Consider the following 220492-nt stretch of genomic DNA (forward strand, 5'->3'; position numbering starts at 1 on the left):
TTGCTTCATTAGAAATAAATCTATTGTGAAGTTGCATATGCAATGCGTTTATTTTTCATTTAATGTATTTATAATCGTCATTTGAATTCCTTTTACCTGTCTCGTCTGCTACAGTATGCCAATAGAATCGTGTATTACTTACCAGACGTTTCTTTGATTCACGTCTTTGATAGGCGATCGAGAAGAAACACTTTTAAAAGTGGTAGGATAAATTTAATACATATGATAAAACAAAACAAAACAAAAGTATTTTAGTCTGGTGTAACAAGAAAGTGTATACCAATTGTTCTAACCTCAAAGAAAAGCTGGTATTTTTAAAGGTATTGACATTCAACAGCAGCAAACCCATATGCTTAGTCATGATTGTTTACCTTTTCACATTGCATTACAACATTTTGGTTGTCTTATCCCCTTATATGATACATGACAGTCCATGTCTACATGTTGACAATGACCTAGAAATTATTTCTTTTGATAAATCATAGATAAACCGTGTTATGTAACACGTACATGTATGGCGATTGTTCACGGGGGTCTTTTTCTTTTAGCTTTATATCGATCTATACAATAGTATAATACCTTTTAATGATAAATTGTAGGGATATTATGAAAGGGGATTTTGGTGTAAAGTGTGTTACAGTATGTGTCGGTGTACGTAAATACGATAATTTCTTTCTGTAAAGGGGCATTAGCTGTCAAATTCATGAACACCGACTTGACTCAAATTCTCATATTTGATTTAAAACATAAAAAAAACGTATATCCAAATTACTAAAGGTCTAAAATAAACAATTAAAAATGCATGAACTCGATAATATATATATGTATCAACATTTCGTGTGTATTTTTGTCTAGACGTCATCTATTTAACCATCGAGATGACCTCCGAATATTGTCGACGGTCATATAACCAGATATAAACATAAATATAAATATAAATAGATAGCGAACACGTGTAATTGGATTTTTCTAGGTCTATTTGATTCATATTGTAGGTTAATAAGTATGTCTATCATCGTTTTTACCTGTATAAGAATGATTGGTTGCATACCTACACCTCCATTTATTATTGTTGTATCTCTTCAGCTTCTTGATATAGCCTTTGTATGCCGAAACTTTATTTCTAAGATTGTCTAATGTTTAGTTAACCATGGTATTTTTTTGCATCATTTGTTTTCCATCTGGGATGATTCTCTCAAAACGGGTAGTCTGTAAAGTTCTACAATAGTTGTAGCATTATATTTTTTATCAGTTTCACTAAATATCTTCTGTAATGTTTTTATATGCAGGATTATTAAGTAGATGGATTGCTGGCTCTTTGACGAATACCCACACCTCCTTTTATTATTGTTGTATCTTCTGCTTCTTGGTATAGCTTTTGTATATGCCGAAACTTTATTTTTAAGTTTGCCTTCTGTTTTCCATCTCGGATGCTTCTCTCAAAACAGATAGTCTCTAAAGTTCTACATTAGTGGTAGCATATATATCAGTTTATCAGTTTCATTAAAACTAATGTTTTATATACAGTTTTATTGTCAGTTATTAACACACTTTTAAACAAAACTTACATACAGTATTTTTTTCTCTTTGACTGCAGAACATACCATGTGTTCTTGTGGTATTAGATTGATTAATTAATAATATGGATGTTTGTTGAATGTCCATTGACAGGAATTCAGGAATCAGGATAAAAACAAATCGATCAAAAAATCGATTTCAAAAGTTCTGATAAGTGTGCTAAACCGGACGATGAGTGGGAAATTTGGACTGCTGGTGAAACAAAAATGTTTTGGCAGATTTTTTTCTTTGAAACAGGTCACCATCTGACACCATAATGTCATTGCGAGGGTACTTTCACGTGCAGAGAGCCTGGCATTCACCCAATATGGACCATCAGATTTAATTCACATTTTGACAGGTTCATTTGAGGATGCCCGATCAATACGGGCCATATACAAGAGAAGTTCATTTGACCATATTTGCAACATGTGGAGCAGTATCTGCTTACTCCTCCGGCACCTCCCTTGAATTACCCCCGCCTTTTTGTAAGGTTCGTGTTGCTCAGTCTTTGGTTTTCTATGTTGTGTTTTGTATACTGTTGTTTGTCTTTTGATCTTTTTTAGTCTTTTACCATGGCATTGTCAGTTTGTTTTCGACTAATCAGTTTGTATGTCCCATTGGTATTTTTCGCCTCTCTTCTATATCCCAGCCAACACTTTGAGCTTGTTATCAAGTTTAAAGTCAACTCAACATACCTTGATATAAATCGGTTAAGGTCACGATGATAAATCTGTAAGGTAAAAATCATGAGTGAAGTTTCCAATAAACATACTTATTGATTTCGTAAGTATTCGACCAAATATTACCTTTTGTATCCTTTCACGTATATTTGTGTGAGAGGTCATATATGTTCTGTTCCTTTGTACAATTCTAAGGACATTGTATGAACAACTAACTAATCTAGTTTGATCTATGAGTACTTCAACAATCTCTCAACAATAAATACTGTTTTCTAGAATATCACTTTTATGCGAAATGCGTATGCGAAGGAAACATACAACCGGTAGATATTGATAGCATCATGTTTTGATAAGAATCATTTGCTTATAAAATGATCATTGTATGTAAACATCGTTTCGATATATAACGTCTATTGACCTTTTGATGATTTTTTGTTGTTTTGGTTTTTTAAGCCTTTTTGGGAGCGGAAGTGTGGTTGCTATTTCATCAAAATAAATACAACATCCCATTTAATGTTACATCAGTATATCAATCAAAGTTTAACATATTCGAATTGTAAGTTTTTGTCATCATGAATATTTGTAACATAAGATTGATATATCATCAAAAGTAGTCTAGTCAAAATCGTATAAGGTCAAGCTTGTCTGATAAAGTATTATGATAATTACGTAGGACGAACATTGTTTCCGCTAACTGTTTTCATATATAAAACATGGTTTCGGTATGTACACATTGTTTTGTTATAGAATCATTTTGTATATACATTTATATTTCAAATGATTCAATCATCGTGCTCTAAAATTGAATATTTAATACAGATGGATGATAACAATTACATTATCAACAAATATTGCATCAATATACTGTTACAAGGACGTTTAGACATTATCTAGTCAAGGTGAAATTAAATTTCAGAATGTAATAGTTCAATACAATGAGAGATTAGGGAATTTGGATAAACAAAAACCCTTGAAATAAGGCATGTTCTTTTTGTTTTTTGATTGTCATCTTTCTTAATTGTTGCCAAATAAACAATATCATGCATAAAAAGGTGCACCCGTTTACAAAACAATTTAACATCACGTGGCTGCATGTTAAATACTTCATACAATGCCAGGTCTTGCGGTAATTAAAATTTCGAGAACGATTATCGTACTCAGACTAAAAATTCTCTGATTAAAATACTGGATTTCGGTGTTCCGAGAACATTTTTTTTAACTCCTAGTACTAAGTTTGATAACCGAGAGCTCGGGTCGCTTGCATCGAAAGTATTGTTTATTTATTGCCTTTTTGTCATGGGTCTTATGGTAACAAAAGAAACAAGTTTTTACGCCATGTTCTTTAATAAGTTATACTAGAGTAAGTGATTACAAGTGTAGAGTGGGGAGAAGATACCAAGGGGTGGGGGTAGAGGGGAGTCAATCAAAAACTAAAAGTCGAAAAAAAACAAACAGTACTATAGTCAACAGAAAAATTACAAACAAAAAAAACAGTCCAATAAACAGACAAAACTATAGACAGTGCACCATAACCCCCTGCCCTACGAATAAGGGGTTGAACTCTGGTTATCCGAAACGGTAAGTAGTTCCTGTTCCACTAATCAAACCCCTCATGCTGCATACAGTTTAATTTTTTTTTTCAAGTTGGTGTGTTTTGATATACATCGAGCAATATGATTGTGACGCTCGTGCATAAAAGTTTAGAATACTTATTTGTAAGTTAAACCGTTGATTCTTTGTTATTATGTATTACCCTTTTGTTATTCGTTCCATGATTTGATAAGCTAGTAATACCTATGTCTAATGATTTGATTGGCCATTGAAACGCATTGTTTAATTTTATGGTTCATCCGACAAACATGAAAGCAGCAAATAAATATGCTGTAAATTTTTAATCCCGTGATTTTAATTCAATTTTACGTTTGTCTAGAACTAGCTTACTTTAATATATAGGGTTTACTCATATCAATATAATCGGTAAAACAAATGAGATATACAAGCAGTCAAACTGAGATTTGTCTCGGTATTTTGTTGATAACTTTGTATATCGTGATACTATTCACACAAATCTTGTCAAGGTATCAGTTAAACTGTTTGTATACTCGAATATATGATTAAAATTTTCTGAATTCCGATTTTTTTATCAGTATAAGTCTTCTGTAATCAAGTTTGAAATTTTCAAACGAGAAGAGGTAATCCGGCCTTAAAAATGTCTTCAATGAATATAAGTATAGTCACTTCCTGAACATTATTTAAGTTTCCGACCGTTCAAGACCCTCATGGGTAGTCAATGTCGTTAAAAAAAACCTCGTCATTTAAGTTGATTATAACCCAATTAATCCAGTCGTTATATTCCTACTCACTATCGATCGCTTCTCCAGAGGACACTGAGACACATAGAGGGCGCTGAATCATTCGCGTTAACTTGATCACCGATTATTGTAAAAAAAAAATCGCTCGCCCGAAATCAGAAGAACAACTTTGCCATATATTCTACCCAAGGACCACTTCCAAATACACAATAAAGAACAATCCATTTGCCTGACTAAGTTTATTTTTTCATTGTTAATATGACAACAATGAGGGAGTCAAATATTGTAGCATTCAAATTATATGATAAAAATACGGAAGACGTTTCGATCACTGCCGTGTTATTTTTTATTTATTTGTCATAATTTGTCTATTTAAACCGTCATTGTTCAGAGATAGATGTATTTTGTTACCAATCTACTAGACATAATAACTAATTGTTTTGTACTATTAAAAAAGTCCACTATCAATACACTTTTTTTTATAAATACCCCTATCATTTGTTATCGGGTGTATTGCCTTGCCAATCAGGAATGTGGAAGATAACGGTATAAAAGACACAAAATTTACGATAGTTTACTTTAAATGTATACGGATACGGTCACATTCAGATATTAAAAGCATCTCGGTGAAAAATCGTGTTTCCCGATTTTTTTAATATCACATATGTTATTTAAGAAAACGGAGACATATTCGGACAACAGTGTAATTAGCAACTTTAAATCTGCATTAAATTACCTAAAATTATCTGGAAACCGATACTACTTGTTGCGCAAGGTGAGTAGATGCTGCTAATTGCTTTACCTGGATGCATGTAGGTTTTACTTACGTTTCATGTTTGAAGCGTGGAACGTTTGCTTTATACTAATTGCTTCATCACAATTGATTTCTATTCATAGTTATCTGCAATTGAAATAAATAAATTGTCCCGAAAATACAGTTATTTCGTAGTGCATTTCTTTTAGACAATAAATGCAAATTAAAAAAATCGCACCTGCGCTTTCTCAATAATATTTTTACAGTGTGGTGTACTAAACTACTTTTGGGGAAAAATTATATCGAAATTACAGAAACTTCATCAGCTCCAACTCAAAATATGGACAATTTTGTGTTAAGGGGGTCTTAAATTATGTTTGACAGCTTCAGACATACTAATTTTTAATCTTTTCTTTTCAACTGGCCAAATCACTACTCTACTTTAAAATTCATGACCTATTTTTCATCCCCTACTTGATATTTGAGGCATAAAAAATGAAGAAATGAATTAGGAAGGGTTGTGAACAAAATTTGCGAGTAATACACAGTCCACATTAGGAACTATATTTAATCAAAGTACGATAACTGTGTTCCCGGGCCAAATTGATTGATTGGTGTTTGCTTTACGCTACATCAGCGCAAAAAGACTATATCGCGGCGAGGAAATAAATAAATACTTGTGCTCTGTTAAGTATTTTAAACGATTTTACAGTTATACTGCATTGTCCTTCTGCAGTTGGTATTTTTTTCGAATCTTTTCCTGAAAGCAGGAACTACTTAATCTACATTTGCCTTACATGAGGCGGAACCATCTACTGTACCAAAATTGCGTACAGTTTTTATTGTTCAATCATTTATTTTATTCCAGCTCTGCATCCTTTTGTGCAAAAACAATTGTTTCTTACTAGTATTTAAAGTAATACTGATATAAGTAAAGTGTTACATAAACGTGAATCAATATAAGTGTATGCATGTTATTTGCATAATATAATCTTTATTGGCAGTGAATCAGAACATTATGACATATTATTGAATCATTCACCATTACGGGTGAATGATGAACCTCAAATGTCTATTGATTCGAGCATAGTTGCGTCAAAAGTTTTACTTAATAAACGTAAATATATTGAGGTAATAGTTTTGATATAAAAACAAAATATATGTTACAATCATATCTAACCAGTATATACAGTAATCTAATCAGGATCTCCAAATCAGACAGTCAGCTAAACTTAATGTATTGATGTTCTTTGTTGTCTGTATCCCGACAAGCCTAAGCATTTAACATGGTAAGCTCGGCTTCGTGGAAATAAAACTACCTTTTTTGACAGCCTTAGTATTTAACATGTTGGTTACCTGGACTTTTTTCCTTAATAAGACAAGCCTTAGAAGTTATTGTGTTGGTTTCTTAAACTTTCGGTCTCCAAGACAAGCTTATAGCATTAAAATAATTTGTTAAGCTGGGCTTCGTGTGGAGTCGCATGGCGGGTGATGCAAACATAGCAGAATAAGCTTTCTCTGTCAACGCACCCGGTATTGCTCCTTTTAAAGTTCTTGTGATTCCCTAAGTTATTGTTTGTTACCTTGATTTGTCTTCTTAGTCGATTTATGAGATTTGAACATCGGTAACTTCTGTTGCTTTAATTTAGTGCTTACAACAAAATCAATAGATATAAGAAGATGTGGTATGAGTGCCAATGAGACAACTCTCCATCCAAGTCACAATTTGTAAAAGTAAACCATTATATGTCAAAGTACGGTCTTCAACACGGAGCCTTGGCTCACTCCGAACAGCAAGCTATAATGGGCCCAAAAATGACTAGTGTAAAACCATTCAAACAGGAAAACCAACGGTCTAATCTATATAAAAAACGCTACTTACCTTTGGTGTCTCTGCAGTGTTTGGTTTTTTTCTTCTTCCTTATTGTCGTTGTACATTAGATTGTGTCCCCGTTGACCTATTTGCATTTGTTCATCTATTATTAGCCTTTAAACCTTAATATACATGCAACATTACAAGATAAAATGTGAAGTTGAAGTTCATCGTTAGAATTTTTCAATTTTATACCCAGGTATAAAAATAGTAAAGGAACGTTTCATAAGAAATGAATTCGTTTTCTTGTTATAATCATGAGTGTACGGAATTGTACAGTGCATTTTTAACACCGGTGTAAACTTCCAAGCACCCCTGATTACACCAAGATAACTAATAATATCATCTACTAGCATATATTTATACGTTATGTTTCAAGAAAAAAATGCTTTACACGTTCTGTTTCTAATTAAAGTTTTATTATTTTACACAAAGCCCCCCCCCCTTTTTTTTTACATATTACAATATTAAGATCGATCAATTCTCAGCTACTCAATATACATGTTAAATGTTTTCTACAGTATTTGAAATAAAATTAGAAAAAAATATAATATAAATGCCTGTGGTCGTTGTACACATTGAGATGATGGCCCTTCTCAAAAAGGATACCTGTAGGCGTCGGTATCGAATAGTTTTCGAAAATGTCTACTTAAATATGCAATGTTTTTCTGGGTAGCATTTTATATTTCATTTTTCAATGTATGTGCAATTATCTTATCTATTATTTGTTCAGCAAAGGTTGCTTCTATTTTAAAAGTTCTCATTCAGTAATATTTGAGGATTAGTGAGTTTACATGTACCGATGTTTTATAAATTTGGCAGTGCATTTGGGGTTATCCAGAAAACATGTATCAATCCGTTACGTGTATGCCTTGTCACTAGTAATGACTTTATCAACGAATTTTAAATAGATGTACTGAGTTCACCCCGGCTTTCAGTATGATTTAAGTTGATAAATCTTTAGCTTTCTACGTTGCTTTTTTTTAACTGTTTGTTGTTCGTCTTTTAAGGTGTTCATAATGTTATAATGTCTTTCTTCGACTTCTCCTTTTTTTTAAAAAAGCGATACGGTATTCTTCTACAAAAAGTCTTGATAAGTCTAACTTTACATATTCGACTCAGCCTGACCTTATTTTAAGAAGCCACATTATGTGGATAGGTATATGAAATAGTGGTTTATCTACATTATAATTGTTCAAAACAAAGAAATAGAAGTCTGCGTAAAAAAAGTTTACTGAGACACTGCACTGGTCGGTACCAGTTAGTATGTACCAACAGTTACAAGTTATATCGTCAACTGGTATTTTATGCAATAATGAATGTTGCGTAATACGGCATACTGCTTTTATCTTAAGACAGAAACTGTTATTAATTTTTTTTTTTTTAAACTTTGAATTGTTTGAATCGATTCAGACAAAAATGTTGAGTTTTTGTATAACTCTCTTGCTGCCGCTAACATTGCGTTTGCCAGGAAAAACGGCAGCTTCACGTCTGTGACTTCACGATACCCGACTATGACTTCATTCGATTAATTTGAAGCAAAGCTCTGATGACGTTACATTGGAGGCCCATTGAAGAAAAATTTTACACTATAGATAATCTTCTATGTTTTTGGCACCGTCGGTGCGGATACATGTGTCCTTCCGGCAGCAAGAAGGTTAACGCGTCGTGGGAAGATACGCGTGCGGGGACACGACGTCATCTGGATTCACTTTGTGACGTTTTCGATTTTTGTAAACTTACCGTTTCCGTGCTCAGACAATATAATATCAAAGCTACCTTATAAGAACACATTTTATACGACATACTCTTATCTTTATATTGCAATTAAATTAAATTCAAATTTCTATTTTGTAATAGAGATGAATCAAACTTATTACATTCTTTTTGGGTTCAGAAAGAAGACTGCACAACCTAAACAAGCATCAAAATGAATGGCATGAATGGGTCATACGAAGTGAAAAATGGAGAGCATTTAAGTCACAGAAAACGTAAGTACATTGTTTTAATCATTCAAAATAAATTCTTCTTAAAGTAAAGATTAAACAAAAGAAAATAATATATATCCATCCGTTTCCATAAATCGGGTCGCATATGGCATTGTCCTAATTATCTTCCATATATGAAGAGAATTCGAAAAGATTTTTCAGATTATTTGTTTAAAGCACCAAAGACGAATATACTGCAGAAACTAAATTAAGTTACCAGTGAAGTATTGAAATTACCCGTTTTCTTTCATTTGTATTTTTCAAAGGTGTCAGATCCGATTAACCTAAAATGGTCAAATGTAAAATGACCACTGTTGTGACAAACTGGCAGGTCAAGAGAAATTCAATGATGTTCTCTGTCATGTTTCCATTAGTTAAGGTGTCTATGCTATTGCTATGAAAAATATTTAGCACATAAACATTTCTTACAAGACATCTACGATGCAAAAACAGAGTATGAGGTTGACAATGTCATCATCGCTTAAATAGTTTTTTTCAAATTCATATTACTCAATATTTGAAAATACTATTCAGTAGATATTTGTAAACTGAGTTAGTCTAAATAGCCATAATAGCCAATTGCACGGAATGTGATAGTCAGCATAAGCTTAAGACACTGTTTTACATTTATTAGTTGCCGGTTTCCGAGAGGAGGGGGGGGGGGGTGCTTCAGATATATATATATTTCACTTTGTCTTTCCACTTGTGACCTCGAGTATATGATATGTCGAATGTTTCAAAGTTGGTATATGCCCTAAAACAAGTGTTTGTACTATGTGTATTGGTTGTTGTTTCTCAGAGAAAGAAATTCCCATTAAGTTCATTATTGGACAATCGATTAATAAAACAACAGTTGTTTTTACATCTGTGTAACTAATCGACTCAATCAACTCAATGACAATTGCAGAGCATCGAACGTAACGATAGATTCGATTGTCGAATACCTTTGTCAAAAATTACTGATCAGAAGGAAGAAAGGAACAGTGCCATATTTATTGGTACATTCGTACTCAAGTCCTGTACAAGTGGATAATGAAATGTGCTAGTATGTCTGTCCCAAGTCAGGAACCTGTATTATCGTTAGTTGCTGTCTGTCATATTTGTGTTTCGTTTATTGTTTCAAGAATGGATCAGGAAAATTACCAGAAGGCATTCTATTCCAGTTCATTTGATTTAAAATGTACTACATTCGATCAGACTCTGGCCTACAAAATTGTGTTCCCTTCTTTGGTTGAAGTCGACCTTTGTGTTTTGATATGTGATATATTATTACGCGTATGATTGTTCTTTACAAAACATTCTTTTGTGTTTCCTACTAAAGAGTACCTTCCAAAAAGATATCATCATTGATAAACATATAAGATACATTTTTAAGTGTTTCAGTTCAGTATTTTTCTTTTCCTCTTCATAATTCATTTTTCACAATATTAGACTACGACCAAAAAGTCTTGAACGCACTTTTTAGTGCAATTCAAAACTATGAATTGACTTTCAATGGCTTGTTGAACATGTATTTAAATGTTAGTAAAATAAGTAATATCTAAAGTCTCTACACCTGCGGTTTACTGTGATAGCAAATGACAATGACATTTGCCAGCGAATACAATTGTAACTTCAACCCACTCATTGTATCTATTTTATATTAAGTATGATCGAGTGACGTATTTCGAAAGAACTATATAAAAGTTAATGACTTTCTGTTTAACACACGGCTATATTATATACCATTCGAAAGCATATTATCTGTGTTTTCTATCTTGTCCGTTCATCAAAAAACCGTGCGTTGGAAATTCTGTGAAATCAAGATCAAAGGTTGATACACATTTATAATTTATGCAAGGGTTAGAAAAAATACTGGTTGTCTCTTGAATGTGATAAAAGGATTCAAAAACGTACGAATCTTATAGAATAGAATACAATAATTTCCATTCAGACGTACAACTAGCGATCAATTAAGTATTTTTTTCACAATTTCCAAATATATCAGATCTTTGGATTTGCAGTTTTTAAGAATTCTTTTCCACGAAAATGACAATGTTCAAGCAAGATATATTCCTTTGTGGATCTGAGGAAATTTGTGTCATCATTCTAAACTGGTTTCCATATACATTGTCATGGAAACAGCCATCTATGGAAGCTTTTACCGTTGCCCTATATACCGCCATTTGCAAAATAGAGAACTTTCGCTTTTCTATGATTACATTACATAATAAATTGATTGTCAATAATTTCTGATAATTTTCTAAGTAGTAGTATACTAGTAGTAATAAAAATGCTACAAAGAAATAAGCGGGCTGCATGTACAGCGAATTTAGTTTTTGAACGTATTTTCATTTGTAGTCATATTTGAAGTGCCAAATGACTTTGCTCCCAAAGCAGCACCAACGGCAACATTGCCAAACCAATTACTTGTGTTTACAATGACATAATCGATTGTATTATATCTACAAACCAAATTCATTACTACTTCCTTTCTTGATAGCTATTGTATTTGTATAAGCTGCAATGGTTTGTTCTTTTCATATCAATTGAGGTTGATAAATGATGTCAAAAATTTCCTTAGCATTTAACAATGGTTCGTGGTAATAAATAAATGATTCACTAAGAAATCGCTTGGCTTTCTGTCAATTTTACTATTTTTATTTGGATTGTCTGAAAAGGGCAATTTTTATTCAAAATTACGTAATTTATACTTTAAGTACGATTGATTATGGAACTTAGGTTTGTTCTTTAAGTTTTTAATGTGTTCATAAACTATTTTAATATTCAGCAGACAGAATATGTAATTGATGCTGACATTTTGAAAAATAAGACATCGTTCGTCCTTGAACTTTGACTTTGATTTGACGGACATTGTACCGTACGACAGGGTAAAAAATGGTGCAGATGAAATGAGTTCGAATGGTACATAACATAGCATTTTTAATATCGATGCGTTCAAAAAGAAATCACAAGCCTAATATCACCCCACTCAAGTTATAAACAATGAGCTGAAAATCTTACGTTTGATAAAAAATTGAATTGACCGACATTGGTCTTAATCTTACATCATTATCAACAATGGTTAGTGAGTAAACTAAAGTTGTTTGATAAAAGAACTTCGTGTTATACATACATATACAAGGCCGTTTTCAATATCTGTACAGTTGTTATGTAATTATGATAAGGTTGTTCTATTTTAAGATTGGCAAACAGGTGATAAAGGTCACATAATCACGAGACAAACTTTAAATGATAACATGTACGTCAGTTTTTTATTGCTGTGCCTTTAACTAGTTTTCATACCAAGATTTCTGTCATACATTTTTAGAAGACTGACATAATATTTTGATGAATTGGCATAAATAAAAATAGGTCGAATTGAGGTTATATCTTCGAAGCATTAAGGCGGATTTAATTGAACAATTTTAAAATAAAGCGAACTTTCACTCCTAACTACATAAAAATCTTTCTCAAGATATAGATCTTTAAATTGTTGTGTATTGGATAAAGTGACCTGAGAGTAATTTAAATGTCTCCAGTCTTGATTGATTGCTGTCTTATCAATTTTAAAAGCTCCAAGTTCAAGGTTACTATCGGACTCTCTGACATTTACTTGACCTGTACTCGTATGATTAACGGAAAGTCAATATTGCTGTTACTTATAATTCTGCAAGGGTCTTTTATTATAACCCCTTCCTCTTGATTAAAAAACTGATCCTGTGTCCAAGCTTTGTTAGGATCTAAAAACGTTCTACTTTCTGGTTTAAAGACATTTCGGGACCCTACTTGTTTTGGCGGATTAATTCACAGCCTCACAAATTTGAAGGCTGAAATTTGTTTGCCTGATGTAATAATTACCAGAACAGAGAGTACAACGGAGTGTTTTCAGATCCTTGTAAGCAAAGCCTGGACACAAGATCTCTATTTTATTCAGATTGGTACTACATGTATTTATTTTGGCAGATTTTAATTATGTCATACCATCAGTTTGTTTTGTTATAAGACGACAATGGTTTCATACCAATATCCTTAACTTGTGTATGTAGTTTATTGTTATTTATCTTACTACACGCGTGTGTGAAGTTATATGTTTCCAACAGATTATGCCGAATTTTTCATGAATTATCATTGAAAAGTTATTGTACATTGTTTAATCAAAAACTCGTATGGAAAGCGGTATATATTGATCATTACAAGTTGATTTGGAAAGGGTTTATCTTCATAAGAAGTTTTTATAAAGGAAGATATATATTAATATGACTAAAATAAACTTTATTTGATTTTGTTTGTGAACAAGACAAAACAATACATGAATTAAAAAGGGATATGGTACACGTCGATGTAGCATCCTATTCAAAAAGTCACACGACTTCAACAATTGACCAGCATTTTTCTTCAAAATATTAACGCGAAATGGCGACAATAATTATAGATGAAAATATTGATTATAGATGGAAATATTCCAACTTGTTCTGACTTTTAGAGTTCTATGGTTAACATTTTTATAATTTGTTCATTATGATATGTTATTAAATAAAACGAGATGTGGGGTATACGTATGAGACAGCGACGTAGGAGTCTACATATCAACAATCTTCGACAGCAGAAAGAATGTCTATACTAGATAGATTTGGGTTTGAATTTCTGTTTGTTTATCATTTGACTACTTGTCCTACATTTTAATTTATCTTGTATGTTCAACGTTTTATGGATCAAGTTCAGCGACTCTTTTCACAAAAAATCTTACGATTAAAATTGATCGTAAGTTATACTGAAATGTGTATGACTTACGAGTATTTTTACTCTTACGATTTTTTGTGAAAAGAGCCGCTGATTGTTAGGAAAACAAATGATAATTACTTGTATAGATGTGAAACCGAGATTTAATGCACTTTTACATCATAGCAAGATGTTAACTAGTAACTGTTGTCAAACAAACGACTAGATCTAGGGTACACTGACATGGGTTGTGTATATTTGATTAATTCTAAGCTTATAATTCTTATTTTCAGTAACATTAGGCTACATATCCCTAAGTTGACCGTACAAGTGTTTGCAAGTGTTCCCATGTATTTTAAAGTCCTTGAATTTACAAACTGTTAATTTTGACAGGAAATTACATAGAATGAACCTTGCATATTCATTATGTTTGGTTTTGTTTTACCACAACTTGACCGATATCGTTAAACAATCATTCTCGATGGTATCAACAGCTTGACAGTCTGTACCTCGGTATGGTATTTTACACGACAAATGACCTATTTGTGTAGAGTCAAACAAACAAAGCACTTCAGTTCTTTATAAAATCTTCAACGATAAAGCAAACATCACACTGTACAGATGTTTAGAAGAATCTTTATGTTAGCTCACACCAACCGTGTTTAAAAGAACCTTTTTGTTACCTCACATCATACAAATGTTAAGTAGAACCTTTGTATCAACTCACACCATTCATAGGTTCAGAAGAACTGTTTTGTTAGCTCATACCATACAGAGGTTCAGAACAACCTTTTTGTTAGGTCACACCATGAAGAGGTTCAGGAAGACCTTTTGTTAGCTCACATCATAGAGAGGTTCAGTAGAAACTTTTTGTTAGATCACACCATAGAGAAGATCGAAAGAAACTTTTTGTTAGCTCACACCGTACAGAGGTTCAGAAGAACTTGTTTGTTATATCATACCATACAGAGGTTCAGAGGAACCTTTTTGTTAGCTCACACCGTACACAGGTTCAGAAGAAACTTTTTGTAAGATCACACCATGTAGAGTTTCAGAAGAACTTAATTTGTTAGCTCACACCATGCAGAGGTTCAGGAGAACTTTTTGTTAGCTCACACCATGCAGAGGTTCAGGAGAAACTTTTTGTTAGCTCACACCATTCAGAGGTTCAGAAGAACTTGTTTGTTAGCTCATACCATACAGAGGTTCAGAAGAACCTTTTTGTTAGCTCACACCATATAGAGGTTCAGAAGAACCTTTCTGTTAGCTCATACCATACAGAGGTTTAAAAGAACCTTTTTGTTAGCTCACACCATACAGGTGTTAAGTAGAACATATGTGTTATATCAAGCCATACAAAGGTTTTGAAGGATCTAAGACAATTGAGAGCTAAAGACCACATAAACAAGTGCAAAAACTTCGAATTGCAACGGACAAAAAGAATAACACTCCAGCGTTATTGAACGGTTTCTTAGAGTTATGGTTAATACAAAAGAGTACACGATGATCAAACAGTTAAAATCCAATAATTGTTTGCTATTTTTTTTTTTTGAAAAAATCCACTTTTTATAACAGACAGAATTACCTTGATGTCTTAGTTTTTCTGAATATTTGGCCTTTAGATTCAAACGTGCCTGAACAAACCATCACAACAATGACCTCAAACAGGAGTGCTTGTTAATTAGATATCGCTTCGATAAAAAAAAACTGAAAAGAGATGTATCAAAACAACCGTGGGCAGAATCTTTAAAAAAATATATAAATAGTTCATGAGAATAAAATCCTTAAAAACCATAAATATGGGTGAAATTGTGAAGGTTTAATGCATGATATTGCAATATTCATGGTATTCAAATATTGTCCGTAAGAATGCGAGTTTTGGTTGTTACGAAAAATTTCAATGACCTCCTTCTATATATACAATTCAGGTCATAGATTCTTTTTTTATCATTTTAAATAAATCCATAATCAATGCACGGTAACTCTTATGTAAGAGTTTTCAAGATAAACATATGACGTGATAAATATTAACCTTGAAACTTATGTTGTCAGTAGGTGATCTAACTGCCTATGTTCCAGCATTAAATAAATCTATGAAGATCAATGTTTATCTAGCAACCTAAAAAGGCATTTTTAAGATTGTCTCTGGTTTTATAGTCTCTTCATTTACCTGTGTATAATATGACGCAGGTTTCTTCAAAAGTGATGATTTTCTATAAATTGTTTGAAATTTCACAGTGATATCATACTTTAACTTTGTTTAAACCTGTCTATTTACTTTTGACTTTAATTATTTATCCCTTTTAATTTTTTATTAACTGTGTATTTGCATTCAGGTGTCACAGGTCAAATTTATTCGTTCATTGTGTGTTAATTTACGTTTTTTGATTGAGTTAAGCCTTCCAATTAATATTTTATAGTGTGTTTTTCTATGTTGTAATGTTATACTATTGTTTCAGAAAAGGGAGAAGGTTTGGTACCATTAAAACGTTTAATCCCGCTGCAAATGTTTGCACCTGTCCTAAGTTAGGAATCTAATTACAGTAGTTGTCGTCTGTTTATGTAGTTCATACGTGTTTCTCGTTTCTCGTTTTTATATAGATTAGACCGTTGGTTTTTCCGTTTGAATGGTTTTACACTAGTAATTTTTTGGGGCCCTTTATAGCTTGCTGTTCGGTGTGAGCCAATGCTCCGTGTTGAAGGCCGTACCTTGACCTATAATGGTTTACTTTTATAAATTGTAACTTGGATGGAGAGTTGTCTCATTGGCACTCATACCACATCTTCCTATATCTATCTATCACTGCACGAGTTCACCCCTGACTTTATTTTAAAGAGTGTTGTTCTTGCTTTATTTTTCAGTAGTGTATTATGTGTTATTTTATTTGCTGATGTTTGTTTCTATCGATAACAGTCTTGGCAATGGTATTGTCTGTTTTTCTTCGACTAGTTTTTTATTGTTCCCATTCTATCCTCTCTACTTGTTTGCTAAAAAATGAGATGTTACTTTAAGTCGGAATTGCTTCAAAAATATGTCAATTATAGAAAGTTAAGGCAATTTAAATATTTTCTTTATTTTCAGGCAGTCTAGCAGTTACTGAGTTTATCCAGGGTCTACTCACAAAAAACGATGACGAAACACACGTTGTTTTCTGTCAGTTAGACACTTTAACGAAAAAAGACGAAGAAGTCATTTGGCGAGAGTCTGCTAGGTAATTTACAATAAATTTACAGGTAGTATACCGATTTCAATTATAATATTGTAACTCTGGGTAAAAATAAACGTTGGCATGGAAGCAATCGAAATTTCATTTATGAACTCCAACTTGAATAAGTTTTGCGCTATTTCACAAAAACTCTTACGAGAAAAAATACTTGTAAGTCATTATCTTTTCAGTATTACTTTCGATCATTTTTTATTGTGAAAAAGGTCCCATGTGCGTAGACACGGTACGCGTCGCTGACAGTGCATGTGATTTCCAAAAATAAAAATATAAATTGGGTTACACCTGAATGTCAAAGTTAATAAAATAACGAAAAACTTTTTAAACAATTTTAACTAACTAGAACTGAAATGTATATATGTATGTATACGCTATTCCAGATGGGTAAAATACGAAGAGGATGTCGAGGAGAATGGCAAACGTTGGTCGAAACCTCATGTGGCTTCTGTTACATTGCATAATGTATTGGAGCTAAGGACACAGATGTTCGTAGGAGCCTTGGTACTAGATGCAGATGTCACAAACATTCCTCAGTTAGCTGGTAAGATGTTATATTAATGTATATAATGATATGTGGTTCTGAAAAAATCGCGCATGCTGTGGTAGCATTTGAGGTGAGCTGTTTTAGTCTACTTGTTTTAATTACAGTGTATGCTTTTGGTTAAACTTATGGGTTGAGAAATAATGTGAATATAAAAATTATGGTGGTCATATTGGACCAAGATATAGTCGAGCATATTGTACCAAGATATAGTCGAGCGTTTTGTTTTGTCAGGTTTTATGAACTGCTCCCTTTTTGGAATTTACTAAAATTCGGTATTTTTGTCAATGCATTTCAATTTGTTAGCTTATCTATAAATCATGGAAATAAAATTCCCCTTTAAGAACGGGAGTGATTGCTTATTGATACATTCAACACAAGCAAACGGACACCAAGAGATTTTTTTGTGATGTACGTACAGATTATGGATACTCGCACATATGACATGTATTTTATTTTAGTTCTCAAATCAGCCCGGACGACTTCGTAGTATACAAATAGGATATATAAACAAAAGGACATCTCTCAGCAAAAGTTGTGTTAAGGATTCTTTAAGTGCACGAGGGTGGCATATTTTCACATTTGTATTGAATAAAATGTTCTTCCAGAAAATACCGTTTTTCATTGATGATCGGTAAATGTTTTACTCGTTTATAAATTTAGAAATTATTAAGAAACAAAGGTTTCAATTCCCTCAGGCAAAGTTGACCTTTGATGGTATTGGTAGACCCTTTTATTTTGTCTATATAGCACTTCAACTGTTTCGGTTCTAATACATCCTTGGCTTTCAAATGTCAGGCTTTTAGCGTTCCTGGTGAAGGTAAATCCAGAAAAGTGCTTTGAACGCATGAAAAAGTGTTGTTTTTTATTTTTTTACCTCAACATAGCAAGACATATTTTAACTGACATTTTCTTTTTATTTTCAGATCTTATCATCGAAGAACTATCAAAAAACAAAACCTTAACAGAAAATACTAAATCTACAATAAGATCATCGTTGTTAGCGCGTCATGTACATCCTCATTTGAAACGGAGACGTATCTCAGCAGATGATTCTGGAGGCAATATAATCACACAATGCAGGATGCCAAAAAGTAAGACATTACATCGTTTGATCTTTTGAAATCCTTACCATTATCGTCTGAATGCTTAAACGACCCAGTCGAAAGGATATAATTTACAGCACGACTTCAATTAATTGGCTTTCCTTATAGTTGATAGAACACATTGTTTTATGAATGAATGGAGATGTAGGATAAACGTCAATGAGACAGCAACTCAACGATAAAATACCCATAAGACATTTAAACAATAGACGAGTGTCTATGCAATATGTCAGACTCTAAATCGACTTGAGTTTATGAAAGTGAATAAATAAAACAAATCTGCCAACAACAAAAGATTTTCCAAAATAACAAAAAGATTACTATATGACATAAGTCAACCACTTAAGTATACTTCGGAAGAACATGAATATATTGTTCTGGCTCTATCTATTATACGTTTAATACTACTGACACTTGATTGATTTCCTTCTGCTGGTGGAGTCCTAGAGGCACCATCTACCAAGAAGTCAGTGTTTTTGAATATCTCATTTTCAGGGGATAAATGATATACTTGCATTGGAGTCGGTGTCGTAATTTGAATATGCACCAACACAATTTAAGATATACTACTGGTACATCAAAACAGGTTCAATTATAAATGATTTGATTAATAAACAACCAGCAAAAAAATTGATTAAATAACTTGATTCTGGAAAAAGTATATATTAAGTAAATCAGGGATAAGGAAAAAAACTTAAATTTTAAACCTAAATAAATTGTTGTTTATACTAGTTGACCCATCTTTGCATTTATTTTTAGCCAGCAGTGCTGCAGATTTTGCTAAAATGAAAGCGCGACAACACGCAGAAGGAAGAGGTGAAACAAACGGCCAACTTCCTGAAACATCGCCTCTAGTCAAGGCAAGTATTTTCATTTATTCTGATGAAATAAGTAGTAACCTTATTTCTTTCTTATACGAATGCCTTTTTAACTTTTTTATTCGAGCGTCACTGATGAATCTTTTGTAGACCTTTCAATCCTGATATCTTGGATGAGTTTATAAGTTGAAACAAAAATGTGACAAATGAAATATTTCGCAAATGTTTTTTTTTCCTTTCTAACAATTAGATACATGTATATCGTCATTATATAAGAGCTTGTATAATGATTTCAATAGATATATGAATAACAAATGATGAAGATATGAAACTTTTTAAACATTCAGATCTGTACAGCAAATGGGAAATATTAGATATTAAGGATGTACTTAGTTGATCTAAGGTAAAATTAAATAAATCAAGAATTCAAAATTGATACTTTAAGCTGGAAGAGCAATAGTTAAGGTTCAAAATAAGCTAAAAATATTGATATGTCATGGAGCTCCTTTTCGAGATATTTGATTTATAAAATATGGCGGGAAAAGGCTGACTCTGACTTTTACCTTATATTTGCATTGGTATTATTTGGGTCTCAAATCAAAAGAAAGAAAATCAAGAATCTGCTTAAATTTTGTCAAATGACCTTTTATAAGCTTTTAAGTCTTATGTTAAAAGATAAATAGGTGTTATGGGGCAAAATATTTTACTTTGTATCGTATAGAAAAACACCAAGGAGTCCGAGCATTTGACACTTATTCCAAAACCTCACCTAAGTACATCCTTAATACTTAACTTTAAGGTATATATATTAGAAAAATAAATGCTCAAAAGAAACTGGCCGATTTTGCATTGAAAAAAATAACGAAGAAAACCCAGCCAATTTTTGTCAAACGATTAACGATCATCTTAAGAACAATTTGTAATTGACTGTCATGACGTTTTTCTAATGGTGTCAGAAATTATGATAAAAGAATTTATTCTCTCTTCAGCTTAATAAGCCTTTTATGAAAAAGATTCCCGAAGGTGCACAAGTCGCCAATGTATGGGTTGGGGAAATAGATGATTTGAAGGAACCAATCACAGCTTTCATTCGACTAGATAAACCCAGAGTTATTGGTGATTTGACAGAAGTACCATTACCAACGCGATTCATTTTCCTTCATCTTAGTCCAGTTGGGGAACCAGGCCACATTTTTGCAATTGGAAGAGCAATGTCCAATATGATGGTTGATGTGGTAAGAACACGAAACATTTTGATTGTTATTGCGTTCATATTACCTAATATTTATAAAAGTTGTATGCAGAACACTTTGTCATCTTCAAACATTCCTGCAACTAATCATCCTGAACCAAAAAGTGAAATAAGTAAATGAAAATGTAATAAAAAAAAGAAGAGACGAAAAATATCAAAGGAACAATCAGGAATCGCAAGTCAGAAGAAATAAATGTTTAGGATCTCTCATATCCAAACGTAAACATGTTCATCCCATTCAGGTTGAAATAAACAGCAATAAAAAAAAATAAACCACTTAGAGGCAATCACTTCGAAAACAAGAGGGAAATAACACGGTTTTGGGATGTGGAATATAGGGGGTAAAACAAGTGGGGCTGTGCGATATAGGGGATGAAAAAGTATAATCTGAGAAAAAGAAGGATAAAAGTTGAAAGTGGGAAAAAATTACCCAAAAAAAACGGAATTTAGAAAATAAGTTCCTCCATGTCACCCCTCAAACAACACCAACTAAAAATTGAATGGTAGGATAACTCGATGTCAGAATTATTATCTTTTCTATTGGTAAGAGAGATAAATGCCATTGGAAAGTTTGACTTATGCACTTATGTATATTCAAGTTATTTTCCTCCGTTGCAAAATGGAGCGGGCAAAATGGAAATGCTGGAAAAAGCAAATTTGGGCATCTTTATGTCACCAGTACGGCCTTCCACAATGACCTAAACACATACCATTATAGTCGGCTATAAAAAGCCCCGTCATAACAAAATATGAACCAATTCAAACGAAAAAAAAAGTCTGTTTTATGATAAAACAATAAATGAAAACAAGTATGCAGCAAACAACGACAACGACAACGACTCCTGACTAAGGACAGACACAGATAGAATGTACCGGGATTAAACATGTTTGTGAGTGTTCAACCCTCCTCAACCTGGAACAGTGGTATAACAGCACGACATAAGAAGAAACTGTTAAAATCAGTTGGAAATGACTTGACTCATCAGATCGACACAAAGAAAAAAAACTAACAAAAACTAGATACAAACTGCCAAGTAAGAGTACTCGCAGTTACTGAAACTTATTTCGAACGGAGGCCAACATCAGCTAATAAATAAATCATGTTTAGCGTCAAAGGATACTATGAGCAAAATATCAAAAGCATTTGAAAATTAGTGCAAATCAATTATTTTCATGTGAGTTATGTCCTTGGAAATATATAAGTGATTTGGAAAAATTCCAGTACCTCGGCGGTGGACATTGACTACTCTGTAGCAATCTTATTGGAATTATTTCGCAATAAAAATTAAAAGATCTCTTTTAAGCTAGAAATTGAAGTTTTAAATCAATTTTCAGATTTTCAGTGAGGTTGCATACAAAGCAAAATCACGAGAAGATATAATGCATGGATTTGACGAATTTCTTGATCAAACAACAGTTCTTCCTCCTGGCCAGTGGGATCCAGAAATACGTTTAGAACCACCGACTAAAGTACCTTCTCAGGTCTGTTCTTTTTCGTGATTATAGGGTTGACACTGAAAGTAATGCTATTTGTTTTTAATAATTGCTTTCTTCAGTTTATACAAGTGTAAAAAGTTCTTTCTTCTCCTATGCTGCCAATTTTTTTGTGATAATTTAAGATTATCAGAAACAACAGACAGACAAGGTTTTTTTTTACTCAGAAATGCAGAAATGATATTCACTAAGATATAAAAGATGTTATAATTTTGCCACATATAAGAATATAAAACAAAACAATATTATCGATCTAACAAGTTCGTGAACAATTGATTGCAGTGAAGCAACTGTTGAACTACTTATGCATATACGAGCGTTATATGTTTTGATAGTTATAAAAATAAGAAGATGTGGTAAGGTTGACAATGAGACATCTATTCACCAGAGACCAAATGACGTAGATTAAAGCAACTACAGGTCATCCATCGTAAGGCCTTCAACAATGAGCAAAACCTATACCGTATAGTTAAATAAAAAGACCCCGACATGACAAAATGTTAAACAATTTATACGAGAAAACCAACGGCCTTATTTGTGTACAAAACACTATAAACTAAAATCAAATATGAAAGACAGCAACCAATGACATCCACTGAATTGAGAAATGTTTTATGTTGAAATGAATGAGTGTATTCCTGCGTCTTATACAAAGTGAAAAGGTCTAAAAGAATGCAACATATCCTGACCGATTTACAATTTTTTTAAGTAATTTCCAAGCTTTTTGATGTTATGGTAAAACAAGAGATAAAGCTTGTCAAATTAATTTCATGGATGTTTTGTTAATAATGTTACTGCTCTTATCTTGTTAATTTCCCCCTTTTAATATACAGGAGGGACGAAGGAGGTTTGAATCAATCGCCGAAGAGGAGCACAGTGATCCTACACTAGTACGCACTGGAAGGTAGAAAAGATTTTGAAGTTGTCTTATTTACAATTTGTTGGGACACTTTTAAGATATTGTATTTTCAGTGTGTCTCTTTGTTTTCTTTTTTGTGACAACTTTATTTCCCTGAAAGTTATTTGCAGGACAATTCTTAATTGCAATTAGTGCAAATAGACAGAGGTAAGTTGACCAAATTCCTACCGATGTCTTGTTTTCTCGAAGAATAAATCATTTAAGTTGCCTAACGACATATATGTTATTGCTTTATGGTTTTTAATTAAAAAAACAGTAATGTTTCAAAGGTTAATTAAATCGCTAAATTATATACCTACTCATATGTTACATTTGTATAGATTATTTGGTGGTCTTATTGAAGACGTAAAGCGAAAGATTCCATTCTATATCAGTGACTTCAAAGATGGTTTCCACATACAGTGTCTCGGTGCTGTTCTCTTTATGTATCTAGCTACACTAACACCCAACATAACATTCGGAGCTTTACTAGGACAGTCAACACATCACTACATGGTACGTGACGCATATTAAGCAATCTACTGCATACATAGAAAATAAAATGAATGAAGCAAAATAAAACTTTTTTAAAAAATATTTTACAAAATTGAAAAGTAAGAGTAAAGAAATAACCCCCTTTTCGGCGATAAATTCAGCAGAAATTATGTTCTTTCACTTTTTTTTTCGATTTTTCGAATACTTACGAAGGCTCTGATTGTAAACTCCTTATTGTATTCAAAGTATTTTGAACAGTGTTTGTTAATCGGCATACTAATCTATTTCAATAGACAAATAAGAAAATTCTTATAATGTTATGATAGATCGTGCATTCACAGATTTTGTAGTATTTCTTTCGTTTACAGGGAACAATGGAATGTATTGTAGCTGTTGCCTTTGTAAACCTGATTTTTGCATTATTTGGTGGACAGCCATTGATTATAATGGGTAGTACCGGACCTGTACTTGTGTTGGAAATTATAATCTACACAATGTGTCGGTATGCAGATTTTTAGTTCTGAAATCTTTTGTCATTTGATTTTACGTTTTTAAAATGTTACTTCAAGACTTACAAACATGGCGTGTTAGACACGCATTGCTATGGATATAAATTTGTTTAAAAATACATATGATGTAGCTTTTTATGTAACATTGGTCGACCTGGCTCGTCCATTTTGTATTGTTATCAGAATAGTTATTCTATTTTGTGATGAAATTTGTCTCGATTAAAAACTTTTAAAAAGTTAGAAGCCTATAACTGCCAATACAAAACATCATTATCTTGACGTACACTTTTCTCTTTCAGTTTATGGCTAATACAATTCCAAATGTTACCATATTTATCAACTCAGATCTGGGATATGAAATTTATGATAGATAAGGTGTGCTACTTCCTTATTCAACTATCTCGAATTAGAATGTAAAAATAAAATGTTGAAAAAGTAATGACTAAGGCCAGGGAAGCTTCTTTCGTATACAATTAACTATAAGTGTTTTTCTTTCACATTGTCTTTTCCTTTTAGAGACAATGACTGGGACTTTCTACCATTTCGATGCCTGGTAGGTCTGTGGTCAGCTCTGTTTTTACTGATCATTGTTGCATTTGACTTGAGTGCATTAGTCCGTTATATAACAAGATTTACAGAGGAAAGTTTTGCTTGCTTAATTGCCATTATTTTCATAGTAGAAGCATTCAAGAAAATATTCTCAATAGCAGAGACACATCCGTTTAATATCCATCCAGAAATTCCATTGGATTATACATGTTTCTGTGTCACAAATAATCAATCAAGCGTCTATAATATGACAACAATGCCATTGACTACTAATGCTTTCAATTCAACCACGGATGCAATTACAAACTGGACCAGCGTACAAAGAGAAGACTGTGTCAATCTAGGAGGTGTCCTGGAAGGTTCTGGTTGTGGTACTACAGTCTATCATGACAACGTGTTTTTCCTATCCTTTATAATTGGCGTTGGAACATTCGGCGTTGCATGGGCATTAGTGAACATGAAGAAAAGTACATTCTTCCCAACAGTAGTGAGTTGTTTATATGTAATTTATATTAAACAAATGATAGTATTGTACTTAAATCATATAAAGAGCCGGATTCTTTCTTTAATCGGTCGATCAATCAAATGGTAGAAACGGTTTTGGTTATGTCTTTGACTCTTAGCTGTATACATAAAAACTAGGAAATCAAGTACCAACACAAATCGATCAGTTTTAATATATAAAAATGCAACTTTATATTTAAAACATGTAAGATAAAATGTTAATATTAGAAGGACTAAATGTTTGATACGTTTGAATATCCAATATTTTATTTCTAATACACACTGATTAGCAATAAAAAAAAAAAAATAAATGAGCACATGGTGCATGAAATCAATTTCAGTAGCTTGCAATTCTGTACGACTTAGAATTTCTGCTGTTAGATGCAACACCAAAGGCATTTTCTGCTGTTAGATGTAACACCAAAGACGCTTGTTCGTCTTATAGATTATTCCTTAAAACGCCATCCATTAAATATAATTTGACAATTATAAATTGAAAATTGATCAATGTCACAAACGTTACTGATTCTAATTCTGAATCTCTTCCCGCCATTAATTAGGGGATAGAAAATTTAGTTAGGAAAGCCTGCAAATAAACATTTTTTCTAATTTGTATAAGACATGAAATATATAATCTTGACTGTAGTCCTGCTAAATTTACAGTGAACATTGATTATAAATCATTCAAAGAGAGATAACTGTTCTTGAATATCACGTTTTTCTATGTTCCATTAATATGACATTATTTTTCAGTAAATATTACTTTATCGGTTGCTTTTATTACCAAACAAATCTATTACTAATCTATATCCATTCAGAAATATTTCACTCACTGTATTATTTATTTTCGGTAACGAATACGGGATACAGATTTAAGTAGTTTTTTTCTGAAATTGGCCAATACTGGCATTTTTATGTAAGTGTATATTTTATTGTTCTTATCAAATTCTTTTATTTTTACATGTTATTTTATTAGACTTTCTGACCTTGGTATTTTTGAAACATGATTAAGTAAGAGGCAACACTAGTTTACCAATTTTCCAAAGTCTAAAATCTGTTCGGAATATACAAACCAATAGAAACAAAATCTAGGCAGCGCTTTAAAAATGTTCATGCAAAAATAGATATAATTGAAATTTATTTAGATTATTATCAATAACTATCAATATAGATTTTAAGCTGATTCCATTTCAGGTACGTCAAACAATTGGAGATTTTGCAGTGTTTATATCTATTTGTACAATGGTTTTACTTGATGTACTTCTTGGTGTTCCAACTCCAAAGCTAATGGTACCAAATACAATTCAGGTTTGTTTAAACTTGTTTAAACGCATCAGATCTTTTGTGTTAATGCCAATATCATAATGTATGGGTCATTTATTAATTTCTTCCTCCAGAAATTTTGATTTATCGATATCGATATCGACTTTTTTATTGACATATGTTTACAATTTTAAGGTAGATTTTCCTTAATCTTTGATTGTAAAATAGAAAAAAACAATCTGTCTAGATTTTTTATTTTCCATAAGCTTGGATTGCGAAACAGCAGAAAACATTGGTGTAGATCTTTAATGAAGAATGCATATTTTGAGATTTTTTTTCAGAATTTTCATCTAAATGGGAAAAAAATGTTTTATTTCATTATTACATTATATTTTTTATTGATTTGTTTTCTTTTCAAGTCAGCCATATAAGGGGAGATACCTAAGATATACGAATTTTTATATAGGAATTTACAGTAGTATCTTTTTTGAATTGTTGCAGGAAATTAGTCTCGTGACCCCAATTTTATTTTCTGAAAGCACATTCTAAGAGATATCTTGTCATTTGTTATCGTTTAATTTCTTTCAAAATTGGATTTTCCATGTATTATTTTTACAAAATCTGACAATTGCGAACAGCCTGGCGCTTAAAAAATTTTCCATGAACAATACTTTATTTAATTCTAAGAGAAGGCTTGATATAAACTACATTTTTGCAAAGTAAAAAGATCCATCGTTTTTATTAGAACCTCTCTTTTTTAATAACAATGATTTAAATTTTCCACAGCCTTCCAGACCAGATAGGGGGTGGTTCACAAGTCCATACAGCCCACACAATCCGTGGTGGGTGTGGATAGCTACAGCTTTGCCAGCGTTAGTGGCTGTGATTCTGATCTTTATGGACCAACAAATTACAGCTGTCATCATTAACAGAAAAGAAAACAAACTGAAGGTATGATCCAATGCTAGCTTAGATAATTTTCTTTATTGTTTAAACTTCAGTTGTATTATTTTGTTCAACCATCGTCTTTTCATTCATTACATTTGTACATTTTGACTTCTGGAGCAATTCATCAACTATGGTTAATTTCATTCCTTGTACCCCCAAAAAAAACATTACGTCATTGGGTGAACTTCCATTTTTTTTTTGGCGTTTTGAACCAATCACAACGTTTGGGGTCTGCTTTAAACATTATTACATATTCTGTAGATATAAAAAATAAGAATTTGATGAGGCAATAATTTTTAATTAATAAAAGGAATTTTATTATACCGCTTTGATTTTTTTAATTTTCTAATTAAAAGCTATTTAAGAAATTGTGCAATTTTTCATATCTTAAATGCAAAATTTAATTACTCTATTTCTCTATTTCTTGCAACATTAAAATTTTCCTCCTCTTCGGCTGTTTTTTTTTTATGTACTTATACATGTAGACACTTCTCATCGCATGGTTTTTTTCAATTTGGGGAAAAATGTATTGATGGTACAAATACTTTTATCATATTTCACTGATTTCATAGTGCCTTCTGTAGTTCTTTTGCAAAGCCAGATGTTGATTTACCAATTAATGGCATGCAATATGCAAAATAAAATCAATACAGCATAAAAAAAAGTAATATGTACTAAATGATTAGGTTACTTTTTATACATTATAGGTCCATTATTTCATATTCCAGCTGAAATAATTGTAAGTAAAAGTGTGACATATTAGAACGTATGTTATAATTATGTTTCATAGTGTCATCGAATTAATTGCATAGAGTATTGCTGCATATATTTAATATGTTTAATATTATGTATACATATATTTACTAATCTGTCTACTAATATGCTTATCTTTACTATATACATAATATATATTTTTCTCAAAACATTGACTTAAACGTGTGCTCCTGTTTGTACATTTTCGTACATATTATTGAAATTTTCATTTAAAGAAATCTGTTTTTTTTTATCAGATTTATAACAATATTATTCAAAACAATTTAAAATCAATGCAACAAATTTCCAATGCTTGATCAATAAGTGTTGTTCCTTGCCTGAACTAGATGCGGATTCGGAGCTATAGTTGTCCTTGTGATATTTTTTTATAGTTTACGGACTTTAGATGCAAAGATGTCCGCAAATTATCGACGAAATAACACAAAGACAATAAGAGATACGTTTCCGCAGCTAGCTGGTCCGCAAAATCTAAAATTTTACAATGGTCATAAGAGCTACGATTCTACAGCTATCCCTGGACCGACTTATAAACAAATGACTGTGTGAATACATTCAATGGTATCATTTTAACTGCACCAGATTCGCATTTCGACAATTAATGTGTCTTTATGATGATTGGGATCTAAATGTAAATCCGAAACCTAAAACACAAGTTTAAGATCGGTTAAACCAAGAAGGACCAAACTATAGCCAAACTCAAAAAAGGAATTAGATCTTTGCATGAAACTGTTATTTGTTGTTTCTTTTACTTTTGTTGTCTTTTTCCGAGTTTCTGTTTTGAAGTTAACATAAGGCATACGTCTGGTGTAAATCCTTGAAATGAAGAATGATTTCAAAAAATTCAAGAACTTATGTTTTCAAAATTGAAAAACCCACATAAACTGAATTTAATCATCGATTATTTCCTAAAGGTTCAGCAAAAACTTATAAAACGTAAAAAGAAAGACATGATTTAAACAAATATTATGGAGTCGTTGTAATATTCAGTTCTAATAAAGATAGAACTAAACGATGAGAAAAGGAGTTAATGTTGTAAAAAAAGTATATAATTGTATGAAGAATATACTTAGCTCTTTCTAAACATCGAATTTCAAAGTATTTCAGATAGTCCTAAGCATTACTCATTTCCCGAATTTTATCAGTTTTCAACAAATAAATGTTGGAGCACACTGATCAACTCGTTATTATAAAAACTCTAAATAAAAAAAAACAGTGTTTCTTTGTGAATAACAATTCATTGTTATGTGTCTTCAATAAAAAAAGATATAGGAAATGTATTAACAAATATGATAATCTTAAAAAAAAGTATATGACAATTTAATTTAGAAGGATAAATAGCTGGTCTTCTCGATTATTGCACATAAATCTGAGGAATTCTCGATTTATTCGTGTTAATTTTGAATATCAATATAAACCCTTTAAACATACCTTGAGGAGTGAACATGGATTAATCTTTGCTGCATTACATTCGACTTTTTGTGACATTTTTCCTGAACTTCTCCGGTCTTGTCGGCTTTGTTCATATACGGTGTATTGTGTGATTATGTGACATATACGGTCAGAACAACATTAATTGAGTTTGATACGTAAGGAATGTGTTCCAATAGCAACATTATGAACTAATTTAGCACTAGACTATAAACTTGTGTTTTCTTCGTTCATTATATCTAGAAGAAAAATTATAAATTGATGTGATAACCCTGTTTTTATTGTTGTTTGTTTGAAATACTATTTACGAGAACTTGTTCTTGGTAAATGTTAATCAACAGTGTCTTTGCATAGAACCTTTCAAATATCGAAGGGTTCTATGTGGAAGGGGTTATTTTTCATTAGTGTTTCACTGTATACACGTGAAATTAACTGATACGAATATATAGGCAGAATTTGCAAGGTTTTCATTTCTTTTATAGAAAGGTTGTGGTTACCATTTAGATTTGACAGTAACAACGTTCTGTCTTGTGGTGTGTTCGTTTTTCGGTCTTCCTTGGTATGTTGCTGCTACAGTCCGATCAATGGCACATGTTAACAGTCTTAAAATGGAATCTGAATGTACTGCACCCGGTGAAAAACCAGTCTTTCTTGGTTGTAGGTACGTTAATCACTTATATACCGGCATAAGGTACTAACCAGTTGAAACAAATAACTATTGTTTATACTAAATATTTTAAGAGCTTCTTACACGAAAACGGTCCAACAGAATTATGAGGGAAACCACTAAAATCGACACTGCAAAGGTTTAACTGTCACCAACACGAATAGGTTGACCAATACGATGTGTCTGTGTCTAAACTCACTTGCGACACGTTTGTGTTGTCTTCGTTAGAACTTAAGATACCAAAATAGTATTACGATCTGTAAATTAATTGATAATATTCTATTCCTGATTGGGACTATTTGACTGAGTGTGTATTCCCATGACTCCCATAGCAGATGATGCATGCATTTACTCTAGTCGACACTCACAGTTTCGCTTCTTTGGAGTTCATGCAATTCCCTCAGTTATGGTCTTTACCTTGATTTGTATCATCTTAATGGGTTTATGAGATCAGAACATTGGTTAACTAAAATTGCCTGTGATTAATTATGTGAGTTATGTGAAATTAACCGAGCAGTTTAGTTTTTGCAATGGTTTTACTCTTATGAAAATAATTAGATGTTTGGCAGAAACATCTGAAGCATTTAGGAAATGTAATTTTTGTTTCATTTGTTTCCTTTTAAACACAAGGTTTTCTTTTTCAAGTCATGCATAAGGATGGGAGAATTTAATTACCATTTGTTTAGTAATTTTGTGATGTCGTAAGGTAAGACCAGAGAGATGTTTACCATTCCGTTACTATGTAATACGTTATCATCGGTAAGGACCCATTAATGAATATTAATTAGAGTAACGAGACGGGTGTTACAACTAGAACACAGCCTGTTGGCCCTTCTGGTGCACCTGAGTAGACCCCATGTTTTTGTAGGGTTCGTATTACTCAAATTTTATTTTTTGTGTAGTGTATAGTGGTTTGTATGGTTTGTTTTTCTATTAGTCGTGATGTTTAACGTCTTTCTTATTGATTTTGATTGCCTCCATTGGTTTCCTCTTCCAAATATTTTCTATATGTATCAATTGAAATATTTGATAAAAATAGTAAATTGTTAGACCATTAACTTAATATATATCTACATTTAATTATGTAAATATGTGAAGATAACTTTATTTTTCTTTCAGAGAACAGCGCCTTACACCTTTAATAATTGCAATACTAAATGGATGTTCTGTTTTTATGACAAGTATATTACAAGTAGGTTCAAATTTGTGCTTTCACTATTTGTTTATTTGTTTCCTTGTCCTTTGTATTGTTCATTATTATAAATTGGAAATTAGTATAAAAAAAGATTTGACGTTCTAGTGACATGTTTATAGAAAATTATTACCACACAATAGTTTTGAGGCCTATTCGGCTCTGTAAATTCTTGACAAATAAAAACTTGTATGTCATGAATATTGATTTAAAGTTTTTGAATATCTTATAATAGTCTCTACGAAACTGTATACTATTCCTTGTGGCTAACTGCTGACGCAATATCGAAGTAGTTTCATACCAGTATAAAAGCACTTACCACCAGCAGCGTTTTTAAATAAAATGGTAGTAAAACAAAATTTTGAGATACCGAAATCAATTCAATGCAAGAGCTGCGCATTTCTAAAAAATTTTCTCGTCGGCTGTACTAGATAGTTAATTTTGGAAATCCGCCAAAAGTTAAACAGTTGAGGAACACCTCTGCATCGTCGTGAAACCTAAACATAAACCAATGTATTCTCATTGAGGCAGCCGCTTAGGTAAAATCATGCAAACAAACGTGATAATCAATCAAAGAACCTCCAACAGATGGATTCGCATAAGCCACTGTTTAGGACGCTGTAACATTCATACACATTGAAGAAGTGAGAATTGTCGGCTGCAAGACAACTATTTAACCTTTTGATAGATCTGAATTATAGATAGTTTTAATCACTTATTATTGCTTTATTTTAGCTTGTACCAATGCCTGTTTTATATGGTGTATTTTTGTATATGGGAGTATCAGCACTCAGGGGAATGCAGGTATGTTCCAAAATTTAAAAAGTAATCAATTATATCCCCTTTTCATTATTACAAAATTATATATAGAGCAGGCAATGAATCTATCAATGCCAAGTAAACGATATAATGCAACGTCGGATGTATTTGATTGGTCGAAAATTTTCTTGTATCTATTGATAACCAGTGGTAAAATGTGTGCAGCGACTTTCTAGTTACTCAAATTTTAATCAAAAAACTAAAAAATGTTACACTTGAAAAGAAAATATAATATTAAATAGAAAATGAATTTCTGTGTGAAGATATTTGTTATCATTCTCAGACGAAATCGCAAAAATCTTTTTTGACATAGAACGCTTATCAAATATAGAAATTATTTCCTTGGCAATACTTTAACCTGTGTTCATTTCATGTATTGGAAAAAAAATATTCCTAATGAGTATATTAAGAGTACATGGACTTTGAATTTTAATTACGCATTTTCATCAATTTATGTGTTTGTGGAGTCTTATATTTTATACACATTTCATTGTAATTCAAAGTGTCTTTTGCGTCGTTCAAAACACGAATTTGATTTAACTGGTAAAGTATGTTTATCTAAATCCAAAGTCTTTTATTTTACAGTTCATGGACCGTATGATGATAATGCTCATGCCTGCTAAGTATCAACCAGATCACATGTACCTTCGCCACGTCAGGATAAAACGCGTTCACCTGTTTACTTTTTTCCAAATTTTATGTTTGGGAATACTATGGGCTATTAAAGCTATAAAAACAATATCTATTGTTTTTCCTGTTATGGTTCTCGGTACATGTTTTGTAAGAAAGGGAATGGAACGAATTTTTTCAAAGAATGAATTAAAATGGCTTGACGAACTCATGCCGGAAGACAAAATGATGAAACAGGAAGATGAAGGGGAATTGATCGTTGACGACGATGATATGGACGATGTAAGTCTTTATATCTTCCATTTTTAAAATTTGTGTATTTTTATAATCGTGTACATTCTAGTTATCTTTTGTCTGACCGAACAAAAATAAATTTTCAGATAAGTTATTCTTGTTTTAAAATGTATTGTTTTATTATTTATATGTACGAAATTTTCTATGTCAGTATTCTACTTCCTTCCTCTTTGTCCATCCTTAAAATTTTAGAATCAGATTTAACATCTATAATTGTTTGGATTTTTTTTTCAGATTTGTGTCATTCTGTTTATATAAAAATGACATATTTTCGGCAGTTTTCATCGTTAACCGATAGACTAATATTTCAATATCAGACAAAATTTCACAGCCTACTTTTTCCTAAATGTAAGCAATAATTAGAAAATGAAATGTTTTGCTATAAATATAAAAATAAAAAGCATTGTTTACAATAATTAAATTGTGTAATAATGTATTTATTCTATCCATGTAGGATGTAGATAATGTAAGCATCAAATAAAAATAAAAAACCATTCATCGCACATCACGCTAATCTCTTTCCTAACCAGAGATTGATTTTATATGCATGTATAACAATGCTTCAATGATTGCTTAATTTTGCACTCGGCTTTTTACATATATTCAAACGGTTTGTTTTTGCATATAATTCATTTTCACAACATTGATGGCATTTGATATATAGTTCCTCGTTGTTTAAGAATTATATTAGGTTAACTCTGGTTTATCTTTTGCAAAATTTTAGGAATAAAGTTTTTATTTAAAAAAATAGTACAAGTTAAGTTTGCAATGAACGGGAATTTATCGTATTTATTTTATATATTTTTAGACAAGGAATAAAATTTTCAGCATTTTACTTTAGCTATATATTTTTCTGAACACTTTGGAACTAGCAATTATTTTTATTTCTTTTATCATATATGAATTAGTTTGATAAACGGTTGATACAAATGTTGCAGTCAGAATTTCATTATAAAAGTAATCCGAATGATATATTATTACATCGTTATATTAATGTTAAATCGGACATCTTTGATACGTCGATATTCACGCCATCATGAAATTATAACTTAACAAATATCGGTCTGATGTGGCTAAGATTATATTGTCTAGTATGAAATATAGAATCGGCAGAAGAAGATATTATACTTGAAAGATAATAACTTATATTACAGTATGGCTATTCGAGACCCGATTAGCAATAATTGTTTCATGTTGATGTAATTTATGATACTGCTAAGCACTTCCTACCTTTTTGAAAATGTTAAACTAGTTGTTCTTATGTTTCTGGTATTTAATATACCGGCTTTAAGAAGTGTTTTTACTCTACCGGATTTTAAATATACGTTCTTTTTGTACTTTTGGTTACTCAACTGATCGAGATGAAAAGGGTTTGTGATATAAAAAAAGACTTGTTCAACACCGCTATATGTCCATTTGCCTGTTCGAGGTCAAGGTCAAGAACTTCGTCAATGGTAATCTTGTTAGTTGTTAGTGTTTTGTCTTTTTTGGAATTTGAAATTGATCCCAGATCATCGACGATTTCTGTCTTATTTTTTAGAAGTATTCTAGATATTTACATATTGTTGAAATCATTGTTTTGGATCTTGCCACCAAACATGTAGTTCCTCTTCAGTTAATCAAGTAAACGTAGAAAATAATATCAAAATTCAAATTACGAATACAATGTTTCACTGAATTCTTACATAACCCTGCAGTAAGAAAGTATAGATTAAGATGTTACTTTAAAAGCCTAAAGCAAGAAATAAAATGCAGACATATGAGAGAAAACACAGAAAACGTGGAATATGCTAAGGAATAAACAGAATTAAATTACCTTGTATATATTTATATCCACAAAAGGTTAGTATTTCAGCGAAAAATACCATGTTACCACTCGTTAAGATGTTCCTCAAGGTAAAGTATTTTTTCCATACCGAAATATAGAAATTGGAAGATTTCTAAACTATATTAGTTTGATTACCAGAAATTAGCATGTTGATACTAACTTCGTTACCATTGACTTGTAGATAATATAATTTGCTTGTGGGTATTTTATAATCAGTGTTTATGCTCATATGAACTGTTTTCATAAAAAACAAGAATTAGCAGTTCTTTCAAAATTTTTAATCGAATTATGATTATACATTATGTGAACTATGTACAATATGCTATGATTATTTTGGAACTAAAGAAATATATTAATAACCAGTCCCTTTACTGTTCTCTTTTCCCACTTCAATGAAAAACGTCAATCTCTGTTCCCTAATGAGTATGTTGTAGATGAAACAAGTATCTTTGGTACAAACTTTTAAGCCTGGTATTTATGATGAATTTATTTACTTGTGTGTGTTTTTTTATTTGAGTTCATCAGTTTTTTTAACAAAATTGCTCTTTCGTATGGTTATTCTATGTACATTTCTGTCACTAGAGCAGTTAAGTGCCTAAATGGTACATACCCACAGTCGCAAGTGCTTCGTGATATAGATGAAGCATTTAATAATCTTATTGTAAATATTTTACTTAAATTATGTTTTTAAATTATGTTTTTTTTTTTTCATTAAAAGTAACGTTGCAACTCGGGTAAAATAGATCTTAGACGATTTTGTTTGTGAACTTGTTGTTCATATTCTGTTTTCAATATATTTTGTATTCTATGCAAAACACATAATTTATTTTCATTATGTAACGTATGTGTTCGCTGCTGAACAGCATTTTCTTCATTAAAACAGTTTTTAATTGAATTACTCTAAAATTATAGAAACAACGATAGAATCTTTGAACTTTTTTTTTCATTACGGGTTATAAAAATCAAATTTCTTTCTGGAGGGGTCTTCATTTTTTTTATACACATTGCATTTTAAATAACAATGCATATTGCTACAATCCATTCTGAGGACTTCTCACGGTGGACTTTCATTGGGAATGTTCGATGACAATAGTTAGAAGATGATAATTTGTAAACATATTGTTATACTGTAACTGAGGTAGAAACGAATGAATCTATAAAGAAAAGGTTAGAGATTTTTAGGATAATCAGAATATGTTTTAACGAAAACACTTGGACAGTTTTTTACATTATGTCAAAATTATGTATGAATGGACTTAATCCAATGTTTTAGCAATCTATGTATAAAATCAATATTTTCTGAAAGATGACCATTAATATTTTTATTGGAAGAAGAAAAATTATGAAATACATGTTATTTTATTATTTTTCCAATGCCAGGATGAAGATGATGGTGGTCCAATAGAATTCTTACAGCTAAAGAAATACCGGAAAATTGGTTCAGTGGTAAGTTCAAATTTTTAACTTCGAATAAAGAATCATGATTTGTACTCATTTAGTTCTTTTATCAACCATCTATATTAACATTTCAGATACTGTATTGTTTGCAGCTTTGTTCGTATAGCTTTGTTCATATGGATAACACTGTACTAGTATTTGTCGGGAAGTTTAGACAGTTGTCCAGAAACATGTTTGGTCTTCGAAGACATAGATGTTGTATCCGTGTTGCTTTGACCTGCTTAGTGTTTGATTGTTATTATATTAATGACCTCGCAGATTTTCCCCCTTTGCGAAAGGGTATTTTTGTCTTTTTTATCCATTTGCTGATGGTCTGACATAATTGCGATGGTCTACACTCAATCAGCGGTGTCAATCCAATTTGGCTTCTTTAAAGTCTAAAGATCTACTCTAAAGTCTTCAACAACAATCATTTCAACTTTGCAATAATATCAAAACTTTTATTTTTCTACGCTCTACATTTGCTACTATTCATTATGCTCAACTGAAAGATCGACTCATCTTCTTTTTTTACAACACAAATTTAAAGGGAATCGTAGATACAAATTTCTTGTTTCAGGTCATGAAATTCCTTTTTTGTGAAGAATCACGCTGATTTCAACATCAAATACAGAAAAGACAATAATCACAATGCTGATGTTTCGAGTTTTGATCGATCGATATTTTAACAACAATTGGTTAGCAATTGAGTACTAATTGTGCCTCTTACTGGTCGACTTGTTTTATTATTTATATGAAGCATAATTCTTACAAATCCTTTTCAAAGGAAGAAGAAAAAATGTCTTGCAAAGCTCTTTAATTTTATGTTCATGTATATTGATGATGCCTCCGTCATTAAGCAGCAGAAATTTATGCATCTCATTAGGTTGGTAACGTTTGATTTTGTCAGTTTTTATGGACTACCCCCTTTTTGAATTTACATTGGAGTTCGGTATTTTTGTTATACTTTTTTCCCAATGCACATAACATGAAGAATAATACCGAAACTGGAAGGTCTGTTTCATAAAGATATTTTTCTTGAAAATGACACAAATGGGCAACATAAAACTAGGATCTAAGTCAAAAAGAACCAAAAATAATGCCAAGCCCGACAAGGAATAAGAGCTATGTATGAGTGAAATAATCCCTTGATTTAAAATTTTATTACAAAAACTTTAAATAAAAACAATATCCGTATGTTCATGCCAGTAAGGAAGAACAGGCATCTCGGCTGTAACATACCCTCTGTCCATCGCAATTGATACGTTACCCACGGGCATGTTCACTTAAACGGACTTCATTTGCAGTGGTGTTTTAATACAAACGTTTTTGGTGGGGTTCGTGTCGCTCAGTCTTTAGTTTTCTATGTTTGTGTTTTGTGTACTATTGTTTGTCTGTTGGTCTTTTTCTTTTTTAGCTATGGCGTTGTCAGTTTATTTTCGACTTATGAGTTTGAATGTCCCTCTGGTATATTTCGCCTCTCTTATAAATATTCTGCATTTAAAGTACGTTTCAAGACAGCGTCTATTATGATACCATATGAATTCCTAAAAACTCCTTAAGATATTAGACTTATTATTTGGTACGCCATACGCGCGTTTTGTCTACATAAGACTCATCAATGACGCTCGAAAAAAAAACGTTTGGAAGGCCACATCAAATACGACATTTAAGGGCATTAAATATCGAAAACCCATAAAAGGCTAAGACAATATATGCCAGTGGTAGATTAATCTTAGTGTTTCGAATAATTCCACTTTTTTAAACAATACATTTAAAGAAAACAGAAAGGCTTATAAATACCGGGGCTTGATAGAATGAATGTTTGCACGGTAATACCGATTTTATATATAATTTTCACTATGATTGTATGCTAAGTACCAAGTTGTCTTTTTGAAATAGAATTAAACGTATGCGACTCAGTTACCTATCTCACGAAACTAGCCGACTTTTCAGATTGATTCTTTCGTTCTGAGATACTATTATTGCCAATTATTACTGGTCACGTGATATATCTATTTTCTATTTCAGGATAATATGCCTTGGAATCTCAAACAGGACAGTAAAACAAAATACCGAAAAGGTCCAGATGACGAAAGCATTGTATGAAATTACGGAAATTTTGTTTTTCTCTCATAAATGTTGAACATTTACAAAAGTGCTAATTTCCATGATAGTGCTATTACTGACTTGTTTTTGGTTGATGTGTTTCTGACAGAGATGTTGTCATGATTGACCAGAGTTATTTGTTGGTTAATTGTGAGGTTTTTTTTCTTTTCTTATCTTTATTCAATAAGAATTTACTTTTGACTGTTTTGTTTGAGAATATTCTGTGTTGATTATCGATAGAAGACTTGTTATTATAAAACGTTTTATTACTTATGTATAAGCGGAAATGTATTTTTGAATGATACAGTAGTTTTTAATAAATAATATTTATATAAACTCCTTGTTTTAATGAACTGTTATGGTGTTACGTTTCCCTAGTGAGAAAATAGAAATAAACAAATGCTATGTATAATTTTTTTGTGGCATAGTTCAATGCGGAGAAGTAAGGAGATACCAATGCTTTCAAAAGTTTTATCCTTTTGGCTCGAGTGTGCCTGGTGAAGATTATTTCAGAAACACACATCGTATGCAATGAATTCAATATTATATGTTTATATTCAGTTCAGGTTCTATGAGACATAAGACTAGCTTGATTTATTTTGAGCCATAAGACTACTGTAATTTCTCTTTAATGAATTTTCCTGGTTTTTTTGTCAGGAGCCTCATTGGCCAAGTGGTCTAAGTAGTCGAACTACTATATTATTAGCCTGACTGAGGTTGTAAATTTGAATTCCACACATGACAGGTGCGCTCGAATCCAATCTTAATTGACTAGGACTGTCAGTTTTCGCCACGAAATAACACAATGCGTTGAAAGTAGCGTTAAACACCAATCAATCAATCAATTTGGTTTTTTTTTATCAACGACGCATTATCTGTAACTTATTTTTAAATTGAAACGATACCCTTTTGTAGTGCATGTCAGTTTTGTTAAAGGAATTCACGCTAATGACAAAAGGAAAATTACATGAGTAAGAATTTAAGATATGCAAATTTAGATTGCTTCATTCGTGCGTTCATAGAACTTGTTTTATCTGTTCTTTGGCTTTATTCATATTGGACGTGCATCGTTTTGACTGATTGTCGAAGCTTGCAAAAATGAATAACATGGGTGATTGACTACTCACAAAATTACTGTAATGCTGCTAAATGTAAATACGTCAGCCTATTTTAACGAAACTCGTTATTTGTTTTGTTTTGGTTTTTTTTTAGGTTTGTTTGGGTGTTCTTTTGTGGGAGGCTGTTATTCTTATTTTGGGAATTTGATTTTGATGTCAGCTCTTCGGTAATCTCTTTTTAGCTCACCGTGCCCGAAGGGCCCCATGTGAGCTTATGCCATCACTTTGCGTCCGTCGTCGTCCGTCGTCTGTCGTCGTAAACTATTTCAAAAATCTTCTCCTCTGAAACTACTGGGCCAAATACCTTCAAACTTTAAATGATGTTCCTTATGGTATCTAGTTTATAAATTGTATCCGAAATTTTGATCCATCAACAAACATGGCCGCCATGACTAAAAATAGAACGTAGGGGTCAAATGCAGTTTTTGGCTTATATCTCAAAAAGTAAAGCATTTAGAGCAAATCTGACATAGGGTAAAAATGTTAAACAGGTCAAGATCTACCAGCCCTGAAATTTTCAAACAAATCAAACAAACCATTGTTGGGTTGCTGCCACTAAATTGGTAATTTTCTGTCTTACTATTTCAAAAATCGTCTCTTCTGAAACTACTGGGCCAAATACCTTCAAACTTTAAATGAATGTTCCTTTGGGCATCTAGTTTATAAATTGTATCCGAAATTTTGATCCATCAACAAACATGGCCGCCATGACTAAAAAAAGAACATAGGGGTCAAATGCAGTTTTTTGCTTATATATCAAAAAGTAAAGCATTTAGAGCAAATCTGACAGGCGGTAAAAATGTTAAACAGGTCAGGATCTACCAGCCCTGATATTTTCAAACAAATCAAACAAACCATTGTTGGGTTGCTGCCACTAATTTGGTAATTTTCGTCGTCTCTCGTCGTAAACTATTTCAAAAATCTTCTTCTCTGAAACTACTGGGCCAAATACATTCAAACTTTAAATAAATGTTCCTTAGGGTATCTAGGTTAAAATTGTATCCGAAGTTTTGATCCATCAACAAACATGGCCGCCATGGCTATAAATAACCCCCCCCCCCCCCCCCCCCCTTATCTTGGGTTGTCAGTAACGATTGATGGAATGGTAGACAATAAATAAATAGTCTCAGTTGACAATGTTTTCTCGGGGTAACAATCTGCTCTATCACCCTCTCAGCTATGTGATATTTATATAATGATGCATGTCCTCATTGAACAATATATGTTGAACTCTTGATGTCTTCTTTCGATGTGTTTGTTTTATTACATTGCTGTCATATTTGCGCTTTTCCTACGTATTTTATTCATACAGAGATTACCATAACAATACAAAACGAATTTTCCTACGTCTTACTTGGAAAAGAGGCGTTTACCTGGAATTTGGTGTTGAACATGTATTACGGTACAAACCTTCATGTGAAAGTCGATTATTAGGTCTTTCCACTTTTCCGCGGAAAGACCTATTGATTTTGTTCTGATTATTATTAGGTCTTTCCACTTCTCCGTGGAATGACCTTCTACTTTTATTCTGATTATTAGGTCTTTCGATTTTTTGTGGAAAGATCTTTTAATGTTGTTCTGATTATATATATTTTATCTTCTTCTTCCGCCAAGCCCTTTTCTTGCGGTAAGAAGTGGTTTCGCAAGATGTCGCTTAGATTTTTTGGATATTATAACGAACAGTTAGTGTGCTTTTGAAACTCATCCTGTTGAGTCGTTTTATTGTCTTTCTAAACACTGTTTTTCTTGTTATTGAATTTCATCCGTAACCAACAAAGGATAATAACAAAATTCTTTTTCTTATTTGTATGTTGTCAATATAATGGAATTCTATGCGACTGTCATACAAGTGAGAGGTTTAGCTAGCTATAAAACCAGGTTTAATCCACCATTTTCTACATTGGGAAATGTCTGTACCAAGTCAGGAATATGACAGTTGTTTTCCATTCGTTTGATGTGCTTGGGCTTTTGATTTTGCCATTTGATAAAGGAATTTCCGTTTTGAATTTTCCTTGGAGTTCGGTATTTTTGTTATTTTACTTTTTGTTACATCCTCAGGAACTTTTGCCTGATTTGGACCGAAGCAATTCAATGACATCTTATAGGAGTTATTTACCCTTAACAATTGAATTTGTCGGTATGTTTTTGTAATTCATAAAATGTAAGCCATATATATACCTAGGTTGTATTTTTTTTTTTGGTCGTTCAGTCTTAACTTACAAAATGATGTCAAGGTCATGTTCTTAATTTCAACTTTTGCTTGCTGTATGATCTCCACTGACACTTCTAAAGATATATATAAAAGAACTAGTGCAAAATGTTTGCTTTATTGTGATGAAGATAATGATACATTTGGTCTGAAACAATCCAATGACATCTTATCGGAGTTATTGCCCTTGGAATGTTTTAATTTAAGGTTAATTGATTATTACTTCAACTTGGTACATGATAAAGCGATAGGGTCTTTTGCAAAATGTTGAGTGACATAAGACATTAGAGAATGGCAACTGGAAGTGACCTTGAGTAAACTGGAAGTAGCCGTTTTGCACTTTTTTCATGGAAAAGTACCCAGAAACCGTTTATTTTTTTTTATCGGCATACATGTACCTATCATTAGAGACCGGAAGTGACAATTTGTAAACTGGAAGTTGCAAAATATCTCCCTTATTTCAGGTGAAAGTATATAAATCCATATATATTTGCTAGTTATTATCCAAAGTATTGGTCAGAAAGTTTTATTTTTCCTATGTATAAATCTGATGACCCTGAAAAACCAGAGAACTACAGGGGCATTGCTATAACGATAGTACTGGTAAGATTTTTAATACCAACAAATTTCTGTTTGAAAATAAATTAATTCAAGAGACCCAAATTGGATTCTGTAAACATCAAGAATATCAGATCATGTATTTGTGCTAAAATTTATAATAGATGAATATTTTAATTGTGGCCACAAAAAAACTATACTTATGTTTTGTTGAATTTCTTAAAGTCTCCAGTTGAGTTGTTCATGTTGGTGTCATGTTAAAATTGTTACATAATAATATAGATGGTCATTTTTATAGAATGTTGAACAGTTTGTACAAAAATTGTAACTTATGATTTGATCAGAAGATGACTAACTGTTTTCAATTCAAAGGTTGGTGTGAGCTAAGGCGATGTTTAAAGTCCACATTTGATTAAATTATTCATTAATGAACTGTGAGTGTTACTCTAGATAATAAAAAAGGTCCCATGCCTACTTTATGCGGACGATTTAGTTTTAATTTTAAACTCTAAACAAGGATTACAAGACCAACAAACTATTTCATGGAAATACTGTAAAGAATGGTGTCTAGAACTTAATATCAATAAGACATAGTCGATTGCTTACAGAAGATTTTTGTATAGGACAGAATAATATAGAATGTGTTAAATCTTATAAATATATTGGGCTGGTCATGTGTAACAATGGCAAGTTAAATGAAACATAAAAAAGCTGTATGAAAAGGGACTCAAAGCTAGATCTGCTTACCCTTCCGGAGCACCTGAGATCACCCCCAGTTTTTGGTGTGGTTCGTATTGCTCAGTCATTATTTTCCTATGTTGTGTTTTGTGTACTGTTGTTTCTCTGTTTGTCTTTTTCTATTTTAGCCATGGCGTTGTCAGTTTATTTTCGACTTATGACTTTGAATGCCCTTTTGGTATCTCCCGCCTCACTTTTATAAGAGTATAAAATCAGTAGTACCATTGGTCCCAACCAATTTACATATTGTCTATCATACTATAAAGCCACTTTTACTTTAAGGCTGTAAAACTTTCGGAATGATAAATCTGGCCCAAAAAGAGAAAAAATATGTCCTTATACAATGTATACAAAGATTGGGAGCAAGAAAAGCTAAATATTAAATTTTGTAAATACATTCTTGGTGTTTCAAAACAATGTACAAATATTGGTGTTTTATCAAAACTGGGAAGATTCCCACTTTATATTGATATTGTTACCCACATGTATATGTATTGGCACCGCTTTGTAAACTGACCAACAAAGCTATTGACATCAGCTTTTAATTAATATCAAACAGGAGAGGTAGTTACAACCAATTCCTGGTATAATACAATTACATACTTTAGCGAGAAATTAAATTTTGATTTCTCTATTTGCCAAAAATATAGTGAAAACAAATGTAAGAGGTTGATAAATAAAATGCCTCAAATTAAATTGTATTTAAGCATTGGAAAAGCATTAGAGATTCTATGTTTCATGGTGAGCACAACAAATTTAAAACCTATTTTAATTTCAAACTCATCTTTGAATTTTGAAAATTTTATTAATAATATTGAAAACCAACAATAAGATCCTCATTGTGTATATTTAGATTAAGTAACCATAGTCTCAGAATTGAGAGAGGTCGTTATGAAAGATTTATTGATAGTCGAGGAAAATTGGTTGTATTACCTTGTCACGATAGAATATGCAAGTTTCGCTCACTCAACACAGTTGAAGATGAAGCTCATTTTTTATTTACATATCCTCTATATAATAATATTAGAGAACTATTATATCTTAATAACATTTTTCATTAGTTTCATAACCTAGAAAAATTGAATAAAAATGATGTTTTAATATGGATAATGTCAAATGATGACATGCAATTTATATCTGAATTCAGTGATTATCTTAATTCTTTATTTGAAACAAGAAGGACAAAAGATCGGAGAACAAACATTCCATCTTGACAAAAAAATGTATATTATTAACAATAGTTTATGAATATTTGATGTGGACCAGGACTTATCCTCCTTTGTATACTGTATGAACTTACCCCCCCCCCCCCCTTTTCTTTTTATTATTGGACAATTATTGCTTGTTACATTTATTAATAATCATAATTATATTGTAATGTCTACATCTGTTACTTGATTGGTATGCTTGTAATGAGCCCTATGATTAGGAAAATAAAAATATTAGAAGTAGTATATTAATGAAATTATAAAAATAAGAAGATGTGCTATGATTGTCAATGAGACAACTCTCCACCAGAGACCAAATGACACAGAAGTTAACAACAATATGTCACCGCCTTCAACAATGAGCAAAACCCATACCGCATAGTCAGCTGTAAAAGGCCCCAAAAGGGCAAATGTAAAACGATTCAAACGAGAAAACTAACGGCCTGATTTGTGTACAAAAAAATGAACGAAAAAAAAAATATGAGATACAACAGGCAAATACAGAATGTGGCGGGGTTAAACATTTTTGCGGGCGCCCAATCCTTTCCTTAACCTGGGACAGAGTAACAAACTATAATCATCAGTTGAAAAGGGCTTAGCTCATCAGATCGATACAAAGCAGAAAAAAACAAGTAACACAAACACAGACTGGACGTGGCAGGGTATTTATAAATCCCGACATAAAAAAAACACTAAGTGCAGATCTGAGAAAACTAGCAGATACTGACAGCTAGTTCATGGTCAATAACAACTAATAATAAAAAATCATGTAGCTTAGACTAAAATATCAATCAGTACATATCAAACATCCAATGAATTTAGTGTAAAGACGTCATAAACTGTCAGAGAAAAACATGACCTTGTGCAATGCCAAAATGCAGGTATCGACAGATTGTAGAACCGTGACTATATATGTACATAACAATACTATCAGTTTGGTTTTAATTTAGTGATAACAAAATCAATATTTATACCAATAAAAACAATATTTAAGGATCTAATTACAGTGTTTAATTGGTAACCTTTTAAGAAGGTTTATTTAAATGATCGATAAGTTTACCCGGATCGTAAATTTGCACGGTAAACAACATCTCCGTAGAAATTAAGATGTGCTATCCCGTTTGAAATAAGTTTTCTACAGGTATAGCCAAACTTCCAAACCAAATGTTTGTATCTATGGAAGAATTTAGTAAAGGGTTTAAGTAATTTGTGGTAACGAAAACCCTGACTAAATAATTTACCAGTAATTATACGTTGATTGCGTTCATTGAAATCCAAGACGTCACTACAGACACGGACATAGCGAACGATTTGTGATATATAAACACCATAAGATGGTGCCAAAGGAACATCACCATCCATAAAAAGGAAAATTAACAATTGGGAAAGAAAAATCATTCCTTTTTGTGGAAATTTTTTTTGTACAATTTCCCGTGTAAAACTGAAATAACTTAATGTAGGAGAGGACAGTTATTGGCGTTTATATTCGATATATTTAAAGTAAGTTCCTTTGGGTAAATATCGGCAGTATATTTAGAAAATTCTTGATTATCTAACGGAAAATATCATCAAGATAACGATAAGTGCTGTTGAATTTATCAATAAAATGCAATTTAGACGGGTCTTTACTGAGTTTGGCCATAAACTGTGATTCATAACAGTACAAGAACAAGTCTGCTAGTAAAAGGCGAAATTGGTGCCCACAGAAATACCTAGAGTGGGTGGCGCATATTCGCCTTGGACACATTTTCGCCGTTTTGCTATTTTTTCTGTTAAAATTGTGTGTCTTTACACAATATTTGCCTAAATAGATGGTAAAGGCTGTTTGTAATGTTACAACTGTCGATATTCCTCTTTACCCCATTTCCAAGGTTATTCGCACAGATTGAGAAATACGCAGGTGTTTTTAAATTATTTTGGCAATTATGTAAGATTTATTTGGCAATCATGCGCAGTCTTAAAGTAAATATTTGTGAGAAAAATCGTATAGGAATGATCTCTCAAGCTAATTCATGTAATTGCAAACATTCGTTTTTATAATATACCAGGATAATGAGGATGGTCATATCATACATTGCGACGAAAATGTGTCCCCCATGGTACACGAACAACTTGATTTCCTCTTGAGTTTGCGTTCGTTTTTAGAACAATTAACCAATGTTTTGAAGATAATTTCTTTGTCAAACATTTTTTTCATATAGTTAAATTTCTGAAACCTTCATAAAAAGTTCCAAATATTCGAATGTAGGTCGGATGTAAGTGGAAATGAACGAATTATGCGGCGAATATGGGTCTCTCACTCTACAACCTGTTGATACGCTTTTTTGCCGAAACGTACGTAAATGTCGTCAAGGAGAAAATGTGTTATAAAGTTAATGATAAATTATTTGATAGTAGTTAAGGAACTAGTTAAAGGCACTGAAAGACTAGTTGTAGAACACTTACTAGAGGCCGAGACTAGTTAAAGGCACTGAAAGATTAGTTGTAGAACACTTACTAGAGGCCGAGATACGAAACGAATTTAACGGTTTTGTTTTGTAGTTTATGTAACCAATACATAAAAGGGACCTTCAAATGTTCATAAGATGCTTTAAAAGCTGTGATGTGGTTATGATATGACTGTTTACCATATGACTCTGTAGAGCTCACTAACTGAATTTAGAGGAATTTATAATTTCATTCTTAAGAACGTCCGTGTAGTATTTACGTCATACCACCACCACATTGTTGGCTGCTTTGTCGACCGGTACAAACACAAACAGCTTTGCCATTACTTGAATACTAGTATACATAAAGGAAGTACAAACAGTAAACAATCGACTGCAAGCCTGATATGATGTAAAAAGTTTCGTAGCTCTTTACGTTTTGATAATATTTTTCTATTTATATATAATGGATTAATTTTAATGTGATGAAGGCTTTAATTTAATGTATCATTGCATGCAGTGCTTATTACAAATTAATTTTGACACGAAATCCTTTTTTCTATTCTTTATATTTCAGCACCCCATTATTCTCTGTTCTTTATTTGTTGTCCATTTTTCTGTGATTTGGCCTGGGAATATTATACAAACAACACATTATGTTCCAAGATTAGGTCCATTATTCTCTATTCGGTAAACTCCATCCAGACCCTCTCTCATGTTCTTTAGAATATTTTTGGCAATTTGCATGTGGCCACGGTAAATTTACCCTACTTTCATATATTCTTTAAACACAAAGAGGAAAGGGTCACCTTCCAGTACATCTTTTTTAAAACATTGGGTTAATTGTTTATGAAAATGTACAAAAACAAATATTCAAAAGAAAACATGTTATCCCTGATTTAAGTCTGTCTGACAGCATTGGGAATGTAGTCTTTCAAATCACTCAATCTCAATCATCTTACATAATATCTTGAAATACTAATTGCTTCACATAAACCATCAGCAATGTCATTATGAAATATGAAGATTTGAAATGATTGCCAATGAGAAAACTAATAAAACACCCCTAGCAATATACAATCTTCATTGTTTAAAATGCACATTTGGAACAGAAGTTTTCGAGTCTTTACTGTTTGTTGTTATTTGATGACCTGCTTGTTACATTATGTATCTTCGAATATTGCAATGCCGTATGAATTCAGCCCATCATAAGATATTGTTAAAAATTAAAAAAAAAAAATATTATTTCTCTAATTTGTTGTTTGTAAGTTTTCTGTTACGGTTATTTTAGTCGTCTTAATGAAGAAATAGCACAGAGATTAACAGATGTGACGAATGTACTCCACAAAAAACATTGTGAACACTGGGTGTTGGCAGAAAATAATTAATTATTCCAGTTGCTTACATGTACATTGTAGTTGGTTCCACATTTTGCAATATAAATCATTTGATATACATGAGTGGTGACAGATTTCAAGTAATGATATTATCTCGTACCTGTTACACCCAGAACGTGACACCCTGATACTGTTGGCACGGAAAAAAACATTAACTGCAGTTATGTCACGGCATCAAATTGTAATCCAATTCTATCAGAACTATTTAGGAATACAATCTACTACCCCTTTATATATACGTCCGTCTTTAATGATGGGACGTATATTGGTATACCGTTGTCCACCCGTCCGTCGTCAACACTTCGAACAATAACTCAAAAACATTTTGATCAGTTTTCATGAAACTTTGGTGACTTGTTCATATGAGGGTGTGTGATTTTCATGAGAATTTTAGAGAACAGGCGTTATTTTAAAAGATAAAGAAAAATGCCCCCGAAAATTAAAGAATACAGAAATAAAGGACCCTCCATTCAGACCCTCTTATATCTATTGAAATAAGCTCCTTGTATTTTTGGTTTTTTTTTATAAATTTCTGATATGATATTGCGGAGTTATGGAACTTAGTTAATTGAAAAATCGTCGAAAATGTTGGACGGTTATAGAATTGTATTCTTTAAAAAAAAAAAAAAAAAAAAAATCTGTGTGCATGTCTTTTGTTTTGTTTTGTTTTGTTTTTTTTTGGTGGTGGTGGTGGTGGTGTCTATTTGAGCAGTGCTAACAGTTTTTCTAGTTGATGGGGTCGTTGATCATATAAATTTATCTAATTATAAAGTCGAGTTAAAAGGGCGAAGGGCGTACCATGTGTACTTGTAATGCAGTTGAAAATTGTAAGCTTCCTTTCACACTGAATTTACTACAGTAACTGACAATTAATCCGTATGCTTGTCAACAGCTTTCGCACATGGAAATGCAATAGCTTGTGATTTTATCTATTTAAATAAGAAGATGTGGTATGAGTGCCAATGAGACCACTCTCCATCCAAGTCACAATGTATAAAAAGTTAACAATTACAGGTCAAAGTACGGCCTTCAACACGGAGCCTTGGCTAGTTTGTATACTTTTTTTTATTCATAGTACTTGTTATCAATATGGCAAGCCGTTGTGGAATTTATTCCCTATTTTTTTAATATTAAAAAATCATTAATTGATATTAAAAAATATTATTGATATTAAATAAATCGAATTTTTGATAAAAACGATTTTTTAACATTAAAAATTAGCCATTTTTTAATATCAATAAATAGGTTTTATTTTTTATTAATGTATATTTGAATAAAAGTATAGGGTTGGCTTTTTAATAATTGTTTGTAATCAATGATTAGCATTGTGTACTATTATATCTTAATTTATTGACGGACGGATTATAGTCTTTTGTTTTGGTTAAATTTGGTTTCACTGTAGTTAGTAATTTTTATTTTCACGGTTGATATGAGCGCAACCTCAAAGTTCTACTATTGGTTAGTACATTTTGGCGGTTTAATTCCTTTGTTCATTATCATATCATGGGAAGACATCTTGTGGTCAACATACATATATTTACCTATCTGCAATTTAACTAGTGGTGAAAGTAATATCTTGAATAACACATTCTTTGATTGGAAATTTTCTTATATGGTATGTCTTATTCTTTCTTTATGAATTTTACAATAACGGTCCAAAAGTTCATATTTTACACCGTATGTATGTTTAGCTTGAATGCTGAGAGCGAGTGTTGAATTTTATATCAATAGAAATCTTAAATGTTTATAAACATAAGAAGAGTACGTTTTACGACCATATTTGATAATAATTCAATAACCTATTTAAGTATAATAATTTGAAGATAAACTTTACATATAAAAAATTAATGAATAATCGGATCGAGTGGACCGCTCAGAATGTTATAATATTAAAAGTTAGTCGAATTTAAAATCAAATATCTTGGAGCTAAAAATAGATATTTAGGTTAACTATAGCAGAGACATATATATACACATGTGTATATATGTCTCTGACTATAGCTTTTTGCCGTAAACAAGATTTTGAAGAATAAACAATAAACAATGCAAAGATTTACAAAAATCGTTTTTGTTGTACAGGTATATCTGAATTTACCAGAGATGAAGCGTAAGATGTTACAACTATGCAGTCCTATGTATTTTTGGTTATCTATGGAAATGTGCCACTTGCAACGATATGTAAGGTAAGCTAAGAGTATTTGTAAAAAACACTAACACCAATTTGCAAGAAACTTTGGTGAATTGTTCATATCTATTGATGTATAAGCATAAATAAAGCATAAAAGATTTATTTAAAGTCTGTTTTACATATAACAATACAACATCAGGTTCATCTATACACTTCCACAAAAATGGCTGTATTTACACCATGAAATTTTCTCTGAATGCAGACAAAACTGTGTAATTCTAATAGTTTTAAATCCTGGCAGCACCTAGATATATACAAGTTGTATTCATTTTGTGTTTTAAAAAGAAAAAAAGTTTTGTGGAGTTTGCTAAACATTTTCTTCCTTGCCATAGGTGGTGTAAAAATAAACAAAGTCATGTGAAATCTTTGAGATGGTCCCCTCAGGTAATGATTGTATTGTATCATATTGAATGATATGTACAATAGAGGAACAATAGAAATCTACTCACAACAAAGGTGATTTAAATAGTTTAAATGAGTGGACTGTATCAAAGAAACCTCAGGTGTTTGTTTATTTCACCATCTTCTGTGGCAAGGAAAGAAAATGTTCATCAAAATCCGTAAAGTGTTTTAACTTTTTAGAACATAATTTGGATGTAACATTAAATTATCTAGGTGCTGTCAGGCATTAAAACTTTTAAAATTACACAGTTTTGTCTGTACTCAGTCTCAGAGAAAATTTCATGGTGTAAACACAGCCATTTTTGTTAGTGGATAGATGAACCATAAGCTCTGTAGAGCTTTTATCCGACATACATATATGACAAGCACAATACATAAAACACATAAACGTAAGCACATCATGCAAAGAATAAATAATGTTTTCAAGCACAGCAATTTGTAAGCAAAATTAAAGCATATAAAGCAAACATAAAATGCAGATAAACTAACATTCATGCAATAGCTATTATATAAAGCACTAAAAGTAATTCAAGCATTTAAAACACAAATAAAAGTTATGTATCAAAATATAAAAGCCAGAGTATACAAGATAAATAAATAAATGATCTACAACTCACTGAGATCTGCAGGAGGAACACTGACACGAACTGCCCTCCCAATTACCAACCAAACTTTTAAACTGACCCAAAGGCATTTCTTCCCTCATCTTATTCGGCAGTTCGTTCCAGAGTTTGGCTCCTGCATATCTGAATGAGTGTAGCCCATGGGTAGTTGTCCTTACCCTGGGAACATCTTCTATGTTGTTATTTCTCTTTCGATTTTTAAGAATTTTAGATTTTACATTTCCGAGTTGTGGGGTTTTATTCATCGATTTTGCACAATTATTGTCCATAATATGTAGATGTTCATATTATTTTTTATCATGAAATTTGGCAAATTCATTTGAGAAAAAGCTAAGTTTTTGTTGAAGATTAACAAAGGAGAATGGTCATTTAGGCTCAGATTTGGCCCAAGAAAATAAAGTTATTAAGAACTATTTAAAAAAAAAACAAGGACAGTCACTCCAAATTGTTACTAGAATTGTTGAAAGGAGAACACTTGGACCTATACATGGACTCTGGTCTTTTCAGGCTAGCTTGTGAAAATGAGTGATCTGCAAACGAGACATAGCTTAAGAAATTTGGTTTTTATAACCTGGAAAATGTGTTGCACTAAAATAGTTGACAGATAAGAAACAAAAGACCCTCCAGGTAAAATAACTCTGGAAGCAAAATTTAAATGTCCCAATAACTGTAAAAGTTTTCTATGCAAGAAATGAGATTGAGTTTCAGGATAGAGCACTGTAAATGTTAGGCAATTTACAGTTATGTTTAAAATGATTACAGCTACCAAAAGTCTTCTTAATTAATTTGCATGAAATGTATGTGTTCCAATAACACTCTTAGAATATGTCTTGGTGACATAATTATCACAAAACAAAGTGTTAATTGTCAGGTTGCATATCATTCTATTTTGTTTGTATTTTTATGCCCCACCTAGGGGCATTATGTTTTTCAGTCTGTGCGTCTGTTCTTTCGTTCGTCCGTTCGTCCCGCTTCAGGTAAAAGTTTTTGGTCGCTTCAGGTTAAAGATTTTGGTCAAGGTAGTTTTTGATGAAGTTGAAGTCCAATCAACTTGAAACTTGGTGCACATGTTCCCTATGATAGGATCTTCCTAATTTTAATGCCAAATTAGAGTTTTGACCCCAATTTCACGGTCCACTGAACATGGAAAATGATAGTGCGAGTGGGGCATCCATGTACTTATGAACACATTCTTGTTTAAACTTTTTTGATTTATCTATGTAAATGAAATATTGGTATGTAACTGTGACATTTGTGTAGTGGCGGATCCAGAAATTTTCATAAGTGGGGGCCCACTGACTGCTTGAGAGGGGCCCCGCTCCAGTCATGCTTCAGTGATTCTCTATAATCAACCAAATTTTTCCCAGAAAAGGGGGGGCCTGGGCTGGGATGTGTTTTAAATCTCCCTGGACCCAATATCATTGAGACTTTGCCCTTTAGGGCTATTCTTTATTATCTGAACACAATTCTGTTACATAATTTGATTTTTCTACACAGCCAGCTACTCAAGTGTGAAGTGAGTAGATGTGAGTGAAAAGATTTTATTACCTGTATGATCATGTAATTTACAGGTTAGAATTTGGCTTCAAATTAGTTTGATTTTTCCTTGGATAAAGAGTGCATTTTTTCCTTGGAAATTTTTTGGTACATGAAATACTTTTAAAGCTTATGAGGAGTTAGAAAGGTATTATTTAGTATAGATATTGGCTTCGATCTCTTTTGGATTTTAAACTTTTAGTTCCAGAAATTACTTTTGGAGAATTGAATGATTTCCCATTTTTTTTCAAACAGAATTAAGTTGGATGTGTAACAAAATGGAAAAGAGTTTTGTATGGCATCCCCACGGAATAAACTGTGTTATTTGTTCATATAGGATGAAGCAGGTGTCATATGGAAATCTTTCCACAAAATGATGACTTTTTACAGTTTTTTCCAAGTCTATTTATTTATTGACGTTGTACAACACATGTCTGTGTGTATGTCTAGAAGTTTTACAAAGGTAGCAGCAATTAACTAGTAACCAATGAACTTGATATAGAATTGCATCCAAATAATATCTAGATATAAGAAGATGTGGTATGAGTGCCAATGAGACAACTCTCCATCCAAGTCACAATTTGTAAATGTAAACCATTATAGGTCAAAGTACGGCCTTCAACACGGAGCCTTAGCTCACACCGAACAGCAAGCTATAAAGGGCCCCAAAATGACTAGTGTAAAACCATTCAAACAGGAAAATCATCGGTCTAATCTATATAAAAAACGAGAAACTTTTCATGTACCAACATATTGAGGAAAGAAGGTCACGTTAGGACCATAACAGTTTTACCAATTTAGTTTGGTTTTTGTACTGGTTGGGTTCAACCTACTGAAAGGGTTAATGTCGAAAACCTTGTATTCTATGTTATTTGACTAAATGAATATTGAAATGTGTCCAGGTGAGTTTGCATCTTTCATCAGCAAGTAGATTATTCTTACCTATGTTGCATTTACTAGTTTAAATATCAACTTTCATTTCAGATATAGGGTACTATGAACTTACAGTCATCTAAAATCTAAATTGGTATTCAGATCCACTTAGTATACAGTATATCAACTCCAACATACAAATGTGTTGATTTTCACCAGCTGTATCCAGGTATAGTCAAGATATAATTTAAAAAACTTATTCAAACCTATTTTTTTAAATTTTGGATAGCAATCAGGTTAATCAGATTATAATAAAACTGTATTCCAAGAGTAAATACAGCTTATAGTATACATAAATATAATGATAAGAATATTATATCCACCAATAGTATTATTTTTTACAAAATATTCTTTAATATATAAACTAAAATACAATTCAATTTAATATATATTATTAGTAGAGAATGATTTACTGTAAGAACACAATTTCTGAAATCATACAGTTATATACATGCACTTAGATTATGAGCATTCTTGCAGAATTAAAAAAGGATATACCGAAATTATTTAATTCTTTAATATTTGAGTAGCAACTAGGTTTGTATAGCAATAAATTCTCCAATAATACTTGATCTTCTTAGATATTTTTCTCAGATTTTACTGCAATTATATTTTGGACAGAGTTACAGTTTGTTCATAATTTATTTTTTATGCCCCTGCCACGGCGAAGGGGGCATTAAGTGTTACCCTTGTCCATCTCTACTTCCATACTTTCGTCCCAAAATTAGTTTCCATTCCTTTACTGAAGTTTGCCTCAAACAAATGTTATGAAACTTTTACACAATTCTAATTACCACAGATTAAGTTTGAATTTGGATGGTGTCACTTTTACCCTTCTAAGAGTTATGCCCCTTTATATATGGAAAAATTGCTGAATTTTGTGTTTCCGTTCTTAAACTAGTTTGCCTCCATCAAATGTTATGAAACATATACACAATACTAATTACCATAAAACACAGATCAAGTTCAAATTTGGATGGCATCACTCCTTCAGTTCTCTATGTCCCTTTATAACGTTATATGCAAGCGGAGACAGGATCTAGATATATAAAATTAAATTGCATTTTGTTTTTCAGAGAATTTACAAGACTATCCACAACATACTCCATTTGATGAATTGTTAAACCTTAGAAAAACCTAGTCTATAACTAATATTAAAGAACCAGCCAGTTTCATTCATCAATCAATTAGTTTTTAAGCTTTACAACATTAGAAATGAGTTATAAGGTATGTATGGGTTGAAATGTTTACATTTGGCCTAATTATCTTTTTCCCATAGGAAAAGGAAATTTTCAGTACTTTTAGTTGCTCAGTTTTATGCATTTTACACACACATTTTTGGTGCAACTTTAAAAGGGATGTCCTTTTCAAAGTATAAAATATATTACTAGTTCATAATTAAATGGCTTTGTCCTTCCACAAAATCAATTGCAGATTGAACTGATCACCTGGTAAAGCTTTTTAGCTCAGCGCTTCAGTTAAATGCTGTTAGTGTGAAGAATGGGCAGTGTAATAAAACATATTCTTACTATCCAATACCAGTGATTGACTGCTTGTGTCATGGAATTGGAAAAATGTAACCACCAACTTTAAAATAAGGAACATTGGTTTAAAAAAAGTTTGACTTGGATATGAAAACTTTTTATCATGACATTTTGTAGTAATTAGGTCAAAACGTTGTCTTCTTGGCATATAAATTATGGATTTGTTTTCTAACTGGAAGTTATTTTGTAATTGTAATTTGGATAGTTTTTGGGTAAAGATTGCATGAAATGCAATTAAAACCCTATGGTACTGACTTGATATCTAAATCTTCCAAAGTTTGTCACTACTCTTGAGATACACAAAATATAGTGCATTGATCATAACATTCTAAACATCCTATCCATGAACGTTTCCAGAAAATTTATCAATGAAATATATGCTCAGATATTCAAGTTATAAAATGATGTTATACTTGTCAAGAAAATTGCATAACTTGTGCAAGGTGCAGGAATCTCATATTTTTTCTAAAAATATAAATGAAGTAATCTTTTTAATTGGAGTTATCTTCCTTTTACCATAATTGAGATGTGGTATGATTGCTAATGAGACAACAATCCATCATAAGATCAAAACAAGGTTATAAACAGCCATAGGTCACAGAACAATAATTTAATGATATTTACATGCAAAGAAATGTTTGATAGGTTAGTTTTACAGGATATTAATATTTGGTTGGACATTTGTATTCTTGTTGAGATAAATATATTAGAAATTAGGTAAAATATGACATCGATGAAAGGAGATTTACCAAAGAAAACATATGACTGTCTAAGATTGAATAAACATTTTATAAAGATCTATTCAAATATTTTTTACCAAACTGATATTTTAGAGAAATCCAAAAAATGAGCAGAGAGCAGATCAGTGAAGAGTAAGCAATGTGTACAGTAAGAAAGATAGAAACAGAGTATGGTAAGAACTTCATCTATAATTACACTTGGTGGGTATTTTTTTGTTGGTTAAAATTTTTTTTTTTTTTGTCCTAGATCTTCATTATGAAAAAATGGATGCAGGGTTTACATCAATAAGGCAGCAACCCAATGAAAATAACCAGACACCTAGAGGTCTTCAGCTGTAGACAGATGTTTATACAATTATTGGAGTTATAAATTGCCCAAAGTCTAAAAGAGTTGTGAATAAAATATACAGAGACTTTCAAACAACTATATGACCACCAAATTCTGACAGGCACATGAGCATGTGGCAGGGTTGAATAACTTTTTTTATATCTCAAAGCTCACCCTTAGTAAAGAATTCTTGCATTTACTGAAAGCAAGCCAAAAGTTTTTGACCTGTTGATATGAAATTTTGTGCAATGCCTAAACCAAACTATTTAAAGTTTTCATGCAAAAATTTTTTTATGGAATGGCTTCGAATTTTAATTTGGCAAATTTATGTTCATTCCAAAAAATACCGGATGCAACTATTGAACAACAAAAATGTTTGAAAATCCATGAGTTGACACCAAGAGAAAAATGTCATTCTTCTTATTGATTAAGATTATTTCTTTTTCAATTGCTCTGGTACTTTTTTCAAATTTTTACAAGTGAATGGAAGTTGTTTTGATGAAGTTTACCTTTAATCAATGGGAGATAAATTTGACCACATGTATTGAAATTTTGAAAACTCAGTGGTTACTTATATATTTGATTAACATTAAGATTATCATTTCATTCTGACTAGTAAACTTTAATGTCCATTTGTTTTTGGCATAGAAAATAATACTTTTCTTTCAGTAAGCAATTCTTATTTTTTACAAAGTTGTGTCAAATATGTCAGTTCTAGAATATTCTTAACCATTTTAATGTTTATCAGCAATGTGGATTTCTTTTATTATTTTTAATGTTTTTATCAATTGTATTTCAATATTTGATAAATTTATTCAAGTGAGTTATTTCTCATATATGCTTTTTCTAATTTACAGTTTTTGTTTGAAAATTTCATTTAATTTAACAATATATTATATTTCTTTTCTCAAATGTTCTTTTTGTTAGTGTCCATGGTATTCATAATTGATAACTAAGATAAAGAAATACAAAAATTGATTATATAGCATTACCCTTTGCCATGCTTACATAAAAGTTTTTTTTTTCATTTTCACAAAAATACGGCTATGATGTAGGATGTCATTATTCTAACAAAATATCACAGCATGGAGACCCTCATCAGCACACTTAACATGTCAAATGTGAATCCTGCATCATAAAATGAATATGATTTTATAAATGTTTAAATACAAGAAGAACTTTCATTAGAATATTTTTACTCATTTCTTCTCTGTAGAAACAATTTACTAACGCTGCACTTTGACTGATACACAAAGACTTCCGACAAGCAAAATATTTATTGAAATTTAATGACACTAGTTGGTTGAGGAACTGGAAAGCTCTTTGTCATTGTTGGTAGTTTTATAGGCTTTGACCTCGTGAGTGCGGTCTCACAAAAAAAAAACATATGTTCGTTAGTTGCATTGAAATGTTCAGTGCATTATAACTGCTAAACATCTGATTGACTTTGACTGTAGACTTATTTTTAGTTTCTGCAGAGTATAAATGAGTTTGATCAAAACACATCTAAACCTATTTTAAGTGTAAAGAAGAATTGATTTCAATAATTGATAAAGTTTTCACCATTTTTACTATTGATAGCAAGGCTTAGGGTTATGCACTAAAATACACTTTTTTCATAAGAAGATTGTCACCGTTACTCAATAAACATTAAAGAATCCAACAAATTTGACATATTAGACACACTTAGGAGCAATACCTTTTTTCTTTGAGGATGAAAGTGTTACAAAAATTACTGAATTATATTCTGTATTTAACCAGCTTCCACTTGCTTTTTGAAAGTTTGAAAAAATACATTTAGAATATTGATCACTTAAAAGGGCATACGCTATGATTTAGACGAAAAATAACAGCAGTTTTTATTTCCAAAATTAATTAAAGTGGAATAATGAAGTTATAATTTGATTGATTGATTGGTGATTGCTTTACACCGCATCAGCCAAAAAAGGCTATATTTGGGCGAGAGCTATTTCAGATAACTTGCACTTAGCAGACAGTTTGGTCAATTTTGTTTTTTTAAAACATTGCTGACATATTAATGTTTTCCAAGACAATAATTCAACCTCATTTTGGTCTGTATACATGCAACATTTAATTTGACCCATAGTAGTAGATAGTTGCACATATGCTCAGCATGGTCAGATATGAAAAAGGAAGGTCAAAATTAAAAAAAGGGAGCCACCCATTGAACGATTTCGCTGACTGATTTGGCCAGCAAAAACTATTCTCTCACAGGTAAAACTAAAATTTTCATGCTTCCACTTTTGATTAGCTTGAGAGAAATTTTCTTTTAAAGTATAAATCTTTTATTGTATTTTGACAGCAGTCATATTGCCTGAAATATTTATGGAGAAGTGAATTAAAAACTTATCCTTTTTTTTTTTAAATATATTTAGTTTTTATAAAGGTTCAAAAGTTACTTCAAAGAATTGAAAATAAGGTTGGTTGATCCATTTTATGTTATTTATTTTTATGTGTAATGTTGTATATATATTTATATTTCATTTCAGAGTTCACTCACAGATGTTTAATTTATAATTTTGATTTTTGCAGATGCGGCCATGAGGATGTTTCAGTCATAGACCTTGAATGTGGCTCCGTTGTAGCAGATTAGGGAGAGTGGCATATAGATTTCCGTAGCTCTATACGATAGTAACAAGATCAATCTACTCTGAGCTTGTTAAAGGGCCTGTTTGATGAAAGTGACACCAACGTTCTCCAACATACTACCAATTTATAAATTTTATTTTTGTTACAGATTCCGGCCAGAGGATGTTTCAGTCATAGACCTAGAATGTGGCTCCGTTGTAGCAGATTAGGGAGAGTGGCATATAGATTTCCGTAGCTCTATACGATAGTAACAAGATCAATCTACTCTGAGCTTGTTAAAGGGCCTGTTTGATGAAAGTGACACCAACGTTCTCCGAAACACTACTAACTTATAAATTTTATTTTTGTTACAGATGCCGGACAGAGGATTTTTCAGTCCTAGACCTTGAAAATAGCTCTGTTGTAGCAGACCAGGAAGAATGGCATATCGGCTAGTCCATACATTCAAAACAAGCTTAATCTACTCAAAGCTTGTTAAAGAGCAGTGACAACAACTTTCTCCAACAAATCACTAATGTTTATTATGTTTCCATTTCAGAGTTCTTACAGAGATGTATAAGTATACTGTAATTATTATTATTTCTGACTGTCTTTAATGTTGTATGTGTGTTATTGTTTGTCTTGAAGAAATAAAATGTGGTATTCATGTCAATGGGATAAAACACACAGAAGAAATCAACTTGAATACTGTTATAATTCTTATCTGGATAATTAAAAAATAACCACATTGGACAGTATAAATGTTCATGTTCAGTAGCCATATGCAGGGTTAGAACAGATATGTTCTTAGTGAGAAATGTTTGATTCTGAAGTAAATGATGTAATTTGAGACTTTTACCTCCCTGGAACACAAAAATATATCCCGCCTCACAAATTTAGCTCGTGAAAAATCTCAATTTTCCCCCTTCTTTCATGAAGCACCACACAAAATTTTAAGTAGAAAGTATCAATGACCGAGAAAAGCTGAAATTGACTCTTTCATCATCAATCTGGAATTGGCTTATTTATACACGTACTAGAATTGCCACAATTATCCTCAAGTTTAAAACAGTCGACAGCATAATGATCATCGGTGATAAAACAGAAAGGAAGATACCAAAGGGGGACAATCTAAAGCCATGGGTTGAAGAAAGACGGACAATACATAACCAAAAGAAATGACAGACAAAAGTCAACAAAACTGTACACTGAAAACTAAGAATTGTAAAACACCAACCAAACCAAAGACCAGGGATGAATTCAGGTGCTGGATAGGGAAAGTATTTGATATGTTTAACAAATTTACAAAATTGATGAGGTTAAATTTTTTTTTCTTTCATTTGCACTTTCTTTAATTTTAAATTATAAATACCTTTGTGTCAAGTTAACAATGTCACAAAATATGCAAATACATGCATCAACTTTTAGTGTTTTTTCATCTTAATTTGTAATATCATGATGTTTAAAAATTTTTTACCTTCCATTGAACTATGAAAAAAAAATCAGTAATTACTTTCTTGAATAAAACCAAAATTTGGAATGTTATTTCACTCGAATTTACCCTAATTCATTTATATATAAATGATAAAATCCAAAAGATGAGTTTTTTACATTTATACAGCTCTTTACAAACTTAATTTCTACACTTTTTCACTAAAATGGTTATTTATTTTAACAGTCATGTGAGTCAAGTTAAGTAATGACAAATGTTGACTCATACTTACTGCATGAAAACACTGATATCTTGCATTACGGTAGGGAGAGAGAAAAAAAATCACACAATGAGAAGGGGAGGTAACTCTGATGAAATAGTGATACCAATCTGAAGTGGTATTTCAGCTAATTGATCCATTGGTGCTTTAAATTTGTGAAGTAAGATTCAGGGACAATATGCCAAGATAAAAGTCATGTATATTTTAGCCTCGGGGAAAGTTGAGGGGGATACAATGTGCTACCAAGGGTAATTTAGCATCATGGTAATGTGATGCTATATTGCTTGAACTTGATGCTATTTGAAATGAAATCAGTTTGCCTAGTTGAAAAAGCTTAATCCTATGAAACTCGGGTAAATACTTCATTTTCAAATTTACACTTGATGAAACCCTAATACAATAATGTATGCATGTGCAAAAAAAATATATGATTTGATTTTAAACATGCACACATTAATTTCTGAATTAATTACAGCATTGCTGATAAGAATTGAAAGATTTAAATTGAATCAATGGAAAATATTTTGACAATATTTTAATGTAAATTTAGATCTATATGTGAAATGTTTAGTAATTGGAAAAATATGTCTCGGTTCAGATTATTTGAATTTCATATTTTATTCTAAATATATATTTAAATCAAAATTTTAATCCAGTAATTTTTAAATGGGTATCAACTTTTGATGATTCAGAAATGCACACACTAATTTCTGAATTAGTTATAATATATGAAAAAGTTCATTTTGGATAATAATAAATATTTACCATCAAAACTTTTAACGATTTTTCCGAAAGATTATGATGAGCAATTTTTGATTGTAATAATTTTCGTCTTATTAACAATAACAGTAGCGAAATGATTATTTGATCCATGACAGCCAAGGACACAACACCTACTTAAAAGAGTTCTTTTTCATATACTCTAAACATGATAAAAATATTTATTTACAAAATTCTTCTAAAATATTATATGTTTAATTTAAAAAAAATTATTTTAATGAATTAAAAATCAGGAAGAAGATTGATTTAATTTGATTACAACATACAAAGAGTATTCCCCATTAATTTACAATAGGACTTAAATTTTCTTCTGGAATGCAGTAAAAAGATTTGTACATAATTTTCAATAGTTAAATTATGCATGTATTAATGTGCAACAACATGTCAAACATTAAAAATGGTGGTTGAAGATTAACCTCGGGGTAAAACTCCTTATTTAACGTGTTAATTTATTATCAAAAGAGATCAATGCAGAGATGATGATAGTTGCAATGACTTTGGAAGAGGTTTATTAGGTTGTACAATGTAAAACATTTCTCTGAATTTACTCAACAACTGTCATTTGATCCAATTTTTTTAAAACATTTTGAACATTGTCTTGTTAGCTCGATCAGTGCTTTTTTTTTAGGTGAAAATGGGTTTTGCAAAAAAGTACATGCAGTTTTGTTTGTAAAAAAAAAGATTATCTTTAAAATTAGCATTTCAGATTTATTTTTTTTGTAAAAATTTTCTTTTTTCACTACATTGTGATTGTCAGATTGTAGAATAACATAGTACTTGAAATTCATTTAAACTTTTGGTCAAGTGCATTCAAAGTTTCATAGCAGAACATTAGTCTTTTCAGTGATTTGGCGTAGACAAAGCAAATATCAAATTATCATTTCAGAAATACATTGTGCTTTGAGCGCTGCGTCTTAACTAACACATAACATAGTTACTTATTGGTGTATAAGCTTGCAGTAGGGTTGGTTATATCTTCTGTTTGGTTCAATTGTTCTTTGGATGGTTCTTTGGTTTTGTTATTCAGGGTATGGTGGTTATCATTCAAAGGAATCTATTTATGTAATTCTGAAATGAAAAATATTTGATATTTTTACAGTCATTTAGATAAAAAAAAAATCCAATGTTAGAGCATAAAACTGCTTTGAAATTTGAATCTGTACAATAGTCATACTTTTTTCAATTTCTTATTTTCAAATTTTTAAAACAAAATATCTTAATCAAAATCTAAATTATATGTGACATATTATGATGCATTGGAAATGGAAAAATTCCAAAACATGTTTTTGTATATTAAGTTGAATTCAGGTGTAGTGAAAAATGATCCAAAATGATAAATTTTCTTCAGCTTCTTCAAAATTGTTTCTGGGTATCTACTTTTTCAAAGCACTGATTGATATCAAGGTAATCATGAGGTAAAATACATTTTTAGTACAGTCAAGCCATGACAAAACTTCTGTCATACAAAAAATATTTTGACGTTTAATCAACTTTTTTTTTTTTTAGAGGAATCATCATACTGAGCACAACGGTTGTTAATTCTTAAATAACTGAAAGCTTGGAAAAGCATTTAATTTTTGGTGAACAATTCTTAATTTTTATAATATAAATTTTATAATCACTTTGTTTTGACTAGAAACAAAGAAAATAAGTGAAAATAATATTAATAATTTCCAATAACAAAACAAACTTCATTCTGAGTTATCTGAAACTAGCATCATCTCCAAGAGTTATTTCAAGTTATCGTACAGTAGTTATCTCTCTTTGTTTCAAACATCTGAACCTTGGGTTAATTTTCAACTATGGTTTTGACAAATTCTCCATACAAGCCTAAAGAATTTTTTTTGTCAAATACTAAATTTATGGTTCAACTGAATCCACAAAAAATTAGTAACACATGAATAATAATGAATCCACAGTATTCTATTTTTTCTTGCTATTTCTTTATACTGCCATAAACCAGTACTTTGTAGTAAGGGAGATAACTTGCTTCAAATTTTGATTTTATTAATTTCAAGATTGTAAAAAAAAACTTTGGAAACAGGCTATTTTCTATGTCTGCAATGTCCGTTTGGCCTATGACTTCCCTTTAATATATATATTATATTTCTATTCTATTTAAAAATATAAAGTAACTATTTTGTTAATTATTATTGCATGATTAACAACTGGTATTAATTTTTTTATTTTTTTTTTTTTTATCCCATTTAACAATTACTCATCATGATTTGTAGAAAAGGTTTGTAAAGTTTGAGCTTTTTTATTTCAAATTTTACTGTTTAATAGAATATTTCTCTTTTTAACTCCCCGAACCATTCTGTGATCAATGAATTAAATTATATAAAACCTTATATATTGGCTATCTTACAGAATTCTTGAAATAATTATACTTTTTGTATTCAAAAGTAGATAGTGAGCAGGATTATTTCAAGATCACAAAAAAGAAAAATGCTGGTCCATTTATTTATTTTCATCCTGTGGACATCAAAAGATTATGCCACGCAAAAATGTTCAAATGAATGTGCATTAACTATTTGAATTGTCATAAGTTAGTTGAAATGTGAAGTTCATTTTATACAATTCGGATCTTTTATTGAAATAGGTGTTAAATTGATCTTAACGGTATCATATTTTATGAATTACAACAAATTAATTTGCCCTTTGGAATCAAAGCATTGTATCTTTTTCTAATAACATTACAAAATATTTTGTAATGATGTGTATTTGGTAGTTATATATAAATAAAGGACTTGCCATTATAAAATAATTTAAAAAAAATTAGTAAAACCTGAAACTTCGGCTATTTTTAGTTTAATCCTTTTTGAAACTCGCCAGTCTAAGAGGAATCTGAGGAGCTTGACTCCTTTTAACAGGGATCCCACATTAGCCTCAGTATACATTAGTCCATATTAATCAGACTGCTTCCATTATGACAAAGATCCTTTTCCAGACTCCCAACAATTTTCAAGAATTGTATACAATCATCTTCTATTAACTGTTAACCAAACAGTTAAAGATTTATATTAGATCCTGTTCCAGACGGGTTTTTTTTTAAAATCACTTAATGAAGGAAGCCAGACTATGTTAGGTTTAACCGGGAATCTCTTTTCTTTTCCCAAAAGCAAAAAAGAACGGTTTCCTGTAATTATTTATTGACTGCAGCTGGTTCTGTATATTTGTTATCTATGTTTAAGGAACCAGTGGTTCCCAAGAGTTACCTTGTGTCAGTCCATCTCTATTAACGACAAGATATCAGTGTTTTTCCTTCCTGTCCAACAAGTGTCATTGGAACGAGTCTTATGAAAAACAAATTTTGATATGCATGACCAATCAATATGCCATTAATCATAATTTTGGAACAAAAACATAACTTTTTAAATTGTAAATTTTGAAACTAAACTGTTCTTCTTCAAGTATTATAGTTTAAAAAAACAAATTTATTGAAGTATAACATGCAATTTGAAAAAACAAATTTATTGAAGTATAACATGCAATTTGAATTTTGAAAATTAATTTTTATTATAAAGAATCAGTATTTTTATGCCCCACCTACGATAGTAGAGGGGCATAATGTTTTTCGGTCTGTTCGTCCGTCCATTCGTCTGTCTGTCCCGCTTCAGGTTAAAGTTTTTGGTCAAGGTAGTTTTTGATGAAGTTGAAGTCCAAACAACTTGAAACTTGGTACACATATTCCCCATGATATGATCTTTCTAATTTTAATGCCAAGTTCGAGTTTTGACCCCAATTTCACGGTCCACTGAACATAGAAAATGATAGTGAGAGTGGGCATCCTTATACTATGGACACATTCTTGTTCTTTCTAAATTTTTTCCTAAATTAGCCTTTCATACTACATAGTACCATTTTGCATCATATTTGTATTTTTTATTTCAGTGTTTCTTAACTGTACCACCGCAACTTCACACAAAGATGACACACATGTTGAAGTTGTGTACCTGCTATTATGGAATTGCTTGAGGCATTTTTCCCCATTTGTCCAAAATTTACAAAGATGGTACCATTTTGTATAATCAACTCCTGCCGTTTTCAATCTAGATCTGTGAAACTTTACACAATGATTGCACAAATATTTAACTTGTTCACTTAATTGGTACTATGGAATTGTTCAGTAATTTTTTCCCTATTTTTTCCAACTTGGGAACTTAGTCATTTTTCATTTAAAAATTTCAACAGATGGTAAAAATTTTTGTTTTTAACCCATATTTTTGGAACTTCACAGATAGTTTGCAAATCTATTGAGGTTGAGCATCATCTCCCATTTTACATCTTATATTTCCATATATATAAATTTCAGTATAGACCATTCTCCATTGTTTTAAGAACAATCTGCACAAATCAGCTATTTGAGGCTTTGATCAATTTTTGGAATACATGTATATGCATTACCACTATACCATGAGAATTGAGCATGCATTCACACCTATGTGCATGAGTAGTAAACCTTAAAAGGAGAGGTATTCTATTAAACTATGCTTCAAAATATTAAAAAAATGTTGATGATTGATAGATGTTGTTTAGGCAATTACTGTACTGTCTTTTTTTTATTACATTTGTATAAGTATTTACATATCAGATGTCTGCTAACTGATATATAAGCTATTATTTAGAGCTCTGTAAATAAAAAAAAAATGTAAACATAGTTCTAAATAATACTTGTAATGGGTGGAAGAAATAGTGGGGTACTGAACACATTTGGTGAATTTTCAAAATACAAGTTACTTATTTTAAGGCACATCTGGTATTTTTACAGTATTTTATTAATGAATATAAAAATTATTTGTATTTTACATTGAGAATTTCTCCAATTGAAATGATTGGAAAAGAAAATATTGTGAGATGCTTTGGAACATGCTGGTGACTATTGAATATCTTATTAAATACAATGGATTCAAAGACATTTCATTAATTGGATAACATGGATTCAGTGAACTGATAATAACCTATGCTGAAAAGCATAAAAAAAGCAGCCAGGATAACAGCTCTAAGGAAGATGGTCAATTAAATCTTCAACCAAATCTGAGGCTTTACCAAGAAAATAAAAAGGCAAGTTTATTCCAGCCAAACAATTGCTATGCATTCTCTAGAAAAAATTGATAAAAAGTGCATGTTAACACAACAAACAGCATCCTTATCATCTACATGCAAAACACCATTGACTAATTAACTTGACCAGTTTAATATTTTAAGATACCAGCTACATGAACAAAATTTTCTATCAAAATAGCAAAAGTAAATTAAACCAAGGGGAGTCTAGTACAATTAACAGCAAGATTTATTTATTCAATGGGAGATAACTACTTGTTAAATATGTAGATGATTTTTTGTGCAGTTGAAATTCAAATCATATAATTATGTTTTTCCCTCTTTAATATTAATTTTACAGACTGGTGTTGATGCTATACTATTTGTGTACATAAAGTAAGAAATCAGAACAATGTTTAGTAAGTTTTAGGTTGACACAGAAATGGATTTGTAAAATATATAATGTCAATTTTAATTCCATTTTAGGATGTTTCTGTGACACAATTTTCATGGTGTGGGAATAAGACTTGGTGGTCGTATACAGCTAATATGTAGGTAGGTACCAGTGTGTTATTCCTGTTTTGAAAAAAATAAATATATTTTAAAAAGTATTTAGAAATATAATGTGCTCTAGGCTTGAAAGTTTATAAGAGTTTGGTCAGAATTCTCTTTCTTTAAAAGTACCATTATATGAGTGAATTAAAGGATTGGAATTGATTATGTAATATTTTGTTGGGTTGTCTGATAGCTGTCTAATCGAAATGTTCTCATCTATTTTACATATACATAACCCATTTCTATATAATATACATACAGTAAACCATTAGTGATCCTATTAAACAATTTTGAATAACTAAGCATTTTATATTTCAGGTTGGCATCACAGCTTGTCTGTAAGGATTGAGGCTGGGAAGGGCCATTGGAGCTGACTTTTTTGGTAAGAACCAAAGGCTTAGATTTATGAACTATTCATCCAAGAGCATGTCAATGTCCAAGATTGGATATAATTGAATATATAATCTCGAAGGAGGTATCAAGATAAATAAGGAACATGGAAAATTGTAATTTAGGAAATTTTCTTTATTTTGTTATCAAATGTTGTCTCCATATATAGAGATAAAAAGATGTAATATGATTGCCAAGGAGACATTTATCAACCAGAGAACAAATGACATGGATGTAAGCAACTAAAGGTCAGTATATGGCCTTCAACAATAAGTAAAACCTATACTGTACAGTTGGCTATAAAAGTCCCCATCATGACAAAATGTGAAACAATTCAAATGAGAAAACCAACAGCCTGATTTATGATAATCAAGAAATATATATGTCAGACATCAACCAACTCTTGCTTATCCATTTTGCTATAAAGACTGGTAGTTTAAAATTGATTTCAACAAATCACTTTAAAGCAAAGTAAAAGAAATGTTATCAGGGGTGTGGAAATATTTGTTGTGACCACTTGCCCCTGAAATTGTAAATTTTACTTGTCCGGAAGAAAAGTTAGTTGCCCTGATTTCTTAATGAATTTTGGAATGAAGATGTATTTAAATGTAATCGTGTATGTTTCTAAAACACAATGAAAATGCTATTCATGGTTGTTGTATGTTAGGAGAGTAAAAATATAAGTAGAGTATACACCAATGAGATAGAAACCAACCAAAAAATTAACTTTAAACTAAAGAATCTAGAGGCCAATTATGCAAATTATTTTCGATGCTAGCTTAAGAGGAACCTGGGAGATTATATAATAAATTATATTTTATCATTCTGAGCCTGTGGGAAGTTTTAAAGTTAAAGAAGAGATGAAAACCAAATAATGGATAATTCACTTTTGGTAGGCCAATTGTAAATTTGAGATTATTTTAGATAAGTAAGCAAAATCAAAACATTATAGAACTTTAAAATCCTCTATTCTGTTTATTTTCATGCTATTTGTCCTTTGCTGCTGGAACTGATTCTGTTTCTTGTCAAAACCAAACAGTTTCATTTTTGTCTCGCCTTGACAGAGTCAAAAAGCGAGACATAGTTATGCTGTTTCCGGCGTCGGCGGCAGAGTCAACAATGTATTAGTTTGTGATTAGGTCTAGTTCATGGTGAACCACTAGTGGTAGGTCAATGATATTTGGTATGCAGTTGTATTAGCATTAGCACATCTCATTACCATTAAGATTATTTGGCCCCGCCCCCTCAGTCAAGGTCTATTGACTTTGAAACTTTTCATAGTTTACATGTATTAGTTTGTGATTAGGTCAATTTATGGGGAACCACTAGTGGTAGGTCAATGATATTTGGTATGCAGTTGTATAAGCATTGGCATATCTCATTTCCATGGAGATTATTTGGCTCCGCCCCCTTAGTCGTGGTCTATAGACTGAAAATTTTGTTAAGTTAACATGTATTAGTTTGTGATTAGGTCAGTTCAAGGGGAACCATTAGTGGTAGGCCAATTTTAATTGGTGTTCAGTTGTATAAGCATTAGCACATCTCATTTCCATGGAGAATATTTGGCCCTGCCCCCTCAGTCATGGTCTATTTACTTTGAAACTTTTGCTTAGTTTACATGTATTAGTTTGTGATTAGATCAGTTTCAGATGAACTGCTAATGTTAAGTCAATGATATTTGGTATGCAAATTTATTGGCATTTGCAAGTATCGTTTCCATGGAGATTATATAGCCCAACCCCTGATCATGGTTCATTGACTTTGAAACTTTTACATAGTTTACAAGTTAATGTTTGTGTTTAGGTTTGTTTAAAGGGAACGACTTATAATAAGTCAATGGTATTTGGTATGCAGTTATATTAGCATTGGCACATCTCATTCCATGGAGATAGTTTAGCCATGGACTTTGAATATTTGCATAACTTACATGTTAAAGTATTGCTATTTTAATTTCAACATTTGCATTATCAAAATTACAAAAAGGGGAGACATATCTCTGTGATAACAGTTTATTTATGAAACGCCTCCTTCCCGTTGGTCAACATTTGAGTGATGACCTATCTAAATATGTTCATCCAACTCAAACGATCATTTAGTTTTCATTCTTCAGAAATCAGAGCTCGAAATTAATAATGACCATTTTCAGTGTATTGTTGCTATAACCTGATCGACGATCCCGGATCAATGGGAAAAAAATTGCAGAATATTAATGAAAACCGTGTCCGCATACTTATTTTTTGTTGTTTGACAATCGATCTATTTCTTGATCATTGATGTTGTTTTACTTAAACATGTTGCCTTCGTCTTATTATTTGACATTTTTCTACTTTGATGAATAAATTTTGAGGACTTTTCTATATGATTATGAAAATTAACATTGTCAAGCAACATTTTTTTATGTGTCCACAGGCAACAAAGAAACAAAAAATCGGTCAAATGTACGAGTCGGCATAGCATTTCCACACCCCTGGTTATATGCATCATAATTGTAATGCCCGTTTTATTATTCTTATGCCTTGAATATTGTTTTAATTTTCAAATAGTTTTGACAGATATAAATAAGAATGTATATTTCTTTTTCAGGTACCTTTTAATGTTGGCTGCATGATATGGTTGTGTGATATAACAGTAAATAATGTAATTCAGACAATTTTTGTGTATGTTTGAGAAAATGTAATTTTTTACAATAAAAAAAAAAAAAATGTGTAAAGATTCTCCATTTTCAACAAGATTGGAAGTTGAAGGTTAACTTGGTATTTGAAATTTCAAAAGTTCTCTTTCTTATGTCCATTAAAACCTGTGGCTATATTCTGGTATCTCTACTCGTGTCCATTATTATCTTGACATTTTTTTTGTCATGCTTATGGATACTGAACTGATTTTGGTCTGTAGCTTTGTAATGATGAGATCATAGTTCAGATCATATTCATTATTTTTTTCCCATGTGATTAGATTTAATTTGAAAATGAAGTGAAACGGACCAATTTTAAATGGACCCATTTTAGATATATTGATAATGGTCAGTGTTTAGTCATAACACTTCCAGTAGGTTAAGAATGGAGAATCTAAAAAAAAAAAAAAAAAAAAAAAAACGAAAAAAATTAATGTATTTTTTGGGTTTCCTGAATTGTTAAATATATATTTTTTCCAACCTTTTTGTTATTTTAAGCTGAGTTTTTAGCTCAAAACAATTATTTCACTAGAAGCATAGTAAAGGAATATCTTGGTAAAAAAAAAAGATTGATTGGTCGATTTTTGTTGTGAAATACCATTCAGCATGATTTGTTATTATTATGATGACCATTTTTTTTATTGGTTGGTCGAGTAACAGGAGAGAACCACTAAATTTAGGCAGGAAAACTGGCAATCCTAGTCAATTAAGATTTGAGTAGACTCGGGTACTGAAGGCATCTACCCCATACTGGGTTTGAACTCTCAACCTCAGTATTAACAGGCTGCTGATAAAGTACCGGTAGTTGAACTACTTAGACCACTCTGCCACTAAGACCACCTAGGTGAAAATTGATGTAATATGTTATTAAAATGTGATTTTTTTTTTTTAATTATTTTTTTAATTTTAATTTTACTAATTTTTGTAAAATATAGCAATGAAGTGGAGTCCTAACAGGGTGAAATTTAGGTCAAAGGGAGGTAATTTATTAAACCCCTGTTTAACTCCTTATTCTTGAAACTCCCTCAGTGTTAGCTTTTATTTTACTTAGATATTTATGTTTGTATAATTTATTTTTTCATATCGGATGTAAACTAGCTAATACAGACTATTATTTGGAGCTCTGTAATTAAAAAAAATATAAACAGAGCTCTAGATAATAGATATGCGGGGTGGGAGAAATCATGGGTCCCTAGAAATGATTAGGGAAACTTTTTTTTCAAAAAGGTTATTCGTTGAAAGTGCATCTGATATTTTTTATACATAGAACTTTATTTTTAAAAACTAATTGACAAAAAATAGTTCAACAATAAGATGAGGACATCAACCTTGGCAGCCAGGAGAGCAGCTCCTTGGAAGATGGTTAACTAAATCTCAACCAAGTCTGAGGCTTTACCAAGAAAATAATAAGGCAAGTTTATTTCATCCAAACAATAACTATACATTCTCTAGAAATGTTGGATAACGTTGCATTCTATCGTTAGCATGCAAATCACCATTGAATTAATTTACCAGTTTTTAATTTTAAGTTACCAGGTACATGAACAAGATTTTCTAATTAGCAATAGTAAATACAGAGAGAGGAATACAACTTCAAGGGGAGACCAGTACAAATAACAGCAAGATTTGTTTATTCAATGGGAGAAAACTCTATTATAAAATGTGCAGATGATTTTTGTCCAGTTGAAAGTCAAATCACAAACCTTTTGTTGACTTTTTTTCTGTTTTTCCATTTTTGTCTCACCTGCGATGAAAGTCACGGAAAACGAGACATAGGGATTGCTTTTCCGGCAAAGACAACGGCTGCAGTGACGGTGTTAACAATTAAGTTTTCTGCTCAAGTTAGTTTGATAGGAACTACTTGTGATAGTAATGAATCTTCATACAAAATATCAATGATCTATCAGTACATATCAGTTTAACGACAATTTTCAGGCCCTGCCCACTAGGCCATGGTCCAGTGACTTTGAATAAATTAGCCATTTTAAATGTTAAGTTGTCTACTTTGTTAGATTGATCTGAACTACTGGAGATAGATCGATGATGTTTTGTTTGAAGTTGCATTGCTATCAGTGCATATCAGTTTGATGACTATTTTCAGGCCCTGGCCCCTAGGCTATGGTTCAGTGACTTCCAATTAATTAGCAATTTTCAATCAGTTTTCTGCTAAATTAGTTTGATATGAACTACTTCCTATAGATCAATGATATTTTCTATAAAGTTGCATTACTATCAGAACATATCAGTTTGACGACTGTTTCAAGGACCTGCCCCCTAGGTTATGGTCCAGTGACTTTCAATCAATTAACAATTTTCAAAGTTTTCTGATTTAGTTAGTTTGATAGGAACTACTTACAATATACAATATTTTCTATAAAGTTACATTGATGTCTGTACATCTCAGTTTGTCAACCATTTCGAGGCTCTACCTACTAGTTAGTCCAGCTACTTTGAGTTAATTAGCAATGTTGATGTCCATTAGATTGACTTTTTCTGAATTTTATGCCGACAGGCGAAACATATTTCTGTGTCAACAGTTTTAGATTATTTTTCTAACTGGTGTTGATGTTATGCTATTATGCCAATGTAGTAAGAAATCAGAACAATGTTTAGTAAATTTTAGGTTGACAGAGAAATGGATTTGTAAAATATATAATGTGTCAATTTTTAATTTCATTTTAGGTTATTTCTGTGACATGTTTTCATGGTGTGGCAATAAGACTTGGTGGTCTTATACAGCTAATACGTAGGTAGGTACCAGCATGTTATTCCTGTTATGAAAAAAAAAGTATTATAAAAATTATTTGGAAATATGTGATCTAGGCTTAAAGGTTTATATAAGAGTTTGGTCAGAATTCTCTTTTTATTTTATCAGTACCATTATGTGAGTAAAAGGATCTGAATTAATTATGTAAAATTTTGTTGGGTTGATTGATTGCTGTCTTATTGATATATTCTCAACATCTATTACATTTATATATAACCCATATCTATTTAATATACATACAGTATACCAACACTGATCTTTTTAAACAATTTTGAATGACTAAGCATTTTGTATTTCAGGTTGGCTTCGCAGCTTGTCCGTAAGGATTGAGGCTGGGAAGGGCCATTGGAGCTGACATTTTTGGTAAGAACCAATGCTTAAGATTTATGAACTACAATGTCTTCATTTAGACCATGTAAATGCCCTAAATTTTTAATTATGCACAGATGTAGATCTTACATTTTAAAGTTTTCTTAAGTTTATGATATATATATTACATGTATATATATATCTAAAAATAAAGAGATGGTGTATGATTGCCCATGAGACGACTATCAACCAGAGACCAAATGACATGGATGTAAGCAACTAAAGGTCACCTTGTGGCCTTCAACAATGAACACAACTTATACTGTACAGTTAACTATAAAAGTTTCCAACGTGACAAAACATGAAATAATTCACACAAGAAAACAAACAGCCTTATGTTTTTTCATCTTTTTTTGCTAATAAAGACTGGTAGTTTAAAATTTATGCCAACAAATCACTTTAAACAAAGCAAAAGAAATGCTATATGTATCATAATTGTAATGCCTGTTTAATTATTCTCATACCTGCCAACCTCTGAAACTGTCAAAGAAGGAGATCTCCCCCTCAGCTATGACAGCTGAGAGGGAAATTTTGCGCGAACGACATTTTCAAGTTAAATATATGACGTGTTTACCTATTCATCTACAAAACACCAATAAGAGTTAATAAATATACTTTATTTCTTCAATTCATGGTTATAATCTATACAAGGTGTTATTTTTTAGCCTTTTTCAATTCCTCTGAGTTTCATAACTCATAACATTCCATATTTTGATTTTGTTGTGAGTCTCACACAAAGCATGCTTTCAAACATCGTAGAGACCACCAGAAGAAATCAAAAAGTTGATTGCACATGATATGCAGAAAGATTCATTGCCAAGTGAACTTGGCAGTAAAAATTGAAAATCTTTCATTCAAATCTGCTTGACATTTAGATTTGCAGTTATCTATTTCTTCTTTTTTAAACTGCCGCTTGGTCCAGACAAAGACCTCAAATGATCGCCGATTGTTTATTTATTTCTATTGAAAGTGATGAAAAATCCAGAGAATTACGAATGCGGGTTATTCCAGGTCAAAATATCCGAAAGCGGGAGATTTCCGGAATTTCGTCGTTTGCACGGAAGACTCCCGCTCAAAACGGGAGGGTTGGCAGGTATGTATTCTTATGCCTTGAATATCGTTTCAATTTTCAAATAGTATTGACAGATATGTTTAAGAATGTATATTTCTATTTCAGGTAACTTTTACTGCGGCTGCATGATATGGTTGTGTGATATAACAGTGATTAATGTAATTCAGACAATTTTTGTGTATGTTTGAGAAAACGTTTGTAATTTTTTACAATAAAAGAAAAAGAAAATGTGTAAAGATTCTCCATTTTCAACAAGAACAATTGGAAGTTGAAGGTTATAACTTGTATTTGAAATTTCAAAAGTTCTCTTTCTTTTGACCATTAAAACCCATGGCTATATTCTTGTATCTCTACTCGTGTCCATTATTGTCTTGACATTTATTTTGTCATGCTTATGGATACTGAATTGGTTTTTGGCATGTAGTTTTGTAATAATGAGTTCATAGTTCAGATCGAATTCATTATTTTTTTCCCCTGTGACTAGATTTAATTCAAACTTTGACAATGAAGTTAAAAAGACCAATTTTAAATAAAGACCTACTTTAGATATATTGATAATGGTCAGTGTTTAGTCATAACACTTCCAGTAGGTTAAGAATGGAGAATCTAAAAAAAAAAAAAAAAAAAATACGAAAAAAAACTAATGTTATTTTATTGAAATGTATTTTTTGGGTTTCCCAATTGTTAGACTGATATATATCTTTTCCAACTTTTTGGGTTTTTCTTAGCTGAGTTTGAAACTATAAGCATAAAAACTTAAGAATATTTTGCCGAGTTGACGAGCATCTTGGTAAAAATAGATTGATTGGTTGATTTTTGGTTTTTAACACCACATTTAGCACAATGGGCTATATCTTGGCTGCAAAATTTTATTGGTTGAGGAGTCCAGAGTGTCTGGAGAAAAACTGACCTGCAGAAAAAATACCATTCCTAGTCAATTAAGATTGGAGTAAAACTCCCCTACCACATGCATTGTTCTAACTCACAGCCTCAGTGTTGACAGGCTTAAGTGATACAGTAGTTAAACTACTTAGACCACTTTGCCACCAAGGCCCTAGTTGAAAATAAAAGTACTAAATATGTTATTGGAATGTGTTGGATTTTTGTTATCAAATGATTTTTTTTTAATTATATTTTATTTTGTATATGTGTATATATAGCAAGGATGTGGAGTCCTAGCAGTGTGAAATTTATGTCAAAGGGAGGTAATTTATTATACCCCTGTTTAACTCCTCATTCTTGAAATTTTCTCAATGATAAGGAATATAGAATTTTATTTGTATGATTATTCACATTTGTTTAAATATCAGATGTATAGCAGCTAATATGGACCATTATTTAGAGCTCTGTAAATAAAAAATAATGTAAGCAGAGCTCTAGATAATATATATGTAGGGTGGGAGAAATTATGGGTCACTTCAAATTATTTGGTGAAATTTTCAAAAAAGGTGATTAATTGAAAGTGCATCTGATATTTTGTATATATATAACTTTACTTCTAAAACAATAGGACAAAAAAAATTGACATTAGGACAATGAGGAAAGCCACCTTGGCAGCCGGGAAAGCAGCTTTAAGGAAGATGGTCAAATAAATCTTCAACCATGTCTGAGGCTTTATCAAGTAAAATATGTTGTAAGTTATTGTAATAATAATATTATAGGCATTTAAAATTGTTTTTTTTTCTTACTGGGTCTTTTCTGTCAAAGTTTGATTTTGTGGTATCTACATCACAACATATTTTTGTCGAGCCTTCGACTTTTGTCGAAAAAGCGAGACATAGCGATCCTACACTCCGGCGGCGGCGGCGTCCACAAATATTCACTCTGTGGTTAAAGTTTTTGAAATTTTAATAACTTTCTCAAACTATCCTGAATTTCTACCAAACTTGGACAGAAGCTTTTTTATGATCATAAGATAGTATCCAGAAGTAAATTTTGTAAAAAAAAAATTCCTGTTTTTCCGTATTTTACTTATAAATGGACTTCGTTTTTCTGCCAGGAAACATTACATTCACTCTGTGGTTAAAGTTTTTAAAATTTTAATAACTTTCTCACTATCCTGGATTTCTACCAAACTTGGACAGAAGCTTGTTTATGATCATAAGATAGTATCCAGAAGTAAATTTAAAAAAAAAAAAAAAAAAACGTTTTTATGTTTTTTACTTATAAATGGACTTAGTTTTTCTGCCAGGAAACATTACATACAGCCTGCAGTTAAATTTTTTAAAACATTTATTAGATTCATAAACTATCCTGGATTTTTACCAAACTTGGACAGAAGCTTCTTATAATAAAAAAATTGTATCGAGAGGAATATTTTTATTAAATTTTCCTCATCTCATTTTTGTTGAGCCTGCAATTAACAGCAAAAGTAGGCGAGACACTGGGTTCTGCGGAACCCTCAAGAATTTTTGTTATTAGCATAATAAAAGAACAGCGTTCCATTGTCCTCTGTGTTGTACATACGGGTATTAGATCGATCCAAGGGCAATGATTGAAAAAAAAAATTTTTGTTCTTTAAAACTTTTTACAAATATCTTGGAGAAATGAAGGATTTAGAGCAAATACATTGCAATTTCCAATATAATTAATATTTCCTAAGGGTATAACACTTAAAAAAATTTGGTTGGCACTGATTTTCAAATTTGAGACATTGCTGATATAAAGTTTTGATATAGATTTGATAAAAATCTGGCAAGGATTGTACACATGAGAGTGCTAACAGTACAATTTTTCATATAATTAATATTTCCAAAGATGCACAGACGGACGGATGGATGCCCGGTATTTCTATTGTCCCCTGCAATGCTTTGTGTGGGGGAGAATAACCACACTCATTTGTTTTAGATGTATATATTTGTTTTCTTCCTTTGATATCAAGTTTATGTATTGGAGATGATAATAAACAACAATATTATATGAAATAAAACACAGCATGATTATGTTAAAGTGTCTTTGAACATACATATTTACTCTTTTTTTTCAGGTTGTAATAACAATGTGTTCATGGTGTTGGGAGTAAGACTTGGATATCTCATACTGTTAACATGTTGGTAGGTATTGAAGGTTTTTGGAATGATTTAAAAAGTCTGTGACATCAATTATGATCAATTACATTAAGTACAAAAACATTAATTATAATGAATAATGAGTATACTTTGTTTAGGGACTAATCATTTTTTACCTAGGAGGGGGGCTGGTCATTTTGAAATCACACACATAAATTTTCCTGACCCCCCCCCCCCCCATAATATTTCACTATTTTTATTTTACCCCCCCCCCCCCCCCCCCCTAAAAACATTTTAAAAGAATGTGATCCAACCTCTATTAAACATGCCAAAATTTTAACATGCAAAACACTTACCTTTGACACACATGATATGTATGATATAGTTGAAGATTCAAAAGTTCACAAATGTTTCATTTGAGATAAAATTGATCCCCCACTTTGAATTTATAAAAAAAATTGAACCCCCCTTTTCCACTTACAGAAAAAAACTTGATCCCCCCTACATTTTGACAAGCCCCCACTCCCAGGTAAAAAATGAATTCCAATTGCTCTGCATATATGAAGTGGTCCAATATAATGGAATATATCTTGATTTTTTTTTAATTTTCAAAATTTAAGCTATGAATTTGTTGAATACCAAATATTTTTTCCCATGAATATTTGTTGTTACCCAAGTACTATTTTAAATATTTAAGATGTAAAGATTTTTTTTGAAAGATTTTAGAATAACTAACCAACTTTTTATTCCAGGTTAGCATCATGTTTCCATAGGGTTACTTGATGGGTAGTAATTAGAGCTGTTTTAAGGTGAGAATTTATTCATCTGCATACAACTTAATTTTATTAATGTTATGTTATGGTGTATGACTCTAAATATTTTTATTGCACCTAAGGTAAATTAGTGACGTTATGATTGGTTTAACACCATCACATGGTGATCCCTATGGATCCCTATGGGGTCAGTAGATTTCATATGGAGTTCATGATGTCACATCTACTATAAATGGTGACATCTATTTAAATCTTAATGTTTATTCTTAGTACAAAACTTGGCAAGAAAAGTCCTGTGTGTGATATATTTGTTATATGGTTAGTAAAATCCGTAGCGGATTTGGCCTTCAGCCTCACCCCCTATGGATTTTACTAACCCTCTATGGATCCGTAGAGGGTCAGGAGCAAACCATATCAATTATAATAGATAAATCATAGATTTCAATACAGTCTACTTTTTCTTTTACTTTCAGAGTAGATCAGATACATTTATATTACAGCAGGTTTATATGTCCCTTCTCAGTCAGTTTCTTATATTCAATCTTTGCCTCATTTCTCATTGATAAATGTTTTACCCTATTAGCAGGTAAGGGAGATAACCCCTTTGATTGCCAAAAAAATTAATTAAAATCTGTTTCTCACGAATTATATGATTTTGTAGGATAAAATTGTCCAAAAGAATTTTCACCTCGCTATGCCTGACAGTTTATGTACTGTTTTAGAAAATTATGCCACCCTTTTCGAAAATCCAGGATCCACCGCTGTGTTAATTTTATTGGAAAAATCTCTCAAATTTTATTATACCCCTTAAGATTATTTTGATATTAAGAAGTGACAATTGAAATTTATCTTCATTTCTTTTTCAGTTGAAAGTGTTTCTGTTGCTGCCCTTGTATGGTAGAATCCTCAGACAATAATCCTGCAAACCATCTATGAACTAGTGCTATCTATTTTAGTAGAATCTGTAGACAGTGGTCTTGTAAGCTGAAGAATGAATTGTTTACATTTTTTTTTTATGCTGTATTGAGTTATCCAAATTTTTCAGTATTTTTTACTTGCATTTAATTATAGTATTGTGATTGTTGAAAAATAAAACTGTGAAATTATTGTTATTTGAGGGGTCCCGAAGGTATGCCATATGGTTTCACAAATTACCCATAAGACATACATCAGTTTACATATATTTTTTCAAGTTATGTACAGGTAAGTCTTACAAGTGCTTTGTGAAATTGATTTTGCCTGTTAGAAACCAATAAAGTAGGACTTTGATGGCCAAATTCTAAAGGGACTATAAAAAATTCCCTGTTACACAAAAAGTACAGAATTTTTGATGCAATATAAACTTGGTGACTGAAAGTAAAAATATTTGGTTAGTTGGTTGTGTTTGATTCCACTTTCTGTACATTTATACAAATTAATGGCTGTCAGTTTTATTTATTGGCTTTTTTTATATATTTTAAACTTATTATTCAACATCTGAGGCCACTCAAGGGAAAATAATTAAGTTTTTGCAGTTTGTTTTATTTTTTCATTTTTATGTGATTATTTTCATGTTTTTTTTTTCATTAATTATTATTCATATTTTAAGGTTTGTTTTTGAGGATTGTACTCAACTTCTTAAAAAGTAAGATTAATCAGGAACCTGTTAAAAAAGTTTTCCAGGATGAAAACATGATAATGTGATATGAATATAGATTATAGACCCTGCTTTGTACTAGACCAGCACGCTGAGCTGGATTTTTAAATGTAATAGTCCACAGGAAGACATGTCACCATACCGGGACACATTATTCTGACTTCCAGCCGACCAGTCTTTGCTGTTACTCCTAAATGCTGCATGCTTTGCAGGGGAGCATCAAATACCAATTATCAATTCTTCTGTTTGACCCAGCTTGGGATCAAATCCCATGACCTTCTGCACTCGAGGCGAGCATGTAATGGGCTGTTAAAGAAGATTTGTCGGTCTGTTTGTCCATCATCATCATCTCTCATCCACATCTAATATACTATTGAAAGATTTTCATTGAAATTTTCAGATTATCTTCTGTAACTAATGGCATTGTGTATTTCATTTCATTATAATGAAATTTTGGGGTTCCTAATTGAATTGAATGGACCCTTTAAATATTTTGATTAACTTGGGAAGCAACAATTTCATCTTTTGAATGATAGGTTGGTTGTAATATTTTTTTATTGTTTTTAATCTTGTTTTTATTAGTTGGATCTCATTATGACAAAATTTTCATAACATTAACAAAAATTCAGAATAAATTCTACTTTGACTATTATATCACCACTGTTATTTTCAAGTAAATTTTATCAGGCTTTGCTATAGCAAGATTTGTATTTTATCTGCTTTTATATTATTTTAGTGGTTTTTATGTGATTTTATTTGTTTTTATTGTCAAATCTTGTTATACCAAACCGTAAACAAAGTTTGGGTGGAAAATTTTGGTTATAATACAAAATATTTATTTACATCATGAGATCTGACAATTTTATTCTTTAAAAAAGAAAATGAATACATTTTACTGATGCTGAGACCATGAAGATTTACCAAATTGCAAGATTCATGGATGCCATTTCAGCTACAAAAATCTATGTTCATGTCAGCTGAACCATCCTATCCTTCAATACCAGTAATAAAATGTAAGAAATCAAATGTTAAAATCCATTCTTCAATTGGAGAACCTTAAGAAATTAAAAAAATCGTACACAATGTCAACAGATACTTGAGATTATTTGAAAGTTTAGGAAAAGTCGATTTTATCCTTTAGATGTGGGTTAGAGTTGTAGATGGATGAGCAAACAGATAAAACACTGGCTCACTATTGCACTTTTCTTGTGGATAAATCAGACTATGAAGTGATAACTTGGTACTTGTTATCTCCCCTTCCTGGGAAAAAGTACTGGTTCCCTAAACTGAATAAAAATATATATACCACTTTGATATAAAAAATTAGATTTGCTTAGAAATTGGGTTGAAGTAAAGAAACTATATAATATAACAGCTTAGGGTTAAAAATGAGGAATTAAATTCAGTAAACTATTTCCTTGGTGATTTAATAATTTTTGCACAGATCAAGATATTTAGTTTATTTTAATTACCCAGAAAATAAGTTGAGTACACCTCAAAAAATAAATTTGATTCATGTACTTTTAAATCTTTTTTTATTGTAGTTTTTACCAGTTTTCTTCTGTATAAGAATTTTTTTGAAATGCCTTTTTTAAAAGTATGAGACAAATTGAGGATTCATTTATTTTATGGAATTCTATATTTTTTTTTGTAAAAGTTTGGTTTTAAGTAATGGAAGCCTTACATATATGCATTGAGCAAGAAAAATAGTCACTTTAATAGAAACTATAATAACAAAATTTAATACATGTATTTTAAAACAGAAATGATTTTCTATTTAAGAAAAAAAGTCTGAGAACTGGTATCCAGGAAATTATAAAGAATCCACAGTACTGTCAATTATTTTGAATAATTTTGATATTTCCTTACTGATACCTAACAAATGATCCAGATCCTTTTCCTCCTTTTAAATGTAAAGATAATGTACAACAGTGGCAAAAAGCTAATTACTAGTTGTGATTTCTTTGATATTTATACACACCTGATGAAGCAGATTGTGTCTTGTTTTTTTTTGGTATTTTGTATCATGATCCATGATAATAATATAATTTATTGGTAAATAAAATTTATTTGAGAAAACCTATCTTATATTTTATTTGAGTCTAGTTGAAAACTGAAGGGGGAAGAGGTTTCTGTGGTTGATGGTACGACACAGATGATTATATTACCAGCACATGGTGTCTATCCTATCATTCTTTTCAGAATTTTCAGAAATTTTCATGAATCTTTTTGGCTAGTTTGAACAAGACTTGGGACACATGATTTTTTATAGGCGTTATCTTACAGAATTGTTTTTTGGACTTGCGGATTACCTGCCTAGCTGCATATGCTTTGAATAGATCAAGAATGCTAAAATTATCTAATTTCTTGTTCTGCCTGTCACATGCAAATACAGAGATACTCATCTGGCAGCAAGGGCGTCTTTGTATAAAACTTCATTATACAGATGGAGAAAGAGCCAGATAATCCAAATCTGGTACAGATGCCTTGGCTTATGGTCTTATGGTTTTTATTTGGCATGTGACCATTGTCTTGAACCCATTTTTGTCGAGCCTGCAAAATTTATTTCACGAAAGCGAGACATAGCGTTTCTAGATTCTGCCGCAGTGTCAACATTTAGGTTCAGTTTGTGGTTAGAGTTTTTTTGGACATCAATAACTTTGTCAAACCTACAAGGAATTAGATGAAATTCAGACAGAATTTTGTTTATGACCAAATACAGTATCGAGAGCAAAATTTTGAAAATATTTATTTTCATTTTTGTCTCGCCTTGATGGAGTCAAAAAGCGAGACATAGGTATGCTGTTTCTGGCGGCGGCGGCGTCAACAATGTATTAGTTTGTGATTAGGTCTAGTTCATGGTGAACCACTAGTGGTAGGTCAATGATATTTGGTATGCAGTTGTATTAGCATTGGCACATCCCATTACCATGGAGATTATTTGGCCCCACTCCCTCAGTCAAGGTCTATTGACTTTGAAACTTTTCATAGTTTACATGTATTAGTTTGTGATAAGGTCAATGTATGGGGAACCACTAGTGGTAGGTCAATGATATTTGGTATGCAGTTGTATAAGCATTGGCATATCTCATTTCCATGGAGATTATTTGGCTCTGCCCCCTTAGTCATGATCTATAGACTTTGAAAATTTTGCTAAGTTAACATGTATTATTTTGTGATTAGGTCAGTTCAAGGGGAACCATTAGTGGTAGGCCAATGTTAATTGGTATTCAGCTGTATAAAGCATTAGCACATCTCATTTCCATGGAGAATATTTGGCCCCACCCCCTCAGTCATGGTCCATTTACTTTGAAACTTTTGCTTAGTATACATGTATTAGTTTGTGATTAGATCAGTTTAAGATGAACTGCTAATGTTAAGTCAATGATATTTGATATGCAAATTTATTGGCATTTGCAAGTATCGTTTCCATGGAAATTATGTAGCCCCACCCCTGATCATGGTTCATTGACTTTGAAACTTTTACAGTTTACAAGTTAATGTTTGTGTTTAGGTTTGTTTAAAGGGAACGACTTATGATAAGTCAATGGTATTTGGTATGCAGTTGTATTAGCATTGGCACATCTCATTCCATGGAGATTGTTTAGCCATGTACCTTCAGTCATGGTTCATCGACTTTGAATATTTGCATAACTTACATGTTAAAGTATTGCTATTTTAATTTCAACATTTGCATTATCAAAATTACAAAAAGGTGAGACATATCTCTGTGATAACAGTTTTATTCTGTATTTTACTGATAAATGGACTTGGGTTACTTTTTTTTACATGAATTACTTTGTCAAACCTACATGGAGTTAGATGAAATTTGGACAGAAGCTGGTTTATGACCATAATACAGTATCCAGAGCAAAATTTTGAAAATATTTATTTTCATTTTCCCTATTTTACTAATGAATGGACTTAGTTTTTTTTTTTTTTTACATTTAACAAATAGATACAGTCTGGGGTTAAAGTTTGTTACACATCAAATACTTTGTCAAACCTTCATAGAATTTTTTAAACTTTTTTATGATTAAGAGATAATATCCGAAGCACACTTTTGAAAATATATTTTCATTTTCAGTATTTTTCTGATGGATGGACTTTTTTTACATTTAACATTTACTGACAGCCTGGGATTAAATTTTTTTGACATGATAAGTTTGTTACCTTCATGGATTGTTATGAAACTTGAACAGAAGCTAATCTTCAAGACCAAGAAATAGCATCTAAAGAGAAAGTTTGAATCTTTTGAACATTCTGTATTTTACTGATAAGTGGACTCACTTTTTAAGTCAACATTATACTTTTACACTGACAGCAGCAATAGTAGGTGAGACACCGGAACCCCTTACAAATTTTTAAGATTCAATAACCACTTAAAAAAGTTTTTTTACATGAATTTGAGTTTATAATGTAATAAGGACAACTGCATATTGTATATATATTCATTGTAAGGTATATGACTGTGTCCTTCAGACAGGGATCACCTGATAGTGGCATCATGTCATGTTCAGTTTTGGGATTGGGTATAAGTTTCTCCCAACTTTTAAGTAATTTATCAACTATATTCAATGGATAGAATGATTGTTTGGTGTACATATCTAACAGGGTTCATCTGACCTTGACCTAATTCATGGTTTTTTGGTCAACATTAAGTTTTTGAGATTAGGTCTGTTTCTTCTGTTCTTTAAGTCATAGACTACTATCTTTGATGTACAGTATGATTGTAAGGTGAATATATAAAAATAAGAAGATGTGGTATGATTGCCAATGAGACAACTCTCCACCAGAGACCAAATGACATATAAGTATGATTATAGCAATAGGTCAATTATAATTGGAATGATTGTATGGTGTACATATCTGTCTAGCCAGCATCATCTGACCTTGACCTCATTTTCATGGTTCATTAGTTAACATTATGTTTTTGTGTTTTTGTCTGATTTTCAATTACCTTTAACAATGGGTCAACTATATTTGGTGTATGGAATAATTGTAAGGTGTACATGTCTGTGTGACAGTTTTTATCTGACTTTGACCTCATTGTCATGGATCCTTAAAAATGTTAAGTTTATGTGATACTTTTAGTAAAACTTTTTATCTTTAAGACTTTCAATACAAGATCAATAGTCAGTAAAACAGATGAAACATTTCAAAGTGTGCACTCTTGTTGTGTTTTGGTCTGTTTTTCTAATACTATATGCAATAGGTCAACTATATTTGGTGTATGGAAAGATTTTACAGTGTACATGTCAGTCTTGCAGGTTTCATTTAACCTTGACCTCATTTTCATGGTTCATTGCTCAATGTTAAGTTTTTGTGTTTTGGTCTGTTTTTCTTATAAGCAATAGTTCAACTATATTTGGTGTATGGAATGATTGTAAGGTGTATATGTCTGTCTGACAGGTATCATCTGTCCTTGACCTAATTTTCATGGTTCATTGGTTAATTTTAAGTTTAGTAGTTAGGTCCTCTTCTAAGATTTTATAAGCAATAGGTCAACTATATTTGATGACTGGAAAGATTGTAAGGTGTACATGTCTGTCTGGCGGGGTTCATTTGACATTGACCCCATAATCAATGTTCATTGGTCAATGTTAAGTTTTCATGGTTATATTTGTTTCCAAGATACTATAAGCAAAATGTCAACTATATTTGCAGCATGGAATGTAAGTCGTACATGTTTGTCTGGCAGGGTTCATCTGACCTTGACCTCATTTTCATGGTTTATTGGTCAATATATAAACTATTCATGGTTTGATCTGTTTCTTGTATACAACAAGCAATAGGTCAACATTATTTGGTGTACGAATGATTGTAAGATGAACATGTATTTCTGGTTTGGTTTATCTGACCTTGACCTCATTTTCTTGGATTGTGTTAATTTTTGTGATACTTCTTGTTAAACTTTATATTAGGACTATAGGGGTCTAAATGTATTCTGATTACATGAAATTGCAAATGTCTTGGAACTTCTTTGCATATTTATTTAAAATATTGTAAAAATTATCTATAAATAGCCTTTAACCAATTTTGAGATCAAAATTCAAGGTGGCCACCACCACTGAACACAATTCAATTTATGAGCTTTCTCAAAGTTCAGCTCTACTTTCTCATCACTTGGCATCCTTCGTCCGTCGTCGTCTTCGTCTTTAACTTTTTACATTTTGAACTTCTTCTAGAGAACCACTGTATGGAATGAAACCAAACATGGCATGAATGTTCCTTACGAGGTGCTGACCAAGTGTTGTTACTTTGTAGGTGATCCATCATCCAAGATGGCCGCCAGCGGGGGACTTCGTTTAACATAGGACCCTAAGGACAATACATACAAATGTCTTCTTTTAGAGAACCACTGAATGGAATGAAACCAAACATGGCATGAATGTTCCTTATGAAGTGCTGACCAAGTGTTGTTACTTTGTAGGCGATCAATCATCCAAGATGGCCGCCAGCGGGGGACTACGTTTAACATCGGACCCTATGGACAATACATACAAATGTCTTCTTTTAGAGAACCACTGAATGGAATGAAACCAAACATGGCAAGAATGTTCATTATGAAGTGCTGACCAAGTGTTGTAACTTTGTAATCAATCAATCATCCAAGATGGCCGCCAGCGGGGGACTACGTTTAACATTGGACCCTATGGACAATACATTCAAATGTTTTCTTTTAGAGAACCACTGAATGGAATGAAACCAAACATGGCAAGAATGTTCATTATGGGGTGCTGACCAAGTGTTGTTACTTTGAAGCCGATCTATCATCCAAGATGGCCGCCAGAGAGGGACTTAGTTTAACATAGGAACCTATGGACAATACATACAAATGTCTTCTTTTAGAGAACCACTGAATGGAATGAAACCAAACATGGCATGAATGTTCCTTATGAGGTGTTGACCAAGTGTTGTTACTTTGAAGGCGATCCATCATCCAAGATGGCCCCCAGAGAGGGACTTAGTTTAACATAGGACCCTATGTGAAATACATACAAATGTTTTCTTTTAGAGAACCACTGAATGGAATAAAACCAAAAATGGCATGAATGTTCCTAATGAGGTGCTGGCCATGTGTTGTTACTTTGTAGCCAATCAATCATCCAAGATGGCTGCCAGCGGGGGACTTAGTTTAACAAAGGTTCCTATGGGAAATAAATACAAAATCTTTTAATCTATTTTTACATGATTTCCGAAACCAAATTAGAATCAGGTGAGCGACACAGGCTCTTGGGAGCCTCTAGTTTTTAATGAAAGGGTTTCCGTGGGTGAAAATATACAAGAGACGCATTAGTATACATTGTACATCCCAAGTAAAGCACATTGGCCTTGGAAAATAGTTTTATTTCCAGCATTTTCTTGGGATAGAGAGCATTTAATGTTCCGAAATAACAATCCTTAGCTGATCTGTTATAAGATGACACGGCAGCTTACCTTAGAGGAGTTTTTCGGGAGAAAAACAAAAGTCTAATTTAACATCATTTTACATCTGTAAATGGCATTTTAGAAATTCCAAAATCAAGTACAAAATTTCAGAAAGTTGTCTTTATCAGACAAGTACTATAGGATGGTAACTTTCAAAATTGCAAAAAGGGCAAGTTTTAAGCTTTTGCTTATCTAAAACGGCAAGATGACTGTTTCAGTTGAACACAGTTTAACATAGAACCCTATGTGAAAGACAAAGAAATGGCTCAAACAACATCTGGAGGACACAACCAATACATAAACTCGGTGATGATAACACTGACGAATATACTAACACAAATTCAATAATTACTATCCACACTGATCTGTGTCCACACTTGTTTTGGACTATCAACATAAAATCAGTGGTCAGTAAAGCAGGTGAGACATTTTAGCGTGTGCACTCTTGTTTAGAATTAGGAGATAATGTCTGAAGCAAATTTGTCTTCTTCATTTTACAGTATTTTACTGATAGATGGACTTTGCAATTAACATTTACATAGTCTGGGATTATTTTTATAGAAATCAATTACTTTGTTAAACCCTCATGGAATGTTTTGAAACTTGAACAGAAGCTTCCTCAAAATTAACAAATAGCATTGGAAGAAAACATTAAATTTTCTGTATTTTACTGATACATGGACTAAGTATTTGGCAGTCAACTTTACACTTTAACACTGACAGGAGCAATTGCTGGAGAGACACAAGGCTCTGCAGAACCCTACGAATTGTGTATACCCTCTGTGACATATATCGGAATCTGTTTGTGCAAGTAGTGTCTCAAGCGTGGATCCAGCAGCCATTTTGAAAAGGGGCATTCAAACACACAGAACACCATGAAACGTTCACTTTGGAGGAATATTCTTAAGGTTAGAAAGTTCGTCTGTAAATTCAAGTCAATACTTTGTATGTTAAGTTGAATACCATTGACTTTGGTATCTGTGTATTTCTACATCTATATGTGTAATTTTCAAATCTAGATTTGTGATTTTATAAATCAAGCTTTCAATTTTTCATTTTTTATTTTAAACTCTATTTTTGCGATGCATTTGAATATATTTTGTTCAGTGTTTGATACTTACTTTTGACGAGAACGGAGTGTCATATTTACGCTTAATATTCTGTTGTACCCGACACTATATTTGGGTTGGTTTTTTTTTTTTTTTTTTTTTTTTAATAATGAGTTGTTCCAGTAAAAGCTCTCATTTTCACTATCCTTTTCAGATTCTGTTGCCAGTCGGCAATGAGGAAAATCAATTTTAAAAGACTGCATTTTTGTCGAGCCTGCGACATTTATGTCGCGAAAACAAAACAGCGATCCTAGATTCTGTCGGCGGCGTCAACATTTAGGTCCAGTCTGTGGTTAAAGTTTTTTAAGCATCAATAACTTTGTCAAACCTTCATGGAATTTATGCAGAAGATTGTTTATGACCAAAAATACAGTATCCAAAGCAAAATTTTGAAAATATTTATTTTCATTGTCCGTATTTTACTGATAAATGGACTTAGTTTTTTTCACAGTTAACATTCAGGTTTAGTCTGAGGTTAAAGTTTTTCAGTTATCAATAACTTGATCAAACCTTCGTGGAATTTTATGAAATTTGGACAGAAGCTTGTTTATGACTAAAAGACCGTATCTAGAGCAAAATTTTGAAAATATTTATTTTCATTTTACCGCCTTTTACTGATAAATGGACTTATATAAAGCTTATGAAAATAATGGTATTAATTATTTTTGGGGTGTTAAAAATTCTTTAGAGGTTTTAGATAAAATACATGCTTTTGATGGTCCTTTTGGTTCTGTTGACAGTTATGATTTTTCTACTCTCTACACTACACTTCCACACAATCTAATAAAGAAAAAATTTTCATATTTAATAAAATGGTCTTTCGAAAAATCTCATTGTAAATTTATTTGCTGTAACTCGTTTAAAGCCTTTTTCTGTGACGAAAAAGGAAAGTATGCTAGATACACTTACTGGAAATGTGAGGATATGATTGAAGCTTTAAATTTTCTCCTAGATAACATATATGTAAGTTTCGGCGATAAAGTGTATCGTCAGGTAGTAGGTATTCCTATGGGCACTAACTGCGCCCCTTTAATAGCAGATTTATTACTGTATTGCTATGAATCTCAGTTTATGACCAAACTCAGTAGAGACACATCATTGCTACATTTGGTTGATACATTCAACAATACCTACCGTTATCTGGATGATATTTTTTCGTTAAATAATCCAGAGTTCTCTAAATATACTACCGAAATTTACCCAGAAGAACTTACTTTAACTAAATCTAACATAAACAGCAGCAGTTGTCCTTTTCTAGATTTAGACATTTCAATTTCTAAAGGGAAACTCCATACTAAAATTTACGACAAAAGAGACGATTTTTCATTCCCTATTGTTAATTTTCCTTTTTTAGACGGCGATGTGCCTTTGGCTCCATCATACGGTGTTTATATATCCCAACTCGTTCGGTATGCCCGTGTGTGTAGTGATGTCATAGATTTTAACGAACGTAATCAATGCATCACTGGTAAATTATTAAGTCAGGGATTTCGTAACCATAAATTACTTAAAACTTTTACTAAATTCTTTCATAGATACAAAGATTTGATTAGTAAATTTGGCTGTACCATCCTAAATTTTATGATAATATTGTACTTAAAGCGCGGAAATCATTATGTGATCCGTGTAAACTCATCGAACCTTTAAGCAAACTTATTAGTAAGGGTTATCGTACCAATGTTGTAATTAGATCTCTGAATATAGTTTACATTGGCACTAATATCGATTTTGTCATTAGCAAATTAAAACATAACTAAATTGTATTTTCTTTTCAAACGGGATGTAAAGAGACACACATACGTTCATTTTTATCTATAAAGAAGTCACTCCTATCGATTTTGTCATTAGCAAATTAAAACATAACTAAATTTGTATTTTCTTTTCAAACGGGATGTATAGACACACACACACGTTCATTTTTATCTATAAAGAAGTCACTCCTAACTATCCTACTACCTGTCGATACATTTATTTTTGGCATTGCACAAGTCATGTCTTCTTTGACTGTTCATGACGTTAAAATACTAAATCCCTGGGATGTATTTTAGTTGATTTTAGTCTCTGATGCATGATTTTTTATTATTAATTGTTTTGGCTTTTAACTAGCTGTCAGTAACTGCGAGTACTGTCAAATCGTACTTTCTTTTAATTTGACTTGTTGGTACTATTTGTAATGCTTTTTTTTTGTTATTTAATGTTAACATGGATCTTGTCTATATACCAGCTTTGATTATTTGGTATTCAATTACTACAAATTTTCACTTCTTCGTACTATGAACATCAAAATTATTTCATTTTTCCTTAGATGCTGTTCTTGGACCTGTACAGAAAGTTTTATCTAGCACTAATTGTATATTTTTATTGTTGATATTCACCCCATATGTACCAAGTGTTAGATTAGTTTTATTAATATTAAAGAAATTTCTTGGTATTCCTAAACGGAAGATTTTATACACACAGAAGAAGAAGTATACTTAACAACAAAATTATTTTCATTTACCTGTGTATAATATGACGCAGGTTTCTTCAAAAGTGATGATTTTCTATAAATTGTTTGAAATTTCACAGTGATATCATACTTTTAACTTTGTTTAAACCTGTTTATTTACTTTTGACTTTAATTATTTATCCCTTGTAATTTTTCATTAACTGTGTATTTGCATTCAGGTGTCACAGGTCAAATTTATTCGTTCATTGTGTGTTAATTTACGTTTTTTGATTGAGTTAAGCCTTCCAATTGATATTTTATAGTGTGTTTTTCTATGGTGTGATGTTATACTATTGTTTCAGAAAAGGGAGAAGGTTTGGTACCATTTAAACGTTTAATCCCGCTGCAAATGTTTGCACCTGTCCTAAGTCAGGAATCTGATTACAGTAGTTGTCGTCTGTTTATGTAGTTCATACGTGTTTCTCGTTTCTCGTTTTTATATAGATTAGACCGTTGGTTCTTCCGTTTGAATGGTTTTACACTAGTAATTTTTTGGGGCCCTTTATAGCTTGCTGTTCGGTGTGAGCCAATGCTCCGTGTTGAAGGCCGTACCTTGACCTATAATGGTTTACTTTTATAAATTGTAACTTGGATGGAGAGTTGTCTCATTGGCACTCATACCACATCTTCCTATATCTATTAGTTTTTTTTTACAGTTAACAAGTAGATACAGTTTGTGGTCAAAGTTTGTCACACATCAATTACTTTGTCAAACCTTCATAGAATTTTATGGAACTTTGGCAGAAGCTTTTTATGATTAAGAGTTAATGTCTGAAGCAAACTTTAAAAATATATTTTTTTCTTTTTACGTTTTTTTTCTGATAGATGGACTTACATTTTTACAGTTAACATTTACAGACAGTCTGGGATTAAGTAAAAAATTTTGACTTGATAAATAAAGAAAAGTTTTTATTTCTGTATTTTGTTGATAAATGGACTCACATTTTAAGTCAGCATTACACTTTTACACTGACAGCAGCAATCGCAGGCGAGACACACGGTTCCGCGGAACCCTTATACATTTTTTTTGTCTCAAAGCAAAGCGGTAATTAGTATAGGACCCCTCTCATATAAAATATATGTTATGATGGTTCAATCTTGTTTTTGTTTTGAGTGATATGTTAAGTTCAGACCTAAGGTCCTCTGCCAGGCATCCTTAGTAATGTATCCTCGGCCAGTCATCCTTAGTAATATGTCCTCGGCCAGGCATCCTTAGTAATGACAATGATATTGTTTATCACTATTTCCACCAACCTTTTATTCATATAAAAATGAGAAGATGTGGTATGATTGCCAATGGGACAACTATCCACTAGAGTTCAAATGAAGTGGATATAAGCAACTATATGTCACCATACGGCCTTCAACAATGAGAAAAACCCGTACCGCATAGTCGGCTATAGAAGGCATAATGCAGTTTGGAATAGCAAATGTCTTTTTAACCCAAGTAGCTGAGAACAGCTAGAATATTCTAAATTTAGATAATCATTGTAATTATTATAACAATTAATACTAATATTCGTGCAGTTCTCTTACAATATATTCTGAATTTTAATGACTGAACAACCTCGTATTCGTTCTAAATGAGAAAAAAAAATTCTGAATTTTAAAGACTGAATATTTATTAATCAAATTACTGTTCATTTTACTTTTTACAATATTTATCGTTTTTGTCTCCCAAATTATATAATTACCATACGGTAATAATAAATTATTAAAATGTCCAAAAAGGCGTAAGACATGGCCGACCGTTCGAGACCCTCATGGGTAGTAAAGGTCGTTAAACACCCCCTAGTAGTACTGAATAGCATCGTAGTATTTCTAAATAACAAAAATTGTGGAAAAACCGGTAAAACCTGTAAATTTTGGAAATAGTAGCTATTTTCAGAAAAAAAATCTATGGGCATGAACATTTTAATCGTAATTTTGTGTGTGAAAAGAGACATGCACTGATGCTCAAGTAAATACTGTAAATTCAGAAATTATTGAAAAATGCGAGATTAATTATTGGAACTTGCGATTTCAGGAAAAATTCTTCAACCCCCATTTCTTCTTAATTCCCGACGAATTAAATACCCACAATATACCGGCAGTATAAAGTATTGTGTTATACTAATAATATATTATGTCCCATGTTATTATACTCTGGACCGTCTCCCGATGATGTCAACTCATTCTTTTGAATGAAACAAAATGACATTCAAACTTGCTATGAAGATTTATGAACATAAAACTCAGATCAACATAAAAGAATTTCATCAAACTTAGAGATTCCTACAGGTAAGAAAGTGCAGCAAAAGGGGATATAATTTCCTGAACAAAACAATGTCCACAACCCATGACAAAAAATATATGTCCTTTTGCTATAAGGTATTAAAATAAAACTAAGGTAGGATTGCAAATGAGAGAACTATCCACCAGAGTCCAATTGACGTGGATGTAAGAAACTATAGGTCACCGTACGACCTTCAGCAATGAGTAAAACCCATACCGGACATTACTAAATGTGAAACGATTCTAAAGAGAAAACCAACGGTCTGGTGTATGACAAAACGAACAAACGAAAACAAATATGACGGACAACAATCAACGACAAACACTGAATAACAGGCTCCTGATTTAGAGCAGGCACATAAACAATGGGGCGGGGCAAAGATTTATATGAGCTCTCGAGCCAATCCTAATTTGGGACAGAGGTGTTACAGCATAATATAAGAACAAAATGTAAAAATCCGTTGGAAGTGGCTTGACTCATCTAATCAGATTGGCACGAAGGACTAAAACAACTAAAATAAAGACAAAGACACAAAGTACCGATTAAATGTGCAAACCGTTAAAAAAGGGCCAAAGTAAAATCGCCGTCCAATTAAGGAAAATTTGCATAAGGAACAAACATTTTTGCAATAGCGTTAATTTCCAGTATGAAACTGATACCTAAAACTAGAAAAGGATTGGTTGATTGTTGTTTGCTTTACGTCCAGTGGCAAGTATTGCATGCGTGTTCAGGACGAGATCAAATTAACAATGATACAATAGGTAGGTTACGCAAGGTAGGGGTCAACTTAGAGGAATTAACGGACGGGGAATTCAGAATGCCATTGGAAAATAAGGGTGTGTTGGATAGGGACAGAAATTTTGCCTTGCAACAAGCCACTTACGGTTACTGATCATTCTGGTGACGGTAAGACTTATAAAATTTATCAATTTGATGGAATTTAGACGGGTCTTTACTCTTGAGTTTAGATATAAACTGTGATTCATAACAATATAGGAACAATAAAAATGAGAATGGAAACGATGAATGTGTCAAAGAGACAACAACCCGACCAAAGAACAGAAAACAGCCCAAGGCCGGCCACCAATGGGTCTTCAACAATCCCAGGAGGCGGGCTTCAGCTGGTCCCTAAACGCAAAAATGGACGTCACACTTAACTCCGAAACATAAATGAACTAAAATTTAAAAAAACACGACTAACAAAGGCTAGATGTTCCTGACTTGGGACAGGCGCATAAATGAGGCGGGGTTAGACATGGTTTGTGAGATATAAACCCTCCCCCTATACATATAGTCGATGTGGAATAAACAAACACACAGCAATACGCACAGTAAAACTCAGTTTAAAAGAAGTCCGAGTCAGATGTTAGAATAGGTAACAGAAGAAACTTAGCAAAATGACAATGATCAACATAAATTAACAAAGGACTACCGACTACTAGCAGTTACTGACATGCCAGCTCCAGACCTCAATTAAACTGATCGAAAGATTGTGTCTATCAAATGTAAATCAAGCACAATCCCTCCCGTTAGGTGTTTAGTAATGTGCCATCATAAATTATACGAGAAGAACATAACTCGTATCATGCCAACAACTGGTTTTAGAATAAATGTGTTTATTTCCGATTCAAATGTATTAATATTAATTCCCAAACATGCCATCTTTAATAACTTGACAACAGTATCGTAACTTTATCCATTCTGAATAAGTCTGTTTAAAGGTTTGGTTAGCTTTTGAGATGAAAGACGATATTTTTGTTCTTTGTATAGAATATTACCATAAATGGGATGTGAAATACCTGAACGTATAAGATGTCTGCACGTTGATTTATATTTACGAATGATGTCCTTGTACCGATGATAAAATTTAGTAAAAGTTTTGAAAGTCTGCTACTAAAGGAGTGCAGAAATACCTACTACCTGTCTTAGTCCTATAATATAAGACTTCGGAGTTTCATATCATTTACATTCAACGTTTTTTATCGGATATTTTTTTTTTACTATCAATGTTGCGGGTTTCAACATTGATAGTTAAAAAAAAATATCCGATAAAAAACGTTGAATGTAAATGATATGAAACTCCAAAGTCTTATATTATAGGACTACTACCTGTCTATAAACTTTTTTTATCTGAAACGTACATAGATGTTGTCAAGGAGAGAATTTATAGCTTTAACCATCTCATCACAGTTCCTGTAAGGATATCTAGCACATTTACTTTTTTCGGTACATGGAGAAGATTCCTTTATATGAGTTGCAGCAAATAAATTTGCAGTCACGTTTTTCAAAGTAAGTTTTAATTAAATTCGAAAACTTCTGTTTGACAAGATTGTGTGGAAGTGTAGTGTATATAATCATGGTCATAACTGTCAACCTAATTGAAAGGACCCTAAAAAACACGTAATAGATCTAAAACGTCCAATGAGTTTTTACACTCTAAAAATTATTAATTGGTTTATTTTCATTTCAAAAGCTATGCAAAAAGCTCCTTTTCTGTCAAACTGGTGAAAGTTGCAAAGTCACATTTTGACTGAGAAGAACGTGTTCACCATAAGTCTTAGATTTGTTTTAAATTTTGTTTTCCAGGCTATTTTGGTTCCAATAGTATTGCCCTTCACAGTTCAAAACTCTGCCAAGACTTTTCTTGTCCCGAAAAGAACATAAATGAATTTCTTCAATTTAAAATAGAAGTTATGTTAACCATAACCATCAGATTGTAGCAAACACTTAGACTTCTAAACCATTTTTTTTTTATACTTATGGCCCTTGGAATTTTGAAAATTTGCAGTTTTTGTTCGTTTGTTCCTATGTAGCTATTATCATTTATTGTCCCATTGATGCATCACTACTTGCAATCGATCTCATTCACGAAATAAGCCACCGTGATGATGTTAAGTGTTGTTATATTTCCTTCATGCAAAGTCGGCAAAGTAATTAATCAACTGAGGTTAGCGCTCCATACTCTAATATTAGAGCCTTTAGAAATTTTGTTCCATTTGTTTAAATCTAAAAATTGAAAATAAAAAAAGTATCCCTTCTCCCTGACGTAAAAAAAAGTCCTCATAGAAATGAACCTTAAAATTGTTTCTTCGGTTGAGCCTATCTTTAAGGCCAAAACGTATAGAACTATAGGTTAAACTGTTGTTGTCACATAGATAGAATATAAGATTCGAAAATCATAGATAATTTACTTATCTTTTTTTAAAAAGATGATATCAGACTTAGAGTCAACTGAAAAACTAGACCGAAAGTCGGGTAGTTGGCAAATTTATTCCGGATAAAGTTTTCGTAACCAATTCGGTTTTTGCTCGAGTTTTATAAATTTGTTTACCTGATTACCCATAATTCAGCAGGTAAAAAAGAATGTACTGTCGTTGGAAAGGTAAACATATTTCCAAACTTTTTCAAACACTACACATGTAAAGTCCTAATGCAAGAAGCAAGTAATAATGTACCTGAACCTGAATATATTCATCGACTTGCTATCTGGAAAAAGATTAGGAAAAGCCCAGTTTTTTACATATTTGAAACTATCAAAACATGTCTGAACAAAGCAAACTGTCAAACTCAACCCCTTTAAATGTCAAATGATACATATTTTCATTCAAAACAAGTGTTATTTTAGAACAGCACTTTACGAAAATGGTTACAATGTCATACTTGTGTTTAACACATTATATGAACATGTAATTCGGCCCAAATAAATCGCAAGGGTAGAGCCAAAGTCGGCTCAGAGGGATTGATTTTTTAATATTTCTGAACTTCAGAAATTTAAAAATCATCCTATTAGTATATTTATTGCAATGACCATGTTTGTGCTTACCTGGCTGACCTTAATATATGATGTCTACCATTCTGTTGTCCTGTATTTTCTTTGAGGGACTCTGTAACTTACAAGTAGAGTTCAGTTCATGGTTATATTACTATTAGTGTAAAGGGTGATTTAGAATGTTTAGTATAGACCTATATGGGTCAGGTCCCATAAAGAAAATGAAGGCTATTGAGTCTTTACATATCATCCCATCCTTTGTATGTCTATCATTAGACCACATGTACATGTACATTGTAGCTTGATTAATACACAAAATACAAATCAAATCACCAGATCAAGGATAAAGGATGCTGCTGATTGCATTAAAGTGATAAAATTAGATTGCTTAGCCTTATAGATAAAGTTTAAGTGTCTTAGATACATTTTATATGAGTATGATGTGTCTTGGTTAAATTACATGTGTTTGAAAAATTATGAATTTGATTACTGTAAGTACTGATACATGTAATTACAAGAATTAAAAAGGAAATAAACTTAAATAACTATAATATGTATTCACTAGTTGAACATATTATAGTTAAATATTAATTATGAAAGTTTATAGAAGTAGAGATTCCTGCAGGTAAGAAAAAGCAGCAAAAGAGGAGATAATTTCCAAACCATAACAAATGTCCACAACCCATGAGAAAAATATCCTTTTCCTATACAATATACATGTACATGTATGATATTTAAATAAAACGTAGGTATAGTGTTTCCTGCAGCTTTTGAAAAGGGCAAGGTAATTTTTTTCTCAGAGGGCAATCTTAGCGCGATTGGCTACACTTTAAGGGCACCCTTTGTGCGGAGGACTACACTTTTAGGGCACTCTTTACATATTAGATATAAAGGCACTGTAATGGATAGGGATTTAATGGAATATACCATGGTTTCATATTTATTGGCAAGAATTAAAGAGATGTATACTATTAGGTTGTTAATTTAATTCCTTTTTGTAATAAAATTATCACTTCTATACTCAGCTAATAGAATCTTGATCATGTTCATTGAGCAACTGTCTCATTTCAATCAATGACTCCAGTTATAAACTTTAATACTGGATCACTGATACTGATCGTCTAAGGATTTGCATGACATAGAGCATATGTAATGCATTGCTTTTTAGAAGTGCTAAATACCTTATGGATCTCGCATGTCTATACAAATCAAAGCTACCTTGGCTCATAACTGTACAAATAGTTTAAGAATATTCAAAGATTTGTATAGCAAGACTTACTATACAAATTCTTCTGCTTTTGTAATCTTTTTTCCATCTGTGTTTTTTTTTATTGAAACATTGTTGATTTTTCTTACTATTCAAACCATATCGGCTATATTTTTAACTTTAATTTTATTAAGATAACAACAGTATGAAAGCCGTCATAAATTCATATCCAATCCGACGTCTCGACCGACTGAATAGTATAAATAGAAAATATAAACAAACATCGGATTGTTTACGTAATCAGTGGTAATTTTCATCCCATGCATCGTAAAATTGTAACTCAAACGATCGCCTTGTTCCATTTTAAATTGTCTACATTTGAATTCGTAGAGGTACAAATGGATGTTGTCCATATTAGATTCAATCATGAATCGAATTTATACACTCTAGCTTCAAAACTGTTCAAACATAATCAGATAATTACTAAATTCAATAAAATGTCGGCCATTAAAATTTTGATTTCGTTCCAAGGGAAATAACTTGAAATGGTCTCGCTAAAAGATGAATTTTAGAACCGATATTAAATTATGGCAGGGCGTTCTAAAATACGACGGAAAACGGGCATGGCACCAAATTTTTTTCCTAAAAAGGGCATGGCGCCATACCACGCCAAAACCTCCTGCAGGAAACACTAAGGTAATGTGGTACGATTGCCAATGAGACAAATATCCAACAGAATCCAATTGATGTGGATGTTGGCAACTAGATGTCACCCTCAGCCTTTAACAATGAGCAAAACCCTTACTGCATAACAAGCTACAAAAGGTCCTGAAATGACAAACGTAAAACAATTCAAATGATAAAACTAACAACCTGTACAAAACTACAAACGTATAAACGAAAAGAAAATATGATATACAGCAGCGAACGACAACCACTGAATTACAGGCACATACAGAATGTTGTGGGGATAAATATGTTTCCAGGTGCCCAATCATCCTCTAACCTGAGACTGGTCTAACAACACGAAATATAACATTCTTAACAGTCTGAGAAAAAAACATGATATTATGCTGTTCTTTTGGTTCAACTGCAACATGTGGCTTAATGTAGAAAACTGTTGCATTTAAAAAAATTATGCTCATCTTCAAATGTACATGTATTGTAAAACATGCATAGTCTCTGATTTTTACAGATCTTATGATATCCGTAGCGGAGGGGGCATTAAGTTTTACCCTTGTCCGTACGTACGTATGTCCCAAAGTTGGTTTACGTTCTCTAACTTTAGTTTGCCTCAACCAAATGTTATGAAACTTATACAAAATGCTTATTACCAAAAAAACAGATCAAGTGTGGATTTTGGTGGCGTCACTTTAACCATTCTAGAGTTATGCCCCTTTACAAAGGGAAAATTGCTGAATTTTTCGTTTTTGTTCTCTAAATTTAGTTTGCCTCAACCAAATGTTATGAAACTTATACACAATGCTTATTACCACAAAACACAGATCAAGTTTGAATTTTGGTGGCGTCACTTTACCGTTCTAGAGTTATGCCCCTTTACAAATGGAAAAATTGCTCAAAAAATTCAAAAATATTCATACCAGCAAAATTTAAAAAAACACTTTTTTGTTATATAACTTGCACATGTATATATATCCAAATTTGTAATATGGTTCTTGAATTTTATTTATTAAAATCAGATAAAATTTCAGAAAGGCATGTTTGTTTAAAAGGTGTATATTCCATCTGAATGAAACATGTAATATATAGAGAAATATGTATTAAATTGTTAAAATTAAAACTGGTTCTTTCATAATTAAGGATTATTAGATAATTTATATTGTAAATAAAAGGATAAAGAAATTTTACAGGAAATTATTGGATAATGGGGAGAAAAGCTGATAAATAGATTAAGAGTCAAGCTGTTGAATAACAATTTAAGACTCTTTTCTAATAATTTTGGTAGCCTTTAAAAAGTATGATTTGTACTGCAAACATCTTGTTGTCTGACTATTGTCTTATCTGGGTTGGACAGATGATTCCTTCAGCTTGAATGGACTTTCATTAACTGGGTTTATTAAAACACAAAATCCATGATTTCTTTTAATAAATGACAACAGTCCATAAAAATGTCACAATTAAGTTGTTTTATTTATTATTCCTGGAGAAAATTTGTAACTGTGAACAGCCAGAAAAATAACATGTAGGTCAAAAATGCATGTAGAATTACTCCCCTTGAATAGCTTCCTCCACCTATAAAAACTGACTGCCACAAAATAGCACAAAGTGGCATTAAACACCAATCAATCCATTAATTGAATGGGTATATTTTTATTTTATCATAGTCCTGATAATGTAAAGTGTTGAAATGTTCATTAGTAGCAAATTTAATGCAGAGAAATTTAGAAACGCTCCTCCCATGATTAAATTTTCTTGTAAAAAAATAGATATATTGAAAATTATGTTAAAGTTTAATTTTAAAGTACATTTACTCCCTAAAGCTAAAGAAACTGGAAGTTAGTGAGACCTTAAACATGTTCGTTTAGGCTAAATATAAACAATAAAAAATTGGATCAAAGAATGATTGCCATAATTGATAGCAAGATTAAAACACTTTACCTATATGCCTTCTTATACTCTAATATAGGTCACTAGATTGAAATAAATGCATGTATCATATTATTACAGCAGTGTGATGATAATTCAATAAAAACTCAATGATGTAAAATGCCCATAAAATTTTGAAAAGAATCAGTCAACAATAGAAAGAAAAAAGTAACAATTTGGTGTAGCTGCTCACACTACTTCAGAGTTAACTGCTAGGATCTCTCATCTATGCCAATGCCTTATAGTGCTAGGATCTACAAATGTACTAATGCCTTGTAGTGCTAGGATCAGCCAATGCCTTATAGTACTAGGATCTGCCAATGCCTTATAGTGCTATTATCTGCCATCTATGCCTGTGCCTTACATGTATAGTGCTAGGATCTGCCATCTATGCCTGTGCCTTATAGTGCTAGGATCTGCCATCTATGCCTGTGCCTTATAGTGCTAGGATCTGCCATCTATGCCAATGCCTTATAATGCTAGGATCTGCCATCTATGCCAATGCCTTATAGTGCTAGGATCTGCCATCTATGCCTTTGCCTTATAGTGCTAGGATCTGCCATCTATGCCGATGCCTTATAGTGACAAGTATGTCCATGTGTATGACAATATTTATTTCGTGTTCATCACTGTTGTGAATATATGCTGCTTTAAGCTGCCTTCTTAACAATAACTTACACTTTATAAACGTAAGGTTTACTTTGTAGGTCATACAGAGATTCCTTCTTCTTTCATTTAGAGGCTGGCCACACTAAAATCTGCCAAGATGATGATGGGAGAGCAGCTTGTCCTGGAAGAGGACTATGATGAGAATTACAAGCCAACAGATGAAGGTCTGTAATTTTTTTACAAATTTGTACAAATTAGCATACATTTTTCAATCATTGACTACCAATTTCAGGAAAATCCAAAATTAAGAATCTAACACTGGAATGTGTGCAGGCTGGGAAAATCTCCTATCTGAAGAGGTTTTCATTGCATGCATTTTTGTGAGAGTTTGATTCTTTTCTCACAGGTTCAAATGGATGAAAAATATCCAGGTTTCATGAGAAATGCTGTGTAGAGGCCATCTAACACAAGAAGTATGGTGAGACAAGAATCCCTCAGTTCAAAGCAACCATGGGATAGTTTAATAACAGAGTGAAACAATAAAATTATTCTGAATTGAATAATAACCAATAAAAAAATAAGTGGAATTACCCCCCAAAAAAAACAGACAGCACAACAAACTGAACAAACACCAATTCATTCAAGAATTAAATCACTTGAACAAAGACAAACAATGAAGACCTATAAAAACTGTATGTAATACCTATCTGTTACTGTTGAGAGAGAAGACATCATTAAATACATTACCGGGTAAATACATTTTTAGTATGGAATTTAATCCTGTATTCAAATTATGGGCCTCAGATATAAAAGTTTAAAGGGCTTTCAGTTCAGAAGCCCATAAGATAGCTAGTGCTTTGGACCCTTACCCTGCAAGTGAATTTTTATATAATTGAGTTCTCACTATGGACTGTAGAATACTACTGTACTTATGTTATAAAAAAGTCATTATGATTTGAAGTTCATTTTCTTGTGTTTTACAGAGATATTTGAGTATGCTCAGATCATTGGCATAGATCCTTACAAGGAAGGTCACCTGATGTGGATAGCTAAAGAAGGAATTATTGCACCATTACCTGAACACTGGAGACCATGGTTAGTGGCATCATCTATGTTAATGAAAAGTTGAAATTGAAGAAAGATAAGATGTAAATCTTGAGAAAAAAGCAAATATTTGCATTTACAAATGTTTATGAAACAATTGGGTATCCATGTATAATTCAATGAGATTTATTTTACAAAAATGCATAAAACCGGGTTCTCACTAAGTCAAGTCCATAAGTCCTGGGCTCATGAAAATCTGTTTGGACTCATAATTTTCAAAACCAGTGAGTCCAAAGCAGCAGTACAAGATTATAATTTGTTGTATCAACTAAGCACATTTATCATTATTTTATATCAAAAGTTTAAAAATTATCTAAATTTGATGACGTTTTTTTGCTCTTTTTATACGACCACAAAAATTAAAAATATTTTGGTCGTATATTGGTATGACGTTGGCGTCGTCGTCGTCTGGCGTCGTCAGAAGACACATTGGTTTTCGCACTCTAACTTTAGTTTAAGTGAATGGATCTCCATGAAATTTTACCATAAGGTTCAATACCACGAAAGGAAGGTTGGGATTGATTTTGGGGGTTATGGTACCAACAGTTAAGGAATTAGGGGCCAAAAATAAGCATTTTGTAACTTTCAGACAATAACTTGTGTGTAAGTGTATGGATCTCTCTGACATTGTACCACAAGGTTCCATATCACAAAGGGAAGGCTGGAATTGAGTTCGGGGGTAATTGCCTGAAACGTTTAGGAATTGGGGGCCAAAAAGGGGCAAAAAACAAGCATTTTTCTAGTTTCAAGACAATAACTTGTGTTCAAGTGTATGGATCTCTCTGAAATTGTACTGCTAGGTACCATACCACAAAGGGAAAGCTGGAATTGAGTTTGGGGGTAATTACCTGAAACGTTTAGGAATTGGGGGCCAAAAAGGGGCCAAAAATAAGCATTTTTCTAGTTTCAAGACAATAACTTGTGTTCAAGTGTATGGATCTCTCTGAAATTGTACTGCAAGGTACCATACCACAAAGGGAAGGCTGGGATTGAGTTTGGGGGTGATGAATCATAAGGGGGTTCAAAAAATTTGGGGGGGATTTTTTTTTTTTTTTTTTTTTTTTTTTTTTCCTTTTTTTTTTTTCTTTTAAAATTTTCCATTTTAAGTTGGTTATTTCTGATTTATATTTAAAAGCAAATAATAATGATATTATAGGAGATACACACCAAACAGGATGTGTAAATTTTTATATAATAAGTATTGCACAATAGCAAGAAATCTTCAATTGCACAGTATTGCGCAATAGCAAGAAATCTTCAATTGCACAGTATTGCGCAATAGCAAGAAATATCCAATAGCACAATATTGCACAATAGCAAGAAAAATTCAATTGCACAGTATTGTGCAAAAGAAGATACTTCTTATAAATTGCTTATTTTTTGATCAATTTCAATGGGGTTTTATTCTTGAATTCTTGGGGTTCTTTAATATGCTGAATATAACCGTGTATTAAGTTTTTGGATTTTGGGCCCCGTTTTTAAATTGGTCCACATTGAGGTCCAAAGGGTCCAAAATTTAACTTTGTTTGATTTCATCAAAAATTGAATTATTGGGGTTCTTTGATATGCCGAATCTAACCGTGTATTTAGATTCTTAATTTTTGGTTCCGTTTTCAAATTGGTCTACACAAAGGGTCCAAAATTAAACTTAGTTTGATTTTAACAAAAATTGAATTTTTAGTGTTCTTTGATATGCTGAATCTAAACATGTATTTAGATTTTTGATTATGGGCCCAGTTTTCAAGTTGGTCCAAATCGGGGTCCAAAATTAAACTTTGTTTGATTTCAACAAAAATTGAATATATGGGGTTCTTTGATATGCTGAATCTAACCATGTATTTAGATTTTTGGGCCCCGTTATCAACTTTGTCCACATTGAGGTCAAAAGGGTCCAAATTGATTTCATCAAAAATTGAATTCTTGGGGTTCTTTGATATGCTGAATCTAACAATGTATTTAGATTTTGGATATTGGATCATAATAGCTGAATGTCCAATTTAAAATTTTTAAGTTCTTAGACCACATTCATTCTGTGTCAGAAACCTATGCTGTGTCAAATATTTAATCACAATCCAAATTCAGAGCTGTATCAAGCTTGAATGTTGTGTCCATACTTGCCCCAACTGTTCAGGGTTCGACCTCTGCGGTCGTATCAAGCTGCGCCCTGCGGAGCATTTTATTTGTCACTAAAATGATAAATTATAGTGCAACAAAATTCATCTTTTGACTGTTGGACTCCCTATGTCAAAGAACAACAAGTCCCTAGACGCATCCTGAAAATCATTAGTGAGAACCCTGATAAAAGATGTATTCTTGTAGTTATATTAGTTGTGATGAAATTGTATCGATTTCTGTGATTTTCAATATATATTTTTTTGTAAACATGTCAATATAAAAACCATTCTAATTTGAACATTTTTCTTATATTATATATATTATTGTATAAGACCCAACTTTTATAAGTTTTTCAATAGTATAGATGTAGATGTAGAACTTTGCACTGCAAAACATTGTCCAACATGAAGCATTCATGCATAAACATCATCTCTTTACAGCCAAGACACTAATGGAGATCTGTATTACTTTAACTTTGCCTTGGGTACCAGTATATGGGATCACCCTTGTGATGAATTCTACAGACAGATGGTGATTGAGGAAAGAATGAAGTTTAATATGAATAAAGGATCAGGTAACACAACAGATAATTTTGTATAATTACATAACATGTACATTTCATAAGAATCTGTACTTTTGATTGGATGAAAACAATCACAAGGCATTCCAAAATAATAGTTTATTTCTCAATAAAATGCAACATTCATGACAGCAAATGATTCCCATGACAATGTCACAAAAATGCATAGGAAAACAGCTTGATATAACTTGTAATTTTATGGTTGTAGAATATAAATATAATTGAATGCTTCTATCTGTGATTTAATTGGATTGTGAAAGCCATGATCATGCACACATTTTGAGTATGAAGTGCTTCGCTCAACTCTTTTACATCGCAATAGAATTTAAAATTCTTCAGTATAGTAAAAGATAGAATATGAAGAGAATTTTCATGTGGCTACAGTCCCATTGGAGGAAATAAACCATCAAAAGGAACATGTTGTATGTTATATCTCTATAAACACATACATTTACACACACACAGATAAAAATAAGATTGCTAAATTGCTTTGAAGCCTTTTTTCGTTTGATTATAAATAAAAGAAAAGAAACATTGTCAAGTTTAATGTAAAAATAAGGAGATGTGGTATGATTGCCGAAGAGGCAACTATCCACCAAAGTTCAAATGAAGTGGATGTAAGCAATTATAGGCAACTATACCGCCTTCAACAATGAGAAAAACCCATACTGTGTAAGGCTATAAAAGGCCCCGACATGAAAAATATGAAACAATTCAATTGATAAAACTAACGGCCTAATGTATAACAAAACAGTTAACGAAAAACAAATATGACAGACATGAACTAACGACAACCACTGAACTACAGGCTCCTGACTTGGGACAGGCACATAAAGAATATGGCGGGTTAAACATGTTTGTGAAACCAATTTTAATTTATCATTTTTATAAGACTGCAAAAAAAATTTGTGGTCTTATATTGGTATGACGTTGGCGTCGTCGTCCGTTACTTTATCATTTTTATACGACTGCAAAAAAATTTTGTGGTCGTATATTGGTATGACGTTGGCGTCGTCGTCGTCGTCGTCGTCCGAAGACACATTGGTTTTCGCACTCTAACTTTAGTTTAAGTGAATGGATCTTTTTGAAATTTGACCATAAGGTTAAATACCACAAAAGGAAGGTTGGGATTGATTTTGGGGGTTACGGTACCAACAGTTAAGGAATTAGGGGCCAAAAATAAGCATTTTCTAGTTTCCAGACAATAACTGTGGAACGGTGTATGGATCTCTCTGAAATTATACTACAAGTTTCCATACCACAAAGGGATGGTTAGGATTTGCTTTGGGAGGTTATGGCTCAAACCGTTTAGGAATAAGGGGCAAAAAAGGGGGAAAACAGGGTTGTCCTGGTTAATGGACAAATACTTTAGTACAAAACATAATTTAAAGCAGTGTAAGGGAGATAAATCAAATACATCATTGAAATTATCTCCCTTACACTGCTTTTAAATTATGTATAAAGTAATGGTTAATGAACAATAAAGATAATTTAAAACAGTGTAAGGGAGGTAATCCAAATACAACGTTTTGGTTACTTCCCTTACACTGCTTTTAAATTATGTTTAAAGAAATGCATAATTATAAAGGAAGACCAGTAAAAATATCTGCAAATGTTGCATCTTTTTTTTTTACAAAAAAATCCATGGGTAATTATGGTTGCCAACTCCATTGGAAATTTGAATTGAGATTATGACCATATCTTGAGGGAAAGAATTTTTTAGGGGGAAAAAAGGGGGGGGGGGATAAAAAGAAATTGTGGGGGTCAATTTTTTCTCATTTCAGATTTCAGAAATTAAAAAGAATTATTCTTCAAAAAATTTTTTTTTTTCAAATTTCAAATATTGAAAAATTTCAAGAAGTCTTTAATTGCACAGTATGGCGCATTAGATTTGTAAAATCTTTGATCACATTTATTTATTTGTTATGCCGAATCTAACAGTGTATTTAGATCTTTAATTTTGGGTCCAGTTTTCAAATTGGTCAACATTAAGGTCCAAAGGGTCCAAAATTAAACTTTGTTTGATTTTAGCAAAAATTGAATATATGAGGTTCTTTGATATGCTGAATCTAAACATGTATTTAGATTTTTGATTTTTGGCCCAGTTTTCAAGTTGGTCCAAATTGGGGTCCAAAATTAAACTTTGTTTGATTTTGACAAAAATTGAATATATGGGGTTCTTTGATATGCTGAATCTAACCATGTATTGAGATTTTTTATTTGTGGACCCCGTTATCAAATTGGTTCATATTGAGGTCAAAAGGGTCCAAAATTAAACTTTGTTTGATTTCATCAAAAATTGAATTATTGGGGTTCTTTGATATTCCAAATCTAACCGTGTATTTAGATTTTTAATTTTGGGTCCTGTTTTTTAAATTGGTCTACATTAAGGTCCAAAGGGTCCAAAATGAAACTTAGTTTGATTTTAACAAAAATTGAATTCTTGGGGTTCTTTGATATGCTGAATCTAAACATGTGTTTAGATTTTTGATTATGGGCCCAATTTTCAAGTTGGTCCAAGATAGGGTCCAGTATTTAAACTTTGTTTGATTTCAACAAAAATTGAATATATGGGGTTCTTTGATATGCTGAATCTAAACATGTATTTAGATTTTTGATTATGGGCCCAGTTTTCAAGTTGGTCCAAATTGGGGTCCAAAATTAAACTTTGTTTGATTTCAACAAAAATTGAATATATGAGGTTCTTTGATATGCTGAATCTAACCATGTATTTAGATTTTCTATTTGTAGGCCCCGCTTTCAAATTGGTTCATATTGAGGTCAAAAGGGTCCAAAATTAAACTTTGTTTGATTTCATCAAAAATTGAATTATTGGGGTTCTTTGATATGCCAAATCTAACCGTGTTTTTAGATTTTTAATTTGGGTCCTGTTTTTATACGACCGCAAAAAAATTTTTGTGGTCGTATATTGGTATGACGTTGGCGTCGTCGTCGTCGTCGTCGTCCGGCGTCGTCGTCCGAATACACATTAGTTTTCGCACTCTAACTTTAGTTTAAGTGAATGGATCTCATTGAAATTTTACCATAAGGTTCAATACCACAAAAGGAAGGTGGGGATTGATTTTGGGGGTTATGGTACTAACAGTTAAGGAATTAGGGGCCAAAAGGGGCCAAAAATAAGCATTTTTGTAACTTCCAGACATAACTTGTGTGTAAGTGTATGGATCTCTCTGACATTGTACCACAAGGTTCCATATCACAAAGGGAATGCTGGGATTGATTTTGGGGGTAATTGTCTCCAAATTTTAGGAATTAGGGGCCAAAAAGGGGCAAAAAACAAGCATTTTTCTAGTTTCATGACAATAACTTGTTTGTAAGTGTATGGATCTTTATGAAATTGTACTACAAGGTTCCATATCACAAAGGGAATACTGGGATTGATTTTTGGGGTAATTTCCTCCAAATATTAGGAATTAGGGGCCAAAAAGGGGCAAAAAACAAGCATTTTTCTAGTTTCATGACAATAACTTGTTTGTAAGTGTATGGATCTTTATGAAATTGTACTACAAGGTTCCATATCACAAAGGGAAGGCTGGGATTGATTTTGGGGGTTTTCCCTCAAAATTTTAGTAATTAGGGGCCATAAAAGGGCAAAAAAAACATGCATTTTTCTAGTTTCAGGACAATAACTTGTGTGTAAGTGTATGGATCTTTATGAAATTGTACTGCAAGGTTCCATATCACAAAGGGAAAGCTGGAATTGAGTTTGGGGGTAATTGCCCTAAACGTTTAGGTATTTGGGGCCAAAAAGGGGCCAAAAAACAAGCATTTTTCTAGTTTCCAGACAATAACTTGTGTTCAAGTGTATGAATCTCTCTGAAATTGTACTGCAAGGTACCATACCACAAAGGGAAAGCTGGGATTGAGTTTGGGGGCGATGAATCATAAGGGGGTTCAAAAAATTGGGGGGGGGGGGATTTTTTTTTTCCTTTTTTTTCTTTAACATTTTCCATTTTAAATTGGTTATTTCTGATTTATATATAAAAGCAAATAATAATGATATGGTTTGAATAGGCATACATGTGAACCTCCCGACGGGAGTACGATAATCCCGTTTTCAGGGGTCTCCTCCCGACCTCCTGTTGAAAAAATCCTGTGTATGAAATTTTTCATGAATGAAAAATTTCTGCCCAACATAACATCTCAGGCATCTGGTGTAACTGACATTACCTGAAGTTATATTTTACCTGTAAATCAATTAACATGCATAATTATATGGCTTCACTTGTCAGCTTGGGTGTCAAACATACTGGTAAGCAACGATTTTTACCTCAGGCTAACTGCCGTTGTGTAACAAAAACTGTGTATTTATTGGGTTACTTCCCTTGATTTATCCTGTTTTAAGTTACTTTCCTTTTAATAATGAAAATTTTTAAAAGAATATAAATAAAATATAAATTGAACAAATAATCATAAAAGGATGGTTATTAAATTATTTTAAATGTCTTAGGACAAATAAAAAAATAATAATTTGAAAATTATTTGAGGATTCTATACTTCCTTTTAAGGCTTAAATTGAAATTTATATAATAACTATGACCCTAACTTTACAGGTAGAATGAATTTCTGAGTTTGCAAATAAAAACTATTTGCAAGAGAAAAAAAAAAAAATAAAAGCTATTTGCAGACAGCTAAACAAATGTTCTGGTTGCAATGATTGTTTTATAGAATATGAAGTAAAAAATTTAAAGAACATACTGGAAAAAAACAATGTTAGATTGAACATGTAGAATATAAAGATGGAGAAACTTTATAAGTACAAGGGTACTATAAACATAATAAATTGGTTCTTTGATATGCTGAATCTAAACATGTGTTTAGATTTTTGATTATGGGCCCAGTTTTCAAGTTGGTCCAAGATAGGGTCCAGTATTGAAACTTTGTTTAATTTCAACAAAAATTGAATATATGAGGTTCTTTGATATGCTGAATCTAACCATATATTTAGATTTTCTATTTGTAGGCCCCGCTTTCAAATTGGTTCATATTGAGGTCAAAAGGGTCCAAAATTAAACTTTGTTTGATTTCATCAAAAATTGAATTATTGGGGTTCTTTGATATGTCAAATCTAACAGTGTTTTTAGATTTTTAATTCGGGTCCCGTTTTTTAAATTGGTCTTCATTGAGGTTCAAAGGGTCCAAAATTAAACTTAGTTTGATTTTAACAAAAATTGAATTCTTGTGGTTCTTTGATATGCTGAATCTAAACATGTGTTTAGATTTTGTGTTTAGATTTTTGATTATGGGCCCAGTTTTCAAGTTGGTCCAAGTTGGGGTCCAAAATTAAACTTTTTTTGATTTCAACAAAAATTGAATATATGCATGGGGTTCTTTGATATGCTGAATCTAACCATGAATTTAGATTTTTTATTTGTGGGCCCTGCTATCAAATTGGTTCATATTGAGGTCAAAAGGGTCCAAAATTAAACTTTGTTTGATTTCATCAAAAATTGAATTATTGGGGTTCTTTGATATTCCAAATCTAACCGTGTATTTAGATTTTTAATTTTAAGTCCCGTTTTTTAAATTGGTCTACATTAAGGTCCAAAGGGTCCAAAATTAAACTTAGTTTGATTTTAGCAAAAATTGAATTCTTGGGGTTCTTTGATATGCTGAATCTAAACATGTGTTTAGATTTTTGATTATGGGCCCAGTTTTCAAGTTTGTCCAAGTTGGGGTCCAAAATTAAACTTTTTTGTTTGATTTTAACAAAAATTGAATATATGGGGTTCTTTGATATGCTGAATCTAACCTTGTATTTTGATTTTGGACATTGGACCATAATAGGTAAATTAAAAAAATTCAAGTTCTTAGACCACATTCTTTCTGTGTCAGAAACCTATGCTATGTCAAATATTTAATAACAATCCAAATTCAGAGCTGTATCAAGCTTGAATGTTGTGTCCATATTTGCCCCAACTGTTCAGGATTCGACCTCTGCGGTCGTATCAAGCTGCGCCCCAGCGAAGCATTTTATTTGCAAAATAATGCACTGCATGTTATAGTTATCGTAAGTAATTATATAATATTTGTTTATTTGTTCAGGTCCACCTAGAAGTGGAGGACCAAGTGGAGGCCCCCCAGCTACTCCTGGTAAGTTGGAGCCCTTCTACAATAGACCTTTCAATATATCATGCAAGCATGCCCATTTTTTGTCTACATAATATTTTGTCAATGTCTCCTGTTGAATATTTGTATAGGGTCTTCACCTTGTGAAATATTGTAATAGGCATGATGTAAAATGTAACTCTGTAATGTGAGTGATATCTAAAGAAAAAATCTTTAAGTCTAGTAAAGGAATTATTTAATTTAATAACAAATGCTGATAAAGCTTTCTCAATTACTACTTACTGTTTCCACAATGAGCTTAAACTTTTTCTTGATATATTCACAGTTGAAAAGAGTAATAAAAATTTAGTGACTACTATAAAGTAGACCTTGTTTAAAATGTTGGTAAAGTGGTTTAAGAACTAGGGCAACATGTATAGAATGAGTTTTAAGGTTTATATATTTGATGCGGTTTTAATGTTGATAAAAGTAATATTTCAATGATACTCACAGGAAAAAAAGTTAAAAACAATCATTTATTGAGTTTTTTTTATCTGTCTCATTTTAATTAGATTATATTTTTTTTAAAAGGAAAGAAAGGAAAAGCTGGAAAGGATGATGGAAAGAAAAAGAAAGAGAAACCAGGAAAACCTAAGGTAGGTCATTTACTTTATCTTTTAATTCCTGTCTCTTAAGGTATGTGTGAAAAATGTTTATTTGCATTCATACATTTTCCTGTTCAGAGACATCAAAAATTATGTCTAGCTTATCATTCTGTTGAATAAAGTACAAATCTAGGGACAGAAATTTCTCATGAAAAAACAAAAAGAAAGAAAGAAATTCATAGACACATTGATGGGCAAATGGGCAAATGAATAGAGTAAAACCCAAAATGAAATGCTAGATTTTGAAAAATTACTTGATCTACAAGTGGCCGTCAATAGCTTGATGTCTGCTGTTTGTTTTCTGAGTGTTTTGAGGGCACAAAGATTTATCTTAAGTCATGCTATCAATCCCTCATTCTAAAAAATAATTGTTGTTCTTACTCCTTTTATTGCACTGAATTTGGGTATGTAGATGGAACGTAATGAAATGCAGATTGAGTTTTAGTTTCATTACAGTTGACATATTTTTATGCAGTTAAGCTGCATTATGCGAGCACCCTAGATTTGTGTCCTACCCAATAAATGCTGAAATACTTGCCATTGTTATTATCTAGCTGGCTACTATGTTATATATAACTAATTGAACACTTTTTTAATACTTTTAATTCTGGATTACAAAAAATATGACCAGAAAAACCTTTAATGATCGTCGAATCACCCAAAAGTTTTGAAGTTGCACATAGGAAGTAGTGCTCCTTAGGAATCCTTATGTAGTTTATTATCGCCTGTGCTTTTGGCTGAGATGTCAAAGAACAATTGTATGAAATATTTAATCGCCGAAAATCTCTAAAGACAAGTAGTTTAGATTTCCCAAATGGCAAAAGTCGTAGGAATATTGTTTGTCGTCAATACGTAGTACAACTACGTCAGAAGTCTATTATATAATAAGTTTAACTGTTCATGCTGTTGGCGGCAATTTCAAATTAGTAGACGAAATTTTCGTATCTTTTTAATTTGGAGGCAGGGGTTTAAACTAGAGGTGGTCCGAGGTCCGCGACCTTCCACTTTTGTAATAGGACTTTCGACTTGGTTACTAGCTACGCCCGACAGACCTTCCACTTGAAAGAAAATAAAAAATAACTTTGCAAACCTTTTCACCAAAGTCTCCAAATAAACGATCTCAAAACTTATTTTCATCATTATTATTTATGACATCAATGTTCATTTTGTTCAACCGCTAGCTTTATACAGAAAATCGCCGACAAATAATGTGTAAATTCGAGTAAAATCGTATCTGACTGACAAAACAAACATTGTAAACACAATGACAATGGATGCCGTGAAGACAATTATAATATCGGATCCACTCCGGAAGCGGATAAGGGTAATTCAGGGTTTTGGCGATCAACTAAAAAAAAAATCCAGGCAGGTGACAAAATACATCTATGCATGGTAAATGAATATAAACACTAGAATTGAAAACCAAAAGATATATGTAAAAGAAAGAAAAAGCAGAAAATATTTTATACAGAAACTCAAAATTACCTTTTGACAAATTTTAATGCCAAAATCCAATACAATGTGACAGCTGGTCACAGTATATCTAACAATATATATGATCCTGGTCACAGTATAAATTTTCTTTATCAGTGATAAATGTTGATAATGCATGTAAGATGCTTTTAAAGTGTAAACATATTACTGCAATTTTGAAGGGGTATAGTTTTCTAAATTTGGATGGTTATATGTCTCTGGTTAAAGTAGCTGGAAGTTTCTTACTTTATTTTCACAAATAATGCAACTATATTATATAATACCTGAATGTAAGCAAATCATATGATATATAGGTGGCGTCCTTTGGGCCACTCTACCCCTCCTGTTTGATAACTTTGAAACAGATGAGATCCCCACCTCTCAACCATATACATTCATGTATGGGACTATATAACTAAAATGAAATTAAATATAGGGGAGTTCCGGGGGTCACCCACCCCCTCCTGTTTGGGAACTTTTGAAACGGTTGGGATCCCCACCTCTAAACCATATATATTCAAGTATGGGACAATATAACTTATCAAATGAAATATAGGGGGAGTCCATGGGGTCACCCACCCCTCCTGTTTGATAACATATAAATTATTTGCCTTAATAATTAATTCATTAGATAAACATAAATGTACAATATATGAATGTTTAATGTTGAAGCAACATTGCCACAGTTTTCATAATTACGTTTGCCTTGGCTTTTGGTTAACTGCCTTCAGTGCTTACAGCGCTTTGATTAGATATAATGCTTTGACATGGAAAATTTGATTTAAAATTTTACTTTTTTTTTTTGTCCATGTCTATTTTTGTTATATAGTTAATATGATATGTTACAAATCAGGTCCATGTTTTCATCTATTTGACCTACTATTGACAGAATTTAGACTTTGTTCTTTAAACAATTCATTACAAATTACCTTTTTCAATACTTTTTTTGTCTGCAGGGGGTGTTTATTTTTTATTTATGTATATTTGATGATATTCAAGTTGAGTTAAAGTCTTTTTCCAGTTAATCTACTATTACTATCTAAATGTTTTTCCCCATTCTCATTGTTGAAAATGGGGCGTTTATGTTGAACTGACACATCTAGTTATTTTCTATTCACTATTTCAGTTACAACTTGGCCCATTAAAGGCAGAACAGAGTATGGGTACACCATCAATGCATGGTGGACTAGAACCGATGAGATCATTGGGTGGACAATTAGCACCTCTAAGAGGATCAACAGGAACTAGTCAGCCGGTACGTATCCACAGAATACAAAAACAGCAATGCCAATACTTTTTTTCTTAATATACATGCACAGTTTAAAAATGCTATGTTCCATCTGAAATAATATTTTAACATTTGAATTTAAATAATTGATATTAAAGACAACAACACTTGTACGAGTGTTTGTCTTTAATATTGATTATTTCTCACTTTTTCAAAGACAAACTGTGAATACCTATTCACTCATTTATTACCCTACCGCAAAATCACTACCTAAGGTGTTGGTTCACCATTTACAATTTGAATTTAAAGAAACAAAAGGTCTAGAAATGTTGTTTGATGATTCACTTTGTGTATAAAGTAGTTTGCAATAAGTTGTACTAAGGGCCTTATTTGGTAAAAAAAAATAAAGTATTATAAAATTAAGTTGTGATTTTTGTCAAAGAAGATTGATAGGTATGAGCAGAGTAAATATCGTAAAGTTTTTCATATATAGTTAATCTAAGAGATTTGAAGGATATAAGATTGCATGAATTAAATTTTTCTTCGAAAATAGACATAAATACATGGTTTTGACACATATTTGTGTGTAGGAAATGTCGTGTGCATGAAAGAACCAAATGAATTTATAAACTAGAGGTGTTGGCCTGATATAGACAAATGTTATTGTAAATTAATAAGTTGATTCTCGATGCAGACTATATTTTTATCATGTCCCAAACAATATGAAAATCAACAAAAATCTATGTGTTTTTACAAATAACACATAGAGGTGGCTTTCCTGTATTGTTACTACTAATTTTATTGTGACATCATGGATCCTTAACTTCATGTTTTTACTTTTTTATTATCTCAACTTTAAATAAACATAAACATAATAAATAGAAATCTTTTAAAAATTGGAAGTTCAATTATCTGTGAAAACAAAGGCCCTTATCACACATTGTGTTTTATATAAAATTAAAACATTTTATTCCTATCTTACAATCTTGTCCTGTAATAGTGCTTTAAAAAGATATATGAAAGGTCCTGGGATACAAGATGTAAAACAGTTTTTCTCCTCTTCAGATAATTAACTTTTAGACTTTAAAATGCTCACTAATTCTTGCACGCTAAAAATCTAAAATTTAACTATCTTTGGAGGAGAATTATTATAACTCACCCACAACAGCAGGAGAATCTAGGTAAAAAGGTCTAATATTAAATGAAAATTCAATTGCAACAGACATTTGCTTATTTCAGTAAATATCTATGATGATAATTTGTGATCCAAGATAGTGGCAACAGATTTTATACTCCCATAATTCTTTAATGGAGTTGTCTAATATTTTGAAATAATTTGAAATGAAATTTTTCTTGGATCCATATTTCTGTAGATTTCACCAACAGTAAGTTTTTTTGCATGCTAGAAGGATTACAGAAAGTAGAAAAGTCATCAACATCTTCATTTAATAAGATAACACTACATTTAATAAGATAACACTACATTTAATAAGATAACACTACATTTTCATGTTTCCTGTATCATAGTGTGACTGCATGAAAATGTCACAGGAAGAATTGTGTTGGTAGCATGAAATCTGATGTAGAAACTGATTGGTTTTGTGTTTTACTCATGCTAGTTAGGGTCTCTTTTTAGAGTACCTAGATATTCCTTAGTTGTGATGCAGCCATCCTCAGAATAGTGCTTTGCTGAGGGAAAAAAGCTTGAAAATAGTTCATACATTTTGAATATTTACAAACTTCTTCCAATATAGAACTACTGGAAAAGTTGTGTGAAACATTAAATATACATGTGAAAACTTTGTACAGCCAAATATATCATTGTGTCTATTGAAATTCAAATTAGGAAGAAAATGATTGTTCCTCTTCCAATTTTTTGTCAATTGGTCAGTGTTATTTAATTTTATCAATATAACTTTATATAGGTTACTTTATCTGAGGTTTTGTCTAATTTTCACCTGGTAGTTCTATTCAACATCAACCAATTTTTGAAATAACTTATGATGGAGTTTAAATTTAACTGACCTGATGAATGACAATATTGAAAAGGTTAAAGTATCATGGGGTTTAAGATGAGAGGTAGCTGTTCATAAGACAACATGTACACATTAAAAGAGACAAACAAATACAAGACATCTTGAAGTACCTGCATGGTTTTCAGTCATAACAACATTTTCACTTCATACCTCAAAGCTTACGTTGGCCACAATAATGAAGGATTCAATGTTTTACATGAATTAAATAAATTTGCTACAAAAAAGATGATACAGGCACTGAACATCTACATCCTGGCTAGAAAGAAAAAAATCAAATGCATTAATTCTTTGTCATAGTATGAACTTTTAGTAAATTTTTGTCAACAATAAATTTTAAGATAACATAATTGTTTTAGGTGAAGTCAAGTTTCAACACAACAACAGGTTCCCTAAAGCTGAGTAAAAGTGGCAACCTCACAAGCAGCATGTCAATTCCTTTTTACTCAAATGAGTTTGAAGACGATGTGAGTATAATTTGATAAGGATAAAATTGATTTTACAAATTATAGCTTTCTACTTGTAAATTCAAGTTTGATACTTAATACCTGAAAATAAAATGATACTTGAGTGCAGTTTCACCAGAATAGATCAGGATACTTGAGTGCAGTGTCACCAGAATAGATCAGACATCATGACACCTGTGGATATTATATAATTCGTGGGATACCAATTTTTGTCGAGTCTGCGACTTTTGTCGCAGAAAGCTCGACATAGGGATAGTGATCCGGCGGCGGCGGCATTAGCTAACTTCTTAAAAGCTTTATATTTTAGAAGATGGAAGACCTGGATGCTTCATACTTTGTATATAGATGCCTCATGTTACGAAGTTTCCGTCAGTCACATGTCCAATGTCCTTGACCTCATTTTCATGGTTCAGCGACTACTTGAAAAAAAAGTTCAGATTTTTTGGAATGTTAAATTCTCTCTTATTATAATTAATAGGATAACTATATTTGGTATGTGCGTACCTTGCAAGGTCCTCATGCCCGTCAGATAGTTTTCACTTGACCTCGACCTCATTTCATGGATCAGTGAACAAGGTTAAGTTTTCGTGGTCAAGTCCATATCTGAGATACTATAAGCAATAGGTCTACTATGTTTGGTGTATGTAATGATAGTAAGGGGTACATGTCTAACTGGCAGGTGTCATCTTACCTTGACCTCATTTTCATGGTTCAGTGGTCATAGTTTAGTTTTTGTGTTTTGGTCTGTTTTTCTAATACTGTATGCAATAGATCAACTGTATTTGGTGTATGGAAATATTGTACGATGTTCATGTCAGTCTGGCAAGTTTTATTTGACCTTGACCTCATTTTCACGGTTCATTGCTCAATGTTAAGTTTTTGTGTTTTGGTTTGTTTTTCTAATACTGTATGCAGTAGGTCAACTATATTTAGTGTATGGAAATATTTTACGATGTACATGTCAGTCTGGCATGTTGTATTTGACCTTGACCTCATTTTCAAGGTTCATTGTTAAATGTTAAGTTTTTGTGTTTTGGTCTGTTTTCCTAATACTGTATGCAGTAGGTCAACTATATTTGGTGTATGGAAATATTTAATGATGTACATGTCAGTCTGGCAGATTTTATTTGACCTTGACCTCATTTTCATGGTTCATTGCTTATGTTACGTTTTTGTGTTTTGGTCTGTTTTTCTTACACTTTAAGCAATAGGTCAACTAAATTTGGTGTATGGAATGATTGTAAGGTGTACATGTCTAGCTGGCAGGTGTCATTTGACCTTGACCTCATTTTCATGGTTCAGTGGTCAAAGTTAAGATTTTGAGTTTTGGTCTTTTTTTCTAATACTATATGCAATAGGTCAACTATATTTGGTGTATGGAAATATTTTATGGTCTTTATATCAGTCGCGCAGTTTTTATTTGACCTTGACCTCATTTTCACAGTTCATTGCTCAGTGTTAAGTTTTTGTGTTTTGGTTTGTTTTTCTTAAACTATAAGCAATAGGTCAACTATATTTGTTGTATGGAAAAATTGTTAGCTGTACATGCCTGCCTGGCATGGTTCATCTGACCTTGACCTCATTTCCATGGTTCATTGGTCAATGTTTAGTTTTCTTGGTTAATGTTAAGTTTATGTGACAGTTGTAAGAAAGCTTTATATTTAGGACTATCAACATAATATCAATGATTAGTAAAGAAGGCGAGACATTTCAGCGTGTGCACTCTTGTTGTGTCTTTTTAGGGTACAGCTGAATCACGAATTTAAATGTTCATTGAAGCCAAAATTATCTATAAGGCTTGTATGCATGCCGTCTTTTGTAAAACCAGGAAATCAAATATCCATGAAAATACAATTTTTTTTTAATCCATGAAAATAAATGAATCCACATTAATTTCTTCATTTCTTTCAAATAAGTAATGATACAATAGGTCCTGTTTTCTATAAAGTGTTGTTGAGATGAGCTTAAAATCGATTTGATTTATTGTTGTTGGAATTTAACACTACTAAACATGTCTCACTACAAAAACCACTGTGTATAAGAAGTAGCTATAAAGGTATATATCTTATGTATTGTCTGAACATTAAAACTATAATTATTTCATTAATGAGCCTTTTGAGTAATTTTTATCCACACTTGTTCAATATCTCAAATTCTATTATTTTAGGGTCCAGAAGAGGAAAGGCCACATCACAGTGTAAACCTGACACCACAAGAAATGGAATATCAGGTCATTAGAAATAAGTATAATGAAAAGTTCAATTGTATAGAGCATGCTAACATTTTCAAAAACAGTTTGTGTGGATTTTTGTTATGACAATGAAGTACACATTTATAGTTTTTCAGCATGAATATGTAAACTTTGAATTTGTGAACTTATAATTAAATGAAACAACTACTGTAGAGTAAGTGTATGTACATAGATTTATTTTCATGCAATACGACAACCCATCTAACATGGTTTGCAGTGAAAGGCATTTTAATCCAATGCTTCACATATAAATCTAACTATTTTGAAAACCATGAACATCGAAAATAAAAAAGAATCAATGTAAAAAATATGAATAAATGCAATAGGGGTTTTCAAAATGTTATAATTTTTATTTCTAGTAAAACATAATTTTAGTTGAAGGTTAAGTATTTGAATTGTAAATTTATGCATTTTAATTGCATACTTAGTGTTAGGGGAAAATGTCATATGAAAAAACTTGTTGAATAAATATACATCTATGTAGGAATCTGGAGAAAGTGACCAAAACCAACCTAAAGGGGAATCAGAAACAGACAGTGAAGATTTTGGTAAAGAAATTGTAAGTAAAAAAATATGCAGGCTTTGGAAGATGATAGTAATTAAGCTTTACAAATCGACATTTTCTCATGACATGTTCAAATAAAGTGTGTTGTAGAGAAGTCTCTTTATTTTAAACAAAAAGACTACCAATGTAAGGATTAAAGTGGCTTGACTGTTTGATAGGTTTTGTTTAGTTTCTCAGTAAAAAAATATTAATGTGGGAAATTTTTGACCTATGAAGGCAATGTCTTTGTTCCTTTCCAATATTTTTTTTGGACATATTTTGCAAGATGTCACCTTAAATAGCAAATAATGATATTGTAAGGGTACTTGAGTGTGCAAAAACAATTGCACTATCCATTGAAGTTAATGTCCCCTGTACAACAGAACATGACTACATAATTAAACATTCCACATACAAAACAGACACCTGTATACATGCCTCTTTCTGTCTGATGGGAGAAATTGTTTTTAGGGTATAGTAAGATGAGTTCAATTTATTATATAAAAATAATGTATTTCAAATAGAATTTTATTTTATATTTTGAATTTAGACTTTATCCTTATATAAAAAAAATTAATTTAAAAACATATGGAAAACTATGTGTGCCTGTTGGCAAATTAAGGCTTGAATTGCATGTAATGTTATCAAAGATCTTTGAAATTTCTTTTTTACAATGATATATTCTAAGCATGACACATATATTTCAGGACTTTGGTATAGATAAGAATTTATCCGAAAGAATTATGGATATGGATATAGGTACATTAGAACCAGTGAGGGGTTCACTAGAAAAGGTATTGTATTAATTAGCATAATAGTTATTCTGCCAGCTACTTAATTGGCAGTTATGTATTTCTTAACTTTTATGTTTGTTTAAAATTGAAAGGACAGAATTACTGGGCAGTTTTACCGTACTTTTAATAAATTTAAAGATTTACAGTCAAACCTGAGTAAACCGGACCCTGAATAAACCGGTTTCCTGTCCATTCCGGCCGAAAATTGAAGTCCCATTTTTTTCCCTTCAAAGTCTTTGTAAAAATACCCTTTGTAAACCGGACCCTGTGTATTCCGAATTCCGGTCTAATTATGCAGTCCCAATATTCTTAATTACATCAATCATTACCTGTCAAAACTGGTTTGTTTAATTAATTTAAAATGATAACTGTATTGATCGATATGCAAACAAAACATAATTGTTTATACAAGATGTTTTTTTTAGGATAATCAATGAGCAAGGTGTTAAACCGTGAACTTACAGTAGTGAGCTGCAATATTGAAACACTATAAAAGTTTTAATTAAAAAAACTAAAAGAAACGCGGAATATATCTCCGATAGAACTTACGTTGTAACTTTGATGATTTTTTAAAATCGCATTTAAGAAAATTTCATCGTGTTTTCGAAATGATGGGTACCTTGTTGTGAACCCCGAAACCAATAACCTTGATAATGAAGAAGACCCGGATGACGACAATCCATTGTTATCGTGCACTGTACGACAATGTTTAGATCGTGATGAAATTTCATTTGATAAAATTCTGGCTTTTTAATCGGCTATAGCAATGTGGGCAATGAACGATGGAAGTAAATGAAACTCTCGTGTAACAATTCAAACAACGCGAGGATTCTGATGCAAATGAAAACAATGATCTCAAAGTAAAAGTGAAACTGACAAGTCGGAGACTGATGCTACCGAGGTCGATTTGACATACGAGGATATGTTAAAAAGGTTAAAACATTATTTTTTTGAATTCGGGGAACAACCAATTTCTAAAGGCAATGAATACGAAGACTCAAAACAACGATCGTGCGTAGTTACATGTATTACGGTATTCAGTTTACAATTTACAATCAGACAGAACTTTTACATGAAAAATATCTGACGTCACAGGTCATTAATTTCCGGTCAAAATGGAAACCTGAATAAACCGGCTCACTGTCCAAACCGGCCCTTTTTCATAGTCCCATAGCCGGCCGGTTTATACAGGTTTAACTTATGGGAAAACTGCTCCATTTTTAATCATATAGAAATTGAAATGATAAGGTATAAGTAAAAATGTGATGAATAGCTTGAGATTAACAAAATTGAGCATGATCAAACCATGGATCAGACACAATTACAAAGGCAACAAAGATAGATTTAAAGAATTATAAAGGCACATGAGAAATCAGATTTTATTCAAATTAAAACTGTGTGTTCTTCAATTTTTTTAATCCTATTTTTTTCTTCAGTTACATGATTTTGAGGGAACAATGTCAGCCATGTCGACTGCTCGAGGAGATTCTCCTGGTGGTAAGATGAGTCCTATTGACAGATTTGAGGAAGAGAGGAAACGTAGAGCGGAAATAGCTGCCAGTGCTGCTGAAAAGTAGGTCATTCAATGTCTAAAACTACATGCTTATTTTTTACACTGTTGTGGGGTTTTAAATTGCAGTTTAAATTAAATCATTTTGTTTTATTATAATTATCCATTTAGTTTAATAATTCAAGCATAAATAGATCTATAGTTTAAAGTAGTTTGAGTAACCATTACACTTCATAGTCTCTTTTTTGTCATGTTTTGCGATGAATATATTTAAAAAAAATCTACAAGTTAAAATTGGACATGAGTTAAGCTATATCTATCAAAACAACTTGTAGTTCCAACAATACTTAGAGTCCCCAAAGAAAGAAATGTAAGAAAAAAAAAGAAAGAAAATGCAAACTTTACTAAGCATTCTATCTAACAAACTACAAGAAAATGATGCAGCAGAATGTACAACTCACAATTAACAAAAAAACAAAAACAATATACAACATTTTGTATTTTGTATAATAGATATTAATGAGGTTGTAAACGACATTTAAAAGATGTTAAGTAACAAACCAACAATCAGTTAATCATATTAAATTATTCTTGTGATATGTAATTTACAAAGCACACATAACTGAGACAGCAGCCCAACATTAAAGGACTCAGTGAGTTTGTTGAAATTATTTTGAAAATGTTTTAAATGGCTTTCAAGATATCTGTGTATACATTTCAGACGATTGACGACAACACATAGACAAGAAAGTTATGATGATAAAATGCAAGTTTTTGATATCAGATAATGTTTTACTAACAATTTTGTATAGTCTTTGTGGATAATAGATATAAGAAGATGTGGTATGAGTGCCAATGTGACAATGCTCCATCCAAGTCAAAATTTATAAAAGTAAACTATTATAGGTCAAAGTACGGTCTTCAACACGGAGCCTTGGCTCACACCGAACAGCAAGCTATAAAGAGCCCCAAAAAATCTTGTAATATAAAATACATGGTGTTTGAAATTTCCAAAGGCTGGTGTAAGATCAACATGAATTTTAGGTTAAAGATATATAAAAGAATTGAATACATTACAAATAAGGATTCCATTATTTAGTATTCAAAATTAAAGTGTGATGTCATCTCCTAAACCACCTTGTAAATTAAATGTATGTTGCACATGATAAAAAGCATAAATTTAGTGTTTAAAATTATTCATGAACAATTTTTAGCAGTCTCTATGGTTTCATAATAACTTACTTGCCTGTAGTGCTGTGAGTCATTGGTTTAATCCATGTTCTGACCAAAAGAAAGACCTCAAAATTGATATTCCTGCTTTTCCACCAAGTATTTGGCATTTAGGAGTTATAGGAAAGAATGGCCACCTCAGTCAGAATAATATGTTTGAGTAGGGATACCTGTCTTCATATGGACTTTTACCTTGTTAGAACATTAAAAACTGACACTGACTATACATGTCAGTCTAGTCCAAACAAGAGTATCTTTGCATCCAATTAACAAGATTTTGGTCTGCATTTGCATGGAATGATTGCCACTAGCATTAATAGGCCACAAATCAGTTATTCCTTTTGATACACATACATTTCTTTAAAAAAAACAAATAGAAGTAAACCTAAAAGATATGCAAGTATAAGAAAATGTGTATTTCTTTTCAGGACCTTTGAAGAAGAACACAATATGAGAGCCTCAAGTGAAATGAGATATGATGATTTAAGAGAAACACTTGACAGGGAGTTTGAGGATAAAAGGCTGGAAATGCTTGAGGTATTTCTTTATGGCTCGTACCTGAAACATGATATCCTCCCCCTGTTTTCACTAAATTTTCAAATAGTTTTCTTTTTGATATTTTTGTTCCACACAATTTTTTCCCTGGCATCCCTTAATTTTCCGTCTTGAAATCTGCAGGTGTGAGATTCTTCATACATGTAGATGAGATTTGATAAATATTGTGTGTGTTAAGTTCTTGATAAATTATTTTAAATATGAGAGTGTCAATTATCATGTAAAACCAAATATAAGGAGACAAAAAAGTTATTGATATATCAGCCTCAATTTCATGCTTATATAACTGCTTACTATTAATATTCACAATTTTCAGGACAAAGACAGAAGAATAAAGAGAATGAGAGATGAAATCAAAAGAGAACAGGAAGAAGAGGAAAGAAAATTGAAGATGGAAAATGAGGAGTACATCAGGTATAGTGTTAAATCATTGTGGCATTATATTATAGCACTAAAGCTTAGAGTGAAGTATTTATAGAAGCTTTATAGAACATCTTTACAACAAAAACTTCTATTATGTCCTTTTATAGATTTATGCAATAGTATAGACTTCTTGCCAAAGATTTTTCTTATTTTTGTAGATACTGTAGTATTCTTTCTTGCTTTATTCCTTTTACATAGTTTTCTCATACTCTAGATACTGTGAAATCAATTTTATTTATTGGGTGCTGATTTGAAATATCAAATATTTTGAAATGTTATTTAAAGCAAATTTCCTGTTGGTATGTACAAAGTTTCTAGACTGTGAACTTATTATTTGTTAAACCATGACTATTGGCACTCATGAATATAAATAGTTTTCACTCCAGTAGATAATAAGTTGACTATATTATATGTACGAAATCTTTGATGACTACATAACACAGTAAACACTGAACCAACAAATTGTCATTTATTTGGTATTCCTATCAGCAACTTAGAAAGTCAATACAAATCAGAGTTGGAGGAAAAATCATCAGTTCTCAAACAAGAGAACGAAAATTCAGTTAGTAGAATACAAGGAGAAGTTGACAAACAGCTGTCTGAGGAGGAAGTAAACATTCGGTAAAATTCATGTTCAGTACACCAATTTGCATGATTGTTATTATAATTAAATTGTCAGCATGGAAATGGTGGAGGGGTTACTGTTGTTGCATGTTTATAATTAATTGTTTCACAGTTCGTGCAGAATGTGGAGAAAAAATCCTCCTGAACATAAATTGTTCAAGTGAAATTTACACTATGTACATGTTTTTTTAAAGAATCATTGCATGTATGTTACTTTATGATTTAATGTTTGGCTGATTAGAAGCTGGTTTTTACAATTCAAAATACATCTCGCTTAATCACCGGTATGCTAATGTTGTCAAGATATTACGGAATATTATTCAAGTTCATTTAATTGACAATGACAAAAATAAAGATAATGAAATGCCTAAGCAATAACTGATGAAAGTTCCATATATTCATTCTTTTTTACACTTGTCCTGAATTTGCATGAAATATTTGTCACTAGAAATTAAGCAAAACTATCAATCAATCCTTTTAACACTATAAATATTTTCTAATTCATAGTTAACATATTTTTCCCTCTAATATCCTTCACTTCCCATGCAACATGATTTCAAAAGGACAGTGTTTTTTTAAGTTGATCAAGCATGAATAATTTATTTGCTTGATGTTAGACCAGATTAAAAGTAAAAAAGGTTCATCATATTTCTTTGAAATATTTTGAGTTGTAGTCATTGGTTTTTTTATATGGAGAACTTTATCCTTTCAAATACAAAAGAAATAACTTAATAAATAGTTCTAATTTTGGTTCAAATTTGCATTGTAACGACCTTCAATAATTTTATGGTTTATTCATTGATTGAAGATTCTGCAAAAAAGATAGAAGTAAACATGGATTTTATATCAAAGTAAAAGGTCTGATTCCGATTTCAGTTAGAAGGAAAATGCTTGTACAGTTTTTTGTGGTTTTTAGACGACCGCAAAAAATTTTTTGGGATCGTATAATGGTATGATGTCGTCGTTGTCTGAGTCTTTGTCCGAAGACACATTGGTTTCCAGACAATAACTTTAGTTAAGGTAAATAGATCTCTATGAAATTTTTTAAGAAGGTTCAATACCACAAAAGGAAGGTTGGGATTGATTTTGGGGATAATGGTCCCGACCGTTTAGGAATTAGGGGCCCAAAAGGGGCCTAAAACAAGCATTTTTCTAGTTTCAGGATAATAACTTGTGTATAAGTATTTCGATTGCTCTGAAATTGTACCACAATGTTTAATACCACAAGTTAAAGGTTTTTGATTCATTTTAGGGGTTATGGGGCCAACAGTTTAGGAATTAAGGGCCAAAATGGGGCCAAAAAACAAGCATTTTTCTAGTTTCCAGACAATAACTTGTGTGTAAGTGTATGGATCTCTCTGACATTATACCACAAGGTTCCATATAACAAAGAGAAGGCTGGGATTGAGTATTGGGGTTATTGCTCCAAGGGGGGTTTCAAAAAGTTGGGGTGTGGATTTTTTTTTCTAATTTTTTTAAGGGATTCATATTTTTTTTTCAAAATTTTTCAAATTTCGAATTTTTGAAAAGTTTCAAGAAGAAATCTTCAATTGCACAGTATTGCGCAATAGATTTTTAAGATCTTTGACCACATTTATTTTGTGTCAGAAACCTATATTATGTCAAAAATTTGATCACAAATCAAATTCAGACAGTATCAAGCTTGAATATTGTGTCCAAATTTGCCCAAACTGTTCAGGGTTCGACCTCTGCGGTCGTATCAGGCTGCACTCAGTAAAGCATTTTATTTTTTTTTAAATGGTTGAAGTAGCATTTTGCTATTATCAATACCCTTTTTCTGTTTTTTTCCATATATGAAATGCATGCTAAAAATTTAGAATTCATAATAATTATCAAAACCACAAAAGGCAAAAATAAAACAGTTAACAAAGTCATCTATCTCTTGAAAAATATGTATACATTTGATCTATTCCTGAAGGAATCTGATAAAATGAAGAAATTATTTTATCTTATTGAAATTTAAAAACAGTAAAAATATTTTCTCTGGTTAATTATAATTATATTCATATTTATCACTTAGAAAACAAATGGATAGAGCATTAGAGAATTTAAGAGCAGAAGTGAATGTACTGCAGAGAGATGAACAGACAAAGTTGGAATCTCAAAAGAGAGAAATATTGAGTAGAATTAATAATCAGGTATATATTTGTGAAAAAAATAAATATTCACTCAGTGAAAACTTGTCTATTTTTCTCAAATTTGTCGCTAAATGTTGCTGAAGCAAAACATAGGGATGCTTATCTAGCTATGAAGGCAGGAAGTATTTGTATAAACTTAATATTTCAGAAAGATAGAAGAGCTTGATAATTTATTTCTTTTTTAATCAGATGCCGTATGCACTGAAATTTCCATCTGTCATATGTATATTTTTATAGTTAGATTTTCATGATTGCAGACATTTTTTTTTTGCTAACTTTTTTGTTTACTATGAGAAAAAGGGGAATCTATATGTTGTCTATAGAATCCTTGCTTTACTAAAAAAATTAGCTTAGTTTTTTACAGGGAAAAACTTTATATAGCATTACAAGAAATAGAAAAGTAATGTTTAAATTTCACTGCTATACTTTCTGTATAGGTTGAGTCAGCATCAGAAAATGAACAGAGGAGATTAGAGGATGAAAAGAATACAAAAGTAGAATCATTACAGAGAAAGTATGACCTTGAAGTAGAGAAAGTCAAGGATGAAATGGAGAGGAAACATCGTAATAAAATAGAACAATTAAAAATGGAAATGGGTGACCAACATGAGGAGGTAATAAAACCATTCCTTTCTAAACAATAAATTACATAACTACTTTTTTAAACAAGTCAATTGTGTGTTGGAATTATGTTTTGCAGTGTGAATCAAGTATGTGTTAACATCTGAGGTGAAACTGACAGTTTAGAATTTTTTTATTAAGATTTTTTTTTAAAATAAATTTTGTATTTAATTGACTGAATTTTACCTTGCCCAGCTATTTAGGAATGATGAATTGTTGTGGTTTGATATTTTAAAAACTGACCCTATCCAAAGTTAGACACAGTAAAAGAAGTGAGACTAGCTTGACATAAAAGAGGGGATTATTATGCATTGATGTCTAATTGATACCCAAGTCAAATTATTTGATGTAATTATAACTTCAATCTAATTGAAATACAAACCCTGTGTCCATGCTTCATCTAGAAGGATCCTTGAATTTTTATGCCCCACCTACGATAGTAGTTGGGGCATTATATTTTCTGCTCTGTGCGTCTGTTCGTTCGTCTGTCCGTCCGTCTTCAGGTTAAAGTTTTTGGTCAAGGTAGTTTTTGATGAAGTTGAAGTCCAATTAACTTGAAACTTAGTACACATGTTCCCTATGATATGATCTTTCTAATTTTAATGCCAAATTAGAGTTTTGACCCCAATTTCACGGTCCACTGAACATAGAAAGTGATAGTGCGAGTGGGACATCCGTGTACTATAGACACATTCTTGTTTTAGTAAAAGTTCACATTTTACAAAATTTTGAAACATAATATTATCTGATCAGTTATTAAAACAAAGCTTTTGTCAGATCCTTATAAGTAGAAAAGGACCACAGAGTGTTTGGAACATTTATAGTTATGAACCAGTCGAAAATTGATCACAGAGACGCTTACATTGTAGGAGAAAAAATATTGATGTCTTATACATGTTTTATTAAGTTAGAAGCTGATTCTTTTATGATGGAAATATTGAAGTTCTTTTGTTCAGGAAAACTTATCCAAGAATAGTTATATTATACAGGAATGTACTAATCATTGAACTTAAAGCTCTGACATTGACATTTATGTTAAAGTGTTAATTGTAGAAAATAAAGGATATCTCCCACAGGCTTGATTTGAACTTTAAACAATTATCAAGTTTTCATTAACTTCCTGAAGTGGTAAAGGTTCAATGTTGTAAAAAAGCAACTCATAAAATACCAGGCTTTTAATCTTGTACGCCAGACGCAAGTTGCTTCTCACCAATGATGCTCGAAAAAAAAAAAAATAAAAGGCCAAACTGAGTATGAAGTTGAAGAGTGTTAAGTGTAGAATAATGAGGATATAACCCACAGGTTTTGATTTGACCTTAAAACAATTATCAAGTTTTCACTTCCTGAAGTGGTAAAGGTTAAGTTTTAAAAAAAAAAACTCATAAAATACCAGGCTTATAATTTTGTATGCATGACACAGGTTTTGTCTCATCAGTGACGCTCAAATGAAAAAGAACTTAAAATGCCAAATTAAATACAAAGTTGAAGAACATTGACTGTAATTTAGTTTTTAGTACTCGTATATAATTGTCACCAATGACTCTCTGTCAGTCTGATTATAATCAAATTTCTGTTGTGTACTGCAGTGATTTTTTGTATGTATTTTCCTAATCAGCAAAAATAAAACTCAGTTAAAATTTAACTTGCCCATTTTGTCTTCAAATCGTAAAACCACTGGACGTTAAGCAACCAACAATCAATCAATCAAATCATAAAGAAAAGCATGCATGGAAAAAAACCAATATAAAATAAGTTCCATTCAAGAGTTTCTGAAGAGAATTCTTATGAAATTTTAACAATGTATTGAATCATATAACACAGGCTGGGAACGATTAGTTTTCTTTTCCTGTTTATTGTATGTTAGCCCTCCATATAATGATACAGTAAATCAACAACACAATTGAAATCATCCTTCAATAAATTAAAATAGTAACATTTTGATGATTTTTCATCTTTAATGCTACGAAAAAAAAAACAATTTTAAACAGTCAGTGCCTTATGAAAATAAATATTTATAGTTGAGATTTTGACCACTATGCAATAATATCATCCTCTGAAAACAATGGTAGCACAATGGTCAAAACCTCAACTAAATACTTGGTTTTTTTTCATAAGGATCTGACTGTTTTGAATTTTTTTCCATAGCATATATTTATTTCTTTATGCAAGATCAGATTTTTATACGACCGCAAAAAAATTTTGTGGTCGTATATTGGTATGACGTTGGCGTCGTCGTCGTCGGCGTCGTCGTCCGGCGTCGTCGTCCGAATACACAATGGTTTTCGCACTCTAACTTTAGTTTAAGTGAATGGATCTCTATGAAATTTTACCATAAGGTTCAATACCACAATAGGAAGGTGGGGATTGATTTTGGGGGTTATGGTACCAACAGTTAAATAATTAGGGGCCAAAAAGGGGCCGAAAATAATCATTTTTGTAACTTCCAGACATAACTTGTGTGTTATTGTATGGATCTCTTTGACATTGTACTACAAGATTCCATATCACAAAGGGTCGATGATGGGATTGATTTTGGGGTTAATTTCCTCGAAATTTTAGGAATAAGGGGCCAAAAGGGGGCAAAAAACAAGCATTTTTCTAGTTTCATGACAATAACTTGTGTGTAAGTGTATGGATCTTTCTGAAATTTTACTACAAGGTTCCATTTCGCAAAGGGAAAGCTGGAATTGAGTTTTGTGGTAATTGCCCAAAACGTTTAGTAATAAGGGGCCTAAAAAGGGGTGAAAAATAAGCATTTTTTAGTTTCTAGACAATAACTTGTGTTCAAGTGTATGGATCTCTCTAAAATTGTATTACAAGGTACCATACCACAAAGGCAAGGCTGTTATTGAGCTTGCTTTGGGGGGGAAGGGGGGTGATGAATCATAGGGGGGGGGGGGGGGGGGGGGGGGGGGGTCAAAAAAGGGGTAATTATTTTTTTTCGTTTAAGGAATAAGGGGAAAAAAGGTTAAAAAACTAGGGTTTCCATTTTAATAGACAAATAATTGAGTAAAGAACATTATTTAAAAGCAGTGTAAGGTTGGTAATTCAAACTCATTTAAATATCTCACCTGCACTATGTTTGAATTATGTAAATTGGAAATTTGCCAATTATTTTAGTATAATAAACTTCATTGGAAATTTGCCAATATAAAATTTTGCTGATGAAGGTTTTTTGTTTACCTTTAGTCTGACTATGATGTCATTTTCTATTTTAATAGCCTTATGATGTAGTTAAATTTTTTTTAATACTTTTATGATGTATTTTAATGTGCTTTTATGGTTGCAAATTTATTGTTTTAATATAATAAACATCCATTGGAAATTTACCAATAGTTTGTTTATTTTTAGCTATGACTATGATGTCATTTTCTATTTAATTTTAAGGTTACAAATTAATTTCAGTTTTAAATATTATTGTAAAATGTTTGCCCAAAACATTTATTAATAAGTGGCCAAAAAAGGGGGCAAAAATAAGCATTTTTTTAGTTTCCAGACATTAACTTGTGTTCAAGTGTATGGATTTCTCTGAAATTGTACTTAAAGGTACCATACCACAAAGGGAAGTGGGTCAAAAAATTTTGGGTGGGGGGGGATTTTTTTTCCTTTTTTTTTTTCTTTAAAATTTTCCATTTTAAGTTGGTTAATTCTGATCACAAAGAGAAAGTTGGAATTGAGTTTGGGGGATAATTGCTCAAATGTTTAGGAATGAGGGGCTAAAAAAGGGGTTAAAAATAAGCATTTTTTTTAGTTTCCAACAATTAATTGTGTTTAAGTAATTGGATCTCTGTGAAATTGTACTGCAAGGTACCATACCACAAACTGAAGGCTGGGATTGAGTTTGGGGGGGGGGGGGGCGTGATGTGTGAAAATTTTCCACTTAAAGTTGGTTAATTATTTCTGATTTAGATATAAAAGCAAATAATAATGATGTGGTTTGATTTTATCAAAAACTTAAATTGAAGTTATGTATATTGTAAATTTAGGTTACATTGGAATTTAAGAATTGGCTTTGGGGTAGGGTTATGGCTCAAACCTTTAAATAATAAGGGAAAAAAAGGTGAAAAAACAAGGGTTTCCAGGTTAATAGACAAATAAGTACAAAACATTATTTAAAAGCAGTGTAGGGTTGGTAATTCAAACTCATTTAAATATCTCACTTACACTGCTTTTAAATTATGTAAATTGGAAATTTGCCAATAACTTTATTGTTAATAAATGCATTGGAAATTTGCCAACAATTTTAGTATAATAAACTTCATTGGAAATTTGCCAATATAAAATTTTGCTGATGAAGGTTTTTTGTTTACCTTTAGCCTTGACTATGAAGTCATTTTCTATTTTTATAGCCTTATGATGTAGTTGAATTATTTAATACTTTTATGATGTGTTTAAATGGGGTTTTATGGTTGCAAATTTATTGTTTTAGTTTAATAAACTCCATTTAAAATTTGGTAATAAAAAAAATTTTTGTTTATTTTTAGCTATGATTATGATGTCATTTTCTATTTTACTTTTATGGTTGCAAAGAAATTTTTATTTTTAGATATTACTGTTAAATGATGCTGATTAAGGTTTTTGCTATGTTTAGCCATGACTATGATGTCATTTTCTATTTTAATATCTGTCATGATGTATTTAAATGGGCTTTTATGGTTACAAAGGAATTTTATTTTTAGATATTACTGTAAAATGTTGCTGATTAAGGATTTTGTTTATTTTTAGCCATGACTATGATGTCATTTTCTATTTTAATACCTTTATTATGTAATTTCCATTTTTAGATATTACTGTTAAATGATGCTGATTGAGGGTTTGAATGCTGGGATTGACTTTGGGGGTAATTGCCTCCAAATTTTAGGAATTAGGGGGCAAAAAACAAGCATTTTTCTAGTTTCATGACAATAACTTGTGTGTAAGTGTATGGATATTTATGAAATTGTACTACAAGGTTCCATATCACAAAGGGAAAGCTGGAATTGAGTTTGGGGGTACTTGCCCAAAACGTTTAGGAATAAGGGGCCAAAAATAAGCATTTTTCTAGTTTCCAGACAATAACTTGTGTTCAAGTGTATGGATCTCTCTGAAATTGTACTGCAAGGTACCATACCACAAAGGGAAGGCTGGGATTGTTTTTGGGGGTAATTGTCTCAAAATGTTAGGAATTAGGGGCCATAAAGGGGCAAAAAAACAAGCATTTTTCTAGTTTCATGACAATAACTTGTGTGTAAGTGTATGGATCTTTATGACATTGTACTGCAAGGTTCCATATCACAAAGGGAAAGCTTGGTTTGAGTTTGGGGGTAATTGCCCTAAACTTTTAGGAATTTGGGGCCAAAAAGGTGCAAAAAACCCAAGCATTTTTCTAGTTTCCAGACAATAATTTGTGTTCAAGTGTATGGATCTCTCTGAAATTGTACTGCAAGGTACCATACCACAAAGGGAAGGCTGGGATTGAGTTTGGGGGTGATGAATCATAAGGGGGTTTCAAAAAATTTGGGGGGGGGGGGATTTTTTTTTCCTTTTTTTTCTTTAAAATTTTCCATTTTGAATTGGTTATTTCTGATTTATATATAAAAGCAAATAATAATGATATGGTTTGAAAATTTTAAGTTCTTAGACTACTTTCATTCTGTGTGAGAAACCTATGCTGTGTCAAATATTTAATTACAATCCAAATTCAGTGCTGTATCAAGCTTGAATGTTGTGTCCATACTTGCCCCAACTGTTCAGGGTTCGACCTCTGCGGTCGTATCAAGCTGCGCCCCAGCGGAGCATTTTATTTGTAGTTAAATTGAAAATGAGTTTGATGAATTCAATTGTAGAATTTGAAGAAAATAACCAATCAAATAAAGAGATTAGAAGAACAGGAGAAAGAACAAAAAGAACAACAATTAGACATGGCAAAACAGAGACAAAGAGCTATTGATGATTTAGATAGAGGGGTAAATGTTTATAGAATGTAATAGATAATATCATTGGTGAGAGAGAAAGAGCTATTGATGATTTAGATAGAGGGGTAAATGTTTATAGATCTTAATATATAAATAACACATAGCTGAGAGGGTGATAGAGCAGATTGTTACTCAGAGAAAACATTGTCAACTGAGGTGAAGCCATGGTTGACAATGTCTTTTCGAGGGGTAACAATCTGCTCTATCACCCTCTCAGATATGTGTTATTTAATTTATTATACTGAATGTTCTGTTATTACTGTCTATTAAATATCAAATTGAAAGAAATAAACTATAACGTCTTGTACATAACAACCATCCGTATTTAATAAAGTGCACACTTGATCAAGCGTCTCCGTGAAGGGTAATAGAGTATTTGCCATGGGATAGAGTAAATTATCTACCTCATATTAACTAATCAAAATCTGGCATTTTGACATGAAGTATAATAATAGATGAGGTCCTTGGTAAGGGAGATATATATATATTATATATATATATATAGAGAGAGAGAGAGAAAGAACAATTGATGATTTAGATAGATGGGTAAATGTTTATAGACCTTAATAGATGATGTCCTTGGTGAGAAAGATATATATGTAGTGAGAGAAAAAAAGAACAATTGATGATTTAGATAGAGGGGTAGTTGTTTATAGATCTTAATAGACGATGTCCTTAGTGAAAGATTAATAGAAAAAGAGAAAGAAACAAAAGCTGGGCAATTTAGTTGAAAACTTGCAACAGAAATATACCTGAAATTAAATTTAAATATTTTTGATTTGCTCATGCGATTTTGTAAAAATCATTTTATTCAACATCAGTCCTAAGATTTGTAACCGATTTTAAACTTTCTTAAGGGATGGCAGTTCACAAAGCCGTACACGAAGATAACATGATAGAAATAATATAAACAGTAAGACAACACAATGGAATGATGTAAACAAAGTTCAGATTAAAAGTTGATATCCATTTCTGTGCATTGTATAACAATACCTTCCTATATTTTCTTCCTCTACTATTATATGATTAAAGATGTTATTTTACACACCAGTTTTAAAATCAACAGCATATCTACACAAATACAGTTTGGTGGTCTGTTGGTATTGTGTGAAACCTTACGTGTGAGAGGTCCTGGGAAGAATACCCAGCTGGGTCAAACCAAAGACTTTAAAATTTGTATTTTTGTTGCATTTGAGAGTAAGAGCAAATAAAGGTAGTCTCAGAGTCAGAATAATGAGTCTGAGTAGGTGATATTACTGCAAACTTTTACCTTGTGAGCTAGCATGTTAATAATCCAACTAAGTATGTTGGTTTAGTACAAAGCAGGGTATATTCATGTTTCACTAACATCTTATCATCCTGAATATGCATGTAATATTTGCCACTGGATGTTAAGCAGTCAATCAATCAATAAATACAGTTTGGTCGTTCTGGAATTTAAAGAATTACTTGTTGTTTAACAGTTAAGTGAAGTTTTAGATGAAAGAAGAAAGGAAATAAAAGATAGACAAGAAAAGGAGATACAAAGGTTGAAAGAAGACCATGAAAATGAAATAAAGAAAATGAAAGATGATAATAATAGAAAGGTAGGTTATTGATATCAGTATGGATTTATTCATAAAAATTGAAAAGCTAAGATCAAATAGTTATCAACAGATTACAATAATTTTAGGCTGAAATGAATAAAAATGACCTGGATTCAGACTGCATTTTCCAAAATATTCCTTTTTGTTGACAAAACCGATGCAAACATTTATTGTGGGTTAAGCGTTATATATTCTTGATCAGTAGATTTTGTTTGATTAGAATTGTGCTTTACTAATACAGAAGCACAACTTTTAAGGCAATTAATTCAACATTCAATTCTGCTAAATGAAGAAATTTTGAAATCTATATGATTTAAGGAACAATGTGGCCCCAAAATCATGCATTCTGTTTATATTTTATGTACAAAACTATGGTTTATAGTTATAGATAAGTTTATAGATTCAGTTTGAATTTTGATTGACAGGAAAAGAAAGAACAAGCTTTATTAGGGGATAAGTTAAAAGTGGAAACAAGAAGGCTTCAGAAACAGTACGATAAAGACACAGAAGAAGTACAGAGAGAATATGAAAGGAAGAAAGATGCAGTAAAAGAACAGTTAGAGGATGAGGTTAGTCAGTAAAGGTCAAAGGGCAGCTGAATGAATTTTGTAGAACAAAGAGATTTACGTAAAAAGCTACTGCAAAATATATGTAGATCAAATTACCCTTCAAAATACAAAACAGATTTATTTGAAATAGGCTTATTGACCTATAGTTGCTTAAGGATGTACTTAGGTGAACAAAATAAGCTAAAAATATTGAGAGGTTATGGAGCTTCTTTTCGAGACATTTAATCTTGTTTAAATGGCAGGAAAAGGCTTACTCGTACTTTTACCTTATATTTGCATTGGTATTATTTGGGTCTCAAATCGAAAGAAAAGAAATCTGATGGATAGTTGTCTTATTGTCAATCATAACAAATCTCCTTATTTTTGTATTACTTTATTTTTATCCTATGATTGAAGTGAGTGTCAAATAATGTTATTCATACTTATATAACATTTATTTATTTTTTGTGTATTTAATCTTTTGTACATACCTTGGATAAAAAGGCAGTTCATAAAATTACTCAGATAAAGTTCATAAATTTACTCAGATAAGCTTATGCCTTAAAAACAAAACCAAAATCAAACTGTCAAGATGTACAGTTCTCTTTCTTCTTCACATGTATTTCTCTGTTACAGGACGAAGATTACCAAGAAAAATTAACTGAATATGAAAGAAAGAAGACAGATTTAAATAAATTAATGAAAAACTTAGAGGGTCAAGAACAGAAACTTGCTGAAAGAAAGAAGAAATTCAGAGATGAAAGTGACGGATTTGATAAAGATCAAGAGGTAACTAGTAAAGGATACTTTCTAAATTACAAAATTATATATTTCTTGAGATTCTTTTTCTATTTAAACGTAACTCTCATCAAATGAAGACAGTAAGAACCATATTCAACTGCACACAGAATTCTGCTATAAACGATTGAGTTTCAAAGGTGTCATGTATATTATTGAAGGTGATGAAAAGCTTTCCAACATCTAGATATTATACTCAGAAAATTGTGTTAGAAAAATTTTGTTCTAGGGACACACATAATAAACGCCACATTCAAGGTTTTATACAATTGTTTATCAGACAATGCATTTTGACTCTGCAAATACCAAAGTTTTTATATATATATATATATATATGGTTGATTTTCTCATATTTGTGCTGTGATATTTTTTACAGGCTGTCTTTTCAGGAAAAGCATCAAACCTTGGAGAGAAAGAATTAGAAAGGATGAGAGAAGAAAGGAGACAACTGAGGGAAGAAATAAGATCTTTACAAGATGCTGTGGATGCATTAAAGACAGAAAAACGACAACTGGAAGGAGATATTACTAAGTTGAAATTCAACAAAGAACAAATGAACAGGAAAATTAAGTAAGCAGTTGTATATTTAGCATTTTATTTACTTAATTCATTAAAAATAATGAATTCCTCTCATAAATAGAGATAACTATGAAAACCTACAATAATATAGTTGCTATGGCTTTTTTAAATGTAGTTAGATCTTCAATTAGAAAATTTCTCATATCATAGATATTTTATGTAGCAAATTTCTCTCATCGTAGAAAGATCTTTTAAGTAGTAAATTTCTTATATAGAAAAGAAAATACATTGAATTGTTTATATATAATTGTTATGATATTTCTTAGCTTTTAGAAGTTAATTTAGCAGCATTCTTCCTTATTGTCATTAGTATGAGTTGTAGAACCTTATTTACAGTTAAACCTGGTGTTGCAGAGCTGAAGACTGAATAAGGACAATGTAACCAGGTTTTACTGTATTTCCAAACCTTTTTGTAATCTTTTTAACTTTAGTGTATTGTTTACATTTTACAGTATAGATAGATAGTAAGTATATAGCAAGCCCTTGGTATAGAGGGTCTACCTGTTGTCTATGTTTATAATGCATCATGTATCATGTTTCCATTAACATAATTTCCTATCACTATAAGAATTCAAGCTTGCATTCTATATTTCATAAATATGGCTGTAGAAATATTAGTAAATAAATCACACTCGTGTTATCCAATTTTCTTGTCAATTTAAGTTTTGTCGAGAGCTTACAAAAAATATGAGTTACAGCTGGTTCAAGCATGTGCCTTAGTTTTCGCTATATCAGTTTTGATTTTAACAGCTTATATTTCTTTTATATACCTGTTCATAAAATTTAAATAGTAGTGACTACTTGTAGGTTTTGTCTGGTTCATGTTATAGAATATTTTTGAGATGTTTACTTTTTCAGTATAATAATAAGCATATATAAAAATTCTACAGCCATATATGTATATAATGATAGATAATGCACGTGTAGTAGATTTTATAGAAAAAATTATTAAAAAGTTAACATTGTCACATCCATAAAATGTATTCAACTTATAAAAATTCAAACTTTTGTCTTTTCTCATGTTAGGGTTGACTTCATGAAATTTAAAAAATGCATGATTGGTATTGAGGTCAACAGTTTATCAGTTTTATATTTTTAAAAATTTCACTAAATAAAATAATTTAGAAGCCATTGCTTTTCTTCGGAAGCTTGTATCAAAATTAAATGCATTTCTGGCACCAGACCTGCTTATATACATTTATACAACCAAAATGCTTGCCTGTTAATATTTTTATACCAGTGCTTATTTTCTGTAATTTTCTTTATAATAACTCAACTTTCTACTAAGCTTAAGTAAAAAGATCAGTCTGGTCATCTGTGCTATAAAAGAAAATAATAAATAGTCTTTGAGGATCAAGAGACTTCAGATTAATAGAAGATGAAATTTATACTCCATGATGAAAGAAAGAAAGCATAAGGATGAAAGGCAACAAAAACTAGATTTGCCATTGAAAGCAATAGTGGATGGCACCCTTGACCACCAATTGCCTCTAAACTGCAACCATTTTCATAATTATAAACAGTCAGTGGACAGAAATGTATGACGACGCATATTTCTGTAAATCTGCTGAAGTTTTGAAGCATCTTTCAAATTTTTGCTGTTTCCATGGTAACGGCAGCCATTTTGAAAATTTCAAAGTCAAATATCAACTCTTCACATGCCATTTAACATTTCTGTAAAGTTTCAGAAAGTTTTGTGTATTTTAAATTTTTGGAGATTTTTGTTGTTTCCATGGTAATGGTCGACATTTCTAAAGTCCAACAACAGATATCACATTGACCAATAACATGTTACATGTTAAAAAAATTTCTTTGAGTTTGATCATATATTCTTTAAGAAAATTCTGGTTTAATGTGTTTTTCCATAGGGTCATTTTTAAACATTTTCCCCATTTCCATGGCAATTGCTTGAAGGGCAGCCATTTTGAAATATCTAAATACTGTCTGCACATCTAGACATAACAGGTAACATTTCCATAAAGTTTCATCTAGTTAAGTCTTACATTAAAAGATTTTGAATTTAGATTTTTTTTCACTTTTTAGCAGTTTCCATGGCAATGGTAGCCATCTTGAAAATGCCATACCCTGATGGAACATCTGCACATGATGGTTAACATTATTGTATAGTTTTATTAGAATTGGTCCACACAATTCCAAGATATAAGGTGGACAAAAAAAGTTGAAGAAAATAATAAGAAAAAAAAAAGAAATGTAGAATAACAATATGTCACCCCAACTCCACTGAGGGTGCCATAAAGATGACTAAAATACTAGAGATTCTGTAGAAATGATTCATTAGAACTCTGTAAAGACAAAAATGCATGACTCATTAGATATGTTAGTTTATAGTTACATCTGCATGCTGGTGTTTTGTGCTTGATAGACGGCAATTAATGACATATCCTAAGATCATAAAGGTTCCATTGTGTCAAACACAACATTTTTTAATCATTGATTCATATATATTAGAAAACTTTTCACTTTTCATCAATCATCCAGATTATATCCAAATCTTTGGAAAAATGTGAACTTTTGCAAATGCATTCTCATTTTCTAAATTTTAGTGTTAACTGATTGTGTTAATTTTCAGTGAAATGCAGAACAAGTTAGACAGGAAAAGTAAAGATTTTACATCACTAAATCAAAAAATCATTGATGCTGCAGAGGAAGAGAAGTCTTTCATGGATGAACGATTACGTGCCAGCAAATCAGACAAGAGACGAAGAAAACAACGATTTGATGACACTGATTTTAGTGAAGAAGAAGGTGAGGGTTGTTTATTTATTGAAATGAAATTTAAATTGGTGCCTTTTTTGGTGTTTAGGTCAAATCATTTGACCAGAAGTTTAACTTGGTATTCAACCTGATGCCCTCCAAAACATTCCTCCCGTATTGAATTTCCATGTCCAGTTGTGCCTTTAAAAACTATTCTAAAGCTTTTACTCATTGTTATTCATGCCCATAGTATGCAGGTTAAGATAAATATTACCGTATAGTTTTAGAGTTATGGTTAACAATTTGTTTAAAAAAATAGCTATTATGAAAGTAATTTTATCTGTGGAAAATCAAAATTCATGCTGTGAGAAAAATAGGGTGTTGTTTGTTCTAGAAAATGAAATGTCATGCCTTCCACTAACAAATCAATGCAAAATATATCTTTCATGGAATATAAGGATTCATAGTTTAGCTGAACCAGGAAATCAATGATAGTTGGTATTCATGAGCATAAGTTTTGTAAAATATGACAATAACTGTCTTATAATCTTATAATTTTAACTATTCTAGCAGTTCGTATTAACATTCCATTTTCAATTAATACTTCTTTATGTATGTTTTGTTAGATATTGGAAGGAGGCGCAGAGGTCAAGACAGAAGTGAAGATTTTGATGTAAGTTCTAAGTTTTCAATGATGTAACAAAAAAACCTGACATTGAAAACAAAATTGCATAAGAATATCAATATATATGATATTTGTTCTTTTTTCATTCATATCATTCATTAGTGTTTTCATACAGCATTCATTTTATGGATACAAGTAGATGTTTGGTATATGCCAATGAGAATGAGACAATCAAGAACTTCAAAATCATCATAAAACAAAAAATGACAACCAGATATCTTCAAATATAGACAATGGACCTTATCATATTACAAACTGGGTTTTTTTTTGTGTTGGGTTACTGTCTCATTGATGTATACCCCTTGTCTCCCTTTATTCATATCTAAATTGATCCATGTTTTGGAAAAGTTATGTATGAATTTTAATAATGACTACCAGAATTATGCCATTGCATTACTACAGGAAAAGATATGATATGTTGTGTATTTTGGGTGTAAAGATTGTTTTCATGCAATCAAAATTCTTAAGTGTCTGGCTTGATAGCTATCAATTTTCCAGCTTTTATCACTACTTTTGATATACACAAAACATAGTGCATTGAGCACAGCATTCTATACATCTTACCTATGAGCATTTCAAGAAATTTATCAATGAAATATATACTTAGATAATCAAGTTACAAAATGATGTGTATGTGTATAACCATACTTGTCAAGAAAATTAGATAAATTGTGCATAGTGAACGAATATAATATCTGTTCAAAAAATATCAATGATGTCATTGTAAAAGTAATATTGAGAATTGGAGTTATCTTCCTTTATACATAATTGGAGTTGAAACAACTACAATTATACTTTGCTCAATTTTTAGTTTCCACTTCAAAATGAGTGCAATCTTTACCTTTCAGTGCTCACAAGCACTTTTATTAAGCATGCAAGTGCAGAGAGACAGTGTTCACCAATAGCCATGTATTAATAATCAATTTATTGTCTAGCAAAACAAAATAAGAATTTATGTGTGACTAATAGTCTGTTTAGTTTTGTGATTTTGATAATTAAACGTAATGATATGGTTTGAAGTAGGAATTTATTTTGTAGGACCCATCATTAGGTTATAATAACTATGCCTGGCAGGATTTACTTAGTGATGAAAGCCAGTTTGATGATGTTCCTGCATTTAAATCTAGGTAAGGTTACATTACATGGTAAATATGGAAAGCAGTTTTAATAAGTTATAATGATAGTGAAATGAATTGTAATAATTGAATTGGTAAAACAAGTGAAATGAAGAAGCAAGATATTAAACAACTCCATCCTAAATATATGATTAGTGATATAGAGTGAAAATAGTCACCAAAATGTATACCATTGTTCATTTTTTCAAGATTTTGTATGTTTTACTTTGACTTGAACTTTACAATTGGATTTTGCCTGAAAAGACATTTATGTGATTTTTTCACATTTATTTATGTTTTATTTGAATTTTGCTCGAAATAAAACCCAACATTTACCCTAAATCTTTTCATCAAAAATATTTTTCATTCCACTAAAGATTTTTCAAACCTAACTATTTTGTAGAAAGTACTTTTAGCATGATTATTGAAATTTACTCATCTCAATGAAAAAAATCATCTCCAGAATCTGCTGATGTTTACCTTTTGAAAGACATAAGGAATATTTATTATACCCCCGCTATACTGTTTTACCTCCGTCTGTCCGTCCGTCCGTCCGTCCCATGAATATTTTTAGTCGCATTTTTCTCAGGAACTACATCATAAGGAATTCTGAAATTTGGTTTCAGGGTTTATGTAAGTCAGCTATACCGTGTGATGCCTTTTCAGATTCATCACTCAACAACTTCCTGTTTACCGTCAAGTATTTGGGCTGGGGTATCATCAGTGAGCAGTAGCTCGCAGTTTCACTTGTTTACAACTGTATTGTCCTTTAATTTAGTTTAGAACTATTCATGTTGAAATTCATAATAACTTTCAGTGGTGTTAGACAACAGTTTGCAAAAGAAATCAATTCAATCTCAATGGCAAAAGAATTCCTACGTAAACAACGACATTCCTTAAAACGACGTCAGGCTGGACTAACAGCAGCGCGACAAGAATTAATGAAGGACATGATTAAACAGGGACAAGGGGTAAGTTTGTCTGGTTTTTTTTTTAATATTGTAAAAACTGATTATTTCATTTTGAAATAAAGTGATTTTTTTTTTTTCAGTTATCTGTCTTTCCTGTAAATTTGAATGTAAACACAAGGTATTGGTTTTGGGTTGTAAAAATAATTATATTTAAACAATCAAATTATAATTACAGTCAGTGAGATAAAATTTCGTTGATCCTTTCAAGAGCTGATTAAAAGGTTCTTAGCTCTGCTTAAAATGGTAAATGTTTTCATTTGTTTTTTTGTAACTACAATATTACTTGTAGAACCTGTCTTCATTTTGTAATATAAATATTAATCACTGAATAAAGAAATATTTTAAACTTTAAAAACTTATTTTATTTATAGGCCATGTCAGCAAGTGTACTACAAACTGTCCAGCAGTCATTAGACAAAGAAACAGCAGAATTGGATGATTTAGCCAATCACATGAAGACTGGATCAAAACTTGTCAGAGAAAAGGAACGGAAGCTAAGACACTTACGGAATAGGTTTTATACTGATGTAAGTTATTGTTGTATTTATTCTTGATAAAGGATCTTTTTTACAGCAACCAATCTAAGTGTTATCTGTATCTTTACATATAAAATGGAAGCTATTATTGTTATGATCAACAAATTCTTCTGCAGGTTTTTTTTATCACACAATGAATTTCATGAATCTCGACTTTGCAGTTTGTGGTAGTGTGCTTGCTTGATGGTCATATGGTTACCCTCTTGATAATTGTTTATTCTATAAACATGTGTTCTTTTGGTTATTTTCTCTTGCCATTGCCTAAAAAGGATTGCTATTTCAATTTTTTTGTATTTCATATTTCAGTCTGCCAGTGATAGTGAAATAGAGTATTCTCCCTTTGAATATAAATACCAGTCTCCTATGTTGCCGTCTGCTGACCTCAGTGATGAAGAAAGTAGTGGAATCAGTAGTAATGACAACGACCTTGATAATGTTATAAAAGGTAGGTTTCCACTATGTCAAGGTCAAAGATAATCACTATAAATATAAAGGACAGAAATTTGATTACCATGATAATGCTCATATTTGATTGACAATGTCAGAGAAGACTATTATTTGTGGTGACCTTAATAATGTTTTAAAATTTATATTTGTGATTTTAAAAAAGATAGATGCAAATTTGCATTAAGCTAAGTTACATAAAACAGAATACAGAGTAATGAATGAATTGAAAAGGAAATAAAGGTTTATAAATTTCTTGTTTATTTAAGTACTGATATCAGGGGAAAAACTGTAAATAGGTGTTTATGTATGAACATTTTGAAAGGTTTATTTATATTGCAGTTAGCCATGTTTCTTGAAATAAACAGCTTGCAAATTCAAACAATCTGTATTGTATATAAAGGACATTTACTGATACAAAATACAGGCAGGACGGCGACCTATTGTTGCTAACATCTATGTCATTTGGTCTGTGGTGGATAGTTTTCTCATTGGCAATCATACCAGGTCTCCTTATTTTATATCTATTGATTAATCCATATTTATCGTATTGTTTACAGCATTAAGTAGACAGAACAACCAGCCCACAGAGACCATGTCAACTTTGCAAGCAGCAAGCAGTACAAATCCCATTGCTCAGTCTCTACAGAAAGTCAACTCAGAACTTGCCAGAATTATATCTGTAGTCGGTTATAATAATGTGCCAAACACTCCTGCTGTTACACAAGGTAAGAATATTTGTGTTTGAATAAAAAGGGTGAGAGGGTAACAAAGGGTCAATCAAAATGAATAAGTTGAAGAAAAATAGACAACACCATTGTTAAAATAAAAAAGATTAATTGATAAACAGCACTTTCTGACAATTCTGTCACAAAACATAACACATAAAACAGATTGGCCAGCATGAACTCCACCACAAAGGAGTAGGTTCGACAACACCCTAAAACTGCCCTATTTCTAGCTACAATTTCAAATTAGGATTTATTGACCAATATCACAATGAATCATAGCTAATACAATGACTATATAGAAAATATGTGTTTTTGTTGAAAATTTACGTACTTGCGTTCTATTCATGACGTCACAAATAGCACTCATTTTGATTTTCAACGAAAATTCAATAAAAAATGGTAAATTTCCAATGATTTTTTGCACAGGAAACATAAAGTGCATGCGTCGACAAAAAAGCTTTTTTAACAAAATGTTATCACATTTTACATATCTGACTTGAATATTTAGTTTGTCGATGCCTGCGCTCTATGTTTCCTAGGCCTTAATGTGTTTGAAATCTGGACGATTTGGTCAAATTTTGCAAAAATCTCTATTTTTGACCTATTTGGGATGTAAAAATCAACGCTTTAAAACTTAACTTTGACAAAAAAAAGTTCTATTCAACTTTCTCACATGTCTTTTTATCACTTTAAAACATTTATTATCTTGAAACATTAAACTTAATAATCGGGGCCAAATATGACCCACTCCTTTAATAAACCAAAGCAGATAAGTCTGTTTCTCTGTTAACCAGTTAAGTTAGTAAGTAAATAAAACTTTATTTTAATTTGGCATATTGACAAACAAACTAAACATAAGCTTTAATGAGCTTTTCACCGAAAAGTTGTCATGGTTGTATAGGTGTGTTGTGAAGAAAACCAAATAAAGATTTAAATTATCATTTGTTTGAATCAAAAATACAGATTTATAAAATCTATGGAAATAACAATGAACAGACATTAGGGAAAGGGATAAAGAACCATTATGTATTATGTTTCTGAATATGAACTGTTGAAAATATGTACAGATTTATTAGTTCAGTGACTCACTGCTCAAATTCCAACTCTGTCTGCAAGTTTTGGTTCTAAGCATTGTGTATGAGTTTTATAAAATTTGGATGAGGCAAAATTAAGTTAGAGTGCGGAAACGAAAATGGGATAGAGGAAAGATGGAAGGACAAAAAGGACGATCAAGGGTAGTACTTAATGCCCTGGTTGCCTAGGGTAGGCGGGGCATAAAAATACAGATTGTACCACTGCATAGAATGATATATGCTATTTCTCTACTCCAGACATTTAGACTTTCAAATGGTCAAATGTAACAGTAGAGAAGTTTCACATTGCATGAGATACAGTGAAGGCATCTGATTCTCTATTGATATGTAGGCAAAATTTAACTCCTTTTTCAGTGATCCTCAAAATAGTTGTGTTCATTCAGCATGATTTTATTAGCCATGTTAACCCTTTTTCTCAATAGCAAAATCAGAGGACAGGAATGAAAAGTTAATGTCATTATTAAATATTTTACCACAAAGAACATAAATCAACAGAACCACATGTTGATTATCAAAAATTAATCGGCTGGTTTGCCACATAAAACAGAAGAAAGTCATGACATCTTTTGTTCTTACATCCTTGTCAGCTTTTGACAATCATGTGGTCTATTATTGAACACATGTTTTAATAACCATGTTTTGTTACTATTATTTATGATTTGTCATTTTAATTTCCAGGAGTAGAAAACAAAGGCAGTTCATATATACCTATTTACATGCCAAAGCCTCCTTCCACAGCTTGGACAGAGCCACCTCCATCAACAGAACTTAACCCATATCTGTAAGTATCCAACACACCATACCATATGAAAATCTACTGATGGTATATCTGTATTTCACTTCCTCAATGTGTTAACAAAATAATTGGAAATCGAAACAAATTCTAGAATGCATATAGTGACTTGACTAGTATACATTATTGTTTAGATGCCAGCTGAAGCCTGCCTCTGGTTGCAGGATTTTCCCGCTGTGAATCCCGCATGTTGAAGACCCATTGGTGGCCTTGGGCTGTTTTCTGCTTTTGGTCAGGTTGTTGTCTCTTTGACACCGTTTCCATTCTCAATTTTATATAGGATTAAAGTCCTTTATGAATATTAAAGAGTCATGACCAGTTTATTTCAGATGAATGACTACACACCATGGTAAAAAGAATATTGATAAATAGTATCAAGGGTCCAGAATCAGTCATATTTCTGTCATAACTTAAAATTTGGACATTAGAATAGAGAGATAAAAATTCAAATTTGGAATTTCAGTAATATGGAGATTGGTCATTTTTTATTTAATCCAAAAAAATCAGTCGGGTATCATTTTACATTGACTTGATTGTAAGTGTTCCTCTCCATCATTTGCATTTCATTTAAAATTCCAACCTGACTGCAATTTATTTTGTCAAATCAAACTGGTTAACTGGTCAGAAATTTTTATTAATCCGCTGAAGAAGAGTCACAATCAAGTCATCAATGTTCAAAAGCATCTTTACAATCCTTCACAATTCCACTAGGTTGCTAAAATGATGCTTATAATATCTGTACTTTTTGTCTCACCTTGACGGAGTCAAAAAGCGAGACATAGGTATGCTGTTTCCGGCGGCACCGGCGTCAACAATGTATTAGTTTGTGATTAGGTCTAGTTCATGGTGAACCACTAGTGGTAGGTCAATGATATTTGGTATGCAGTTGTATTAGCATTGGCACATCTCATTACCATGGAGATTATTTGGCCCCGCCCCCTCAGTCAAGGTCTATTGACTTTGAAATTTTTCATAGTTTACATGTATTAGTTGTGATTAGGTCAATTTATGGGGAACCACTAGTGGTAGGTCAATGATATTTGGTATGCAGTTGTATAAGCATTGGCATATCTCATTTCCATGGAGATTATTTGGCTCCGCCCCCTTAGTCATGGTTTATAGACTTTGAAAATTTTGCTAAGTTAACATGTATTAGTTTGTGATTAGGTAAGTTCAAGGGGAACCATTAGTGGTAGGCCAATGTTAATTGGTGTTCAGTTGTATAAGCATTAGCATATCTCATTTCCATGGAGAATATTTGGCCCTGCCCCCTCAGTCCTGGTCTATTGACTTTGAAACTTTTGCTTAGTTTACATGTATTAGTTTCTGATTAGATCAGTTTAAGATGAACTGCTAATGTTAAGTCAATGATATTTGGTATGCAAATGTATTGGCATTTGCAAGTATCGTTTCCATGGAGATTATATAGCCCAACCCCTGATCATGGTTCATTGACTTTGAAAGTTTTACATAGTTTACAAGTTAATGTTTGTGTTTAGGTTTGTTTAAAGGGAACGACTTATAATAAGTCAATGGTATTTGGTATGCAGTTGTATTAGCATTGGCACATCTCATTCCATGGAGATTGTTTAGCCATGTACCTTCAGTCATGGTTCATCGACTTTGAATATTTGCATAACTTACATGTTAAAGAATTGCTATTTTAATTTCAACATTTGCATTATCAAAATTACAAAAAGGCGAGACATATCTCTGTGTTTTTGTTGTAATAATCATAACTTTATTTTTTTTACTTTATTATAGAAGGGACCCTAATCATAAAATAGACTATTCTAGTCTTGTGTTATCTGCTGAGCAGTCATTAGAGAGAAAATGGAGAAAATATTTTGGAGGTAAGGACAAATTTCATGTTATTTCTTTCATAATTCTATTATTTTTTTTTTTTTATTTCTGAATGTGTAATTAGATAGAATGTCAAGTATTTTAATTAATTGATTGACATTTAGTTAAATTTTTTTTTTGGGGGGGGGGGTTTAGGTCAAAGCATTTAGTTTACTTTAAATTTAGCCACTATTTGTGCTCAATTTTGTTGAAAGAGATAATATATTTTACACATATTTTGAGAAAAACAAATACTTTATCAGTTCGCATTCTGATGCAATAATGTAATAATGACTGTTAGTATAATTATTTTGTATTACATAAGCAATGTTTTGATGATTTATATATTTAGATCGACGACCACCAATAACCAGTATTCCCACAACATTACCTGCACATAACACTACAGGACATGTAACAGTCAGGTAATTACCGTAGGAATTTATTTCATTAAAGCTTTCTTCATAAATCATGCCATTGATTTTCTCAATTAAATTGTGTTGCATTTTTTCATGTTGGGGCCTTATATAGCATGCTATGCTGTATGGGTTTTGCTCATTGTTTAAGCCCATACAGTGACCTATATTTGCTAACATCTACATCATTTGGCCTTAGGTGTATACTTGTCTCATTACTCTGTCTCATTGGCAATCATATTGCATCTCCTTATTTTAAAAAGGTGACAAAATAGACCTCTTCATATTCTTTTAGGTGTGATTTAAACTCTTCGTTCAGATAGTAGTTTCTTGAATACATGTCTGATGACTTAATCTTTCTCATCATTGTTTCACTTCAACTTACTTTAATAAGTTTCAGTTTTTGATGGTAGCCTGAAAATTAAGTCCAGTACTTCTTAGTATATTTGGGGCCTGGGTGGCCGAGTGGTCTAAGTAGTCGCACTACTGTATCACTACCCTGTCAACACTGAGGTTGTGAGTTCAAATCCTGCATGTGGCAGGTGCACTTGACTCCAATCTTGGATTGTCAGTTTTCCTACTGAAGGTTGTGATTCTCTCCGGGCACTCCGGCTTCCTCCTCCAATAAAAACTGACTGCCGCGAAATAGCACAATAGTTTTGATAGTGGTGTTAAACACCAATCAATCAATCTAAGTACATATAATAAAACACAGTATCATTTATCTGCTTAATATTGTCTATCCTATTTGTTTTATATGTTGTGTACCAGATGTAACTATGTACAAGTTATAACTTGTAAAGAATTTTTGTACAAGTTATCTGTATGCAAATCGTAACATTATTCTATAAAACAAGCACACTCTCTTTGATTTAACTGATCACTATCATATAAACATGACTACATGATATTATATTATACATAACACTGAGCTGAAGTTGTCATAAAGACATTGTAAGATACTTTAGGGACATCAAAAATATATAAATAGAATCTAATCCAATCTGGTGTCCTCATTTGCAGCTTTATGTTTTAACAAGAACAATGTTTGATGCCAGGTTAAAGAATATGAATTTGTTAGGAAACATCAAGCTAATTGATAATTTAAGACAAACTTAAACCATTTCGTGAAAGACATTTTGATTCATGTTTTGTCAAGTCAAAGTTAACAAACAATTGACTTGAAATTTAGAAATTTGAGATCAGTAACAGATATTGTAAAGTAAATAATTCTCTGTTGGGTACAAAGTATGATTCAAGTTATCTTAATTTTGACATATCTGCATTATCTGTAGTCAATTACTTACTTAGCAAAAATTACATTAAAATACTTTTAAATTTACAGGGAGCAGTTACGACAATTTAGACTAAGTTTACACGATCATTTCCCATCGAATAATAGCTCAACACAAGATAGACTGGCTGAACAAAGACAGTGGTTGAAAAAATTTGGACAAGACATTAGTTTTGGTGGTTCAATTAGAGGACCTGGGTCAGAAACTGGCTCTGTGTATCCTTCATAGCAGACCATTTTACTGTAAATCCGTCCATTCTTATTTGTCTGACAGATGAGAACTTGTTTTGTCCAAATTCTAGTACAGAACAAAAGCTGTTCTGTTTACTCCGTCCAAATTCTGGTACAGAACAAAACCGGTTCTGTTATTAAAAACTACTCCGTCCGAAAGGAATTGTCTCTTTTTATCCATTACGTTTTTAATTTATCTTTTGGGTAAGATCTGAAATAATCTATATTTTCAGTACATATTCTAAGTAACTTTTTAATTGAGAACAAGTCATACTGTATCATTTTGAACAGTTGACAACGTTTTTAATTAATTTGAGTATTGTCCCTGTGTGTTATCATTTAAAGAGCATTTTACCTGTTTATATAACATAGTTTATCTCATCATAGATTACAGATCCGTCCACATTTTGTTTTACATTTGTAAAATTATTATGGTGCTTTAGTTTTGTACTGCTGTCTGTAAAAATGGTATTGGTAGTGTGAAGCATACTTCAACAAATATTATTAAAATTCATATTTTTCAGAAACAAAAATGAAAAAAAAGTGTACCATTATAATGAATATGTTCATTTCTGAAGGTTAAGCTGACTGGCTATATTTTTTGTTGAAGACAATTCATTTTTACAGACAGTAAAATTTTAACATAGAAATCATTACTAAATGTAGATTTTTTAGAGATTAAAAAAATGTATTAGTGCTACATCTTTGTTGCTTGGTGTTGAGCTACTAAACAATCAAGTGGTGAATGGTGCTTAGATAACTTATTTTGTACTGAATACATTGTCGTACTATTTCTTTACTTATTTAAAAAAAAAATGCATCAAAGTTTTGTCTTGAGATAACATAACATCAAATACAGAGTTGACAATCTTACTATTACTGGTAATAAACTAATATTTCAACGAAATAAAAAAAAAAGTTAATGATCTTACACTGTTATTTGTATTAAAGTGTAAAATTTCAAGGAAATCAAATACAAATTTAATGATCACACTATTATTTGTGATAAACTGATATATTTCAAGGAAAAGTTAGTATTGATGATAACTTTTTCAAGATCGTTTTAAGGAATAGTACTACAGAGCTCATACTTAGGTCTTTGATAACAATTAAGATGACCTTTTGACATATGTTTTTTAAAAGAGGTATTCAAAATGCTTAGAATTTAACTGGAATCAGATATTGATTTATTAACTGTAAAGCAGTGTAAGTGTTTTTTATACAGAATTCTACCACTTCTAATTGGAGTTGGTATCAACATGCTTGATTTGTGATTGGTGTGGCTATATCAACATGTTTGATTTGTGATTGGTGTGGCATTATCAACATGCTTGATGTGTGATTGGTGTGGCAGCAAGTATATAATTGTGGAAGCTGATTTCATTGTTTTGTACAGATCTTGTGTGTTTGTGACATTTACTTGTAATGTCATTATAGCCTTAATTTAGTGACTAGCTCATGAAGTCTCATGTTACAGCACTCCTTGCTAAAATAAAGAAAATAAAAAAAACAGCACTTTTCATCATAAAAAAGGTTGGAAAATTTAATTCCCGCAGTAAAATTTAGTGGACTTTCATTGAAATTGAAATGGAATCATTTAAAGACAGCTAGTTCAGTGTTTGTGATCTCGAGATATAGACAGTTACAGCTAGTTTACTAATTTATGACTTTATCTTTAGACTGTTAACCAGTAATATTATTTTCTTGTACTAACACTAATGCTATCAATGTAGAATATTATTGCAAGAAGAAGCATACTTTTAGTATCAACAAATTTTATCCAGAAAAACGGCAAAGATAAAAAAAACCCAGAAAAATGTCATATATTCAAAGTTTTCATTCAAATACAACTTGGTTCCTACATTGATAGCATTGTAGCTTTGTCTTTCATCTTGCATGTTTCATTCTTTCTTTCTTCATAGAGATAAGATAGTATTACATATAATGTCATTCCCAATAACTTTTCCTACCCCTTTCAGGTTAGCCAGGTTATAAAACCTTTCATGTTAAAAGCAGTTATCAGATGTAACTATATTGATATTTGTAAATATTATTTAAAGGATAAAAAGAAAAACAAAATTTCTTCCTGGAAGTGATCTTAATTGATGCTTTCTTAAAATACATCTTTATTTTAATACTAATTAAAACTATAGTCTAGTTGTGCTATGTTAACTGTGCCTATCGTTAGGACTCTTCATTGCATATAAGTTACTTTTTAGGAATTACAAAACTTAGGGAGCATGGAAAGTAAAAATGAAGGGCTTACATTTTGGCGTAATTTATGCATTTGAAATTCATACATCCTGTTTTTATATGATTAAGAAAGTAAAATTCAGGGCTATTTCATTTTGACATAACTCAGACAACTTTCCCGATATCTCCCATGAGAATTGTTGACCTGAATTTTATAAAACCTTCATTATACACCTCAAAACAGGCATTCAAATGAGTAAAAAGGGTATTTAAGCACATACATACTTATCCAAACAATATAGAAGTGGATTAAAAGCACTTATGACAATATAAGAGGAGCATTAGGTCATCTTGCCCTTAAAATCCCCAATGGAGATTTTGAAAAGTTGGCAGGTATGGTTACTTTAAATGAGGAAGGTAAATAGTTGCTGAGTTCAACATTAAAAATAAATCGATGGAAGCTGCCAAGAGGGGAAAATAATCCCAAGAAAGGTAAGCATGGTAAGTTTCACATATTCCTGCTTTTTCACATTTTTTTGTTTTTTTGCTACAGATTATCATATAGATTTGAAAGGTCATTAAAAATTACATATTCTAAAAATTTAATTCTGAAGATTACATTTAGTGAATGTAACAAGATTAAGACCTGCAATATGAAAGTCTGTAGCAAACACGTTATTCTTTTGTTTTGACCTTGACCTTAAACTAGACAAAGTTTTGGTGAGGGATATAGACATGATGGAGGAAGGTTAACAGAGGCTTTGTTGTCAACGTCAACACCACAACGACGACCTTCTGTACAGGAAAATGTCCGCCTGGAACTGGATCAAAACAATGAAATCAGACTTAGACATTTCTGATCACAACTATTGTAGTCAGCCTTGCCATTTGTGAGAACTTAAATAAAACAGGATTGCATTGTCTGAATTGATAAAAACAAACTTATGTCAAATCAAAATCAGAAAAATGACAACCAGATCATCAAATCTAGTAATCATAATACATTTGTACTTCTGATTATGAATTTTGTTCATTCTCATCAAATGAAATGTTAATGTAATGAACAAACAAGATCATCAGGCTATTGATATATTTTTAAGAGATTGGATATTTAGTCTAAGGAGTGCTACTTAAGACAATATTTATTGTAAAAATTTAATTATTTATTTTGATTACTGAATGAACATATTTTTCTATGCAACCTATTTGTACATTCAATTTATACTTATATTATGAAATGAAAAGTATATATATAATAGTGTAATTAGAATATAAACAAAGTATTTTACTTGCCAATTTGAGCAGTTGGTAGAATACTATTTGTAGTAAATTTAGTTTTCATAAAGATTTTTTCATTGTTCAAGTTGATATTGAAGACCTGAGATACACAGTGTGAAGAATTCTGTCATATCTTGAATGCATATGAAGATCAGTTGGACCATGAAAAAGGCATTTTACTTCTCATACTTTAAAAACATTCACAATAGACTGTAAGACGACTGTGAAGAATGATAAGAGAAAACCATAATGTGGGAAGCACACAAGAGAAAATTCTATTTTTTTATAAAAAGCATCATATATATATAGAGAGATTTTTTAAGGTTTTATTTTACCCATTCTTTCACACACATTTTATATATAAGCTCATTTTGTTCATTTTCAATAATTTCCTAACATTTGGTCCAATCTGTGAAAAACAAATTTACTATCAATTTGATAGATACTTGTAATAGACACACAACACATCCTTTCCTATATGCACACATTATAAAGATGTAATTTTCCATCACTTGCTTTTACTTTGCTTCTTCAGATATAAATGACCAACAGAAGTCAAAATTAACATTGAAGACAAAAACATTACAGTCCTAAAAAAATGAGTAATAGTCTGTGAAATGCTAATAGAAGTTGTTTCGGACGCACCAAATTTATAAAGTGTTAATTGATTAAATTTTTTCATGTTACATTTATAACATCAGTTTCTGTATTGGTCAAGTCAATATCTCCTCCTAGTGGTCAGTTAATATGAATATATTTGTAACAATGACTATTTAGTTGTTTGTGAAAATGATTGTTAACATAAATCTATGCAGCTTTGACTACTTATGTTGTGGTGTACTGATATTAAATGTGACAATTTTTGTTAGTTTGAATTTTGCAATGTATTTGAGTTATTCGTTATTCATTTACCACATTCATTTTAATGAAAACATTGAATATGTTTTTATAGAATAAAAAAAATATATGCATGTACACCATCATGGAATCAAAATTAAGAAGTTTTTGTAAAACAATATAATTATATTGCCCTCAGCAGGCCTGTAGCCAGGATTTCTATGAGAGAGGTATTTGGAGTCATGACGCTCTGACTTTGATAGTCAAACCCGAATTGGAATCTTGACTTTAATAGTATATTTATTTGCTTTCAGAGGGGGGTTCGTCAGAACAACTCACACCTTCCTGACTACGTGTATGCTCAGTAATGTCAAATTTTGAAAGGTTGATAGAGCTTTTCACATGAACACATACATTCACTTTTATTTTACATTGAATCAAGAAAAAATGTTAAATATATTTCACAATTTTACATCAGTGTCTTAACTGACATCCTTATTTCTTTAATTCCCTCTTTATGTAACAAGATATTTGCTCATTATATTAAAAGTTATTAATCTTTTCTAGTGGTTATATTTATAAATGTAACAAATGAATGAATGAATAGAACGTATGAGCTGAGCTGCATGAAGAAAGAAATTTAAAGCTCTTACTAGGTGATTGAGATCATTTTTGAACATTTTTTTCCACATTTACAGAAAACATGAGAAAAATGTAGGCTGTTAGTTTGAATCAAAACTTGTTCACAAATCACATCACCAAGTAGTGATATACATTGTTTTTCTATTTGTTAAAACTTGCTTCACTCAACACTTCTGCAAAATACCTCAACATTTTATACTCTTCACATTACTACTTTTTTTTTATTTTATAAATTTTAGGTGATTTTTTTTTAATTTTGAATATAAAAGTGTGTGAAATTCACATGTTTTAGTTGGTTAAATTTGTCTCAAGTAAATAAATTGGTACAATTTGTCTCAAGGTATGATAAATTGTACAAGTCATATATTTTTTTTTTATGAAAAAGAGATATTATTTAATATACATATACTTCTGGCCTGCATTTGACAAAATCTTGTGACTGAATTGTTGCAAGTTATTGGGCATGACTTAAAATACTTTTATAAAACTCTGACCTGTTCTTTGTGATCTCCTGTGACTCACTTATATGACTAAGATCTTTTATTCTAACTAAATTTTATTTTAAAGTTATATTTTATTTAAAGATTGTTATAACTTGTTATCATTATTCTGTTGTCGTACTCATTGTATTTATAAGCATTAATTATGAGATTTAGATAAATAAAATCCCGTCCAATTTATATTTGTACATAAATAAAAGTTAAAGTTTTTTTCATGTGTTATTATTGACCACCAGGGTAGCAGAGTCTGTACATTGAGATGGTTATCTACTGTACAACTTGTCATGTCTCCGTTTTCATCACACTTTTGTTAATCCACACTTCCATTTAATAACATTTTTAATAACAGTTTCAATGTTGGCCATTTGATCTCCTCTAACCAGCAACATCTACACCACCGAAATTGGCAATAACAAACGAACAAAAAATAACTAGAACATGTGCATATCCTATTTCAAGTTTTCAATTATTTTAATTTCTGAGGTTTCCCCATGGTCCATTTGGAGTTTTTGAAATGGAAAATCATCTCTAATGTGCAATTCCACCAACACAACTGAATAGAAATGAACAAAACTTACGCATAACTAAACGCATAACTTGAAATTGTGAACTTATTTTTATACCATCCAATGTTTTTATACGACTGCAAAAAAATTTTGCGTTCGTATATTGGTATGACGTTGGCGTCGTCGTCCTTGTCCGAAGACACATTGGTTTTCCCACTCTAACTTTGGTTTAAGTGAATGGATCTCTATGAAATTTAACCATAAGGTTCAATACCACAAAAGGAAGGTGGGGATTGATTTTGGGGGTTATGGTACCAACAGTTAAGGAATTAGGGGCCAAAAATAAGCATTTTTGTAACTTTCAGACATATCTTGTGTGTTAGTGTATGGATCTCTCTGACATTGTACCACAAGGTTCCATATCACAAAGGGAAGGCTGGGATTGATTTTGGGGGTAATTACCTCCAAATTTTAGGAATTAGGGGCCAAAAAGGGGCAAAAAACAAGCATTTTTCTAGTTTCATGACAATAACTTGTGTGTAAGTGTATGGATCTCTCTGACATTGTACCACAAGGTTCCATATCACAAAGGGAATCCTGGGATTGATTTTGGGGGTAATTGTCTCCAAATTTTAGGAATTAGGGGCCAAAAAGGGGAAAAAAACAAGCATTTTTCTAATTTCATGCGATAACTTGTGTGTAAGTGTATGGATCTTTATGAAATTGTACTACAAGGTTCCATATCACAAAGGAAAAGCTGGAATTGAGTTTGGGGGTAATTGCCCAAAACGTTTAAGAATAAGGGGCCAAAAATAAGCATTTTTCTAGTTTCCAGACAATAACTTGTGTTCAAGTGTATGGATCTCTCTGAAATTGTACTGCAAGGTACCATACCACAAAGGGAAGGCTAGGATTGATTTTGGGGGTAATTGCCTCAAAATTTTAGGAATTAGGAGCCATAAAGGGGCAAAAAAACAAGCATTTTTCTAGTTTCAGGATAATAACTTGTGTGTAAGTGTATGGATCTTTATGAAATTGCACTACAAGGTTCCATATCACAAAGGGAAAGCTGGGTTTGAGTTTGGGGGTAATTGCCCTAAACTTTTAGGAATTTGGGGCCAAAAAGGGGCAAAAAAACAAGCATTTTTCTAGTTTCCAGACAATAACTTGTGTTCAAGTGTATGGATCTCTCTGAAATTGTACTGCAAGGTACCATACCAAAAAGGGAAGGCTGGGATTGAGTTTGGGGGTGATGAATCATAAGGGGGTTCAAAAAATTTGGTGGGGGGATTTTTTTTTCATTTTTATTTTTCTTTAAAATTTTCCATTTTAAATTGATTATTTCTGATTTATATACAAAAGCAAATAATAATGATATGGTTTGAATAGGTAAATAAAAAGTTTTTAAGTTCTTAGATCACATTCATTCTGTGTCAGAAACCTATGCTGTGTCAAATATTTAATTACAATCCAAATTCAGTGCTGTATCAAGCTTGAATGTTGTGTCCATACTTGCCCCAACTGTTCAGGGTTCAACCTCTGCGGTCGTATCAAGCTGCGCCCCAGCGGAGCATTTTATTTTGGTCATGCTGGCATTTTAGTAGATCTCGTATTGCTAGTAATTTTTCTGTTTATAGTTTCTATCAATCTTTTATACTTTTCGAGATAATAGGCAAAAACTTGAAAATTAGTCAAAAATGCCATATATTTTTTAATGTTCATTACAGACTATTTTTCTCTATTTAAGAAACAATCTGTGCAACCTGGCCATTTGAGTCTGATTTATTTATATTTTGGAAATAAAGACCAAGAAGATAATTGACCACACCATCTAAATGAATGAATCACACCTCTCTAATAAGATATTTAAATGAATCTTACAGCTTGAGTTTCTTTATAATCACAAGTAAATGTCAAAACTTGACAATTTTGTCATTTTATGAAAAAGAGAGACAGAAGATATCAAAGACAATCAATAATCGTAAGTCATAGAGAAACCAACATCATGGCAAAAAAAAATGAAAAAACTAACAACAATACAGTACACAGAAAACTAAAGATTCAGCAACAGGAACCCCAATTATATGTAAACCACAATTTCAATGTTGTCACATGTGCAGTTTTTAATTAATTATCAAAATTGTAACATTTTAGCCTCAATTAAAAAAAACACTACCACAGTAACCCATGGTTTAATTTGTTATAATTGGGGGATCTCATATTGACAAAATATCTCCTGAGACTACTTAAACATATGTGTTATAGTGTTCTCAGATATCTTTTATTCATAAAAAATTAAAAGATAATGATCTGGACAACCTTTTAAACTAGTTGCACTTGTTTCATGTCCTTTGAAGTTTTAGTGCAACATAGTGCATAGTACTAATCATCTGTCTCCAAATTGAATGACAGTTTACATGTATTTTACCACTAATAAAAAAAATATTGCAAATTTTAAAAACAAGCCTTTATCATTGGAAGGTTATTGGCTGTTATTACTACAGATACCAAGATACATAATTTTTCAACCATATTGAAAGCCAAATATAAAAATAAGGAGATGTGGTATGATTGCCAATGAGACAACTATCCACCAAAGTTCAAATAAAGCGGATGTAAGCAATTATAGGCAACCGTACGGCCTTCAACAATGAGAAAAACCCATACCGTATAGTCTGCTATAAAAGGCCCTGACATGAAAAATATAAAAGTTCAATTGAGATAAAAAAAAAAACGTATATATAACATTTGAAGCATACAGTTTTTTAGATGCATAGTGTAAATCCCTGTTGAACCACTGACAATAGTCCGACTTTCCTTTCCCCAAAGAGGCCATTGGACATCGGAGAAATCTGGGACTACAATGAATTGGCAATTAAAACTTTTGATGAAATATAGAAGATTATCTTACTGATTAAAGCAAAGGTTCGGCAATTAATCGTTACTGTTTTACAGTGATACATATTGAGTCAACATAATTAGAATTTCTGTACTAAGGTTAAGTATATGTCCTACACCTCAACCTTCTGATGTAAAAGTAAATAATACCATATCATGTAACAATTTCAAGAGTCCACACACATTCACTGGAAGTATATATAAACTTCCCATAAGTAACTAAGTGTCTAAAATTAATTGGTTAACTGCTTATTGAATTGTTATAATTGAATACATTTGATGTGTGTATTTAGTGTTTCTTCTCACAGGATCAAATACAGTTGCACCTGGCTTGTGGAAAGGTAAAAAAATGTATCAATTGGCAGCATGGAAGTCAATACATTAGGGGCCTGAGCTTCTATAGAACATATCACGATGTTTCAGTTATATAAACTGATGTCTATCTTGTCTCAACGAGAGCTTTATTCTTTGCATTACTGAGATTTTTATGAAACTTTGATTTTTTTTCAGATATCTAGAACCTTTTTAAAATTACCAATGCAGAAATCGGCATACACATTTGATCGGGACGATATGAATTAACTGTTTTCTAATACAAAACTTATACGAGTTTCATTCCATCCAATTGATTATTTCGAAAACAATTTGTAAAGTATGCTTTTCACTGTCTTTTGATTTCATAAGTCATAAGATATTGTGAATCTTGATTTAGAATATCAACGGTGTGTCATCACTTCACAGAATAACGGTCATTTCATTTGTTTGCATCCACTTTATTTTTTAGTTTAATTTTCCGATATCGTCATTATGATGTTGTTCTTTGCGGTGCATTACGTTTGCGCGCATTACCATTACATTTGCGCGCATTACCATTACATTTGCGCACAGCTTTTGATTACATTTGCGCGCATTTTTTTGACAGGTAAACTCAGGTAAATACAGGTAATAAAACTCTAAAACGTTCTTCGCTCATTATATCATGAACCCATTACTATAAAATGACCCGTTCTTGTCCCATAATTTGGAATTTTAATCTTTAAGTGCGCTTTCTTTTCAATTCCATACTTTGAACCAGTCATCATTTTCACCTGGCTCATTGGACCAGTGTGAGCATTTGTCACCACTTTGCGTCCGTCGATGGTCCTGCGCATTGTTTTTAAATCTCTAAAACCGCTGGGTCAATATACGAACCAAACTTTATATAATAACCTACATCATTCTGAGGGAGTCCACTCTATAACTTATGTCCGATAACATTCAAATCAACCTGGCCACTTTTTCTAACATACAGCATAAGGGTAAATCTGGGACATAGTCTCAGGGTAAATGCAGATTAAAATGCAAGTTATTGTATAATATCATGACAACTGTAACTGATAGAGAAAATCTGACAAGACAACAAGTTCTGATTTTCTACCACCTTTTCTACCAAAAAATTGATGATACAACTATATGATAGGGTTACTGCTTTTATTGACATTTTAGCGTTGTTTTTTTTTTTAGTTTTATCTTAGAAATTATTTTTTGACAAAATGTACATAGCAGAAATGAGAGGTATGTCCAAGACACGATGTAGTTACGATATCGACGATATCGTCATCGATATCGATATTAACTTGATCACTATATACCCCATTCATCTACTTCATCAGTTGCCCTGGTTCATCTGTATGTGTGGATATCAACGATATCGACGATATCGTATCGATATCGATGTTCAGGTAATTATTATAAATCCCCATTTATCTTCTTCGTGAATAACAGTAAGTTGTCCTGATTCATCTGTAGGTGTCGATATCAATTATATCGACGATATCGACATTCCATTTTCCCTCGTCATTTGTTTCTTTGAATCTTATACGTTGTATGCATCTTAAACTAGTGTCGATATCGACGATATCAACGATATCGATATGTAAATCTTCCCTCGTAATGTGAAACATTAATTCTGTACTTTAAATACATTTTAAACAGGTGTCGAATTATTCCTTGATTATGTTGTCGATGTCGTCGATATCGACGATATCGATTCGATATCAACATTTACAATTGCCTTGTAATGTGTAGCATCCATTCTTTACTTTGTATAGATTTTACGTTGTATTCATCTTAAACTAGAGTCGATATCGACATTTCAATTTTCAATTTTCCCTTGTAATGGGTTGTTTTTATTCATAACTTTGTATTCATTTCAAACAAGTGGCAATTTCAACAATATTGATTCAAAATCAGAATTTTTGTTTCGCCTAGTTCATATGTTTATGTTAAAAATTTCTCGTCATATTTTTTTCCTCTTAATATGCCTACTTTTCGAACATTTTATGCAAGTGTAGATTTTGCCTGGATCTCTCTTCCCGAGACCAAATGACATAGAAGTTAACAATTATAGGTCACCGTACGGCCTTTAACACTGAGCAAAACCCATACCTCATAGTAGACTATAAAAGCTCAGAAATAACAAATGTAAAACAATTCGAGCGTGAAAACAAACGGCCTAATTTATGTTTAAAACAAAAACATAAACAAACAACAATCCCTAAATAACAGACTCCTGACTTGGTACAGGCACATACAGAAGGCGCGGGGTGGGGGGAGTGGGCGGGGGGGGGGGGGTAAATTATGTTTGCAGGCGCCCACCCCCTTTTTTTCCTTAAAAAGGGTGATAGGGGGTCAGTGGTGTTGCAGTACGACATATATACGATCAATTAAAAAGGGCTAACTCATCAAATCAATACCAAGCATATCAACACCTTTAAAAACACAAAAGAAATAAGGTACAGATCTGAAAGTAGTAGCAGTTACTGAAAGCTAGTTCAAAGCCATTACAACTAATAATTGATGTTTCTCAGGCTAATGGCTCTTTTCTGTTTTAATCTCTATTATAATTAAAAGAACTGTCCTTTACTTTTTTCAATAAACATTCTAAGGAAAGTAATACTTGTATTATTTCTTTTCTAAAACATTTTTTTTCATAATGGATTAAATAATCTATTTAGTAACATATTCACATTTTCTGTTTTTCAATCAAATAGTTTTATTTTGTGTATAGTATTCATATATTTTGAACACATATAGTGATTAAAATATAAATACAAATTCATTTACAAATGATTATGTTTGTTATTAGATCTCTACCCTCTAAACTTTCAATTTAAACTGTTTTCTGTTTCTTTGAAGGGCACAAAATATTTTCTATATTCTCCTTAGCGTTCCTATACTCCTCAAGTTTTACTCCAAATAAGTTTAAGTGTTCTGTAAACTCCATCGCAATGTGCATTGTAACATCCGACATATCAGTCTTTATAAAAACAACTGTTACCCTGCCTCCGACATATCGACATCTGGTATGTCTAGGTTTGTCATGGATGTTTAAGCAAAAATCCGGCGATATCGATTCGATATCGTGTCGACATTGTCGATATCGACGATATCGACATCTGGATACATCTTGGACATGATTGCCGCTTAATTATGCCCTTTGAATTAAGAGGACGGAGGGGACTGTAAACTTTTGTTTAATTTAATAGATGTTTTGCGTAAATATCAATGTGACCTATTTATAGCCAGACAAACGAGTAAGACTCATTGGAACCTCTAGCTTTTTTATACGACCGCAAAAAAATTTTCAGTCGTATATTGCTACTACGTCGTTGTCGTCGGCGGCGTCGGCGTCGTCGTCATCCGAAGACATTTGGTTTCCGGACAATAAGTTTAAGTGTATGGATCTCTATGAAATTTAACCTAAAGGTTCAATACCACAAAAGGAAGGTTGGGATTGTTTTTGGGGGTGATGGTTCCAACTGTTTAGGAATTAGGGGCCAAAAACAAGCATTTTTCTAGTTTCAGGACAATTACTTGTGTATAAGTATTTTGATTTCTCTGAAATTGTACCATAAGGTTCAATACCACAAGTAGAAGGTTGGGATTCATTTTGGGGTAATTGCCCAAACCGTTCAGGAATTAAGGGCCAAAAAGGGTCTAAAACAAGCATTTTTCTAGTTTTCAGACAATAACTTGTGTTTAAGTGTATGGATGTCTCTTTAATTGTACCACATTTTACAAAAAGAAAATTTCTTCAAATATAATGTTTTCGAAAGACCTAGCCTGCCAACCAACATGGCCGACATGGCTAAAAATAGAACATAAGGGTAAAATGCAGTTTTTTGCTTTTATCTCTGAAAATAAAGCATTAAGAGCAAATCTTAACGGGATTAAAATGTTCATCAGGTTAAGTTCTATTTGTACTGAAATTTTCAGACGAATCAGACAACCGGTTGTTGGGTTGCTGCCCCTGAATTGGTAATTTCAAGGAAATTTTGCAGTTTCTGGTTATTATCTTGAATATTATTATAGATAGAGATAAACTGTAAACAGCAATAATGTTCTTCAAAGTAAGATCTACGAATAAGTCAAAACGACAAAAAATGTCAAATGATCCCTTAAGGAGTTATTGCCCTTTAAATAAATTTTTAACAACTTTTCTTAATTTTTTGTAATCTTTTACAAAAATCTTCTTCTCTGAAACTACTGATACAAATTTTACCAAACTTGGCCACAATCATCATTAGGGTATCTAGTTAAATGTCCGATGACCCCGCTTTCCAACCAACATGGCCAACATGGCTAAGAATAGAACATAGGGGTAAAATACAGTTTTTGGCTTATATCTCTGAAACTAAAGCATTAAGAGCAAATCTGACTGGGTTAAAATGTTCATCAGGTTTAGATCTATCTGCCCATTCAATTTTCAGACAAATCAGACAACCCGTCGTTGGGTTGCTGTCCTGTATTGGTAATTTTAAGGAAATTTTGCAGTTTTTGGTTATTTTGAATATTATTTTAGATAGAGATAAACTGTAAACAGCAATAATGTTCAGCAAAGTAAGACCTACAAATAAGTCAACACGATCAAAATCGTCAATTGACATCTTATTGAGTTATTGTCCTTTAAAGTCATTTCTGCAATTTTTGGTAATTTTTGTAAACTTTTTTCAAAAATCTTCTGCTTTTAATTTAACTACTGGGCCAAATTAATCCAAACTTGGCCTCAATCATTATTAGAGTATCTAATACTATTTATTATGATTTTAACCTTATTATACATGATTTCCAAAACCACAGTAGATACAGGTGAGCGACACAGGCTCTTGAGAGCCTATAGTTAGTTTTCTTTCTAATCAAATACTAGTGCCCTTTCCTGTATAATTCTTACCCCAAAAATTAGATAATCTGTCAAAGTATAAATATTTTTTATAGGGGGAGGGGGTTACCGTATACTCCCATAAGGCTATATCTAGGTATTACAAATCAACATGCATTCATAATGAAAGGCTTTGAAGTAAAACGTGGACACAGGATATGCATTTTTAATACGATTGTAAAAATCAATGGTTACATCTGAATGTTATAATTACTCTATTGAAATACTTATAAACTAAACTTGAAATGTACTTTGCGTAGTTTAATAGAAAGGATTGGTGCTACTTCATAGCGATAATCTCTCAAAAGTCACGATTTAAGATCTTTTGGAGCTGGGCTAAAAAAAGCATTTTTCTGAAGTGATAAACGTGTTGTTTATCTTCAATACAAAGATATATACGTGATCTCTCATAGTCGTCTATTTGCGCCTGTGTTAGTAGCATTACAGCAGAATAGCGATTTTTTTTGTATGCACCCCTGCTTAAATAATTCTCTCTATGTACCCATGAAATGCTTATAGTAAGATTGATACAGGCTAAACATGCTTAAGGTGGATCATCACTATACTTTTCCTCTGATAGAATTTTCTTATACTTTGCAAAAATGTAGATTTTACCATGTTTTTTTTTTTTTTACATAATAAAAAGTATGAGTGACCGTGCTATTTTTTTTAACTACAAGTCGTGCAAAATTGCGCTGTTTTGTGAATAGAAAGAAATCTAAGCGATAGATCTTTTGAAATAAAATATGAGAAGAAAGGTTTATGACAGTTGTTTTTCACTCGTTCCGTTAATTTATAACGTTTGATTTTGTCAGTCAGTTTTTATGGGCTTCCCTTTTGGAATTTACCTTGGAGCTCGGTATTTTTGTTTTACTTTTTTTATAATATGCTTTTAGAATTTAAAAAAAGGGTGTCACAGAACATGTTTTTGCTACAAGATAGAAAAAATAAAAATTTCACTAATATTCCTTTATAAAATGTTTACTATAAGAGTTATCTCCTCTTATAAAGCTAAGTTGAAAAATTAGATCGAACAACAACAAATAATTCGTATTTCTAAAAACAGTCTAAATAAACCAATAGATCACTTATTTTTCTGTATTTAATCAAAATATTTACATATAAATTACCATTCTGTCTCAAGATTTGCTTGACGCAAAGAACTAGACTTTATAGGAGTTATTGCCCTTAAATGAGGATTTTTTTTCTCCCTCTTTTGTGTTTTGAACATAACTAAAGAAGATAGAGAGAAATTAAATAAACTAAACGATCAGAAATACAAGATCAACAAAACAGATTTTTGTCATGAATTATATTCTCGTCTACAATGTTGGAGAGTGTTCTTTGTTTAATATGCACATATACCAAGGTGAGCGACACAGGCTCTTTAGAGTCTCTAGCTGCTTATGTGCTTTGTCTATATATGCCGTTTTGTTTTTCTTTGTCGACATATTTGTTTGTTTTTATAGTGATTAAGATTAAAACACAATGTTGACTGCTGTTCCCCTATTTTTTACATTTTTTCCTATTATGTCTGTTAATTGTTTCGTTCACACTTTGTTGTCAATATATAATGGAATTGCGACTGTCATACCAGTGAGAGAATTAGCTAACTATAAAAGCAGGTTTAATCCACCATTTTCTAGATAAGGAAATGCTTGTACCAAGTCAGGAACATGAACGTTGTTTTCCATTCCTTTGATGTGTTTGAGCTTTTGATTTTGCCATTTGATAAGGGACTTTTCGTTTCGAATATTCCTTGGAGTTCGGTATTTTTGTTATTTTACTTTTGAACTAAGATATTAAATAAATACAGAATTCCATTACTAGACTAGTAATGGACTTCTGATATATACCGATGCGAAAAATTTCTTATTAAAAGATAAATTTACAGTGCATGCATTTCACGAAAATATGCGGCTTTCACAACTTTAGACAATCCTTGTAGTTGGCATATCTAACCAATACGTTCCTGTTGATGATTGGTATACGGAGTGTTAAATGCAAGTCAACATTTATAAATTAGGGGGTGCGCTACATTAAGGCATATTCAAAGTGATTCAAGTCATCAAATTTCCCAGTCTGTTCACCGTCATGTTCATGTGTTTTTATTAATAGTAACATTTCCCGTTTGGAGTCTGATTTGTTTCTAAACACTTATACCATTAGTGCAAAATATATCTTTTGAGGACAATGTACAATTATGGTTGCATGCACGACTTATAAAAGCTTTGGATCTCGATGCAGACAGCAATTAGTGTTTGATCAACCATCCTCTAAATTTAATTGAATACTTAAGATTAATTGCTTTGATAGACATTTTGTTGTTAGACCCAAAGGGTACCATCCTGGCCCAGAAACCAATGTTTCGGCGTTGACATAATTTAAATGTTACCCTTGATTGTAATTTTTACTCGGATTACCTCGAGGGATATATCAGTAAAAATCATGAATATCATGATAACGAGCAGGTAAACTTGTGTCATTTAAGTACCCATAATGCACGCGCATTTCTGGTAACGCTAAACTAATATGGTTAACATGGGATTGATACATGAAACTGAATGTATTTATTTTGTACAATAGTTCTTATAGAATAATTGTTTCAAAGATATTATTATGGGTGCGTCCGTAGATTTAAGTAATCACTATATGGTTTACCTATGTACAAAAATATTCCTATGTGAACTTAATTATTTAAGATCAGATATTACACAAATCATACAAGATCATGACTACTTCAGACCTAAAAATAAATGATCCATTTAAAGGTTATATAAAAACAAGTTCTAAAAACTACTTTGAAAATTTGATTCATAAAAATGCTGAAAAAACTAAACTTCATTACTTTATTTATATAAGAACCTTAAATAAAATATATTTTTAAGACTATTTAAGAACACCAAACTCTACACATATAGAAAATTAATAACAAAACTAAGAATTAGAGGCCATAATTTGAATATCGAAAAAGGAAGACATTCTAATATTCCTAGATAGCATAGAGATACCACCTAATGATCAATACTAGAAGATGAAAAACATTTTTTGTTAGATTGTGAATTAAGTAGGGAGCTGAGAAACACATTTTTTGATAATTTGGAAAGAAACTTTTCTGTTCAAGATTTGTCTAATGAAGAAAAGGTGATTTTTATGCTCAATCAACACCATCGCAAATAAATAAATTGGGGTCCTATATTAAAAAGTCATTAGAACTGCGGACATGGGACTTTGGACTATTTGCTGTAAATGATTGTGTATGTATATGTGAATTTCAGTCATATTGTATATATACTTATTTTGTATTTGTCACAAACTTATTGTTTGAAGTTTATATGACAATAAACATTTGAATTTGAATTATAAACCTATATGTTTTTAAATTCAAGTTTCCAAGAGTTGTATTATATCACGACTGGTTTCAATGATATTTATTTATCACTGAGATTACTCTTAGTTTGTCATTTTATAGAATGAATGTTTGGTAAAATAATTTGAAGTAAACGTTCAGAAAACAGAAGTAATTTAAAGTACCATCCCTTTCCTTATTTTGTTTTTGTCAAATGCTTGAAAGGATCAACAGGGGCGGATCAAGAATTTTTTCAAGGCAGTAATCGAAACATGCTTTTAAAATATTTCATTTTTTTTTAGTTGATATTAAGGTCATTATATGTAGTAATAAAACAAATGGTAACACATGGTTTACAAAATTTATTCTAATTCTATCTTCTTAAGTGACCGCCTCGTGGTTTGTTGTAACGTGCTCCCCTCGAGTGCGGGAAGTTGTGGGTTCGAACCCCGCCCGCGTATATTCAAAGACTTGGAAATACGTCTTACCTGCTTCTCCGCTAGACATTTTGGAGTAAGAGTATAGGCTGGTCGACTCGGAATCAGAATAATTTGCATAGGCATGTCTACCTGTGGACTGTTTCCTTGTGAAAAAGAACGATAAGAATCAGGCTTAGTGTGTCGGTTCAGTACAAAGCAGGGTTTATACTCGGATCTTATCACATCATTGTGTTGCCTGAAGAGTTTAAACTATCTTATCAAGGTATTTTTAAAATATATAACACACGTCCAACAGCGCTAATTCATTTTCAGGAACATGATCTCACTATTCAAACGCTCACATTCGGAAATGGTTACTATCATGCAGATAAGTTAAGAATGACAACGATGCATTTGGATGGTCAAACAAGATGAATTTCTTTGCTTAACACCAAAACAGTTTTAGAAGCCATGATTCTAAAAGTGGAAAGAAAAAAAAAATACTTTTCCAGAGTCAAATACTCTATAGAAGTAATTCAGTTTTGCCTCTTGGTCCAACGTCGATCATTGAAGTTTAGCAGGCACTTAATTGAATTTCTGAATTCAAGCAAACGATATTTCCTATAGATTTTTAATTTTCAATATCGCAAGTAGTCAATAGATGTCTATGCGTGTCAATCATTTATGTTAGGTTGCTGACCCACTGACTTTTAACTAATTATCTCCTTATTCATATCTTAAATATTAGTATTTGGTATAATAAATTGTTTGGCTCCTTCCTCCTCCCCTAACTGACATGTAACCACACCCCTTTTTAATAGTTCCTTGATCCACTTCCGATTAAACTAAGCGAATCAAAATATGCTTCAGTGATTTACCTCTTCCTTTTGAACAATTCATTAAGACAAATAAAACAATTGCTACTGGTCCGAGTACACAGTTATTTCGTAGTGCATTTCTTTTAGACAATAAATGAAAATTAAAAAAATCCCACCTGCGCTTTCTCAATAATATTTTTACAGTGTGTTGTACTACTTTTGGGACAAATTATATCAAAATTATAGAAAACTTCATCGGCTCTAACTCAAAATATGGACAATTTCATGTTAAGGGGGTCTTCAAATCTTTTGACAGCTTCCGAAGTGCTAATTTTTAACATTTTTCAGCTGGACCAAATCACTACTTTACTTTAAAATTCATGACCCAATTTTTTTTACAGTGTCATTTCACCCCCTACTTACTATTTGAGTCATAAAACATGGAGAAATAAATTTGGAAGGGGTATAAAAAAAATCGACAAGTAACACACTGTCCACACTAGGGACTATATTCGTGGACAACGAAAATCAAAGGACGATAACTGTGTACTCGGACCTAATAGGGTGGAAAAAGTTGACCAATCTTAATGAAACTTGGTATGACCAAAGCTTATTAAATTATAAGACTGCTTACAAAGTTTCATGGCAATAGGATATATATTATAGACAATATGACTAATTCTATATTCAACTTTGCGTGTTAATTTTAGACGTTAAAATTGAAAATTTTCAACTATCAACATTTGGGGCTTAAAAAATTAAAATATTGCAAAAAAATACTTTTGAAATGCCTTAATATATAATATATTATGTATTAAAAGCAATAGAGTACTCATTTGATTTATCAGACTTATCATAATTATTGAAAAGTCAAATTTATATGAGCCTGTGGCTAAAAACGGAGGATTTCCAATGAAGGGGGGCCTTACATAAAGATGTAATATTTTCCAGCAATTTTAAATTTGTAAAGCTTTTTGGTTATAAATAATCCTTACATATGTATTTAATGTACTTTAAATTGAAAGAAAACTTACAAATAACATATCACATTAGTTTAAAAGGGTCTTAGGCCAAGTAAGACTGAAAATAATTTAGGGTCAATTTAGGCCGTATCACATATTTACATTTAAAAATGCATATTGAAGCTATAGGAAATAAAATTTTGTGTCCTTTCTATCATTTCTATACTCAGGTGACATGATACAATAAATCTGAGCACAAAAAGACTCTTGCATTCAACTTTTTATGCAGACAGTATGGTCTGATACAAAGATTTTTCACTTTTTAGTGAAAAACATGCATGCAATTTTAGTCTCAACAGGCTTATATTTGAACCACTTGCTATCCTACAGAAGAAAAGAAAGATATTATGTGACATAAAACAGGTACAAAAGACATTGTTAAGTGCTTTTTATACAAATTTAGTGAGGTCTTTATAATGGACTTCAACTTTTATGTTCCAAGCTCCTCACATTTAACTTGATCCAAACAGGGCGTTAGACGAGGATCATATATACAACACATTTTGCACATATTGTCTGAGATAATCTTCTTTTCTGTAGATTCAGAGTTCACAAATGAGTAATACAACTGGATTGAAGCATAGAAACACAAATATTGACACATAAAAACCTGTCAGATAGAAAGTCAGAATGCCACTTATGCATCAAAATTGAAAAAGCTATGAAATGCCTATTTTGACCATAAAATGCCAAAATTGGTCATTTTTGCAGAAATTCCATCAAATAAAAGTTTAAATCCTTTAGTTTTATGCTATTTGATAAATTGACACCATCAAATCATTCAGGGAAGTTGCCAAAGTACAGATTCTATATTTCCTGATTTCACCTCTTAGGTCCGAGTACACAGTTATTTCGTAGTGCATTTCTTTTAGACAATAAATGAAAATTAAAAAAATCCCACCTGCGCTTTCTCAATAATATTTTTACAGTGTGTTGTACTACTTTTGGGACAAATTATATCAAAATTATAGAAAACTTCATCGGCTCTAACTCAAAATATGGACAATTTCATGTTAAGGGGGTCTTCAAATCTTTTGACAGCTTCCGAAGTGCTAATTTTTAACATTTTTCAGCTGGACCAAATCACTACTTTACTTTAAAATTCATGACCCAATTTTTTTTACAGTGTCATTTCACCCCCCAACTTACTATTTGAGTCATAAAACATGGAGAAATAAATTTGGAAGGGGTATAAAAAAAATCGACAAGTAACACACTGTCCACACTAGGGACTATATTCGTGGACAACGAAAATCAAAGGACGATAACTGTGTACTCGGACCTACTATATACATGGTAGAAATTACATGAATTTAATATATTGTGCATTGGTGGGGTCATTTAATAAATAAGAAACAATCAGTAAATTAGAAATATTTAAAACTAATCAAAGTGGAGTTTTAAGGAAAAGGTCAACCTATACGCGTATAGGTTGACCTTTTCCTTTTGCTTGTGTAAACAGTTTAATCAGTAAATTAAACTGTTTACACAAGCAAGAGTCACATGAGTATAGAATTATAGTCACATATACTTCCCAAATGTTATATTGGGAAAAGGCGTCTGTCTTAAACACAATCGCTTATAATCGAAATGCATTAACTAAATGTATTATCCAGTCTTCAGACAGTGCAAAACACATTTAACTTTTTTTGTTATCCGGCCTTCGACCCTCTATGCCCACAGAACCTAAACAATTGATTACATCATAAATACTAGTATGCTAACGTCTTAAATGTGGCTGAAATGTTCGATATTTGACTTAAAAAGCAACTGCTAGTGGTCTATATATATGGATGTAGAACATTCTTTTTATTTATTTGCCAGCTATCAGATCTTGGGTTTATCCGAGTAAACAGTACGTCAGTACTTTGATTATATTTGCTAGTTTTCAGTATTACTAAACTCCCTACGGCAAAGTTGACTTCCGCCGATTTTGACTGGTCTGTTAAGGTTCATTTATGTTTTTATGTTTCGAATCTTTCTCATACTTTTACTTATACAACTCCAAATACTTTTGTCTTGGAGCGTCATACCTAAAAAATTCCGCTGTTATTATTTGTCGTCCTTCGCGTTGTAAAACTATCATGTTTTTATTCTTTGATTTGCACCATGATTGACGAAAAATACATTTTCGAAATTTGCATATGCATTAAATTGGTTTCAGTATCTTGCAGTCTTGTGTATAAGGGAAGCTTTGCCTGTGAAATAAGGAACCCAATTTTCATTAAAACTTACAAATAAATGAGTGGAAAGTAAATAAAAATAAAGGGGCTGCCCCTATATATATATATATATATAACTACTATTTTGAGATGGTGTGAAAGAGAGCAAGAATGCATTTAATAAGTAATAATAAATTGAAATACTAAATATTTAAATTTACACTAAAATATAACTAACCAATTCATAAACTTACAACTAGTCATCTTGAACATTGTCCGTCACAGACTTTTCAGACTGGTTGACAGTCCAATCTAAAATCCCTTCAGTCCTACTTTAAAGGACCATCTGTTCCAATTTTCTCTTTTTTTTTCTATACAAACCATTCATTTGCCACTAAAATTTACAACTATAATCATGCGATGCAAGATCTCAATATTTGCGTCTGAACCCCTTTTATATCCAATTCATTCACAATCTGTTCTGGTTGGTTACGTTATATCTGTGACCATAGATGTAGATGTGACTAAATAACATAATGAACAGTAATTCTGTACGAAATGTGTTAGCCAAAGGGCCGAATACCATAAACCTTAATCCATAAACTTGAAGCACAACTTTAAAACACGAATGTTTTCAGTCGAGGAACTATGTCACTCAAAAGACAAAACGCGTATTCAAGACGTATAGAGATACTCTTTTTGTATTAGGGTAAAGCCTGTGAGGTTGTTACTAATACAAAATGAAAATAGCGTTCGATCCGCATTTCTGGATTACCCTTTATCAGGTACGCTTAAACTCAAACATTTTAAAGCCAGGGATATACATGGAGTTTCTCTAATTTTTTCACTATTTTCACATTTCCCAACCGATTGTGAAAACTTGTTCTCCTCGCTAGTGAAATAACTGTCCTCGGCAAATGATTGGTCAAAATTATGACGTCGAATTTTCTTGGTTTCTTCTGAATTTCCTATTGTGACGTCATGAAAAAAGGCCTGATGACGTCACATATAAAGAACACAACTTTCTGCAAATCTGTGAAAAGGAAGAATAAAAACATTAGAGAAACAGATTCCACCACAAGTGAGTTACGACATTTCTCCCGGCACTCTCAGCAGTTAAATTTTAATTATTTAAAAAGCTCGGCAAGCCTCGCGCTTTAAATATTAAAATTCAACTGTTTCGAGTGGAGAAAAAAGTTAACATAAATCACAAAAATACTGAACTCCGAGGAAAATTCAAAACGGAAAGTCCCTAATCAAATGGCAAAATCAAAAGCACAAACACATGAAACGAATGGACAACAACTGTCATATTCCTGACTTGGTACAGGCATTTTCTTATGTAGACAATGGTGGATTGAACCTGGTTTTATAGCACTAAACCTCTCACTTGTATGACAGTCGCATCAAATTCCAAAAAATTCCAAAATATCGTAACTCACTTGTTGCAGTGGTGGAATCTATATATCAATATCTCCAATTTTTTTTTTGGGGGGGGGGGGGGTCCTGATCCCGAAATTCCGGGCTTACAAACATGAAATCCCGAGGTCCCGAATTTAAAGAAATTTAAATCCCGACATCCCGAAATTCAAGAATTCCCGGATCCCGAAAGGATCAATCCCTAAATCCCGAGCTTAAAAACACCAATAGGAGTCCCGATAAAGGTCCGACCCCCCCCCCCCCTTTCCAATTTGATAGGATCTTCCACGGCTTGTGTTTCCTATTGTGGTTTCCTTGAGAGAAGCAGAGACATACTAATTATAAGGAAGTTATTATAATATTAAATTGTCATTATTTGGTTCTGGACAAGTGGAACATTTCCGAGGTCATCTGTGACACAGCTATTCATTAACGTATTTATAATACCATCCTCTTTACTCTGAACATTGTGAAATCATCGACTTTTTACTTGCCACAAACAACCCGACGCGCATTGGCGGATCCAGGTGTGGTGGTCCGGCGGTTGGACTCCCTATTTATTTTTTGTTTTTGTTTTTGTTGTTTTGTTGTTTCGTTTCGTTTTGATTAAATGAACGTTCCATGGTGTTCGGAGATTTGGACCCCCTTTTCAAAATGGATGGATCCGCGCCTGACGCGTATCACTAGTACTTTAGAGCACTTGATCGAGTTCAGAGGCGAATTTAGGGGGGGGGGGGGGCAGGGGGCCCGGACCCACCGGCTTTTGTGGAAAAAAATGGTTGATTATTTAGGGAATCACTCGGAAGCATGACTGGAGCGGAGCCCCCTCTCGGGCAGTCAATGGACCCCTCTTATGAAAATTTCTGGATCCGCCACTGGAGTTATCTTTTGTTTTAAAGGGGTTCGTATGAATAAGAGGAGATATCGGGTAATGATATAACAACCTGACGACAAAAATAACAATATATCTTGATGTCAACATATTACAGTCAGTAAACAATACACAGGTGTCTACATAACAGGTCAAGCTCTAAATCGTCCTTAGTTTATAAAAGTTGTGATCAAACGTGTAGCTTTTGCTTTACTTTCCGAGTTGTATTTTGCCAAATTTCATTTTTCAGTCTCATTGTTTTTTTTTTCGAAAAAGCATTGTTGTCTATTCTTTGTCCTAAGAACCTAGTGTTCATTTTTAACTTCACTTTGTGGTTACAGAATTTACATGTTCTTTTCAAAGGTTAATGACTTTTGTGATCAGTGTCTTGTGATTAGACTAAAAAAGACATTTTTAACCCCACCACATTCTTTATGTGACTGTCCCAAGTCAGGAGCCTGTAGTTCAGTGGCTGTCGTGGGTTCATGTCTGTCATTTTTGTTTTTCGTAAGTTGATTTGTTATAAATTAGGCCGTTAGTTTTCTAAAATTGAAATGTTTCATATGTTTTCATGCCGGGGCCTTTTACTGAAAGCGGACTATTCGGTATGGGTTTTTCTCATTGTTGAAGCCGGCCGTACGGTTGCCTATAATTACTTACACCTACTTCATTTTAACTTTGGTGGACAGTAGTCTCACTGGCAATCATACCGTGACATCTCCTTATTTTTATATTTTGACATTAACCAATCCGATAGCTTAGCCTTATTGCGTGATGCCTTAATTATCACCACCAGCGTGTTTAGACCAGAGTAAACACGGTTTTGGAGTAGGAACTGCTGACCCTTCCGGGGCACTTGAGTTCATATCTTGGTTTTGGTTGGCCTGGTGTTGATTAAGCGTTAGTTGTCTTTGTTGTGTTTTGTGGACTCACTCGGCGTTGTTATTCTTTTTGGCCACGATATTATATGTTTTACTTCGACATATGTTTGTTTTATTGCACTTCTCTTAAAATAAACTATAGTTAGAATTTAAACGATCCTCACTGACTGACAATGTACAATATTATAAAAACTTGATATCTAAACAAGATCTAAATTGTTTGTTGCAAAGTATTTTCAATCGGATTTATATAGTTTATATTACTATATAGTACATCCTTGGTATTTTACATTGGCGTGACAAATCTTGAATGCAAATTGGTACAAAAAGAAACCCACCGTTTTATCAGCAACGTGTATATATGCAAGTTCAATTCATTAGTTAAGCGAAAGTATATCGGTGGACCTCTTGTTCCATTGAGAAAAACATTATAACGTTAGCCAATCAAAATGCGCGACACAAAATTATTTGACAGGTGATTTGTTAATGAATCGGTGAATACTAAGCTAGAAACTGGGTCAGAAACTCTGAGAATAATATCTAACGGTACACTTCTTAACAAGTTTCTGTCGGTGGAAATAATTCAAGTTTGCATAATTTAAACGATTGACTGAAGTTTTTGTGGAAGTTTAGCTCCTGTGAAACTTGTTCCAAAGTGGAAAAAGTGCCTCAGGTAAGAAAGATTTTGTATGATTGGGTAATTAGTCTAGACTAATTGCTTTATTTCTCAGTAGATAAAAAGTTTTATTTTTCTGTTTACAGTGAGATGGAGTTCCAAACAGTTTCCTATGATTATGTTTTAGATGATATTGAATTTTTCCCTAATGAAACCACCAAACAGAAGAAAAGGCCACCAAGGATCCCAAAAGTAAATATTCATGATTTATATTATTCAACATAATAACATATGTACATGCACTTTATTTTTATTTTCAATGGGACTTAAACTATTGGTCCCAGTTTCAATATATCATGCAATTAACCAAATATTTATGCAAATATACATACATACAGACAAAAGATTGACAGGATGAGGAAACAAACTTTTTCTTACTTTTTAACAATAATATTTATATATTATATCATGACATTTTTAAACTGATCCTTCCTCTTTTCTAAATTCAATTACACAGCAAAGCTGCAATTTCTGATGAATTGAGATACAAAAAATTATTCTTGAGAAAAAAAGTTAAAAGTAAGGTGGGACATGCAAATCAAGAAGTTAATTGTCTGATTTTTATCTATATGTAGTTTACTTATTTTTGCTTTTTTTCCCCATACATACACAAATGATTGATTTGCAGCCCAAAATATTCAGTGAATTCATTATTTTCCGCGAAAATGTTTGTCAAATTTTAGGGGTTGCCTATTAAGCCATTAGAGAACCAAAAATCAATTTGTTATATATGAAAGGTCTTTTTTTTGAAGCTCATAGCTGATGCTTAATAAACTTCTACTTCATGATATGGCCGTCAGCTTTTTCTGTCAATTATAAAAGTAACAATTAACAAACTTTCCTAATGATGCACAACTTTACTTTTAAAATCGGCCTGCTACATACAAATTTAGGTCTAAGAAATAAAACAACGGGACAACAATCTTGGAAATGTGAAAGAGTAGGCTATTTTAAAGCCAGTAGCCATTTCGCCTGAGTAACTATGTCGAGTTAACTTAAAATGGTTGAGTAAAGGTATTTATTGTGTGTATTACTAAACATTGTACATGGACCGGTATTGCTTCATGTACAAAATGTACAATGTCATTTATATTTCATATATTCCTCCAGGTCATAAATTAAAAAAACACATATTAATGAGATACAAAAATGTGATTATTAACATGATAAATCATAAGTACAGGATTTTTGTTTCTCTAAACAATTAACATGTATGGAAAAAAAACAGTGGATTAATCCCCACAAACAATTCTCTTCTATGATGCATCTTAAATGGCTCTTTACAAACTTCTTTTATGCTCATGTTATGTAGGTAGATTTTAAGAGTGATCTCTTAGAGTCAAGGGGTATAATTAAATTAGTTAATAAGATCACCAGCTTCCTTTTTTTCAATGAAATAGCAAAATTAGGAATCCTAAGTAGGTCACAACGAATCAATTACAATTGTAAGATGAAAGTGACATGGGTATGACTGACAGGTTTATTTTTGTTATATTTACACAAGAGGTTTAACACAAAAGGTATACCATGCTTTCTACTTTATTGTTAAACCACAAAAACCAAAGCAAACAAAGGTATACCATTGTGATGACAAAACTATAATTTGAGGTCAACTGTCCCGAGGCACATATATCTTTATACCATTGATAATCCATCCTGATGATACACAAAAGTCAATGTCATCAAGATATCAGATTATCAAACTAGATTATGTATTGTCAGGTTTTTTTTGTGTGATCTTTTTTAAAATTTATTTTCTAGTCTTAAATCAGTTGATCTTTGTGATAGATCTGGTAGTAAGAGGTCATTATAATTTACAAATTGGTCATGTCATAGATGTATAAAGCTAGCTTCAATACAGACGAAATCAAATTTGGGTAGAATTCAAATTGAGCAATCTGATTTTAGTAAATTTAATCTGTGTTTAGTTTATATCTGTGAAAGCATATGGTTTGCCTGGAAACCTTAAAAAGTATTTTTTCCAACAAGTAAAAGGGGAATAATGTAGACTATAAAGACCTTTCTTATGACGAAAAAGGCACTCCTTTAAGTGAAAAAAAACTGCAATTATGATGTGAAAACAATTTAGAAAATTTCTGACTGTCCCTCCTAGAACCTCCTATGAACCCTTATCAGAAAACTCTGTTATTGCCTTTGCAGAATCATTGAAATAAAAATCAATGAGAAAACACATTTTTGAGTCTGATTTTTATGGATCGAAAAAAACTTGTCTTAGAAAGCTTTTGACAAACTTTTTGATGCAAAACTTTGAATGTGTAAATAAATTAAACGGGCCTTTAGATGTTTGTGATGGTTTCAATAGCTGCCCACACAAACAAATGTTCAAATATATCAAAATAAATTTGGGCCAAAAAAACCTGACTGATTATGACTTTGACTTCCAATTAAATTAAAGGTTGATTAGACATGTCAATTTTTGGTATAAATTTACATATATGTACAGACTGTGCCCCAGAGTGACACCTGTACGTGTTCTGGCTATTAATTATAACACCTTTACACATCTGTCGATAGTCAATTTTCTTCCTCTTAGCCGAATAAGTCATTTGAGATATAATTAGAGGTCCGAGGGGTGACAATGTTTATAGTCCACTGCAGAATTTTTTATCTGGTCTTGTATGTCTAAAATTGTCAATCATAAAGGGAAATTCCCTAAAAAGTATGAAAGTGGTTTACGTATATTTTGCATATATATGTAACAACTGCTTTGAATGACAAAAGATGAATTATAGTTTATCCATGTCAAACAAGAATACATGATTATCATAACTCACAATAAATACAGGTTTTAATATTCTACTGTATATATTTAAAAATACTAGAGGTACATGCAGTGCACCAAGTAGTTTGAGAGGGAATTACATCATGTTGCCTTTTCTTAGTTTTGTAGGGGGGTTAGGATGCTGTTATAGTAATCCTTTTTGTTTTATTGACATGATAATTTTCATTTGGTTTTCAGTCCATAGTTTTTTTCTCATTTTGACAGTTTAGTACATTGTAGTAAATTGTTGTTGATTAATTTTTTTCCAGGGGGTATATTGTTTTCCGGTCTCTGCATCTGTTGGTTTATTCATCCCTATTTCAAAGTTTGGGTTAAAGGTTGTTACATCTTACTTTTTGCAGAAAGATGCATGCACTTAAACATTGTGTAAGAGGTGATACAGAGTAAGTCCAAGATTGCTTTGACATCTGACAGTCAGTGTAATCTCTGATTAATACATCTAGTATGATAGTTGAAGGCGTTGTCAGAATTTTGAGATGAAGAAAAGTAATACATGCGTTAAAGTCATTTATTAATACATTGTACAACATATATCTTCTTTTTCATTATATATCTTTAGCTGTATACATGTAAATGTATGTAGTACTAACAACTCTACTGATTTCTATGGGCATTCATTATTATGGATAATATACATGGATTCATTTATTTTCATGGGTACAAATTTTTCATGAATTGAAGAAAAATTACATTTTCGTTGATACTTGATTTTGTGGTTTTGTCAAAATTTGCATTCAATCCTTAGAGAAATTTGTACTTCGTTAAACATTTAAATTTGTGGTTCATCTACAACCACGAATCCACGAATATTGGTATCCCAAGAATAATAACAAATGCACAGCACCCCTTCTCAAATCAGTATCAAGCTAGCTGGTGTACAGTTATTTAGAAATGATGAAATGTCTTTAAGATATTTGGTACACATAATCCTGCAGTTATTGAAAAATAAACAGAGATGACTTTGTCAAAAGAATTATATAAAAAAAGCTGGTCAATTCACCTTTGTTGTATGTATCACTTAACAACCTCTCAATTAAGCAATCACGATTTTCTTTTATGAAAAAAAATCAGTAAATGCTGTGTTTACTTGAGTATTCTTTTAGACCACAGAATAATGTTTTCAAGTTAATAAAACATGATTGATTTTTATATCTTAAAGACCAGTGTAAAATCAATCTGTTGACAGAAATAGCAGTCTAATGGAAAATGGCAATTAATGTTGTAGACCAAGTAATTATACAACAATTAATCTATAATAATCAATAGTTATCTACCCCTGAATTTTACCTGAGTCGGAAAGTTTCATGACATTATCGCCAATTATAAAGACTATTTATTTAGAACAAACCTATTTGTTTGAAACTTTGCCATAAAATTGATATTATGGAAGTACTTTGTTGCTTGTTAATTGTGATTGAGTTTAAACGAACGAACTCTCACTTGACCTGTATCCTTTAGAGCACTACCAATTAATAATGGTAAACTTGCACTGCAGTTGTAGTTACATGTAGTACCAGTGTCTTGTAGGTCACCTGGCGCAAAGTGTTTGATTGATTGTCATACATCAATCAATTCATTAACTACATGAAAAAAAATCTTTCTTTAAAAACACTTTGCCTGTTTGAATAAATGTCTGGTAAAAAATACTTGGTGAATAAATCTGATGAGCATACCAGATTTTGTGGTAAACCAACTAATACAGCATTGGTTACTGAACAAGACTGAATGTTGGTTGCTTATAGTCCAGTGTCAAATATTTCATGTATGTTCAGGATTATACTGAAAAAGAACATATGGGTAAAACTCTAATGCTTTTATTGATCATTTTATTCTGCAATAACACAGCCTGTTGTGATAAATATAGTTGATTGTGTCCTTTTGAACTTTAATTTCTGATTCAGAACCAAGGACATTATTCTCCAGGCATAAATATAATAACAACCTTAACCAGTTTAGATAAAAAAATCTTCCAACGATTGTTCTTGTCTAGAATTAAGAATTACCTTGCCTGATATTCAAGATGGCTTTGAGTTGCTGAGTTTTGCACTTGAAATTAATGGAAAATACATCAAAAACATTACAATATGTTCTTCTGTCAAATTAGTGTTTCAAAATTGTTATCCAAAGTTTCCATTTACCAAGAACTTTACCATGTTACTGAAATAATACATAGGGCAAAAAATCAAGGTTGATAAAATATACCAACAACCACAAAGATAAATTAACTACCCCATTGGTTTGTCTGAAAAGTATTCATCTGTTCTAGCAACAAAAAAGCAAATTGAGATATTTAAGTTAGTATGAACTCATTGAAAAATTCTATGATTTAGTAAGATCCATAAATGATGGTAACTGGTTTTCGAAGATTTTGCACATATTATATATATATATGTATCCCAAATTTTTCTACAAAAATTACTTACCTAAGTAATTGAAAGTATGATAACTTCTAAAAGAACAAATAAAAGATACCAAGAGGATAGAAATACCCAAATGTAAAACACAGTTTAAAAAGACAGAGACATCTCAAACAGACAAAGATACTGTGAATAACAACAAACAATAACTAAAATCTGGATAATAATCATAACATGAATAGACTCATTCCAACCTGAAGTGATAATTGCAGATTTTCATATAAAATTTACCATACCTGGCTGTTATTATATTTTTTCTTTTGATATTGCAGGTGCATTACAACCCCCAGCTGACGGTTGTGATTGAAGATCGGTACAATTTCTGCAGACAAGATAGCATTGACAGCCATGGTTCGTCACGACAAGACAGTATGGAGGAGGTTTACAGAGGAAAACTTTGCAGACAGGACAGCTTTGATGACCACCAGGTTCCTTCTCCAGGCAGCTTTGATCGTATGTCATCATGCAGCAGTGTTGACAGAGTTCCTTCCCTTGACAAAGTTCCATCAATTTGTTCAGACTTTTCTGATGATGGTATGTATAATGTGAAAGTGGTCGTTATGTAACTTCTTACATTGACAAAATTAAAACAGTTTATTTTGATTTGTCTGAAAATGGTAAATAGTCATCCTGGTGTCAGTGTAGATAGAGTTCATGCCCTTGACAAAATATATGTGCAATCAATTTGTTCAGGTTGACTGATGATCGTGAAAGCAGGCCATACTTAGGGCACAGTTCCTTCCCTGGACAAATTTCCTCATTTTGTAATTTGTTCAAAGATCATGGGGATGGTATGTATAATCATGAAAGTATTTATAGTGTAATAGTGTGGACAGATTTCCTTCCTTTAAAAAGACTGGTAATTTAATTCACATTTCAGTATAACTTACGATCAATTTTATTCGTAAGATTTTTTGTGAAAAGAGTCGCTGATGAGTTTCTTCCCTTTATAAGGCAAATCACTATAGGTTTAAACAGGCACACTGGCATGACGGGGGACAGTTTTCTTCCCTTAAAGAAAGGGCTGTTACCATGTATAGCTTTGTCTGATGATCATAACACTGTTAACAAGGGCCCTCCTTTGATAGCTGATGTTTCAGGTTGTTTAAAATTTCCAATGATAATCAGTATAACTTGAATATTATGAGAGTTCTGTACCTTGACACAGTACTACTAAATTGCTTTGATTTTTCTACTAGTAAAAATGTTGTTCGATATACTAAACTACACCAACATTGTAAGGTTATTGAACCTGTTAAGTTTATCTGCCAAAATTGTCAGAATTTAGTCTTTCTGAATCCGTGAGAAAAGGTAAAGGATTGATTACCTATCTGAAGTTACTTTATTAAGATCAGAGAATTCTGGAATCTTTTCTTTTCAGAAATTTCTTTTTTTTTCTCATCCTACTCTTTTCTATCAATCAAACAGTTGTTATGGACCTTGATATTTTAATATATTGTCCCATGACCATACAAGAAGGAGGGATATAGTCATTGTCTTCGTTTGTATGTTACACTTTCAGTTTATGAACACCTGACCTTTCAAACCTTTTGCAAAAGTCTTTCATACTTGGTAGGATTGTTTGTCATCATGAGAAGTTGACCATACTGTACTGCCAAGTTGTTAGATTTGTCAATTTTTTCTGAAGTATCAGGATTTTCACCATTTTTGGCCATATGTAGCAAAATCATACCTCTTGAATGCTACTTCCCTGAGACCATTAGTCTGTAAGGTTTTGTAGTTTCACAAATTATGCCACCATAATGATTTGACATTTTTTGGAAGAGTTAAGGGACTGTGAATATATATGTTTGACATAATGTAGCAAAATGATTATTGTTAAAGAGTTTTTATATTAACTAAGATTGTTGGTCATCGTGTGTCGTTACACTTTCAGAATTATTTTAATTGCGACATGCTTGAGTAATGAGTCTACTGATTTATATTCTAGTACGTGAATACAATGGACTATCAATATCATTCAGTGTTAATGTAAATTATATTAATATTTCATCCTGATGGTCATGTCTGCCATTTTGTTGTTTCCCAGTCTTCTGTTTGAGACTATTTTATTGCAACAGCAAAAGGCAGCAGGGGACATTAAATTATACCGTAGTAATATTGGTACCACTTTTGCTTCAAATTTCAGAATCTGTGTTCAAACGGAAAAAGTTTTTATGATTGCATGCTTCTGTCACTTTGTCTGTCATAGCTGTAGATATCTAAGCTATTGTTTTGTACATGTATGTAGTTGTAAAACAGATAAATCCAATTCGTTTGTATTTCCTGTCCGTTGATCATGATCTTCTTTCATGAATCACATCTCTTGGACTTCGGTAATATGATTAAAACTGTTTTAAACATGCTGTCAGATGTTGGAGTTTGATATCATAGTTAGTTTCAGATCTAGTTACCAATTCGCTTTATGTGGGTTTACATTAAAGACATAATAATGGCCTTGGACTTTAGTTTTTGTTTATTCCTGTGTAATGGTATTACTTACAGATGAAGTTGGTGTTTTATTACTATCAAGCTTGTTGCAATGGAATACTAGATCTTGAACCTTAACAAATTTGCTGCAGGTGGGGACATAGACTTGCTACAATTCCCTTTCTTTTATTTCTTTCTTACTAGTTTATATGTTTACTGAAAACTGCCAGTATACTGATTGCCCTTGGATTTTCACTATAATGGTAATCTCTTAGTTATAGCAGTAAAATTGTTAAAGCGCAAAATTGAAAAAAAATAATAAGGATGGGACATGTAGCAAGTCTAGTGGGTACAGGACACATTTAAATTGAGAAGTTCTGCTTAGACTTATTCATACAATTACCTGCAGTGCTTGCTGTGCTCATGTGATGTCATGTGATGTCATGTGATGTCTGATGAAAATCATGTTACATTTACCCTCAAGCAGAGTCCTAGCTACTTAAAACTGTTTTTATTTACAATGTTCATAACAGGTCATAAAACTCATTCATAAAATTCATTAAGTTGTTGTGTTTTAATTAATGTTTGTAAACTTTTGTAGTTTTACACTCCATAAATTGTAAGATCTAAGACAATATGAACTGGTAAATATGACAGATTGATTGTAGGTTTACATATATGGGGTGATGTTTTAACAAGGTGATGCCTTATACCAAGACAATCAAACTTGTCAATCTTTAATTAATACACTAAATCCATCACGATCTTAGTCATTTATGTGGGTTTAGAAGAGGTTGTCGTAGGGAAAGTTGCTTTCGTGCTATTTTTTTCAAATTAAAAAATCGGCATAATTGCAAAATTCGTATCAAAAGAATCGTGAGTTATACTGTGGTATTAAAAGCACAAGTTTTCTTTGAATCTCCTTCAGAATTATTTTTATATTTCAAATGTTTGCTGCTTTAACCCCTTTTTGGGCCTTCTATTCTTTTCATTATAATTCTGTAATATATAATTTTACAAAATGTATTTATATTTTACATGACAAAAGTCGTACGATACATTCTGATATTCTGATCGTAAGGTGGAGAACATTTATACAATTTTGAAAACATTTCTAACACCTACTTATTTTAAATTAAGACACAGATACATTAATGTCATCTTGGCCTAGGATCAGGTCTTATATATATCACCCAAATATGACCTGATATAACTTATGTATTCTTGGCATGCTTGTATGTTTATGTGACTTACTTCTTGTATTTTAATTGTTGACATCTTATCTTCTTTGTTGTAACTCCTTAAAAAATACATGTACTTTTGAAACTTTCATTAACAAGTAAAAGTCCATTTGATTATTATAATGTCTTAAATGTCAGTCTATTGTTTTCTATGCAATTTATGCATATATGTATTTTTGTGTAGATACATAATAAAAATAATTATAGAATAACCAATCGAAGAATTCAAATAGAGAAAAATATTCAACAAGTGACAGAACAACACATTATTTCACGAATGCGCTTAGCGCATGAGTTAATTATCAGTGTTGTTCGGTCACGAGTTGAATATTTTTTGATATTTGAATTCTTTGATTAGTTATTCTTTTTATTACATTGGCAAAGGGCTTTTTAATGAAATTAAAGTAGAAAATGTAAGGAACTATATCTTTTTCTACGCATTCACAATTTGTTTTGATCCGACGTTATCGAAGTCTTGACAACGCCTATTGTTGTATGACGTCAGAGGAGTGAAATAACCATGTTTATTTCACATGTGAAATTATCTGTTTTTATTTCTCTGGGAAATCAATGTAATTCATTGCAACCAATGTAATAATAACCTTTCTTTCATAGTCAGAAATCTTGGAAAGTAAATGGTTATATTTTCAAACCTCTGGCAAATTTTGAACAGTCTGGGATGTAAATATCATGATTTAGTCACATGTTGTAAGAGTTGTCTCTCTTAGATTATCTGTTTTGAGGTTTTGGATTTCTATAATCATATATGAAAATAGTGGTATTTAGATTTAAACATAATGAGAATTTTTTTCTACATGTTCAAAAACAATTTATAGAAGGGTGATGTAAAAGGAAGTGAGCAACTTTTATCTTGTTGTTATAGTCCCAAAGTAACTGATGCATTTTTGGCCTTTAAGCTTGTTATGCCTGGAAACTAAACGTTTTTCTTCATAGCCAGTTATCTTGGAGAGTAAATGGTTACATTTTCAAATTTTACATCCTCCTTCTTTATAATCTCTAGTGGAAAGTTGTCTCACTGCAAATCATACCATCTCCTTATTTATATATTTGAACCAAATTTTCTAGCTCATTATGCTGGAGAGTTTCATGCTTAGAGCTTAATACATTATTCTATTGTACTTACTTACAGTGTAGTCCTGGAATGTAAATTTTGCTATCAGACAAAAAGATTTGTAAATATGATTTCATTGCGCAATCGTGTAAACAAAATTACTATTCTGCAAAATACAATTAATGAATAGTATTAATGTTGTAATAAATTTAAGTGTATAATGAAAACTCCTACAACTAAAATTATTTAATTATCTTAATTAGAATTTGTCTGTGACATATATAAAAAAAAAATTGCCTTAATATCTATTTTTACTTGAAACTGACGCTAATAGTGGGATAGGCTCGCCTCTTTTTATGTTTTAAGTGATATTTGAAGTCTATTGTTATTTACTTCCCTGACGTGAATACCAATGTTTCCTGATGTTAATAATTACTATATGTTAATGAATTTTAAAAACAAAAGCGTTTTATCGCAAGGCTTTGTACAGTATTTAAGGAGAGCAATTTTCTGATTGCTTTTCATGTAAGCCTTGATTAGTCATATCCTTATTGAAACTTAAGTAATCTTTTATAAAAATTAAAGCCGTTTGTTTTGTTTTGGCTCAAAAGTTGTGCGAAATTAACCACTGACTTTATATCTCTTCAATGTCAGTGGTTAAAGAAAATTGTTTTGACATTGTCCCTCCAAATTATCTTCATTCATAAAAAGATGTGGAAAAGATAACAGTAAATAGCACAGATTGATAGAGAACAGGTACCTAGCAACTTATAGGGGCTCCCCGCAGGAGATGATGTGTATCAGATGCATATCACCTGCATAATAAATAGCTTAATGTGTTATATCTATAATTAATAACAAAACTAGAACATGACAAGAGAAGACATTAATTTTCTGTTAATTATCACATATATTTGGCATAATATGGCCATTTGTATGTAAATACACAATGTTAACTCAAGGTTTTGTACCAAAAGCTAAGACACAGCTGTTTGCATTTAATTTGTGTATCTCTATTGCAAAGTTCATTCATAAAACTTCTTGAAAAGTATAAACATGGTGACTAGACATAATATTTCACAAAAATTGAAGATAATGTTTTTATTTTGCATAGATGGTGGCCTACATGTATTGTCAAATTTTATAAATTTGTTTAGATAACAATGCATTTATCTACACAACAATTCATTTTCTGCTAATGTTAATCTTTCACCACATTATATCAGATCTTCCTAAAATCCATGTATCTGAAATTTTGCAGTTGGCTTTTACATGCTCTGGCATAAGATTTTACTTCCAGTAAGTTCTCTTTATTAAGATGTCAGTTCTCTGTTTATTTCTTTTGTGAAAGTTCATCAAGTCTTGAAAAATATCAATGAAGCTGAAGCTGAGTAAACATCTTGGTTGAAATAAAATGGTTAAGTTTGCTGCACCCATATTATACAAACTGCCTGTCCAAGTCTGTTTCTTTTTATTGGCTATATCAGTATTACTTAAGAACAAGCTGTTTAAAATGACCCCCCATTAGTAAATGACCAACCACTGGTGGTAGATGGTATTGTTTCCTCATAAATCATAGCAGTCTCATGGTTCCTAACAGAAAACTTGGATGATGAAACAATTTATTATGTATTTTTTATTTGCAGTTCATTATATCAATTAAAGCTTCTATCAATAACAAATTGATTAATATTGGTTTAATGTCCCCATGGTCCCAAGAGCACACATTTGCCTCATCTCATCTGATAAATGGAAGCCACAAATATGAATGCTTGTGGTCAGGTATCTAAAGATCTGTCCCCTACTATATATTTCCCATGACAAGACCCTGTCATTGTGGTTACTTTGATTCAACCATCTTGGAAGAAAGACGATTTTAACCATATTTACATCACCACAAAACCCAACACTATGCAACTTCAGATTTTCAACACATTTCTTTGAGAACTACTTCTTATAACACATGTTATCGTGTTCTCAGTCAGTATGTATTTTACAGTATAAAGTGTCAATTAATCAGTACAACCAAAAAATGATTCAGATAGTATAAATACTGAATAAAATGATAGTGCTAGTTTATGATCATTTTTTACTGGTAAACACTGCTTGATGTTGTTTGATCCCCAGCTCAGAACATGGCCATAAAACTGTTAGTCTGGTTGTATTTAAAGCTTATCTAGCATGTTTAATGGTACTCTCTCAGTTTTTATCTGCAGTTTTGGTTCAATATATAAACCTATCAGAGTAGACAATATTCATGCAGTTTTCCAAATTTGATGTCAAAAGAAGACGAGATGCAAAGGCACACAGAAACAGTTTGAAAATATTCACTTTGTTACTAAAAAAAGTCAAGACCAATAACAATACTATGAAAATGGATGCAACCCAACTTTTATTTTAAAACAGAATCAAGCTTGCAGATTTACCACAGTATATCAGCATTTTTTGCCTATATCCATCTAGCAGTGTGACAATGATTTGCATAATAACAAGTAGTAAACAAGTGTTTAATTTAAATTCCATATTTATGATTACGCCTATAATTCAATGATTATTGTTTATTGCTGTATATCATATTTGTTTTTCGTATATTGCTTTGTACATAAATCAGGCCGTTTGTTTTCTTGTTTGATTTGATTTCATTTATCATTTTCGGGCCTTTTATAGCTTGCTATGCAGTATGGGTTTTGCTCATTGTTGAAGGTCATACAGTGACCTTTAGTGTCAACTTCTTAGTCATTTGGTCTCTGCTGGAGATTTGTCTCTTTGGCAATCTTACCACATCTTCTTACTTTTACATCTAGTCTTTTACTTTTGTTAAACATACAGTTTCCACCTTGCTGTGTCTTGTTTTTCACCAAACACTGGCACTAGGAAATTTATCATTTGTTAAGTACCTGTAGTCAAGCTTAAATGGCTAAAAAAATCAACAAAAAGAAACCTGAATAACGATGAATTTGCAAAATATCTGTCCTATTATAAAGTGATGGATGGATAAAAAATAATATTGACAACCTCAAAAACTAGATTCAATGATGCAGAAATGACAATGTTGTTTACAGATTGATTTTATATGTTACAAAACTGATATTGTCTTGACCTAACTCTGATAAGGACTAGGAGTCATAATTGACCTCAAAATCTCCAAGATACTTTACAAAAATCAATGTTAAGATAACTTTTTTTTACCTTTGCTATTGATTGTTTTTCTTAACTACTGATAATTGGTTCATTGCAGCAATTGAATATGAGGTCTTTTCAAAGGGATTTTTTTAGGGGTAATTTGTAATTTTTAAAAGAAATTTTTTATCTATAATTTACTAAACAAACAGTAAGGTGCCAAATATTAAAATAAATCACTCACCTGTAAATTGGTTGAGCAACATTGACACAATCGAGGCAATTAATTTATCAAACACTTTATTTTCTGAGTGACAAGTTCTGCTGAATGAAAAGTTCTGATATCTAAAATTGTTCTGATGTTTGTGAATAAAGATAAGCATTTTTTTTTTTTTTTATTTCAATAGCCAGGTCAACACCTTAAAAATCTTTTTCTAAAACTTTTTCCCTATGGTTTTGCATTACCTCACTCTAATGAACATAGGCAAATAGAACATAACCATTTCTTAATAAACATTTATACTGAATGTCAAGATTATCTATATACTGTTTAGCTCACAACAGATCTATTCCTAGATGTTCATCCCTTCAGGCTTCCTAATTTTTTATTTATATTGTAGTCTATGAAATGAAAAATGTCATATTTTTATTCCATTAAAATAAGATTAAATGGCAGCCTTTTATAAGTCGGATGAGTATTTTAGAATTTTTTTCTTTTTGCCTCAATAGCTACCCACAGACCTATGGAAACAGTTGCCAATTTCATTGTATGCTTATTTCATTCTGACGTTGCATGTGTGACGTTGCTTCCGTTTATATTTTTTATTTTCAAGTGATATTAATTACCATGATAGTTACAAAATAATACTGATCAGTGAAGAAGTTTATAATGTATTTTAATGTACTGGTAATGGAAGCATGCTTCACTCCCTCAGCCTGGCATATGTCATTGTATATACCTAACACATGTATAACTCATAATTTTGTCAAGTCAGCAATATTCCAGATGTAGATATCATTCGCTGGAAAAGATCTACAGGAATAAAAAGATGATGTATAAGTTTTGTTCTCCAACATGCTTCTATGATAATAGTCTCTCCACCGATTTTAATGTTTTGCATGTGGGTCTTGAAAAATGAGGCAGTTTCATTGTATTTCAGTTTGAATGCTCTCCTGACCATGGATAAATCTGTCCTTACATCAGTAACTTAACAAACTGTCTATTTTAACCCTATAGGTGGCAATTTTTTTTCCAAAGTGGAAACTTTCTGAAAAATAATAGTACAAAGTTAAAACAAATTGCTAGTTTGTACACACAACAAGTCTTCATGTATAATATTCTATGCATCTCTAGAAAAAAGATATTTGCTTAAAAAATTTGACTAAATATTTCTATCTGTTTAATAACTTTAAAGTTTATCAACATCTTCAACTTTTGATCAAATTTTACTTTTCCTGGATAAGGCCTGTTTTATTTATGACATGTACATATAATTTATGAAATGGGAACAGTTGTGGAGTAGTTTTGTCTCCTTTGATTTCAGAATTTAATTGAACTTTTATTATTTTATCTTTTATGTATTGAAATGATTTAAACTCCAACCTATTGGTAGAAATGTTTATCTAAATATGGCGTAAGACTTCATTCTTTGCAAATTTGTGTTGTTAGACTTCATTCTTTGCAAATTTGTGTTGTTAGACTTCATTCTTTGCAAATTTGTGTTCGGAAATGCCAGGAAGGTGATGGAATGTCCAAACTGTGAAAAAAATTGACGGAAATGTCAGTTTTAGATCCATTGAACTTTTTACCCAGGAATAGGACATTGTCTATATGACAGAAATTGTAATGCAAGTTGCAAACTGAGAAGAGATTTTCCCAGAAACAAATTAATTTGTAAAAAAATAAAATTAAATTAAAACTTTTGCCCAATTTGTAGAAAATTAAAACATTATTCCAATTATTCAAATGACATCTGTGTGACAAGTATTGTTAGTGTCAGATGGATGTTGACAAATTGTCCAGCTCTTAAAAATTTATTCTGTAGCTGGGAGGCCTAGAAAAAAAGTAAAGTTCAATAAATTATACTAAATTATCTCTCAGGACATTGTGCCAGTCACTTAATATTGTCAAATCTTTAATTTGTATTTATTAAAAAGTTCAATTTTCAATGATTAGGATGTAGAATTTTCCAATATATTTTTTATCTGATGATTCTTTCTCTCTACTAATGGATAAATTGGGGTAAATATGGATATTTGATAAGAATTCTTATGACAAAGTGTTAAGTAGATGTGTCACATTTAATGAATTGTAAGGAGGTTTTATATTTATTTTCTGTTATAAAATGTTGCCATAGATATATCAGTTATATTTAGTATGTTTTTATTATCCATAAATTAGGGACATATAATTTTATAACATTAACTATCATAACTGAAAGTGATTTAAAATGGTTTTGGCTTGTAAATTAAACCTCTGTGTTGTATTTTTACATCAAATTTTGAGATATATCAGTCATTTTAACTTGGTTGTTGTTAACTTTATGATGAAGTGTATTTACTACATTTCTTCTTGTTTGGAGATTTGACAAGATAGAAGAATTTTAAATTTATGTTTTTGATTTAATTATAAAATATTTTTTTCATATTTTTATTGTGAAGACTTGTTTGTATTTAAAACATTGTTTTGTACTGATGGTTTTGATTTGATTCAAAAACATTTTTTTCTTAATTTTATTGTTGAAGACTTGTTTGTAGTTCTAAAATAGATTGTTTTGTACTGATGTTTTTGTTTTTGTAAATGTCTAGTCTTTTCCTTAGTACTTTTGAAAAACAAAACTGAAGATAGTTAATTGACTAATGACGTGATAAAGAAGTTTTTGTATTTGTCTTAGATATGCTGCCTTGCTTATATTTATTGACATTTAGGATTTTGTAGTTCTCAGAGGGGAGATAATCCCACACAAAGTGTGATGATTGAATCAGCCCATTCGATAATAACACATTTATACAAAATAAGGATTAATTATCACTTAGGATCAAATTTGACAATAGTAAAAGTCATAAGAGGATTTCTTACAAAAACAAGCAAAAATACTTATAAAAAGTCATGTTAAAAATGAGTTATTATAATTCATAGACTGTTGAGAGATAGAAGTATGTTGCCTGATCTATTTTTCGAGTTGTACAATTTAGGTACGTTGTTTCATATAGGAAAAATTTCCATGTAAAAATGTGTTAAGGAAATGTCACAGAATTGTATGTATAACTAATTAATTTCAAAAATTGAATAAAAAAAATTTAAACAATGAGAAGAGGTCAAATTATTCTGTTGTATTCTGCAGTCAGATTTTCAGGAAAGTTTTTTTTCAAAAGCTATAAAAAATATTCCCATGTGGTTAATTTTATGATAGGATTTTTCAAAAGTCTATTTGATGTTAACATTCGTTGCCAATTATGTCGATATATCTGAAAATTTTAAAATGTTATTAGTAAAGACCATTTAGAGATGAAAAAAAACAATTTTAGATGTTGAATTTGAAATTTGTTTTATACTAGCTCTGAAATATCTTTAGAATAGTTTAAGAGAGGTAACTCAGTAAGCAGTTCTAGTAAAGAATAATCTTTTTAATTGTCAAATTGTGCAAAAAATGATTCAATAAAATTCTGTGCAAAAAATCAATGTTTTTATTTCTGGCAATTAAACATTTTCTCAATCATGTCCCTCTAAACCATATTATGCTTAAGAAGATAAAGGCAGAATATTTCTCATGTTGACCTTTGACATGAGAAAGTTTTTTACTTAATTGTTATAAAAGATCTTTATGTTTGCTTTTTTTCAATGTTGAAAAAAGTTGAAATAAATTTATGGAGAAAAAAGTCTGAGAATTGGACTGCATTGAAAATCTGCAGATTAAGTTAACAGCATTGGTACCTAGGTGTCTAAATATTATACAAAGGTTTCGTAAGCAGTTTATTTTTTCAGCAGTTATCCGTTTTATATTACCAGATGTTGTATGTAATCTAAACATCATAATTCCCCTGGAACCAGAATTTCAATTTGCATTGGCCACTTAGAACATTAACCTTTATTTGCCCTCCAACAAGTTGCTTGGGAACTTTAAAAATCATATTTCAATTAAATATGTTTGATAAATATGAAGGATGAACTTTTTGGTACATTTTGTGGATAAAAGTCAGATTTTTTTGTGAAGTCAGATTTGTTAGCAGATCAGCAGCTGTTGATGTTTTATAAAAAAAACTTCAATCTGGAAAATGGCTTTGATTTTTTCAAGCAAAGAAAAATTTAAAGAGATGTTATAACTTTTGTCCAGTGTCTAAAAAGTTAATTGAATGTTTTCATCTTTTATCTGGTGATATATGGTGCTGTATTTACCATAAAATTCATCATCTCTACAAATTTAGACTAGAAAATGAAAAAAGATAATTTTCAAAAACCAGTAGCTTGAAAACCAAAATTTCCTTACTTTTCAAAATGATTTTATACTTTTACCAATTTTAGTATAGGAGAAATGGTAATGAAAACGTTAGGTTTTAATTTGTTTTGAATTATTAATTGTTTTTTTTTTTTCTTCAAAATCATAAAAAGAGGATGGGTATGGGAATGAAAAACAAGCAATAAAAACCTGTTTGGACAGTTTGTACTCACAGTACTGTCAAGGTTGCATTTAGTGTACTAAATAATGGACAGAAGAGGGTTTCATCTGTAGATCAATAGGGTTAAGTTTATTTACTTGATAATGAAAATCATGATTTTTTTATTTAAAAATAGAATCAGTTCCAAGAACTATATGAAAAGTTAACAGCTTCTTTATTTATTTTATTGAGTGTATAAACAAGCTCATTAATTTGAAATTTGATTTAAATTTGAAAACATGATGAAAGCTATAAATAATTGTTTATTCCCGGAATGAAAATTTATATTGTATTTTAAGCCCATTTAAATCTGTAAAGCAACAACTTCAATGGCTTTCACCAATCAAACACTTTATTATAATAAGCTACTTTATAAATAGCAGCTCAAAAGTAAGAGCACTTAATAAATAGATTTATCTAAGATTTTGGTGACAATATTACACAATAGGTGCCCTTGATTTCATTTGTTAGGTAAATCTGCGGTCACGCTTATATTCATATTCAGATCAAAAACACTTGATTTGTGTACATTTCATGTTTAGAAATAGATACAGTTATACCCGGGATATCCGCATTATATTATCTCGGCTGCGTCACGATTAAATTTAAATAAGTAATCCTCATAGCATAAGTGTGTAGTAAGTGGCCTTCTCTTGATTTTGTCAACAATATTTTTGAAAAACAAAAATCAAAGGTCTTCTGGGAAGGGATAACAAAATGGGGTGTCAACAACTCTGCATAAAACTCTTTATCCTCCAAAAATAACAGTTAATTTCAAAATGTTTCTGCAAGAGTTTGGTTCGGATATTGTCAGTTGGCCATTCATGACTTTACTTAACTTTGATGAAGATATTTGCAATTTACAGAAGTTTCTTGAATTGGAGAGGAAAAGAGGTTGGTGTTTGTGATATTAATTATAATAAAATAAAAATTCAGATTTGAAATAAGCGCATTGGACTGTTTGCAAATGTTATAATGATTGCAAATAGATTTTAAGACAGAATTAGATACTACTTGAAGGGTTTATTTTTAAGTAAGAATTAGATTTACAAAAAAATGTTTTTTTTTATTTTATTAACAAAAATTATTTCATTGTGCTTGAAGTCGTGCATATTTTTTTCAGCCTTTTTTGTAACAGTTTATAAGTTCTATGCAGGCTTATTGATAAATATGTTTGGATTTAATGTTAAGAATGATCATAATTGTTACCATTATGCAGATATGATTTCTTTTGGGGATTATTTTGATGGAGAAATTTTAAAAATAATTTATCTAATATTACAAAAATATAAAATTTATGCCTAAACATCTGGTAGATGCCATCACACTATTTAAATTTTAATATTATGTAGAGGTATTAGACTTTGGGTCTTCATAGATCAATTGTTTATGCTTGACATTTTTTTCTTAAAAGAAAATTGACACTAATTGTATAAGAAATTAAACAAATTGAAAAGATGTTGCGGCATAAGTCGGGATCAGGTGACTCCTCTGATTTCCAATGCAGAAAGTTTCCATCAAAGAAACACCTTTCCAACCCAGTGGCTTTATAGTTACAATTTCCGTTAGAATTAAAAATAAATAATTATTTCTATTATGCCTCCAAAAAAGTAAATTATTATGTTTCGCACTTGTTGTTAAAGTTAGCTGAAGGGGTATCAACGTTTTTGTCAGTGTGTTATATATTTGACAATGATGGAAGCTTTTCACCATGTTACAAGTGTCAAGTAGTATGACATTTCAAAAAAAAGTAACAGTGTCAAGTTCCACATTTATATTGCATTTTGAATTAGAATAAATTTACAAATCATTGAACTATTAGCCAAAATTCAATGCATTGGTTTATCGTGGTTGAATAAGTTTGATAAAGATAAACATTTAAAAAGAGGAAAAGATGCAAGGTGGTAAAAAAATCATTTTATATGCAAACAAGACTTATGAAAAGTATTTAAATTCAGAGGTTGAAAGGTTTTGAATCAAACTAAAATTAATAAGTTTCTTTTCCTCCCTTGAAATTCTGTCACTTAACATAAATTCAATGCTGAAAGGTAGATTTTGTTTAAAATAGAAAAAAAATATTAAATTGCCCCATTGTTTTAAATAAATGATATATACATCTATATAAATATATACACATTAAGGAAGAAGCTGTCTTTTTATTGATGTACAACCCTATGGCTATGAAAGATTGCATAATAAAATTCAGTGATAAGTAGTCTTAGAAATTCTGTTTGACGTAATGTTTCCTTCAATGTTAAGGCAATGCAAGCTTATACCATGAATAAGACACAGAATTGCATCAAAAACATTAGCTAAGAAAAAAGCAAAAAAAAAAAAAAGACGAAAATTTACCTTTCACATATATAAACTAAAGTAATGTATAGAAAATAAAGTTATACTTTTCTGAAAAAACAATTTTTCTGCACCTAAAACTACTAAACAGGCCAAATCAGAGAACATTTTCTGTTTGTATTATTAAAGATCTTCACATAAAACGCTAAATGCAGGGGATTGATTGCCTTGAGTTTTCTTACTAATTCTCGCCAAAGGGATCTTACTTCATACAAACGTCTAAACATCATCTTGCGGTATGGATTTGATGTAAAGATCAAATATTAAACAAGTTGAAATAGTTCAAGATATTGTTATTTGTAAATTTAAAAAAGTCATTGCATAAAATGAGGTGAAGGGACGGTACATGTTGGATTTTTTTTAGCCAATATGGCCTCCCATAACCATTTTATTGAAAATTTATTATGAAATTTTTTGAATTACATATTTAGAGAGGAGACGTGAAGATTAACAGCCACCCTGTTCATTTCCAAAAAAGGTGCACTGGTTTCATTTGAATATGCAGCCATATGGCTGAGAGAGAAAAAAAATTAGCTTGAAATAACTGAAACAGCTGGTCAAAATAATGGTGATTTTAAACTTTTGTGGTCATACCTTGACACACTGCCAGAATGGCCAATGAAGGAAAGTGTATGTTGACCACATTTATCCTATTTTCTGTATAATTTATCTGTATATTGGTAATTTTCTATACAAATTGCTATAAATTTAAACAAATTTGACCACAGTGTAAACATAGTTTAAACTTCTTTGAAGGTTTGATAACTTACAGAGCTATCAGATCCCCAGGGCATTGAATTTATCTAGACTAGATTAGATTATCTAATTAGTGGGTACAGTCCTTGATATTGATGGGAGATAGGGGAATTTGTCTCTCTGTGTAGGTGTGGTGGTGTCCAGTTTTAATTAGATTTCTGACTGAACAATAAAATTCTAAGGCAACTATCAATTCTATTTAACTATGTGGTTCAAATTTTATATTTGTGTTTGTGGTATTAAATGTCAAGGACACAGAGAAATTTATCAATGAAAGATGCACAAATTTTAAAATGACAATTTAGAAAGAACGTGTATTAGTCAAATTTTTAATTTGACTTCAAAGTTCTTTTTCTAATTTATATATGTTACATGTATTAAGCATCAAATATATAAAACAGATGTACAATTGCAGAATAGCTTTTGCATGGATGTCTGTTCAAGCTGCAGTTTTTAATTTTGCTTTTAATGTTCTATAGTAGAGGTGTAATGTACATGTGTGTACATAACATTAAAACATTTCATAGATGATTTAATATGCAGTTTGTTCGCAAATTAGCTTTTCAAATATGCATACAGAATATAAATATTTAAATTATTTGTTAAAAACTTATTCTTTGGTCGACCCTTTCATCTTGCATATTTAATTTAAAATCTAGAAACTATAATTCCCCTTGGGTGTACCTCAGTAGGTTTTATTAATGAAATTTGTAAGTAGGTCAGCCACGCTGGTAAATGTAAACTAAAGCAGCAACTCTTTCATTCATAAAAGTTAGAGTAATACAACTAAGGTGGAGCTTAGATATATTATGTAAATTAGTTTGAATTTGATTGGAGCTTACATGATTTAGTGATTTATGGAACCCTGCTGGCTAATCTAGTTTCATTCATAAAGTTTTCTGTTTAGTGTAAAAAATTCCCAGGGGTGAATATATGAATTAAAAAGTGTGTACAAAAATTAATGTAGGCCATAAAAAAGTTTGCATAGAGGATTAGTGAAGACAATGAAATAGTGTGATTTTGGGATAGACAGAAAAGTTCTCTAATGGATGGCAAGGTGTGATCACATTATCTGTTGATACAGGTGGACAGATATACATTATTGTTTGTGTAAATGCTGGTCAAGATTCAAGTGTTTATTTGCTCAAATTTGCGTAACTTAAAGTTGACACAAGAAACTTTAGCCATTGTTTGGAAACTTGCATAACTTTTAAAGAAATTTCTTCAAAACTGACTGGACAATTGGAAACATTTAAAGCAAAGTGACTCTCGACAGCTGCTTAAGAACTTTTTAAAAGGAGAGCAGAGAACTAAACATAACAATTACGACTAATAAATCTTGGATTCAAAACTTTTTACCTTGACTCTTAATACCTTTATGGGAAAAGGTGTAATCTAGGTTGAATATGAATGATTAAATATTACTTTTGGACAAAAGACACATTAATGGATTCTGATTCAAATGTTAAATTTTATAAATGACTCAGAAAGAAAAGAACATGGTAATAGAACGTGGTACAAAGAGTAAGGGAATAGCATCATTATTCCCCTCGTGGCATACTAACGGCAAAGTTTTCACCTCTGGTAAGTACCTTAATTGTGGTCTACAGAGATGTGACTTGTCATGTTCCTTTTTTGCATGTAGATGACCTGTGTAACTTCCGCATTAGGGTCTTAGAGCTTTTGGGTTGTTGCATGATTAATAATATTGTGTTTATATGACAGTTACCAAATTGTAATTGATAATTTAAATGTCTAATATTTAAATGCATTTCCTTAATATGGAAGATATAAATGGCAGAAATGCTGCATGGCTGTCACACGAGTGTCACATGCCCTCTCTTAACATGGCTGGTAAGGATGCTAGAATGAAATTAAGACTGGATATTAGACAAAGTTTTAATTAAGTGACACACATCTTAAATTATACTGAAAATTTGACAAACCATACTGGAAATGATAAGTCAATGTAATGTTCATGTTGTTCATATTGGTTCTGCAAGTCTGGATCAGCAATAAAACATAAATTTCAGAAACAATCAAGATGAAGAACACCAATAAAAGCTTTGTCCCTTTGATATATTGACTATTTCTTAGTATTTCACAGTATTTTTGTATGTTCACATCGTTGATGCATCCATTCTTTTCAACTGTATACTGCATAAGTTGCATACAAATACAGGAAAAGTATTTTTTAACTTTTTTATAACTATGAGAAGATGGAAAATAAATGAGGTTAAGACTTGGTTTAGCCAATTTGTTTACTCAAAGTTACTTTAGCTATATCACACCTTCAATTTGAATCTTCTTCTGGAATTCTGTCTCGGACATTTGAAATATAAAAACTGTTAATATTGCTTGCAGACAAAGGTCAGAAATGATGCTTTTAACTTTTGAGAATATTCTTTATGGAATAGAATTGAAAAGTACTTATGAAGCATTTTTTTCTGACTGATGAAGTCTAATTAAGATACTTTTCAATCAGACAGCTCAGTACAAAAATGTAAATCTTGTGTTTATTTATTTGGATTGGGTCAGAAGTTTATTCCATTGGTATAAAACACCTGTGTTCATCATCTTAATTATCATAACAGTTAGGGCAGGTGATGGTAACCCGATCGTTACACTGCACGCCAAAATCTTCTTCTACATGCTAATCTGACTTCATTAACCAAAGATTTCTATAATCTTTAAAACTCCTACACCTGAAACGTGCAACCCATCAGTCATTGAAGCAAAATTACTGCAACTGGTAAAATCGTGTTTGATAAATTTGAAAAAGGGAATGATCTCGAAGACTTATACATTCTCATAAAAAGATTTAAACACTCTTTTACAGATCAGCAATATTTGCCTCAATCAAGGTTTTGCAAGAAAGTTTTGTACTTTTTGCCCTAATTATCTACAGACACTTGAACGAATGATAATGGTATTTGAAGTTGTTTTGTTTTTCTTCTTTTTGCATGTATATAACAGATGAATACGTTTGATATGAAGGAATCCTCTTTATAAGTTTTGCACTGGTCCTTTATTAATTAAGAACAATTTTCGTGGGTGTAACCTTGCAATACAAATAAAACAGGTATTCCTTATGCCAAGAAAGATAGTTGCATATTTAAGTTTGTAGATAACTTTTGATGTTTAATGAAACAAACATAATGTGCTTTACAATCTGAAATTATACAGAAGTATTGATGACTAAATTGCTATTGGTAAAGATTGAAGAAATTTGTTTTTGAATTCTTATTTTACAAATTATTAACTGCAAGTTTCAAAGATTTCAAGTTAAGAAACAGAGACAAAAATGTTTAATATCAAAGATAAGAAAGTAAAAAAAAAAGTGGCCACCTTCCATTGTATTTCACTCATAGGGTCAGTATTGATAAATTGATGAAACATAGATTAAAATTCTTTATATTAACTGTTTAATTCATTCATAACTTTTAAAACTTGTGGGTAATTTAAGCTTGACTATTGTTGAAATTATATGTTGGCTTCAAAATGATTTTTTTGTTATTTTTGCTGTTGGGTTGCTGTCTCTTGAAATATACCTCATATTGCCTTTCATTCATACGAAATGACTTAGATTGTTTGCAAATTCCTTCAAATCCGAATGGTATTCAGTCTCAAAAGTTACTATTGAAGACAATCTTGAAAAAAAATCACAAATTGTATAAGTTTGTATAAAATTTTGAGTTGAAAAACTTTCAAAACAGGAATGAATTTATTTGTGAGCTTTACTTTTTTTTAAAGGAATGGTTTTCGTTTGGCATATTGGTCCTATTATTTTTTAAATAGATAGTCACAACTTACCAAACTTTATCAAATTTGAAAGTTTTAAGCATCTTTAATCATTAGGTGACTTGATGAAATGTTAAGAAAATATAATATAATTTTGTCTGAACAGCAAAATGCCTACATAAAGATGATACTATGAATTTTTACTCAGCTTCTAGATATTATTTAAATGTCTCTTCTAAATTGACAATAAAATTGTTTTATAAATAACCCAAATTGAATTTGGGGTAGTGAATAGTGACCTAGATAAAGGACAAGTGGACTCTGTCAATAGAGTTGTTCCCCTTTTTAAAACTAATTCTCTTGTTTGAATTATAATATAGGTGGACATCATTTATTTTTTCAAGATGAAAATAAACTGTACTTCTTGTTAAGCAGTGAAGTAAACATTAAAATGATATAAAGATGTCAGATAAGATATATGTAACGAGTTAATTATTAGATTAAATTTGTTTCTACAACACAAAAACAACATTAAAGTTAACAATTTGATGACAAAAGCAGAATATTTAAGACATCTTTTAACTTAAATTTACACATGTTATGTCAGTTAGATAAAACTTAGTAATAAACTACTAATTCATGTTCCTGATAACTAAACATGATAAAAGGAGTCATTCTGTCCATGTAAACAATCTACAAGAAAATCACAGACTTGTTAAACAACATATAATTTGTATAATAAAGTTAAATTGTAGATTGTAGATCAACTAACTATGGTTTATCATAGAAATTACACATGCCTCAGGGAGGAGGGGCACTTCACCGATGAAAAGTTCTAAAAAATGGTGTAAACTTTGATTTAATTTTCCTTTGTTTAAAAGTACATGTATGTTGTAATGAAATATGAAGAAGATACAGAAAATGTATTAATTTACAAGTTATATCCAGAGGGAATTAGAGGATTTCTTTGTTGTAACTATTCACAAGTATATAAGCGGTAAAAGTTTACAATCTAGTTTGTAATTGAGAGTACTGACCTATGACCTTGTGTTATAAATATTTCCTCAAATTATGCAGTTTTATTTCAAAGTTTAAAGATCATTTATTGTTTGACCATATTTAAAAAAAAACAAATAAGGAACTGAGTTATTTTTAGGTCAAATTCAATCAACAAATTTTTGTTTAGTCATAAAAAATATTTCTGATTTTAGCAATCAGTGGTAGTATTTTCAAAATTACCAGAGTACAAAATTTATTCAAATTTTTAGATGAGAAGAAACTCCTTACACTTATGCTTTTAGTAAAGTTTTTAAGTGTGTTTTGAATTAAAATGAATTAATTTAAATTTATATCAGTTTTGTAATCAGAGACGACATAGAGCTGGTTTCCTGCTACTGGCACTTCAGATCAGAGTCAAGGATATAGCCACTTAGTTCCTCCAGTAATTAATTAAAAAATACATGTACTCTTTACACTAGGAATCAGGTGGCACTTTAACATGCAGATGACAGGAGACACTCTGGGGGTTGTAACTGTGTAAAATATCATTTGAGCTCTGTCAGATCTTTGACTACACAGATAGTCGTTTAAAAAAAAAAACTTTTAAATTTTTTTCCTTATGAAAAATCTAAATTGTCAAGTAATCCAAATTCTTACTTAATCATAAATGACAATCATCATACTTAAATCAACTTTGGGTGAGGAAAACAATCAAAAACTTAGAAAATTTATCTGGTCTCATAACCCTATTCTATATTCTTAAGAGTCTTCTTGTTTCTAAAGATTGGAAAAACTGGAAAAAAAACTTATATGAAAGAGGAGTTAAGGATTCCAAGTGCTAAATACCTACTTTATTTCATGTAGTGATTAACAAGTTTACATTGAACATTGATAAATGAGAGCTGTATGAACTTCAGAAAGAGTACAAAGAAGGTTTGGTTGCTATAGTCTTTTACTTTGATAATGGATGGTTTGCTGTATGTTATATTGATATCAAAGCTACAAGTGGTCTGTGGTAAGGACTTTGTGGTATGAGTAAATTGCTTGTCTGCAGTGGGGAGTTTTTCTGTGAATTATAAATGATGAAGAGGCCAGTGAGCATGGTGTGTTATGGTCATTTGATGTATGTTTTAGAAAGAGTTGTCATGGAAACTAAATAGTGTGATGATTTGATATAGATTTATTAAGATTGTGGTTTTTTTTTTAAAAAAAACATTCTTATTAAAGTGTTAAAATGATTTCAATATTGGAGGATTTTTTTCATTCATATTGAATGTTGCAAGATTTTTGGGCAGAATATAAATCAGCCAATAAAAGAAAAAGTTATTGCTTTAAAATGTCTAAAATGAATGGTCACTTTCATCTGAATTTAATGATATTAAACTTCTTTGGTCAGTGCCCTTTGGCCATAGAATATAAATCAGCCAATAAAAGAAAAAGTTATTGCTTTAAAATGTCTAAAATGAATGGTCACTTTCATCTGAATTTAATGATATTAAACTTCTTTGGTCAGTGCCCTTTGGCCCCATATGTTAGAAATTAACCTTAATCAGAGATTTAGATGTAAATTGAAGTTAACTGTATAATTAATCTGTCACATATAACATTTACATTGCCAATAAAAATATCCAACTTCATTAACTTCATTTAAAATGTCATAATAATAAGGGGGAGGTAATTATGGAGTTCATCCCCATTACCCTTAATGATTCAGAATGAAATAATTGTTCCCCTCCCCTGTAGAAATGAGGATCAGTATGAAGTTGTACAATACTGGGAACACAGCTAGGAATGTTGGGTAGGATTTTACTTAAAGGTTAAGTTGGTCAAGATTTTTTTTCCTTACATCTTTCTTGAAATATTTGCCACTGCACATATTAAAAATCAATCAATCAATCATTCAAGTGAAGTTTCTTCTAATGATACTTTAAAAATTGAACAAAGGTAAAGATTCAGATTTTAACACTCTAAAAATCTAATAGCAGCAACTTAATATTTCATCACTAGATGTTGAAAACTTTTAAACTCAGTTATGTATATTTTAGCGATTCCTTCATTTGTTAAAAAGAAATAGTGATTTCACCGATAAAACAACCATTTTTAATATTATTTTTTATATATTGATGAAAGGAGTGTTTACAATCAAGTAATTAGTATAGTGTCACAAGTCAATGAATAGGTTACCACTTGAAAAGAGTGTGTGTGTTTAAATGCCCATCCCCTCCCCCTGTGTCTGACCACAAAAAGTCTGTTACTCTACTTTAATGAAGGTCAACTTGCATAATACAAAAACCACCAGGCTTTCTTTGTTAGAATTAATGATATCTGACAGCTTATGTACACCCACACACTCTTTACATTAGGTCAAGGTCACTTAAAAATAAAAATGATACTTTAAAAATTGAACAAAGCACTTAAACATAGAAGGCACTAATGACATTGCCCACAGAAGTAAAGCAAAATAGGAGTTTTTTTAAAAACATGAATAAATGAATAAATAGAACCATGAATCTATTGATGGAGATAAATTTTTAAAAGCAGTTCTATTTATATGACTCTCAGGAGTTTTGTTGTGTTTACTTATTTATGAAAATTAAACTTGTAATTCTTATTGATGCCTCACAAATGGGTTTCAAGGTTCGTTTCATATTTTGTTTTTGTGTCATGTTTTTGTTATGGATACTGTAAATGTATTAAATATAAGGCCTTTTAAACTTTAGATTTATTACCAGAGTTTTTTTTTACACAAATCATCTAATGACATTTTCCTTCAAGGATCATCTGAAAGATGTTCTGTAATATATTGTAATGGACACTCAGACTTGGTTTTGCTATTTCTTGAAAGTATTTATACCCAAAGGTCTCGTACATCTATGTTCTAACCTGGATTATCCTTATTACACAAGGAAGGTAATATTATTCCATTTCTCTACCCTCTTCTTGTTTTTTCTCCCCTTGGAATATCCTCTCTTACGGCAGCTGTACTCATTTATAGATATGAATAAACTTAGATGTTGGTACACATCAATGTTCCAGCAACCCAACAACACAAAAATACAGTTCAAGGTTACCTTGTCATGTGACTTTGCATACCCTACTGTAAGAGAATTGTTACATTAAAAATAATACATGTACATGTATATGCAGTTATGTTATACGACTTGGCTTGCTCTTTCATTAATATCATTTATCAATTACCATATCACACAAAAAGATTGTACCTAGTCATGTGACCAAGCACCCCACCCTCGTTGAATAAGACTATCCTACCCTCAAGAGCTATCACATATATGTAGGAAGGGTTTAACTTCGTTCATATGACATAGCATCTCATATCCTCACAGGTGATGGCATGAGGAAAAGAGTGTCTTATCATGTGACCTGTAGCATCCCATTCCCAGTCTGGCTTGTCCTGACACAGGAGGAGCTGTTCCGGGGAATCAGGAAGATAGTTCCTAATCATGTGACCTATTGTACCCCATTCCCAGTCTGGCTTGTGACAGGAGGAAGCAGTTCTGTGGAATCAGGAAGTACATTTACATCAATGAGTTTCATATTCCATGTTTTATACCCATGAAATGATAATTCAAGTTGGCATAAAGCCTGTGACAGTTTTAATGGTTTGCAGATTTAACAAAAAATAAAGATTCAAAAGATAAGATATAGTAGATAGATATACCATGTGTGTGTGTGTGTGACTGATGCACATTTTGAGCTTTCCCCCCATGGCAGCTGTTTCATTCATAAAGAAGTCATGTGGTCCAGGGTTATTAACATAAGATTTATGAATGTACCTAATAAGATACTGTGAGAAAGAGGGTCAAAGGCTAGAAATCTAGGACAGTTTTTAAATTTAAAGTATGAGTCAGTGTTTGTGGTTTATTTGTGTACCTGTTATAATTATGGTTACATAAAACCTTAAATTTAAACGGAGTTCAAGTGAACAATCATAAATATGGTGTCAGTTGCCATGTCAATAATTGGCTTCAAATCTGCAATGTTACATAAAATTAAATTATTCTTGTTAAATATTTTGAAAAATATCAAAATGCAATAAAAACATCGTTTTTATACCTGCTTGTTCTCACCTTGTGCATATTAAATAAGCATGTACTATAAAGGATTGGTAGGATTATAGGGATTAAAGGTCAGAAAGCTCTCAAAAAAGGTCAAACAGTCAATGATTCATTTAAAAAAGTGTATTTTAAAGAGTAAACCAAACAAAAAGAAATGAAAGATGTTTAATTTGCTTTTCAGTAATCTGCCTAATTTGCATTATTCATAGAAAAATATAGTTTTGTAGACGGCTGTTAGTATACCATCACCTGTGTGCTTATAGGTGAATCATTTACATGGCAGCAAAGAAAGATAACTCTCCCAATAGTTAAAGAGAATCTTTACTTGACATAGACATTGCACAATGCATTAGAATTATAGCATACCCAAGTGGTTATCAGAATATCCATGTAGTCTTTAATAAAATAATTAAAAGTACACATAATGTATCATGAAATTGATGTTCATTCAGAAACAAGACATGTGAAAGTAATTTTAAAGGTATTTGTAGGTATCAAACTTAAAAAAAAAATATGTGTTATCAAAATTTATTCATGAGTCTTTCTTTAAATCTTTGCAGATATACCTGTAACTACCCAGGTTCTACCTTTGACACCAGGAACTTCTCAGAAGATGTCACAGGCTCTCCTTGATAGTTTCAAAAGCTTTGAAAAAGTACAATACGACATCCCTAAAGGTACATTTGCATTCAGAAATATCAACAAAAAGTCCAATTTTTATGTATGAATAGTATATTTTTCAAAATGGAGGATAGCTGGCTTCTTTTTAAGTCAATTGGCCTCTTATTATTAACAAATTTGGGTCTAATAAAAAACAAAACAAAAAAGACATGCAAATAAAACCTCTAAAAAAGCACTTGAGAAATTTGATTGGCCACTCCATGTTTTTATAAAGCAAGTCTAGCCCTTAATAAAGTAGCATTTTCCATTGATCAAATGAGACAAATTTAAGTTGAAACAATTATGTTGATTACTGTAATTTTCTATTCCATGTGATGCTCTTATTACAGAGTAATTTTTCATTCAGAGTTTGACCCCAAAATCATCATTTGTAGTTCTCAAATTAGGATAAGTATATTGTTTTCTGCATTTTTTGTATTACGTAAAATACTTTTTACAGAAATAAATGAACAAAATTGCTTAAAATTTTATTTAAAGTAAATTTGATTTTTATTTTAAAAAAACATTTTCAAATTTGTTTTCATTTTTAAGCGCCCACTCCCATGTCGAAATTCAAGTAGGCTTAAGTACTTAGAAAAAAGAAAAATGATATTTTTCATATAAAAATTATGCAACTCGATACAGCAAAAAAATGATCAATGAGAGGCAGTTAAATAGTATGACTATTAAATGATGATGAATCTATGATCTAAGTGTCCCTTGTGAGAATAGTATGACATGTGATCCAATCTGTTCCAACGTCCACGGAGACAATACTGGAGACAATACCGATGTTCATATTTTAATTATAATACCTGTGTTTCATAAGCTGGTCATTATTTTACCTGCCACCTGATTATCAAGGTGTTCGTATTTACTAATTAAACACATGTTTAAACGACCATTTTAATTACTTAACAGGGTTGTGATGTGCACTTGAGATGGTATTCATGTTGCGATCTGCAATCAGTAAATTGTCGTATTAATTTGGCTTCTCCTAGATATGATTTAAACAAATTACAAAGGTTTAGACTTTTTGAGTTAACTATATTAAAACATAATGGTAATGTTTGATTATAATTGTTTCAATCTTTAAAGGTTAATGTTTGCGCCATCATTGTATCTGCATTTTAGCTTGTTTTAGTTTTGTGAAGTATCTGAACTGTAAGTTATACTTTTGTATTGACAGACCCAGCACTGTGGACCGAGTCACACATTACTAAGTGGTTACAGTGGGCAATTCAGGAGTTCCATTTGGAGAATATCAATATGAACAATTTTAGGATGAACGGACAAACTCTCGTCAAAATGGCAAAAGAGGATTTCCTTCAGTTGGCTCCCCCATTTATGGGAGATATTTTATGGGAACATCTGGACTGCTTGCAGAAAGGTACATATAATACATAACAGTTAACACTACATTTTTTTTTTATTTAGTTGAAAGTTTGTTCAGGAAGTTTCTAGAAATTTAAAAGTCCATAATGGTTTGACATTTGTCATAAAGAGTTTTTTGAAGCTGAAAGTTTTTGTTATAGAAGGTTGTTAATTTACTATTGTCATTTACTTGTAAATAAAAAAATGAATTCATATTTAAAATAATATTTGTCTTGGTCCTGCCTATATCAAGAGGATTGGCATCAAAATTACCACATTAGAAAAAAGTGTTCTGGTATTGTTTTTGTTTTCATAGAGGAAAGCAATCTTTTTTCCCTTCCCCTTAAATGTTGTTTTTATGAACCTTTTATTGTCATATTAAGATAAAAGTACTTATCACACAGATGATAGTATTAACAGGAGCAGTATTGTTTTGTTATTATAGCCATTTTATGAAAATTAGATAATTACTAAATTGTTGACTAAATTTGAAAATTGGATTATATGATAAAATTTGATATGATAATTCTTCATATGATGCATGTGAAAACAAGCATAGATAAGAATTAAATCCAATTTATTGATCGAGCACTTGAATGTTCCTTCAAAAGTTCAGAAATTAAATGTGTTTTATTTTGTAGAGGCAGCTGAGGAGAGGGCATCATTGAGTAATGTCCCACAGAACTATAGTGAAACAATGTGTGTTCCAGAGTTTGCTGATAGATACTCAATGCTTCAAGGTAATTACAAAAATAACAGGAGAAATGTTATTTTTTTCTTTTTTCTCACTCTTTAGGTGAATCCTGCACACAGTTTATCTCAAGTGTATTTTACTAAATACATATTCAGTACTCTTTTCAAACGGGTCATGAAAAATGGTCTATATAAATTTTGATTATGTCTGACATGAAAGTTTTTTTAGGCGATTAACAGTTTAATAATTTGATACATAACTTTATATAAGCAAAACAAATAATTGGAAGGATCTATCCTGTCAACTGTAAAGAAAAAAATCTTTGCAATTTAAATTCTTAATAGGAAAATTTTAATTTTTAATTTTAAACACTTGATATTGACTTCTAGAACGATACATTTATCTTTGTATAATTGTTTATAAAGTGATAATAAAATAAATAATTTGTTTATTTTTCAGGTTATGTTGATAACAAGTCAACACCGTATGTGGACAATAAATGTAAGTAAATAATCATATCTTATATAGATATGAATCATCTCCATATATATTGTTCAATATAGGGCTTTTCTCAGTTTTCAAATCAAAAAAGTTGAGAGACAAAAGAAGTTGTAGTTGTGATCAAATTTGATGTTATGCTACATGTAGTAAGATTATGGTCAAATCAGAATATAACTGACTTGATAAGGAAAAATGAGATTTCCACAAGCAAAATAATTTTAGTTTGAACATTACATTTCTGCTAATTTCACAAAAAAGGCAAAAAACAAAACACCAGGTTTTCAAGATGAAGCAAATAAAAACTGTTGCACTTATAAAACTTTACCTCAGTTTTTTTTTTCTCTGAGTTATCTCCCTTTAAACTGGTAATAATCAATTACCACCCTAATAGTGTGTTATCACCCTTTAAACAAAATTTATTGTGTTTTAGGTTCATATGGCAGTCAGATCAGTGAGTCTATCAAAGCTTTGAATGAAAGTGAGGCTTATGAAGATACATCTGATTACCAGAGTGTGGAGAGTCTCCATAACAACAGTTACTATGACCACAGTCCTACAGAGTTTTATCCTATGATTCCAGAGCAAAAATATAGACCACCTATTGACAACATGTGTCGAAGTAAGGATAAAAATATTTACAAAATTTAACAATATTGAAAAAGCCTTGAAAAATCTTGTGAAATATACAGTAGCATCTAAATGTTCACTTTCTTCTCCAAAAGACAAGTTTATCAATTTATCTAAGGTCAACAACTTTTATTCATCAATAGAATTGGTTTTATAACAAACGAAAAAGAAATATTTTTGTAACAATATCTTATCTTCTATAAGTATTTCAAACTTTTTGTTAAAAAAAAAATAAATTCGTTCTTAAAGTTGTTTAACAGAAGTAATTGGAAATTTGAATATCTTTATAATGCATGGTGTCTTTCCTTTGTAGACCCATTCATTCCACAAGATCCATACTATGACCAACAACCATATCAGATGGTACCCACTATTAAACAGGAATGTCCATGGTCTCAGCACGACTGTATCCAACAGGAACTGAATGAGAGCTGGTCGAGTCGTAATAGTGGTGGATATCGTAGTATCCAGTCGTCACCAACAGATATGTACACTACAGAGAGTAAACCTATGATACAGGCTGCTGCTCTTGCTGGTTACTCAGGTAAGGGTGCTTTAACCATATGTATAAACACAAACCTTAAAAACCATAAGTATTCATGATGAAAGCAAAAATAAATCATCATCTTTCATCAATGATACTTTTATTTGCCTTATAAATATGAACGAAATTGTAAAGAATCAATTTGATTTTCAGTTTCATACATATTTTTGACAAGTACATTGAAGTTTATTTGTTAATACACTAGGTTATTTCTTCACTGTATTTCATGATTTGGATTTGGTCGTTGTGAATTTTAAGAACAGTCAAACATCATATATCTACAATAAGTTCTTATAATATTTAGTCAGATACATATACTAAAGGTTTCTTTATTTACATTTATAGGAAGCGGACCAATACAGTTGTGGCAGTTTTTACTTGAACAGCTGACAGATAAGTCATGTCAACATTTTATAAGCTGGACAGGAGATGGATGGGAGTTCAAACTATCAGATCCTGATGAAGTTGCACGAAGATGGGGAATTCGTAAAAACAAACCCAAAATGAACTATGAAAAGTTAAGCAGGGGTCTAAGATACTATTATGACAAAAACATTATACACAAAACTGCAGGAAAGCGTTATGTGTACAGATTTGTCTGTGATCTGCATAGTCTGCTGGGATACACCCCAGAGGAGCTGTTTGAAGCATGTGATGTCAAGCCTCAGCCTGACAAAGATGATGAGTAGTCAGTTAAGTGCTTGGTTTTAACTAACCGTGATCTGTGATTGAAGCTGTAGAGGCAGCAGAATAATATATTCTATTTATAGTTTGTTCCTCAAACATTTTGTTGTCGGGGCTAGAAGGTATAGGATGGCTTGAGAGGAAACAGTCATGATTGCAGACTATTGTTTTGATTGGTGAGAATTTTCGGCTGTTTGAAATGTTGTGATAAAGCGGTGATATGGTATGGCTTTTCAGCAGAAAGGATTTTTGATTGATGGAAAAGCTATTTTTAGCTTTAGCATGACAGTTTTTGTGAAGAGTGACTCAAAAGTGCAGATCAAGTTTTTACTTGAAATTTTTTTTTATTACTTTTTTCAAGCAGTGACTGCTTGTTGACTTTTACTGATCATGTGATCTTGAGATGTACATTTTATTGATCATGATATAGGAAAAATAAGAATGAGTTCATTTGACCAATCAGGTTGAAAGGTTGGACATTTAACCAATCAGGTTGATAGGTTGGAAAGTGTTACTTGTTGATTAGTTAATAGCAAGAATATCTATTTCTTGTTTGGCCATAATTTGTTTATTTTGGTTGGCCAATTGTTGTAAATTGGTATGTGGCACTGTGGCCACAATTGTTATATTTGTTATATTTTATTTTAATAAATGTGCTTTTAAGGATATTTATTCAAGTTGATGCAAATAGTTTTCCTTGGTGCCTTTGTAAAAACTTCGTCCAATTTTTAAAATGTTTTTAGATGCCTTGTGATGTTATATTCTATGAAATATTTAATTTCAAGTAATAAATTAATGGGAATACTTATTAATTGTTCTGTTTCAATAAAAGGGTAGTAGCAAATAAAAATGATCCCCCTTCCAAAAAAATGATACGTAAAATCAGTTTTCTCCTGATTTTGAAAAAAAATATTTGAGAAAATAGGCTAAACGATTTAGTCAGTGCTAAAAACATTAATACAGAAAATAGTTTTAAACATCTGCAAAATAAGATAAACTTGTTTGTTTTATAATGAAAAAAATATTTGATCAAATGAATTTTGAAGATCTGAGATAGACTGCTTTACTGCATATAAGAACAAATTTCTATTTTACTTTTACTATTGACTGATATTTTCGAACAGTATGACAAGTTTATTCGCCTACGGAAGACCCAGGAAATTTTAGGAATATGCATATCATTATCAAACTGTGTCTTATATAAGTGCCATAAGTTTATCGAGTTTTCACGCAATGGTTTACCTTGTAATGGTAAAGGCATTCTTGTGTTCATTTATTGGTGCCCAAACATTGATATTTTTTAGACAGAATTTCATTAGTGTCATAATGGTTATATATTTTTTTTATAAATCCAGTGCATGTTTGAAAATCACTTTTTGATCTCTTTGAAAAATTCATTTATCAAAATGTCTTGAAATGCTTCTTTTTTAAAGTGACTTCAGATGATCATATTTTGATTTTTTCTTCATGTTATTTTTGATAAAAGTGAATGATACAAAATTGAAGGTTTTCTACATGCTCTTTTTTTTTAAAGTTAAATTAATGCAATTTGAAATGGGTTTGAATTCTTTTTTATTTTGCCTTACGATCTATCATTTTTTCGCATATTTCGAAAAAGAAAAGAATTTAAAACCTTTTAACACAAAATGTGGAAAACTAAATTGTTTAACTTTTCTCTTGTCAAGCTTTTTTGTACATTTTTTTAGTTAAGGTCAGCAATTTTCCATGTTATGTTTGAAATTACAGAAATAATTACGTAGAAATCACCGAGCAGTATCAGATACTGATTCTGCCACTTATGTCATTAAATTGTAAATTATCCATCATTTTGTATTATGTAAAAAACATTCTTAATTATACAATTGCTTTAGACAATTAGATGTTAGTATTTGTTAGAGAACATTTAAATGGCAGACTTTTTGTAAGTTTTTACTAGTCTAAAATTGTCTCATTCATGAAATATTGTGTTCATTGGAAATTTTATTATGAAAACAAATTTAAATACTGCTGATAAAAGATAAAAGCAATAAAAGGGTATATACTTCAATAAAACTACAGACTATGTATAAGTCATATCTAGCTTTTAGTTAATATGAACAAAACCGCTTGTGTTCTAGTTATTTTATTTTTTGTTTTATTTGCTTTTCTGCAATACTCTAGTATTAACCAGGGGTTATAACTCTTATTATTAAAGTGCTGTAACTCCTTGCATTTATGAAATAGTTGTGTTCATTTTTTTGTTGAATTTTTTATTTTCTCATTTGTTATATCTTGCCATTTGTCAAGAATTGAATATATTTGGATATTCAAGAGCAAGGTTGAATGATCTCTCTGTTATGACTTTGTTCGGTTCTGTAACAGTTTTCTTGGGCAAGAATGACCAGAGAAAACATTTTCTTTATAGTTTAAATTGGGCACGATTTTTAGACTTGATCATTTAGATAACAAAACTATTTATTATTTAAGTTGCCATTTATTTTGTATTTTCTTGATAAAAACATTATTTTGTCCCTGATAAGTTAAAATAAAAAAAATATAAATTGTGGGCAATTCTTATTGAAATGTGTGGAGGGATAACTGTGTGTCCCAAAGTGATTTTTGATGAAGAGAAAATATTTGGTATGCAAATGTGTTTAAAGTTTAGGAATTGAAAATACAACTAAAAAAAAACCTTCAAAATTTTAAGGCAACACTTTTGTGGTGATGTCTTCTTCTTTTGTGCTGACATCATTTTGTGTCCACAAAAGCCCCAAAATTCACATTCTGAAAAAAGAAAAGAAAAAATGCTTTTGAAAATTACTTAAGAAGGTTTTAATGTGTTAATGCAGATAAATATTTGTGACTGAGAAAGTGAAATTCACAGTAAAAAGTTTAACCCCTTTTTTGTTGCTAATTCAGATACTTTTAAGTAAAACCACTTAAGTGATCATGGGACACACAGTGGAGGGTCATCTTTTAGTTTGGGTGAACAGCAGCTTTAGTTCAGCTATAAAAGAAAACAGCAATAACAGTACTGTTCTTTTTTTATATTTTTATTATTTCTCACGATTTTATGAGATTGTTATCTTATATACATCCACCACCTACTTACTTACTCTTCAAATGTAACAAAAATCAAATTTAAAATATTTTTATTCTATAAAATATGATCAAAGATGAAATGGAAGTTGAACTTAATAATCTTAAAGGCTAAATACTTATCATTGAAATATTGAATATTTTATTTAACATTTTAAAATACTTTTTTTTAGCTTCCAAATTCTTAAGAAAAGAATTTTAGATAGATTTGGGATTTTGCTTTACAAGTTTTATTTGTAATTGCACGTTTTAATATTGCCAAAATTTTAATCAAATAACAAATTTAGTCCACAACTCTGTTTATCAAGATTATGTATGATATACATACCAACAATTAAGCCTTCAAACAAACTGTCATGATATGAACTTAGTTGTAATAATAAAAAATGATATTTTTGTTAAATATGTTCCTTACAGATATATGAATTGTTGAAACATTACTATTGTATCTATGCACAAAATTTGTGCAGTCAAATATTATACATTATGGCAACTGTAAATATTACAGAAATAAATCTAAAGTATTGTCTAATAGTTGCTTTTATTTGTTGCTCACAAATCTTCAGTTATGAGGAGAAAAGATGGTCTGAACAATTGTATCCAACCATAGTGGATGGAAATTCCATCCTGGTGTACTCCGTGTTGTCGTTTAACTCACAAGTCAAGTTTGTTTATGTCATCAAGCTGATCAGTGTTATAAGTCAGCTTCTATAAATTCATTTATTTTCATGGGCACCAATTTCCGTGGATTGAGGAAAAGTTGTATTTTCATGGATATTTGATTTCGTGGTTTTTCCAATGTCTACATACAATCTTATAGAAAATGTATACTTTGTTGAACATTTAAATTTGTGGTTTAATTTTAACAATGAAATCCACAAAATTGGTATCCCATGAATAATAATGAATCCACAGACCCTATAATTAAGCAACAGCGTTCTGTGATTTCAATAAGCACAGATGGTCCAGATATATGGTCAACTGGTAGTACAAATATGTAGTCTCCTGCAAGAGTGATGTGACTGAAAAGCTAAATTGATCAACTTAACTACCTATTCAGGGATTTCCCTTTCATACAGTGAAGTTTGCTAAAAGTAGCAAAATTGTCAAGACAGTCAGCTATGTTTTTATATCAATATTTAATCACCAGTGGTGTTGTGTATATGTTCATTTGCCCGTTAATTCGATTGGATGATAAGCTACCTATACAAATTCCTGGCCAATTACCCCTTATATGTCTTATTATTTTGGATAGATGGTCAGCTACCTGTTAATATCACTAGCCAATAACCACTGGTCTGTTGGTATTATATAGGATGGGTGGTCAGCTACCTGTACAAACCACTAGCCAATCACCACTGGTCTGTCAGTATTATAAGATAGATGGTCAGCTACCTGTACAAATCACTAGCCAATAACCACTGGTCTGTTGGTATTATGTAGGATAGATGGTCAGCTACCTATACAAATCAACAGCCAATAACCACTGGTCTGTCAGTATTATAGGATAGATGGTCAGCTAACTGTACAAATAACTAGCCAATAACCACTGGTCTGTTGGTATTATATATGATGGATGGTCAGCTACCTATACAAATCAGTAGCCAATTACTGCTGGTCTGTCAGTATTATATAGGATGGATGGTAAGCTACATATACAAACTACTTGTACAAATCAATAGCCAATCACTACTGGTCTGTCAGTATTATATAGGATAGATGGTCAGCTACTTATATGTACCACTAGCCAATAACCACTGGTCTGTTGGTATTATATAGGATGGATGGTCAGCTTCCTGTACAAATTACTAGCCAATCACCACTGGTCTGTCAGTATTATATAGGATAGATGGTCAGTTACCTATACATACCACTAACCAATAACCGCTGGTCTGTTGGTATTATATAGGATGGCTACCTGTACAAATAACTAGACAATCACCACTGGTCTGTCAGTTTTATATAGGATAGATGGTTATCTACCTATACAAATCAACAGCCAATTACCCCTGGTCTGTCAGTATTATATAAAATAGATGGTCAGCGACTGCTATAGTAATATAAATCACTAGCCAATTACCACTGATGTGTCAAAGTTATATAGGATAGATGGTCAGCTAACTGTATAAATCACTAGTCCATTCACCACTAATGTGTCAGTATTATATAGGATAGAGTGTCATCTACCTACACAAACCACTAGCCAATCACCACTGGTGTGTCAGTATTAAAGAATAGAAGGTCAGCTACCCGTACAAATCACTAGCCAATAACCACTGGTCTGTTAATATTATATATGATAGATGGTCAGCAACCTACACAAATCACTACTCAATAACCACTGGTATGTCGGTATTATATAGGATAGAGGGTCGTCTATAACACAAAGCACTAGCCAATCACCACTGGCCTGTTAGTTTTATATATGATAGATGGTCAGCAACCTGCACAAATCACTACTCAATAACCACTGGTCTGTCAGTATTATTACGGACAGATTGTCAGCTACATAAACAAATCACTAGCCAATAACCACTGGTGTTATAGTATTATAGGACAGGTAGATTGTCAGCTGTCTAAACAAACCACTAGCAGATCATCACTGGTGTGTCAGAATTAAAGGAAAAATTATCAGCTACCTACACAAATCACTAGCCAATCACCACTAGTGTTATAGGATAGATGGTTAATGCCCCTGTGATAGGATAGTGATAGAAAACCAACTACACCTTAAATCACTAGCCAATCTCCATTTTTGTGTGAGCGATCAAATGACCCAATGATAGGATAGGAATAGAAAATTAGTTTCACCTTAATTCACTATCTCATCACCACTGGTGATTGAGGGTCCAACTTACCCAATGATATGATTTTGATATGAGAGGGGTATAAAAAGAGAGATGCAAGACACCAAAGGGACATTCAAACTCATAAGTAGAAAATAAACTGACAATGCAATGGCTAAAAAAAGAAAAAGACCAACAGACAAACAGACAAACAACAGTACACAAAACACAACATAGAAAACTAAAGACTGAGCAACACGAACCCCACCAAAAACGGGGGGTTCTCCAGAAGGGTAAGTAATCCAGTGGTAACCCTACTCCACATGTGGCACCCGTCGTGTTGTTCATGTTAGTACAAACCCGGTAATAAGTCTAATTCGGTAGGTCAAATTCGGGGAAAAGGGGACGGGATTATAGTTACGACAATTGGAACATATCCGGTCATCTGTGAAACGGGTATTCCATAAAGGTCAACCAACTCGTGATGGCGTCCATAAAATTTACGAAGTGATGATTTCAACTTCACAACTTGGAACTCTTGGTTTAATAGCTTCCTTGTCAGCAGCAACCCTTTATCAAGGAAATCATGATAGAAAATACAAGCCCTGGAATATCGTATCAACTGGGAGATATATACACCGTATGCAGGTGCTGCTGGAATGTTGCTACATAAAAATGGAAAGTTCACAATTGGGAAGCTGAAATCATCTCTTTTGTCGTAAAGTTTTGTTTTCAAACGACCCTCATTGTCAATTTCTAGATGTAAGTCAAGATATGAGGCAGACTTAACTGTATCTGTTGTATCCTTTATCTCAAGTTCGATGGGATAGATGCGTTCAACATAGTCACCAAATTTTGAATTATTTAGTGAGAGAACATCATCTATATAGCGGAAAGTAAAGTTAAAGGATACTACTAACTTCTTTTTTTTCTTCCTAAGAAAATTCATGTTTGAAGACAGCCTCATATGAATAAAGGAACAAGTCGGCATGAAGAGGGGAACAGTTGGATCCCATGAAAATACCGATTGTTTGTTGAAAAACGCGTCCTCCAAACGTAACAAATATGTTGTCAGTCAAGAAATCAAGCATCTTGATAATGTCGGTTTCAAAGAACTTTTTGTTTGACTCAGAGTGATTTTTTACAAAGTACGATTTATCCCTTCCCGAGACTAGATACGTGTATCTACGTTGTCCATTCTTTTTTATAAAACAAAGCAGGACCAACTCTTTCAATTTGTCTTTTTATATTGGAATGGGGAATACTTGGTGTAAAGTGTAGAACAGTCAAATGTTTTAATACTATTGCAAGATGAAAGAGTCTTAGATTGTATGTACTCTAAAAGATCTTTGGAATTTTTTAGTATCCACATCTGATTCACGCCACCTCTAGAATAGGTAGTTTCACAATAACTTTGAAGCCCGGCTTTGATCGCTGATAAAATTGATGTTAATAATTTAGAAAGAGGTTTCGTGGAGCACTTGGAAAACCCAGCAATATAACGTTGTTTGCAAGAACACTTATGTAGTTTAGGTATCTAATACAGTGATGGAAGATCCAGTTCTTCATCTTTTGTTGAAATTCCAAAGGAACATAGAACAGACCTATGATTATCCAGGATTACCTCCTTGGTAAGTGTTATTCTTCATTGATTTTCTGTACAGATTAACTCCGGATATTGCACATAATCGTGTCTTCATGTACCATTATGACATTGTTATAAGAACTATATTATATTATACTAAAACAATAACTATATTATATTATACTAAAACAATAACTATATTTACGAAACATAAGAACTATATATTTTCATTTGAATTTCGATTGCGTTCATACCGACTTCTGCTGAAAAGTTCTATGGTCAACACGCTTCAGCAACTACTGAAATGAAGCCTGCTCCTTAACACCACAAGGTTCTCACTATGTTTGTTCCTCTAAATGTTGATATTAAAACCATATAAATTTCGCTTTATAGCTGCATCCAGTAAATGTCAATCATGTTCCAGTTCTTATATGACTTATCTCTCACTTTCGTTTAGGACATCGTTTTATAGTATTTTGTGACAAAGCATACTTTTGATAATAGTTGTGTTTATTGTTTCTGGAAAGCAAGAGACTCTTTGTGAGTCAACATTCCTTTGAAGCCTGTTTGTCTGTATTGACAATTATCAAAGGGATGTTCGCAGCTCTGTATACCACATTACCAAACCAGGTTGTCAAACAATAATTTTCCTATTTAACAAAGCAGTTTTCGATTAATCTGTTGCGGGCGTTACGAATTCCCTTTCAGTCACAAAGCAACAATAAATGAACATAAGACGAAAAATTGAAAGCCACAGTAATGTTTATACCAAAATTTATGAAAATGGGACTTTTCCGTTTCTATTGTTAGTTTCCCGTTTCTCGTTGATGATGTTACGTTGACTCCTTGCTATGGATTATTGTAAAATTGAGAATGGAAATGGGGAATGTGTCAAAGAGACAACAACCCGACCATAGAACAGACAACAGCAGAAGGTCACCAACAGGTCTTCAATGCAGCGAGAAATTCCCGCACCCGGAGGCGTCCTTCAGCTGGCCCCTAAACAAATATATATACTATTTCATTTCTCAGTTGGTTCGGTACATGCGTGTTTGTAGTGACGTCTTAGATTCAATGCACGTAATATTTTCATTGTTAAAAGACTTCCGCATTAGGGATACAGGTATCATTAATTGATCAAATCACAAATACAGTTATTTGTTCTCGAAGTATAATTCAGTCTGCAGGAATCTAACATCTGACTTTTACAGTAATACAATTTATAAAATTATCAAGTTTAGACTTGTTGATTTGCCAATGAGACAACTATCGACCAGAGACCAAATGACATAGATGTTGGCAGCTAGCAAGTATTTTTAGGGGATGAATGCATAAATTTGTTAATTACAGTAGTTTGAAATAACACTTGAACTTGTCCTTCGTTCTCCTGCATTGGAATAATCTACAGTTTGTTCTGCGTATTACACAAGATCGTGACTAACAGTTGATTTTGCTGTATGGCGTCTGCATTAAAGAGAAGCCACCGACGCCCGCGGGTAAAGAAGGACATAGATTATATCAGCAGGCTATGGAAACGACCATTCTGGTGGTTGCAGGGAGATTTTTTGCGGACGGAATACTCAATTACAACTTCGCTAGGCAGGCCTATTTCTTGTCAATGTAGTACTCAATTGCATGTATCTTGCATTTTGTTATTCATATTCATATTTTCAGTTCTTAGAAATTCTGCATATTCATTACCAAAAAATCCTCCCCCCCCCCCCAAAAAAAAAAATAAAAAAATAAAATGGTCGTCCTCCCCTTAAATACTTTGCTCATACTTATAAAAATAAGGAGATGTAGTATGATTGCAAATGGGTTATAGGCAACTATACGGCCTTCAACATTGAGAAAAACCCATACCTATTGGTCGGCTATAAAAGGCCCCGACATGAAAACTGTGAAACAACTCAATTGAGAAAACTAACGATCTAATTTATAACAAAACAAATTACGAAAAACAAATATGACAGACATGAACCAACGACAACCACTGAACTACAGGCTCATGACTTCGGACAGGCACATAAAGAACGTGGCGGGGTTAAACATGTTTGAAGGCGCCAACCCTCCTCTATCCTGGGACAGTGGCGTAACAGTAAATAAACTATAAAAATCAGTTAAAAACGGATGAGCTCATCAGATCGACACCAACACAGAAAAACATCTAACAAAAACGCAGACCGGACGTGGCAGAGTATTTATACATCCCTCACAACAAAAAAGACACAAAGTAAAGTTTGTTTTTGTTATCATAAAAATTCAAGTGTTTTTCCTGTCACTGATGATTGTTGTGCGTTCCTTTGCTTTCCTTTCCTTAGTCCACTGATCGAGATTATGAAAGATGAAGGATTGAGATATAAAACAAGACTAGTGTCACCCTACCACATGTA

The 220492-nt window shown here is 31.6% G+C and overlaps 3 protein-coding genes and 2 long non-coding RNA genes across 6 annotated transcripts; all 5 read left to right on the forward strand.

The window, feature by feature from the left end:
• Positions 1–9109: 9109 nt before the first annotated feature.
• LOC127702801 (electroneutral sodium bicarbonate exchanger 1-like) lies at positions 9110–38927 on the forward strand. The gene is made up of 17 exons (XM_052207105.1): positions 9110–9170; positions 16951–17080; positions 17473–17593; positions 20547–20792; positions 22145–22291; positions 23137–23150; positions 23543–23717; positions 24065–24198; positions 24722–25241; positions 26453–26566; positions 27308–27472; positions 30154–30332; positions 31458–31530; positions 32266–32334; positions 32935–33261; positions 36482–36547; positions 38570–38927. Exons 1-17 carry the CDS (start codon positions 9110–9112, stop codon positions 38645–38647), a joined length of 2619 nt encoding a protein of 872 aa, XP_052063065.1. The 3' UTR covers positions 38648–38927.
• Positions 38928–75843: 36916 nt separating this feature from the next.
• On the forward strand, positions 75844–79248 carry LOC127701743 (uncharacterized). Its single transcript, XR_007982195.1, has 4 exons — positions 75844–76176; positions 77530–77596; positions 78304–78360; positions 79191–79248. It is a non-coding gene; the product is annotated as an uncharacterized LOC127701743 (long non-coding RNA).
• Positions 79249–96594: 17346 nt separating this feature from the next.
• On the forward strand, positions 96595–155892 carry LOC127701656 (centrosomal protein of 164 kDa-like). The gene is made up of 34 exons (XM_052205645.1): positions 96595–96645; positions 101554–101679; positions 102439–102550; positions 105115–105248; positions 111321–111368; positions 111915–111979; positions 114588–114716; positions 117082–117189; positions 119357–119419; positions 119925–119999; positions 120692–120778; positions 122215–122351; positions 123010–123054; positions 123947–124055; positions 124390–124487; positions 127162–127279; positions 127717–127893; positions 133726–133845; positions 135318–135440; positions 135866–136009; positions 136625–136777; positions 137163–137356; positions 139956–140131; positions 140707–140753; positions 141804–141892; positions 142698–142851; positions 143223–143378; positions 143694–143832; positions 144392–144559; positions 146335–146437; positions 148214–148302; positions 148644–148716; positions 150053–150217; positions 153135–155892. The coding sequence occupies exons 2-34, from the start codon at positions 101613–101615 to the stop codon at positions 153283–153285; spliced, it is 3816 nt and encodes a 1271-aa protein (XP_052061605.1). The 5' UTR covers positions 96595–96645; positions 101554–101612; the 3' UTR covers positions 153286–155892.
• On the forward strand, positions 106999–109854 carry LOC127701724 (uncharacterized). The gene is made up of 2 exons (XR_007982162.1): positions 106999–108785; positions 108948–109854. It is a non-coding gene; the product is annotated as an uncharacterized LOC127701724 (long non-coding RNA).
• Positions 155893–175715: 19823 nt separating the features above from the next.
• LOC127701663 (ETS-like protein pointed) lies at positions 175716–214260 on the forward strand. Of its 2 annotated transcripts, XM_052205656.1 has the most exons (10): positions 175716–175900; positions 175990–176095; positions 181396–181657; positions 206127–206243; positions 207416–207616; positions 208242–208340; positions 208754–208795; positions 209226–209414; positions 209736–209966; positions 210312–214260. In XM_052205656.1, the coding sequence occupies exons 2-10, from the start codon at positions 175994–175996 to the stop codon at positions 210653–210655; spliced, it is 1587 nt and encodes a 528-aa protein (XP_052061616.1). In that variant the 5' UTR covers positions 175716–175900; positions 175990–175993; the 3' UTR covers positions 210656–214260. The 2 variants fall into 2 exon arrangements, with proteins under 2 accessions (XP_052061616.1, XP_052061617.1); XM_052205657.1 differs by lacking the exons at positions 175716–175900; positions 175990–176095; positions 181396–181657 and adding an exon at positions 197604–198334.
• Positions 214261–220492: the final 6232 nt, after the last annotated feature.

Source organism: Mytilus californianus, unplaced genomic scaffold, assembly GCF_021869535.1.
Source record: "Mytilus californianus isolate M0D057914Y unplaced genomic scaffold, xbMytCali1.0.p SCAF_5, whole genome shotgun sequence".
NCBI lineage: Eukaryota > Metazoa > Mollusca > Bivalvia > Mytilida > Mytilidae > Mytilus > Mytilus californianus.

What these genes read in the sequence shown, in the direction of transcription:
- LOC127701656 (XM_052205645.1), top strand. Translation starts at nt 101,613, where the DNA reads ATGATGATGGGAGAGCAGCTTGTCCTGGAAGAGGACTATGATGAGAAT. An exon ending in TGGGTGACCAACATGAGGAG is followed by an intron (nt 127,894 to 133,725) that starts GTAATAAAACCA and finishes ATTCAATTGTAG; the next exon opens with AATTTGAAGAAAATAACCAA. An exon ending in ACAGAAGTGAAGATTTTGAT is followed by an intron (nt 140,754 to 141,803) that starts GTAAGTTCTAAG and finishes TTTATTTTGTAG; the next exon opens with GACCCATCATTAGGTTATAA.
- LOC127702801 (XM_052207105.1), top strand. Translation starts at nt 9,110, where the DNA reads ATGAATGGCATGAATGGGTCATACGAAGTGAAAAATGGAGAGCATTTA. An exon ending in AGATGTTCGTAGGAGCCTTG is followed by an intron (nt 17,594 to 20,546) that starts GTACTAGATGCA and finishes TTCTCTCTTCAG; the next exon opens with CTTAATAAGCCTTTTATGAA. An exon ending in GAAAAGAAAACAAACTGAAG is followed by an intron (nt 27,473 to 30,153) that starts GTATGATCCAAT and finishes TTTCTTTTATAG; the next exon opens with AAAGGTTGTGGTTACCATTT.
- LOC127701663 (XM_052205656.1), top strand. Translation starts at nt 175,994, where the DNA reads ATGGAGTTCCAAACAGTTTCCTATGATTATGTTTTAGATGATATTGAA. An exon ending in ACAATACGACATCCCTAAAG is followed by an intron (nt 206,244 to 207,415) that starts GTACATTTGCAT and finishes TTGTATTGACAG; the next exon opens with ACCCAGCACTGTGGACCGAG. An exon ending in TGCTCTTGCTGGTTACTCAG is followed by an intron (nt 209,967 to 210,311) that starts GTAAGGGTGCTT and finishes TTACATTTATAG; the next exon opens with GAAGCGGACCAATACAGTTG.